General features: G+C 38.5%; 3 protein-coding genes and 1 long non-coding RNA gene across 13 annotated transcripts; 3 read left to right on the top strand and 1 right to left on the bottom strand.

Moving 5' to 3' along the window:
- The first annotated feature begins 42,081 nt into the window (after window positions 1–42,081).
- FREM1 (FRAS1 related extracellular matrix 1) lies at window positions 42,082–113,281 on the top strand. 7 transcript variants are annotated; one of them, XM_084504740.1, is made up of 37 exons: window positions 42,082–42,118; window positions 56,724–57,226; window positions 61,622–61,716; window positions 62,303–62,604; window positions 63,071–63,267; window positions 63,869–64,192; window positions 65,296–65,404; window positions 65,765–65,896; window positions 68,595–68,939; window positions 69,556–69,698; window positions 70,254–70,450; window positions 71,645–71,735; window positions 72,965–73,132; window positions 73,590–73,798; window positions 74,564–74,657; window positions 75,070–75,322; window positions 77,256–77,453; window positions 78,693–78,878; window positions 79,971–80,167; window positions 81,075–81,297; window positions 82,163–82,307; window positions 85,029–85,170; window positions 86,569–86,764; window positions 87,491–87,755; window positions 92,535–92,949; window positions 93,436–93,637; window positions 94,197–94,341; window positions 96,508–96,637; window positions 96,908–96,980; window positions 99,509–99,658; window positions 100,831–101,069; window positions 101,788–101,835; window positions 102,139–102,321; window positions 102,591–102,716; window positions 103,380–103,495; window positions 108,423–108,508; window positions 109,379–113,281. In XM_084504740.1, exons 2-37 carry the CDS (start codon window positions 56,981–56,983, stop codon window positions 109,576–109,578), a joined length of 6,570 nt encoding a protein of 2,189 aa, XP_084360866.1. In that variant the 5' UTR covers window positions 42,082–42,118; window positions 56,724–56,980; the 3' UTR covers window positions 109,579–113,281. The 7 variants fall into 7 exon arrangements, 6 of the variants coding, with proteins under 6 accessions (XP_084360866.1, XP_084360868.1, XP_084360869.1 ...); XR_014687340.1 differs by lacking the exon at window positions 42,082–42,118 and adding an exon at window positions 45,535–46,042 and having other exon boundaries at window positions 108,418–108,508; window positions 109,379–109,514; XM_084504739.1 differs by lacking the exon at window positions 42,082–42,118 and adding an exon at window positions 45,535–45,969.
- A 289-nt stretch (window positions 113,282–113,570) lies between these two features.
- Window positions 113,571–116,166, bottom strand: LOC311427407. The gene is made up of 2 exons (XR_014687342.1): window positions 115,716–116,166; window positions 113,571–114,498 (listed from the first exon to the last, which is right to left on the bottom strand). It is a non-coding gene; the product is annotated as an uncharacterized lncRNA (long non-coding RNA).
- Window positions 116,167–116,598: 432 nt separating this feature from the next.
- CER1 (cerberus 1, DAN family BMP antagonist) lies at window positions 116,599–126,667 on the top strand. The gene is made up of 2 exons (XM_084504744.1): window positions 116,599–119,849; window positions 121,326–126,667. Exons 1-2 carry the CDS (start codon window positions 119,322–119,324, stop codon window positions 121,617–121,619), a joined length of 822 nt encoding a protein of 273 aa, XP_084360870.1. The 5' UTR covers window positions 116,599–119,321; the 3' UTR covers window positions 121,620–126,667.
- A 1,005-nt stretch (window positions 126,668–127,672) lies between these two features.
- On the top strand, window positions 127,673–175,245 carry ZDHHC21 (zDHHC palmitoyltransferase 21). Of its 4 annotated transcripts, none has more exons than XR_014687341.1 (10): window positions 127,673–127,799; window positions 130,715–130,831; window positions 137,891–138,093; window positions 141,587–141,685; window positions 144,423–144,534; window positions 146,165–146,303; window positions 154,720–154,836; window positions 170,276–170,319; window positions 170,845–172,756; window positions 173,894–175,245. XR_014687341.1 is itself a non-coding variant. In XM_084504746.1 (10 exons), exons 4-10 carry the CDS (start codon window positions 137,940–137,942, stop codon window positions 170,975–170,977), a joined length of 798 nt encoding a protein of 265 aa, XP_084360872.1. In that variant the 5' UTR covers window positions 127,673–127,799; window positions 130,715–130,831; window positions 136,822–136,921; window positions 137,891–137,939; the 3' UTR covers window positions 170,978–175,245. The 4 variants fall into 4 exon arrangements, 3 of the variants coding, with proteins under 3 accessions (XP_084360872.1, XP_084360871.1, XP_084360873.1); XM_084504746.1 differs by adding an exon at window positions 136,822–136,921 and having other exon boundaries at window positions 170,845–175,245; XM_084504745.1 differs by having other exon boundaries at window positions 170,845–175,245.
- The last annotated feature ends 31,571 nt before the right edge of the window (window positions 175,246–206,816 follow it).

Below are 206,816 nucleotides of genomic sequence, written 5' to 3'. Positions count from 1 at the left end.
CACCGATTAAATAATATTTTCCTAATTTTTGATTGTCACTTTTAGTTACAGTTCTATCAATGTTTCTGTAAGCCCTTGCTGTTGAATTCCCTGTGAAATCTATACTATTTTGAAGCTTAACTTAATTTTGAAGCTGTTCTTCTGTGGCTTGTGGTCATTTTTGTTTGTTTGCTTGAGTGGGTGTTTTTTTTTTTTTTTTTTTTCATAGAGGCTAGTATGACTGCAGTATTTTTTTTTTTTTTTTTTGGTGCATAATAAATAATTTCTATAAAAAATGTGTGGTCCTTGGAGGTGATTTTGGGGGATTTTTAGGGGGAAGGTATATTAATCCAGTCCAACCAAAGAGATCTATTTTGCAGTCTGAGCAGGAATTCTAGCCCTTGTTGCATCCTGACTTGGTCAAAGTTTAGGGAGACCGGGATGCCTTCCATTAGCCTGGAAAGAATTCAAACTTCTTTTATAAAATTGTTTATGTTTTATCAGTTGACTGACATGACAGCAGTCTCTCATGCTAACACACTGCTGTCTTGGATGATTTTCCAACCAAGTTTATTGATTGTAAACCATCAATGAAACATGAGGGGGGTGGACAGACTTCTGTAAGCATTTCTGACATAAAAATTGTATTACAGACAGCGTAATTTTTAGACTCTGTGTCCAACTAGAAAGCTATCACCAGTCTTCAGTGTTCAAACTCCCCCCATACCCTGTGCTGCTGTGCTCAGGCAGCCCTGGCAGGGATGAGTATGCCCACAGAGGCAGCATGAGGGAGACCTTTGTAGTGTCCCCAGACGAAGCAGTAGGGGATCGAGAGGAAAGCAGACTACTAATTTTCTACTCTGACCAGTGTGTGTGTGGTGGGGGAGGTGGGAGTTGGTTGGGGGTCTTCCACTCTGATTCCATCTGTTCAGTAAGGAAAGGCATTTGTTGAGTGGGGGGTAATACAGGTACAGCAGATGGAAATATATCATTTGTTTTACCTATCTTTTGTGTACATTAAAAGCAAGCGAACAAAATAAAACAAATAAAACCCACAGATGAACAGTGGTAACTTTGCATCAGAAACACTAGAATGGGCAGAGATATTACCCAGTTTCAGAAATAACTGAGAATACTTTGTTACTGCTTCTCATTTAAAGAAAGCATGTATATCTTTAGTCAATCTTCAACATGAAAAAATTTAACTGAATTTCAATTTCTGAAATAAATTTTCCAATCTAGCAATCATATACTAATAAACTATATGCAAGTTCCAAGGAACAGAGCCTCATGGATCACTTTATGAAACATCAATCACTACAAAAATGCAATGTGGCAGTGCAATGGCCATATAGCAGCCTTACATTGCAAGATTTCTAAAAACCATAAAGAAAACACTGTTAAGGAGCAGAGTTCAAAACAGTAATGGAAGTAATTGTCACTTGATAGGTGACCTAAAAGCTCATACTCATATTATTTTTTTTCATGGTATCCTCTTTGAGGTGGCTGGAATGTCCATGCCCCCTCCTGAGAAATATTTTAAAACACAATATGGTGGTAAAAAAAAAAGTACCTGTGAACAAGTACCCCTGGAGAGAGCAGTAGTATTAAATAGTAATGCCACAAGAGGAAATCTGAATGTCTTGCTGTAACTTACTGCCTTGTGAATGTGTTTCCATGAAGAATATATTGTATGCAAATTCACCTCATCCTATTCTAGGTTTTAATGGTAGTTTGTGGTGTTTTCATAAATAGTCTTTCACCACAAACATACATTACAAGATTGTTTTTGGAGCTTGAATCTGACAGCTGTGCCAATGGGTGCAAATTTTGAACTATTTGATTACATGATCAATTTAAAACTCCCATTATCTTCTCAACTTGCCATCACAGGATCTGAATAAGAGTATTACATTAATACAAGATTACTGCTAGCAATGCAGGGTAGACCTTCAGCAAAGGCCAAAGTTGGTTGTCCTTTGAGATGGAAAAATGTTGTTTTGATCAATTTAAAGCATTCAGTTAAAATCGTATTGCTGAAACATCAGAGTAGGAGAGCAAGATTTTGGCTGGCAAGTGTTGCTGGGACACCAGTGAAGGAGCAGAAGGAGCATTCTTTTTTTCTTTTTTTTTTTTTTTTTTTTAATATATAATTTTATATAATTTCCATATGTAGGGCTGCTACCTCTGCTGGGCTACAAGCTTTGCCGTGATGCAGGCAGAGCTCCCGGAGGAGAGAAGTGTGTTCATCTGTAAAGCAAGCCTGTTTCCAGCATACTCCTCTTGCTCCCCCTGTCATGCACGCATTCTGCACTCAGTAACTTGTGTCCTGGCTTGAGGTTGTTATAAGTGTCCAGTTCAGGCATCTTGTTTGAATAGGTTACCTAATCAGTGTTTGTCTATGGACAGGTCAAGTAATGCATCTGGCTACGCTTGTATGTTCAGCCAGTTTTCAAAAAAGCAAAAAACCAAACACACACACACACCCCAACCAAGAAGCAGAAGTTGCTCCTATGTTCCAGTGCACTTTTCAGTGAGAAGTTAATGGGATTAGTATTAGGCTTTGTTAATCCCTTTTACTGCTGCTTTACAGCTAGGCTAGGTAGAAGTCATAACTGCCTGTCTGGAAAGTGCAAGGACTGGGCTGATATGTCTCTGACCATTTACAGGAGGCATATGCAGGAGTTTTGTGAGCATGTATCCATTGTATTCTTATTTATAATTTAAAACATTGTGTCTCAGAAAAATAAGCCACTTGGGCAAATGTAGCTTTAGGCTCTGTATTCCAGCTATTTCTGGGAGTACATTTAAATGACATTTAATTTGGCCTGTTCTACCTAAATATTGGCAGCTTCTACCCAAACCATTTGACAGTAGCCTGCATTGTAAATCCTACTTGAAATGCCAAATACTGTATTTGGGTGTAGCTACCCCACATGTCCATATCAATTCCAGTGTAGTTGGTGTGATGGGACTCTCATTTTGCTAATTTGTTTTCTGTGGCCAGCTACTACTGCGGGGGTGAAAAACTTGTGTGATTTCCACTGCTGAAAAGACTTTGGAACGATCTTGCACCACCTAGTGAAGACGCCAGGAGTTTGCAGTGCTGCACTGGAGCTGTCAAGAATTACACAGTGTCTTTCTTGCTGGAGGCTATGCCATTTAGCAGGGTTTCTTGGGATAGGCAGGGTTTTGTTGTTAGTTTTTCCCACACAACCCATGTCTGAGAATTTTCTGGAGAACTGTGCTGCCAGGGACACTGGCAGCCTGTGACTTTGGAGGTGGTTTCATCCAGAGAAGGCTGACGTTTTTATGGCATAACCAGCTGCCAGTGGTTCAATAAATGCGGGCATCTTCTCACCCAAGTCTCTGCTTCCTCTAATGTTTCTGCAAGACACAAAGGGGCTGTGGACATTTCTGCTGTGGTGAAGCTGGGTGAAGTGGTGGCATTTCAGACTGATGGCATTTGTCTTCCCAAGAAGCTGTTCCACGTGCTGAACCCTGCTTTTGTGGAAGTGGCTGAATGCTTGCCTATTGTGGGAAGTGACAAATGGATTCATGGTTTGGTTTTGCTTATACACGCACCTTTTGCTTTGCCTGGTGAACTGTCCTTACCTCAGCCCATGAGTTCTCACGCTTTCACCTCTCCGATTCTCTCCTCCATCCCACCCAGGGGCAGTGAGCAAGCAGCTGTGTGGGGCTGAGCTGCCCGGCAGGGCTAAACCACAACACAAACAAACTCTCGATATCTGAGCTCGAATTTGTACTGCAGGCTTTTTGAAAGGCATGTTCCATCTCTTAACACTCTAAGTGGCTGACTTGTCAAAGGATAAGCTTTTGAAGAAAGCCACAGGGAACAGTGTTGAACTCCTCACTTTGCTTGAAAGAAAATGGACCGTTTCATTACAGCATGGGTGTTTTTTTTCTGCTGACATTCTGGCAATCCAGCCAATTAAAGCACTATTACTTCATTTCTGTTCATGTTGCCAATAGTTTGTTTGCAAAAGCTGCATTTTATTGAATTGTGATGCCATTACATGGGGGAACATAATTACAAAATCTGAAGGTTGGATGCCTGAGAGCGGGCTGTGCCCTGTCCCCATGACAGAAGCTGCCATGTGCTTGCCTTACACTAGGCTGATTGCTGGTTTCTCCCATCTCACTAGTTCAATGCAGTAGGAGTATATCAGTAACTGCAAAATTCATAGAAAGGTCATACAAGATGCAGCTTGAACTAGAGAATATTTTCCTGAACTATGAAAAATGCATCCTATTCCTTCTTCTAATACATTTATTTTCTTTTTTCTTATTCATTCATTCATTCATTCATTCGTACATTCACATACTCATTCATGCATTCATCAATGTTATGTGTTTATAGATGAAGCACCTTTGAAATCCCACATATGATTTTAAGACTAATGATAGCTAGCATTGCTAGAAAAAGTATTTCTTGTTAACAGCCTCACTGATCCTGTCTTCTCCTGAATGTACCTTATGGTGCAGCTTTTCCTGTCATCTCACATTTGGCTTTTATTTTTTTTATCCCCATTTCCAACTCTATTAGCTCATGTTTAATATCTGTTTTGTTTAAGATGGTACCTCTTTGTCATCATCCAGGGCCTTAGGATATTAGAGTTTCACTTTTTTTTTTTTTTTCTTTTCCCTGCACCTCTTCTCTTCCTTAATGTTTGCATTTTCTCGATTTTACATGTGTGATTGAAGGGCAGATATGAAAACAGCTGTTTACTAACAGCTTTCGTATTGTGTCTGAGGCCTGTATAAAGGCTGGATCTCCACCTCGGGTACATACATTTCAGTTCCTTAAAAACTGATGAAATTGGCTGTCATGGTCTCAGGAATGGGCCTACCTCCAGACAAAGTACAGAAAGCACCAGGGACTGTTTGTAGAGGATGAAAATATACAATCCACTTGTATTTCCTCCATCATTCTTGCCCAGGTTTGCTGTTGAAGCAAAGGCATTAAGCACATCTTGAAGAATGAGTGTAGATTATTTTTCATTCTTTTAAATTGGGAATTGTTTTTTTCTGTTTGGGTAAAAAAGTTGGGTGTTAAGGAAGCTAAAGTCCAAGTTGACACTGGTGAATAGACTCACGGACTGGTGCAAGAGCCACATGTGTTACTGGTAGCAAGCAATAACATGAGTTCACATGCTGTGTGCAGGGCTGCCATTTAAATTGGGTGGAGGACACTCCCTGCTGGGTGCAGAAGCAGTTGTTTATTTTATTTTCTATGGCTTTACAGTGTGCAAGCTGCCAGTTGTCTTAAAACCTTCAACAATTTTTACAAGTCTTTTTACAATATATTGTACCTGTGAACTGTCAGAAGCTCAAAGCTCAGACCACTCCATCCATTTGGCAGCTGAATTCTTTCATAAAAGTAAAGGTCTTGATTTATTTCCTAGCCACACCAATCAATGCTTTCATTGATTGGACAGCATAACTTTTCTTTCAGGCCATGTATAGGAGCAAAATGCAATAACAGGTGCTTTGTTATTTCTCACGTACTCATTTTTCATTGTTAACATTTCAGCTAAAAATGGACTTCAGTATGTATTATTTACATTTCATTCTGTAATGTTCTTGTTTTTGAACAGTAATAACATAGATGTCTGTAGAAATCACTTCAAAATAGCAGAGATTCTGTTTGTGCTTTTATTTTTTCTATCCCTACATGTGCGAATTTTTGGTTACTTCACCAAATAATTGTTACAATTTAAGCATCAATTTAAGAATGTAATTAATAAATTCTGGAATTGACTCTTGGTCTCTGAATCACTAAAACTTCTCTTGGTAAATGTCCATTGCCTTAAATTCCAGCTCTGAGCTCTTTTGATTTGGCATGATATATTTCTGCATGGAGTGGAATGTAAATTGTGGTCAAATGCCTGGGGCAAATATTGACATCTGCACATTCAGCTTGCATTTTTCATGTCTACTGTGCAGTATTGACTGAAAACTGGAAGCTTTTGTGATTTTTCTTGGTAGGAACCATGATAACTGGAAGCCTCATCTTTCCAGAAAGGCACATACAGAGGAGAAAGGAAAGAATGAATGGAACACATATGTAAATAATTGGATTACCTTTTAAAGAAATTTTCCCAACTCCTAATGATTGGTCTCACCCCTACTGCTTTTATGTATGTTTTCAAATTTTTGTGCTATACATATAAGTCCAGGTGAAAATTCTGTAATCGCTCATGGAAGCCCTTGTTCATTTCAAAATGTTGATATTTAATAACCAAACAAACCTTCAAGTTCCAAAATTTCTCTCATGTTAAACAAACGAGTGTAGAGAAATAATAACTTTTTAAGTGAGAGAAGTCATACGTGAGTACTGATCTAGGCCTGCTATTTGTCACAAACAATAATAAAACCCAAAATATTTCCAAATTTGCAGGGTTTAAACCTCTCTTCAAATACCTATAACTTGGAAAAAGATGTCCTTTTGCTGTGACAAAGAGTAAGCTTTGGAAGTGTGTGTAATAGACACAGGGTATATTTGGAAGCAACTACAAATGTAAAGATAACATGGATAACTACAGAGGGGCATCAGATGGAAAATGCATGTGAAATATATTGGCTTGGATTACACACGTTGATACAATTGTGTTTACATAATTTTAATTAAATGCAAACAAAATCCTTCTTGTGGTGGTTTGTCATAGTGAACTGGTTTTATTTGCTCTCTTTAGGCTGAGGGAGAGGAAAGGTCCAAGTGTGACAATGGAGACTACAGAGGCTTTCACCTGGAGGTGTTATGGCAGGTTTTGTGGGGTGTCCCTAATTCCCAATACCTTTGACTGTCAAGGATTAAGAAGTCCTCTTGTGCAAGGATGACCACAGCACTTTTGCAGGTTTCCCTCCCTGCATTGTTGAGGTACAATTTACTACAAATCAATTTTCAGACATGTTTTAGCTGAACCCCGTTTGAACAAAATATGGAAGCATTTGTAAATTCTATCTATGGTTTTCTGAAAGACCCGACAGGTGAGTAATTTATAGGACACAGCTCCTGAAAAAGAAAAATAAATATGTTTAAATATTAAGTTGCTAATAAATAAGGTTAAGTAAGTAAGGAAAAAATATGGACTCAGATAGACTGGGTCAGCACTTCCCAGATGGTAAAAGCTCTGCTCCCCAGGGAGAGCAGTAGCTGCAAAAAGCTCTTTCTGCCCTTATCATCACAAACATCAAAGAAGGATTTTGAAACTGCAGAGAAGAAGGAGGCTGCTCTTTACAGGAGACAACTGGAATTAGGAGTACAAAAGACTATGGGAGTAATTTCTCAGGATATGAACGAAATGCCCACAGCCATTGCATGATTAACAGAGGTTGAGAAATGTGTGCAGTGTTATTGAGGAACATGTTCTGATAATTGGAGAGGCAGCTGGAGGACTGAATCCAGAAGACTGCAGGTTACAGAGAAATGTTATTCACAGAGAAAATAGCATTCTCAAAAGCTGAATTAGAAGTTGAGATCTGGAGACTTAAGATGTAATGAAAATCCTATTGCCATCACCAAGATGAAGCATCTTTAAATACTTGTGTCGTGGGTTTAGGGGTACTGGTCTTTGTCTTGTTGGCTGCAGGTATGCAAGAGCATGCAGGGTCATTGGGTGGGGACCAGGGGCAAGGGGTGTTAGGACAGCTGAAAACCAGCCTGATGTTCACACAGAGGGAAGCTGGGGAGCAGCTGCATTTGTACTGGAGCACAAAAAGCCATGGATGTTGTGAAAAAACACAGGAACTTAATGCAGCTTTTAGATGCTTTTGTACTAGTATATCTTTCATACACACACACACAAATCCTTATTACTTTAGGGAATGCTCATTAATTTATGGAATACCAGTGGCAGATTTCCAAGTTTGAAAAATCAGCTTGGTGGGAGAGGTTCATCTGGAGGTCTGCAGCCCTGTAGACATGGGACCTGGCACATCCAAAGCACAGAGCTGCCATGTGGGGCTGGCTGAACCTCTTTAAATCATTTGAGGTATGAAGGACAACAAGATATCTGAATAACATCAGAAGGGGGTGAGTGAGACTGCAGGTGCCAAGCCTGATGCCAGGACTGTGGTGAAGAGACCGTTACAGTGATGTCCCACACCACACACAGGAGAGGAAGCAACTGCAGCAAAACTCTTTCGAAAATCTGTTGGTGGGGGATCCGAGGTAGGTGCACCAAATGAGAAAGGAACATAAAACAAGTGCTCATGCTTGTGCCGAGGTTGCAGCACCCATGCTAAAGCAGAGAGTGAGTTGTTACTGCAAGAAGGGTCTACAGCTGACCTGGGGACTCACTGACTGGGTGGCTGCAGAGTCATGGCTGCATGCTCCAGTGGAGGTACTCATCTGCTACTGGTGTAGTGCGATTTGCTTCCATGTCAAATGTAGCTCTGAGGGTGCATGGGCCTTCTGAAACTCAATTAGCTGTCCAGCTGGGGTCGCTGGGGCAGACTATTTCTGCGCCAAAGGGAAGGCGATGAGTTCTGCTGCAAAGATGTTGCTCTCTGCTGTGGTAGGAAGCAATCTCTTCTGAAGAAGGGGAGTATTTTTGTTGTGGTGCTTTATAAAACTCAGTGATCGGATGCAGAGGAGCATTTAATTGGACTCTTCAGCCTTCTGAAGTGTTTACTTTCTGATATGTTATTGTTATTGCTATTATTATTATTACTATTATTATTATTATTATTTGTGGCTTCATTAAAGTTATTAACAACATTTTCAGTTTTACACATATTTTACCTAAGTAAATTTGAAATGAAAGCAACTCTGTCACAGTCAGCAAAGTCTCCATGACCTGTGTAGGACTCTACCTTTCTCTGAGGCTATGTATATGCCATGCATCTCACAGAAAAGCATACTAAAGAGACATTTTCCTAAACCTTAACAAGTATTTCTAAACTTTAACAGGTAGTGTTTTCTTGTATGCTACTCATAGAGACAGACTCTTAGTTTCTTAACAATATTTCTTATAGGCTTTGGAGGTAAATAAAAATTACCAATATGATTTTAGAAATATCTACAGTAAGACTTTCTCTTATTTAGTAGTTTGTGACTTTGGACATCTCAATACGTTAAATCTCTAAGAGAGAGAATTATATATCAGATCTCAAATTTAGGACTGGTTTGGGTTAAAACACAAAGGCTTGGATTTGCTCTGGAAAGATTTTTTTTGTGTGTAAATGCAGAGAGAAGCATTTCTGCTGTTTATCGATCCATTGGCAGCAGCTGCCTAGAGCTGTTCAAAAGTCTTTATGAGCATTGTTTCCAAGAGTGAATATGGCAATATCATATAAATCCAGTGTTTTTTCTTTTTCCCCCCTTTTTCTTTCTCTCGTTTTCCTTGGCATTGCTGTGCTGTGCTTTCCTCAGTAGGTGGCAAACTTCACAAGCTATACTTGGCTGGATATTTTTTGCACTCCTACATAATGCAATTAAAATAGCATACGCTGGGAAAGCTTTTCTTGGACCTCATCCAAATAAAATTTGCTTTCTTTCACTTGCAAAAAGGAGCCATTATTGCTCCTAATTCAATCATTTTCCTTTCTGGCCTGATCTGTGAAAAGGCTATAGCCACTGCAGTGGAGTATTTACTTTCTAAGTGTAGTGCTCTTTGAGATTGTTGAATAAACAACAGGGAAAATGCCCCCCCCCCCCCCCCCCCCCCTTTTTCCCCTTTTGCCATTGAAACAAAATAAAATAACAACAAAAACAAATATAAACTCCATCCATAAAACACAGGCCTGGTTTATTGATATTCCAGCATAATAATTGGCTTAAATAATAAAAAAACACTGCAATTTCTTTCTTTATAATTAATATGCTTTGCTGCTGCCATTTGTTTATTATACTTATTAAGTCTGGGCATAACTCTTTGTATATTATTGAGAAAAGAGTGACCTTCTAGAAACCTAAGAGGCCCCTCCAGTATATAACTAAAATGATTCCTGTGTTTTAGCAACCATGTAATTTAATTTCAAGTAGAGAAAAAAAGTAGCTGAGTGGTACAGAGAGCAGGACTGGCCTTGGGATCCCAACAGATATTTCTTTTCTTCCTTGGGCCTGTGGCATTTCTACTAAATGTTGATTGGCTTTTCAGGAGAACTCACATTTCAGGAGGCATTTGGAAGGAAACAAACTGGATGTCTGATACACCAAAACATTAAGAAAAGAGTTTGAAACAAAAAGGGCTGTGGGAGGTTGGTCTGACACTGATCAGAATCCGTAGAAAGATCTGTTATTACATTTACAGTATAAAATATTGTGTGCTTAATTTTCATAGTATTTCATATGGATGCTTGGTCTGTAGTGCTTCTTGCAGTAAAAAGAGGGAGCGAAGAAAAGTGGAGAAACAAACATGAGGAACACCAGGGAGTTTTAACAGAGGATCTGAAAAGAACTTGGGAACTTCAGTAGTTGGGATGACAATTCAGCTGTAACAGTTGCTGCAGCTGTTTGGTTTATTTTTAAAGATACTGGACTTAGACAAAGAACAAAGCCCCTCTATTGAACAGCTAGCAAGTCCTGTGGGGGAATGTTTCTGGGTATGTGAAGGAGAGATTGCATGCTCATTAACAGGAATGAAGTGTGCTGGTGGAGAAGATTGAAACCAGTTGCACTGGTAAAGTCCTGTGGTTTAACTGGAATTTGCTCCTGAGTGGTTGTGATGGCAAGCTGTGCATCCAGGCACAGGTCGTTTCATTACACTGTGCTTCTCTTTATTTGGACTGCCAGCCATGAGATCTGTAAACAATAATAGGAGTTGTTTTAATACCTGACATCTGTTTTTCTGAGCTGGAGGGTCCAATCCTGCAGGACTCATATAAACTGCTGAAAACATATGGGCTTGCTGAGGGAGAACTCTGTTAATCCTTTCCTCATCCTTGGACTAGGTCTTTACTCTCCTTTGCACCCACCTCCTCTGATTTATTCACCTTCCCATCTGCATCCCCTGTAAATCTGTTAATACAGTCACTTGGTTCAATCATTTTCATAATACAATACCCTGTTTCCTATCTTCTCACCTCTGCTGTCCATAGCACCTTGCTCTGTGTGCTCCCCATAGAACCTGTTCAGCCAGTCCAAATTTGTGTTCTTCTTAAATGTGTTGGTCTCCAGGGTTTAAGATGGAATTACCTCTCCATATGCTGACCTTGTTGCTTCCTTATCTTTTTCTCCTGGTGTTTTCTACATGCATCCACCCCCTCAATTTTTTACTTACACCTCCCATTTATGATGTGACAGCCATCTTTCCTGGGGGCAAACTGGCTCCTTACAAAGCAGTGAAAAAAAGGATGAGCTTGTAGCCTTTCTGAGTGGGCACAATCGTAATGACCCCCAGGGTAAAATGGCAGGCTAAGGCTGAGACTTTCAGCAAAGAAAAAGGCATGACCTTGACTAGAGAAACATTACTGAGTGTGGGAAGAAAAGTCCAGGGTAGCACTGGGAGGAAAATATTCCTCCTAATCAACAAGAGACTCACAATAAGAGGTTCACAGACTAGCAGTGGAAAAAGGTCTTGAAACGGTGGTCCTCCAGTTCTGCCTCTGACTATCCTGGTAAGAAGACAGGAAAAGCTTGAACTTATAACTGACTAGCTGAGGGAAAAGCAGAAAGCAAAGATTCCATGTCATGTTTTGCATGTCTGCAAATATCTGGGACACTAAACCAGACAAGAAAGTGTGTCCTTTAGGGTGACCCCTCGCAGCCTGCAGTGGAAGAAGATTGAAGAAGGGGAACCATCCCCCGCTGACATGGCAAATACAGCCAGGTTGTGAGGGGAAATGATAAAGCTACCTAAAGGCATAAGGAAGATGGCCATCAAAGCCAGAGAGCTGAACAAAATGTTGTTTTGGCTGAAATACAGGGGAGGGTGGAAGAAGAGTGAGGTGCATGTGCCCAAGTGAGTGCAGAGAGCTGGTCAGTGTTATAAGTTGCCCCCTTAATTAACTTTCAGAGAGCATTGCATTAATAATAGAAAGGAATTTATTGAGTAAGCAACAGCAAGCAAAACAGCGCTGGGCGGCCGGGGAGTCTCGGCTCCACCAACGGCGCGCACCTCACCCCCGCCAGGGTCCCTTTTTATATCTTGGTAATTCTGGGATTACGCAGCACATCCTGGGATATTCTGCGACTGCGCGCACTGTTGCTAGGGGTCGTCTCTGTCCCTCTGGTGGTCGTGAAGATGAAGGCCGTAGTCTTCCTCAGCATTGTGGTTCAACTTCTTTCTTTATTTGGTCATGTTGGCCCAGCGTGAGACAGGAAGGCAAGATGTTGATACACTAGTTTAACAACTTATCAGGAGATGGTTACATGAACTTTGCAGCAGTGGTTTTTTAACAAAAGAGGCTACTGAGATGCAGAAGGAGAGAAGGGGAGGGGGTTCTCTATTTTGTTACATTAAGCAAAAGAATTTTCATAGTGCCTAGCAAAGCATTATACAGATCCTTACTTCAGCAGGGAGTTTTCACAACTCCCGTTCCTCAAACAGAACTCCTTGTTTTTATAATACAAAAGACAATGAACAAACATTTATTGTGTATTACAGTCAGGACATGCATCTATTGCAGGGCACATGCTGAGGAGAAATGTGTCCCTTGTGAAGCTGAACAGTGAGTATGAGGAGGTGCTGTGCACAGCGCAGACACCTCGGCCATGGCATGCTACCCGCCCTCTGGGACTCCAAGGGCTTGGCTTGCCTCCTGTCGTGTCACAGCTGCTTAAAGGACCATAAAGGTCTAAGGAAGGGGAAAGAAAGTAAAAAGCCTCTTGGGAGATTATTGTCAGTAAAACTGGTGTTGTTTCTTCACTTCTTTGCTATACAGAAGGTGAATTTTTCTCTGTTACCCGAAGGAAAATGGCTGGTCTGAGACCAGCTCAGACATCAGCAGGCATACACCTTGTGCTTTTAGGAAATACCCGACTGAGTGACTCTTCTGGAGCAGGGCTTTAGAACAGGGCAACATGGTGCCAAAAACATCTAATGAGGGAAAGAATTACTTTTCCCCATTACATCTAGAAAAGAAATAAAAAATTTTAAAAAAGTAATAGAAAATAATCAATGTAGGTAGGTAACAGTAAGGGATATGTGGTACCAATGACAAGGAAAAGAGGACCATAAAGGCATGACCTGCTGTGCTGGCCAAGACAGCCAGTAGTACACAGACTGACTTGGCAGGGCTGAGGGCCTTCCACCCCATGTGGCACAGGCTCCGGGTGTACTTTTAACCCTGATGTTGAAAGTGCAGTTCTGCCACCTCCCCAGCTTCTGCCCTGCAGTGGAAGAAGCTGAAGCACTCTGCTCTGCCCCCCTTGGCCCTTCCTTTGTAGCCTGGCCCAGCTAAGCCAAGTTGTTTACCAGACGCATGGCTTCAGATGTGCGAAGAGTTGTTTGACTGTGTTCTGAGCAGCCTGGCAGGCTCCCTGCCTCTGTGCTGAGAAAGAAAAAGCTGAGGCAGGGCTCTGCAGAGGGTAAGGGCAAAAGCTAGAGGTAGCAGTGTGGTAGAGACTTTCTCTGACTCTTTGTGACCATGCAGTTTGCAGCATGTAATGCAATGCAGTAGAAATACACTGTGATCTCCGCTAAGGCAGCATGATCTGTACAGGTTTTGACACAATGTCACATGCACTTTTACTTTTTTTTCAGAAGAGGTGGTCAGATTTTTTTTTTTCTTCCAGAAATTTTACAGTCCTATTGCTGTACACTTGAAATCATTAGAAATTGAACCTATTAAAGCCAAGGACTTCAGTGGAAGTAAGAGGAACCAAAGCTTTATGAATTTATATTTTGTCACAAAAGGGGATTTTTTTTTTTTTTTTTGTAAAATTATTAATACTTCTGTTGTTTCACTGTCTTCATGGACTCATGCTTGCATCTGCTATGTTGTTTTATCAAAAGAGCTTAGCAGAAGAATACGGACATTAAGTGGATGCAATATGAAATCAGGCTTTGTCTGTTTTTTAATTGCCATTTCTTCCAGTTGCTTATTTACTCATCAACTCACTTGGGCTTTGGCTTGTTCAAAAATGTCTTGGATTTGCAGTTCCTCCTGGGGATCAGTGGTCTGGAGCAAGACCCTACTTCACTGCAAGAATGGCTATACAAAGTCTCCCATTTACTCGGGTCTTTGCAGAGAAATTAAAAACTTGGAAAGTTCTTGAAAACCCTTCCTTGGTCCTTCTACATAATGGCTGAGATAATTCAGTAAAATAGTGATTTTACGGGATTGTTTCTCTTACACAAAATCTTTTTGAAAATATCCTAATATTTCTAAGCATTCTGCAAAATATCCTTTTGGATAGAATATTTAAGCAAGGTTGACTAGGATCTCTTCTGATTTTATGTGTGAAATTTCCCTGGCCCCTTGCCCTGAGTTTCAGCTATCGCCTTCTTTTGTGATTGCCTGCATGGTGCAGCTGCTCTGCTGTGGAGAACATCATCAGTGATTTCAGGTTCAGTGCTGGCGGGAAAGATGTAGCATTTATCATACCAGGATTACTCATTGTCAACTACGGAAACTTCAAAAACAAACATTAAGGTTTAATATCAACTGTTATTTTTGAGCAATTAAGCTGTCACTACATCAGGGAACTACAGAATAAGTAAGAATAGAGCCAAGCTGTGACTAGAAATAATGATGGTTACTTATCCAGGGACAATGCATTTTGTGCTTCTAGTTTTCTATCAGGAAAGCATACAGTTGTTGACTTTTTAAACTGCATTGCTCTGGGGGCAGTTGATATTCCAGCTATCCAGTTGCCTTCTTCTTGATGTGCAACTTGAGGTGAAAGAAATGGAAAAGATGAAAATACAAGGAAAAACATTAATTCATCCTGAAGTTTTACAAAGAAATGGGGGAGAAAAATCAGACTGCTGAAGACAGTCTAGCTAAGGCTTTTTTTTTTTTTTTTTGACAAAAACAGCCTGCCCTGGTAGGTAGATGGATCAGATCCCTGCAGTTCTTCTGTACAGCACAGCTGAGATTGAAACTTAGCTGAAGCCAATTCTGTTTCTTTTCTGTGCAGAATGATGAATTGTCCACAAGATGCATCTGAGGAAGGCATTTGAAGACTCCAGACAACTTCTGAGTTTTCAGTGCCCACAAGGGAGGAGCCTCTCACTCTGCTATGCAAAATGCAGTGGAAGTTGCAAAAAGTTTTTTTCTTAAAGACTTTGAAATCCCAGTGGTAGGCACAGAATATTATTGCTAATGAGCGCCTTTCTGTGAGATGAAGGCAAACTTGTGATAGCTCATTAGTTCCTCTCATCAGTACAAGCAAGCATTGAAGGAACAGCAAGTCATGTGAAAACAAGTGAAAAGACAAAAATAAAAAAAAAAATAAAAAAAGAGCATTGAGCATTGTTCCAATTTGTATGAAATGCAGAGAAAATTAAAGTGAGAACACACACAGATCAGGTTGGATTACTCCATCACGAAAGCTTTCCCATGAAGTCTGTTTTCATAACTGCATCTTTGCTGTCCCCCATTGAGTTATTCCATGGGCTGATTCAGACCATCATGACAACTGTTGGATTATTTCCCTTGGTCATTCTGGTGCATCAGCAGAACAGCAGCTGTGGTAGTTCTTTCCCTGGATAATCTGCATAGTTTTACATGTATTTCAGTTCTCAGAAATGAGGAAGAGAAGACTGGAATATACAATTTCATTCCCACATCAAAAAGCAGCTTCTGGCATAAGCCACAGAAACTTTTTTTTCTCTCTCTCTCTCTTTTTTTTTTTTTTCTTTTCTTTTTTTCCGGAGATCAAGAGATTCCTACTGATATTTTTAGACACTCTCTGTCCAATGTATAGGCCTTGCCTACTGAATTTTTCCTTCTTGCTGTTTTGTAGGAGCAAAGGTTAAGGTTTAGTAAAGTGCAGAGGGACTCAAGGGACTGGAATAAAAACCCTAAATACAAAAGAATCTGGAAGTCTTCCACCTCTCTCTACTTAGTGTTTGAACTTGGGCAAGTCAGTGCTTGCATTTTTATCCTTCTGTGTGTCAAATGGGGATAATTTCACCATACAGAATGCAGATGAGTCCTCCTACTGTGAAATAATTAACTTAGGATGACCCAGTTTCCAGTTTACTTTGTAGTAATAGAGTAATAAGAATGAGTTCCTTAAGAAAGTCTTAATTCAGTATATCATCCTAGGAACCCAGTTTCACCCACTTAACACCTTTTCTCCTGTTGTAGCTCCAGAATTAATCTTTTTCTAGTGACTTTTCTCCAGCTTCAATGCACTAGAAAAGGAGTCTATGGGAAAATGACCTGAATTGTCTAGGTGTTTATCTGCCTCCTCGAATTCCTGAAATTACTTCTAGTTGTATTGGACTTTCCCTCATATAAATCTTTCATGCTTGCAGTAATGAGCAGATGTTTTACCTGTTCTTATGACAACTGATTCCTGGCATCAGTGAAGCAGAAAGCACTGAGAACTTCCCTCTAAACCCCGAATTTTTGTGTACTGAAAACCCTGAGTTTTTGTGTACTTCACAAAAACTGCCTATTCTTCCCATCTGATCACTCCATTTCAGAATTTACACTGAAGCCATTGTCTGCTGTTTGATCTTGTGTCTGTTTTTGATCCAAAAACTGAGCTAATATGCAGAAATCACAGTTCTTCCCTGCTCCCCCTGAAGCTGGTAGGTATGAAAAGGAGATAGTGGCTCAAAGGAGGGAGGATTGGTCACCTATTTTGTCCTTCGCAATGCCATGTCCCTTGGCGTGCCTGTAGCTTCTTGGTCAGTGAAGTGACAGTTGTAAATGTCACCCTAATCACATTGCTGTACTTTTAATCTCCTTTCTTCACTAGTTTTCCTCTCCACTGCATCAAATTTAACTGTCCCTCAATTTTAATGCTCTCCAGCAGTGCTATCTGCTTTCTCTCAATGCCATCATCCCCTGAGCAGAGCCTATTGACCTCCCTGGGTACCTCTTTCATATGTCTTTTTTTTTTTTTTTTTATACAGTTGTGTCTGCATGTTTAGCAAAGCCAGTCTTATGCAGAAAAAGCCTCCTTATTTTAATTATTAGTTATCATTTCATCCTCCAAAAGCTCATTGATAAATACCATTACACATCATTGTCTTCATTAGTTAACAAAGAAATTAAAATGGAGTGAACACATTAAGGGAATCCCAGAGGCTTTCCTCTGCTTTGACAGCTCACTACTGAATTTCTGTGTAGTTTTTCAGCTTTTGCTTGACCCTCTTCTCATCCTTGACCCCTGACCGTTCTGTTTCAGCTTTTGTGGGCTTTAAAGTAACTGATAACAAAGGCTATGTGTCTGCTTTGTAAGAGGACTCTATTCCCCAGAGAAGAAAAAGGCTCAGATACCCTCTTTGCAGAGTTCATAAAATGGCTGATGCCTTTTTGTGGAACACTTCATCAGGAATGCCTGAGCAAAACTCCCATGCTCCAGATATTTTTAAAACCTTTGCTATACTCTTTGGTTCATCACTATAATTTTTTCCTTATAGACTGCCTAGCACTTCAGTCCTATGAAATACCAGTTACTCTGACTCCTCTTTAAAATGCTCTTGCTGCTTGAGTATAGCTTTGTCTTTTTATTGTTAATGAGCTACAGCACTACATAATGGTTCAATTTCCTTTAAATATGCTTTTAGTATGTATGTGGAAATAACAGTTTTCAATTAATAGAAGCAGATTATTTTCCCTAATTTTTGTAATATGTGATTTTATATACAGTATCATATTTTCTGCCTTTTAATATATCTTAAATTCTTGATGCTAGTTCAACAGGAAAAAAAAAAAAAGAGAACTTTTGCAGTTACCTTGTGTTCATCAAAGCCTTGCACAGATTCAGTAGAATGAACCATGCTGACTAAAAGCTCTAATGAACTCAGAGTGTGTTTAAGGCTTGGATCTGAGAAGACCACTCATTTTAACCTAACTTTGGGGTACTCAGTACCAATTACATGATTTTTTAATTCCCATTTCCACTGTTGTGATGTTGACATTTGCTCCTGCATGGTTATCCTAGATGTGCACCACACACTCTCAGACCTGGATATTTTCCTTTAATCTAGGAAATTGCTTTAACATTCACTCATCCCCAAACCTTTCAAGGAGGTAGCTAAGGACATGCAAAAATAAACCCAAATGCTGCTGTCTTGAAACATATTCTAGTTTACTTCTTTCACAGATTCTGCTGCCATTCCTGAATGCTAAAAATCTGGAAACATTGTCTTCTTTGGAGTCTCAAAATGTGATTAACACAGCTGTGATTTCAGCTTACTTCTTTCAAAGCTTGGCATGGGAGCCCAAAGAACGGGGCTATCTTTACTTTTTTTTTTTTTTTCTTCTTCTTTTTTTTTTCTTTTTTTTCCTTTTTTTTTTTTTTTTTTTTTTTTTTCACTTATAAGTAGTTTAAACCAAAAAGGAAGACAGTAAGGCAATAGGGATAGGAATGTGCCACTTGAAAGGATTCATGAAATGAGATACAATCTTGTTTTCCAAAAAGCAACCTCTTAACAGCCTTGCTTTTATTTACTGTGTCTCACTGATAGCAGAAACTGTTTGCAAGGCACCTGGTCAGTCACTCCTAAACTGACAGATTGGCAAACAATAGCTTTAGTTTGTATTACTTACAAAGTAAGAATGTAGTGTTGACTGATTTTGTGTCTTTTCACCCATGTCCTCAGTTTCAATAAATACCTTCCAGTTAGTTTAGAATGAAAATAGACAACCAATGGCAAATATCGTGCCCAAGATTTTGAAGAATGGCATGTGCTTTCCTCTTTCTTTTTTAGATGGCAAAACATTACAGTTAAAAATATTAGTCTTCTCATTTCACAGGTGGAGAAACTGAGGTAGCACAAGGACTGAGGTAAGCAGGCTGAGACTGACCAGCCAGCTTCACAGGACTACTTTATTGTCGTGTCTGCACCACCTAGAGGAGTTGAGGGCAGTCACAGTGGAAAGACAGAAGGTTCAGGAGCCTGGGCTGGACATTACTGGCTGAGCAAACCTAAGTTGTCTCTGGATTTTTGGCTTCTTGCAATGTACTATTTACATACTCTGTAGCCCTTCAGATTCATGCCCAAGAAACAACTTGCCAGCTTCAGAGCTCAACCACTGTTATAATTTCTCTCAGCTATGGAGAGGAGAATGGAGCACTTATCTTAAACTAGAGAGCAATTACACATACTTCGTTAAAATCCTTATCGAATTCTCACTGCCTGAAAGTTGCTTTGTTTCAGCATCATGTAAGTGCAGATTCATTAAAAAATATGAAAAAGTTTGGCCTTTAACACTTCAAATTTTACACAAAAAAAGTTGGAAAGTGTCACTTTGTGTGTTCTTCTATATGTTCCACAGTATTTGTGAGCCAAAAACTGCTCCATAAATACATGTTCTTTAAAAACCAAAGCTGGCCATATTTTTTTAATCAAGAGTCTAGCAGAGGACCACACAAAGAGCTGTGCACTGCAATTTAAAGGGCAAGCCCTCCATGATCAGGGCCCCCTAAAAGCTAATGTGACCTCAGAATGAGTGCTGGATGGAGGAAGGTCTGGAGAGCCCTTAATTGCCAGAGAGTTCAGCTCTGGCCTACATTCCCCATCCGCTTCGGATGTGAAATCTGAAACTGTCTGAGCAAAACTTGCTGCTGTGCTGTGATCTTTTTGTAACAGCAACCCAAATACCTCATGGCACGGAGGATAGGAATGGGGCAGCAGTAGGATGAGAAACCCACACAGAGCGTGTGCATGGTGGCTGCAGTGACCTGTTCTGGTGTGCCCCCATTTGGTATCTGAATATTGTCTGTGACGCATGCCTGCAAATACTGAGACTGCGTGCTTTTTTCACATATGTTGTAGTGGTATTGCAAGTATTGGACTCTTCTGCAATATTTATTACTGTCTGAGCAGATTAGCTGAGGTTAATGTTCTCATTAGGGTTCATCTGTAACTCTTTTTTTACTAACTGTGCTGTTGGACCACGATCTAGTTGTGAATATCTATCAAAGTATTGTTCTTATTTTAGATGTCTTGAACAGGTTCTGATATGTTGTGTTTTGCTTCTTGTGTTTTTTAAATGGATAATCCTCATAATTTATGGATTAATGGAGGAATCTCCACAAATTCAGAGTACCAATTGGCAGATAGTCAATTTTCCTTGTGAAAATTTAGTGTGCCTTCTGTCTTTTTCTTTGGCATTTTAGGGACTTCATGAATCTGTTTCTTCTCAGTTGGATAGCTGATCCGGTCACATCACTAGAATATAAAACATGAAAAAACAACTGCAAGCAACCTATTGTTTGGCTGAAATTTCTCTGTGCTTTATAGCTAGTATGCACAGCTCAATTGGCTGTTCTGCATCCATTTGTGATCCATTTTTCCTTACCAGAAAATGAAACTATATGCAAGGCCAGTCATTTATAAGCTAGAAGGCTGGAGAACAACATTTTAACTGCCTGAGGGACTCACTGAATTATTTCCTCCAGAGACTAGGCAAAGTTACTTTCTGGAAAACCTGTAGTGGAATCAAGAATGCTACAGAGATCTAGAAGGAATGCTGGGTCAGGAATCCTACAGAGATTTAGAAGACTTTATATTTGCATAAAGTATCAGTAGTTTCTCCAATGACAAGACATGTTTTAACTGTTGATTTCAGCTTCTCTGGACTGTCTTAGCTCAGCATAGATTATATGAAGAAACTCAAATTTCACTGCTGGGTTGCATTCTTTGGTGTTTTTCTTTTCAGGACTTCTCTTTACCATTTCTATATCCATCCTTAGTATTATTTAGAACACTTAAAATAATTATTTTATAATTAGTGGTTTTACAAAAAATATATGTTTATTCAGGGAAATACCTGAGGAACTAAACCATTAAGGTGGCTCTACTTAAAAATCAGACCTGTACATGTTCTTTTACTGAAAGAAATTGCAAAACTTGTTGTTGGTGCCTGCATTAAATAGTATTGATTTGTTGAACCAGCTTCACTGTCAACTCCAGAAAGGTATTGCAGAAAACGATATCACAATTGCAGTTTCACAAATAACTGTTTGTCAGATGAGGTCTGTGCTGAAGCTCTTGACCACCATATCTTAATGAGGTAAAATGTTTCATACCAGTTGTCATCTTGATTTTGGCCAGAATATTCTACTGTGTGCTTGCCATGGAGAAAAAGCATGCACCCAGTTATCACAAAGTAAATGCAGGATTAAGACTGTAATTTTTGATTGCTTATAGTTTTGTGACCTCCATCCATCATACTGTTTTGACACTTCCTGGGATCTGATATGAAAGCCAGAGTTTACAGGTGACAAGGCCTGTATTTAGTCAGGATTTGTCTGGTCCAGTCTTCAGTTTCTTCTTGTCAGGATTGTGTTTTCTATTGAGCGGTTGTAGCTCAGTCTTTCAGGAAGATTGGAAACATCATCTTGCAGCATTCACTCCCTCTGCTCCCACTGCTTGATGGTCAGTTACTAGTTAGCTAATAAAATACCTTTTGGTGTGCAGAGTGGAGGAGGAGGTCACATCAGTGTTGTTCTTTCATTAGAGCATGTTGATTTAACATCTCCTCTCACATTTTCCCAATTCCAGTGTTAGAAGGAAATTGCTACACCCTCTGCAGGATTTCTCACTTTGTTCGTTGCATGTCTCTACGATTCACTGCAGCTGCACTGTAATCTCCTTTGGATTCATTGTTCAACTGACGGACTCTGTGCAGTGCAGCCTAGCCATCCAACACAGACATATTTACAGAAATTGTTTGTGAGCCTACCAAAATTCATACTTTCTGTAAACAAAGTGAAATGCATCAGTTTCAAAGTCTGTCACAAATAGGTACCTGTTCCATGACAAATATTGCACATTAATGACTTAAGAAAAAAAATATGATTAAGGGAGTTTGTACACAGAAACTTCCAGGAGAAAAGCATTTCCAGTGATAATTTCTTACTTGTCTCTGAACAAATACGAGTTTGGACTCTTGGAGGTATTTTAGCACTACCTTTTACTCACAGTCTGGACTATGATGACCATCTGGAAAAGCTCCAAAATACTTAAGGCATTGCCATTTCTTCTTATTTCAAAAGTTGGTGTAGTTTGGATCTATCCTGGGAAAAATAACATCCTTTGCTAGTACTGAGTTTGTTTTTTTTTAAAGCCAACCTTGGACCTGCCCACAAAACAAAGGACAGCAGTGGTGTGGAGTTAATGTTTCAGGAATCTTCTCTAGCATTTGCCATCTGCACCTTTCATGTTTTAGGCTAGTGTTGGTACAATGTCCATGGCTCTGCCAGATGCACATGTCCTCAGAAACGTCATGTGATGGAAAGAGAAAATATATGATTGTCTGGGTGGTATGCAAAACCATGCTTTTCATAATTATTTTATCTGTAATGTTTGTCTGCCAGTTTGATTTTGCTTATGACTATCTTTGATAGCTATCTTTTGATGCTAAGTAGGAGCAGGAGTATGAAGGCAAGCAGATTAAGAAAAACTGGGGAAAGAAAATGTTTTTCTCCAAATGTAATTTGAAAATGGGGGCAACCAGGTGAACATTGCCAAGGACAGATTTTTTTTCTTTTTCTTTTTTTTTTTTTTTTTTTTCTGTTCCAATCCAAAATGCAGTTTATTTGAGTTATTTTTACTTTTTAATAATTCCAGAGATTAGAGACGGCTCCTGATTGCTTTGGTGGAGCCTTCCTGCAACTGGACAATGATATATATCTATGTTTTTTTTTTTTATATTATCTCCAGATATAAAATGTCTATGTAAAAATGAAAAGATTTATTCAAAAAACAAACAAACAGAAAGACAGGGAAAGCTGTTTTTTCCTACTCTAAAGAAAACACTGGCACCAATATAAAAACAAACTAAAACCTTTTATTCATGGTTTTATATTGAGCTACCTTTTCTTCTCATTTTCGCCTTAAAACAATAGTTTGCAAAAGACTGCAAAAATGTAATAGGTCTGAGTTTAGTTCACTGTGAATTGTATTAACAATGCTTCTTGCTTTGCAAAGGTCTGGTTGCTCTGTCCTTTGAGCAAAAAACACAGAAGAGGGGAATTGTTAGTGTGTGCAATCTCTGGTTATAGAGTAGCTTTACAGTAGTGGGTTTTCTTGGGATTGATGCTTGTGTTTCAAATAAAAGATCCTTATTACCTATAACGTTTCCCTCTAAGACCAGAGAAGAGGTGGAGACTGGTTCCTACCTGAGTCTGTTTGCAGGCAATTGAAAACTGTGAATTCAAGCTCCCAAACACATTGTGGCTATGTGCTGTTTCCTAAACAGACAACTAGTGTATGCCCAGCAATTTTCCCAGATTCAGAAGGCCGGGGAAGTGTGCAGATGTGCTGAAGGGTTGTGGAGAGAGGTGGATGAGCAGATGGTGAGAAGCCAGCTGACTCTGGTTCTGCAATGGAGTTTGCATGTGGTGAGGGGAAGGGAAGAAGAAGAGAAAACCAGGATAAACCAGGTTGTGTGTGTGTGCTACCAGATCTACCAACATGGAGAAGCTGATGAAGGTTCATAAACCTCAGAAGGCTAGGCAGGAACTTCTGGACTGCAGTCTGCATTTTATAACATTTCACTCAAATCTCATGGTAGGTAGTAAGTGTGTGCTTGTAAATATGGACTTCACCCTTCTTTTGTCCCATCCTTCATCTTCAGGTTGCAAGCTCCTCAGGGCTGACACTTTCCCTTGGCACACTGAAAGGCTGGGGTGGTGCTGGCAGTAGAGCTTTCTGCTTGGTCAAACAAATACTCTGGTAAATCACAGACATCCCTGGAGCTGCTTCCTTCCCCCTCTCCACCTGTGCAATGACCTTCATTTAGGTAATGAGCTGCATCTGTCTCACCGTCCTCTTCTCCCAGTTCCACTCTGGGCCACCTTGGTGACCCCATGGAAAAGGGGCCGTGGCCATACCTGGTCCTGGCATTGGACATGGGGACGGGACAGGGTGCTCGATGGTAACACATCCTGCATGGTGCAGCTCTCCCATCCCTTTCTCATACTAACAGTATATTTGCTAACATACATACTAACAGTGGAATATTTATTCCACTATGCCCTTAGGAGGTATAAAAAGGAGCAAGAAGGTTTAACCCCAGCTTGGCAGCTTTTGAGCATTTTGGAAAGATTGTTAGGATGATTGGTCCCTTGGATGACAAAATCACTATTGCTTCAGACTTTGTGTAGTTGCACTCCCTATCTCTTTGGCTCTGAGGTGATGCTCATGTCTTGCTTCCCTGTGATGCTACAAAATATTCTGAAAGAGAAAGGCATAAAGAGAAACCTGAAGGAGGAGTTGTTGTTTTTGTTGTTGCTGTTGTTTTTTTCTATGAACAATTATGTATCTGGAAAAATTTCTCCATGGAAGGGTGTATATGGCTCATTACTAGACCATCTTTTTCATTAGCTGTATTTTTCAGATCCCAGATCCAGTAAGAATGTCTGGGATTTTTTTAGTGCTTTCCAGTTAAGATTCTGCCCTTTGCCCTTCACCAGATGAATTTACCTGAGGTTTAATGTTCCCTGTATGATATGTTTTTCCAAGAACTTTTTTAATTGTGAAAGCCATATGTTCCCTGTCACGCAGAGGACTATTAGCCAAGCCAAGCTGATTACCAAATGTCCTGGAGCTTTTGAGGTGCTGTGTCCCTGGAGATATTTTCCTTTTTAATCTTTTCTGTATCTCCCTGCCTTTTGCAGGGACCTGGATATAACTTACAGCTGTTTCCACAAAGAGGACATAATGCAGCTGGAGTTTCATCTTCAGCTGCTCTGGGAATAAATCACATCCAGGGCCACCTTATCAGCACAGCCTCATGAATGCTGTTACTGACACAGAACAAATTATCTTGTGATTGCACTAGACAAGCAGTGGGCAGCAATGGGAACCTGATATGCCCTTGTATAGTTCATGAAATCTCTTGAGTGTGTATATAGGTTTGTCTGAATGGGGAAGAAAACATAACACTTTAAGGTATTTTACCACCACTAGATCAGATGCATGCTGTGGTTTTGTTAAGAATTCATTTCTTCTAGGTTTGGGAAAAGGAGAAATGAAATGCAAATTCATTTAATGATCTTCATGATCTTCAGAATATGTAACAGGGTGCTGGTGTTTCTCTGTTTTTGTTTTTTGTTGTTGTCGTTACTGAGAAGCCCGTGTCAAAACTTTTTAAGGGCGATGGGTTTCAGCATTAAAATAAGTTGCATTTGTTATTGTCCATTTTAGAAGAACATAAGGCTGGGTCAGAGTTAACTGGATTACAAAAACTCCCTGACAACATTTAACTGGTTTGGTTCAAGAAGAATTACATTTCTGTACAGGCCAGTTATTCTCACCTTCCCTAACCATTTGACAAAAACTACCTGTAGTACTACATAAAACCCATGGACAGGATCTCTACTGAAGACAATGAGACCCCATGTGAATGGATTACTTCAGCAGCTTTTGGTGGAGCAACACAGCACCTATGCTTGATCTTGAATGGTGGTATCTTCAGATGGTATCTTGAAGGTCTTTTAAGCTTTAGTGAACTAAAAATCCAATGTGTGGAGGTACAGTGCAAATATTTTACATGTGAATGGACTTCTCCATTGGAAAGCAGATGTAGCCTCTGGAATCAACAGGAAGCTCTGAAGGAGAGAAGAGCCCCCGATTCATTTTCTGATGTGTGATCTTTCTGGAGCCATGCCCTGAAATGTAGAGACTGCTGGGGAAAGCAAGTTCTCCAGGAGTTCTGACTCAGAATCTGGACCCCATGACATGGGCCTGTCACTGTGTGTCTGCAATTTCCACAAAAACAAAGCCCTAAGAATCAGAATATGTCTGTATGCTCAAAATGTTAATGTTTCAGAATCATAGAATCACAGAATCACAGAGGTTTGGGTTGGAAGGGACCTTAAAGACTATCTAGTTCCAAACCTCCTACCACAGGCAGGGACACCTCCCACCAGACCAGGTTGCTCAAAGCACCATCCAACCTGACCTTGAACACTTCCAGGGACGGGGATTCCACAGCTTCTCTGGGCAACCTGTGCCAGTGCCTCACCACCCTCTGAGTGAAGAATTTCTTCCTTATACCTAATATATATCTCCCCTATTTTGGTTTTAAGCCATTACCTCTTGTCCTGCATGCCCTTGCAAAAAGTCCCTCTCCAGCTTCCTTGCAGGCCCCATTTAAGTAATGGAAGGTTGCTATACGGTCACAGTATCACAGAATGGTTTTGTTTGGAAGTAACCTTAAAGATCATCTAGTTCCAACCCCCTGCCATGGGGAGGGATGCTACCCACTAGATCAGGTTGCCCAGGGCCCCATCCCATAACAGCCTTCTAGCTCCTACAGGAAAGCTGGGGAGGGACTCATTGTCAGGGATTATACTGACAGGACAAGGAGGAATGGTTTAAAACTAAAAGATGGGAGATTTAGATTAGATATAAGGAAGAAATTGTTTCCTAAGAGGGTGGTGAGGCACTAGCACAAGTTGCCCAGAGAAGCTGTGGATGCCCCATCCCTGGAAGTGTTCAAAGCCAGGCTGGATGGGGCTTTGGGCAACCTTGTCTGGTGGGAGGTGTCCCTGCCCATGGCAGGGGGGTGTTGGAAATTGGGAAATGACCTTTAGGGTCCCTTCCAACCAAGGCCAGTCTATGATTCTATGATCTGTTTACACAGGTGTGTGTTCTGTGTTAATGTATATGTGTCCCCAAGTGTATTCTGTAATCTGTAAGATATTTTCTTATATTTATTTTCATTGGTGTTAGTAGTCTTTCCTTTTGGCATTTCATTAATATGGTATTAAAGATGCCTCCTTAATGGCTTGCTAAGAGCATGAAGTGTGGCTTACTTTAGTACCTGTCAGACCTTATTTTACCTTCATTCTGTGTGCAAAGCTCAGAATAAATACCATTAGGCCCTGCAGGACATGGGATTTTTCAAAGCGCTTAAGTGCTTGTCCAGGGCAGAACTTTAATTAAAAGTGCAATGCACTGGAAATGATTAATGGGGCCTTTACTCTTAATGTTTTTCTGGCTATTTTGAGAGCTTAAGCATCTGTTGCGGGAAACACAGGATTTTTTTTTTTCTTTTTTCTTTTTTTTTTTCCCCTCCCCTAACCCTTTGTACACTAAGACTCGCACCAGAAGGACTAACACTGCTTTTTTGTCACTGCTACTTTATCCAGGCCTTTGAATGTACCTCTGGAGAACATGGTAAAGGAGCAGCATGATAGAAACGACTGAGGGAAGTAGTTAATATGGGAAACCTGCACTTCTGGCTACCCTGACTTTTGGCTACCCTGAGAAAGCAGTTAGCTTTTACTAAAACAACTAAAGTACATTAAGATATAATCTAAGGGAGACATACCTGATATTTTATGGTTATCTGTGACTTTGAAATAGTCTGGGACTGACTATGATTACAATCTACCAGCTGTCTGTGATGAGAGAATATCTCAGTGCAGTTCATATAAATCTAGCTGTCTCTGGCTACACTTATCCAAGATCTGTGTTTTAGCTCAGACAAGATAATGTGTTTTTTCATGGTTTAGACTTCTGGCAGCATAAGTCATATAGCATGTTTAGACTACATTTCTTAGAAGAGAGGAGCTGGATATAACAACCAATACAATGTGTGGAGATCCTGTAGAGTACCACCTATGGCCATTACAACATCTGGGTGTGATTTGATTAATGGAAAGAGCCTTTAATACAACAGCAATCTAATGTTCTGGTCACAGAAAACCAATTGAAAAAATGCAGGGATTAATAGCATTGCTGCAAGTGAAATGTATACGCTTCTCTGCCTACAATTAGGTTTGTCCCCCTGCTTACTTTGCTGTAATCTCCAGGGCTACTGTAGAAATAATATACTAAATCTGGTGACTCTTCAATACTGAATGTAATCTATTACCAATGTTGAAAAAAAAGGAGACAAAATCATGATGATAATCTGTTGAATATTTAAAGATAAAGGATGGTTGGGACACTTGGTTAATGTGAAACTTAAGTTGCATGTTGTATTAACAAGAGCTTTTTCTTCTTATGGAAACTGCATCTGCATGAAATTAACAGACATATCAACCCTATTTTGTGGGAGGAGAGATCCATCCCCTATTCAGGAAAACAAAGGAGAACTATAAACATTGACTTCATTATGCCACATAAACAAGATGTCACTTTATCAATTTACTTCTTCTTTCTCCAAAACAATTATCTTCTAATAAAAGGGGTTGTGTATTCATGAACAGAAAAATGATGCAGTGAAATTTGAGTAGTAAACATTTAATAGTATGAAAAAAAAGCTTTGATAACATCACCATTATGTTACTTCAAGGTGGACTGAAATGTTCATAATAAATAGTAATAATAAATAGTAAATAGTAATAATAAAATATAATAAAGGCATCCTAAAATCATGTTTTTCTCTGCTTTCCAGCTTCCTGAGCTTTCAAGAGTTGACTCCTCCTTCTCAACCCACCCCTCTGTTTTTAAGAAGAGTGTCTTTCATTTTATTTCTTAAAAAGCATCAAGAGTATTTGCTCTGTGTTTTGTTTGTTGATGGACCTCCTAGCCTAGGAGGAAACCCACACATGTAGTCAGCTCATATTCTTTGACTGACAGGAAGATGTTTTCAAGTGCTTTCCAAACACTTATTATAAATCATAATAAAAAGTTGCTTAAAACAAAAACAAAAACAAACAAACAAACAAAAAACTTTAAGAAGTTGAAAAATTCTCAAAAGTCTAGTTTAACATCCTTTTTCCTAAGGATTTTAACATCCTTGTTCTGTTTCTTGACTTTAATGAGAAAATCGCTTTACCAGTTCCCTATACATCTTAATTTGTAGCAACCAAGACTTGATGTTCTGTCCAAAGAGAAGTTTCTGCTGCAACAACCCCCCCTTTTAACCCCAGTTTTTGCTTCTCTTATGTTTGCATCTGTGAAGATCAGTTTAAAGGAAGACCTTTAAAAGAACAGGAGCTTCCTGTTCTTTTTATTTTTATTTTTTTCCTTTTTTTTCCACGTCCCCCTAAAGCAAATAGAGGTGGAAGGATGAGAACAAAGAAGCAGAGAAAATAAGACTGCAAACTTACATACAAAACATTACTCTGGCATTTCTATAAAAATTCTGGACTGGCTCTTTACCAGAGCTCCTTCTGCTTATGGCAGAAATTATGGAAAACACTTTTCATGTGGGGATGAACTAATTTTTTTTCCAAAGTAAGCAAGTACTTTAACAGTGTAAACATCACAAAATTATGAAGCTGTATTAGGAAAGAAATGTGTTTCTTTGCAGTAAGCAGAGGTAAATTTAATTTCCTAAAAATTGCTGTAGGATTATGAGTGATGCAACACTGCTGACACTTGCAGAGATTAGCAGTCTGTTTCCTTTAAAGAAATTTCCTGCTCTGCCCATCCTAGCACCTCCCTCCTCCCTTCCCCAACTTTCAGAAATATACTTTTCAGTATTATAACATCTGTTTAGGCAAGATTGAGACTGGCATGCTTATTAGTCATACATAACACAGGCCTCTAATCTTATGTTTGCTACAGGGAGTGAAAGATTGTTCTCATTTTAGAATTAAAATACATTTTGCAAAGCCAGCATGAATAGTTACTCTGGCAGTTGCTTTGTTTATGGAGGGTGATATACATGCTCTACATCCTGTCATCTCCAGTATTTGGCAGTGCTCTTAGCAAGAACTTGTTTGGTTAATCCAGCAGGATGCGAATTTGGGGCCCCTTGAACTGTATATATTCAAGAAGTCATGCTCTCAGTTGCAGAGGAGTACTGAAATAAATGTGCTCCCTCTAATGGTATTTAAAGACATTTCTTATATGTAATTTACTCCTGTTTACATGAGATGTTATCTAGAGGATGCTAAGAATTTAAACATCACTGTTCATTTCTGCTTACTGGTAAAAGCTGATTGTAACCATCTGTTGTGAAACAGGCTCAGAAAGAGCTGAGCTGCAGCTCCTGTCTGCCTGAGCTCAGCCTAGCAGAATGAGTGAGTAGTGCAAACACTGTAGTGTTGTTTGGTCCCAAGCTGAATGCTGGGTATTGTGTGTGTGGGGGGGTCCTCAACACACAGTATAAAAGAGGAGTAGATGTTTCTGTTTGACAGTACAACATGGTTGCACCTCATTTTCTAATGCAATTAGCAATTCATTTGGCAGGTTTTGTGGCACTGGTAGGATTTCTGTTTTGTTTGCAAAACTAGATATTGTTAATAATATTTATGTTGAGCTTTCAATAAACAATGAGGCTTGGATCCCCTGACAAACTTTGAATGTGGAGAGCCGTATTTACCTCAGTGGGGCTCCATGCACAGATCCTCTTAGGCAGTGTCAATTCATTGTAGGACTACAGGTCTGGCACTTGGTGTGGACTGTCCAGGAGAAGCAACTGTTTGGCTACTGTTTAGAATGAAGGCAATTGAAGTTTTCTAAACAAAAATATTTTAATTTTAATGCACATCAACAGGAAATGGCTTGAAAAGCACAGAAGAATAGGTCCTGGTGGCTGTGGTCCTGATGGCAACTCTCTGTTGGTATGACATTGTCACCTAAACCCATAAACATCTGACACTGGAAGACTGGAGATGCCAGATTCTCTGCACCTCCACAAATCAGAGTGTCTTGTGATGGCATCCAAGTGCAGGACTGAATCTTCACACTCATGGGAGTTCCATAGCCCTGCCTGGTGCCAACAAGACTGAGGATTCACTGTGTGAAGCTGCTGGAAAGAGGAAGGTGCTAAAAGTTAGCAAGAGATGGGGTCAGAATTGACAGGAATGAGACTCCAGAGGATTATATTGGTGACGCGTATGGAGATCAGAAATGAGGAAACTTGAGCTGAATGTGGTAATATGGAAGAGACAGAACATCATTTTGAGTTAAGATATTATTTCAAACAAACAAACAAACAAAAACACTTCAATGAGACTTTTCCACTCTTTTTTTTTTTTTTTTTTTTTTTTTTTTCTAAAAACACAGTGACTTTCTGTTACTGGTGCTACCTGTTTGGCCCATTCAAACAAAAACTCTGGAAAAAGCATCTAAAATGTGTTTTGGCTGAAGCTTTTGGTTTATACATGGATTAAAAAACCACTATAGTGTCTTTGATCCATTTGATATGACTCTTCTCTATATTTAATAGTGGGTTTCTGTCAAAATTCAGGAATCCTAAAGGGGTAAAACATGGTTCTCAAGGATAAAATCTCTCATGCCATTGTCACAGCTCTGACTGGATTTAGTGGAGAGGGGCTCTCACCCAAAACCTCAGGTCTGCAGACAGGAGGTCTGCATTTTCGTAGCTTGCCTATATCCCTGTCTATAACATCCTGTTAAGCATGTAAACAGTCCTGCACATAACCCAGATCAGCCTTGGACATAAAGGCATAATATTAGAAACATTAAAATTAGCATTTTCACTCAGATGGACAATGTCTCTTGTCTGGCCTTGTCAGTGGTCCACATAGTGCTGGAGAGCAAAAGGGGCAGCAGGTGTGGTAAGTGATGGGGACTTTCTGTCCAGCTCCATTTTATGTTAAGCACTGGAGTCGCCATTTAGTTTACATTGAACACTAAGGCATGGTTAAAAACTTGCCCTTAGACTTTAGATGAGGCTCGTCTGTGCGTGGGCTGCAAGTGCCCAAGTGCTGGCCAGGTAACTCCCTGTAAACTGCCACTGTAACTCCCTGTAAAAGCGCTGATGCAGTGTTGTGAGTGATGAGGGCAGAAGAGCCTGGCAGAAGAAAAGAAAAATGTGCTTCCAGCTGTTTTCTCATCCATGACCCCACCCCAATCACAACTATGGGTGTAACGCAGCCAGGCCGATGCTGCCAAGTTCCACGCAGGATCCTCCTGCTGTAGCATGGTATGACCAGCACAGTGTCCATGGGGACAGCCTGTCACTGGCGCTGGAGATGAGTGCTGTGCTAGCAGCAGCGATCTGCCCTTCAACAGGGTATGTCCAGGGCATGAAGTGTCTTCCAGCAGTGGCACACAATGGCGGCACTTTCTTCTGAAGTTGGTGCTGGGGGCAAGTGAGCTACAGATGCATGCATTTGGTTCAAGCAGTCACTAAGACTAGGATGCCCAGGCTGCATTTGGATAGCAGCTTTGCCTGTGAGCTTTCTCCCCATCTAAATGGCTGCAACTGGGGAAATCTCATTTATGGACATATCACCTCCTACCCTTCCCCCACCCCCCACCCCAACACAGCAGCCAGGCTCCAATCTTCCAATCTCTCATACTGCAAGCATGGAAATACAGAAATACAAAGCACAGAGAACATTTAAAAAAAAAAAAAAAAAAGCAAACCTCTCAGGTCATGCTTTCATTCTCATTTACTTTAATTACTTAATTACTTTTTTAGAAACTACTCTTTTTACCTTCTATTGGGATAAAAGAGCAGTTAGCAGAATACAAGAACCTTGAAGCAGTGAAACTCAGTATGTTATAAAGACTGCGGGCCAAGATCATATCCATCACCACAGGTAAGAGACCCTTTATGCTGTCTGTGTAATTCCCTTCCATGTAATTACATATGTGACATAAGTCTGTGATTTAAAAGGATCAAACAACAACTTTTTGCTAGATGCTTACTAGGATTTTTATTGTTTGCATTGTTTGCTTTAATAAAGGTACTGGCTGGAAGACAAAATAATTCAGTAAATTCCACTGGTGAGGCTGTTGGCTTGCCTTGTTCAAGGTTTGAGCATTAGTGAAGAGGATTTTGATGTGCTTTATATGGTGGCATTTAAATTCATGCTCTTCCCAAACAACCTCAAGTGCTACCTTGTGGTGTAATTGCCTGAAGTAACTAGGAAAATAAAACTAACATTCACATTTTTAAAGAAAATGTACAGCATTGAAGAGGCTTTCAGGGTAGGGCATAGCTGCATTACCTGAGTGTTCCCCGGGCTCCCAACCTTAGATGCTATCGTGCTGGGGAAACTTGGTGTGTTAGCCCTAAGGAACAGTACGGAGCATAGAGTGGAGTGGAGACACCACGGCTAGGCTCTGTAACCAGGTAGGGACTCTATTGTTCTTGTGCACACTGAGACCGATAAGCTGCGCTTTTGCCACCCTGAGCCAAGGACCTGTCATGTTTTGACAAATGCTGTACCCTAGTGTACTTTTTGCTCATTATAATATCATTATAATACAAAACACACCTCCATCCCAAAAGCTACCTGCCTCCAAGGTGCAATCACCCCTCACCGAGCATGCGCCCTGAATTTCTCGGAGCCGATTACTTTAAACGGAGACGGGAGAACTTTTCACCAATCATAACTAAGATATGCTTGACTAGAGCCACTCAAGCTCCACCTAAAAGATAGAAAATAATATAAATTGGCCCAAGAGAGAGGGGATGTCAGGGAAGATACCACCATCAGGGGAGATACCATCCCGAGGAAATACTACATCCTTAGGACCTCCTGACTCCTGGGATCAGTCGACAGGCTGAGCCTCTCTTCCCCCCCCCCCATTGGGACGCCTTTGGGTGAGATCTGAATGCTTGCTTATAAATCTCTCTAGAGTCTTTGATCTTTTTAACGTGTTTATTTCTAGGCTGCGCACCTGTAACACCTGTAACACCTGTAACACCTGAATATTTCATGCATGATAGCTTGCTTTTGCAGACAGTCACTATCGCTGGCAATCCAAAAGAACCTCATTATCTGTTGCTGTAATAAACCATACTTGATTGCATTGTGATAGCTCTCATTAAATGCAACTAGGGTAAGAGTGGTTATCCGTGATATTTCAGTGTTCTTAATCCAACCAGAACCCCAGACGATTAATGCATTGTTGGTGAATGTCTGAATGGACCCCCAGACTGTTAATGCGTTGTTGGTGAATGTCCGACTGGTTCAGTACCCTGAATCCGACCGGGCCCGTAACGGTTAATCAGCTATACCCCTTAACGTGACATACCTAAACCTTTATGAAATTAAAACTCTCTTTCTCTCTCTTAAAAAGAAAAAAAAATTGTTTGACAAAATGTCATTTTCAATTTTGGAAGTCTACTTAAATATCCAATGATGTTGCTACAAGTGATGATGGATTAAACTGCTAGGAAGTAAAAGTTCCATATTCTGACTTCTGCAGAGGAAAAGATTCTTTCTTGTCAAAAGCTATAAAAAATTCAGTTTTACAGCACTTCCATCTCATTGGGCTCTATTTTCAGTTTAAATGAGTAAATAACAAATCTCTCTGGAAATGAACCAACATTCCACCATTGGAAATCTCTGTATATGCTCACAAAATATTTTTATGGGTTGTAAAGGGTTTTATCTTGTCAAATCAGACCCCCTTTTTTTGTGGATTAGAGTAGAGTTGCCTGCTTTGAATAAAAGCTTGTTTTATGCTGATTTTCAGTTCTAAACCCTCAGATGTTTTGGGCATGTCCTGAATAAAAACAGTTGCTGAGATCTGGGAAAAAGCCTGGTGGCTATTTCAGTATTTGTGACGAAGTAGCTGAGGAGCACCCAGCCCATCTCCTCTGCTCACTCTGCTTCAGGAACAGTGACCTCAGGACAAGGGTGGTCACAAACTCCTTACTGGTGGAGACAAACAGATGCCACTGCAGCTCTCAGTGACTGTAAGCATGGTTCCTTAGCTCATTATTTCTGCCAGAAGCAGGATGTATTCTTCAAGGCAAAGCCCTGTGCTGACTTGGCCTTGCAACAGCAAGCGCCAAGCTGAGTGCATTCAGTATTTGCTCAGCACAGTGGTGCCCTGCAGGTGAAGCTTCCTCTGTACTTGTGGACACAGAAACAAAAATAATTGAGCAGCTTTGACCTTCAGGTTGTTGTTTTGTTTGTTTGTTTGTTTGGTCAGTTTTACTCTGAATTCAGTCTCAAAAGTGCTTTCAACAGCATGAAGGACTGACACAGGCACAAATTTACATGCACACACCCTTTACTTTCATAATGGCATCCCTGTGCATTGTACTGTTGTTAAGGCTGAATAAATTCATCTAATCACCTAACACAGACTCTGGGGGAGATGCTTCCCCTTCCCTCTGTTTACATGGCTGAATAAAGTAATTGGATTTTTTTAATCCAACACTGGCATTTAAGATGTGCCCCCAAGTCTCCCTGTGAACATAGACAAAGTTTGCTGGTGGCCTTGAAATTTCCCAGCTGACTCCAGTCTCTGGGGGAGCCCAATTTCTGTGATGTTGGTATTTGAATCTAACCTTAATCTTTAGAAGGGGAATATCAGAAAATGGGAGAATTTTCACAATTAATTTTTTTCATATTCCTGTGCCTCCACAACACCTCCCTCCCTCACAGAACACCAGTATTTCCAGTCAACACACTGCAATTGTCAATTGACTTACTTTATGCTTTTTAACAGTGACCATATTTGGCTGATTTCAAGTTCTGTTTGGACAAACTTTCAGGGGAATGGACTTCTCAATATCATCCACTGGTACTCTGTAAAGGGTCTCAGTCTGGAAATAGGTTTTAAATTACATTGATTTTTTTAAATTTAATTTAATTTTTTTTTTTAACTGGACTTGTGCAGGGAGGAGGCTGAATGACTTCTGAGTCGTTATGTAGCTGGAAGTTTTAAATAGAAGAGCTAAAAAAGAAGCCAAGACCAGCAGAAGATGCTGATTCAAGTCAAACAAAAAGTTTAGGTTGGCAGAACATTTGAGAGACCATACTTTAGCACAGAGGTCTAGGAAACCAAGATATTAGCTAACCAGAATACAAGGCAAAAAATTCTGATATGGCTCAGGAACCAAAATACATTGCAAGAAACAAATCCTGAGGATAAAAACAAACAGATCTAAGAGAAACTTAAATAGAACTATGTCTTCTGGTCATTAAAAAACTTGGAAAAAGACTTCAAGAAAAAAAAAAAAAGGAAAAACAGTAGTTGGTAGTGAAAAAATGGAAGGATTAGTGTTTTTTCTTTTTTTTTCTTTTCTTTTCTTTTCTCTTCTTTTCTCTTCTTTTCTTTTCTTTTCTTTTCTTTTCTTTTCTTTTCTTTTCTTTTCTTTTCTTTTCTTTTCTTTTCTTTTCTTTTCTTTTCTTTTCTTTTCTTTTCTTTTCAACAAAGCAAAACAAAACAAATGCTACCAGCTGTAAATGTGGCTATGAGGTCAACATGCTAAATTTTGGGAAAAGTCTCTGCTCTGTGTAACTTTTCCAGGTGTTTCATGATGTGTATTTTATAATTTCCTTTTCTGTTAATGGGAGATCATGATGTTAACACAACTTAAAACATTTATTCAGGAGCATGTGTTGGGTTCTCAGAAGTTCTTGTTTGGGAACTGTGAGAAAAATCTCAATAATTTTCTTTAGACAGGATCTTCTGTGAAGCTATTTTATTCGTAATTGTAATGGCGTGTGTCCTGCCAATTAGGAGCACATTATAGTAAACAAATCATAACCTTTTATTCCCTACTACCCAACACCTGATCACCTCCCCTGTTTCCTCATTGGCTGAATACTACAGGTTCACAAGCTACTCGATGCTCCTCTATATGATATATGTAAATTTTTTTTTGATCAACACTTTAATGTCTCCTTCCTCCTCCCTTCCCCTTCCCCCCTTTCTTTTTTTTCTCCTTTCTTCTGTTTAGATAACTTGTGATCTTTGTTTTTTTTTTTTTTTTTTTTTTTTTTTTTTTTTTTTACTGTTCTCACACTGCTCACCCTGTTTTTCTCAGACTTCTATCTTTAGATGTAGAGCTTAGGGATATGGTTTAGTGGGGACTGTTAGCGTTAGGTCAGAGGTTGGACTCGAAGATCTTGAGGACTCTTCCAACCTAGAAATTCTGTGATTCTGTGATTATTTTGGAACTGTGAGGCCTTCTACTGTCCACTTACTTAGCATTTCTCTTTGTTATGACTACACAACTACCTTTGAATACAGAAGGTTAGTTTTCTACTGCAAAAACACACTCTACTTTGAAAACATGTTTGACTACAAAAACACAACTTAGTTTTTCACAGGAACTTTCTTCTCATATTACCTACTGCCATCTTCAGAGCTCCTTTAAAAAAAAAATTATTTCTCCCACAAACCTGATTTAGCTGCATTATTTGCAGTTTTTGTAGTAATTTCTTACCTAATTCATGCTGTGTTTTATGTATCTGTACATCTGTGTCAGGCTGAGGAACTGCTTCTTTGGCTGATCATCGCAGATCATTGCTTAACGCTAGCATGTTATTCAATAAGAATAGCAGAACAAAGGCATGCCTTGAGACTGTGTGAGATGGAGCTGCAGGCCATACTTGGTGCCTGGGTTTCAGGTTCTCATTTTCTGATGTTGCCTCTGTTGTGCACTCTTCTCCTTTTCTCTTTGTCTTTATCTTCCAACCTGGCATCTCCCAGGTTGACTGTTGTCTCTTACCTTCCAGTGTATTTCTCATTCTCACACCTGTACCTGCCCAGACAACACTGGTTAGGCCACAGCTGGAATTCAGTGTTTAAGTAGAAAAAACGCAGGAATACCTGCAAGTGCAGGTATGGAGAAGTCTGAACGTCACTTTTCCAGTTGATATTTTCATTCATGGCTAGGGAAGATCAGATTTGACACTGTCATAATTAAAATAACACATCTTCCTAGATTTCCCCAAGCCCCCTCTAGGTGCACACAAGTGAGGTTTCCTTTCTTCCTGTATCTCAGAAAGCTCCTTCGATTTTGTCTAATTAAGCTGTCACCTTAATAATATCTTGGCTGAATGCCAAGATATGAAAATTCTTCAGAAACTAATCTTTTTAGAGGATTATAGCAGATTATAGCTCCATCCTGTGCTTAACGACTTCAGCATACCTTCCAAACAGTTAGGGATTGCAACAGTTTTAGAATATGCTTATTTATTAAAACATTGCTGTAAGTAAAAATTTAGACCAGAGGAAATGGACGGTCTTTGTGACAATTAGCATTCTTGGTTTTCAGTCTGGATCCTATGTGTAGCACACGCAAGCATAGATGACGGGTGATTTCACTGTACTAAATGTATTACTTTACTGGAGCTACTGGTTGAGATCAGGATTTGTACTGGTTACACACTAGTCTTGCCCACTAGTGCTTCTGAGACATGCTCTAACTGCAGAACTTGCAACTTTCTGCAAAAAATGGTGTAAAATGCACCATATTGTCTGGAAACTTTATTTTGCAGATCTTTCATCATCAGCGGCAGTGTGACCTAAACAAGGAAAGCTAGTGAAACTTCAGAGGCATTAAATGGATTAAAAATCCAGTTGTGCCAGCTGTGGTCTAAATCCATGTAAGCCAAAATTAATGGCCTGCCCGTCCAAAGGCTCCTTTTTCAAAGAGTCCAGACACATGGTAAAAACATTCAGACCCCATTAAGTTCACTTTGATTGATCTCAATTAAAATAACTAAGGAATGTTTACTGAGTGTATTGATATTAATTTAATGGCAATAAAGCAGTATTTCTAAAAGCCCATTTGTTTTAAATTGGGTAGTTTTCTAACACGGACAATAATCCTCCATCAGCATGACTGGGGCCATATGGTCCGGGGTTTTGGGGGGAAGGACTGGAGCAGGAACAAGACAATTTAAGGGAAGCGAGAGAAAACATGGGCATTTTGAACATGTATTTTGAAACCTAGCTGCAAGCATTGTTACAGGAAGTGGGCAGACTGCCAATATGCAACAATCCTACACATGTTTTTTTTAGTCTGTGGGGGTGACTAACTACAGTTTGAACATGTAGTCTTTACTCCAGGCCTCCTACACTTCTTGATCTTAAAAAAAAAAAAAAAAAAAAAAAAAAAATTATTCTTTTTCTATCCCTTGCTATGTACATTAAAGAATAGGCCAGCTTTTCACAAGCTGTAATCTAATTATTTCTTCTATTATGCCAAAATTTCTGCTTCTCCAGTTCTTTCAGTGAGTTCCTGTCTCCAACTGTGCCAAATTCATTAATTTTGTAGTGCTCAAGACCTATCTTTACCCTCTTTGAGCACACTAGTTGTCTGAGAAAGGGATGGAAATAGGTTCATCCTGGGCCTCCTCTGTGACATCTGTGTGGCATTATCAGTCCATTCCTGCCCTCAGAAGTTAGAGATGCTTGTGGTCATATTAGATGCTGCCAACCATTTCATACTATCCAATCTTTTTTTTTTTTTTTTTTTTTTTTTCTTCCTAGATATGCAGCTTACAGTGTTAGCCCAAGATTCTCATCCTATAGCATGCCTCTACTGTCCCAGCCCAGCAAGGGTCAGGCATTTCTGATGGTCACATAGTTCCATGACCCCGACAGCCACACATCCCACTACTGAGTGCACAGAGGGCAATCTGCTGCTGCTGTATTGCCAGCTGCATGTAGTCCCTCTCATGCAGCCACAAAGGGAAAGCCACGGCTATGAGGAAATGTTTTGATCATTTGCAGTATGGACATATAGACACTGCCCCTTATGGCTGGTATAACTTAAAGAAACTTTAGGAGCAGTGGTGCATGCTCAGGCCAAAGGACTTCAGGGACCACCAAAGTGCTGGAGTCTTTATAGATCCATTCACCACTGCTATGACTCAAGATACAAATAATTATGGGAAAACCGAAACTGTTTGAAAATGGAGAGAATAGCATCAAGTGTGGATTTTTCAGCGAAGCTACAAGTCTTCCTGAAAATGCTGCCCACTCACTCTCAACTCAGACTTCTACTTGGCCACACAGCAAATGCATTGTGGTGTCTTTTAAGGTTTTTCACTGGTTTGATTTTTGAGAATGCTGTTCCTAACCTTAAGTTTTGTTCCTCTTCTGTGGTTATTCACTTGAACAGTTCGAGTTCAGGGGCTGTGTTATTACACATTTGCTGCATGTACGGTCCAGTGAAACAGCTGGCATTTGATCTCCTGACAGCTGTGTACTATTTAAGATATTAATGCATTAGAGTATTTTCTTTAAAAGTTGTGTGAGATTAATAAAGAGTGTAATACTAACACTGCATCACAATACTTCGTTTTACTCCCTGGAGTTGTATTCAGACCTGAAGTGGATTGTTGTCAGACTTACTGACTGACAGCATAATGAAAAACTGTAAAACTTGTAGTTCCTGTAATGATCTCAGATGCTAAGGACATAGACATAGACAGTTTAGGAGAGGAAGGCTTTGCAGGTATGTCAGATTTTGCAGAAAAATTGACCTTATTCAAAGAAGGATTTATGTAGATTGCCAGCTTGATAAACAAACAAACAAACAAATAAAACCACCACCTTTTATTTGATGTAACAGTAGGCAAAAATAGCATCTTCTCTCTCTTTTTCTCCTTTGTTCTTTAACCAAAATACAACATTAACTTAGGGAACTACCTTAGTAAACATAAATGAACCATTTGCCATGATACATGAAATAAATAGCATTGTAATTGTGTCTAATATATTCCAGCTGAGAATCTCAATGTTTTACAAGCACACACCTTCACTCTTTAAGACCAATAATGGCTTCAAATGGCCTTGATATGACTTAGGCTTCAACAAATCAAATCATTTAAGATGTAAGCAGAATTTTCATTTGATAGGATAACTGAGTTAAAAAATGCTTTCCACGTGGCTGGACTGAAACTTCTGAGTTGAAATCAGTATCGAGAATATCTAACTGTAGTTGTCACACTCAATCTGGCAAGCATTTTGACATGCTGATATGTCTTGCCCATGCTCATTACCTGTTAAAAATAAATTGAAAGTCAGGGCAGTTGTGCTAGCAGAGAGATCCTCCCAGCTCTTTCCTCAAACAAAACTAGTACTATAAATGTAGTCTGAATGAACTAACAGTATATTTTCTTCTGGTTTGAAGCTTTGCAGTAGGGTATATACAAGCTTCCTCATATTCAGTAAGTGACTGTTGTCAGTGGTTTGGGTCTATAGTAATTTCCTTCATTTCCTGAAGGTTAACAGCTTGCCTTTCTAGCAGTTTATTGGAAGTGTATGTGGGTTAAATCTGACTTTGGATCACAGCTACATGTTTTTTGTTTTTTTTTTTTTTTTTTTCCCAGACAACACAGTAATGTCATGGTTCATAAATTAAGAGGTCAATTGTTTGTCACCAGAAATGAAAATATCATCTTAGGCACCTGAGAGATTCTTTAAAATACTGCCAAGTTTCTATTACAATGGTCTTTTTGAAAGGAGTATTTTCTGATACTTATCAGTGAAGAAATGTCAACAGCATGATGTCTTATCCTTTTGCACTCATTAGCTGAGAAACCTTTGTCATGCTGTTTGTATAGAAGTCTGTGTTACTTGACACTCGTATTATTGATTATAGAGAGAGTTAAACCCTTCTATGCCACATCAGACTCAGTAATGCTGATGAAAAGTAATTTCCAGTCTTTTTGTTTATTAAGAACTTCCCAAGGAGGGGAAATGGACATGGAGATGCTGGTCTCTTCTCTGTGATAACCTATGATAACCAATGATACAAGGGAACTGCACGAATTTGCACCAGGGAAGGGTCAGGCTGGCATTAGGAAACACTAGGAAACACCCTTGAGGGTGGTCAGAAAATGGGGCAGGCTTCCTAGCCAGGTGACAATGGGGCAGGCTTTCTAGCCAGGTGACTGTTGCCCTGTGCTTGTCAGTGTTCAAGAGACATTTGGATAATGCTCTCATTAACATGCTTTAACTTTCTGTTAGCCCTGAAGTGGTCAGGCAGTTGGATTTGATGGTCTTTGTAGGTCCCTTCCAACTAAACTATTCTAAATTTGAAATACTTAAGAATGATTTTGTGGCATAGAGCCAGAAACAATGTTCATGTAGCTGTGCTACTGTCCTGGTTTCAGTTAGAACAGAGTTAATTTTCTTCCTAGTAGCTGGTAGAATGCTATGTTTTGGCTTAGGATGAGAAGAGTGCTGATAACACCCCGATGTTTTAATTGTTGCAGAGCAGTGCTTATACTAAGCCAAGGACGTCTCAGCTTCTTGCTCTGTCCTGCCAACAGGCAGGCTGGGGGTGCAGTAAGAGCTGGGAGGGGACAGACCCAGGACAGGTGACCCAAACTAGCCAAAGGGATATTCCATACCATCTGACGTCATGCTAAACAATATATAGGGGTGGCTAGCCGGGGGAGGGGGCCGGACTGCTCAGGGTTAGGCTGGGCATCGGTCAGCGGGTGGTGAGCAATTGCATTGTGCATCACTTGTTTGTACATATTAGTAGTAGTAGTACTATTATCATCGTTGTATTATTATTATTATTATTATTATTATTATTATTATTATTATTATTATTATTATTATTTTCCTGTCTTATTAAACTGTCTTTATGTCAACTCACAGGCTTCACTTTCTCTCCCCTGTCCCAGAGAGGGAGGGGGGACAGTGAGCGAACGGCTGCGTGGTATTTAGCTGCCGGCCGGGTTAAACCACGACAGCTACTGAATCTCAAGAGCTGCCTTGTGGCATGCCCATGCTTATGTAAGGGGGTTGGTGTCTCCCAGATCTTCTTCCTGCCAGGCTCTTTAAGAAAGTCACCAGAACTGTCCAGGACTATGTTCCAAATTCTGAGGATATGTTGGCTGTGTGTATGGAGTGTCTGCAGACTGTCATTAATCTGACTAGGCAGCGCTCTATTCAATTTGCTACTACAGCAACCTCTCCATCACTGCCACTCAGAGACTGTGAGTGACAAGCAGAGGGGCTTTTTCTGGTCTTGGATGATGTATTTCTGTGTCTCAGAAGTGGAGGAGGAATTGGTTGCACTCCCTGCAGCAAGGACCATCTCCTCTGTTGTGATATACATGTTATTTTTTTTGTACCATGAAAAATGGGCATATTTCTTGCTTGGCCATACCTGATAACCAATAGACACTTAGTCTTCTATGAGAAGAAGTATCTTGTATAGTATTTACTTGGTAGTCATCTACTAAATGCTTTTAGATAAAGAGGGAAAATATCCAGCAGACAGTTGCATTATGAATTTCATTATTAACTTCTTGTCTGAATGCTGGGTTACTGTGGATGAAGACAAATGTTCCTTCCTTGTTGTGGTGATAGTACCTGCTGTTGTAAAGAAGCCCCTGACAGGGCATCCAGCCACAGTCTGGTGGCAGCCCCAAATTATACTTGTTTGTTCTGTGGAAGCTGGTTTTGTTTGTTTGTCTTTTTATTATTATTTTTATTTATTTATTTTTATTAATTAATTCATTTATAATGTTCTTACAAATAAATTCAGCTAGGTCCTGGGAGCAAGTAGGCAAGTCCCCATTCAAGGCTACCTGATAGGCTCCTGTCAGGATCAGCTGTCTGTTAGTGTATCTTAATTTCCTGTTCACTGTCTCACTTTGCATTGCTGATCTTGTATTTTCATGATCAAAAAATAATTCAGTGTACTTTGATTGAATCTTCCCACGTTTGTGGTAACCAGGAGTACAGTGAATCTTTATAGACAGAGGATATACAATCAGGAGAGGGAGAAGAAGGTAGATTTAATGTTTGCCCTTTTAAACATGGTCTTTCATGCTGTTCTCCGCATCCCTCAACAGAGTGAAGAGTGGGACAGGAGATACTGCTGCAGCCTGGTGGTGCTGTTAACAGAATAGAACTTCTGCCATGTTATAAATACCCAGGAAATAATCATTTCTGTTTTTCCCCCGCAGTTCAGCAGATCTTCCTGTGTGCAACCTTCAGATTTCAGATAAGCATGAGACTTTTGTTGTTTTGAGAACCTCATCCTCCTGGCAGGAGTGTTGACTGTGCAGATCAGCATGTTCTTGACAGTTCTAGACACTGTTAATAGTTTAGGCTGTTGCTTAGTAATGTGAGTTGAAAGGAAAGAGAAGAGTTTGCTCTCTCTGTCTATGCATTCTCGCCTGTTTTGTGCCTCAGGTACACATGCTACTTTCCAGATAAAAGCCAGAAAAGAATGGTACTGATTATGACTATACCCTGTTACAGACAGCTTACAGACAACAGCTGAATGATTACCTTCATATCAACAGTTTGGGCTGTAAGATTTTATCTGCTAATTAAGGAGGGATATACACTGTGCTTAAGTTTAATTCACAGGAAACTGACCTATTCCTTTTCCCATGTGGACAGATGTTGAAATAAGAAGTGAAAGTGTATATATAGAAGACGTGTATTCTTTTCAGTGCTGTGGCATTTCTCAAGAAAACCTTTGTTAATTTTAATCTGTTCTTTAGATAATGTGACATTGATAGACTGCAAAAATCAATCATAGTTAAGGATGGCAATAAGAAATAGAAGGCCACATTCATTGCTGGAGTAATCAATCTGTTTTGAAACAAGCTTCTGCAATTATGCTGTGGATTAATGGGTTGAAGAAGTTACAATTCAAAACAAGCCACCACTTTTTCTACCAGCCTGTAAGTATAGTTATGTTGATGAACCCAACCAGACCAGTGTACAGAACAAACAGACCAGTGTCTCATCACAGTGAGTTAGAAGCCACACTTTAGTAAACACAAACACAAACATACAAATTATAGTCAGCTACATGGCTCACAGAAGATAAATACTCGTTCCAAGTGTTTCTGAAACTTTATGAAATCCAAGGATTTCTACAAGGTCTGAAAACCTGAACATTATACCACTCTGATACTACTGTTGTTCCTGAAGGAGGCTTTTTTGTCTAGTGTTTTTTCTTAAGTGACTATAGCCCATATTGTAGCATATAACGCATGGCATAACTTTGAGTCTTAACTTTTAACAGTTGTCTGTTTTTTTCATTTGCCTTTACATCATGGCACAGGAACATCTGCTGGTTCTTTTCTTCTATACTGCTGACTGTTTTGTGTTTCTATACTGCAGTTTTGTTTCCATATGAAGGTTAAAGTCAGCCCGCAAGAGGAGGTGATCTTAGGCCTGTTACATTAGTGCTGGATTTGGCCCCTGCTTACACAAGCGAGTCAGCAATCCTTCCCCACATGCCCCTTTGACTTGTAGCAATGCTCCCATCACCGGGCTAAAAACATTTGTGACCCTTATGCTAAAAAATGGTTTTGGCTCAAGTGTTGCAATGGTAATAATGGTCTATCCCTGGCAATGCTGAGAAAGGTGACTTTGCAATGTAGCCTCTGCACTCAAAATGTGCACAGTTGAGCATACTTCTCAGGAACAAGCCAGAGTGTGCTAGCACATTTTACAGACTTCCAGGAACAAGCCAGTCAAATCTACAAATCTGATGCAAAGCTGGTGTCAGAAAGCTGGAGGGGTATCTTGAGGTATTAAATCATTGCTGGGATTTGGCCCGTACTGTGTTAATTTGAATACTTTATACTTTCTTATGCAAAAGGATTTTGAACCACAGTCAACTGAACAGTAGAGCTTCTAAGAAGTATCACACATGCAATACACTTCACAATAAAATAGATAATTTACTTATTTTAATTTCATCACCCAACCTCAAATAAGACCAAACTAAACTATGCTACTATATTAGGAAGGAAATTAATCACATCTGTATTTCGTTAAAGAATTTCCTTTTTTTGTGGGGAAAAACTGGGTGATCTGAAAATATTTTAACTCACAACTTTCTCTGAGTCTTTAATACATGCATAAGTTGGCGTGTGTGTCTGTGTGTGTGTGTAGCAGGGAGTAAGCCAGCAGAAGTGGGGAGAAAAAATGAGCAAGCATTATTCACAGGAGCTCAGTTTCTAGTCCCAACAGATTTAACTAGCAGAAGGGGAAGGGAAGATCCGGGGCTGGCTGCCAGAGAGGCATTGCTGAGTGTAAACACTGCAAGGCATCTCAGAATGCCCTTATCATAGGGAGCCCAAAAGCATTTGTACTCTGGGGCTCTGCAGCCAGGAACAGTCTTGCCAGTAAAGAGTGTTTATTGTCAAATTTTAGTACAAAGGAAACTACAGACAAGCTGACCAAAAAGACTGGAATTTCATCTCTCTCCCTCTCTCTCTCTCTCTCTCTCTCTCCCTCCCTCCCTCCCTCTGTCACCCACTCATTGGATTTCTTTCTCTGCCAGCCTTTTTAAACCAGAGACTACCAGGTCAGTGACATTCATTATTCCTTTCATTTTAGTATGATCTTGTGTTCAGCCTCCTGGACTAATATTGCTTCCCGTAAGTATCTGTTTCAGGTTTGTTGTATATGCTGAATGCTATTGTGTTTGTGCTTGTAATATTTAAATGCTTAACAAATGTTGCACCAAGGCAATCAGACAGCAATTTTTTGAACTTAAGGTGGTTGAAAGCTCAATTCTGACTTAGGAGGGAAACAGGCACTGTATTTTGCTGGTTGTTTAGTAGACCCATGGAAGTTAAAGGTTCCAAGTAACTTAGTTTAACTTAAGGTTCAAGTTGGTACAGATTTCTTAACTGTGCTGGCTTTCTTCCACCAGCACTAATAAAACTTTATGCTTTTATATTTTATAAGAGCTTGGAAACACTTAGTAAGAATTCTTTTCTTAAAATTGTCTTTTTAATAAAAACACGCTGAGAGAGAGAAATGTATTACGAAGCACTGGAAAACATCATGAAAACTTCTGATATTAGTAAGTCTGCCCAAAGGATATATTATTTAACTGGAAGAATTCATTTTTAAATGAATGCTTTAAAATTGTAGACTTTTATTTTGCAGGAGATATCTGCAAGGCTTTTCACATTTTTGTGTGTGTTTAGACAGCTGACTTTACTCATCTGATTTAGATGGCTGCTCATTGGTCATATATGTGTGTAAATGTTTATGTTTGTTTCTGAACACACGAGAACACAGCTTGCACGGTCTTTTAATTTCTTGCTCATTTTTATTCACTTATGTATAATTGAACTCTAGAACAGTTTTTAGAGATTGGTTTCTCTCACTCTGTGTTGTTCTGAGATACTTCAAAAAGTCCTGTAGACAATAATACATAGCTTCTTGAAGTATTTATTAAAAGGGTATTTTGCAAGTTACATGTTTGCTGCTTAGAGAATTCTAGTAGTTCATCATCTCAGTTAACTCAGAGCTACTTGTTACTTTAGGCAAAATGCATGATGCACTGATACCAGTTTGCACCATGGAAGAGCACATGCATCTGTAGAAGTTGCATTTCTTTTTCTCTTACTCGGGCGTTACTGTTGTAAGCCTGCCAGCATTTTCATTCTGATTTTTCTGTGTGGTTTATTTTAATAAAAACATGACTGCATGCAGATTACACCTGTTGAGCAGAAAGAGACAATAAAAACATCATTCTTGATGAATACTTTAACTTTGTGTTTCTCTCTCTCTGTGTCTCTCTCTGAGATTCTGTGGCCACTGCTTGTGGACCCTGATTTACTTCTCTCCTGCCATTGGCTGTGTGGTCTGCAATTATTGTAGTGACCGTGTCCATCACAACTTTCTGATTTTACAACTTGCAATGTGTGTGTGATTCTTGGTGTGATTCAACTGCCTTTTATGCAGTTGGACAAAAGACTTGAATAGACTGTTTGGGAAGTTGTTAAACACTCCCTAACGTACTCTTTCTGTCTCTAGCTGCTATCATCGTCTGCAACAACATTTCAAAGAACTCTAGTAGCTGGCTGTGACAATAAACTGTAGCTGGACCATGTGTGATTTTCTGCCAGATGTAGCCTCCAGTTGTCTAAAACCATTATACCATTGACCACATGAGCAGACAGGCTGTAGCTGCAGTGTGCAGGCATCCTGAATGCAGAAGGATATAACTTTGTCAATAAAAATCTGTTAATAAAAGAAGGACTGTGTAGTTTTGGATCTAGAATAATTTCAATGAGGTGTGCTACTATTTGATTTAGTGCATACTCTCTGTTTGTCAAATATAATTTGCATGCAATAATACCACTTCTATGTTACATTATGGATTTCACAGAATTTCAAAATCTCTTTTGATTTGTATGTAGGAAACATCAAGCCCCCTCACACAACTTTGTAAACCTAAATTTGTATGTGTTCTAAATCCATCCTCTTGCCTTTATGTATCTTTATAAACAGGAACGAATTGCTCTTTAGAGACTCATCTTTTTCAACCAGAGTATAGCAGTAATCTTGGTGAAAAGCTCAAATGAGCCTCTAAATTTCACATGTCTAAGGCTCAGAGAGATGAACCAAGACACCGTGATTGTGGGAAAATGTAAACTATACCATCTACCAGCTGTTAAAATTTAAGCATTCAAGAAAGTCCTGTGTATAGCATGTGCAGGAGACTGCAATGCTTGTTTAATTCTGTGAGACGCAGTACACCCTTCAGTGAGCTCATCTTTGTGCAGAGCAGCCTGCAAAATCTTCCCTTGCAGAAATTTAAAACCTCTGCCACTATCTTCCAGGCTCACCAGCTTTCTCCCCCACACTCAGAAAACCAGCCAACCAATAACAGTGCATAAAGAAATTATTCTAAAAACATCAAAACCACATGCTGTGCTCCTGGTAAGTTTTTAACCATATAAGGGTGTCAGCCAGGGGTAGAAGCCCACAGCTGTCCATGCAGGACAAGGATGGGTGGGATCACACAGCTTCCTCAGTACATGAACCAATCAATGCATGACACTGCAAAGAGGTGCAGTGTGTCAGTGGTGTTACATTTCATCACCACAGCCTGATGATTGTTTCCAGAGGTATCACACCATGTAGTTCATGGTGTAGTGAAAAAAGGTCATGGGCTCCCTGTCTCCTCACTTTTCTCTTCCTTTCACAGGAGGCTTTTTCTGTTCCTATTTCATGGGCTTTTGCACCCCCAGGCCTTTGGATCAGGGATGTGTTCATTCACTGGTGTAGTTGCTTTGCCATGGGTCAAGCTCATCTAGCACCTCACACTTGAGGTGAGGCCATAGCTAGCAAAGGTCATGGAAAAGTATGGGGCTGTAAAGCCAGCTTTGTGTTGTCACGTTAAGTATTGGGTACAGTGCCCTAATTTTTGCGTTTTGCTTGTCAATCTCATGGCTTGAGGAGAGGCAAACACTTTTATCCTTGTAACACCGACATGATAATCATTGACTAGTTCTAGGTAGCCTGCTTATGTTTAACTCATTTCTTTTCTATCTATAGCGAGTTAATTGCTAACATGAAACAGCTACTTGATGTTAAAATTTCTTGGGAAATTTCCTCTGCCCATTACACTTGCCTTCTTTCACCCATCCACAGTTTCCATTATTAGAGGTAGTTTTCATTTTTACTTTTGAGTCATTTCTGTGTGGATGAGGGGAAACCACTTGTCTACCCACTTGTTATACACTTCTCTATTCTTAGGAAGACTAGTTCTTATTCTGTCTCTGCAGTGCATATTATTATGCAAAAAGCCTAAAGAAGAGCTTATCTAGCAGTTGTTCTAGTCCTTTCATTTCACTATTTTCACCAGTTTTCCTCTAGTTTTTATCCCGTCTCTCATAACAGAGAGCCTCCAGTATTTCTCTGAGGAGAGAGAGGAGAGGGAGAGAGATTAAACACCTTTCTGAACTTCACAGTTGCGTCATACTGTCATGAAAGTACCACCAAGACACTAAACTAAAACAAAAGCAAACAAACAAATGAAACCAGTGAAAAACACAGTGGATTGTGATACTATTTACACTGAGTAGTCTACTCCCTTTAAATGCTGACAGAAAAACCTATTGCTGTATCTGAATGGTTTAAAGAAAATTATAAGTGGAAATATCCAAATCTTCTGAAAGGTTAGTTAGTCCTGGAAGTGGCGAACTGGTCGGCTCATTCTGGCTCAATGAGAAGCTCATTGGCTTCTCCTAGGCTGGCTTGATGTTCCCTGCAAACAGATGTTTCCTGTAGGTTGATACTACCAAGGGGAAAATGGGAAATCAGTGAGTGTTCAGTCCCAGGAGCATGAGGGTGATATGCAGGAAATTATCATACTAAAAGCATCTGTGGAGGAACCTCTCTGGAAGTTTTCAATTTGTTTTTCCATTACCTCTCAGTCCTCAATCCTGGTGCTGAGCCCCAGGTATTTGATTATGGAAGGGATCCTGTCCCCACAGTGAAACTAGCACCCTGCTCCTTCCACCTTGCCATAAGGTCCAATACCTCACACTACACTGCATTAATGTTTATGACATCACATTCAGATTTTTCTCCTCAGTTTCTTGTCTGTCTTTGTATAACACCAAATATGCTTTCAGTCTTATGGTGTCCCTTCAGCAAATGGGGGATACTGCTATACTCAGTTTCCACCACCTATCACAGAATCACAGAATCACAGAATTTCTAGGTTGGAAGAGACCTCAAGATCATCGAGTCCAACCTCTACCTAACGCTAACAATCCCCACTAAACCATATCCCTAAGCTCTACATCTAAACGTCTTTTAAAGACTTCCAGGGATGGTGACTCCACCACTTCCCTGGGCAGCCTGTTCCAGTGTCCAACAACCCTTTAGGTAAAGAAGTTCTTCCTAACATCTAACCTAAAACACCCCTGGAGCAACTTTAGCCCATTCCCCCTCGTCCTGTCACCAGGCACCTAATACCATAAACTTGGAGGAATCATAATTTAGTTTATGGGAGTAACAACAGCACACTGAGAATGAACACTGAAGTAAAAAATAACCTCTGTAAACTGAAACTATATCAGGTTTTAATCTTATAATCCATATCTGTAATGTGGAAGAAAGTAGAATAAAGAACAGTTTTTGTTTCTTTGCTTACTTGTTTGTATACTCTAAGTATTATGCTACTGCTATGAGAGTACAACAGAGAAACTCTAATGGCCTGCATATATCTGATGTGTTTTACATCCTTCATTTGTTTTCCTTGATGAAAAAAAAGTTTATTTGCTTTGCATAAAAAGGCACAGGATTTGTGGAAAAGTATATAGGACTCTGTTTACAGACCAAAACTGAGAAGGGAAGAAGTGAGGAAAACTGCTACCTAGCATTCCTTAATTCAGCAAATACCTTGCTGAATACTTAGTTTCACTGTGGCCTATAATCTTTGTTCGTGGTGTGTGGAGCTAAAATGATAAATAGCAAACAGTCCAATGGTGCATGGGTTAATTGCACGTTCTGAAGTGACAATCCCCTAATTGAATATTTTAGGGTCCTCTCATTGCCCTGGGGGAAGTTTTAATTGCTGTAATAATATTTATCTCACTTCCTAGAAATCGTGCAAGGAATGACAATTTGTTCTCTTTAATCCTGCCTTCTAAAAAAATCTCATGGTCTTTTTTTTTTTTTTTTTTTTTTTTTTTTTTTTAAACTTTTCCTGGTGTTCATTAAAACAAATCAGACCAACTCCCAGCCCAAACCAATCATGCTCTATAATCCCTTTTAAGCTTTGTGAAAGAAGAGGGCAATTATGAATGCTATTGTTCTGTGAAATCTCCCAGGCAACCAGCGATTTTGTCACACAGCCTACTCTCATCGTAAAGTCACAGCTACTAAAGTCTCATCCAAATCTCACTGAAGACTTCGGATGTCATTGAAACTTGGTCCATGGTTGCTTGTGTTTACAGCTCTTTTAGTAAGGTTTTAAGTATTACAAATGAGTGCTATTTTTTTCCCCTGGGATCTTATTTTCAGTCATTTTGTATAATAGAAGTGTATCTAAATCTTTGGGATTAGTTTTTATTTATGTAACATTAGCTCCCCTCAGATTCAGACCCAGGGATACTTGCCTTTATAATGTTAAATGAAGAAGAAGTGCTGGAAACCTTTTCACCAGCTTATTAATATTTACATTCTTGAAAGTAAATTCCATTCATGCAGGAGTTGCAATGATAAATTTTGTTTGCAAAGATTATGTAAAAGACCAGATGTACTTTGACACGGTTCTGGAGGTACACAACTGAGAGTTTCTGTATGTACCTCTGAAGGGGTTCTGCACAGATGTCTAGCTTTCCATAACTCATGGATACTTTTAGGGACATACATAGTTCTCCAGATTCTGAAGACAGTTAACACTTGAAAAATTTACACTAGATAATGCTAAATTGAGAAGTTTTGTAAGAAATTTTGTGATAGTGATAACTCTAAAAAAAGTGTTTGAGTCCTTCCCTTCCCTTCCCTTCCCTTCCCTTCCCTTCCCTTCCCTTCCCTTCCCTTCCCTTCCCTTCCCTTCCCTTCCCTTCCCTTCCCTTCCCTTCCCTTCCCTTCCCTTCCCTTCCCTTCCCTTCCCTTCCCTTCCCTTCCCTTCCCTTCCCTTCCCTTCCCTTCCCTTCCCTTCCCTTCCCTTCCCTTCCCTTCCCTTCCCTTCCCTTCCCTTCCCTTCCCTTCCCTTCCCTTCCCTTCCCTTCCCTTCCCTTCCCTTCCCTTCCCTTCCCTTCCCTTCCCTTCCCTTCCCTTCCCTTCCCTTCCCTTCCCTTCCCTTCCCTTCCCTCTTGAAAGTCAGTTGTATTTGGTGAGGACACTTATGATTGTAATTAACCATTGCATAATTTTTCACATGTGTACCAGCAGCCGTGAGGGAAAACTAGTTCTTCTAGCATTTGGAGGAAATGTTTAACAAACCACTTCAGACGTTCTCAGTTACTCTCCTCGAAACTGTACCCAATATGCTCTATTCCTCTGTTAGCTCATCAGAGTCACACCAATGCCTCCTCAGAGGCTGCTTCTCCCTCTCCCTTCTTGCTCCCCTGGGATCATCTGCAGAGCAGGGCAGAAGTCTGCTGGCAGACAAGGAGCTCCTTGGAGTTCCCCTTGCTGAGTGTCTCATGCACAGTGCCTTGTGCACATGCTTGGAGATATGTTTTGCACCAAGAACAATATCCATTGTCCAAATTGCCAGAGGTAGACTCCTTTTCCAGGTTCGCAGTTCATTTCAAGCAGTTTTCCTCTGGCAGCATCAGATTGGCAAATCCACAAGTAATTGTGTCAAAGTTTCTTTATCAAATTTCTTTCTTTATCAACACAGTTGTTATGCTACTATGGTTTTATACTGGATCTCACAGGAATTACTGGACAGTCTGCAGGGTACAATGCAGTGATTCAGAAAAACACAGCAGGTAATTCACTTGGGTGCTAGAATCCAGAAAGCTATATCATTTCAGCTGAGAATCATAGCATGGTTTAGGGTGTAAAAGACCCCTGCACATAAATTCCACCATAGAAACTCCACAGTGTTTGGTGACCTGTTCCACTGGCAGTACTCACTGTGAATTTCTCTTCCCCAATATCTAATGGGAATTTCCCTTGTTGTGAATTTTTTGTTGCATCTTACCTCTTTGCTGTTTGCCTCCGGGTTCTCTGCACTCCTTTGTTAGACATCTGAAAGCAGATACAAGATTGTCTCATAGCCCTTGCTTCTTCAGCTCTCTTGACCTCTCCTCATAAATCATGTGCTCCAGACCCCTGACTATTCGTAACTCTGCCAAGACATAGCAACTACTATATAATACAGTGCTGAATTGGCATGTCTGTTTTGAATCTTGGACTAGGTTCTCGCACAACTCAGAACTCACCTGGAGTTCAGCTATTTTACTCCACAGCCAAACCTTTAGAAAATCAATGAGAAAACAGCTTAGTCTAAAAACTCTGCGCTAATCTTCCTAATGTATTGTTAATGAACTTCATTATTTCATTAAGCATCTACATTTATATGAAATATTGCGGAGTATTTGGAAGTAATGCCCCAGTATCCTTCATTCTGGATACATAGGTGGCACATGAAGGAACAGCAGGGATGAATCAGGCTTAGCAGTAATATGAAGGGTAGAACAGTAGGGAAGCCGTAAGCAACTTAGAAGCAGCCACGAAAAACAACAGTGGCATCACCAGCAGTGGTACATCTGCAGTAGAGCAACAACACATGGACAGTCTGCACCAGCATAAGTGCCTTGTAGGGCATGCATGACTTTGCTGAAGCAATGTCCTTCTTCATACAAAAGTGAGAATGTTAATATCATAGCTCTCACTTGGACATTTTATTTCTCATGTTATTGACATTACGTTTGGAAAGGATCCCCTGTCATTTTGTTTTGTTGTCACTGGACTGAGGAAGTGAGGTTACACTTCACAAGAACTTCACTCAGCCACACAGGGAGACAGCCCTGCAGCAGATAAGTAGGGAACAATTGCAGGAACATTCCGGGAAAACACATGTGTACAGTGATACGGGAGCAATGCCTGCAGGTAAAAGCAGTTAAAGAAAGCCTGTAAGACACAGTGACAGCATGGGACCAATTTTGTGGCAGAGAATAGCTCATATATCCACCATGAAATTGGACAAAATGCTCCTGGCTCCTCTGGGCCTCTGGTTTTCTGTTCTTAGTGTTCTTGATGCAGAGTAAGAAAAGGCAGTGAAGAAACCACTGCCCATGCCTGAGGTTTATACCTGCACTCAGTCTTGGGGTTTATGGGGCAGGGACCAGAATGTAGATTGACCTGAGCTTAACCACAGTGAGCTGTGGATGTCTCTACATGAGCAATGTTCTGACAGTGCTTGTTTGAGAGATACAGCTGGCTTTCTCTTTCGTAAGCATGTACGGAAAGTGTAAAGAAAACAATACATTTGCTGAACACTGTCACTGCTGAATTGGAGGTCAGGCTGTATTAAGCTACAAAGTACTTTTGTGGTAGCCATTCAGGTGGGAATAAAGACTGTGCAGGCTATATTTTTTTCCTTTTCCTTTTCCTTTTCCTTTTCCTTTTCCTTTTCCTTTTCCTTTTCCTTTTCCTTTTCCTTTTCCTTTTCCTTTTCCTTTTCCTTTTCCTTTTCCTTTCCTTGTTTTTTTTTTTTTTTTTCTTTTTCCTTTTTTTTTTCTTTGTCTTCTTCTTCTCCTCCTCTTACTCCTCCTTCTCTTACTCCTCCTCCTCCTCCTTCTCCTCCTCCAACAATTTAAAAGCCACTGCATTCCTCTGCCAGGAGTTTCCTGCTGGCTAAGGATTCTGGCATGCCTGAGGCCAGAGGAGACATTAAACACAGTATCTTCTTGAGCCATATGCCAAGGAGTTTGTTTTAGCCTAGTCCTTGCCATGCTAGATTCAGGAATTAGGATGAGGGCAGGGCAAGTGAGGCAAGTCTTCACTCAGAACGTCTGACCATGCTTTGCAGCTGATATTTTTAGGAAACATAGTGTATATCCGAAAAATGTTAACATTCCGTGCACTAGGTGATAAATACCAGTCAGATATATTCAGGCTAAAAGGGTACTGTACTCTTTCACTTGGAAAAAGCCTGAGGTCTAATTTGTTTTCTTCCCCCTCTTTCCATGCCTTCCTTTATGGAATTGCCAACTGTGTTTCAAAACTGAATTGTAGGAAGAAGAGTGCTGTCTTGGATGTGCTCATTTTGATGATGTGTTATGCACATGCATCCCACTAGAAAAAAACAAAACAAAACAAAACAAAAATTAGCATATACTTTGGACACATTTATATGTTAGGATTTTAGTAAAATCTGTATGTTTAATTAAATGCTTTTAAATAAGTTGATCTTTTTATTTTAATTTTAATTTTATTTATTCCTTTTTTTTTTTTTTTTCTGTAGCACGTTAAAAAATGTGATGAAATCATGAATTTCGTTCTCTTTTCTCTACCTAGAACTCTACATTTTCTCCTAGATTTTTTCAGACTGAGCAAGCTGCATAATTTTAGACCAAAATGGAAAGATTTTTAGATAAAAAGCCAGAAAACTAGAGTTAAGATCTGGGTTCCATAATCAACATACATCTAACTTTAAACATATGTTACTCCCAGTGTCTTCAGTTTTAAATTTGGGCTGAAGTGAGTGGGTCTGTCTTGTGTTACTTTAGGCAGGGGATAATCTTTAACAAATTCTAACTGCCATTTGTTGTTCACTGAACTGTAGAATTGAGCTGATGGCTATGTACAAGTGTAGACTGTTCAGAAGGTCACTGCAGAAACATGTAGAGTGAACACGTATCTGTGAATAGTAATGAAGGAAATATAGAGAGATACGTAAGAAACTGAAGGAATTCTGATACTTTAATAGGTTGTAATTGCCTAGGATCTGATTAGATTTAATTAAATCAATACTGTTGCCTATTCTTTGGGCCACAGTTCCAGTTACTTTGGAGGGCTGTATAAGGGTCTTGTAAGGATTTCAAAACTGCTTGGTTAATGACAGAACTATGCTTTTCTTATGAAGTTATAAACATGAAAAAAGAGATTAGCTGTAACTAAGGGCATGAGAGACTTTGTGTAATTTTATTTTTATCGTTGTCTATTGTTTCTTATTGCTACTGGTTTTTTATTTTTATTTTTTAGTTCAGTTCAGACTGATTACATTTTTTATTTTTTAAAGAAAAAAATCAGCTTTGCAGTGCAATATCATGTATATCTCTGTTAACATTGTGGGATAGTCAGTCACTGTAGTAGGAAGAGTAGAGAGTACTAGGATCATGTTTGGAGCTAAAAGTTGATTTTTTTCATCCACATTCGATGACACAGAAAAAATGTATTTAACAAAAAGCCACATTTCCTTTATCCTACTTTATTCTACTACTTACATTGAATCTGGACAAAGGCCTACTTTTCTGCACTTTGAAATTATCTGGATACTCATACCCTTTGATTAATATGCTATTCAGTAAAACTAACATGATTCAGTGATAAAAATGGCTGGTAGCAGAGGATCCTACATACCAAATGTTTATTTGTGAAAATGCCTGGAGTGCACAGTGAGAGCTTATCTGTTGAGGGAGAAGTCTCATTGGTACATAGCTAATTTTCTGAGCATATATGTTCTTAATGGTGTTCAAAGGTAAAGTTCATTTTTTTGATTGAAATTAAATTGAAATTACAATGAATTATAGGGAAATATGTTTGTTTTCTTGCTTGCTTGTTTGCTTTTAAGAGATGCTCAATGCCTTACACTTTTTTTTTTTTTTTTTCTCTTTTTTAAAGGATTAACAAACCTGAGAAGTACTCTGAGAACAAATTTATCATTTCGTCTGGCTTGACCAATGAATTTTAGAAAAACCCAAGGATGATTTGAAAGGTCTCTGTCGAAATTTCAGTCAAGGGATGCATCTTAATATAAAATGTGGTACATTTTATCCTGTGACTAACGTTTTGGTCCTTCATTATATGGTATAAATCTTCTGGTGGAGGAAGAGAAGACCACTTTCATCAAGAACATTTTCACTAGTGGGAAAGAGCTGATGTACCCTCATAACATGAAGCCATTTGAGAAAACCTGGTTGTTGCCACTGTTGTCTGTTCTCCTAAGAGTTGTCTGCTCCTCCTTTATTAGCGTCAACCTTGGCATGAAAGTGATGAAGGGACAGTCTGTCTTTCTGTCAGAAGATGACCTCAAGTTCTCCATCCCCAAAGAGAAGGATTTGTGCAAAGTTGAAGTTGTGATAAATGAGCCAATAACACAGAGGGTTGGGAAGCTAACTCCACAGGTATTTGGGCCCTGTTGTGCTGCTCTGCATGTCTGCCTGCGTACAAGTATGGGAGAAAGTAGGAAGTGTTGCTTTATGTAAGATTTTTTGTGGTAGTGGTTAAATTGCATTGAACTGACTGCTTTGTGTGAATGAGATTCAACTTTTTGTTAAAGTTAGCCAGCTGACAGAGGATTGCACTCCTGAAATGGAAAAGCTGAGCCCAGTAACATGCATACATAAAAGTGGTCAGCCTCCTTTCACAAATGGAGAATGGGTATTTCAAAACTTTTGGTTAGGAGACCTCTTCTAATCTCAGCTGCCTGTTTTTCTACCATAAGGATATTCACTGTCCCTTGGGTAATGCAGAGCCAGCTAGAACATTTTGCATTTTAGTCACGCAGCCACTACCTTGGGAGCAATTAAGAAAAAAAAATCATCACATACAATAAGCATATTGTGTACAGTATTGTTTGCTGAACTCTGCAACAGCCAAATTGCTAACAGATGGCAAATACATTAAAAAAAAAATTGTTTTCTTTTAAAATCTCAAGCTTGTAGGAATGATGAAATATATTTCACATACCACCATTCACTCATTTGCCTCACAAATCTCCCCATTTAAGTCATAGCAGGAGGGAGTTGGAAGTAACTGGCATGAAAACGTAATGGTAGAGGTAGATTAATGGCTTTAAAATGAACCATAACCAAACAGCTTTTCTCTGTTTCTGTAAAGTTTTGTTAATTGTACCATATAACGTACTTGACTATATTTGTGTATGTGTCTGGATTTTTAAACACTCTCCCTGAGGTTTGTCGTGGTCTCTGCAGAAACACTAGCCCCAGAAAGTTTTTCAGAGCTTCTGGCTTGCTCATCAACATTATTTTTTACATCATTTTGCACCACAATTACTTTTGCCAAACCAGCACATTCACGCCAGGGAAAACAGCAGGTGATGAACATGGCAACATGTTAACTTCTCCAGAGACCGGTCCCTGGAAGTTCAGTACCTCTGCTGGAAGGCTTTGCAGAGAACCCTCTTCTCTGAGCTCAAGGGTGCATGCATCATTTTTTTCTCTCCACTTTCCCAGCCTTGCCTGGCCCACTAGGAGAAAAAGAGAGTCTTACACACCACATTGCCAGTAGACTGCTTCTGTATGCAAAGCGGCTGACTGAGGAATTGACCTTACTCTTTGCTTTCAATTTTTCTGAAATACCTAGGGTCCTTGCCTTTCTCTGCTCCCAACCCCACCTCTGTTAAGTGAAGGGCCCATCCTTTCATGGTCCCAATTCTATCCCAGGCACAAGAGCACCTCTTGGAGGCTACAGGTGCACCTCACCTGGAAGAAGGAGCTCTCATGGGCAGGTGAACACAGGGTACCAAGATGGCGAAGGGCTATGGCTGCTAGTGGTGTGGGGATACCTCCCCTGGATGGGTGCTGGCCAGAGTGACATCCCAACAGGAGAGGTGCCTTCTCCTTCGCTCTGTAGCCACATGGAGGTGGGACCGCTGCAAACATGTTTCCAAGTGGGTTTCTCCATGGACGCTGCCAGAGAATTAGCCAGTCTGCTTGTCAAGTCATATTGCCCAGCTGGCAATATGCCATTTGTAGGATAAGACCTTCTCTTTTCAATGATACACTCAAATGTGTTCTCTGATCTTTAACCATTCCTGTAACAACATGCCAGAGTCTGGCCATCCTGGTGCCACTCATGCTCTTTCTACTAGGAAATTCTACCACCTGAAAATCTCTCTGATCTGATCTATTTTACTGCCATTAAAGTGAGTAATGTACTAGGAATGTGTGACAATTTAATTATAATTTGTAATTGAAAAGCAGTTGAAGTGGAAAAAAACAAAGCTCGACAGTAATTAGGAAAAGATTTAGATCTCCTTTGTTTTACCCAGTGAATTTATAGACAATTAGAGTTGCCTGCTCATATAAAAGGAAAACATATTAGGAAACATAAAACAGATGTTTCTTCTTGCAAAGCAGATTGAGTCTTATACACATATAAAATAACCAGTCAGTGGTAACAGACCTTTGTGGAAAGGTCCTTCATCTTCTATCCCCTTGCTATCAATTAAGAGGTGGAACTAATTATGTCTTATAAAGAAAGAAATAAATTCTTTGATATGAATAACCACCTCCTCAGTTGTAGGAAGTCTATTCTTGTACAAACAGGGATGAATCAGCCAATTGTTAGGTGCAGGTCAGGTCTACACATTACCAAAAACCCCACAGACCTTGACGGCTCTTCACTGGTTTATATCAGTGAAGAATCTTATCATCAGCGTATGTTACTAAACTACAGGAAGCTATAGCATGAGTGACTTTCCTATATAAATACATATTTTTGTTTAGCTTGACACAACATTAACAACTTTTTTTCAACTTTTTTTTCTCTAGAATGTCACTGAAGACTCTCTAATTCATTACTTAACCTTCCTTGCTGTTAATTCATTCTCTAATTCGTTAATTACCTTCCTTGCTGTTAGCTTCCATAAAAAAGAGGAAGATATTAAGTAAGAAAAGGGCATGTTATTTGCTGAATACTGCAAAATACAAAATATATTTCTAAAACACGTGAAAACAACATACAGCAGAACAAACACAACATAGTTCAAAAATTGGCTATATATGAAGCATTTTTTCATGAACTCTTCTTATCGTTTTTTTCCTAAGCAGCCTCAACAAACAAAAATCAGTCATAATGTCTGTAACACCATATATTGTGGATTGTTCCAAGGTTATTTTAGCCAATTGGAATATGGTGGTAAATCCATGTATATGTGTCTGATAAACAACTAATTCATTACTTACTGAAAAAATATGATTTTGTGCAACCTGCTTCTTTGTAAAAGTTAAAAGCAGGGAATACATTTTAAAATCACTAGAAATATGGAACAATTACCACGTAGCTTGAGCCTCTGAGAGTACCATCAGTGAAAATGGACACTGCCAATAATAATGAAAGTGATGAAGGGACAGCAGATGAAATCTAATTTCTAAATTTCTGATTGCTAATGTGCAATTAACAGAAGTGCATCCTGACCATTTCCTTGATTTACATTGAAAGATGTAAGAACTACTGGCCTTTGTTTCTATGTAGCCATTACACAGCATTAGAACTTCCATCTTGCTGTACTACTACTAGTTCTACTACCACTACTACTACTATACTGCTACTACTAATAATGAGAGTATTACTTTATTTTTACATTGAAATTCAGAGCATCTAAAGAATTTCATTGTTTACAACAGTTACAGTCAAAATCTCACCAAAAAGCCCTTTCCATTTTACCATCCTCCAGAGCGGCTGGGAGATGTAGCTAATTAAGGCAATCCATTTCATTTTCATTACTCTTTTACTGTATTTTAAGAAATGACTGGTAGTATGAAATAACTACTTTCTGCAAAAAGCCCTCGCTTGCCAGTCAACTGCACATGTGTTAATTCTGATAGGTTATGACCTCATCAGAACTATTGGTGAATGCTAAACAGATTTTATTTTAGTACACAGAGGAAGAAATCATGTGTGAATACTGCCCATAGAAACTGAATCAAAAATGCATTTCACTCTGCAGTGAAACACACAAGAAATGATTAGCTTCTGCCCTGTTGCTGACACTAATATGTTCTTTCTGTGAATATGAGACATTGATTATCCTCTGCCCATGCATGGGATGTGTAAGGGTTCCCTCTTATCACAAGGATAATTTGGAAATGGTCTATGCTAAATCAATGCCAGGAGTTTTCAGTCATTAAACTCTGTTAAAAATTATAACTGCATGTAACTTACCATACTCTCAAACTGGCATATGTGAGGACATATACCAAATTGGCGTATGTGAGGACATGCCAATCATATGCCCCAAAATCTAAATCTCTTTTCTGAAGAATGGGCATATCAGAACTCTCCAGAGCAATATATATATATATTATATTATATATATATAAAGGATTTAATGTTTAAAGTAGCTACAGTATAAGCAACTTGTAAAACTATTAAATGCAAAGTTATCCTTCAGAAACTGTTGATCAGAACTGCAGTTCAGATCAGTTCAGGTCAGTTGCAGTTCTTCCTCTGAGCACAACAGTATCCATACATGCACAGGCAGCGGTGGCGAGTGTGTGCAAAGCTGGCTGTTGAGCTACAGGGAAGAGAAGGGACTTGGTGGCATGAGAAAATCACTTTTATATGTCGTTCTAACTGCAGAGCAGCACATTGCTGTTGGTGCTCTGGATCTCTCTGGGAGACCAAAGGATGGGTAAATACCTATTTACAGAAATAAACAGTAGATTAGAAATTTCCTTAGGCTGATGCATTCCTGATAGCCAAAGAGAACAACAACAGAAGTTGTGAAGTTAGCTTCCTCGACAGTGTTGTACTTGTCTGTTCTTCCTCCATAGGTTTTTGATTGCCACTTCCTTCCTAATGAAGTCAAATATACCCACAATGGTTGTCCAATTTTAGATGAAGACACGGTCATGCTCAGGCTGTACAGGTAAGCAGCATTGCATCACACTGGATCATCACATTTCATTGTTACAATGAATGCAATTTTGTAAGGAAGAGCAAGCAGTTCATTTTTCAGGGTAAAAGCAGGTTCTGCTGTACACGTGGTAACTACTTAGATTCAGCAGCAGCATTGTTAATGAACAGCTGACCATCTGTTTACAGGAACATTTTTCATGATTTATATCAAGTACACTGTGAAAATGTGTTTATTAGTATTCCTAAATATTATATACTGCTTGTTCATTACAGAAAACTAGTGATTCTTCTTCTTGTTATTGAAAGTGGCATGAGTACTTTAAAAGCATGGCATGTCCCATCCTTTACTTTTGACAGGGACACAGATCCCTGGGTATAAATAACAAATAGCCTATTCATTCACTGACACCCTTTTTACAAGCATGAAGAGGTTGGCAGCTGTGTTGGACACCTCATGTTCTCTGAAGATCTGGGATTTGAGAGCACATGAGTGAAAGGAGTTCAAGTAAATCAGTTTAGAAAGTGAGGCTAACACAAAATTCACTGAGAGTGACAGATGGGATGAAGCATAATTCATTTCCTCCTATCACCTGCAGGTTTACAGAAACCGAAACATTTGTAGAAACATTCACTCTCCACGTGCAGTTACTTGAGCCAGACTGTAACATCATCAAAATGCGCTCCCAAGCCTTGGAGGTGCCTGAGTACTACGGTCTGTCCAGGGCAATTGACAAAAATGTCCTCACTTTTGACTACGACAGGAAGATAAATCTGGAATGTACCATTTCCATAGCCTCTTCGGAAACCCACCTACCTGCCCATGGCCAGCTCATCGTGGGGGACGTGCAGCAGGAACAGCTTCGTGGGGATCAGCCACAGAGCTTCTTCTCTGGCCCTAGTATGATGTGCTTTAGTTGTTTGTGTTAGCAGGTTCAAAGGGACCTGGCAGATTGCATTTGCTGTTTTCTCCAGACATGCTGGGTAGGAGTGGGTCATGAGAAGTTTAACAAACAGCTTGAGCTATCTTGGAAACAGAAAGGGTCATGAAGTTTGTGTGGGGCAAAATGCAGCTCACAAATGGTCAGTAATCCCCTAAGAGGAATCTGGTTTTGGCTCTGAGACCTGTAGACCGATGTGACGGCTTTGGGAGTGCCAAAACCCAGTAGAAACAGCAGAGGGAGTAGTTGGAGGAAGCATCTTGCCAAGGACCAAGGGAGTCTGGAGCTGGAAAAGCTCAGGTGAAAGCAAAACCCTGTAGGAGAAATTGGGTCAGGAAATCTGGGTTAGTTTAACCTAGTGAACGGGCTTCCTGTATTGGTTTCTGCTCAGTTAACTGTTTCACTATGGCTTCTGTTGTGTTACAGAGCACAGTCCAGGCCAGCAGTGCAGAAATGGGAGCTGTACACTGGGAGTGGGAGTCATCTACAACACAAAAATGAGCTGTGAAGAGTTTCTGAGGATGGGGATTCGGTATCAGCACCTTGACCCTTCCTCACCAGACACTGATTATATTCCTGTGAGGCTGGATCTCACAGACAGCAGAAGCAAAACTCTGCACAAGGTAGACTTCTATGCAACTTACAATGTCTGTCTTCTTGGTTTCCAAAAAAAAAAAATTATTTTTATTTTTTAAATTATTCTTACAGTGTTGCCAGCTGGACAAATTGCATGCATTATCTTTATGTCCCTATGCTAGAGAGAAACACCTTTGGCTGTTTACTGGCAGTCTTGAGTAGTTTAGCCTAAAAGCAAAATTAATCCTGGCATAATTCCACTCCTTTACAGAGCATGAACTGCACTGCTTTCAACATATATAGTAATTAATAAGCTAAGAGCTGTGTGAGCATTTTCAGTTAATAATAATTAATGACTCATGTGCATGTTTCTGTCAGGTAAAATTATTCATGAAACTCACATCAAATTAGGCAAGTTGTTTCAGCCCAAAATTAAAACCACAAAGAAGACAAGTGAACCTGGAAGACCTTTCCTGAGGTATAAATATTTTACTTTAGGCATTTTCTCATGAAAATGTTTAAATTCTTTTCAGAATAATTTATTGCTTTAACAAGTGCCCCAATTAGCTATGTGATGGTAATGGAAGTTGAATTTATGTTGTTTGCTTTACTTTGTCCTTTCAGTTCTCCTTTTTCTCCCTGTTGTAGACTGAATATGCATGGCTCCGTGTTCAGATTAAAGGTGCTATTCCCAATCAAATTCCCAAACCTGCTCTGGGGGCAAAGTTCTTCCTGGAAGTAGACCAGTTTATTTTAACCTCCATTACAACCACAACGGTTGATGCTGAAGACAGTGAAACTCCAAAGTCCCTGCTTGTGTTCAACATTACCAAGCCACCTCTGCAGGGCTTCATCACCCATTTATCAGACCACACAAAACCTGTTGGCTCCTTCACTTGGAAAGATCTCAGTGAAATGCTCATTGCTTATCAGCCTCCAAATAACAGCCACACAGAGAGGAGGAGTTATGAGGTACCAGTGTAAAACATGAATATTTGCTGGTTTTCATCTTGCAATTTGTTAATCTATAAACAAATGCATCCATTTGTAACAGATATTTTTCAGAACAAAACTTACTGTTACTCTAACTATATGCAATACAGGAACTGAGATTATAAATATTACTGCTTTCACCTATGTCTCATCAGCTTACCAGTTTAACAAAAACCATGTCTTTGTTGCTTGCTACTCTAGTAATTTCTTTGAACTTGAAGAGTTTTATCCTTTGTCTCAAAATACCTAAAAACAATTTTCTTTTTATTCCTCCTCCTCCTCCTCCTCCTCCTCCTCCTTCTTCTTCTTCTTCTTCTTCTTCTTCTTCTTCTTCTTCTTCTTCTTCTTCTTCTTCTTCTTCTTCTTCTTCTTCTTCTTCTTCTTCTTCTTCTTCTTCTTCTTCCTCTTCTTCTTCTTCCTCTTCTTCTTCCTCTGCTTCTTCTTCTTCCTCTGCTTCTTCTTCTACTTCTTCTGGTGTCTGCAGGTCTGTAGTAAGTCAACAACTAAACAGTATAAAGCTATGAGACCAAGGCTGCAGGAATACATTTATGTATTCTGGGCAGGAACTGAGCACCACTTCTACCTTTCCCATGTTTGCTGCTAGCAATTTTTCACCCACCAGACATGCCAGAGACTGCAGAAGATGAATGTCTCCCACTTTGGGTACATCTTTTTTTTTCAAAATATTTTTTTCCCTCCTACAGGTATTAAAAAGAGGAAAGTATCCCTTCCCCCCTTTATTATTGCTATAAAAAAGTCTTGTGTTAACTGCAGTATTAATTATACCCCAACCAACAATGAAAACGCTCATCTTTCCCATTAATTTCTATACATTGCAGATTACCTCCATTTGCTGTCAAGAACACAGAAGACAGATATTTAATCTAGTACAGAATCTCAAAGACTCTTTACAAGCTAAACTGAGTTTTGTTTTTTACTTTTTTATCAGAAGATGTTAAAATCTCCTATCACTGAGATAAGAACACACTGTATGTGTTTTGGTGTACAAACACATTTTTGGTGTACAAACACTTTTTTTTTTTTTTTTTTTTTTTCCAATAAACTCTTTGTTTTTTCAACAGCTAGAGGTTGAGGTTCATGACTTCTACTTTGAAAGGAGTTTACCGATCACAGTGCATCTTTCTATCAGAACAGCAGATACAAATGCTCCCCGGGTTTCATGGAATACAGGTGAGATTTCTTTTACTTAGTTTATTCTACAGAATTGCTCACAGTCTGGACATGGCATTTGACAGAGCTCTAAAATTCAAACCTACACCTGGAGTTTAAGGATGAAACTGAAGGAGTGTAATTTTTTTTTTTCTTTATCCCTTTTGGGGAGGAAATGTTATAGAAACTTAAAGAAATGTTAATTTTTTATTTTATTTTTTTAAGCTGCTCTTGAAATGTCTGTATCAGGCAGATACATGGATGGGACTAATTTTTTTTTTTTTTTTTTTTTTTACCTGATTGCAGAAACATTCAGAAAGGGATACTGAGAGCCTTGAATATTGCTGATACTTTTGTAAAATAACACTCTGCTCTTTATAGGCCTCAATCTCCTGGAAGGACAATCCCGACCAATCACATGGCAACACTTCCAAATTGTAGACAATGATGACATCCAAAATGTTCGCTTGGTGACAGTTGATGGCTTACAGCATGGGCGGCTCACAGTGAGAGGTAAATCACTGTTTAGACTTGAGGGCCGGGAAACACCGTCTCTAGAGACAACTGGCTATGCTAACATGGTGGTAAAGAAGATGCTGACCAAGTCTGTTGTATGTCACTCCCTGCTGAGGACAGCCAGCTTGAGAGACAGATTTATAAGGGAATGAAGATGCAGAAGGGAACAGCAGGATGTACACAAAGAATTTCAAAAGTTCATAATGAAAGTCAGTTGCATAGCTCGCACACTTTTGCAAATAGTATATTTATATTGTCTCCATCATTAAGTGGGAAAGACTTGTAAGTCTGGCATTTTGCCTACATGCCACTTTCATTTGAAAATGAAATTGGTTCTTATTTTCTTCACTGTAGGTGAATTCAGCCCAAGTGAATTAATGTGAGTAACCATGGGCAGCAGCCCTGTTACTGCCAGTTCTCACCAGGGATGGGTGAAGTCCTTGGTGGCTGTGATCCCTCCACAGAACCAGAGAAATACCAGCATAGTCTGACATTTCCCCGTGCTGCTCAAAGACAGCAAGAAAGCCAGGGATATGGGAGTGCTGCTTCTGCAGCGTTCACCGCCAGAGAGAACAGCAAAAGCAGAGCCAGAGAGGAGCCGGCTCTGCAATGAACCGAGGAGCAAGGTAGCCCTGTGCTGGGCTATCCCTGCCCCGCGGCTCTGGGCATCTCAGCGCTGCACCGCTGGGAAGGCTTGATGTCAGGCTTGATCTCCCTCTGCTGACTGGCCTCCTCTATTGCAACCATGCAATAAATACCACTGTAAAAAATAAAAATAAAAATAAAAAAATCCACAGTATTTAATTTTTTACTTTCTTAACATTAATTTAAATCCCAAAGCCGAAACTTTAAAGAAATCAGCTATGCTGGCATAGAGCAGGCATGGCCTAGGTCAAATTCAGTTACTACATTTTCTTCTTAAGTGCTGAGGATGCTTAAGGTTTGCTGAATGATCTTTATTTGTTGACAAATACAGACAACAGACAATCCAGGATAGGGTTGTTGTTTACCAGCATCTTAAAAAGTTTAATTTAAAAGGTGGAAATCAATTTACACTTCTAATTCATTAGCCTGCTGCATTTTCCATATTACTATTTTTTGTCTGAAATCTCAAGAGTCATCTCAGTGCTACTCTCATATGGGAAAGAATACAGGTAAAAGAAATCACTCTGCTGTTGGCAGGGTGGAAAGATGCTGCCAGTCTTAATGCTGGATTTTTGATAGTTAAATATTTTTAGTAAAATGCACAGCCTAGAAACACAAAGCAAACATTCAAAGAAAAGGGGAAGGTGGTACTTTTGGAATTTGCTGGAAACAGAAGTTGTTGAGAAGTATGTTTCCCCTCAGGAAACCCTTGCTGTGCAGTTGTGGGCCTCAAGGTATTGGCCTCCTGCCACCCTATGGGCAGAGCCTCCAGGGCCAGCTCTGCCTGACAGACTGTGGCAGGAGGTGGCCTGGGGTGGCCACGCAGCCAGGCTGGCCAAGCACCCAGGCTGGCCAAGCCTTGGCAGCAAGCAGAGCCTGAGCCCAGGCCCCTATTGTGGTGGCAGTGGTGTCCCTGCCTGCAGCACCCTGGGCCTGCTCTGCCTCCCGCAGGCCACCCTGTGACAGATGCTTCTTGTCCAGTGACCATGCCTGGTTCTCGGTTTTGTGTCATTTATGCGTAGGCACGTGCAGAGGAAGCTGTAACTGCAATTTTTAGTGGTTGCCTTTCTGGTCTGGCAAACACCAGCTGGTGCTCACATACTAAAGGAAGGCCCCAGGTTTAGCCTTCCAGCTGCACTGTCACTCCTTTAATGCTGCTGGAAGATGGTCTGAGCCAGTGCCCACCGAACCCCACCGGCTTAGAGAGCAATAAATCAACCCAATGTTTTGAGTGCTTGTGTGATAGGTCTGGTAATCCCAGTCCTAGGGCTAAAGGAAAGCCCTGAAAGGAAAAGGAATATATGGTGTTGCTCCATGCCTCCTGTCACCTTTAAAAGGCTTTTGTTTGATGGGGATGCAGTTATGACTGCATCCTAAAGTCTGACTATAATTCTCTTCAAGTAAGGCACAAAGGAAGTGTGAAAGCACCTGTACATGCAGCTGTGGGTGGCTCTGTGGAGGTCACAAAGAATGGAGGGCCAAAAATATTTTCCTTGGAGGCCCTGGGTAGACCATTTTGTCCTGCACCAGCCTGGAGTTCACAGAACTTTTAACCTGCCTGAAATATTTTTGTATGTATAACACATCCAGTGAAGCAGAGGTACAAAATAGTCTCTTCATGGACAGTAACCTGAATATGCACAAAAAGCCTAAGAACTATCAGATAAAAATGTTATTTTTATCTGCACTGAAACACTGAGCTGTAATTACAAAGCATAGTCTCCTTGATTCATAAAATAAAAGCAAAATGTTCTGATAAGAAAGGATTGGTTGAAATTAAAATCCAAACTGTCACAGTTAGAAATCCCTGATGCCTCCAATTATCTTAATGCAATGGACATTTGCAGGATTTTGCCTGATAGCACAGTTGTAAATTCTGCATTCTTAACTATTCCAGTAGATGATTTTTTTTTTTTTTTTAATTTTGTACTAGAAAGTTTAGAAATGCACTCTCCTCGTCTTTACCATTGTAACATTTATATTGGTGGAACTATTCTCCTCTGGGCTGAATTACACATTTTTGATACATTTTCTTATACTGCTTTGACAGGAGGGAAAGGATTCATGTTCACAGTCTCTGACATTCAGGCTGGAGTTGTTTACTACCATCATGATGACAGTGATTCTACTAAGGATTTTGTAGTGTTTAGGATTTTTGATGGCTCCCACAGTATTCGCCATAAATTTCCAATCAATATCCTTCCTAAAGATGACAGCCCTCCATTTCTGATCAGCAATGTAATAATTGAGGTTCATGAGGGACAGATGATCCTGATTCAGGGCTCCATGCTTCAAGCTTCTGACATGGATTCCAGTGATGACTACATAGTGTTCAACATTACCAAGCTACCCCAGGCTGGAGAAATCATGAAGAAACCAGGGCCAAACTTAATAGGTAATGAAACACATCCACAATAACACAATTTTCTTTTCCCTCTGTTTTTTAGACTGCTTTATGTGAAACGATTAGGCTTACTTTGGCTCAGGAAAAATTGGGCTGTTATTATAATGTAAATCCTAATCATTAATTAATGGTGGTCTCTGCACTTTTAAAGCAAAATTTTAAATATGAACACAATTTAGCCCTGAGTCTTCCATCTATTTCTCTACTCTATTTTTCTCCTCCAGAGGTGTTGGGCTAGTCAGGAGTAACTTTATCTGCAAGGATACCTGAAAAGTTCAGAGCTATTAGATGAACTGAACTCAGAAACCCCTGTGTTAGATGCAGAGGCTGCCAGCCACATGAATTCTGTTATCCTCTGCTTAGAGCTCCAGGTCCATTTTCTACATTGCTTCATTATTTAAATGATTGCTTACTGACAAAGAAAAGAAGTTGACGATCTTCAGGAAACATGGAAGATGATCAGAGAACATTTTAAAGACTTTTCTCTACCTAGGGTGAGAAAGGGGTCATTACGCTTCACTAGTTACTTGAATAGCTAATGGACAGTATTTATGAATGATTAAAGTCTTACACTATTGAATAGAAGACATATTCTTTAATTCAACAGGATATCCTGTCAGCAGTTTTCTTCAGAGGGATCTGTTTAATGGAATAATTTATTATCATCATTTGGGAGGAGAAGTGTTTGAAGACTCCCTTGAGTTTGTGCTGTGTGATAGCCATGACCCTCCCAATCTCTCGGAGCCACAGGTACGACACTGACACATCTTTGGCAGGGCCCTCTATTTCTCCTTCAAACAGCTGATGATTTTACAACTTCTGCAAGACTTTCAAGCCAAATTGGGATAGGTCTCTTCTGTTTGCTGTCACCATAGTCATCACCACAAGTAATATCCTTCAGGGCTAGTTCCTGTTCTTGCTTTCCATGGGGTAATTCTCTCTGTCTGAAAAATACCATCCATTCTCAGTGACCTTTTCCCCATATCATAAAATTAAATGCTGAAAATATTGGATTTGGGGATGGTAAAACAACAACAACAACAACAACAAAAACAACAACAAAAACAGTACTCCTGAAATCGACAGAGAACAGACTATTCCACTCAGATGTCAAACATACTGAATTTAACTTTGATTTTGTTTTAAAGGTATGCTGCTGACGTTTATGGGCTCTGCAATTAACTGTTATTTATCTCATATTCCAGTGATCCAGTTATTTCTGTATGTGCTTGTGTGCAAAAAAATTGCTTGGACAGTCTCTCATCAAGACGAGTGGCTGCTGATTTTATCAACTTCTGACTCTAGGTGATGATGGTGCAAATTATCCCTGTGGATGATCAGCTACCCAGAGAAGCCCCAGGAGTGACCCGTCACCTTGTTGTTAAGGAGACTGAGATTGCTCACCTCACTAAGAAACATCTTCACTTCATAGACGTGGAAGAGCAAGACAGGGAACTCACATACACCATAACCACTTCCCCATTTTTCTCTTGCATGCATGGGTAGGTGTGGACTCATAACTTCCAGGTGGGTCAGGGCAAAGCCTGAGAGCAAACTCAGTGGCAATAGCATGCTTGTATCTCAGGTTATTCATCTGTTCGCTTAAAGTACAGCTGACAATAGCTGGGTGCAGCTCTCCTGTTAGTAACTAAGTCAGAGCTAGAGCTGAAATTAACAGAGTAATACACAGAATAATACAAGAAAGTTGCAAAATTTAGCAAGAAAGTAGAAGAAATGCACCTGAAATCTTTTCTTTCCTTTGGTTGGGTTTGCACTTTACACTCACCCCTGGGATACTGTATTACAAGTCACAGAAACTCTCCTAATGGATAGACTGGTGCTGACCTGTGCTGTCCCTGCCTGAGAAGATGAGGTGCTACAGCTTTTTCCAGGTGATGTATGGCATTGTGAGCTCCTGGACCAGGAACTTGTGGAGCAGAATTGCAGTCAAGACAGGATGCAGGGGACACCATGGACATGTGACAAGCCGGTGTAATAGCAATTTACATGCCTGATGCTGCTTCACTGTTTGGTAAATTCATGATAACATTGGCAACAACCTACTAAACAGAAAATTTCAAACTCCAGCCACCATATAGTTTAAGCTGAAAATCAACATTTTCAACTCTAACCTGAAAACACAGAGAATCAGTATGTAGCTGAGGGAGCAGGATGTTTAGGCACTTTCCCTGTTCAGCTGATGAGGTACATAATTATTCAGTTTGCTAATTACTGTCGTTGTCTCCATTGGAAAGATGGCTGGGTGAAAACTAGTTGACTTTGACAGTCTATAGGAAGAAATAATTTAATTTTTATATACAGATAGATGCAGTTGTGTAAATAAAAGGAATATGATGGTCTAGCATTGCAGGTGGTGTAAATGGGCACAGTTGCACTGAAACTGGTATCTGCAATGTGCAGAGACATGCTAGTAGGAAACCCAGAGCTTGCTTATGAGGTATGCAATGATTTTTTTGACTTTCCCAACAGATATTTCTTTCAGTCAGTCTTCTGTGATAAAATTTGAATGAATAATTAAAAAATAAGAAAGAAAAATGTTTTTCCTTTCAGTGCAGTTGGGACTGCAAAGCTAATTTGAAAGGCAAGACTTATCTATGTGCCTTTTTTTATTTTTACTTTTTTAACCTGTTCTTTAATATCACTAACTTGGATGTAACATGCATATTTTTGTACAGGCACTCCGATGCTGGGAAGCTGTTTATGGTGGACACCATCCCCAAACTGGTCAAGGATCCTGCTGCTCTTGCACTGAGGTCATTTACTCAGGTTTGTTATGTTAGGTGGTACTATAATCAGTACCAAGCAATTTTAAGAACAGTCACAAGCATATAGCTTATTCCTGACAGGAAAACAAGCAGTGAAAATTGAGGTTCAGTTTTATCACATGAATACTGCTTTAGAAGAGATAATTCAATTGCTTGTTAATTCAACTCAGTTTTTTAAAACTAATTTCTGTCATGCTTCATTTCTGGAGTATGCAAATGTAACTCTCTCTCTGAAACCACAAGGGCTGCAGTTGCTGACAGGTAGGCTGTATTTGGTTGCAGCATAATGCTGATATGAAGAAAAAGTGCACAAAATGTGGAAACGGGGCCCTGACTGTTCCCTGTTTCTTCTCAGTGTCTCCACTGATAGCTGTGTACCAAGCTAGAACAGGCCTATGTGCTCTTTTTCAAGATTTTGTTCTGTAGTTTGACAGATGTCTTTGTTAAGCATATTATTAAAGTGCCCTGTTTTGTACCCTGCTGTATGCTTAAGGCTGCACAGTGGTGACCATTGTAATACCATGATGAGAACCGCGAGCCTAGAGGTCCTTAATCCCTAACCCAACATATGTGTTCGAATGAAAAATTTTGTTGATTGTTCTAGGCTCTTTCACCAGTCTGCACTTACCTGTGGAAGCAGGATGTGCAGTTTATTCATATGGGTGAGGGCAAATTCAGCTGCTTTGGAAGATATTGTAATAAAAGTTATGTTTAGATAATTTTTTTAAAGTCACAGTGTGGAAAAGGCTCTGGAACCAGCATTTTTAAAGAGCTCATTTTCCATCAAGAAGGTAAAGCCATTGCCTCTGTAATCACTTGCTGTGTATGACTGTATTATTTGCCACAAGAGTTTTGAGTGTTTGAACTTGTACTCAGCTGAGAGAGCACTGGAACAAGTTCCCCAGAGAGGTTGTAGAGTCTCTTTCTCTAGAGATATTCAAAACCAGCCTGGATGCCATCCTGTGCACTGTGCTCTGGGTGATCCTGCTCAGTAGGGGGGTTGGACCAGATGATCTTAGAGGTCCCTTCCAGCCTTGGCCATTCTGTGGTTCTGCAAAGATACACTTGCTCACAGTATTGTCAATAGCTAAAGACTGTGAGCAATGTTCCTGAAATTAATATTGCAAGTTCAGATAACATCTAATGAGGGGATGAGAAAGGTCCCTGAAGTTCTGATTTTCACTACTCCTATATTATCTTCTTACATGCACCCCTCTTCACTTTTTGCAGCATGCTGTCAACTACATGAAAGTTGCTTATATGCCTCCACTTCAGGACATTGGTCCTGAACCTCAGCAAGTGAAGTTTGTTTTTTCTGTCAGCAATCAGCACGGTGGCACTTTATATGGGATCTGCTTCAATATTACAATTCTTCCTGTGGACAACCAAGCCCCAGAGGTAGGGTGATGGGGAGGTGGAGGTTGAAGGACTTGGCTTTGCGTAGAAAAAAGAAATATAGGGAAATGTCCTGATCTCTGCCTGGTTTGTTTGTTTGTTTGTTTTGTTTGTTTGTTCATTTTTATTTATTTATTTTATTATTATTATTAATTTAAAAATTTTTATAGTGAGTAAACTGAGGGCTTCAACCACAACTCCTAAATCCCTATTCTGCATTGTTGCCTTTGAAGGTCAAGAGCCTCCCTGAATGGGATCAGGACTGGGCTTTACATATTAAGGCATACTGTTAGTATACTCTTCAGGTTTTCTAGATGCATTAGAAAAGATTAAAGCCTTTGGTGTTTTGATTTTTAAGATGTCACCTGTCTTAATACTAGAGCAAATTGAAATTGCTGTGTTCAATGTATGTTTGGACATGAAGTAGCAAATATCAGTTAAGCATTTCTCCTCCGTATAGGTTTTTACAAGCCACTTGACAGTGGAAGAGGGTGGCCTGAGCCTTGTCACAGAGGGACACATTCTCATCTCTGATGTGGACACAAAACAAGAACATCTCTTCCTCCTCCTGCAGCGACAGCCTCAGCACGGGGTGGTGGAGCTGGATAGTGTTCCCATGAGTGAAGGTGACAGGTTTTCCTGTGGGGAGCTGCGTACCAGGGCAGTCAGGTTAGAAGAGTGTTTGCTTTTCTTCTCGTGGTGGCTGTCTCAGCTGGATGAGTGAGATGCTTGCAGTGAAGAAGTGTGAGGTGCAGAGGCTACAGCAAGAAGTTCTCACTGCAGCAGGCTCTGGCAATATTGCTCCTGGCCAAAACTACCACCTCAGCCTCAGAGGACCACAAAGGTCACTGTGGAAACTAACTAGAAGTGTGGCCAGTAAACAGAGCTAGAGACCACGTCTGATGTAAATAGGAAGCATTGTCTCACGCATGTGAGGAGGAAGCCATGCAGCCATGTAGTTCCTTTGAAGAATGCAACAGTTATCAGCTTTTTTCTTTTAATGAAACTTACAAGAAAGTTTGGTTGTTATTGAAACTGATTAACCTGAAGATGCAAATTTTGCTACTGTATCTGGGGTGAGAACAGGATGCTGACTTTCTGCCTGCATGCAGAATTAGAGATCCCTGACTTTGTTACCGTCTGTTAGTCAGAGGCTGTTAGTACTGCAGAGAGAAAGCAAGTTTAATAGAGCAGAAATAACAAAGATTCAGTGAAAACTTTTTCGTAGTTGATATCTGCCATATCTTAGGGGTGTTCTTCACATAGGAGACCCCACAAGCCTTCTGAACATACTGTGATTTAGAACTGTAAGTCTTTGATAGGAACCCTTGCACAGGGATTGGCTTTCTATCTGGGCATACACATTGTCTGGCATGATCAAAAACCACAACTCCTTTTTCTGTGTGAAATTAGTATGGCTTCTTTTTCTCACAGGTATTGGCATGATGGCTCTGAGACATTTACTGATGAAATCCTCTTTGCAGCCACAGACAGCATCCACTCTGTAGAGTTCATCCTACATGTCAAGGTCAGTGTGTTGCATACTTCTGAGAGCATTTGCCCATGCAGAAGACTGCAAAGCTTAACTTCTGAAAATCTTCATATTCCCTTGGAAACTGGGAGATAATGGACTTGTTAGGTTTCATTTTCACCCTAGCTTTTGGGTTAATTTGGCAAATCATCCTTATCATTGAGCAAGTAAAGACAGAAGCAATATATGTGTTCCATTTCCTTTACACAGTCTACTTAATTTGGTTTACTTTCACATCTGGATTTTAACAGTGGACCTAATTCAGCTGTTTCAATCTTGTTCACAGAGAGCTCAATGTACTCTTACTGTGACAGTGTGCTGATGGTTTGGTCTGGAAAGCAATGCATTTAAAACAACAGGCTTTCATTGAAATGAAGAATAAAAGATCTTAAATTCTCTTTCTGATTAGGTGTTGCCTGTGAATGATGAGCCACCCATTTTGCAAACAGGCCTCATCCCTGTGGTACACTGCCAAGAAGGTGAAGAAGTGGTCCTCTCCTCCAAGTACATTTATGCCACAGATGCAGACAGTGATGACATGAGATTGATGTTTATGCTGGTTCGCCAGCCCTACCATGGGGTGGTGAGGAAAGCTGGCATAGCTGTGGAGCGTTTCTCCCAGGCTGATGTCATCTCTGGTTTAGTCACATATAAACATACTGGTAAGTGAGACTGGGAGGTGGTCAGGTAGTTTTGGCAGAAAATTTAACCTTATCCATAAAATCTTCCCAGAAGCTCAGCAGGAGCTGCTGAGAAATCACATGTTGTGATTGGTGAGAAAACTGAGGTGCCTTTGAAACAGGGCTGATGATGTACTACTATCAAATGTTTTAATGTGTTCTCCAAATCACTGTTTGAAATTAAAATTATAGTAGAGCTACGTGAAAGCAACATAATCCTGGACAATATCTTTCACTGCTGCAGATGCAATATTGTTTTTTAAATTATTTTTATCAATATTAATATTAAAATAGAAGCTAAATAGAATCTTTTTGTTTGTTTTATGACACTAAAATATCTTTGACTTTTTTCTTAGTTGTGTAGATAAAGTAATGTAATGCTGTAAATATCGATGCTGAGTTATAATAGAGAACTGCTTACAACATAAGGTACTAGCCACTTGCCTCTCCAATTTAGATAGGTACCCACTTTTGGAAAGTTTACAGTCTATCTGTACCACAAGGTAAAATGTGTTCAGATTTCCTTCAAGAGAATGTGGTGAAAGATGTCATTTTGTGGTTTTATCTTTAAAATCCCCAAATACATTTTTTTAATTACTCATAGAAATCAACGGCTGGTTAGCTCCCTTTCCTACTTAATTTGGTCCTTTTATTAGCATGAAAGAGGTTCTCTTTTCTGCATCTCTGATGACAGCTTTAATTTTATTATTTTTTTTTCCAAAGGCTCCAGTTTTATGTGTAATTAGTCTGTAATTTTGTGCTAGCGTGGGGAATTTATGTGATATTTTCAGGCTTGGCGCTGTCTAAAATGAACAGCTGGCATTTAAGAAGAGAAGGAAGTACTTGGTTATGGCCACCCATAACAAACTTTTGTGCACTATCCTAAAGATATTGTGAATGCTATTTTAATAGTAGTGTTTTGCAGGGGCACTAAAGGCCAGAAGCTGACTTTCAAGAGTAAAGTCACTTGCATTTGCCATTCCCAATTTTCTGCATGCTAGATGTGCTTCCAGTAGCTGTTGCACAGGAGGCAGGGAGTCACTCCCTTTCCTTCTCAGGCAGTGTATCAGGAGCAACTTGCAGCAGCACTGGATGCAGGCTGCCAGGGCTGCTGAGAAATGGAATGCACTCACCCTCAGATGCTTCTGGTGAGGGGTGGCAGTTGTGGCCTGTTGTGTGACATTCAACATCAGCCCACAGCTTGAAAGTGATTGGATATAGGCATCATATATAGCACAGTAACAAAGCACAGTCCTTGTTACAGTCCATTTTATTTGGTTAAGAGGCATGTAGGAATACATGCATTTCTTGGTATGCAAAAATGTTTTCTTCCCGAAGAGCATGAATGTTGCCTCATGTCACAGAGTGACAGTATTTTATACAAGAAAGATCTTTGCCAACTTTCTTGGATGAGGAATCCAGAAAAAATATCCTTTCTGCACAAAAGAACATTTTGAACATGCTTCAGTACAAGCAGAACAGAATCATGAGGACTATTAGCAATTTTATTACAATTGAATATTATATTATTGCAGTAATATTACAATTATAATATTAAATTATAATTATAATATTAAAATATTAAATTATAACATTAAAGCAGTAATATTAACTTAGTTGTACACTTGTCTACAGCTTTTTATTCTAGAAGAGAAGTAATCTGATTAAAATTATTTAAAAATACCAAACCAAACTGTGGACCAAACAGCCCAAATTAAGAATTCTAGTTATTTTACTGTTTTTGTTTGTTTGTTTGTTTGTTTTGTTTTGTTTTGTTCTTTTGGTCTGTCTCCATCTTTTGATTTCAAATACTGGAGTCTCTCCTTGCAGGATTCAAGACTCTTCTTTGTGAAGTTTTTGAAGTTTTGGTTCCTTATAGTAAAACATTTCTTCTTACTTGCAACATCTTTTCCAGGTGGGGAGATTGGCCTGACTCCTTCCTTTGAGATCTTAACCTTTATTATTTCTGATGGTGAAGCTGGCCCAGATGTGAAAGACTGCTGTTATGATAGACCTCTTCCTCCTCCAGTTCCACTCCATGATCCATTCCCAGTGTATGACCTTAACATCACTATACTCCCAGTGGACAACCAGCCACCATCCATTGCAACTGGTGAAAGCTTCCTCTCACTATAGCATATTATTATAATGTGGGCTATGCAGTAATTAATGTAACAGCTAAAGACTCAAGCTTTTTTTTTTTTTTTTTCTTTAAGCACCAGGAAGAGTCAGCTGAGATCAACATGCAGAAGTTTTAGATTGAATTTCTATTTATTTATTTATTTATTCTTTTACTAGTGCAGTGCAACCACCAAATTCAGTTGCAGGTGCAAGTATGAGTTCAGCTGCATATTCATGTGGCTAGAAATTAGGGTGCTCAGATCTGATCCCATCCATCTACACATGTGGTGTATTGTTGTAGATGTACACTATGTCTGGGTAAAACAGAGCAACATCTCATCCCAGAACTTAGGTCCAAACAATTGTTATGTTTATACAATGCAAAAACATACCCATAAGTATCTACATGTATATACCTTTGTGTGTTAAGTATGCAACAGAAATTTAGTTTATATGAGTATGTAGGTATCAAGGAAGGGAATATTTTATTTTCTATGTTTAATTCTGTTAATGAATAGAAACAAATCTAGTCCATATATGTAACTAATGAAATGAATAGATCAGAAGCCACTTTTTCTCTAGTACTTTTCAGGATCAAAAGTTCTCAGCTGAAAAGGAAATTGTGCTGATAACAAACATTTAATGCAACAACTAGCTACTATGTGAAATTTCCATTGAATCACAGGGCTTTGGATGAGGCTTGTAGTATATGTATTAAAGGTGTGCTTTCCATATGCTTGTCTTTTTCTTTTTCAATGTCATTTGTTTGTATGCATCATGTATATGTATGTATTCCAGAGAATATTTAAGCATATGTATGAGTAGTTTTGTAATTTACAGGCTATCACCCAAGCAATGTTCTGGAAATGAAGCCTTGTCCCAGCAGGGAAATTAAGCAATGATGCATGAAAAATTGTTCATTATGAGCAATTCGTAACAGCTATCATGTAATTAATGCTCTGACAAACAGAGGTAACAAGTGATTCTGAGCAGCACATAAACCATACTTAATAACTTACCAGTAAAATGATTGTGTGATACCCTTCCCCTTTACTTATATGATGGGGAAAGTTGATGGTGTAAGCAAAAATCCCCAAGGCAAACCAATGCCCTCAGTAACTCTGAATTTATTGTCATTTCCTCCATAGTTATTATTTCCATTCTTGTTAACAAAAACAATAGTAAGCTGAACTTAATAAGCAGTAATGGTTATCATATTGTTTGTGTGCAGGTGCAAGGTTTGTGGTGGAGGAGGGCTCCTCAGCAGCCCTTACCATTAACCATTTGTTTGCCACTGACCCTGACACCACTGCCGATGACTTAGAGTTTGTCTTGGTTTCTCCTCCCCAGTTTGGTTACATTGAAAATATACTGCCTTCTCCTGGGTTTGAGAAGAGCAACATTGGTATAAGCATAGGTAAGTCTACAAAACATGAAGTAATAGAGAAGATGAAACACAGAGAGAACCATGTGGTGGGCTGTGGAAAGGTAGCTTCAGGTGTGTATGGGCTTACTGGGGAAAGCAGTGGCTGGCAAATTAAGAATTGTAGGATTGTGTAGGGGGAGTTCAAAAAGAGACTGCAACTATGCAAATGTGAACAATTGGCACTTGGAGTGTACAAGCCAGCTCTTGTGTTATGCATTCCAGCTGCAATCCAGTAGAAGTGGCAATAAGAAATATTAATCTGCTTTCTGTGCCTTCACTCTCCCAAGCAACCTTCCCCCAGCCTCTCTTTATTTCTGTCAAAAAAAACCTGTAGCAGAGGATGTGAAAAATCTGGATCCTGTGTTATTCTCCAAGGCCAAGTTGCAAAAGTGATAGAGATAGTAGTTGACTTCAGTCTTTTCCCTGGTCTGCCTTCGAATACCGCAAGGCAGTTTCAATTGCTGCAGAATAAACTGTACCACGCATGCACTGGTAATGCTTACTTGTGTCTTCAGCTGGACACCCAGCATTGCTGAGCCTTTTGGTCCCCGGTTTCTTGGTCTGCCAGTCAAAAACAATCAATGTAATTACTTAGGCCCCAGATGTTTTCTGGGTCTTGTTATCTGGGGCCATTCTGCAATCTACACTAAGATGGACAGAGTGGTGTGCCACAGAGAGAAGGTCATATGTCCAGCATACTCCTCTGGAAATGTGCATGGTGGCTTTCTCTTCCCAGCGACTGACTTTTTTCCAGTCACAAACTGGCTTGTGAGTAGTGGAAGAGAAGGATTAACAGCTCCTATTCTCTCATCAGTCCTCTCATTTGAGCATCATGGGAACAAGGAATTGCCTTCCCTCCCTGCCTTGAGGTCTGAAACTGGGATTTGCAGAGTGTTAGAGGGGAGGGCCTTTTTCTGTCTTTTTCCTCAGTACCCAGTAAGGCAGACAAGAAAATGTCTGAGAGCTTACAAAATCCAAACAATTTGGTCTTTGAAGAAGGGCATAGTTTCAGATTTGTTTATGGTATGTCACACCAGTGGACAGAAGACTGATTGCACTAACTCATTTCTTTAACATTTCTAGCTTCATTTCAGCTGAAGCACCTGAAAGCCCAGAACATAAACTATGTACAAGCCAGGTACATGCGAATGGAGCCAACGACAGACCACTTTGTACTTTATGTCACCGATGGGCTGCATCGCTCAGCAGAGACCCCGTTTTTTGTGTTGATTAGCCCAACCAATGATGAAGTCCCAGAATTCATAGCAAGAAACATCACTGTAAGGACAGAAGAAAAATGCCTGCCATAGTACTACTTTTTATAGAAAACACCCTTTAATATAAATCAGAACATTGTTCTGACATATATTCCTCTGTATCTTTCCCTTCTCGTGTGCAATTCAGCCTAGTTCAGGAAACACCTTAGTTAAATCCCATGTAAACCTGTAAGACACAGCTTCAATGAGCCTGAAGCTGTGCACAGCTCTGTTTGGTAACTTTAAGTAAAGTAAATGAGGTCTCAAAGAAATAAGTCATTCAGACAGCAGAAGGATCTTTATGCTTCTTCTGGTTACACATGAGTCTTTCAGAATTTTTTTGCAGAGTAGTATTTGCTCCTGGCAAAGCCTCTCTCTGAAGACTGTTTTTAATATAAATAATACATCTGTGACTACTATGCCAGGGAAACATGAGTTTATCTTACTGTAAAGAAAAAAGTGTATGCATGTTTATAGATCTATACATATATATGCATAGACATATGTATAAATGTGTATTCATATACACATTTTTATATTGTGTGTATTTTTATATCATAAACATATATGTATGTATATCATATATACATACACATTTATGTGTTTAAAGGCTTTCTCCTCTCTGCATTCACTAATGCTTAACGTGATCTTTACTTACCTAAGTAAATGTCTTAAAATGATCTTTACTTACCAAAGCTTTTCTATTAATAGGGGCAGATATGAATTCCTTATCTCACCTTTTCATCACTGCAACCACTTACTACTCTATGCCTCTTACACTTGGTTGAAATCAGTAGCTTTGCTCAAGAACTACTGGGAAAGAAGTTGAGGAAACACAGACTCCTAGATTAAAAAGGTCTACTTAGAAAAGTGCGCTAAAATGCTACAGCTTCTTTTTATGTTAAAGATTTTTTTTTTCTTTTATTGTCAGGTTCAAGAGGGTGAGATGAAAGAGCTGGATCTCTCTGTTATCAATGCAGTTGATCTGGATGTGCCTCAAGACCACTTGGTATTTGGGGTTGTGCAGAAGCCCTTGCATGGTTTCCTCATTAATGGAGTTCATGGCCATGATACTCTACATTACAAAGAGTTAATTCACCACCACAGGCATGGCTTGCTTGTTCATGAATTTTCTATGGACCTACTGAAGAATGGTAGGTGCAAAGTTCTTCTGACATTGGTCTTTCATTCCTTTAATAATTCATAGCAGACAAAGTGGCACCATAAGAAACCTTCATCACTTATTTATTCATTTGCCTTAGGTATAATTTCAAGATAATTTTAAAGAATATAAACCAACCTATTTAATACTAATGTTATCTAATGATTTGAGGAACTGCCAATAAACTCACCCTGAGAGGCCTACCTGTCAGAAGAGGTAGTAATCTGACTAGAGAGGCCATCTGCCCTGAAAAGAATAAAGGGAGTATTGAAACATATCAATAAACACATTTCAAAATGTTTGACAGCATCTAGAAGAGAGAGATTCATTTAAAAACATGCTGTCTGATTATGAGAAGTCATATTTAGTCATATATATTTATTATGGGGTTCAACATAGCCATAAATGATAAGGGTATGAAATCAGGCTCTATAGCTTACCATTATCTGTTATTAGCTATTTCCAGCACAGATCTTCTGATTGCCCATGGCCATAGCCATAACCACAAGTCCAGCTTTTCTCTCGGAGACTTTAAAGCTCCCTGAGGATTATTCAAGGTACAGAGAGTACTACCTAATTGTCTCACCCTTTCTGTGGTCTCTGTTAAAATGAATTGGAAGGGGGAGAGGAGAAGAAATGTGTCTTCTTCCAGTCTGACAGAGAGCCATTCGTGAAGTGGGTAACTCCTTCAGGCTGGTCAGACTGGTGTCTTTGAGTCACTACTACATTGTTAAATTAATGAATGGCAGCAGCTCACCAAGGTCACTTTGGATTTATTTGTTCTTTTCCTTTCTCTCTTACTCTTTGTCTCACTTCCCTCCCCTTCCCTCCTCCCCTTCCCCCCCCCCCCCCCATAGGAATGAAGCTGATGTACATGCATGACAATTCTGAAAACCTCACTGACAGCTTTAAAATCCAGCTCTCAGATGGGAAACATAAAGTCCTCAGAACCATTTTTGTAAAGGTCATCCCAGTTAATGATGAGAAACCAGTGCTGAGCAAGTAAGCCACATGTTTCTGTCTCTGGCACAGGGCTGAGATCAGACAAAATGATCCAAAAGTGATCAAAGGAGCTAATCTGTGACTGATAAGGAGAAGATTCCATAATTAGTCAGAGATTAATGTCAACACAGATGTTTCTATGTGGGTCACTATCAGAATGTTTAATAAAAGCATTTTTAGTGAAAGACATGTTGAATGCTGCTCAGTATTCAAAATACATAAAACAGGGTTGTTAGTTGCGTATAGGGAGAATACTGGAAAAGAAAGAGGGAGAACATGCCTGTTTTGTTTTTCACAACCTACTTCAAGATGTTTGTCAGGGAGCCCTGATATTTACACATTTCTGCGGGCCACTGTACTGGTATCCACCCCAGATGCTTTGCTTTACCCTTCCCTGCTGCAGCCGCCTGTCAAACACCCCTCTGAAATCAGCTCTTTCACAAGAGTCCACAAGGTTGACACCTCCTTGACTCACCAGGGATAGTCTTTCAGTTTGATGATTCTCTTCTTTGCAATTAAAAATACTCTATTGCTCAGCCCTAATTCAACTTTTTATGAGGTATACACTAATCTCCTTTACTTTCCAATACTAGAATTCATAAATGAATTAGCCCTGGTCAGAAATTGCCTGGCAGACCTTTTTCAGATAGGCAGCTGACTGTGACTGAGCTGAACCTCCTGGACATTTTAGTAGGGAACTTGTCCCTTGGGATCCCCATTTTTCAACTGATGACCTGCCCCAGAATATTGTCATGGCCTACATCCTCCTGGCTGTCTTCCAGACCCAGGCAGGCAGATGGGGAGCTAGAGGCCTGAAGGCTTTGGGGATATGGCTCCAAACCTCCAAAGTCTGTGTTTCAGAAATGACTTGCAGCATGTTAAGCAGGCTGCCACTAATGCAGGAATTTCTGATCCCTCAGGATATTTAGCTACAGAACAGTATGGATTTGGCCTATCTTCAAACCAGACCTATATTTCCCATTGCAGAGAGTTTTGAATTGTTTTGTTTACCATGTAGAGCCTCCTGCAATACAAATGTTAGTTTTCTAGTGAGGATTATCAAAAACCACCCAACACTAACAAGGGACAAAGTCCATTTCAAGTTAGAATAAAGGATATAGTTTATATATTTACATCAGCTACTGATAAGCACAGATTAAAGGCCATGGCCTTTTTGTTCTTTGCTTATTGAATGTTGGTATGTCTAGTTGGAACTAGATGATCTTTAAGATCCCTTCCAGCTCAAGCCGTTCCATGCTTCTATGTCATTTTCCATCTTTCTCTCTGAAGGAAGGTGATGGAGAGCACTTTTGCCCAGCTGGATCCAGAAAAGGTTGTTTCTTTTGCTGGCAGTACTACATCTTACAAATCACAATTCCTGTAGTGAACAGTAGCATATACTGAGCCATTTCCTTGCAAAACAACTCTATCATTCTATGAACTTAATGCTTCTTACCTGTTACTCTTCCACTGAGATGCAGTTTGCTGCCAGCAGTTAAGCAGTAGTGCTCTAACATGTCCAATTTGGCACAAAGTGGTTTAGCCACCATATGCAGCTGCCACGTCTTTGCTGTGGGGTATGAACTCCCTTATGCCACTGAGATGTTTTGCAAGTGAACATATGACAATACCTGTAAGCTTTTTCTCACCTTTTGATCTAAGAGCATCTTTTCACCCCAAGGAGTTTCAGTTCTCATCTCCATTAGCTATGGTCAACAGACTGAAGAACGGCTGGCAAACAGTGGCTCTAATCTGCAGTGTTTGCCAAAAACTCAATCTGTCACTACTTGGATTGCATGCTGTAGCAAGGAGTGCCGTTGGGGAATATAAGGCCCCCACGCATTCCCCTTGAAAGCTTCTTCTCAGGATCAGATACATGGGTGCTATAAAGACTTAACCAACTAACTGCTACGCAGATAAATGTTTTGGGATTAGAAAGCATTTGGGGAGCATACCTAAATGTGTTTATCTTCACACACTCTTTGTTTGAAATTTCTTTTCCCTGGTCATACAGTCTTTAAGTCAAACAACTGGTCTTTATGTTTGGATAGCCCCAGCATGATTAGTGATATTAGTGAATTATCAAGGTTGCTTGACCTATCACTCACATGACTTGACATGCCTTGCTATATGATGTCATTGTGGTTGCTTCTCATTTTGCCAAGCATGAAATCATACCCATTTCAGTTTAAATAAGGAAACTAGGAAAAAAGCTCATGTGGCTATTGACTGTCAAGGAGCAGGTGACTTTAACCTATTTACCTGCTTCAAACACCCAGAAAGAAATATGCAACAGGGAGCTCAGAGAATAAGACACTTAGTTCTTTGTAGATGGGTGTCTCTTGAAGATAAAGACGAGCAGTGATAGCTAGTTAACTGAAAAAGAGTCTTTTCTCTAATAAACATCAGAGCCAATATTGTTATGGTCCACAGTGGCAGTAACATATAATGCAGCTTTTTTGTTTATGGTGTACTCTTCTGGGGGAAAAAGACAGACTTTGTAAATCTGAAGTTGTCATATTGAGCTGCTTTGTTGTTTTTCACCACTGTTAGGAGAAGCTGGTCTATTCTTCTCCTGTTTTGAGCTGAAATAGGAACCTTGTTCCATTCTGCAGATCTTATTTCTGTCAGCATCTGGGTAATCCATATTCCTGGAAAGGAATTTATGTATTGCATTAGTTTTCTTGCATTAAATAAATGCATAACCTTTAACTTTTGCAGGAAGGATGATATAGAGGTGAACATGGGCGAAACTCGAATAATTTCTAGTGCTGTTCTGTCAGCTGAAGATAAAGATACCCCCAGGGACAGAATTTACTACTTATTTGAAAGACTTCCAGAAAATGGTCAGCTTCAGCTCAAGGTTAGGTTTTATATTTTGACAAGAAGCAGGTATGCGAACAACTATCCCTTCTTAAGATAGAATGTAGCTTCTTTTCCTTTTCTACCAGATCTCTTTCATGTTTTGAAGTAGACTGATGTGGCTAGTTCAATTGTAGAGAGTATTTGAACAAAAAAATGATGCTGTTCCAGAGGCTTTGACACTAAAAGCCATATCCTCAACAGGATGGGAGGGAAGGTGAAAAGCAGGACAGATCATCTGAGGTGACAATGGAGAGAAATGCTGGGATGGACAATCAGTGGGGTGAAACTAAGTGAAAAAAGGAAGGAAAAAAGTTCTAGACCAACAAAGGTGGCTAGTAAGCCATTACTTTAGTTACTTTAGGGTTTAGAAGGAATGGTGGGAGACGTTTCTGAAAGACTAATTAATGAGTTAGAAGAAAAGCATGGGGAGAAGAAAGACAAAAAAAAAAAAAAAAAAAAAAAGAAAAGGATATAGCAAAAGGGGAGTTAGAAAATAAGATTAGAAATGGAATGAAAGATGATTATCTACTAACCAAAGGTAAGATATTAGAACAAAAAAAAAAAAAGAGAGAAAAAAATGCCTCTTTTTTATTGCACACACATATAATAGAAAGAAAAAAATAAATTTTAAAAACTTGTGAGCCCCAAAGTATTTTATCGTGGCTTTCTGAAAGAATCTGGGACCATGTGAGGCTTGTGAATTCAAAGGGATCTACACACTGGGACAAGAGAGAGTTACTGACAAGTCTGACAGTTTAGAATATAGAGGGTACCAGAGCGTACTTGAACCTTCTGTGCTTGATATCTTTTGCTCTGAAGCCAGTGCTACTATAACTACATGCTAAATTTCAAATACACAGAGAGTCTAGCTTAGGCTACCATATCATCTTCTGAAAAGCAGGAAATTGTATTGGACACTGCATTTTTCCATTAGACGGCTAGAACTTTCTAAGTTTCTATGCTTCTCTAGAGTTCTCCATAGATTCATTTGTGTTATCCTTTCAGGTATCGTTTGGGACAGAATTATAAGCAGCTTTGTCAGATTAAGAAATAGAAAACACAAGCTGAGTCAGGAACTCTTTAATTTTCATCTTATTGGGGTCTCACTGAGAAGTGTACAGAAACGTGTTTCCCAGAGTAAAAGTCACTAAATTCCATTTACCTGCATTTATTTATGATAGCTCTATTTTCTCCAGGCTTACAGATGCCTGGGAAAAACTGCATCTAAATCCCACCCTTCAAAACCTACGAAACATATATGAAGAAAGTCTAAAGCTTAGAAAGGAAGCCAGGTAGCTGCCACTTTCAGTTCTCACAACCACAAATAAACAGAATTAACTGTGGAGGATACACAGGAGATTGCATCTATTTACTGAGGGATGTTTCTTCTTTCTAGGTAGGCAAAGACTGGGTGACTCTCCAAACCAGAATGAAGTGTACTCAGGAAGAACTGGATATGAACCTTGTAAGATACGTCCATACAGGAACTCTAGGGTCCAAGAACCAAGACTGGTTCACATTTTATCTGTGGGATGGGTACAACAGATCCCCAGCTATAGACTTCTACATAAATATCAAGGACATGGAAAAGGGTAAAGATCTGCCTGATGATGTTTTACAGTGCTTGTTTTTGAAACAAAGATGATCTGAGGGCTCGTCCTGATACTTTCCTGAGCACTATGTAGGCCCTTGGCAAGTCTCCCTGCAGCCCCCAAAGTCTCTCTGCTCAAATTTCACGCTGATCAGAGCCCTGATGCTCCTGGTGCTGGAGAAGGCATCATGAGATTTGAAAAGCCTCTGCCTAAGGCAGTGCACTCCACCTTGCCTCCAAGGAATCCTAGCTACTTTTCAAACATAATTGACAGTATCTTTCTGAAACTATCTTTATGTGAGTAAATCACAGCATAGAAAAAAAAAATAAAAAATGACAAGAATGTAATAAGAAAAGAAAAATGTTGCTCAAAGACAACCCTTCCTCCCAGGTTTGTGCTGTTGTCTTACAATCTCTCTTACTTCACTGGATAGCTATTAAAGCCCTAAATTAGATCAGGCTATCCCAACACCATGTTAGTTTAGGAATGGGTATTGAGACAAACATCAAGAGAGGTTCTGTTCTTTCCACAGTTGGTGGTTTTCAGGCCCTGATGGGATCAAGCTCTGAGAACACTGGATATTGTTAGTACCATGGCTGACCCTACTTTGAGCAGAAGGGTCCTGAAGTCCCTTCCCACGTGAATTTCCCTATAGCTAAATGATGCACGAGAGATCAATTTTCACTTCAGTATGACTATTTTTGTGTTGTTTTGCCTATCCTGCAGGAGACATTGCTGTTTTCATAAAACCTCTCAAAGTACCTAAAGGGGATCGGGGTTACATTACAAACAACGTCCTGCTTGCACTGGATGGTACTGACAAGCCAGAGGAGCTGCTGTATGTGATAACTTCCCCACCCCAGTATGGACAAATAGAGTATGTCAGCCACCCTGGAATCCCCATTACAAGCTTCAGTCAAATGGACGTAGCAAGACAAATAGTCTGTTACGTTCACAACACTAAGGCAGCTGTTCCAGAAGATACACTGAGGTAAGGCATGCAAAACCTCATCTGAACAATTTTCCCCTTGTATTTCTTGCATATCCACTACGAAAAGAAAAAAATAAATAAAAGAAAGAGGAAGCTCTATGGGAATATTCAATATTTATATAGCTAGTTGTGACTGCCTTAGTAATAACTGTATTTTCTAATTGATGCTTAAATAGTAGCCAGAGGCACATGCAATTAATGATACTGGCTTAAATATTATCATAGCACCCAAGCTTACACAGATGTTAAGATTTAAGTGGGGGAGATGGACCAAGAGTATCCTCTGTGTAAATTTCCTTTGGTTTCTTGCTGTGGACGGATGTGATAAAACAGCTTCATCCAGCTATTAGCCAACTGCTTGCTTTTCCATTCGTGTTTATTATGTCTATTCTCTTGTAGGCTTTTTGAATGCATAAATTGTTCTTCAACACACTGGAAACAATTAATCAATTCTGACTAGCTTCGAATGGCTCATAAAATCATGTAGAAACTGGATTATTTTTTTTTTTTGGAGCAAACCTGGCTACTTATAGGTGCAATTCAGCAGTCTAGTGATATTTAAATTTGCTTCACATTATTCTGAACCTTTCCCTTATACCAGCTTAGACTAGGCTCAATCCTAAAGTGAATATTTCCTTATTTTATTAAATAAACTTCCCTTGTTTAGTGAATGGAATGATGCAATGAGTTATCCTCAGGTAAAAACAGGGGATATGTATTGTCTCAAGGGAAGTTTTGTAAAAGAGAGAAAATTCAGAAAGAAATAGTTCAGAAGTAAATAAAATGTTTCTAAGGAAAGAATGATAACTTCTTGTTAGCATTGTTTTTTTGTTTTTTGTTTTTTGTTTTGTTTTATTTATTTATTTATTTTAATTTTTTCCTAAAAAGAGACTTTTATGGAAAAAGAAGTTCCTTTAAAATTCAGATTTTCCCCAGGAAAAGTCAATTATTTTTCATTTGTGACTATGAGAAATGGAGTGTGTCACTCCTAATGGTTGCAGTTCAGAGGTATTCACACTCACAAGAATAGAATCCTTACTGCATTTTCCATGATACATGATGAAGCTACAAGGACATGTTTCATCAACCATTTTAAGAGCTTTTTTGGAGGGAAGCCAAGGAAGTGGGGTGTGGAAACATCAAATAAACCTCCCTATGACACTGCTCCAGTGGGGCAGCTCCAGTGACGTTATCTATAGTTAAGCCAAATGTAATTTTGAGACATTCCTCAGTAGAAACACTTAAAACTATCCCTTCCACTGAATTCAGTGCAACAGAAATTCAGATTTTCAGATGCCTATAGTTATGAGACTTGTCTGGTCCACTTGTCATAAAAGGAAAAGTGAATGAATATTCTTTGGCTACATGGAAGCTTAGTGATACAGTTGTAAAACACTATGACCAAAACTAAAATTATCTCAGGCAAGAAAACCTGCAGTTGTGCCAACTCTAAAATAGGTAGTGGAATAGGTAGTGTATGAGTGGCTTGCATCAGTATGACTTGTACCAGACTAATGACAACAGATGAAATAATTCTAGGGCAAATGTGCATATATATGGTCAATGTCCTCTGTTTAGGACAACTGCTGAAAAACAAATTAGAAAATCAGCTTTAATAAAAGTAAGGTTGTGATGTTTTAATAAATATTGATATTTGATAAATATTTTAATCACAATAATTGATGTTCCTTGAAGTTAGCTTTTGGCAAAGAATTTGGTTTTGTATAGGCACATAATTTTTGTGGCAGAATATTATTATTATTTAAACTAGGAATGGTTATGTTAATTATATGGGTAATTATGGAGGGTGGGTGGGTAGGAGTTTGGGAAATGAAAAGATCAGATTTTTACCTTCCACTGAAATACTTTCTTTGGTCATAAATTTGCCTGTATTGTTTGGTGCTGCTGGCCTGGAAGAAAGATTTGGCAGTGCTTGTTTGGACAGATGACTTCAAGTGATTAGCAACCTGACATCAGATGCTGGCAGCAGGATGCTAAAAGAACATGCTAATGTCCTCCATTTTGACACGCTGGCTCAATTTTGTAATGAGCTGGCACTATTTATGATTCCATTTTTATCTTTTAAATGCCATGACAGATGGTAGGTCCTACAGCCAACTCTATTGCCATCGAACTGCAGAAAGCATGAAATGTTGGTAATGGTGAAATCAAACCATGCAACATGTCCTCCTAACTGTGCTTGGGAGTTTTACCCTAAATTTCATCAGAGTGAGGAGAATATTGGCTGTTCTCCATTCCCTGGGGAAAGATGAAGCAGCCATAAACCAGAAATAAAAAAACAAAGTCTCCCCAAGTACAGAAAAAAAAAAGGACTTCTTGGACACAGACAGCTTCATCACCTGTAAAATCAATTGGAATACAACATTTACATTGTAATGTTCAATCTGATGTATAATCAAGAAGTATGCTCCAGTCTGGTATTCTGTAGAAGATTCCGGATGAATCTTCACTTTCACAAACTGAATTACCCTCTTTAAGTCTTTCACTTGCATATGGTTTCAGATATTATCCAAATGATTGTATAGCCATCAAAGAAATCAGACAAAACTCACTTCAGCTGCAATCTCCCAGATTTTTTGAGATACAGATAAGGTCTTCACTGAATATATTTTGCCCTTTTTTTTTTTTTTTTTTTTTCCCTTTAGCATACTATTAATCATCATTATTCTAATTCTGTATTTGATTTTAGCTAGATTACTAATAGCACAACGCTTTTACCATTGGCACAATAGCATTAGGTCAGTGCAGACAGATGTCTCTAGGTTCCCAGCTGGGAAAACCATCCTCAGTAAACATATTTCTAACTGCTATATTGTCCCTGCTCTGCCTATGCTCATTCCCATCTGCTTCATGGCATTTTGCCTGCTTACAAGTTGATCAAGCCCTAATCATCCAGCATTGGTGAAGTCAGTGAGGAGTTTTAGATGGACAGCCTGTGTGACACAGGAAGGTACATCATGACGTACTGAAGGTCAAATATTCCAAGCACACAACAGCAGACCAGGTTCTGACACTGTGATTCTTTTAATACTCCTCTGAAGTCTGTAGGCAAGAAAGCAAGAAGAGGGGAAAAATCTAAACCTCAACCAGTCCTCATTCCACTTATATATGGTAGAAGATAGATGGTATATATATATATGGTATAGATGGAAAGCAGCCAGCTAGGTTGGCCCACATATTTTCTTTGGCATGCAGTGATGTCCCTCACAAGATCAACAGTCTAAATGGTGCTGTATGTGTCCTCAAAGGATTGTGCAAAAAACCAAACCAAACCAAAACAAACTAACTAACTAACTAACAAAAACAAAAACAAAAACAAAAACAAAAACAAAAACAAAAACAGGTAATGTGAACAGCATTTCTTTGCAAGGCAGCCTTGGTCCAAACAAGGCCTTTTGGTACTCTGTTCTCACTCAGACAGAACAAACTTGCATGAAAACCAATCTCCAAGAAGCTTTAGTAAGTACTACGTGCCACAACCAGAGAAAGCTCTGTAGAGAGAAAGGTAAGTCTCATTTATTTTATGATGATGTGACATTAAGATTGATGAGATGCTTCCAAGACAATTTTCATTTTTTCTATACTATCAATGGGTTTTGTTACGGGCATGACAATGTGCAATGTTACTGCTTTCAGACAAAAATATTTAAGTAGTAATATTGGCAGTGAAACCTAGAATGAATGTTGAAGGTTAAAAGACTGATTGTCTCAGTCTTTATCTGCCAAAAAAAATTGATAAATAAATGTCTGCAGAGCATGCTGTCACTTATACTGAAAAGACCATACCCAGCTGGTAGACTTCCAACAGATTTTCTCTCCATACATGGGTATCTTTATCTTTTTCAAGTTCAGGAAAGGAAAAATAACTATAAAGCATAATCATGTCTTTAGTATATCTGAAGAGCTATTACAGCTTGGGAGAGAAGTATAAGAAACTATGCTGCTATTAATAGAAATTCCCAACATAGAGTAATAATCCTGCAGATGTGACTCTTTGATAAAAATCTGGTACGGACATCTATATTTTTTTAAATTACCCTAGCAACTTGTACAGTTCTGCCCAATATATTCATCAGATTCTTAATATTTCAGTGAAATTGCACTAGTCTTTTGTAAAGAAACATAATTCAGTTCCTCTGAATATACAGAAATGTATAGTTACAGCTAGTGCCCAATCTAGGCTATAAAGCAAGATGAGGAGGGATCTCTACATTTCTTTTCCCACTTTGTCTTCTTTAGGTAGTTTGGGGACTACTAGATATAACAGGTTTGCAGCAGTGAACAGAACAAAACCATTGTCCAGGCAGACCATGTACTTTACACACCTCTTTCTGCAATTTGTAGGCAAAGCCAGCATATTCACTTTACCACTGGCAGGTAACCAGGTGAAGATATAGTTAAAGATACATCTGTATCTGTACCATCCCTTCATTTTAGATATGCTCCATCTGTACCTGAGCTAGAAGATCAGATCAACTCTGTTAGGACTGCTGAGACTGACAGGTGTATTCTCAAAGCCATTCCTTTGGCATTTTGTCATATTCCTGCAGAGACAATATACCTGGCTATATTATTTCATGTTTTTAAGTTATACATAGGCCCCACTGTCTGGGTTTGATCTCAAATCAGCTCCAGTCTTCATGTGTTTTGCAGTATCACCACAGGCAAGTCCTGTAGTAAAGGTGTGTATTATCATTTCATTTCAGTAGATGGTGAATCAAGACACATGTTGAAGACTACCTTGCCTCTTTTTGCCAGATTCGTCATCAGCAATGGATTGAGGACTAAGCATGGGACATTCATGATCTCCTTGGAGGCAGTCGACCAAGCTTTGCCGACACTATCTAGGAACACAGGGTTAAGATTAGTGGAAGGTGCTATGGTACTCCTTTCCCCTGATGTCCTGCAGCTTTTAGATCCAGACACAGCTAATGAAGACCTTACCTTCCTCTTGGCTCAGCTCCCCCAATATGGTCATCTCTATTATCGAGGGGTTGTGCTGCTACAGTACAATTTCACTCAGAAAGATGTGGACAACATGGATGTTGCATACAAGCACCGAGGTGGGGATTCCCAGATTGACAGATTTACATTTGTTGCAACAGATAGGACTAATCAAGGCTTCATCGTGAATGGGAGGGTGCAGATCGAGCCAGTGGCATTCACCATTCAGGCAAGTGTGACCACAGGCCTACTTAAAAGAGATATATAGCATGATAAGATGGGAAATGCACTGATTTTGACTAAGCTTAGAATTGCTACTTGCTGCAGCCTATTATTTAACAGAGATATTTATAAGCTAAAAGGCTTGCTTTCCATGTTCTAAGTAATTACCACAATACATTACTCAGAGAAATATATATACATATCTATATAGATAGATAGATAGATATAGGAAAGAGATACACAGAACCTGTGTTGCTCTCCCAAGCATGTGCTGTATCTCACTGCATGAAACAAGCAATTGTGCAAACAGAGCCTGGAAACCTCACATGGAAAATAGTACTTAACTGGTAGTCAGATTTCTTCTGGAGCAGACAGCTAATCAAGATGATAGTTGCTCTCCTAAGCAGGCTATTGTGCTTGTAGCAAAAGAAGAATGGATAAAGAATATCCTGATACTGTAAAATAAATATACATTTATCTAACTTTGATTTAGGTGGATCATACGGACAAAATGGCACCAAAAATTATTCACCTCCACTGCTGTTCTGATGTGGAACTGCTGAAGAATGGCAATTATGGGATCTATATTACTGCCAGGTCCCTGAAGGCATCTGATCACAATACAGAAGATGACAAAATAATTTTTAAGATTTTACGAGGTCCTCATTATGGCTACCTGGAAAATGTAACATCGGGTACTGTATTCTGTAATCTCTATCTCCGTCTTTTGGGACATAATCAGACCAGATTTCAAAACCTATTCTCTTAATAGTTGCTTGGCAGAGGAAAGCAAAAATTTTTAGCAAACTTTGGGTAAAGTTTGATTGTAGTAGCAAAGCTTTTGCACCAAGACCTGAATGTCATGTTCATCATTAATCCTTACAAAGTTTGAGAAGATTGTTAGTAGTTGCAGTTCAGAAACTGCTTTTAGGAAAGGAAGCTTGAAAGATTGGTATAGGAGGTAGCAAACTAGAATAAAGCATATGTACTCTGAACTTTATGACAAGGAGAGTAATAATGAATATCGAACTAGCTCACTTGATCAACATGTTACACAGGAGCTAATTGACTGGGGCTTATAATAAACTGGGATAATAAACTGTTGCTGTGTAGTTATAAAAACAGCTTTCTGGAATTTCAAAGTTTTCTAAGTGTTTAACAAGGATAAATATTGAAAACAGTCTGTATGAGCTACATGGTTCATATAGACTTAAAAGACTTCTAACTTACCTTGACTTTTCGTTTCTTTCCCAGGTGGATTTATCCATGAAGGGTTTAGCCAAAAGGATGTAAATAGCAAGATTATTCTTTATGTCATCAATCCATTGTGGGAGATGAATTCAGACAACTTGGAGTTTCAGGTCACAGATCCCAGTGGAAATTCAGCAGTTCCCCAAATGTAAGTTTGATTGTTGGTTTTGAGCGCTGCAATGCACTGTGCACATCATCTCTCAGGGCTCTGGGGTGGCTAAGGTCAAATGAATCAGTGCTGGCCTGGAAGCTGAGCACAACTGAATGTAGCTATGGTTTCAAAGACTCAAACCACCATTTCTTTTGCTAAAAAATAGAAAAGTTTTCTTCCCCTTGGGGTAGCAAAATACAAAGGGTTAGTTTCAAGTCAGATTGGGGCACACTTTGTGCCACAGGCCTAAGATCACGACGGTGGAGATGCTCTTCAGCTGTAAAAGCTAAGGGAGTCATAATTTTTCAAAAGAGAAATGAAAGAAGGTGGAGGGCACACATCATTCTCTTTGTCATGTAATTCTACAGTTTCAACTAGGCATATTATCCAATCTTCCTTTTGACATATGATAAACCTTTTGTACAAAAATTGCACACTGGGTTATCATCTGAACTGTACTTTGAAGATAAAGGCTGAAAGTGGGAGTAACTCTTCCAAAGGGGACAATGTTTTTCTTATTTCTGCAAATAGGACTGAATGTTCAATTTATTTAATCTGAAGTAACTGAGAAAAATAACTGACACTATTTCCCTGTGCTGAACTGGTTCCCACAAACCAGGAATCACAAAGGAAACTTCTCTGGAGAGGAAAAAGGGGAAGGAGCAGACAGATGGCTTCAGGCTCCAGGTCCCTCTGCAAAGCACTTGAAAGACAGAGAGGATTGAGGCTGAGCAGAGCTGGAGCCAGTGTTTCCGCAGTTACACACTAAGCCAAAAGATGTCCCTATATCCAAACACATCTGAACATAGTTAACCTGAGCGCTTCTCAGCTGCCCTGTGCTTGCTCAGAGATGTTCTGATATTAAACACAATATTAATATGCAGTCACTCTTCATGGGAAAGCATGGGAACTTGCATATAAATAGCAAGGCATAATATAGTTTTTAGGAAAAGCGAAAAGAGTAAACATTATTCCTATGGGAAAAAGGAATTTCAGAGAAGTAGAAAATATTTTATAGCTGCACTGGACCCCAGAACAAAGAGGAATTTGTCTTTTAAGGAAAAAATAATGTTTTCATTATGTTATTTATAAGCTTGTGACTTTTTTTTTTTTTTTTTTTAATAGTTCATCACTTAATTGTCAATGGGTCAAAAGAAAAGTTGATGTGTATATTGATACTATCAAAATTGAATCCCACCTTTTGTCTGACTGCTGCACCATATCAGGATCATTAATACTCTTAAGAAAAAAAGAAAGAAAATCAGTTTCTAAGTAGGTTGTCTACTTTTGGGTATCAGCAGATATTAGGAGGACAGGAAGAAACTTCCACTAGTGTTAGAGCTATTCAACCCCAAAAGTTCTAGAAGTTTGTTTTGGAAAAGTTGAGGTTGATTTGTAAGTAGTGAAGCTCATTTTCCTTCATTCTGCTCTGTCTCATTCATCTCTGACTCTCACTAATTTTTATTACAGCTTTTCAAAAGGTGAGATCTTTATTGGTTACCCTGTGCAGCATGGGATTCTCTAAGGTTCAGTCACATTCCCTATAGGCCATTCTAAAATTGATTATATGAGAAGTTTGGATTCAGCTACTTCTATGGCTGAGGAGAAAAGCACACAGAGTATGAAATGAAGGGTTGTGGGGTGAACACACATATAGAAGCAGTGAAGTCCTGGAGTGTGCCCATACACTAGAGGAGGTGAGTTGGAGGAGAAATGAAGTGGGAGGAAAGGAGGGTGTTGCAGAGTAAATACTGTGGAGTGACAATAAAAACAAATCACAGGGATGGTGGGAACCACAACAGCCTGTATTGCTTGGCCTGTCTGATGTTATGGACAAACCATGCTCTTTCCAAACCCACTGCAGAACCTCTCTGGTTCTGAAAAAAAAAAAAAAAAAAGAAAAAAAAAAAAAGTTTAAGCTTGGCTTGAGTCAGACAAGGTCTCAACTGGAAGATTTATTAACTGCTTCTCACTTTGTAATCAGCCAAATCACACACAAATGTTTTTGTTTTGACTTGGAAGGAAAGACTGAGTATGTGTATTGCCTAGACTAACAGTCGAGAGAGAGAAGCGCCACCTTACTGACCCTGCAGACAGCAGGGGGTGGGGGCAGCAGGGAAAGGTGGCTTTGTTCTATGCAGGCTTTCCTTCCTCTGCCTACAGGCTGGAGCTGCAGTGGTCTCGGATTGAAATGCAGCAGACCGAGTATGAGGTGTGTGAGAATGTGGGGATGCTGTCCCTGAAAATCACCAGGGCAGGACACTCTGCCGACTCTGCCTTCATCGCAGTGAAGGTAAAGCTAAAACCAAAAGTTTTAACTGGAAACTAATAATAAGTAGTGGAGTCTGTTAATTTCTTCCTTGGACTGGCATTGAATGACAGCTGCATATCACAACATTTATTCTTTAGGCCTTCATCTTGTTTTTCAGTGTATGCACACATTCACCTAAGCATGTCTTGCTGGGATCCTGTGGGGAAACGCTGTACCTTCAGCACACAGCACAGCACACTGGTTTGGTGAAACAGGTTGCAGCATGCCATGTACTGCTTTGTTTCTTTGCAGGTCAATGAAATATCTGCTGTGCTGGGAAAGGACTTCACAGTGACACCCTCCAAACTTGTTCAGTTTGATCCAGGTACAAACAAGTGCACTGACTAATTTTAAAACAAATTCACTGATTTTGAAGGTGTAAAGTCTCATTTTGGTGAGTGCAATGTGTTATGTTTTCATAGCTAGAGGAGCAACATATGATTAAAGATACTTGGGTTCATTTTCCAGAAGTGCTGTGGGCTTCATTATTGTCATGTTTTGGGTGTCTCTGGGGAAAAAATACTCTGGGACTGAGTTTCACAATTTACCATTCAGAGATTCAGCTTCACCCAAAAAAAGAAAAGAAAGGAAAAAAGGGAAGGGAAGGGAAGGGAAGGGAAGGGAAGGGAAGGGAAGGGAAGGGAAGGGAAGGGAAGGGAAGGGAAGGGAAGGGAAGGGAAGGGAAGGGAAGGGAAGGGAAGGGAAGGGAAGGGAAGGGAAGGGAAGGGAAGGGAAGGGAAGGGAAGGGAAGGGAAGGGAAGGGAAGGGAAGGGAAGGGAAGGGAAGGGAAAAGAAAGTTTTTGCGCATATAAATAAATTATCTAGGTATGAAAACCCATATGCTATCACAATCAGTCCGTTTGCATATGCTAGCCTTTCGGAGATTTTTGGAATGCATTCTGTAGGCATAGACTAGGATTTATTAGGGTTTAGAAAATGGAGTCCACAGAGGGCCCCTTGGGTGTGCCCTGCAATGATAGTGGAGGTTATGCCACTGCTGACAGGAGTAAGATTTCAATGGCAGAAAGTCACTGTGGCTATAGAGGAGAAAAAATATAGAATGGGTAAAAGGCTGAAATAAATAGCACATATTTGATGGTAAAAATTAGTCCAAGTGCTTATCTTCATTTGGAAAACAGATACTGGGAATACAGCAAGTCAGTTCCAGCCTGGAGATTTTTACTTTAGCACCTCAGCTTTTATGTTAATTAAAAAAGAGCATCACATCCTTTGGAGATTATGTAGCACTGTATTCCATAGATGAAATCATAAATGTACCTCAGCAGACAACAATTTAAAAAAAAAAGGGGTGGGGAGGGGGGAAGGTGGAACTCTGCCCTAATTTTCAATACTCTGAAGCACACATGAAATCTCTGAAACCAGTGAGCCACTCCTTAATGCCCTATATTTAGTATTAGATTTCGTTTTTTTCATGCTAAATTAGAAGATGGAAGAAAGATTAGAGATCAGTGTGAAAAAATCTTTCACACTGTGCTTACACATCACTCCAGCTCTCCTTCCTGTAATGTATTGTGCAATCAAACTTACCCAACTTTGGATGAAAATGGCTAGAAATCATTGCAAAGAGATTTTCTGTGTAAGTCCCCTTACTGAATTTTCCTTTTCTGCTGGTAGCAGCAGATTCTCCAAGCATGGTGCTTCCTGATTATGATGGTGAGTCACATGAAAGTTGACGGTGAACGTGGACAGGAGAGGTGCACACTGTTCCCCTTTTCTGGCCAGCTTCTCTTTCAAATAGATGAGCTCCCTCACACGGTCTTTCTGGGTGGCTGTCTCTCAGTCTTTTGCTTAGGTTTACCTGGAAGGACCTTCTAGAATGGTACATCAAGGGCATCAATTTCTCAGTTCTCAATTCAAGAGGTTTGATATTTTTTCATTAGTTGTATTTATTAATCATAAGTCTGACAGGTTTGTTTTAAAAACAAACTTCAACCATGCCAGTTGATGGAACCACTTGACACATTAGATTTATATCAATAAATTCTAAATGAAAGTTAGGACAAAGGCAGCCCTATTGAAGCTTATGGATCCGTAGGTACTAACTGAGCTGCTCTCGGCCAAAGGATACAAACTGGGAAGAAGCAACTTGGAAGCAACGGAAGGTGTCATAAGGTTGTAGAGATTCTATTTTTCCATGCTGCCCTTGTGTCTTTGATACTAATTCTGGACCTTAGCATTGAATTTGTAATGCAGAAACAGTTCCTGAAAAATTTATATTACAACAATGTGTACACAGATTGGCTTCTGCCATAATACCTCTGACCTTTCACAGACAAATTCTGAAGATTTTTGGCTAATAACTAGTCTAGTCCTTTGTCTTGGAATAATCTTTTCTCATTTTCACTAATGCAAGCCTGATATTAATTTAGAATTTAATTTAAGCAACTAAGCCAAATTTTGTAACCAGGTGTATGTTGTGCCTTCTGAAAGGTTGTACTTGGTGTCCTCTTTGGATGTACTCTTTGATCCATTTGCAGGTATTTTGAATAGCTGTTCCATCTCCAAGTTTTCAGCATAAAAAGCATATGCTACATTTCCTCCTGAAAATCCCAATGGAAGTCCCAAATTTATGTATTGTATTGCCATTTGCAGTGTCTAAAGCAGCTTTTTGTTACAGTGTATGCACTTGAAATGAATCATCTTTGTTCAAGAGCAAATTCGAACCTAAAGTTATCTGGGAGAACAGCAGGAGTCCAGTCAGTTGGTGGGAGTACAATAACATACATAAACTACTCCATTCTAGCTACAGACATGTTAATTAATATATTTCTTTGACACTCCAATTGATTGAAATAGCAATTAAAGAGTAATTAAAATGTTTATTTCTGTTAGGAATGTCAACCAAGATGTGGAATATTGCAATTACCCATGATGGATTAGAGGAAGATGATGAAGTCTTTGAAGTAGTTTTGAACTCCCCTGTGAATGCTGTTCTTGGCACCAGGACAAAAGCTGTAGTGAAAATTTTGGACTCAAAAGGAGGTATTCTCTTTTGATCTTCATCTTTAAACTGTGGGACAATCTTGGCTAGGTAGCTACTTATTGCCAACCACAAGTTGTTCCTAACACTTACCTTCACATCAAAATGCTTACTTTCTTTTCAGAGAAAACAGGCTTGACAGTTGCAGACCATTTATTCTCTCACACAATCATATTCATCCTCTTAGGAAACACAGCATGGAGAAAGCAACAAGTACAAAATGAGAAGAGTGGGGGGAAACAAACCACTTTTCATAACAACATGAGTTCAGTTCTTATTTATTAAAGTGGAAAAAAAAAAGATTGTTGAGTCCATTAGAATTGTTTTTCAGTGATTGTACAACAGCGGTTACACACCTCTGAAAAAGATTGATTTTCCTCTCTAAAAAGAAACATAACGAGACACAGCTCTTAGAAATACATTTTCTAATGCATAGCAAATACAGGCCACAACATTACAGTGCACAGCAGTGATTATTACAGACTTTAGGCCTTTATTTCTTTATTATTATTGTGTTTTTCAGTGTGCCTAAAAGCACACCAAAAAGTAACAACTGAAGAAAAATACAAATGATTAGCAAAGCAGCTGAGTCCTGTAAAAGGTGAATAATATTTTCCCATCTGGTACTTAGTGAAACAGTATTTTAAATACATGTGTTGTAATGAATGAGGCTTAATTTTACCAAAATTCCATTTAAACTTTGAGATCTAGTTTCTCTTTAACATTCATAACATAAGTCAGGAGTTAATTGTCACAACTAATTTGAAGGAACAATAGTGTCCTGGGTTTCTGAAGAGGAAATTGACTGGTCATACTGGACGTATCACCAATATTAGTTAAAGATACCTATCCCTGCCCAAAAATCCAGCTCTCCAAACCCTAATCTATCCATGAAAACAGGTATCTTCTGCAGACACTTGGTAGGGATTCTGATCTATGATTATGTAAATGCATTATGCAAAAAAATGTACATATACAGATAGCTGCAGTCATAGACAGTTATAATTAAGAAAACCCCACAAACAAGGATGATTGAACAAACAGCAAATCAGCCACATCAAGTGAAAGAGTCATCCAGCTTTTAAGGACAAACTGTTTATGTGGCCATGTCAACATGACCAGTTATCTGATCGTGCAGCTAGAACTGACCATCTGCCATTTTTAATGCTTTCAGGTCAGTGCAGCTCTTTTCATTCTTCTGGCCAAAGCAAGCATGACTTCTGGAGGAGAGGCACGCTGTTTGCAGTTTCCTCAGGCTCCTCATCACCTTCCAGGCCTGGCAGCATTCACTTGGAAGGGATCCCACCACCTCCTTCCAAAGGGATGAGAGAGCACAGAGGGGACACGCTCCAGGAGCACAGCTTGGTGAATCAGTCAAGGACCAGGCTGAGAGTGATAGGAAATGGCAGAATAGTAAGACACTTCTGTTGTGTGGTGATGGACTGATTTATATATTAATTGGGGTTTGATATCTTCATTTAATTGTCCTATTTCTGAAGTGATTCTACCTGACTGTGCAATAGGTACTACCTATTTGCATTTGTCCTGAGTCAGACATAAGTGTTACAGGACTAAAAATACTGTGAAGGGGGATGGGGAGTGAGGAGGCACAGGAACCTTTCCTGATTTTGAAGATCCATGTATGAGGGAGAGGAATGAAAGCAGCTGGGACAAGGAAAAGTTCAACAAGCAACAACAGTAATTATGTAGCTTTTAATCTTGTCTAAGTTATGGGTCAGCTAGAAGAAAGATGCAAGGTTTCACTGGAGACACTCGAGTCACGCCAGTGCATGGAAATTGTAAAACTGGTCCTGAAGTTGTAAGGGTAAAAATACTGTTAGTTTAAACAGTGAACAGAGCCTGCCCATTGAGTTTTCCTATTTAAGCTATGTTGGTTTTGTCATGTTCTGCTTAAAAGTTAATGCAATCTGTTTATAAAAACACTTTTAACGTGTGATTTTTGACGGCTGTTTTCAAAAGTCATTAGTCTGCATTTTCAGAGAGAAAGAGCTAAAATCATTCTGCATAATTTGTAATTTAGACCATGTAGCACATCTCACTGAAATTTTTGTTTCTTTAATGTATGAATATGTCCATCTCGTTCTGCTATTGTACTTTTTTTTTTTTTCAGGTTCATCCTTCATCTGTATTTAGAAATGGAACGGATGTATTTTTCAAAGTAAGAATCTTGTGAATATTGCTCATACATTTCTGTGATTTCTTTCTGATTCTGCTCTTTCTGGACTTTATGCAGAACAACTTGCTAACCAAGTTCATTGTTCATTGTGACCAATGCTTTATTTTTCTGTGTATCTTCCTTTTTCATTGGTATAATTCCCCTTTAATTTCCAACAGTTTGTACTATTGCTGGGGGTGGGGGTGAGGAGGTAGGGGAGGGGAGGCAGTATTTAAAAGCTGCTTGTAAGAGCTAACACAGTTTTTCCTCTCCTGTTTTGCTTGTTTGTGGTACTGTAAATCCAAGTATCATGGGATGGTATCACTCAAAATGGAGGATGATACCTCATCAGCTAAAGCAAACAAGAAGGCTGAAGTGTCAGTAATTAATCAAGCACAAACGCAGATAAATGTCGTCTCCTCTAGGAAGACAGAAATCCCACAAGCTGATAAGGCAGAACTGGCATCTGAACCACGCTCAAGCCATGAAGTATGAAACCTTTTCTTTCATAGGAATTTTTACCATCTGCTTTCAGTTGTGCTCTTTTCCAAAATTAGTTAATGCCTCTGAGATCAGAAGCCTAACTCCCCCTGTTCCAAAACTGAGTTTGAACAATACGCAGATAAATTAACAACTTAATCCTTGCAGTTTTCGTGTAATGAAGTTTAATATAAGAGCTGTTGCATCTGTTTCACGTAACTTGTTTGTTTTTTGTAATTATTTCCCTTCAAATGTTCAAGTGCCATTCCCTTTTCCAGGACTTCAACTCCTTTCCAAAGGCTTGTACACCAGATTTGAAGGGGCTCTTGCATTATGAAGAAAGCACTCAGAAGTTATTTCAGTGTGATGGGATAATATGGACATTCTGGAGTTCCCAAAGCAAGGTAAAAAGGTCACCATTACTATGCATCTGAAGCAGAGCATGGAGTCTGCAAAGCTTAAGACTCTGAAGCAAAGGTTCAGCCTGTAACAACTACTGAGTTGTGCTTGCAGGGGATAAAAAAGTTGTCCAGAGTCACGTTTACTGTGAACAGAAGTGAAAATTCCCAGAGACAAGATGAGAGCTTGATTGCTGTGGCTACCTTTTGTTTCTGCCACCCACAGGTGCTTCTAGACAAACTGCATGGACACAGTTGTCTTGATGCTTGTGGATGGGATTTAGTAAAATCAACTGACTTAGGTATTCTGTAAGCAAACATCCTCCCTTGCCACTCACTATCTCATACTGAATTTTTGTTATACCTCATTCCCTACGCAAACTGTAGGAGCCAGGAAATGTTATCCAAAGCAATGTCCTCTCTTAAGAGGATTTCTGGATCTGAGACTTTGTGTCAGCTTTATGCTACTGGTTATAAACCATGGAGTCCTCTGGTAGGCATGTAATTCTTTACATCTTCTAAGTGATGCTTTAGCTTTATTGACATACACTAATTTTCATGTTCAGTCGAATTCTGGAGAGGCTATCAGCAGCACCTTCAGCTTCAAGCCTGATTATTAGGGCTCTTACCCAGTAAGAGTCTGTTCTGCCTTTTCATCTTTTATTTCAGGAGGTGAGCCCAAAAAAATGTACCTCCGGATGGAGTCATCATGATGGGAACTGCTATTTACTGGTAGTAAATCACAAGGTCACCTGGAATACTGCTGCTCGGGCTTGCAGAGAACAGTAAGCCACTTCTCAAAACAAATGTATTTGATGTGCACTGACTGTTGCCCTGAACTGAATGTTGATCCTGAGGATAAGCTCACTTGGATAAGCCCTGCTTTTGTTGTGCTGCACAGCTACAACATGATTGAACAAGCCCTGGGATTCTGACCCAGTGGAAAATTCATATATCATTAGTGTCATAGGATTTTGGGTGGTTATCATACTATATTCATTATATGGATGCCTTTCTTCAGCCTTCTCTGATCCACCACTTCTTTGACTCTGTCTTCAGTTAATATTAGCAACAGCACAATGTTACCAGCTCCTTTGTGCTGCATGGTATTCTTCTGAAGAAGCTGATTCAGGATCTGTAACTACTCAAAAACTTTGTCATCCAATTTTACAATAAGATTTTGACTTCTAAGGAAAAATGAAAGTTAGTAAATTATAATAATAATTGTAACAGAGTAGGAGGCAAATACAAAATCCACCATACAAGCCAGCCTTGAACTTTTGAGGCCTGCTTTGTGATTTTTGTTTTAGGAGCAACAGTTTAGGACTGGAAGAAATGCTAGCCTTGGTAACATTGAGCTTGCCTGGGGTCATGCATGTTCAGTATCTTGTGTTGAATCCTGAGCACCAGGCTGAACAAAAGGATGGGCTTTAATTGCCTCTTTCTATTGCTCCATGAAATGAAAATTGAAACACACAGATGGGTTGCAGATGAAAGAAACAGAATATATTCAGGAAGTGGTTGAAGAATATATAGGCAACATGAAACATGTACAAGCATGCATGACAAACCTTGATTTATTCCAGTCAGTTATACCGGTTTATTTTGTCTTGGTAACAGGCGAAAGGAGAGTCTTAGTTCCAAATATGTTCTATCCAGATAATGGACAATACTCTGTATGAAAACTCACCACAAATCTCATATTGTTGATAGTTTTTCCTAAAGTGTTGGGTTATCCCAGCAAAGCTGTCAGTTGTGAATATTCTAGTATTTCTTCCCAAAGGACTCAGCATTCAGTTGATTTCTGAGGAATTCTCACTGAATTAATCACATGTCTGTATGCTGGGAGGTATTCCCATTTCGTAGAAGAGTGTGTTCCCAGGGACCCATACTGTCTGTGGAAGATAACTTCCTGCTGAAGGCTATAGTGTGTAATACAGAATTTAAACTGAGTAACAGTAAGTTAGTGACAGCGTGAAACAGATACACAAAGAGTCAAGGCATATCACAATCCACAAGCAAGTGAATCCTAGGGCAGTGACAATTTAATTAATGTCAGATTACCACAGACTGATGAAGCCTTATCATGGTAAATGGAGTACTCCTGCCCTCCACCTGGAATTGATTTCCAAAGTAGGACCCCAAGCACACACTTTAAAGTGTTACTATAAGATAACTTAATACATCTTATTTTGTGCTTTTGTCCTCCTCCTCCCATGCCCCCATCATCCACCACTGCTGGTTCTGGTATTTCTGTAATTAATACTTCTAGTACTTCTACTGTTGGCATTTAATTGGCTGAAGTTTTCCAATAAGCAAATGAAATCAACATGGATGCCACTTAATAGATCATAGAAACATCAGATATTGAATAAAAAGATTAGAATTGACTTTCATGATACCAGCCAATTTCACTGAAAAAAAAAAATAAATATATATATATATAACTAAAAAAAAAATACAAAAAAAGAATATTTTTTATTACTAAAAAAGTGGCATTATTTTCAATTTTCTATTCTATTTTCTTGCTTGACATTTGCTAGTATGTAGATCAGGATAAACAGCACAAACAATTTATCATGGAAGCAACTGCTGTCTGGACATAACTATGTATTTGGGCTTATGCAAACCCATTTGGGTTCTATCGCTGCATGTTGCAGCAGTGAGCTTTGATATGTGTTGCATCCATTTGTTACAAGGGACATACCACTCTTTGGTTTCCATGTGCAGAGATAGAAGACAACATAAAAATGGGCTTGTCTTGACAGAAGTTGCTGAATAGTGATAGTATGGTTAAAAAAAAATCTCAGCTAATTGCACATAAAATCTTGTACCATTTCTAAGCCTCCTCCAATACACTGGAGAGAAAGGTGTTTTAAAACTCATTTATCTGTGTTTGTTTCTTATGCATGAGGAGACTCTTGGCAGCATGAAGAGAGGCATCTGAGGGATATTATGGCTCAGTGACCACACAGCAGCCTGATTTAGCAGCAATTTTGGTCATTTATGTTGCAGTTTTTGTTTATCCCATAGAACCACATGTTCCCCTAGGGTCAATGCAGCAGGGCTCACTCACATGTAAGATGGTTTCACAGCTGCTCCTGCAAAGACAGAATCCACTGTTGCTTGATTTGCTGTTAGTCAAATGATGCCTTCACCATCTCAAAGTTAAATATTCAAAGAGAATCTAAATATGATCAGATTGCAGATCATTTGCTGCCAGCTTTTTAAGACAGGCTGTTCTTCTGTTTTGTGTTTGTATTTTAGCAACATGTGACTTCAGTCCTTAGGAATCACAGGTAAAGCCATATCTAAAACAATGGTTAGATCCTTTGTGATGGCTCTGTACTGCCTTGTGCAAAGCAGGGTGGACCCAACTGCTCTCCACTCCTAATGCTGTACTAGTTCTGTAAGAGACTGATTTAACTTACATTGTTACAGGCGACTCCAGCATAGGAGAGTAACTACAGGGAGTAATTTTGAAGGCCCAAGGTGTTTGACTTTCAACAGCCACTCTGGATATATAGGGCTCCTGTAAACTCAGCATCATGTCTGTCAATCTCATCTGATTGTTTTGAATATCAGGAGGTGTCATAAGCAACGCTAGACAGCTATTTCAAGGCACCAGGATTACTCCCTAGGTGAGCAAACAAAAGCCTGGGATAATTACAGCAGAGCCTCTCAGTCACTGCCCCTTCACTGTCAGTATGGGACATGAATTTACTGCAGTAATTCATATCACATGTCCTCCTGTGCTACAGAGATCTTCACTGCCAGTCAAGTCTGCTTTTGCAGAAGTTCAGTTTATCAGAATGGTACAGACCTCCTTTAAACGTACTGGTTAATTTCATGTAAAATCAGAAAAGTCTTTGTGGTAAGTGTTTTGCATATAATACTTCAAGGTTAATGGCTACCTGAAATATTTCCTTAGCTTGGGAAACTGCTCTTAGAAGAATGCTCTTGACTTGAAAGCAAAAATTTTAAATCACAAAGGAATGATTTGCAAATGGACTTACTTACCAGAGGAATCAGTGTTGTGGTTTTGTTGTTGTTTAAATAAGGCAGTATGACCTTATTTATAAATATTTATAAATAAGGCAGTATGGAGTAATTTAAATTAGGAAGTGGTAGATTTACATAACTCCATAATGAACATTATTTCATCAATTCTTGTGTCAGGAGCTCTGCCTGGAGATACAGGTTAGAAATATTAACAGCAGTGGTATTTCAGTACTGTTTTCATTTCCCTACAATACCGCAAAACCCTTGACCAGGTTTAATGATTAGAATAGTTGTTCTCTCTCCAGTCATGTTTGTTGGTCAGGCTGTATTTAGAAAGCACTCTTATGGAGGAAAGATTAGATAACATAATTATTGCACTGCTTTCCCTTCACAATGCTGAAGGCTCTCACTGGTGCTTGTGTTGAAGAAAGTCTGAATCTGTTACTGCTCAGACCACCCTTGTATGTAAATGGTATAGCAGTTACTGATACAAATTGATGCTTTTTTTTTGTTTTTAATTTTCTTGAAATTATTACAACTCTCTAAAGTATCTGACTAAGTTCTGGTGCTTTGATTGTCTTTAAGCAGCAGCCAGATAAAATGCCTATTTTTGTTCTTGCTTACTAATGGTGATACCACAGAGACTGCTGCCCAAAACTCTTCTCAGCCTCAAGTTTGGTGACTGGCCAGCCACAGTCACTGTGAGGGGGAATGGCGTTCTGCTGCTGAATCAGTTACCTGGGGAGGACACCCTGAATGAGCTGCCCTGCTTTCCTGGACCTTTTGTTTGAAGAAGAAGAATCCAAAACTTTCCAAGAGCATTAGCCAGAGTAACTGCTTTGTTCACTGGAGACTTGGTAGATGGGCCTGGTGGTTGAGCACAGAGAAGAAGCATGTCACCCTTGTGACGCAAGGGGACAAAGAGTACACACACAAGAGCTGGTAACACAGCTTTGCAATCAGTGGGTGAAGTTTGGGGATTCTGTACCATAAGGAGGTGTGCAATCCCTGGCCCCTGTCTGGGTGCTTCTAACCACTTTCTGCTGGGTCAGTCTACCATTTGTAAAGTCATGATCAATGCTTCTGAGGCCACCCTGCCACACCTCTACCTGTGGATTGTACATAGAAGATGTCAGTAAGATCCTTCATACTTTGTTTTTTGGTGGTCTCAGATCTTAAGGGACCTTGATGGGGCCTGTGTATGGTCCTTGGTCTAGGGTAGCCTTGCATCAGGGCACATCAGGTACACAGCGTAAGGGCTAACACACAGCTGTCCTGTAGGTGTTGGGGGATCCACTGTGCAAAGAGGGGTAGGGGGGTGAATCCTGTGCTATGTTGGATTTTTAGTGTGGTGGATTTTTATTTTAGAGAAAAGGCAGTATTGATAAACAATTATGTCCATGATTTAAAACATAGTTTTTGAGTTTGTTACACATGTCCAGTATACACATATTTTATTTGCGCAGACATTTTAATTTTTCCATTAGAAAATTAGAAAAATCAATCTAGGACTTAAGTTCTACAAGTAATTGGTAAATGTAAGACTAAATCTTTATGTAGTTATTCTTTCATGCCTGTACTGATTTTCCTGTGAAATGTGAGCTATAAGCTGTATGTTAGAATCCTTCATGCATCTTGTTGGTAAGTCTGTGGGAGATGTCTGTCGCTCTGTGGAATTCTAATTACTTTCTTCTCTCTTGTTGAGCCTAGATACCAGGGGAGTCTAGCAAGTGTGGCTAATGAACAACACATGCAGTGGCTGTGGGACTTCAGCGGGAGAAAGCCTTTTTGGATAGGCAAGTATATCAGCTGACAATAAAGTGACTGATGATAAAGCCTTAAACTGCTACAAGTTTTCAGCACCATTTCCAAATGCTTCATTGCCCTCAACTTTCTGCAGCTTTTGGTATTTCAGAGCAATGCATAAACTGATAGCTGTCATGCACCTGGATAATTTTATGTCTTTATCAAAAAGAAGAGTTTATCATGATCTGTGTTGCCTAGAAACCTTTCCCGTTTTAAACCTAGCTGGTAAAATAAATCAACTAAATCAGCTTTAAAAACTACATTCAGTTTGTACTCATGTTTAATGGCATAATGATTCTGTTACCCTGAGAGAAATAAAGTCCTTTGATAAGAATAAAAACTACAAGCCCATTGTGTCAATTTTCTAATTGTCATCTCTTCTAGCTAAGAAGAAAGGTCATATCTGACCCATTTTGGTCTTAGGAACTCAGAGGCTAAGTGAAAATGCATACTTTAAGTTGTGCTAACTATCATCCTTTCAACAGTATAAACAAGATCTATGAAGATCTGCAGGATTTTATTTTCAGGAGGAATCCATGAAGTCTGAAGCTGCCCAGGCTTGAATATGACACTCTATTTGGCATCCTAAGTATCAAAAGAGAAACTTGGGGTATGATAGACATGGAGAGAAAGAAAACATTTCAGGCCAGTAATGTGGAAAAAAGTTAAGTGTAGATGCCGTACAAAATATTAAAGTGTATTATTGCTTGTATTTCTCCAGATTTGTTCATTTATTTATTTATTTTTGGCCTGCACAATTTGCATATATTTTTTAAGAGGGATAGGACAACATGCTTCTGTTGACATCAGGCTCCAGGGATGAACAATATCACTCATTTGGTCTTACTTATTTCACACAGGCTTGAATGACCAAGTCAATCCTGGACATTGGGAGTGGAATGGAGGAGAACCTGTCACATACGTTAACTGGAGAAGAGGCTTCTATCACTTTCCAAAGAGAGGCAACAATTGTGTATTAGTGCAGAAGAGAGGAAAATGGCAAGCAACTGACTGCAGGAAGGTCAAACGGAACAGCTATGTATGTTCTAGAAAGCTGTAAAGAATGGAGGATCCCTGTGAAAGCATGTGGATATTCCTTTTGTTTCAGTCTATTTATCTGCAGGCATGTGATGGTATGCAGACAGAAAACTATCTTAATTATCACCGAGGTTTTATTTTGTGTTGCCAGAGATGCAGATGCATTGGATTCCAAACAAGAAATAGAGGTCAGTTGCAAACAGTAAGTCCAGGTCAAGGCTTTGAACTCTTCCCAGAAACTTTGATCTGTCGCTTATTCATTTGTATTTTCACACCAAAGAGCTAGGCCTAACCGCTTTCATCAAATTTCTGTGTAAACATACCTTTGTTTACACAGAAAGAAAGAAAAAACAAAGAAAGTAGCACATCAGTTGATTTGCTTCACTCTTAAGGAGTGATTATGGATTGGCTATTGCTTTAGTACATTTGCAATAAAAACAGCAGTTTTACCCTGCAGTCACAGTGAAAGAAATACTGTTTGGGGTGGAAGTGAGGGCAGACTCTGCTGTCTGAAAGCAGGTTATCTTGTGTGTGGAAGGGTGAGACATTTTGTTAGGATACTTTTTGTACTTTGTACTTTTTGTGTGGATATCCTAGTACAATGTTCTACAAAAGAATAGCAGTGATATGGTTTAGTGACAGAGTACCAACATGAGCAAAAGCCTTGTATTTCTTTTTCTAGTATCCAAGAACAGCTTCAGATCCTAATGGATCTGCTCATATAGAACTGCACATTGTTTGTCACTTCTGACTAAAATTATTCACTTATTCACTGTTTTTTAGAATTGCATGATGTTGCTATAATTTTTACAGTGTAATTAAATAACTGGACCTCTGCAAATTTAATGCTATCTCGAAGGATGATTTACACACACAAAAAAATTAATACTGAAGCTTAATTCCAGAATAGTATCATGGGATTCAGTGATACATGAACATGAATAGGATTTATATGTGTGTATAAGCCAATGTAATCGTGAGACATACTTTGTACTAAAGCAGCTATGGCTTTTGAAAAGTATTAATCTAAGTCCTTATTAGGGATTTGAGGTTTTAAAAAATAATTATAAAAAATCCAGATTTAGTTCTGAGAATAGCTTAAAAACAGCATTTAATAGAAAAAAAAAAAAAAAAAAGACCCAAAAAAAAAAAAAAAAAAAAAACAGAACAAAACAACAAAACAAAATAACAAAACACCAAAACCCAAACAGCTGCCCATAACTTAATTTTAACTTGTTATATATACATGCCATTGTCATGTTACCACTTGGTAACATTATAGTAAAGTTATTCTTGACATGACAAAAATCTTGTTTTAGGACCTCTTTACTGCCAGCCTTAAAATTAAAAAAAGAAACAAGTCATAAGCTTGCTAAAAAATTAAAGCTTTTTTCAAACCCTCCCTCTGCCTGACATGAGTGTATGACAGGTGGTGTGGCATCGAGTATGAAGAATTTACCATGTACCATATGAACTCTCAGCCCTCCCATCTGCCTGCCTGCTGCCAGCAGTTGTTTCTGTCCACGTCCCTTACAAGCTCATCAATTCGGCCAGACTCTTGATCAATTACATTTGTGCACCATTTGCACCTCTGCTCTTTCTAGGACTCCTCAAAGTAATTTCTCAGTCCTGTGAAGGAACAGATGCAGCAGAATCACCTCTCCTCTCTGTGCTGGAGGAACTGTTCCAGAGATTATTTATCCCTCCTTGTTGCGTATGATGAGTTAGAACAGGCATGTGAGTAGCTGGACAGTCCTTCCATGTAGGAGAGCACCTTTCTGAAGGGACTCTTGCACTCTTGCAGATAAGCACAAGTGCCTTACAAGATTAGAGGTAAAATACTGTGGACAGAACCATATCATATTGTTGGTATCAACAGATACAACCAAACACACTTCCATAATTCGTTTTTGTCTTTATAACCTTTATGCCAAGCTTCTAGACATTTTTATAAACACTAACACTTTTGCTCAATAAATTATCTAAACCAAAATGATATATATGCTAATTGTTTCAAGAATACCCCCAAAACAAGTAGTCTCTGAGTACCTGTCCAGACCTGTTTTTATTTCTTTGTAATTTTATATATATATATATATTTCTTTTCACTGAAAACAAACAAAAACAAAAAAACAAAACAAAACAAAACAAAACAAAACAAAAAAAAACATGGTGCAACAAAGCACACTTGATAGCTTGATATCATGTTCTGTAATTGCAGGGAAAAATGATTAAGAGAGGTTGTTAAACATAAAATTTTATTTCTTTAGGGACTTCTTGTTATAAAAACTACTGAGCTTATTGGTACTATCTTTACAAAACCTATCAAGATTATTAAGTACCCCTCCTACTTATATAATGAATGACCTTAACAGAGAGGGAATTTTGGCCGTGGAGTTTGTTACTGGACCAGTAACTAATATATGACTAGTGACTGTACTGAGACAGCACTGATCTCAGAAATTTGCTTGTGTGTGAAGAGTGGAAAATACCCCTTTTCTGTACTTTACTTGAAGTACCTTAAAGCAATTGAGGTGTTTGAAGTTTTCAGTACACAACGGATAGTTAGTTATGCAAACTATATGCATTTTCTGCTTTCATGAGATCTGATACAATATTTTAATGAAGCTAAAATTCTTACATGATTTTAAAATGAAGCATTTTTTTTTTCAGTGATCTTTGCACTCTTTATTAGGATAGGTTCAAAAAATATTACATATTCAAAACAGGGAAAGCAAAAATATGTCACTTTTTCTGTTGCCATAGGAAGTTGTTGTCTCTAAGAGTTTTAGTAAAGAAAAAGCCTAAAATCCTGAGAAGTTACTGGGAACTTTTTCAGTCTTCAATACAGCTTGATTTAGACTCTGAATAAACTTGGGAAACTGAGCAAGCATTCAAGGATCAGTGTCAACATAGAATTTTGAGAGGCTGAAAGTCATATAAATACTGGTGTTCACCTGTGGATGTTCTGAATGAGCACAAGTTTTATTTTACCAGAACTACCCATGTGTCTTTTAACAGCAACAGAATCAACAGGTGACAGCTCAGTGAAAACAAACAAACAAACAAAAAAACCACAAATGTTGTTAGCCCAGCTTTCTAAAAAGGGAATGGTGAGCTGCTTGTGTGCCTGCTTCTTTTAACCACCTCCTCTCCCTGTCAGCTATCTTTTTAATTTGTTGACCAAGCAGATGACTTGCAGATGACAGCTGTGTAAAAAAATGGTAGGCAACTTGCCACAGGAACACTTCTTCCAAAGCAGAAAATTCTGACCTGAATTCTTTTGATATTACACTGTTGAGATCTTGCCATGGGTGGAGACCTTTGAAGTAACCCAGTAACTGAAGCTAGTAATATTACCTCTTGTCGCTCCCCAGATTCAGCCAAATACAGGGAAAACAAGCTTCAATAACTTAAGAACAAATTGTATTTGCGTGAGCAAGTGTGTTGTTACTAATGTCATAGAGATCAAGTTTAATTTGGAAAAAATCACTAAAGTTTTCGAGATCTCTTCTGTACACACAGAAATGTAATGAAGGCATTCTTTTTTCACTCATTCTAAAACTACAAAAATAGGCTTGAGGAAATTATATATATAACTCAGCGAATACTGTGATTCTACTTTATTTACATCACAAGACTGGTGCTAACCTAATTACTGTATTCAGAACACTATATACATTGTTATGCATAGCTTTGTGTTAATACAAAACTGAAACATATCATTTTGGTGAATCTGTGTTTCTTCAGTTTCCTTCCATAATTGAACCAAAGGTGCTTTTTGTTGTTGTTGTTTTCATTTTTTGTGTGTGTGTGTTTTATTTTTGGTGGTTTTATTTTTATTTTTTTAGCTAGTGGTAAAAACGTAAGTGTTGGGCATAGTAGTAACGTACTTATAGTTAAGTATAATATAGCTGCTGTTTATTCTTTGCAGTTTCTGAATTCTGTTTCTTCTTCTGCATGAGCCTTTCTGAATTAGTACTATAAGGACATATATATCATAAGCAAACTATATGTTTAATAGAAAATGCTGGAATGTTTATTTTGAGAAGTAAATTTAAAGAAAGTTACAAGTCTACAAGCAGATATATAAGAGAAAGAATGACTTCAAGAAAGATTGTCAGTCCATAAAATTAATTTTTAAAATGATTCATCATTTAAAGGATCATTAAAATTAACAGGAAAAAAAAAAGGCATTGTTTCTCATTGTGATCTTCAGTCAGCTTCATTGAGATTTCAACTCTTTTATTACAAGAAGCTATGCTACTTGTAATTTGGACAATGCTGCTACACTATCTCCACTGCTTAACTACTATTCTGTTTATCAGTATATAACCAGTATAAGGGTAGAAGACAAGAACAGAGATTTGTTAGTTTATTTTCACAGAGCTGAGATAATGTATTTTTTTCAGTAGTGGAAGACCTAATGAATAGCAACATGATACCTAAATAATTGGATATAAGCACAGTATGCAAAAGGATACTATTTTATGCATACAGACAAATTTTTCAGACAAATCTTAATACATTTTTACTGTAATTAAATACATTTAATTTCTTTCTTTCTTGTTTTTCTTGTTAAATTTAATTTCTTTCTTTCTTCTTCTTTCTTGAATTATGCTAGAAACATTTTCTTGCATATTTCTTCAATTGGTATTGTTGAACTCCTTGGTGAATTATCACTGCTAACCAATTATTATTCACACAAATTATTCTGAGAAATCGTGTTTTCCTCAAGACTGAAATTTCCCATTGCGCAGACTCCTCCTCCTTCAGTGTCTCAAGGTTTAATAAGCTGTAGCGATCAGGAACATATTCAGCACAGGTCCTCAGCATGGCTTTGGAATTGAGTATGTTCTCAATTAGGTGGTACATATGTACCGGTATGATGGAGGAAATGCTTCAGAGGTGGCTACCAGTCCAAAATCTTCCATCCTCAGAACTGCAACAGAGAGGAAACAATCCATTGCATCATGTGTCCTTAATGCCATGCAGATTATTCCATCTTACTGTCAAGTGTTGTGAGAGCAATGAATCAACACATATGAAAAGAAACTTACCCTAGCTCTGCTAGACACAAAAGTGAACATTTTCAAGTGCAAGAATCTACATTTTGGCAGTAGTTTGAAACTTAGATTCTAGCTGTGTTTCTCCAGAACAGAGAAAAGAAAGAGAAAAATGTGAATGGAAAGGTATATTAATGAGTCAATGCAAGTAACAACACAACAAAAGACTAGAAGCTGAATAGACAAAGGGTGAAATTCATGCTGTACAGTACATAAGGTTGAAAATACAAAATTATTTACTGGCTATTCTTTCCTATCACACTTCACAAAAGCCTTTTGGTTTCATAATTATAACTTCCCCGTGAGGCCTGTATGCGATCTGTTTTCCCGAAACTCAGTAAAACAAAGACCACAGATGGCTTTCTTTGATAAGTACAATAAATGGAGAATAAACTGCATAGTGCTAATTCATTAGTTCTGAGGTCTTCATGTGGGTTCTGTAAAAGATATATGTGGATACAAGTTTGTCTACATACAATGTGTTTCTAAAATGATAGGATATTGAAGTGGACTGTAAAATATAAAATCCATTTTAATGATTTAATCATTAATCATGTTATAATGAAATTATTTAGCTCAACAGAAGGCAAGTAATTCAAGCACTGCCTAAGAATTATTTTTAGGCATCAACTGGCAGTGTAACTAATTACTCAGTTTATGTCCATAATGACTGAATAAACTCCAGCTCTGAAACGAATGAATAATACCACTTTGCATTTGCATGTCACTTGTCATCTATAGACCTGATAGTGTTTTTAAAAAGATGGGCAAACATTCACAGTGACTATTTCTGAAAGCAGAATGTCCTGAAAAAATGCTACTATGAAGGCAAATCAAAGCCTGCCTGAAAGACGCTGCTGCATTTAGCCACAAAATTTAACAACCAAAATACAGTGAAAACATGTGCTATGCTTACATGAAAGGATAATCAGGCAGGAAAACAAGTTTTTATAAAAGATACATCATTGCTTTTTGTAGAAATCTGAGATTAGCTGCATTTGGAACATAATGATAATGTGCTCAGTCCAATCTCTGTTGTCAATTATTAGACTATGCAGTTGATGTCACCACAAAAAGACGTACAAATACTTACTATTTTTAACTTTGTAGTGGTTCTCCAAATTCACTGTCCAAGCTGGGATGCCTTCCCATAATGCAGGCTGGCTCCTCGCTGAAACGAGAGGCTGAGGACATGTCCTGCTACCTGTGTGCAGTTATGCATGCAGCTGACTCCAAAGCAGATTTAGACTGTGTGTAAATATAGAACAAACTGTGCCCAGATGTACCAGGCCCCGTTTCTTACCAAATTTGTCTCTTGGAAACCAGCCACAGCTTACTATTGTAGGCATGAAGAAGCAGGATGAGATTAGCCTGGCAGAACCAGGGCTGGCATGCAGCTTTTGGCTCTCAGCAGATCTTTAGGTAAAACTATCCAAGAAAATCCAAGAACCAGAGTTTGCTTAGCCTAGAGGAGATAAGAGCTCAGTTTTCTGCCTTTAGGTTGTAGAGAGATTTGTTGGTATTGCTTTGCTTCAGCCTTCTTTCTTGCTGTGTGGTACAGGATAGAACAGAAAATACCATCCTGATCTTAAACAGTGTTTTTTTGTTTGTTTGTTTGTTTGTTTGTTTGTTTTCCAGCGCCATTGCACACTAGCAGTTTAACATCTATATCTATATGCCAGAATAAATCTTTATGCATTCCTTGTTAACATTTGCACTGCACAAATAATCCACAACATTTTACTTTACATACAAGTGTCTAGGACAAGAATTCCAGTACTAACATTTTCTTTATTATTGTGTGATATTCTTAAATTGTTTGCACAATGTTTCCTGCTTGCAGCCTGATTGGTTCTTTGTGAAAAGATGCAGGAAGAACCCCCTCTTGGAAAAAAAAAAGGGAGGGGAGGGGGTGGGGGGGGGGAGAGAAGGCAGTCATAAAATTATTTTGCTCATATTCATATTATGAACAGGAGAAGCTTCCAACAGAAGTTAAGGCTGTCTGGGTACTAGACCATGCCTCAACCACATCAGACACACCAGATAAGAAAGGCCTTGCATGTATGCTTCTTCTTTCAGGGCAGATTAGGGTAACTTTTAACGAAGACTAAAAGTCTGTTCATTTTTACCTTGAAGGTGGTGGGATTTTTTAAAATTTATTATTATTTTTTCTTCAGAAGGCTTTGAAAAGGGGTAAATTGGGCCCTTCAGGCACTTAGTTTTCATTTCTGTAAACATACATGTGAGTTAATTTATCCGTATAATTTTGCTTATATGGATAAAGTTGAAACAAGCATTAAAGGATCAAGACCATAGCTGGACCTTTTAAACAAAAAATGCTGGTACATTGCTAGGTTCTTCAACTTGGTGAAAAGGCACTTCTGACAAAGGAAGTGAAAAACAGCTTAAAAGCAAACAGAAGGAATATTTCTGTTGTATTTCTATAATCCAGAAGAAATGGACTTTAAATTGTTTTAGTGAGCTTTATAATTTTAAATTCTGAAGCAAAGAGCTACAAAAATATATATTACTTCAAACAATCAAATCTAGTATTTGAAAGTCATTACCAAACACGTCAGACCCTTCTATGTCAATATAATACAATATAATACACAGGTCTGAGTATCACCCTCGTCTTGTAACATTCTAAGCAACTAAAATAATGAGGAAAAAGGAGAAAGAGTCATAAAAACATGAAATGACAGAATCTTTTAAGTCCAGCCATTAACCTAGCAATACCAAGTTTACCGTGCCCCTAACCACCACCTCTACACAAATATAATGTACTTATCCTCCTTGAGTAATTCTGGACAGCTACGACCAATATGCACCAGATATAAGGAATTTTAGATCCAAACCTCAGTCACTTCAGCTACACATGGTGGCCAATGAAGACAAGGTGTGAGGATCCAAACTGTACTTTTATACTACTTAATTTGCTATTGACAATCAAATTATTCCTCTTGATTCTTTCCTACTCCACTTTATTACTGCACATGCTTATGTAAATCTGATGCAAGGACTTCTGGGGGATATGTGTCATAGCTGATCTTGTTGCAAATACCAAGATTTCCCGTGATTTCATTCCTGACAACTGAGGTCTGCTGTCCCTGGCAATTCTGAGACTTCAGGAAGGTACCAAATCAGTAGCAGAATTAAATTTCTCTGGACTGAAGATACAGAGTAATAAAGTTTGTGCCTGACAGTTTTGCTTCCCTTAACAAGATACTCATCCCACTGAGGTCAAAGCACACATACTCAAATAGTGGTGTGTGAATACCATTCTTGCTGGAGCTCCATGCACTTCTGTCTCAGGGTTCAAATCAAGACAAGAACAAATTTTAACTCAAGTAAATTATGGAATAAGGACAAGCTCTAAATCTTCACTGTGTGTTGCATCAGTGCCATGCAAGGAAATTGCCAAGAACTTATTACCTGCTAATCGAAGTAAACTAAACTAATTCCCCTGAAATGAAAGACATATTATTCTATATGTCTGGTACAGACCTGCTTGGTTTTCAAAATTAATGAAGAAATTAGCTACAAACTTAAGAGTCTATTGATAGAATCTTCCCAGTAGAAACAGGTATGTGTAGAGGACAGAGTACTAACATCACAAGTTATCTGAAACAGATTTTCCTTTTAATATTTTTGGATTAGAATCAATGTTTGAGATATTTATTGAAAATATTTTTTTCCTTCTCTCAGTGCTTTCCTAAGTATGCTGTACTACCAGAAGTTTCTTCTCACATGCTGCATAGCATAACTTTGTGAAACTAAGCCTCCAGCTTAGCTCTGGTAGTCTTTAGATACTTCTGTTGAGACATTCAACTCTGGAATCACAAAATGCATCACAAAATGTGTTTTGCTTAAGTCCTCATTTTGTTTACCAGCTTTATTGGTTATTTGTAGTGTCTTTGGTGTCAGTACAGGAAATTTCAGTATGGATCTTTGAGAACTGAGGGTGCAGATTTTATTGACCTTGTGAACTTATTCTGGACTAGTAAAACTTCTGCACTCTCACATCTGCAAAACTACTGTGAAAGAGATGAAGCTAGAACTAGTGCTCTCTGCCAGGTTCCTCTGGGTGTGTGAGCATAAGTCTGCCAGTTTGCAGCAGTGCTGATGCAGGCCTTGGATCATATTCAAAATCTGAAAGACCAAAATTAGTAGCAACTTTTGAAAACACAGACTGATTTTACATCTCCAGATCCAGCTTCATGTTTTAGAAAACATTAATCAGCTTGCCTTTTCCTGTTGTGATGAAATAACATTCCCTGTTTTGACAGTCTCTAGCTTTGTGGAATGGAAAGTCAAAATAAACAATGAAGACCACATTGAACATGCTAATACACCACCTCAAATGTTTCCTTAATTCCTAGGCCTCAGCTAGACAGCTTATCCAAACATTTCCTCCTGTTGACTCCCCCTGTCTCCCACACCATCCTAGGTTACTAGTTTTTAGATAGGAACTTGCAATACACATCATACAGATTGAAAGTGGAATTTCATTAGCACAAACTCCACTATCATAATTGTAATCTACAGCAAATGAATACAATTAAGCACACTACGGTCTCCTCTGAGCTCCCCCCTCCTCTTGGCACACAAACTTAAGCTGACACCAGGCTCCTGTATAAAACTAGCACACTGTTCAGTGCAATAGAAGCAGGTCTACAGGGCTACACTCAGCAGGACCATGTCACTGCTTCTCCTTCAGCTGCTAGTGCTCTCACATCTTGGAGCCACAGAGCCACAGGTAGACTCACAGCAAAGGAAAAGCAGAAGGCCATTTCAGCGGCTTTTCTACCTGGACAAAAAGCTGCTTGAGAGTCAAAGTTTTCGTGAGCTGGTGGGGGAAAACCCAGTAGCTGTTGAGGAAACCCAGGGACAACCAAGTTTTTTTGTAGCAATTCCACAGACAGCAGGAGAGAGTCAGAAGCAAGGGGAGAAAAAAATGTCCAGATTCAACCTTCCTAATGCAGAACTCTATGCAGACCAAGATGTTAGAACCTGGACAGCACCCAGAGAGGTCTCTCCCATGGAAAACGTCTCTCCATCCCACTATTCCAGCAAGAGGGAGGTTGAACATACCCATAGAAAAGATGCCAAGAAATTCTGGGACCACTTCATGTTAAGGAAAAATTCAGCTTCAGAAGAGGTTGTCCTGCCAATCAAGACTAATGAAATGCACCAAGAAACCTGCAGAACCCTGCCTTTTTCTCAGGTAAGAACAGGTGTCCAAGGTCAATAAATGTGTCCTTTTTCCTGCCTCTTATAATCAGCAAGTAAACATGCATGGGTTAGTTCATTTGCTAAGAGAAAGGGCCACACACTCCATAAGCTCTGAGAAAGACTCGAAGCTTTATTTTGATGAGGCAGACTGTGAAACCGCAGCACTGGAAAGCCACACATTGTTTTCAGAGTTATTTATTCTCTTTTTGCAATGATGTTCTGACCTAGCCTGAGCAAGCAGGGAGGTGGTCTATACAACACATATACATCTATAATGTTTCTATACATGAGTTGCTATACATCTCTCTATATATGTACATATGTATAAAAAATGTGTCCCAGAACAACAATTGACAGGAGAAGCTGGTTGATTTCCTACAGCTAAGCAAATTTTCCTGTCTACTGTATTAATTGAAAGACTGATGCATATATCTAATTCCATACTAAGAATGTTGGAGAACAGGTAAATTGTCCCATTCCCAGATGAAGCCATTCAGTCATGCTGTAATATCAAGGCAAGTAAGCAGTGTAGACAACAGTGCTGTTTTCCTCATAAGGCCGTATGTATTCTGAGCATTCTATCAACACTGTGACTATAAGTTAAGGATCACTTTTTTTTTTTTTTTTTTTCTTTTTTTACATCCCTAAATTTATTTCCTTGGCAGACATATATGGCCTAGGCACATGTACTGTTTTACTTTTTGTGTCAGCGTAATATGGCAAGCTTTCTCCATGATGGCTGCAGTTATGCCAATATCAAAGAGCTAACTTCAGTCTAGCTTTTCCTGGTTTGGGAATGTGACATAGTCCCTCCTGATACAAGCAATTATTACTCTTGCAAATCAAGAAAATTACAGAACTTGAATTACACTTTAAATATTTTATATATTTATTTTTTAACTGCTAAATAACATTATATTCATCTCCCACATCAAAATGAATCAGGATTACAGCTGAATTTAGCTTGTGGTTTATCTGAAATAATATTGGTACAAAATGATGTTTTAAGTCCTGCAAGTGGGAAAGACTGCTTAACCATGTTGGAAATGCAGAACTCAGAGACCAATTGAAAGGTAAATCCACCTATTGGATTTCTCCCACCAGTTCACAAAGGCTCTGAGTTGAGCAGAATTTTTTTCCTGTGTTGTTCAATCTAAAAAGTGCCCATAGGAGTTCCAAAGTTTGGTCTTTGTTATTTTTGTTTTGTAAAACAGAAATCAGTCTTGTATTTTACTGCTTGATTGCCATCAAAAATAAACATTTTTAAAGTAAATGTTCAGAGAAAAAAAATGGTTCTTATAGAATAGTAGTTTGGAGTTATGCTTTTTGATTTGTTTTGTTATTTTTGCCTTCATGCTTTCAAGTAAATCCCACTGGTCACTCATGTACCAGAAATATAGACTTAGTACTAAATTATATTAATGTATCACTGCTAATACTGTGATCTTCAAACTGTTTTCTGTTTCAGGGTATAGCTCATGAGAGCTGTGAGAAGGTGATAGTACAGAATAATCTGTGCTTTGGAAAGTGTAGTTCCTTTCATGTTCCTGGTCCAGAAGATCGTCTTTATACCTTCTGTTCTCAGTGCATGCCAACCAAGTTTTCCATGAAGCGCTTGGATCTCAACTGCACCAATTCTGTCCCAGTGGTCAAAGAAGTCATGATTGTGGAAGAGTGTAAATGTGAGATTCAGAAGATTAAAGATCCTGTGCTTGAATCTCGACAGTCAGATTTGCATGAAAATGCACACGAGCACAACTAACCTGTTCAAGGTACCTCTCAAGTCCCTGATCATAAGAATTTGCCAATGGGAAAAAAAAAATAATCAAAGAACTTCAAAGGCTTTCATCACACAGTTACACCAAAATATTAAAGATGTAAATTTCTACATAAACTGCCTCTTTGCTTCAACAATAACTTTACCTAAAATTTAACAGATGTTTCCTTGCAGTTGTTAAAGAAATGGAGATGGAATTTTTGGGTTTGTGCATAAAGTTTTTACTTTAACAAGGGAAACCTTCTAAAGTTTTCCAACCTTCCTATAACTACTAGCATCCTAGGATGCTAGCAAACAACAGCTGAAGAACTAGCATGATGATTTATCTCTACAAAAACCTAATGTAATGGCTGTTCTACATTGCCTTTGCTTGCAGAGACTGCCAGTATTGTTCTACTGAGAACACATAGGAGGCTTTAGTCTCTTCATTGCAAAAACAGGTCTGTTTTTATATCAAGATAGTGACTGGAGAGTGTAAAATATAAATGGATATAAGGCAAAAAGAGAGCTGTGATGAGTTAGGGTCATTCTGATTGCTCCCAGCTGGAGTTCAGTTTCCAGCAAAAACTAACACACCTCACAACTTACATGCTTAGTAGTTGCGAATGGTTTGCAAGTGGTTTGCCATAGAAACCCCTTACTCTCTTTTTACACACCTGCAGTTCCTCTGCATGTATTTTTCTTGAAACTTTCATACAGTAGAAGGAGGAAAAAAAAAAAAAAGAAAAATATAGACTTCCACAGAAAGCACCAGAAATTAATGTATTTCCACTGTTGTTATTATTTAAGTTCACTGTGGAAAGGCAATGCATATTTTCCTGTTAGATGAATTTCAGTGTTGGTGGTGACAGCCAGATAAAGTTTAAGTAGCATTCTCAACAGCTAAACTAAAGCAGAAAACACATTTGTGTGATCGAAAATCTGCAAAAGGATCTTATCAGCATGCCGATACCTGTATAGGTTTATAGGAACACCAGAGAAGGCCTTCTGTTAGAAAAGGTCTGATTCCAGTCCTAGCCAGTACAGACAGCATGAGTAGCTGTTAGCTGAATTGCTGTCTTTGCTGGTTTCTCCAGTTGCTTCTCCCTGGACTTGTCTGGCATCCCAGATTCCAAAAACTGGACCATACTACTTCTAACCAGCTCCTGTAATCCTCTGGGAATCTGCTCTAGTGCTACTGCCACACTGTCAGACCTGGGCCCCTCTTATTAAACTATCCACAGCTCTTTCTTTGGGTATTGGAAATCAGTATTTGTATAACTGGTGAATTCAAGGGTTTGGTAAATGATTCCTTTGTGTATGAATTGTGCTGTGACCAGAAGTATCTTAATATTTTGTCCAAGTTCATTGTGGATTTAGAGTGATCCGCTCATTTTTAATTTTACTGAAAATTGCATCTGAATGATATTCTGGTACTGAGTCTGAATGGCCGCAGTAGCAGTTTGCATGTTACATCCAGTGACAGAACTGAAGACTAGTATATAGTTATATTTCACTGTATATAAACCTGATTCTAAATAATAAAAATTGCCCATTAAAACTAAGCAAAGCCTTCTGTCTGTCCTTTTGCACTAAAGACTAATGTGTAAACTGTATATAGCTGTTTGTATGTTACAGTATGATATATAATGTTATTTCAAATAACAATCTGTTAAGTTTTTACCATCCTTGTATTGAATGTATTACTCCCAATAAATACTTATTTTTAACTTATTTTAATATATATTCTAGCTTTATAATACTGATCGATATTCTTAGGATGCCAGCTGGTGAAAGGATTCAGAAATCTGCCATCACATGCTGGGCTGCATGGAGCATAAATGGGCTGAGATTATGAACAACTTTACTATTTAACCTGAAAAAGCTAAATTTTCTGAGGCTTCTAATTACTGACATTTAAAGCTGCATGAATATACAGGAATCTTTGTCTGCATTTTCTCTTTTTCTTTTTTTTAACGCAAGTATGTTTCAGACTTGATACTTACAGAGAACCACTTTGAAGGTAGGACCTATGCTTCCAATAAGAAGGTAATTAAAAAGAAAAGTCATCTAGTCTTTTAATTTTGACATGATTGACTGCTAAAATGTGACTTTTGCATATATGAATGGCAGAACTGAAGTTATATTTTAGACTGTAAAGAATTCAGCCTGATTTTTAAAGCTCCTTCTGTGTACTGAAGATTACTGTAGTCAAAGAAAGCTATTCATGTAAAGAGTCTGAAGGAGTAAATTCTTAGTGTGAATTTGCACAGCTTAAAAGGAGGTGAAAAGAGGTAATGACAGCTGTAGTAATTGCTAATTAGATTAGTGCTGTAGGTTTTTTTGGATGAATGTTTAATTAACCCAGCAATGACTGGTTGCATGTAATTAGCACAGCATTCTGCAAAATCAAGAATGTGTTAATTGGATAAGACTTCTCAGCCTCTAAAAATTCATTATTAGGAGTAAGTTGTGCCTCAAGCTAACAAGATTTTGTTCTCTCAGCACAACTGTGATGGCCTCTACTAGTATAATGATGTGGGTCAGAAAGGTGAGGGGAATGACCCGTATCTGTATATGGATCCTTCCTGCGGTAATGCTATTATAGCAGCAAACCTGCATGACTTCACTTCAGTTGTGTGCACTAAGAGGTTGCACGCTTCCTGTAATTAAAACTTTCCCACTGTATCTATGCTTGCAGTGGAGTACTGTAATGTGACCTCTACGGTTCAAACCTAACATACAGAACAAGACTAAGCTATAGCTACAGAGCTGTCAGAAAGCTCACCTCAATCTGAAGTGAAGTCTGTGCATTTCTGACATTTTATTTGACCTCCTGGACATTTTGAAATGGATGTGGAGTTTCTGTTCTTTACATTGGAAATAATTGAGGAAAAATGCTGTTTATTCTTATTGCTTAAGAAAATTATATCTTCGCTGTATGTTATTCTTTATAATAAGTGTTTTACAAGGTTGGCTTTAATGCCTGTAACTACATCAAACACCAGAGGGTAGCTCTTAATGAATTCTACTGAACCATAATTTCCAGGAAAAAAAAAAATCTCTGAAGTTGCACTCAGTACTTTGTGGTTGGTACTTTGTCCACTACACTTAAGAAATGTTCACAGCAAACCTTATGGCTGTCAGCTAACAAGCTTTAGCATGTTTCACTGACAGGTGGTGAAATCTCACGCCGTACTTTCTCCTAAATTTATGAGCTCCTCACTGGAATCACAAGACAACAAGATTCCTTGCTCAGGGAAGAGCCCCCTGCCAGTCTCTGCAGCTGGATAACCACATTGTATGGGGCAACTGGGAATGTGTGCTGTGCACGGGAAAAGGTGTGGGGTTGAGGCTACCTGGGGTCCCCCATCAGCAGGCCTGTGTTTTGGGACTTTGCCAGTGGAAACAGAAAATACGTACTGATAGTGAATTATAAGTATTTCACATTTTCTGTCTTGCTAACCAATCCTAACTCCTTGAACATCTGGTAGGCAGCTACTGATTTCTGCTCCCTTTAAAGCTCACCCTGTCAGCTGCCAGTATTCCCTTTCCTCAAATGAGAAAGGAGATAAAAAGATGCTGCATTTGGCCCACTGCAAGAGTATTGCTAAAAACACTAAATCTCTATATTGAGAACAAAGTCATCCTGTTTACAGTGCCTCATGATCCATGGCACCAGCAAAACGCACTTCAATTTAAACAGTGAAGAACAGATCAAAAGCTAAATGGAATCCAAAACAAACAACCCCCTCCCCCAAAAACCAACCAACCAAAGCAACCCCCCCAAAAAACACCATGACAAAACAAAAACAAAAAGATGCCAGCCTTCACGATGGCCTTTTCTGGGGAGTTCTTCTTTTGCCGGTTTAGGATTTTGCTATTAGCAGCCATTTACTCTCTGCTGAAGCTGGTTCAAATGCACCTCACAGTCTAATAGCTATGGAGACATTCATCCCTCCTGTCACCCTGCCTGAACTCCTAGCAGTAAGCCCTGGAGGGAGAGAGGGCTTAGAAGAGCTAATGTTACAGCAGGGGAGCTCCTGAGGGGAGCTCCTCATGCCTTCGGAGGGCTGGGTGAAAATTAACCCCCTAAATTAGACTACTGCCTGGTTTAGTATAGACTTCATTTAACCTCTCTAGGCTGGGGGATTCACCGTGCCTACAACTGAGGCAGAGGGATCAGAAAATGAATCTAGCCTTTCATTTCCCTTGCGATTAGGTCAGAAATGGAGAGAAAATGGAGTCCCTGAAATGCATGACTAAAATATTCCAAGGGATGCTGAGTGGGAATAATTGAAAAGGTTTTTGTTTGTTTGTTTTTGAAAATGGCAAAAGGAAAAGAAAAAAATGCATTGTGCAAATTTATAAGATATATTCTTTTAACTTTTAATGCTTCATCCTCAGTATGTGACATTGTGACTGACAAAAGCTTCTGGGCCAGGATCAGGGCAGGTTTCATTTCAATGTGGCATGTGACTAATAAGGACCTCTGTCATGCACCAGAAATGTGGACCTTCACGACATAAAGAATTTGGCTCCTTCTGAAGTTTACAAGAGTCTCCAATTTATACTAGCAAGGTTTCCAAGGAAGTGAGCAACAAAAATGGTGCCAAAGAAAAGAAGTGGCAGTAACAAACTGCACAATTTAGGAGGATCCAGGAAGGTATGTACTGTTGAAAAGGCTGATTTATTCAACCCAGGAGATACCTGAACACAGATAGCCCCTACTGCACATCGATCATAGGGTACAATTGGACACAAAATGAATCCTGGAACACAGCCTTATGAAGCAAGGGACTTGTAAGCTGTAAGAATCCAGGGAGTCATAGTGCATACCTCTCTCTTGCATGTGCTCTCCGTAACAGAGCATCAGCTGTTCCTGCACATGGCTTGATTTTAGCATGCTGATTTAATATTTACAGAGTGCCAATAAAATTTTTATGATGACAGCTGGTGGCTCCTGTGGTAATTTATAAACAGCAACAACAACACAACACAGACATCAGAAACTCCAAGAGGAATTCTACACTGTTGTGCAATATTCTCCACCAAAGAATATATTTCTTATTTCACAGACTTTTAATAATCTATGTGTAATATGTCCATGTTGGACTTTATGTAAAGTCCGCATTATGCAGTTAATATTTCCCCTAGGTTTAATTTTTTTTTTTTTCTTCAGAATGGACTTGGCTATAAAGACTCATCATTACCTATCACAGCATCTGAAATAAAATGGATCTAGATTTGCTATTGTGGTAACAGTGTTGGGTAATTTCTGCATTTGGAGCCTTTGCAAGTCAAACTGGGAAGTCAAGCACATGATTGCCTGCTTTTCTACCTGCATTGTGCTACCCCAAAAGAAGTATTAACAAATGGGAATTGTGCTGATGGCTGAGCTTGAACAGGCTACTGTTTCAGTACATGTTTACTCTGAAAATGCATATGTAGAAAAAATACAAGTTGCCTGACCAGACTACAGATCCAGTGACTGGTCATTATCAGCGTGTCATGACAGATCTGCCAGTAACTGGTACTTGATTAGGAGATGCTACTATTATTTTTTACTCTACAGAAAACTTCCAGCTGTTCAACTTTTCCTCTGTTAATCCTTCCATTTTATTTCCCAAGTTGTTTTCCTTTCCTCTCCGTGTTTTTCCTCCCATCTACATTCATCCTTCAAAACACTGGAATGTTTCCATAAACCATTTATTATGTCTTTTCCACATATATCCCTGAGCGAAATCTGTAATGGAATTTACGAGGTCTTTTATATACAAGTGAAATCCGTGATGGAACAGACAACAACCTTTCCAGAAATTGTTATCAACGTCTTATTCAACATTGGCCGAATGAATCAGCCAATTTTCAGTGTGGCCTGTTCCTATGGCTGCCTTTATTTCACCTCTGTTATCAAGTTTTAGGAAACAAAACAAAACAAAACAAAACAACAAAAAAAAACACATTATTAAGAGCAATCTCTTCTCACAGCACTACCCCCCCCCCCCCCCCCCCCCCCAAGGCGCGCATGCGCGGCGGCGCTGGCGGCGGAAGCGGAAGGTGGCGCTCCCGGCTGGCGGCGGCGGACACCCGCGGTTGCCATGGAGAGCGGGAGAGCGGGGGGCGCGTGAGCCCCTCTCTCCCCCCCCCTCCCTCCCCCCCTTCCCCGCGCGGCCTCACCCGACGGTTGGTTCCGGTGGTGGGGGGGAGGAGGGGGGTCCGCCGCGGCCGTTACGGCCGTTAGGGAACGTTACAGACCGGAGGGTGGCCGCTTGGGGGTCCCGGTGGCCCGCGGAGCCGTTGGGGGGGGGGGGGGGAATGAGGGGCGACCGAGGCTGGCGAGGCTGGGCTGTCGGCGGCTTTACGTGGGGTGCGCCCCGGACGGCGCTTGTGCCGGGGTTAAAGTGGTTTTTATTTATTTATTTAAATTATTTATTTATTTTATTCATTTATTTATTTTTGCGAAGCGATGAGGGTGCCTCTTGCCCTTGAGGTGGTAATGGAAGAGGTGCTTGGGTTTTGTTAGCCGGCAGGCGAAGGCGCAGTGCCCTCCGACCCCATCTGGTTTCACGCTTTCAGTTTCCATCAGCAGTGATTTGTAGAGTGAGATTGTAGGTCTTCAGACACAGGACCTGACCAGTGATGTGCTAAGTAATACGTATTATCTAAGAAATTGTATATAATCTGTCCATATGAGGCTGTTTGGTCAGCAGTAGGTGAAGATAATGTCCTCGTGTTTGTGGTAAGTAAGGGTGTAGTGCGTATATACCGACAGCCCAACCCCATGTGGTGCTTGGCAATCGCTTAATGAATGCAGTATATGTTTACAGAAACACCTTGCAAGGTTTTATCAGTAGTAAAGAACTAGCTGGGAATGTCATGCCTACCTTAACCAACCTATCAACAGCCACCAAGTAACTGTATGGTGCAAAGGCCTCTCTTAACAGTCATTTATTGCATGAATGCGCAACAATAGGTATGTGGGGTTTTGTCACGGCAAGAATATGCTGCTGCTTTTGTTAGCTGGTTATTCAGATACTAGTTTTGTTAAGCTGAAGAGCTGCAAAAACAAATCTTGTCTGATGCAACTCTTCACAAAAATGACTTCTTAAATATATAGTTGAAAAGTAATTTAGTCATTTGGTTCATGTCCATGTTTTTTTTTTTCTGGTGAATTGTATTTTCAGTTTTGTAATAGTTATTTTAGACAGTAATTCTTGTAAACTACAGAAGATGTTTGGAAAAGTTGCAGATGTAAAACCACAGGTGGATCCACAAGCTGGGGGGGAGCCTGTTGATTGGCACATCCTTGCTTTAGCTATCACAGATACTGTAGGAAGTTTCTACTCTCTGTTCCTTTTTCTATGTAAATGGCTTAAAATACACTCTTTAGAAAGCAGTGTTTTTCTTACTCTGAAAGGGTATTTTATAACGGTTGGTTTGTATGGGGTCTATTAAATCTCATTCTGCAGTGAAAAATACTATGAGATACTGACCTGTGTGAACGTTTGTTTAAGCATTTGTGGAAAAGCTCTGGAAGTGATTTTTCACAAGTCTTACTTTTTATACTGAAATAGAAGTCCAGTGCTACTTGTTCAGCTGAAATGAGGCAGAATGTACAGGATCTTGGTGCATCAATGCAACAGCCATAAAACCTGCAAGAAGCAGGTTATCACCAGAGCTGGGTGTCATGCTTCTTGAGATGAGAAATTGAGCAGTACTTGTTTCAAGTTTATTTATGAAACTTTTCTAAATAGGTGTTGGGACAGTCTTGGTGCAAAACTTTATACTTTTTTTTTGGAGGGGGGAGTTTGCATTCAGGTGAGCCTGTTAGAGTAATCTCTACTTAATGTTTCTGATTTGTGCAAAGCTTTCTCTTTTTTGGGGAGTGACTTTCTGCCTTTCTGATTCATTTTGTAGTCTATTACTGAGCGGACATCACAGTACAAGTCGTACTGTGAGCAAATACTGAATTTATGGTACTGTTAACTGAACTGGGAAGAAGGAAGAGGGTTAGGAAAAAATGCTCTAAAGGCATCATTTAGTAAAAGTGTTTGGAAAAGCAAAACAATTCTTGACTGTGTAGGAAGGACTTAGTCATCTTTTGATAAATTTTGATAAATCTGAACCTTTTTACAGCCACAGATACTGTTTTCTTTCAAATGTTTTGTGTCTGAGACATTTATTTAGAAAAGATTGTTATAAATTCTGGTAAAAAAAGAAGAACACAAAGCCTCCAGTGTAAGTGCTGTGTTTTATCCTAAATTATTTTGTTGGAAAAGTTTTAGGCATGAATACTGGATTTCTAGATGTAAATCAATTGTTTCTTTTCGAATGATTTTTTTCAGACCAGCTCATAAAACTTTTTTTCCTCTACGTACTCTAATTATTCTTCTCAGAAATGGTGCATTCTAAAGAACTGGCACAATTGTTTGTGATCAGTCTTCCTTCATTTGGATATAATTTTTAAGTGAAAGAATGAATATATTTTTTTTAAAGTATGTTTTAGGAGTGAAGGCTACAAATTTACCTTGTCTCTGAACTGAATTAAAATCTTACCTTTTCTACCTAGTCACTGGAATACACACGTGTTTAATACTTTTCCGCATACAGGTTAATGTATATATGGTACATCAACAAAGGGGAAGAAAGGAAAAAGCTCACTTTGCTAGAGGAAGTCTTTATATTAACATCATTTATGCAGGATTGCTGAAAGAAGTATAAAGAAAAATAGGAAACTTAATTTGTCATTATAATAGGCAAGCAGGAAGCAAGTGTATGACAATTTAATGTAACTGAGATATATTGACAGTAGTGCAGTTTTCCGTAGAAATGTATCTGAATTCTATCATCTTAAAATCTGTGCTAAAATTGGGAAATAGCCTAGAACTGAAATTAGAAGAAAGCTATTTAGAATCAGTGTATCAATTCAGACAAGAGAGGCAAAGGATCTGCATATCTGTGTAAGTAGCTTGAAAGGAAGCTCTGTTCAATGATGAGAGGTATGAAGAACAGTGTAGAAGGTAATCCATTATATTCCACCTTTCAAAACAGTGATGAGGGTCATCTGAGTATCGCTCTCTTTTCTGTGTTTATTTCAGAAAAGATAGAGAAGAGAAGGAATCCAGAGATAGATGATGAAAACTGTCTCTTCTTTTACTGAGAATGGGTCCTTCTTTTGCATAGTTCCAAATTCGTGAAACTTGCTGACATCGAAGGTATGGTTTTGTCATTGCTTGTTTTTATTTATTTAATACAAAATTAAATAATGTCATGCATGCGACAATTAAGTCATTGAGCAGTAAGAATTTGGGACCATTTTCCATTATAGGCATTTCTATTGTTTTCTCTAGAGCATCTCTCATGTTATACTTAGTAGGCCACTCAGAAGCAAATATTTCTGTTGTTTTATCTGTCTATTTTGTTCCCTGAGATGTTATTTCCTCTTCTGAGGATAAGCCATGAAGTTCTGGAATATCTACTGTTCTGGTAAGATGGAAACTGAATGGATTCCTTTGCAGTCAGCAACGTTTCAAGCTGCCTGCGGTTTTATTGGCCTCTGTTTTTCTGTCTACATGATTTCCCCTTTGTAAATCCATTCTGACTACCACCAATCACCTTCTTGTCCATCCTGTGTTTAGAAACAGTTTCCAGGACTATTAGCTCCACCTTCCAAGGGATCAGGGTGAGGCTAAAAAGCTTGTGGTTTCCTGAATCTTTCTCCTTGTGTTTAAAAATAGGAACGTCACTTGCATTTTTGAGTCCTCAGGAACCTCTCCCATCAGCTCAGACTTTCACAAGCGATTGGGCATGGTCTCACAATGACACAGGACTACCTCCCTCAGCACGTGTAGTTGCATCCTATCAGGTCCCATGCAGTTTGTTTAAAGGTTTCTTAATCTGATCCTCCCTCCCTAAGGGTAAGTCTCTTTGGATCTGTACTTTCCTGCTGCTCTTAGAGGCCTGGGATTCTGGAAAGCAGGTCTTACTCATAAAGACTGAAGTGAAGAAGGCACTTGGACTTTTTCTGTGGCCTCTCAGCAGGCACCCTGCCCCATTCAGCAGCAAGCCCACATTTACCCTGGCCTTCCTTATGCTGCTGATGTACTTGTAGAAATCCTTCCTGTTGACCTTCACGTTCATTACCAGATTCAGCACCAAATTCAATTCCAGTTCGCTTTCCTAATCCCAGCCCTGTATACTCAAATGTTGTTTCTGTATTCTTCATGGGACACCTGTTCTTACTACCCCTTCATATGTGCTTCATTTTTATATCTGAGTTTTGTCAGGTACTCCTTGTTCATCTGTGGAAGCTTCCTGCCACTTATGACTGGGCTCCTGCACATGGGACTGGACCATTCTAGAACCTGGAGGTGATTCTTGAACCTGGACTCCTCTTCTCTACAGGATGGTCTCCCAAGGGGTATAAGGTCCCTATGCAGTCCAAAGTCTGTTTTGAAGTCTGGGATTGTGATCTTGCCATTTGCCATATTCCCTCCTTTAAAGTCATCAATGCCACCATCTCTTGGATATCAAACCCAAAGCCATGCCTGACCTTCACATTCCCAACTACTTCTTTGTGAATATGAGGTCCAACAAAGCTTCTCCCAAAGTTGGGTCCTCAGTTGACCGTGCCAGGAAGTTGTTGCCAGGACACTCCTGAAACTCATACATGTAAAACTGCTGCTTCACCCTTCCAGTATATACCAGGATGGTTCAAGCTGCCCACATGGACAGGGACTTGTCAATGTGAGAGCTTCTCTCAGCTTTCTGGAGAAAGCTTCATCTGTTTCTTCTTCTTTATCAGGCAGTCTTTCATAGACACCTTCCTGAATGTCACCCATCTTGGTCTTCCCACTAACCCTAACCTGTAAGCTCTCTGCTGGCTCAGTGTTTGCTCTAGATAAGAGCTCCACAGATTCGTGCTGCTATCTCACATAAAGGACAATTCTCCAGCCTCATCATATCACAGAATCACAGAATTTCTAGGTTGGAAGAGACCTCAAGATCATCGAGTCCAACCTCTGAACTAACAGTAACAGTCCCCACTAAACCATATCCCTAAGCTCTACATCTAAACGTCTTTTGAAGACTTCCAGGGATGGTGACTCCACCACTTCCCTGGGCAGCCTGTTCCAATGCCTCACAACCCTTTCTGTAAAGAAGTTCTTCCTAACATCTAACCTAAAACTCCCCTGGCTCAACTTAAGCCCATTCCCCCTCGTCCTGTCACCAGGCACGTGGGAGAACAGACCAACCCCCACCTCACTACAGCCTCCCTTGAGGTACCTATAGAGAGCGATAAGGTCGCCCCTGAGCCTCCTCTTCTCCAGGCTGAACAAGCCCAGCTCCCTCAGCCGCTCCTCGTAGGACTTGTTCTCCAGGCCCCTCACCAGCTTCGTCGCCCTTCTCTGCACCCGCTCAAGCACCTCCATGTCCTTCTTGTAGTGAGGGGCCCAAAACTGAACACAGTACTCGAGGTGTGGCCTCACCAGAGCCGAGTACAGGGGGACGATCACCTCCCTAGCCCTGCTGGTCACACTGCTCCTGATACAAGCCAGGATGCCGTTGGCCTTCTTGGCCACCTGAGCACACTGCTGGCTCATATTCAGCCGACTATCCACCATCACTCCCAGGTCCTTCTCTGCCTGGCAGCTCTCCAACCATTCCTCTCCCAGCCTGTAGCTCTGCTTGGGGTTATTGCGCCCCAGGTGCAGGACCCGGCACTTGGCCTTGTTGAACTTCATGCAGATGACCTCAGCCCATCGGTGCAGCCTATCCAGATCCTCCTGCAGAGCTTTCCTACCCTCAAGCAGATCGACACACCTAACTTGGTGTCATCTGCGAACTTACTGAGGGTGCACTCGATGCCCTCGTCCAGATCATCGATGAAGATATTAAAGAGGACCGGCCCCAGCACCGAGCCCTGGGGGACGCCACTAGTGACTGGCCTCCAACTGGACTTGGCTCCATTCACCACGACTCTTTGGGCCCGGCTATCCAGCCAGTTTCTAACCCAACGAAGCGTGCGCCAGTCCAAGCCAAGAGCAGCCAGTTTCTTGAGGAGAATGCTGTGGGAGACGGTGTCAAAAGCCTTGCTGAAGTCAAGGTAGACCACATCCACAGCCTTTCCCTCATCCACCCAGGGTGTCACTTTGTCATAGAACGAGATCAGGTTCGTCAAGCAGGATCTGCCTTTCATAAACCCATGCTGACTGGGCCTGATCGCCTGCTTGCCCTGCAAGTGCTGCGTGATGACTCTCAGGAGGATCTGCTCCATGAGCTTCCCTGGCACTGAGGTCAAACTGACAGGCCTGTAGTTTCCCGGGTCTGCCCTCCGGCCCTTCTTGTAGATGGGTGTCACGTTTGCTAGCCGCCAGTCAACTGGGACCTCCCCCGATAGCCAGGACTGCTGATAAATGATGGATAGTGGCTTGGCCAGCTCCTCTGCCAGTTCTCTCAGTACCCTTGGGTGGATCCTATCCGGCCCCATCGACTTGTGCACATCCAAGTGCCGTAGCAGGTCACCAACCAGTTCTTCATGGATAATGAGGGCCACATCCTGCTCCCCATCCCCTTCCACCAGCTCAGGGTACTGAGTATCCAGAGAACAACCGGTATTGCCGCTAAAGACTGAGGCAAAGAAGTCATAGAGCACCTCCGCCTTTTCCTCATCTCTTGTAACTAAGTTTCCCCCCGCATCCAGTAAAGGATGGAGATTCTCCTTAGTCCTCCTTTTTGTGTTGATGTATTTATAGAAACGTTTTTTGTTATCTTTAACGGCCGTAGCCAGATTGAGCTCCAGATGAGCTTTGGCCTTGCTAATTTTGTCCCTGCACAGCCTCGCTACATCCTTAAAGTCCTCCCTAGTGGCCTGCCCACTTTTCCAAAGCTTATAAACCCTCTTTTTCCTCCTAAGATCAAGCCACAATTCTCTGTTGAGCCAGGCTGGTCTTCTTCCCCGCCAGCTCGTCTTTGGGCACGTGGGGACAGACCGTTCCTACGCCATTAAGACTTCCCTCTTGAAGAGCGCCCAGCCTTCCTGGACCCCTCTGCCCTTCAGAACCGCCTCCCAAGGGACTCCACCAACCAGTGTCCTGAGCAGCTCAAAGTCAGCCCTCCGAAAGTCCAATACAGCGGTTTTACTGGTCCCCTTCCTGGCCTCGCCAAGAATAGTGAACTCCACCATTTCGTGGTCACTCTGCCCAAGACAGCTCCCGACAATCACATCCTCCATCAGTACTTCTCTGTTTGTGAAGAGAAGGTCTAGCGGGGCGCCACCCCGGTAGGTTCACTAACCAGCTGCGTCAGGAAGCTCTCTTCCACGCTCTCCAGAAACCTCCTAGACTGCTTTCTCTGGGCTGTGTTGTGCTTCCAGGATATGTCAGGGAAGTTGAAGTCCTCCACAAGTACAAGAGCTGATGATTTTGCAACTTCTGTCAGCTGCCTGTAGGACTCCTCATCCGTCTCCTCATCCTGGTTCGGCAGTCTATAGCAGACCCCGACCAGGACACTAGCCTTGTTGTCCCTGCCGATCCTAACCCAAAGGGACTCGACCTTGTCATTCCCAGCCTCGAGTTCTACAACATCAAAAGACTCTCTAATATAGAGAGCCACACCACCACCCCTTCTGTGCTGCCTGTCCCTTCTATAGAGCTTATAGCCAGTCATTGCAGCACTCCAGTCATGAGAGTGGTCCCACCACATCTCCGTGATGGCAACCAAGTTGTAGCCTGCCTGCTGCACGATGGCTTCCAGCTCCTCCTGTTTGTTACCCATGCTGCGTGCATTGGTGTAGATGCACTTCAATGCCAGTGTGTCTTTCATAAAGAACTTGTATCCATCCGTGGCAGCACTCCAGTTGTGTAAGCTTGTCTCCATGATCTGAATGAGATTGCAGTGCTAGAACTGCATGCAGAACAACTTTTTGGTCTTTGGGACTCATCTGTTCCTTTATCCCTTCTCCATCACCTGCAGGATGAAGGAGATACCACCTAGCCACCAGGCCTTGGATGTCGTCACCTGAGCAATGTTGTCATGTCTGCTTGCTCCTGGTCTCTCTCACCTGGCTGTACCTGTGGTGCTCATGTAGAAGAAGAGCAGCTGGGTGTAATAGTTTGCGGGGCAGGCTGCTGGCCTCAGTAACAGCTTCTTTGTGGTATTGTGGACCCAAGCCCTTAGCAAGCAGCAGATCTTGTCAGGTGACAGGTTGGGTCAGTAGAGGCACGTCAGCCCCAGCAGCAGGGAGTTTCTCACCACTCGATCTTCTTTGACCCATCCTGCTTGCTCTGCCATGGTACTTGGGCTGAGCCAACCCACAGGTTCATTTGGACAGAACTCACTGCTTTTGCTTGCTGCCGGGTCCCTGGGGAACCATCCATCTGGTGCTGGAGCTCATAAGCTCCCAGCCTTCTCCATCTTGGATATCTCCATTCCTAGCCTGACAAGCAGAGGTGTGCTGCCTGTGCCCCTTCTCAGTGCACATACAGCTGGGGGTTAAGGCTTGTTGTAGCTACACTGTCTTGAAAGGGATCTGGTCCATCTCCTTTTCAGTTCTGCTGTTGTTGTATAGTCTACTCACCTCTTCCCACAACTTCACAGCTTGATGAGACAGATCCTCCAGCACACATTCAGAGTGATGTAAAATGTTATTTAGTTCTAAACCTGCTGATTTACAAAGGTAACTCACAATAGAGTCATATTAAGAACTATCCGATTCAGGAGTATAAAAAATTCTATGTTATTTATATGTTTAGAGACTATTTATATGTTTAGATATGTGCTACTACTAATACTGTGTATATAACAGACTTTTATGCATGCATGTTACATACAGTAAAATTAAAAAAATCAATAAATATAGGACTAAAAGTCTTCCTTTTTTTCATAAACTTAAAAATGGTTTTAAGGGTACAGAACGATGTATTCAGCATACAATACAGGTTTATAACAAATGTTAGCAAATTTTAGGGTAAAAGTGGCAAATGCACTGCTATACTTGAAAAAGAACACTGTTGCACTAGAAGACAGCAATGAACAGGTGCATAAACAGTGAATAAATGTGTGAAAACATCAGTTTATTCAGGTCTGTGTTTAGTTAGTTACCTAGAAAAAGAAACAAGTTATTAATGAAACTTGTGGATAGGTAGTAATAAGCAGAGAAGTTGTGAATGACAACGAGAATGAAACAAAAACTCCCTGGAAACAGGTAACATCTGACTGATAAAGGAGGTGAAATTCCAATGTAGCAAAAATAAAGGAATGAGAGGAAATCCATCTAAAATGAGCAAGTTCCCTGAAGCCCAGAGGTAAGGGAAACTGCTGTTCAAAGGAGAGTGTCTTGGATAGAGTGTAGCCAGTGTTTTATGTGTGTGTTGTGACATTAAGATACTTAACGTGAAGGCAGCCTAACAAAAAATGTAAGTAATTCTTCCCTTGAAGGTTCTGATGAGTGGTGCTTGCAACATGCAGTGCTGGGAAAGAGCAAAAAAAAAACACCAAACCATCATGCTCTGAAGTTCATATTCATGGGTTTTCTTCAGTCTAAAATTAATAAAGAAACAACTAACCAACCGAATGAAAAACGCAGCATGTTAAACTGTCAGAATGGAAACTTCAGTATCTTAAGTGTGATTAATAGTGAGAAAACATAACATTTTGTTACACCTCTTAAAAACCTACGTGAAAGATGTTAGGGTATTGTGCTTCCTTTATATGTTAGATTGCTCTAAATGGCACAAAAGAGAATACTTAGCAGTGAAAAACAACAAAATTATAGGTGAGCCTGTGAAAATTTTAGCATACAAGCTTTTAGAAAAATTGTCTTAATATGTATCTGGGAGAATATAACAGGTAGGTGGGACAAATCCTTGTATAAGATAAATTATTCCATGTATTTCCTGCAGCCTTTTTATTTTGATGGGAGACTTCTTTAAATGTTAATCTCATTTGCCACTGCCAGCTGTCTGACCTTAGTTGCTTGCTTTTTCTGTTACTTGCTTTTTTTTTCCATTGCTTTTTTTACTTGCATCTTGATGATAAATGTTGCTTTTTAGTGAAATATAACTAGTTAATGAAATCATAAGATAGTTCTCTTCCCTCTATATACTGCTCATATACTATATGAACAGTATATGTGAAAAAAAATTAAATTTTGATTTAATTCCTTAAATCATAAATTGACTTTTTTTTTTTTTTCCATTTTAATATATGTAGACCCCTGTAGGTTGAACAATTCTGGTTTCATGTACTTTGTTTGTTTGTTATTATCTCTCTAGGATCACCTTTTCTTCTTGAGTGTGACAGATTGTTACGTGTTTGTGTTCAATGGGACTTCGAATTCACTTTGTGGTTGACCCTCAGGGTTGGTGCTGCATGGGCCTGATCATCTTTGTTTGGCTGTACAATACAATCTTCATTCCAAAAGTCATCCTTTTTCCTCGCTATGAAGAGGGACATATTTCAGCTGTGGCAATTCTGTGTAAGTCTTTTTTAAAGTAACTTAGTCCTTTTTTCTACTAGTAAAAATAGTATCTTTGGATAACAGTTAACAGGGTAGAATATGAAGGATAAGAGCACAGGGACACATTCTATACTTCTGTGTTATCAGCAGTTGAGACGCTCCTTTCAAAGGTATTACAGTAAAGCTCATTTGTGTGGGAAGTGGGGAGAAGCATTAACGCGCCTTTGAAGTCCAGTAGCTAGAACGTTTTTACTGGATTAGCTACTAGTGTAATTATGGAAAGTTGACAGACGTTAAGACTCATAGCCCTTTGTGTTCGTCAGAAGTTAGAGTGAGAGTTCTGTTGGTTGAATAGCTGGGTTTTGCTAGACATGTCACATACCCGTTGGTAGGTAAGCTAATATGAATTATGCTAATAGGATCTGCTGAGGAAAAACCTTATAACAGGAGCCAGCTTTTTGGTGAAAATGGACCATTGGAAATGTCCTCTCACGTGGAGGCTTTGAGGTATAGAATAGCTGGCATGTATTTTATAAGGCAGTGGAGGAAATTCTTGACATAAGTGAGTAAGTTCAAAGTGTCATCCTGCTGCTGCTATCAAAGCAGTGTTAACCACTACTTTTTCTTTCCCTTTTCAATTTTAGGGAGTACTCAATATTGTAGATCATACAGCACCAAAAATATATCTGTTACTGAATGAGAAGACTGAATAATTTCTAATTCAGTGCTGGAATACCTACATTTTTGATGTAGTGTAAAGCAGTTACCTTACACACCTCTGAATAACTAGCACTTTTCTACTGGAGACCAAAGCTGAGAAAATTAAGATACGTGTTTCAAGACTTGGATGGTCCCTACAATATAATTCACATATAGCTTCCTAAATGTTAACATGTTGAATAGTAGTAAGATCTGTTCAGATGGTGATTTGTTTTTGTTGGTTTTGTGTTGTGTGTTTTTACTTTTTTGGTGTGTGACCAGTTCTATCATGGTAAATGTCTTAGTAACTATGTAACTGTGTCATTGCTTTATTTGTAATGTTTCATAGGTGGGGATATTTTATTTTGTTGGGTGGAACAAAATCACATACTAAAACAAGTGCAAAAATGTGCTGTATATATCTCAGAATTTAACTTTTCTTTTAAAATGGCTTTTTTTTTTTTGTAATAATCTTGTAAAAGCAAGATGAAGATTTTGGTAGATTGGAAAGCTACAGCAAAGCTCGGTATAATTTTGAACTAATAATTCTAACCTTTGAATGTAACTGTTTCTTTAATAGAAAGGGTAGTAGTGCTACTGCATGTAAAAAAAAAATGTTTTTTTTTTTAATATGTCATTAAGTGCTTCTTACAATCAAAACATAGGAAAATGAGGATGGAAAGTTCAGTAAGCTTTGAATCTTCGCCAGGATGAGGCTGAGCTGTCTTTACAATTGTGGAAAGTTTTTTTTTTTGTTGTTGTTTTTTTTTTTTTAAATGGGCAGAGACTTGTAAGTGCATGCTGTTTCTTGCATCAATGCTTGAAATAAAACTTTTGACCCCCAAGTCTTGCTATTCTTGTATGTCCAGCACTCATGGAGGATGGATTAGAAGATAGGTCCACCATAATAATGGCAAATCTGTTGGGGTTTATGAAGGAAGCTGAGGAAATGTGCTGTTTCCTAGTAGCTGCAAAGCAAGACAAAGAATTCCTTTATACTTGCCAACTCTTTAATTTCTTTTCCTGGGTATCTGTGGCTAGCCAGTGAAAAATCAAGTAGTGGGCTACCTGGAGCTGTACACAGATGGTGCAAAATTGTACCTCTTGTGTTTATAAAACCCACTGGTCAAGTATGTCTGACAGGATACAATTTCCGTTTGGGTTTCACACTGGTTCTGTGAAGCACTGATGAACAGCACAGAGCAAATTCATGATCTTAATGCATCTGTGAAGTGTTATGCTGCTGACTTGTTAAAAAGTTGAGGGTTTAAAGCTGTCCCTAAATTTTGAGACCTGATATATTTGTAAACCCAATTGATGGGAATTCATTGAACGGATGTATAATTTGATGAAGCTTGTACATACTGGTATAATCATAGAGTCATAAAGGTTGGAAAAGACCTTCAAGAGTACCTAGTCAACCATCACCGTACTACAATATCACCCACTAAACCATGTCCCTGAGCACCATGTCCAGCCTTTCCTGTGCACAGCTTTCCAGCCACTCTGCCCCAAGCCTACAGCGCTGCATGGGGTTGTTGTGGCCAAAGTGCAGGACCTGGCACTTAGCCATATTGAACCTCATCCCATTGGCCTGGGCCTATCAACCCAACCTGTCCAGATCCCTCTGCAGAGCCTTCTTACCCTCCAGCAGATGGACACTTCCCCCCAGCTTGGTGTTGTCTGCAAACTTACTGAGGGTGCACTCAATTCCCTCATCCAAGTCATCAATAAGGATATGAAAAAGGACGGGCCCCAGCACTGACCTCTGGGGAACACCGCTGGTGGCCGGTCACCAGTTGGATTCCACTCCATTCACCACCACTCTCTGGGCCAGGCTGTCCAGCCAATTTTTAACCCAGCAAAGAGTATGCCTGCCCAAGCCAGGCCTGCCAGGTTCTCCAGGAGGATACTGTGAGAGACTGTGTCAAAGGCCTTGCTGAAGTCTAGGTAGACTACATGAACAGCCTTTCTGTCATCCATCAGGTGGGTCACCCAGTCATAGGAGAAGAGGTTGGTCAGGACATGAACCCATCCTGACTGGGCCTGATCCCCCAGTGGTCCTGCGTATGCTGTGTGACTGCATTCAAGAAGACCTGTTCTTCTAAAGGTCATCTAAAGATGACCTTTACTGGCACCAAGGTCAGGCTGACAGGCCTGTAGTTCCCTTGGTCCTCCTTATGACCCTTCTTATACATGTAGATGGGTGTAACATTAGCAATCTACAGTCACCTGGAACCTCTCTGGATGACTGTGACCATGACCATAATGTCTTTTTGATTTTTTTTTCATTTAAAAACTAAATAAATCACACCTATTTTTAAAATGAGCAACCTGGTCTAGTGAAAGGTGTCTCTGCCTGTGGTGTCTGTGTGTGTGTGGGAGGGTTGAAATTAGATGATCTTTAAGATTCTTTCCAACCCAGACCATTCTATGATTCTGTGGTTCATTTTGCCTTCTGGATAGTGGAAAAGCAATTATCTTTTATATAATTAAAGACCGTCATGGGTTGCCTGCACAAAGGTACTGAAGTGGTTTTTAATTTTTTGCAGAGAGATTTACACACTTAAGTGATTACTGTTGTTTTAATGTATTTAAGCATAGAGGATATTGAATATTTATGCATAATAAGTACAAATGGTTGTTAGCATATGTAAAATACTGTTGTCCAATGAGAAAAAAAAAATATTGTTTCACATTTACCTGCTTTTCTGAAATTTTAATATGTTTGAAGTAATTTAAGTCTGATGTGTTAACCCTCCTGATTTTCTCCCCCCAAAAAACAGTAACAAATGATCACTTGTTTTTTCAGGTTATTACTTGTGTTCATTGTTTTGTATAGCTTCATTAGTAAGAGCCTCAGTAGCTGATCCAGGAAAGCTACCTGAAAACCCAAAGATTCCAATTACAGGTACATTAAGTTGTTTCTATATAGTTGAATAAAACTTACTTTAATGTCCTCAGAATAATTGGAAATCAATTTGATTTTGTAAGATTTAATTGAAACCACAAGCAATCTCTGTTGAAGACTATATTGTTTCTGAAATGAAAATCAGTATAAATCACTTTTCTGACCTTTAAACTTCTAGCACTTTCTGCTGTGTAGACTCAAAACTTCTTTTTAAAATTTGTACTCCTTTATATGTTTAGTTATGCAGGAACTTATGATAGGAAATCTTTTGATGGGGAGAATTTTGCATTCTATGCTTTCAGACTTACTGCATATACTTCTAATGTTAATATTTAGTATGATTTTTTTGAGATGCTCAGTCATTTTTACTCTACTGCTTTTTTCTCTAAGTGAATTTATGAGATGCTGAAGGTTGTAGAAAGTACAAGTATGCTGGATTTTACTTTTTTTTTTTTCTTTTTTTTTTACACATTTTGTTGCAGTGAATTATGTTTGTATGGACTGTCACACTGGTTACATTACATTGATATCCAGTAGTGACTGTGACAATTCTTCTGTACTTGTGAATGTATTCCACAATTGCTGTATGATGTCTGATGTACCAGAAATGGGAGAGAATTTGAAACCTTTGTAAACCTGCCATGGAGAAAACCAATATTTTAATGAAGCGTTTGATGTTGTTAAGGTGCTTGTATAATGCATAATGCTTTTACACAGCAGTTTGTAATGGAGTAGGACTGTTAAAGAACATGAGCTTTGCCACATGAACAGAAAATACTTTTTGAATGTAGAAAGTGTATCAAATACAGTGATGGCTGAATATTTCAATCTTGTCTTGCAACCTGATGCATTCTAGGAGTAACACTTCCCTTCCTCATGGTAGTGAGAATCTGTGGTGATCTTTTTGGAAACATGATCTGTTTAGTCCCAGAACTAATGTTATGATACACACAAACTACACAGGAAGTAGTAGGAAGGATAGTAGGAATCTTCTTTGGAATAATGGTGTGAAACAGTGATCATGGAAAATCTGCTAACAGTGTTCTTTATGTTCCTGGTAACTAAGCCTTTGACCAAGTAAAAGGAAAGATTGCTTAGACTGGAGTCAGACAAGAGTCAGACCTCTTGTTGCAGGAATAGCAATGTGGAATCTGCAGTCTGAAGTCGAGAATGAAGGTGCTTAATACAGTTACAGACATTTACATTTTTGACTGAACATATTTATCCATTTCCCAGCAAAATACCAGGACCGTTACAAACAAGTTCTCTTTGTGCAGAAGTGTTTCTTTATCTTTTAGAGTATGTTTGAATGTTCTCCATCCTTTTATCCTCATGTTTCAGCCATATACAGAAATGATACTTTGTAGGTACTTCTGAAGGTGGGACACGTAGGCTTGACTGTGATAATGTTATTACGATTTGATGTGTGTCAAATCATATTTAATGCATATCAGGAGTTTGTCCTTTCTAAAGTAGCAATTAGGTTCCCTGGTATTCTGTGGATTGACAACAAGATGTATTTTTGTATGGTATAAATTGCATTCAAAAATGAGGTTGAGGTGTTTCTGAACTCTGCTGTTAGCTACCCTATTAGGGAGTGACACCTTTGTGACACTGGATTTATGGGAACAGATTGTAAAACAATTTCCATATGGCATTATTACTAGTTTAATGATCTCAGATATTGGGCTTCTGTACTTCCAGTGTCCAAATGTTATTTGTCAGCAAGAGAGACAAGATTAGAGCTGCCAGCAGGTGGCTCAGAAAATGCTAAATTTATTTTCTTTACATTGTGAGAATGTATTATCATACAAAATTTCAGAATGCTCTACTGTAAAAACTAAGCTTTTTTTTTTTTTTCCTGGGATTTAAGAAATTTCTCTGCATCAAAAAAGATTCTAGTTAGGTAGAAACAGCCAGTCAAAATATTTACAACTCTTAATCTTACAGCCCAATTATTACAGTGTTGGTGTCTTTTGTTTCTCATATGAATACAAACTTTTTGACTATGTCACTAGAATTCTTTTTTTCAAAGGCTTCCTCTAATTTCAGTGACCCAATTTGAGATAAATAAAAACTAAGCTAAGAAATAGTAGCTCCTGTTAGTTTCAGCTAGTCAAGTGAGCTTTAAGAATCTCATGTTGGGCATTGAAAACTAGTGTGTATTTTTAAATAAAATCCTATCTTTTATCTGTTTTTTAGTTGGTTTTTTTTTTTTTTTTTTGTATAAAATTCCATGTTGAGATGTATATCTTAAAATGCTTTGGGGTAGAAGGTGCTTCAGAAGCCTTTGTTGTGTATTTTATTTTAGTTGCCTATATTTGACAAATACAAGTCTTTCTTCAAGATTTTGGAATGCTAGGGAGAGTGTGTGATGTTTCTATTTAGCAGGTGGGTTTGTTTTTTTTTTCAGAATAGACGTGTAAGAAAATAGAGTAATGCTTTTCCTTGTTTGTGTGACAGTTTTTGTGCTATAATAATTAATCATAAGAAATATATAGGAGGAGAAAGATTTTGGAGAAGGAAATTAGCACAGAACTGTAAAATTGCTACAGTAACATTTCACTTTAATTAAGGTGATAGTGTGTGGGAAAAAATATTTCTTATATGCTGCTCATCCTACTCATGTCATAGTAAAAAAAACCTGTTTCTCTTTGAATCACTTAAATACATGTTTGACATAAGAATGCTGGACTGAGTTTCAGTCTTTCTAAGCTATCTTTATATTTTGCCACAGAACGAGAATTTTGGGAATTATGTAACAAATGCAATATGATGAGACCAAAGCGTTCACACCATTGTAGTCGTTGTGGACATTGTGTGAGGAGGATGGATCACCATTGTCCATGGTAAGACTAGGGCATTTATTTATCCTAGCAATCTACCCTTGGTTTAGTATATCATTTCAAAGTTCATGGTCTTGACTACTGCTTATTTGTTTGCTTTCTTTCTCAATAATGCTTTTTTATTTATGCATTTAGAGCAAGGTAAGAACAGCTTTGAGACTTTCTCATGCCTACAAGAAGAACTGACAAAAAGGACTGTTGCAGTGTAGCATACAATCATTAACTAATTGTTATGTACTATACAGTCTTGTAAAGTTCACATATTTTGTTTAAAGAATTGCAATTTTTAGTCCTTAAAGCTGATATTAATATAATTAATTTGTACATTGCATACGAATTTATTTGTTACAATTTAGTTTTTGGTGCTGGAAAAAATATTTTCTGTAGGAAATAAAACTATATGTATTGGATTGAAATAAAAGATTACAATTTCAACAAATGAGGGGATACTGTCTGTAATAATGAGAATAATTCATCATTTTTAGATAGTTTTTGGTTTTTAGTTTAGTGCATGGCTGTGCTGGATAGAAAATGTTATTGCTGTATACCAAAGGCCATTTGTCATGACTTCACTTCTGTGTGAAAGTGAAATTTCTTCTTGTAGTGTTCCTTAACTAGTTTCAGTCAAAATAACTAATCTGGCTATGATTCTCTGTTTAACTCTGATTGTTTATTGTTTAAAATTAAAATTAACATTTCTCTCAGTGGTTCTGTGGTATGATTTCCAGCAAGGCAGCAATGATGAACTCCAGAGGATAGGATTAAGGTCAGGATCCTCCTTTGCTGATTTAGCCATTTTTCAAGCTACCTTTTTTGTCTATTGCCAGTTCAGAAAATAGTGCTGGTATAATACTTTTGTCATTATTGCTTAGTGTGGTACTGATGTCTGTGCTAGTGCTTGTGCTAGAGCTACCACACTTGCATGAAATTGTACCTCTGAACAAATTTCATGCATCAGTGTAACTTCTGTGAAGCAGACTAGACTTACTTTTTGGATTTTTAAGTTAGTTTTTCAAGATTGCTTGTGATTACTTTACTCCTTTATGTTGAAAGTACTGCAGAAAGACTTTCTGAATAGAGATGCTTGTTTTCTGACTCCAGTGTCTTGCATTCCTTCCTAAGTCAAGTTTATTTATCCTTGGAGTACCCTGTGATCACATTTATTTCAAACTATTCATTTACATTTCCAGTTCTTGGGCTATATAGCTCACAACAAATAAAATGTAATGACTGGAAATGTCATTATTGAGTATATTATGACGATGTTAATGACTGATAATATTAATGTGAGATTTTGCAGACATTTAAGAGTCAAGTTTTACCTTGAGTATTATTACGTAGACATATCTCTGCTGTAGGAAGGTAAAGAGAAATATGTCTCCTGTTCTAAGCAGTATTTTCAGTAATACAACCTAGGCCTTAAGCGATTGTGTAGGCATACCCTTCTTTACAATAACTGCCATCTCCAACACAAAGACCACCGCTTTGATTAAGAAGGGAGTGGTTAGTCAGTACTTGGCCCATACATAGTCACACATTCTCTTACATAGAAATGGTTGTACTCTGTTCATATCATAACTGCAGTGTTAACAACCTTTATATTTTAGTCTATATTTACTTTGTTTCTTTGCAGGATTAATAATTGTGTTGGTGAAGACAATCATTGGCTGTTTTTACAGCTGTGCTTCTACACTCAAATTCTTAGTTCATATACGCTGATACTTGATTTCTGCCATTACTACTACTTTTTGCCTCTGAAAAAAGATAACGGGGTAAGAATCTGTTTTCTATGTGAAATGAATTAATAGCTAATACTACAATATAATTTACTGTGGTATCTAGTTACTAAACATTTCTGCTTGTCCACTTGTCAAGAGGAAAGAGAGTTCATACACATGTATATTAAATGAAGAAATTGATTTATGCTAAGTAACAAAATATTCTAATATGGAGTATAATTTCTAAATGTTAAAAATACATTAGGGAAAGGAGGACAAAACCAGCTAAATTCATTTAGAAGTGATCAGTGAAAAGTAGGAAGAAGCAAGCTAACTAACTGCTTTAGTTTTATTATATTTTCTTTTGTCTTTCTCCAAAGTAAATTTTTGCAGAGTGTGTTTTTTCTGTCCCAGGTCCCTACTTGAAAATGATAAAATTGCCAGAAAAAGATGAGAACATAAGACTGTTCTGGAAGGATAAAAATGCACATTTATTTTAAAGCAATATTTTGTGTTCTTTTAAAAAGGTCATGTGGGTCAAGGAATAATTAAGTTCAGTTTATTTTATTTGGACTGTATGCCAGTATGGTATTTCAAGGTCTCGTCTTCAGCAAAATGCAGAGGTGAATTTATGCATTGGAATAGGGTAAAAAGGTGTTTTTCATGTTCCTCAGTTGCGGAACTAAAGTTGTAAAGTCTCTGTATCTGGTGTTTATTTATGACTGTTATTTGTATTCTGTAAGATTCAGAATATTCAAGAAGTTGCCTTGTAAGTTGCTGAGTCATTGAAAGTGCTAGAATAGCAAAGCTGATACTCTTTGTTTTGGGGTGAAAAAAAACACTAGGAGATCTTGCTCATAAAGAAACAAAAACTTCTTCCTAGAATCTGAAATGAACTTTATATTTGTCCCAGACTGTGCAAATACAATCACACTAAATAGGAAAACGTAAAATACAATTTTAAAACATTCAAAATTAGGTAACTGTAACTTTCCAGGTATGAAAAGACTACAACCATTCCAGAAATTTGTAATGTACGCTAAATGTTATTGAGATTTTTTTTAAATACTGGGGTATTCCTTTTTTTGTTTGTTTTTATCATCCCCTGTTGAGGTGACACCCCAGTATTCTTTCTGCTGGTGACATCACACCCATTTTCAAGTGTGCTGGAGGCTAGTTCCAGGATGTTAGTAAGGCAGGTACCGTATTCCATTTTGTTGAACAACTTAAATTTCCTATCTTATTTTGGATCCCAAATGATGTAAAATCAGAGTGCTAAAAGTCCTGAAAATTTGTACTTCTGTAAGGGAATAAGACATAGCCATCCAAGCCTCCTATTTGCTCCCTTGTCAGTCTGCAGTAGATGTGATGTTCCCAAAGAAGCATATGTGAATATGGTATATTGAAGTAGAGCTGAAAAATGTAAGAAGAATTTGCTTCTTGGATCATTTAGAACTGAAAAAAGTGCTAATCTGATATTCATAGATATCAACTTTGTATTGCAATGAATTTAACAAAATAGATTTTTTTTTTCTCTGAAAAGAGAACATCTTCATTCTGATGAAATTTCCTATTTTATTTTTTTCCTATTTCCATTTCCTATTTTATTTTATTTTATTTTATTTTATTTTATTTTATTTTATTTTATTTTATTTTATTTTATTTTATTTTATTTTATTTTATTTTATTTTATTTTATTTTATTTTAATTTTTCATCTATATGAAATTTCAATTTATATGGTTTAAAGGGCTCTAGAAACATGGGAAACAGAAGAATTTGCTGGCTTCTTGGATCATCTTTCCATAGATACAAACATTTCCTGATCAACCAAGGCAAAGTTCTTGCTGTGGGTTAATTCAGTAGGCAGCTAAACTCTACACAGCTGCTTGCTCACTTCTGCCCAGTGCAAAGTGGAAGAGCATCAGAAGGTAAAAGTGTAAAAACTCATGGATTGAAACTAAGACAGTTTAAAAGGTAAAGCAAAAGCTGCAAAGCAAAATAAAGAATTCATTCACTACTTCCTATCAGCAGACAGATGTTTATTCTTTTCCAGGAGAACGGGGCTCTAGCACATGTAAGGGTAACTTGGGAGGACAAATGTCATTGCTCCAAGCATCCATTCCTCTTTCATATTTTCCTCAGCTTTTATTGCTAAACACAACACGATATTGGTGTGGATTATCCCTTTGGTCAGTTGGTGTCAGCTGTTCTGGCTGTCTCCCCTCTCATCTTCTTGTGAATGTCCAGCCTATTTGCTGGCAGGGCAGCATGAGGCATAGAAAAGGCCTTGACTCTGTGTAAGCACTGTTCAGCAACGGATAAAATATCGGTTATCAACACTGATTTGTATCAACACAAATCCAAAACATAGCACCACATGAGCTGTCATGAAGAAAATTAATTCTACCACAGACAAAAACAGTATACATTTGTGTGTTAAAATGAAGAATTTCTCACTTCATTTCCAGTTTGTTGTCTGGAAATGGGCTTTTTATGTTTATGTTGTTATACATGCATTGAGAGATTTGAGGAAGCCAATTTGATTTATATTAGCTAAAAGGAAGTTAACAGGGATGTGGAATTGCAATCTTTCTATATTACTGGTTCAAAATTTCATGGCAATATGTGTTGGGTTTTTGGAATCTTAACATTTTTGAGAGGTGACGAAATGTAAATACCTTTGCTTTTAGTTTCAGTAGCTTTGCAAAATACTTTGCTGTTTGTATATTAGTTATTTGTTAACTAGTAAATTTGTTACCCTAGTACAGTTCTGGATAGGATCATCGTAAACTACTGTCTTTCCGTGTACAGAGATTGCAAGTTTCAAGTGCAAAGAACACTTAATGACCTTGTAAATACTGAATAGGGCATTCTAATGCTTATGTAAAGTGTTTCATTTTATAAAGATAAGGATTTTGTATGGCATAGGCAGTGCTTCTTTAATAGAGTAATTTCATGGTAGAATATTCCATTTTTATTGAGTCCTGTGAGTGGTATAACTTGCTTTAAGTAATTACACCATCTTTAGATAATCAACACAAGTTGTGTCTGTTAGCATTGTTATTTAAAAATACAGTATAAGGGAACCAATTTTTTTGCTTGGAGACTAGTGTATGTAGGAAAAGAAATGGGAAATCATACTTCAGTCAGTCTGCAAACTCTTTATGGTAATAATAAATGGTTTTGCCAATGAATACATATTAAAGTTTGTTCTTGATAGCTTAAAACGGGTTTAATTTCAAGTCTTTAGGAGACAGACCTACGATTGTTTTTTAGTATCTACCCTTTAGGGGAAGTAGAGATTAGGAAAGTGAGTGCTTCGGGGTAATTATTTTAACTGAGCTTACTGGAGTTACCTGAATAATGGATCTGGTTCTAACATTTGTCTACCTAAATTTACACAGATTCACGAGGGGGGGGGAGGGAAGTACTGTTTTGTTTTAGTTGTGTTGTTTTTTTATTGATCAGTTTTCATTTATGGACACTTCAAATGACAGTGGCTTTTGGAAAACCGGATCTGTGTTACAGTGTATGACATACAAACATACAGAAAGATTAGTAGACAAAGCAGGTCTGATCTTTTCAGACCTTTGTTAATAGTGTTTGGCTTTCTCAGTTTTTAAGCTGCAGGACTGGGGACACACATTGAAGTTTGAAAAATTAAAAATAATTTGGGGTGTAGTTAATACTTCTGCCTGGAAGATGACATCAGAGCCCCATTAGGCTGATTTTTTTTTTTTCAAGTTTAGCTAAGAGTTTCTTCTCGTATAGCTTAGGGCACAGAATCAGTTGTCAAAAGTGTCTCTTTTGATATCAAATGAACAGTGAGACAATTTGGTTTCTATTGGTTAGGCTTTTAGGCAAGCATCCTGCAAAGTTCTTTCAATCTTCAAATACTAATTAAGCTTGAAGTACCACAGAATTCCAGAGACTATAGAAAGGTACATTCTACCTTTCACGGAAGTGCTTTTCACTGGAGAAACTTTGGCTTTAACAAAAAGCGGGTATTTTCTGAATTGACAGGGGCTAGTGTTTAGCACAGATTCAAAAAATGATATGTTTTTTTTCTACACAGCCATCTGGAATTAGCTTACTTCCTGCTCATTAAAAACGCTTGTGATTTTTTTGGCTGTGTGCCTTTATCTCTCAATTTTTATTCTTTTAATATAAAATAGTACACAATACAGAAGCTATGGAATTAAAACTGCTTTTAATGCTGTTGTGAAGTAATCATTTTATTGCAGTACTGATTAATTCATTACAAAAATATCACTGTATGCTTGTTAGCATTTCATCGCAAATGAAAAGTTTTATTTGCATTTTAAAGCTTAAGTAAAAAAAAATAATTAAAAAATAAATAAATATGTAAGATAAAGTTGTTAGCTTTAAAGCTAATGCAGGAAACCACTTCAACAGAGAGAAAGTATTTCATCTTTAGGTTTTATATACTATTCTTGGCTCTTTTAATTGATGTACTGTCAGAAAGATGGCTTGTGGTTATTGCTTCTGTTTGTCCAGCAGGAGGAGTACCATTACTACTAGAACAGAAGAAAATAATAATTAAATCATCTATGTGAGATAAGACAGCACATTAGTTCCTCTTTAGCTTTGTTTTTTTTTTTCAGAAGTGTATTCATAATAAAGATATCTACAAAAAGGTTTATTAGAATGAAGATCTATTAATTCATTATTTTAATTTTAATGTGAGTGAATTTTCTCCCTTGCACCTCTTCTTCCTTTTTGTTACTGCAAAACCTATTGTCTGCATGTTTTTTGCTTTTTTAAAGCTGACAGCCCGGCTTTGTTCTGTATCCTGTACTGTTATTATGGTAGCTAAGTTGACTGACTTTATAACCATACTGAGGCAGACATCCCATGTGTTTGAACCAGAGACTAGATAAATAGGTTATCATGTATTACATGAGGCTTCTTATGTACCCCTTTTCTAAGAGAAACATGAAATATCTTACTCTATTTGTTAGAAATTATTATATGTATATCATATTTCACTAAAGAAGCAAGATGGAATAAATGAATATCACTTTGTAAATGGAAAGTTATGAGGGTTTTTTGTTGTTTTCACTTTTTCTTCTGGAGCAGATACCATACTCCAGGATTCAAAGAATACCGTAAACCCTTGAAAATAACAAAATAACCCAACACTATAAATGGCAGGGACATCTGAAATGTTTTCATGTTTTTGTTGTTGTTGTTGTTGTTGTTGTTGTTGTTGTTTTTGTTTTTGTTTGTTTTGTTTTGTTTTTGTTTGTTTGTTTGTTTTAAAGCAGGGTAAAAAGAAAGTTGAATTTTGAAGCAATGATCTTATCATTTGTTATGATCTTGAGCTGACACTCATTGTTTTTGACCTCTCTGTTGTATGGTGACATAAACATAAAGTAACAGTCTTTACAGTCAGCATTAGCATTTGTCATAGGGATCATCCATGACTGCTGCTGAATGAATGTACAGTGTATGTTACGTCATGGGGCTGAGGTTGTTTTGCACTCTCCCATGGACTTTGTGTTTTCTGTGGAATGTTTTAGTATTATGCTATTAACATACAGATGCTAGATCCCATGGTTTGTAATACAGCCCTCAGTGTAATCCTACGCTTTACTATTCTGTGCATAGTTTCTATTGCAGGCATTTCTATGCATGTGTTTTAATAAGAAGCTGAGGATCCTTGCAGTTTTTCTGTATGGGTAGAAGAGCTAATACTGTATACTAATTTCTGTATGGCTAGTGGGAGCTAAAAACCTGATGTAACAGGCGACAAAGAGAGGGGGACAGAGCTGCCTAGGAAGCTGAAAAACAGTGGCAACAACCTATTTCACTGAAGATTAGACAAAGCCATTAGACTGTGGTGTATGCAAAAAGGAGAGAAGGGGGCCACCTGAAGTGCTGCTTTTATTGCTAAACCTGTGTGTGTTACATCAGTGGCCTTGTCACTGATGTCAGCCTGGCCCGGTATGGAAGAAAGCTGCTGTGGAACAAAATTCTATTTTGCCAAGAGAGAGTTTTTGTGTGATTATACTTGGTTGCTCAGTCTGTGTGGTTCTTTCTCTGAGCAGAAATAACGTGATTTTTGGAGAGTCAGGGGGGCAGGATGTCTCAGTACTCACATTACACTGACATGGGTGAGTCTTAATGGTGTTTGAACAAGAGGACATCTTGAAAATACACTGAAAGAGGGATTAGTTAATTATTGAGTAGTCTTGAGTGTTGATGTATGATAGTTTTGACTGGTTTTCTTAGCAGCGGATGATGCTTTTGTCAGTCCTGAGAAAGAACAATGAAAATAAATTGGGGTGAATGTTTATATAAAGCATCATCATCCTAAATATACAATTAGTGTCGTTGCTGTGGTTTAAATTAATTTCTTTACTTTCATGGAATTCTGTTTCAAGGTAGAATTGTGAAAACAGCTGTTACTAAGGTCCGATTACAAGAAGACTCTGTGTTTCTGTAGGAAAATACTGTCGTCTGTACAGAGTGCTAGACTAGGACTCAGTATTGATTTCCAGGTCATCGTTGCCTCACAGACTTTGGTTCCACTAGGGACATGTAATGGCTGGGGGAAAAAAGTGTTTACAGTGTCACCTCTTCTCTTTAGATTTTCAGCAACCCCCCTTCTTCTGCTGTAGATGAATTTTTCCTTTAGGTAGGAAGGAAGGAAAGATAGTAGTATTCCTAGTTCTTCAGTATCAAAAGTTTTTTCTTTTCTGTGTCTTGGGTTAGAAAGGTCAAAGGGAAAATGCTAACTGTGTTTTTTACAGTAAGATTTTCTTCAGTATTGTGTGATGTCTTTTTTTCCTACTGAAGACCATGCTGAAGAGAAGGAAGTCCTTTGGAGTGTTGGGATGCTAAGAGATGTGTTGTTACAAATATTTTTGTGCTAATGGGGAAGTATGATATTAGATCCAGAACGTGACTGCACTATTGGCAGTCACATTTTAGTGTTTTCTGTCAAGATGAGTGTGAATACATTGAAACATTTCAGATACAACAAAGCAACATACCTATGAGGAGAAAATGTTTTATACCTAGTAGAATGTGGTGTCTTACCTTGTTTTTCTTTAAATGTTTGGAGAGATGGTTAAAAAAGAAAAAAAAAATCAGCATGTCTGGTTTTAAGATTATTTAACTTTGAATTAACTTGGCAGAATGAAAAAAAAAAAAAAAGGAAATGATGGGTGTGTTCTGTACATCTGTAAGAAAGGACATTCCTAATAAGAGCTGCCTTAACAGTTCAGAAAAAATGAGTGGGTTTTGCATTTTGTTTTTGTTTTTAGCTGATAGTTGCTGGTATCTTCTTTTTCAGCAATTGTTGACTTTAGTAGCCAGTATAAACGTTTTCCATGATTTGTATTTTGAACATTCAGGGAAATAACTTAAACATAAAATCAATTTTTTAAAAAATATAATTTGCTGTTCCCTGTTTAATTAAAATCCCATATTCTGATTGTAAGAGTTCCTCTTCTTAGGTCCTAGTGGCTGAACATAAAGAAGGAAAGTTCAAAAGCAGTAGGATTTTTTTTTTTCATTCAGTTCATTTTTATATTCTGGTTGTAATTTAAAGTTTACTTAAAAGGTTTTAATAGTTTCCTGCTGTGATCTCGCTTTTTTAAGTGGATGAACAGATGTGTACATTCAAAAGACAGCCCTGAGAACATAATCATAACTTACAAATAAGAGAATGGATGTGTTAACTCATTATCAAAGGGTAAGATGGGGTGTGAACTTGCAGTAAGTACATCTACAGTAATTGCCATGTGCAAATGTTTTCCTGTGTTAAAAATATGGTGCATGTGATACAGTAAATTCATAACCTCTTCTACCCTGAAGCAACCTGGTTGTGCACCCATATCCAAAGTCATAAGCAGCCACTTGAAAATAAGATTTAATAGGTGAAGATAGGTTTGTTGGATAATAGCCAGTATTACAGTTAGACCAATTGAATACAGACATTGGATTTTATAGGTACTGTCTTTAAGCTAGAAATGTAATTATTTTTATTATAAAAGAGATGGTATTAAAAAGAAACTTGTGTCTAGGAGCCAAGATATAGAAGCCTTACAAATTAGACAGTTTAACAGAATGGCTTTCTTATATTTTGGAGCTTGCGTGTAGCAATCTGACACCGTTTGAGGTGATAAAATAAGGAATAACGTGTCTGAGCTTAATGTATTCCCAAACCTTAAATACCTGAATGAGGTATTATTAGCAGTACGACACACACACACACAAACAAACAAACAAACAAACAAACTGTTTACATGTATAAATAAATGATTGTTTTATAATTTTAGCACATAAATATATCAGTAATTTGCCACATACCTCAAAATCCAATGTTTGTCTCTAGCTGTAAGTCTTCGGGTGCAGCTCTTACCTGGTATTACCATTCAGTTCAAAGACTCTAATAAATTTTTAAATGCTAAAGTCTTTCTCCTTTCTCTCTCGTTCTAGGATGTTTTTGTATTTAGACATGAACTTGCTCTTCTAAGAGTATCTGCCTTCATGGGCCTAATAATGTTAGGTGGAATAAGTGGACTCTTTTACACTCAGCTAATGGGTATTTTCACTGTAAGTATCTAATCTCTTAATTTTAGAGGCATATATTAGTTTTATTTTCAATAAACATATTAAAAGTAAAAAAGAAGATTGTATTTAATGGACAATAGAGAAGCGTTTCTACTATGAAGCACCTATTTGGTATGTGCTTTGTCAAGATTTCTTCTCGAAGGAAGTCTTAAGAAGCCTTCTAGGAAACAAGTGTGTAGTAACTCACCAATCAAGGGAATTTCCTGATTAGTATTAATAAAATTAACCTTACATTGTCCTGGATTGATAAAGTGTACAAGGTATGTATTTCCTGAGTTTTGATTCTCGTTTTTATTTTAAAATCTTATATGCGGTGGTCTCTGGCTTTGTGACAGTGAGGCCTGCTGATAAATCATGGATTCTGAGAACACAGACTTTTTGTTAAGTATTTTAATAAATAAGTTTCCTTTCATAACTTTTCAATTACTAAGTTGTGGAATGGGATTATGTATTCTGACTGTAAATTGTTACAGTCCAAATGCATATTCTATATTTAAAGGTACAGAAAAAAACTCTGTTTGGAAACGTTTTTCAGTTAGATGAATTTGATAATTTAATAAATATAAGAAGGAAGCTTTTGTTCCTGTAACATCCCTTTCTGTACATTAAAAATGAATCACCACTAGTGAATCCTTTAGAATTATATCGAGAATCCAAAGAATTATTTAAAATACTCCAGTGTTCAGCAAAGAGAGTATATTAGTCAGACGTGGACATATCCAAAAGAGTGTATGATCTAGCCTGCAAAACTTTTTTTTAGAAATAGTGAAGTATAAGATAACGGAATCTTTGTGACTACATCTGACTGAGATTTGCCTGAGATTTCATTTTGGTATTGTCATGGTTTACACAGTATTAATGTTTTAGGTGTATGATGGAAAAATGCCTAAGTGTATTATGTAATTCCTTTGTATGGAATAAAGGACCAAAAAAAAAAAAAAAAAAAAAAAAAAAAGCTGCATAGTTTTTACTTCTGTTAGATAAAAACATATTTATTGTTTTTGTTGCTTCCTGATTTTTGTATGTCTATAGCACTACTGTATTTTTGGCATCTTCTAGCTGCTCTAACAGACTACTTCCTGCACTTCCTCTCAATCACAGGTCTGTTCACTTTTGTGCCCCGTTATTGTGTCTGATTTCTGTTCCAGGGTCTAGCTGACAGGTTGTCACCTCCCTGTTTATATGCTGGCACACAACCTTTGTGTCCCTGTACATTAGTTTTTCTAATCCCATACTATGCCTTGCTAGGTATCTAGTTGAAGTGCTGCAGACGTCTGGATTCTGCTTCTTCTCCCTCTAGTGGGAGAGGCAGAAAATCAAGGAGCATTAATGTTCAAATGCTGAAATGTGGATGTCTTTTGAGTGTCTGTTAAGTGGATGTAGGAGAAGGAACAAAAAGCCATGTGTTTAGCACTATGCTAAAACACAGAAATGATGCAGGAGAAAATGAATAAAACAGAAACCTCCAGTTCTGTTCTGTGTGGACTAAATTCTGGCTATGGCCATCAGCATCTATCCAGATACTATGAGTATACATGAAACAGTAACTGAGTGAAACTGATTGTCACACATGCCTGAAACCTGGGACACTTCCTAACACTGTTAGGCTGCCACCAACATTTCGGACTGTATAAAGTGCTGAAAAGTCTTTCTCTATGTCAGTTCTCTACTATACTGTAATGTATGTCCCATTGCACCTAGTGAGCTGTCTACTACTGTGGAATGGATATGAGCAAAAAATAGTATTTTCAAGTCCAACCTTCTTTTATGTGCTTAAATCATATTTCTGTGGATTGCAGAGCTGCGCTATACCTGAACTGTCTTGTCCTCTTTGTCAACCTACTTCAAACAAATACACCACAAAATAATTTCAGATGTGGATGGGCTCTGCAGTAGGACCTCTCACTGCACCCTTCCTGTAGTAGAGGAACTATTGTGCTTGCTTTTTATGCCTGAGTTTTTAGGTATGGGATTGCTTGCAGAAGTAGAAATCCATTATTGTGATCCCCGTTCACACCATGTGACTCTGTTGCACTGACGTCTAAAAGAACCTTCCAACCTATACTATTCAATTATTAGTCGTGTTCAACTGCTCAAAGTAAGCTGCGAGCTGCCTAGAAGGGGTTATTCAGTGCCATGCTCAGACTCCTCAGGTGTGTATCTCCAAACACAAATTGCACAGCATCCGTACTTCTGTGTTTGGATCCTCTGTAAAGAATTCCTCTGCAACCACTTTCAGCATGGTTGAGGGTGTGAAATTGGTGACCTCAGATGTGAGTGAACTGCCCTTGTAAGCTGCTGCTGTCTTCTGTAAGTTGTGGGTGTCTGTGGCTACACCTTTCTGTGGTGGCTAGAGAAATTGCAGGCACTCTGCACCCCAGCTTTAGTGTTGTTTTAGGGTTGTTAACTTCTGGACCACTGCAGAGGAATGGATGTGTAAAAAAGCAAAGTTACCTGCCCACACACAAAAGGCTTTTTCTTCTGGTTTCTCAAGATACATACTGGTGGTATTTGTTTATATGGAAAACAAAAACCGTACAGCTGAAAGGAACCATGGTCACAATTGAAAGTAGAAGCAATGGATGATGTTACTTAGAAGGATGCTGCTGAAACCATCACTCAAGTTTTTGAACCTTAATCTTTTAATGCTTTCCAGATCTTTCCTGCTTAAGTGAAATTGGTGGCTATGTACATTTTGGGTTATGTTTGGTTTTCTCTTGTTTTGGCAGTCACTATTCCACCCCCCCCCCCCCTTTTTTTTTTGTCAGTCACTGGTCTACAGAAATTCTGCATTTGTTTTTCCAGACATCAAAGTCAAATAGAAACCTTTAACATAGGATTTTTAAGTAAGCAGGATCCTGATCCCCTTCAAGTTACTGTCACCATCTACAACTGTAATGTTGTTAGTATTTGAGCCACTTTACTGTGTGCCTTCAGAATGCCTTCAAAATTCTTAAAAGCTGCAGTTTGATTAGGGTGTGTTATCTTTGGTAAATTTACTAGTGTTCACCCACCCCTACATCTGAGTGGGAAAGTGTCTCGATGGAAGCAATGCTTTTCAAGTTCTGGTACACATCAATATTTAGACACATGATAATTCCAGTTTAATCAGTCACAAAGAGTTTAGCAACCTGTCATATGGGGAGCGGTCATAGAGGAAGATGCAAATTTTCATAAGATTTTCTCAATTGATAGAATGGATTTTATGCTAAATGTCCAGATACTCTTCCACAAAATTACCCTTTGTCTTCTGAAGGTACCCTGCCTTTTTCATATCCATGCCTTTTTTCCATACCAGCAGCATGATCCTTTTCTTCTTGTTAATTCTTTGATGAATATGGAATTGGCAGGAATAAAAAAATGCAGTCGTTTTGAGGAAATCTGCTAGTCAGGCATCTGATGAGGTTGTGCTTAGCCTGCAAGCTGTGTCAGAAAATCTGTCTGTACAGTGTTTGATTGTTAGTGTTGTAGTGTGGAGATTTGCTTCCCCTGTAAGCACTTCCCAACAATTTCGGCTAGTCATTGGAAAAGGCAGATGAGAGGGCAGCAGGTGCACATTGCACAGACAGTCCTCTGATGTGTAGAACTGCAAAACAAAATGGGTGTACCTGCCCCCAGTTCTGAGTGCACAATGTTGAGAAGTTTGTGTCCTCTAGAAGCAACAAGCTGTGATCACCTAGAGATAGTAATGTGTCCATTGTGTACTTTGTGGAGTTGCTGTTCAGGATCTAGACTTCCTGTATAAACTAAGCAAATTTTGGCTGTGGTGAGCTCTATTTAAAATAATGAATTAATTATGAAATTAGGCTTAATTTAGTATAAGGTACAGATCAAAATTTATGTAACAGAGGAGCACAGTCATCAAAGACTAGTAGTGCAGATTTGAGGGTAATTTAGAGAAAACTCAAACACTTGCAGGCATAGACATGCACAGTTAGAGCATTCATGTTACATTAATTGCTCTGCAGCAGTTCTTGAAAGCATGCACTTTAGAAATTGCTGAAGGTACGCAGATGTGTGCAAGAGATGTTGATGAGAATATGGGCCTTTTGAAAAAGGTGCAGCAGAGCAGCAGCTCTGTTTTTCATACTCGTACAGAAAAGCAGATAAACATTTTCTTGGTTCCTGCATTTGCAGTTTAATATCAAACCAAGATTAGTTCCACAGCTTCTGGATAAAAGTTGTTTTTAAATAATAGGGACAATCAACATTGCAGCTCTATGATCTACTTTGAATGATATATATGACATTGCTAGATGAACCTAGTGAGTTCAAGTGTTTGGGATTTTATCTTTGTTATTTACCTGTATTTCAAATTCTGTCAAAATTGCATTTTTGGAAGGACAAATAGACTCAGGATTTATCTAACTTTGAACTTTTTTTGTAGGAAAACTTTTTCATTCTCCATAATGTAAACTTGCAGGACCATCATTTAATTTTCCAGAAACCAATCCCGTAGTTTCTGTTTTGTGTCACTGAACAAAGTAATACAAGCAGCTAAGGCTAATTTTTTTCAGGAATGTTGGACATACCAATTTTAAAAACACACAGTTCCCAATTTTCCCATATCTTGTTCATATATAGAAAGTTTTCTGTTTACTGTCAGTCCCACAGAAGCAACTTGGGATTTGAAATTGTAATTTTCTTCCTTCCTTAGCATTATGGGTAATGAAAAACTAGTACCTGAAATAACACCTTCTTGCTTCAATATTTATGGATGGTTTCCACATTATGATGGTTCTGCTCAAATATAAATGATTGGTATGTAGCCTAATTATGAAGCAAGATAAGTATACGACTTCAGAGCACCTCTACTGACTGTTCATGTTTACAGAAGTAAAATTGCTATCAGTTAACCTTTTTGCCACTGCAGTGAGACAGGTAAAATTAAATGTATGGAATGAATTTGCATGAAATGCCCTTTGTAGATGGCATATTTCTGAGCAGAGTTGGTCTTTGCCAACATGAGCTATTTAACAAATTGAGTTATCCGATCTTGACAAGCTGTATGAAAGATCAGGAGTTTTTGTAAGATTTTAAGTAGAAATACCGGCATTTTCTCCTCTTTGATTTATTTAATTATTTTTTTTTTAAGTCAAAACTGTTGTCTAACTCATGTAATGGAAAGGATATGCCCAATATAGTTCCAAATGTTTGAAACAGGGCAGTACCTAAAAATAAGGACATATATTATGAAGTGCAGGTGATTTATTCTGCTCTGTGTGCTTGTCAAATACAGTGTTGCTGTGCAGTTGACTGAACTTCTGTGACTGTCATTGCATAACTCTGTGTTGTAACAGTAGATCCATTATGTAAGAGTTATTAAACTAAGAAAAAATGTGTGTAATCTTCTGTTATCCTCTTTCAAGTGTGTTCAACAGATTCTAAGATGCTTGGAAAGAGTGTTCTCTCAGGCAAAAATAAAAACATTTTAACTTGTGTACTTGTATTTGGCTCTTGCATGAAGGCTGTTCTTAATGCTGTACTACTTGCAAAGTGACTAGCAGACCGAGTTACCTAATATGCAGTAATCTCTCTGAGTATGTAAACCACCTTTTGTATTGTGGTATTTCTGCTGGGGTATCATAAGTATGCTATTTATATCTCATCTGGAGGTCCAGGCAACCAAAGAGCAGGGGAGGTGACTTCCCATAATGAGAGGAGAGCAGCTGGTTGGCAAAAACTGTCCTTAGAGGAACTTTTGACATGAATTATTGTCATGAAGAGAGGAGCAGCTGAGGTTGCCACTTTATACGAGATTAGTGCTTTCTCCCTAGAAACTAGCATATGTGAAACACCCTTTTAGCAGAACAGGCACATGTCTCTTTTCATCCTCCTGCAGTTGCTTTCCCAAAGCTATATTTGGCTTTACTCTCATGATCATCCTGAATTTTAGCACTTCTTCCTCATATACACCAGATCTCTCTTGGGTAACGTATTTGGATACTTTGGAGAAAGAGAAGGCTAAGATCTCTCTCATTCAGAACTCTCTGAAATGGGGAGAAAGTCTAAGATCTTTATTTAGAAGATACTCTTCTTAAAATTTCATTATAAAAATTAGTGTTCTTACTTAAAATTTTCTGAAGATCTGTGTGGCATTTTCAGCTATGAAGACAGCACAGTCTGATGTAATTTCCAAAACTGACGATGTATTTATATTGAAGGCCTAGTTATCTTCCATGCCTGACACTCGCTTTTTCAGTCCTCTATTCCCTGTAATTGCTTGTTCTGCAAAAAAAAATTGTATAAATTGTATAAAAAAAAATTAAATATATAAATATATAAATTATAAAAAATATATAAATTTATATAAAAAAATATATAAAAAATATAAATTATAAAAAAATATAAATACATAAATTGTATAAAAAAAATGTATAAATTTTATCTTCCATAATAGGAAATAAGGCAGTATTCTTAGATTCGTAGGCAGCACAATATTTTTCAATGGCTACTTCAGAAGCAAAGGCAAGCATAGCATAAAACAGTAGGTTAAAAATAAATAAATAAGATTATATATATATAGTTCTGCTACTGAGAATATCTTTTTATTATTGGTACCCCTTACTTCAGACTACTTCTAGCTGGAACACTCCCTCTCCCATGAGAAATCAATCATTTCTCTCACCTCAAGCAATCACAGAATCACAGAATTGAAGGGGTTGGAAGGGACCTTGAAAGACCATCGGGTCCACAGAGATAGAGGGAGATATTTTATATATTTGGTGGCTTGTCATAAATAGTAAAAATAGTATTTATATATAAACTATTGCTTTCTTGAGACTGTTCAAGTTCAGAAAAGTTTTAAAGTTTTCACAAAAAACATCCAAAGCATATGCAGACTTATGTAACTACTGCCTATGCCTCTTCATGGCATTGTACTGGAAAGACAAATGCTGCGTTTGTGTAGAAAGAAGTATCTTGCATTTGTATAAGAGCAAATCTTGAGGAGCAAAATTTACTTCATTTTATTTCCAGTTACTTTTTTTTCTGTAGTTATTCGCACGTCAAGTAATAAAATTTAATTAACAGCTAAATTAAGTATTATCCAGAAACATGCTTCTTTTCTCAAGATGTTATTTTCTTTTTCTTTTTTTTTCTAAACAAATGCTATGTCATTTGATATTTTTTATATGCAACAGGTATTTGTTTTCCTAAAAGTAAAGAAATAACCTATTCATTCATTAATAGGAAAAGGCATAAATTCACCTGGGGGGAAAAAAGAAGTATTTTTACCAGCTATAGATTCTTCCAAGTTTATTATTGCAAGAGGGAAAGAGCTGTTACCCAGGATCACTTAAAAAGGAGGAACTGTCAGGTTCCTTGTGTGTTAGTACAAAACTAGCCCTGGCATTTGCAATTGTCTCTTTTGCTCAGGTTCTACTTCTGCTTAAAGAAAGTATTTCTTTATATCTTTCACATCACTTCAACTGTTAAAATGTTAATTTTTTATTTTTTTTTGAATTGATACAATAAGGTTCTGACATGTCAGTTATGTTTGATCTATGAAGTATTATGGTAATACAAGTATTTAATAATATGGCATGGCCTATAAATAATGGTTTCTCTGATTATTTTGGTGTGTTCCAAAACAACACTTTTTCACACTTTTTCCACATCTAGTGAGGTTTTAAGTTGCACAAGATTAAGTAGCATTAAGTTGCACAATACTAAGTAGTATACAATTTGTTGACCTCTTTTAAGGCTGGTGCCTTTTGCATATGAGAGGGTTTCTTTTTTCTCAGGCTCTGTGCAGTTCTTTACTTTGTGGGCTGCCACCTGTCTGAAGCAATCAGCCACTTCTCTCTTTCTCTTCCTCTGTACAAAAGGAAAATCCCATCTTCCCATGGATGGTGGAAGGTAACAGGATAATCAGTTCAGTAGTGATCCTCTGATGTCATTGTGGAAGCCCTGTAAAAGCGGATTATCTGTGACCCAGATAAAATAATTAGAAATAACTTGGACACTTACAAATAACGGATCTACTAATCTCATTTCCAAAGTTAAAAAAGGTCTGTCTCTCAACATAACACTACCAGATGTTTCAGTTAAACAGCATCCTTTGCAAAGACTAATCTGAACCCTAATTTTAAAGGATTACCTTTGATTGTTTTTTATTTTAAACATTAAACAGTTTGTGTTTCCATTTTTCCATATGTTCAAATAAACTATTTATATAGAATTAAATACATTTCCTTAATTTTTCCAACATAGTCCATAAAATATGATTTTCTGTGCATTTAAGTGTCAGTACTGTAGAGAAATACTTTTATTTAAAATTGTTTAGTAATTAACTTGTTTCTTTGGGGCAGAACTATGTAATGGATGGGCTTTTATAAATATAACAGATAACATGTGTTCTTTATGCAAGGTAGCATATGTATTATCGTAAACTAAGTGGACAGTGACTTTATTAATTTAATTAATGCTGCCGGGGTTTCCTGTTAATTAAGGGTTTGAATGGTGTACAGTGATATGCCAGTATCCTGGAGCCTCAGTGCTGGGTGGATGTGGTAGAGAAAAATTTCCCTTCATTTGCCTTGGGGAGGATGGAAAGGAAAATAGTTTAACAGCTGGTGTTCAACAGTCTGTCTGGTGTACAATATGATGCCTATCCACATAAATTTTTCCCTTCGGAAGTATTTTTAAATGTTGATATTTATTAAGGACTATCCTTTGTTATTGTTGCAGTGTTTCTCCTTTCACCTTTAAGTAGCAAACATATTACAGTAGTATTTTCATTGTAGTAAACAGATATATTTCAGCATGAGCATCCTAAATTAATAATAAATATATTTTAACTTTTACTTGCTCTGGCTGATACTTACAGAGAGTCAGGAACTTTTTTCTTTTTGATCGTTTCATTCATTTTCAAAAGAAAATAAAATCATTTTAACAAAATGGGAAAAAGATGGAAGTTGTACAAACTAAAGTTTTGATGTTTTTATCCCAAAGGAATATTTTCAAGGAGTCAGTTTTCTTTAGGAGTATAATTTCATTTAATAGCATAATGCAAAATGAAGTGTAAATAATGAAAATACAAGTGAAAAAAATAAAATTCCCTGTGGAATCAGTTAGACAAAATTTTAAGAGAGATGAAATGCAAAATAATGAAAATGTATTTGGAGTTAATTTTATGAATAAAACAAAGTCTGTTAAATTCTTTACATATTTTGTAGTGTTGATCCATTGCTTTTTAATATACAGCAAGCACAAGTGACGTAGTTGTGCTAAAATGCCTTTTGTCTTGAAAAATATCTTATAACTAAAAGTATTTGTAATCACATCTTTAATCAGATAATCTATTAAATACTCTTTGATTAGTGAAGTAATAAGGGCTTTTCCTGATTTTTTTTTTAAACATGGCAGAAATTTAATCAAAGAACTATTAATCCTCATAATTAAGTTAGCATAGAAGAAACTGAGATTGGAAGGGGAAATCAGGATTCCCAGGCCTATGTATTCTTTACTTGGTTGTAATAAACTATAAAATAAAAAGTAATTGTAGAGAGAAAGCTGTATGTAAACTGTAAACCCAAATAATAATTTGAAATTAGAGATAAAATGGGAAATATATTCATGCAAATATTGTCTGTCTGTATCTGCTTTGTTCTTATCCCTTCTCCTTTTTCTCTCTCTACCTTTAATCCACCTATAGGTAAATCTCCTATTAGAAGACTGCGTAAAGTCCTATAAATTAATTGGTCAGGAATTAATCACGTCCTGGTCATTGAATGAGATTTTGTTAACAGTATAAAGTCTTTTGAACTTCTAACTTACTTTTCTCAAATAGACTAGGAAATGGTTTAACTTTTTAAATTGATATATCCTGCCAGTTTTAAAAGTCTATTTACTTACCATAAAAACAAAATTCTAATTTCTTTTAAAAATCTCTCTTATAAGCTTTAAATGTAAGAATAAATTCAAGTGTAAAACATCCATAGCGGAAAAGGATCTCATCTGGTTTAGATCACTGCATGGTTTTAGCTTTTAAGATTTTTAGAGAATGCTTTTATTGAAAATCATTATTTACATTAGTATTAAAGAGTTGTATAACTTAAAAAAAATAGTCAAAGGCATTTTATACTTTGCAGAGAAACAAAAATGTCATACAAAAAATATCTTTTTCATCACTCAAGGAAGAAGGCCTGTTACAGCTCAATTATTTTTCTAGATAATAAAAGAAGTTCCTTTGAACAATTAAAAATAAGTAACTTATAATAATGATGTCATAGAGTTCTCAGTGCTGAGTACATTTTGTTTAATACATGGGTTGTCAAATTAAGACATGAGACCATTAAAATGACTTCTGTGTGAGGAAGGTCAACAGCTAGCCTTGCAAGGCATTTTTTTCTTTATTGTTTTTTTCTTAAGATGATATTGGTAAGTATCAAGAGAAATAATACATGTGTTTTGTCATGTATCTTGCTGTCAAACAGACATCAGCACTGAGCACACCATAGATTTGAAATAATATGAAAAAAAGAGATCTGTTTGTATAATCTTCTGTGCAAATGTCCTCCTAATTTGTTGTTATATATTTTCTTTTCATTGAGTCATTTAGTAATGACGGATTTAATAATGAAAAATCTACTTAACAAAATTCATCAGAGCCTAGAAGAGCCTAGGAGGAATATTCCTTAGGTATAATGTAGCTTCATTTTTCATTTTGCACACAGTTTAAGAATTTAAAAATACAGAAGTAATTTTCAGGCTGAATTTCACTAATATTGATAAAATTCATCATACTTTCTTACATGAGAAGTCAAGATTATGAAAACAATGTTGAAAAGTGGCTAAACATAAAATCTAAATGTAATTAGGGCCAATAGGGGAAATTTCTGAAATATTAAGTGATCTTTTTGTGAAGGTCTCAATATTTGGTATTCCTCAAATGCTCACCTGTCATATGCTTACGAAGATGGAAAAGATGTTAAGTAGAAAGAATAATAAACTGATAGATTGTTCAAGATAGAATGGCACTTCCACATAACAGCAATGGCTGCAAATCCTGGAAGGCTTGCCAAGATTTGTTTGTTTTTCCTCTTTCTGCATTGCCGTATTTTCTTTCTGATTCTTATATATTGAGTATATGCAAATACTGTATTAAGAAAGCATGGCTTAATGCTTGCCTTCTTCAAATGTGAGTAATAAAGCTGTATTTCTTACACATCACTTTAAGCAAGCATATAAGAAAAATTGAACCAGAGGTTGTGGCTGCGTGCTTTGGAGTTAGTCCTGTGAGTTACAAATTACTGCTTCTCCTTTGGAAAATATGAATCAGAGAAAAATATTCTTTCCATGTGCTTGATCTATCATAAACTGGTTCATGATGAATTACATCCTATAGCACAGTTTGTTAAAATACTTTCTTAAAAACCTCTTTTTTGAGGCAGGTGGTTATTGCTTATTAAGAATATAGATGTGGAAGATCTCTTTCTCTTAGTAGGTAGCACAAGTGCATTCATTTGCAAATTAATCTTAAATTAGTCTGCAAAATTCAGTCAGTACTCTTATTGTCTCTTCATAACGGTCTTAGCTGTTGTAATAGCTTACTTAGAGCAGGCAAGCTGCTTCTAGCAGTAAGTCCTTAAGGCAAAAACCAACCAACCAAAAAAACCTACAAGATTCTGTATCCCATCAGAAGAATCTGAACCCTTTGCTCTTTGTCTCTCTTTTAAAACTGTATGTTTTTAATAATTTCTGTGTTTACTTCCTCTAATTTCTTTTGTCTTTCTCATTAAGGTATGATTTTTTGTCCCTAGTTGCTTTAAGGTGCTTGTCAGTGGGTGTGTTTCTCTGAATAGCCAAGTGCAGGAACAATTACTTGTTTCCAATCTGGATGATGACATTTGGGGTCCAGATGACCCCTAATGTGAAATGAATTAGATCTTGGTTAGTCGATCTTGTCTTGTATGAAATAGGAATTTTTATATTTTTATTGAAGATAGATATTACTGGGACTCAATAGATAACGCCATGTTTATTCATATGAAGTTATTTTCAAAGTCTGGATGAGTAACAACTTCCCAAAAGATTTTAACATCAGCATTAGGGTGTGAGTCTTAAACAAAACAAAACAAAGAAGTTTGTAGCAGTGTTCTGTTTCTATTAATAGTAATCCAAGCTGATAGTAGATGCAGACAGCCAAAGCCTCTTAGGCTGAATGTAGTAATGCTGGTGTTGTAACAAAACCTTCATTTACATTAAATGCGTAAGTTCATGAGATGTGTTAATAAACAGAACACTTTGTTATTCAGAAGAATAGGGGTTATTCTGATCCTCCTTTTGGTCCTCCTTTTCTTCTCTGAAAGAATTCATCTCTCTCTCCTGTCTCCAGAGGGGCTGCTGAGTTTCCTGGGGTGCTGTGAAGTTTCACTTTCATGTGAAAAGGTAAATTGGTTCACTGTCCAATGAAAATATATTTCAAATAAGCCCAGCTGTTTGGCAGTGGATTTTATATATATATATATATATTTTATTTTTTTTTGGGGGGGGGGGGGGGGGGTTGGAGGGAAGCAGTGAGGGGAGTTCAGTTTCTCAAGTTAGTCACCAGCATTTGTTAACTAGCTAAGCTTTGGAGAGAGGTGATTCCTCCCATTCCTTCAGCACTAGTTCGCAGCTTTTACAATGTGTAAAGATTTTGCTTGTTTGTTTTTTAGTTCTGAAATGGTATCCCAGAAACAAAAGATTCACTGCTTAGTCCCAATTCCTTTACTGTAAAGCTAAAGTAGGAAAAAGTAGTTTCTGTCATTTTAATGCAAGGAGGAAGGAGTATTTTCTTTGACTTCCTATCCAACTAAAATCCTTGGTATGTTTTAAAGGTGTGGAAGTTTGACAGGCATTTCTTACAGCCATTTTCTGCAGTTCCTATTTTGGTGCCTCCACTTAGTTCATTAATGTAATGGGCTGCATTTTTGAGAGAAGCAAATTTTGAGGAGCATCTTTCAGGTCTTACTGCCATGATAGCTACTAAAAAGAAACAGCACTCTGCCCCTTCAGAATCCCCAAACAGGAAATTCCTCCAAAAAATCTGAAATACAATGTTTTAGATAGCAGATGTAGTGAAACAGATCAAAAAGCTGTAGTTCAAGTATTATTCTGTTATGTTATGGCTGCACCCAAAGCTATTTAAGGTTCCTTTTGTGCAAATATAATGTAAATTGTGATAGTTAGAAATCAATTGTAGCATGGACTAGTATACTGCTGTTCTTTGAAATTAATTAGAAATCATTGCTTTCAAACATAGTATTATTTTATACTATCAGTTAGAGAGCTTTGAGTTGACAGGAGGCTAGTTCTTAGAGATGGGATGTTTTTGCAGTTATGGAAGGAGCATGCCATGAAACCACTGTTAAAACCTCACTGAAATGTCATGGAAGTAATGTCCGTGCCTATTTGCCTGTGCCTATATTCAGAAAACTGTGTGTGATTTTTTGTGGTCAGCAAAATGTTTGTCCTGACAGGACTGGACAAAAAGCTTGCCCAAGGAAGCAGAATATTCTCTGGCTGTTCAGTCATGTCCTGATGTAGCAAGGAAAATGGCTTGTGTCTTCTAATGCTTTCTTGCAACCTGTGGAAGGTGATGGGAGGGAAGGCAAGCTAATATACTAGACAAGCCCATGAAGTAGAGAGGAGAAGCAGTTTATCTATGGGAATTGGAACAACAGACATTATTTACAGTCTGTTGCCTCCAGTCCGGTCCTCTCTCACTTCTGAGCAGTTCAAATCCACCTCATGATGGTGCCAGAATGGATTTATATAATCTGCTGTGGGCATGTCTTTTCTGCAGAAACAGGGAAGAACTTTGAGAATAGGGGACATCTCTCCTTTGCCACAGTGAGTGTAGAATTCAGCTGATAGGCTGTGGGGAAGAATTACATATTTTTGCAGTTTAGCAAGCGGTAAGGGATCCTCTTCCAAAACTAATCATAGTTGGGAAGTGGATTTAGAAGATAAAAATTTAACAAGGGGAGTTGAGACCACCTGCATTTGGTGAGGTAGGGAAGCAGCTCACTTTACATTATATCCCACTAACATTTCACCATTTCTCTCCAAACATTTATGAAAGAGGGTAGCAGAATCCCAGCAGTGCGCCGATGGCAAGAACAATCAAGGAACACAGTATGGTTTTATTGCTAGGTAGTGTTTCCAGATGACTTAATGAAGTCGCAACCTAATTAAACCACATCCCTTGTGTCTGTGTATGGCTGGGACAATAGACACAAGCTCTCAGTTTCATTCAAATGCTAGTGTAATCTGACAGGTGCATTATGTACATGCCTAAATCAATGAACAGTGAAGGGAAATATCAAGCTGCCATGAAAAGAAGGTGGAACCATGAAAAATATTTACTGTATTTTGGACCCAGTGAATAATTCTGGGACATAATGAATTGTGCCTGTGCTTGAAAACACTAGTATTAAAGAATCACAGAGTCACAGAATTGTAGGGTTTGGAAGGGACCTCAGGAGATCATCAGGTCCAATGCTACTGGAGTTAAAATTGAAGAGATATATGTGTACAAAGCAAGCTTTTTCATTAAATATGTAGTGTGAAAGTGAGAGAAAAGTACCACTGCTTGTAGTTTTAAAAGTATAATTTTGTGATTACCTAAATTTAAATTGATGTATTATTTATAAAGCTTTGTGATTTTATTAAATCCGTCCTGTTTAAGAGTATAATATATGAATCTAGTTTACTGCAAGAGTGTCTTCAATCTGGATACGATTTAGTTTTTCCGTAAAAAAAAAAAAAAGTTTAAAAAAAATCATTTTTATTTTTAGTGTTTACCTCTAGAGGCTATGGAAACAGCTGGTTTCATCTTAGCAGTGCTGCTTGTATTATGATACTTACGAAGATGGTTGTTTCAAAACTTCTTACTAGTTCCTACTATTCAAAATACTACTTCTGTTAATAGTTCCATTTTACTAAGTTAAGGTATAAATGTATTTAAATTCCTGTGGTTATCTCAGTGGACTACTCCAAGTCAGGAATGGGTGCTTGTGAAAAGTATGGCAAGAGTTTACTTTGTGTGCATTACTTCTAAATGTCACATGAATTAAGTGTAATATGTCTATTTATTTTAGCCATAATAATGCTGTAAATTTTTGTTGATATTCTGTGGTGTGTTCTACCATAGTATAATTACACAGTATAGTGTTACATCATGTTTGTAAAAATCATTTAACAGATTGAATGAATTTGTTGTGCATATAATCTCACAGCTGTTTATAGCTAATATAGAATAATGAGTAATATGAGTAATATATATGAGTAATATGTAACCTACTGGACTGATGCCAAAGCAGTGTATGCTTACAATCAATTCCCTGCCTTATTTAGTTGCTTTCATAATAACATATTAACAGTGAGGAATATAATGAAATAGTATTTCATTCTGTTTTCTTTTCTTCAACAGGACACTACGAGTATAGAAAAAATGTCAAACTGTTGTGAAAATGTGTAAGTGCTGTAAAATGTCTGCATTTATTTGCTGAAGGAGTTTTGCTTTTTTACCTGTGTGAGAGAAGAGGAACCGAAGGCATTGTTAAGATTATTTTGCATGTTACTGTGTCCTGTACTTCCTATCTCTAGCAGTAGCTCTCTAATCCTTTAATATTAGTTTTATACAAAGCAGCCTCACGTTATTCATTTTCCTTCTTTATCAATAGTAAGTGAAGCTGTATTTTCTTTCAAAAGTACAGGTCGAAAATCACTTGCTACTGTGTTCTTGACATACATTGCATTGATCCTGAGGTTCTCCTCTGCTTCAAAAGTTACCTTCAGTTGATTGATGACATAGATAATTTCTATTTTCCAAAGTTAAGTCTCAGCTGCAAGCCATAATGAAAGAAAAGCTGTATTTATGATGCTGGGACACAATTCATCAGAGTCCAGTAATGGATCCCCAGCCAACCTGTATTGTTTTAGCTGACTGAAGTGCACCATGGGAGTGCTGTCTTTCACTAATAATGCTGTCTTCTGTAGATCGAGGCCCCGAAAGCCATGGCAGCAGACCTTCTCAGAAGTTTTTGGCACTCGCTGGAAGATCCTGTGGTTTATTCCTTTCAGGCAGAGGCAACCACTGCGAGTTCCCTACCACTTTGCCAATCATGTCTAAACAGATGGATGGTGGGCACAGATGGGTCCTCCATGCTGGAAGTGTGTTACAGGTTTTATGATAATAGGACTATGACAGTCTTCAAGTCAATTAAAAGCCACCCACCAATCATAAACATCACAGAGTGCCCCAGGCTTTATTTTAATAGTGGTCTTGATTCTGTTCTGAAATTATTACAAGTTGTATGTTCAAGTTTAGGCATATTCACTTTCAAATTAGCTTTCCAAAGGGATTTCTGTTGTCTTTGAGGTTAATAGCAAAAACAAATGACTGGAATGCAGTTGTACAGTGTTTGATAATACTGGCTCTTTTGTTTTTTTACTTCGGTAGGAAACACTGAAGTTTACACTGATTGTTAGCTTTTCCACTAAGTGTCTTATTGATTTTTATTTTTTTTTAATCGGTAGGTCTTTTTAAATAATATTGAGGTCTTATTTTCTGCTACATATATTTAAAATTCACTTATACTACCATTTATTTGTGATGCAAAGTTTTAATCATGCAACACTGCACTATAAAACAAAACATTTAAAACAGACAGACTTCTTCCTAAACCTTTCTCAGAAGGGTTTTTATAAATTCATGTATATGTATCTGTTTATATAGAGAGATCTTACAATTATCTTTCTGCATAAATATGATCTTAGTGGAAAATACTTGTGTCTTAATGTTAACAGAAGCTATGAAATGTCACAGGGTAAAGTATGCAGATGGAAAGCATGCTTTACACAGTATCCCAAGGATTTCTTTGCAATAATTCAAAATAAAATAATAATTTTAAAAGTTGTAGGGTGCAAATGTGAGAATTATTATGTTTTTAAAATGCAGATATAATTAGCATAATGTACTGTAAAGAATAGTACATTGTCATTAGAACGATAAACATTTTATATTTTTTATTCTTTAGTCATGACTAGCTGCAATTAGTTTAAGTGTTTGTAAATGGGGAGCATATATGAAAATAATTTAAAATATTTATATATAAATACAGATATTTGCTAGTAATATGTCTGGTAAAGATTACTAGCTGATTTAATAGGGTATTATATTGATACACAATAGCTTATTGTGGGCCCTTTCTGTACAGAAATAATTAACCAAAGAAAGCATTCTGAAGGTTACATGTGGTAAAATGACAATGGTTCCTAAGCACTGGCTTGACTTTGCTCTATCTGGAAAATATATGTAGTTTATTATAGCCTTGTGTATCTGTACAAATACCAGCATGGGATATTTGTGATTTTTGAAAGTTCTGTGAATTTTCATGAAAAACTCAGAGCTGCAATGTTTTAAGTTATGCTGCTTATAGTGTTTCTTGTCTTGTCTAAATGGGCTAGGATCCACCTTAAATGACAGCCAAGCAAATAGATAATAAAAAGGCACAAAATCAGCGTGTACAATATATAGGCTGAATTTGGAGAAAATTTATAAATGGTTCATTCAAAATGAATGGCTAGCTTTTGAATGCTGTTCATAATGAATTTTAAGATCAGCTCTTAAAATCTTAATAGAGTCATTGCCTGTGCTAGGTGTTCATTTATTGAGTTAACAGATTTTGACGATGCTTTGAAATTGCCAAAATTGCTCATCTTAAAAATCACTTGAATTTTTTGTAAACTTCTAATATTTGAACTAACTTCACTTCTCCTCTCTTATAAAATGAATACAATGCATCATTTAAATTTTGAGCCTAATATTCAGCTATTCTTTTTTTTTTACTGTGTATGTAGGTGTGAGTTTAGAATTTAAGATGGTATTGGCAGCAGTATGTAAATGAAGGTGAGTTTCATGAAAAGTGGATGAAAAGGCTGGACTAGCACTTGAAATTAACAAGAATGTGTTTATACATTCTAAAGTAATGTCTGTATTCACTTTTTTTTGGAAGGTATTCAATTACTGTAATCTCTGCAAAGCACATAGAGGAGAGACTGCAATAATAGCAGTCAGTTTTGGCTTATATGCCAATATTTAAATATGTGTCATAAGCAAAATGTAGTGTTTTTTTTTTTTTTTTTTTTTTTTTTAAATCAAATTTCAAATTTCATAGCAGATCATAATGCTTTGATGCTTATTAAGACATACAATCAAGAATGTAACTGTTCTTGGTATGTTCATTATGGGGGTATATAATTATTCTTTCTGATTTCTAATATCATCATCTCAGGTAATTTAAGTATACTTGGAGAACCAAATCTGTAATCCAGAATCAGCTCAGTAGTTGGAGCCTCAATTATAAACATTGTATATTTTATTTTTTTTACATGATATGCGTTGAATGTTATCCGCTTTGCGGGGATAAAAATCCACACGAAGTCCAAATGTGTACATTGTTCTTAAGAAAGAGGAAGTGTGAAACATAAAAAAGTCATGGTAAGGCACAGATTGGGGAATAAACATGCTCTGAATGGACTACAAAGTATACGTACAAACATCCGTGCACTCATGCACATGATTAATAGTTAATGATGAAGAATGTTTATGCTTGGACATTATAAGGTATTTTGTCTTCTGTAAGAAGACTTTAGGGCTGTAGTCTGTCAGCCTAGTGCTCGAATGTGGGGTAGAGCCTTTCCTCTCTTATTCTCAAAGTGCCCTCTTTTGGTCATATTATGCAACAATAGTTGAATCGTGGCCTGGAGCATGGACGGGCCCAGCTGTCATTCTTCATTATTGCACAGGAGTTATCTGGACGAATAATTGAATGATTTGGGCGTGTGTCTGTGCTAGTGGTCAGATTAACGTATTAGGACTGGACTGCATCTTAAATAAGCAGATAATGTTTTTAGTCTGCCTAAAAGGTAGTGTAGCATGTGGGATTTTTTCTAGAAAATTTTCAGAATTTTAGAATAGAATACAAATAGAATAGAAAGGAATAGACTTTCCTTTCAAATAATATATTATAAATTTAAATTCTAGGGCACCTACTCAAATGACCCAAAGAAGAACCTTGGAGCTTAAGAAAATGATGTATATGAAAATATTGCCTGAATCTGAGATGAAAATGATAAAGTCACAAAGTCACAATTTCTCAAATGTTTTCATATTGTTAGATTTTTGGGGGTAAATAAATTTTTCGTAGACTTCACTCATAACATTAGGAACCAACATAAATATTATTTAGGCAGCTACTTTATTTTTTATCCTAATTTTGAATGTGTGGAGGAGAGAAGGGAGTGTTTGTATGCACAGTCTTGAGAAGGATTCATGAGTAAGAACCTGAGAACCGAGTGGAAGGAAAGATTTTGAACTAGGCTTCCTTCTGCTTGTCTTGAATCTACAGTGGGTGAGTGTGAAGGGAAACTCGTGAATGTGTAGTGGAAATGAAGATGTGACTAAAACAGGTGCTTTGATTCTTTAAGTGAAATTGCAAAGAGCAGGTGTTTTGCCGTTTATGTATCCATGCCATCATTATTCATCTTTCATTGTTCATCATACAGATGTCTGGTTTTATTAAGCAAACTATTCTTCTAAGAAATAATGAAATATGCTTTGTTTTGTCCTGTAGCAGCCCACTGTACTCCAATGTAAGCGGGGTAACGTAAGTGGGGGAATGTAGGTGATTATAGTAAGGATTTCAGCAGTACTGTGAAAGAGATTTTTTTTCAAGTCCACTTTACATTCAGACAAAACATGATAATAAGATGGGTTTCTGGTAACTTGATGTTGTTAGTTAACATAAATCACCTTTTTATAACATGTCATATGCTGTATTTGGCTAGCCTTCCTGCCAGCAGTACATCACTTGTAGCAGAAAGCTGCTGTCATGCATTTGAGGTTGCTGTCACTTCAGTGTATTTTTTAACTTGGTGGTCTCCAACCTTTGTCTTCACCATGCAATTCATTTTGCTGCTGCTCACAAAACAAACAAACAAAAACAACAACAACAAAACAAAAACAAAATGGTAGCTTTATTAGAACAGCTGTATCACAAAGATAAAGCTTAATACTGTTGGTTGACTCTTCTCATTTTCCCAACTAGAAATATCATTGCATTCCTTAGAAGTGTTTTCTTTGTATGGTGGAGTCTTGATCTTTCTGGACAAAAAATGTTACTTATTCTACATATATTCCAATCAATAATACTGTATTAGTACTTCTAAACTCTTTCTAGGATAAAAACTATATGTATTTCCATAGAATCTGCTTCTGAAGGATGAGTTACATAAAATGATGTGGATATCTATTAGTAACACCTAGTATTTCTCATTCAATCCTGTAATTCTGCAGTTGTGTTATGTATGTAAGAATAATAAATTGATTTTTATTAACATTGTGTATAAGAAATACATTTTTATTTACAATCTTGCAACTGATTGAGAGTTAACTGTCAGAATACATAGGTACTATTCTGTTTTGTTTTGTTTTGTTTTTCTTCCAGGAAACTACAAGCTTTTGCCTGGCAGCAAAATCTCTTATCTGATGTTGAAGTCTGTAGTCAAAGATTTGAACCCAGTGAAGAGATCCAACTAAACATTGTACGTGTCCATCAGTGCTAATAGAAAAAATATTAGAGAGCTTTGTATATATGCATATAGCCCAGCATATGAGCTTCTAAGGTCCTGTCCCTCTTCAATCAGACCATTCCCTACTGAAAGATTATTTGTGTCCAGCCTTCAATATAAATTGCTTATAGTATATACCAAATAGCCACATTTCTAGCTCTGTTAGCTCTTAAATAATGTTGCATCAGTAGTGGGCATGTGGTACAGCTTTTCAAGTCCTAATAGGCTTCAGCTTAGTATGTTCTCAACTGCCAGAGGTACAGGCTCATTTTACCATCCTTTGAGATCATATCATGTGGGGTGCTAACTAGTGTGAAGTCACGAAAGACCTTCTTGCAATATGTCCCAGATCTCTAGAAGCTTAGTTTGCACTTTGTCTTAAGCTTAAGTTTGTGTAAGTTAGTTTTTCTGTTGATTAACTGATTTTTAGTATTAATAACACTGAAATTGTTGTGTTTGAAAAACAGAAACTTAGACTTAAAAATAACCTCAGTGGGTGACTTAGAGGTTGAACCTGTAGGTAATATCTCCTATAAAATCAGGATGGTAATAATTTCTCATTATGTTCTGGACATTTTGTTCAATGCATTTGCTGTGTGACACAGTATTTTAGTAATGTGGGAGTGAGAATGTTTTCAAGAAGCGTTTGCTAATCTAGGAAAAAAATTCTCCTTGTGAGAAATTTTCCTTCTGATTTATGTAAGAGATCAGACCTTTCAAGGCTGTAGTCATCTTCTCAGTCAAAATCACTTCTGTTGTAATTAATTCTGTGCAACATAAAAGTTAATGCTTTGAATGAGTTCTGTTAAAACTTCTCCCACAGCTGGGAGTTTTCTGTATTCCTTAAACATTTTATATTTAAATCAGATTAGTTTTTGCTTTGCTGTTGCTTGAGTCATCATCTTCTGACCTAAGCCAGTACATTCAATGTTCTGGAGCAGGCACAGGTATATATTTGCAATCAGAGATTCATATCTCTTCCGTCAAAATATTAGACCAGCTATGAGACTTGAATTCGCACATATTTGAACTTTTTAAAAGTAACTGTAACCTCCCATGGATCAGTCTTTATTAACAGACATAACTGCTTTAAAATTTATGTTCTGAGCTGTTCTTCAGGTATTCATAATTTTTTTTTATTCATCAGTTAATATTCATGGTTCATAAAAGACCAAGTGGAATGTCACAACAAATTTGATTGTTTTCAGGATACAGCAACTTATAATATTGATAAGGCCATCAAAATAAAGATGCAATCCTATGCTTCACAGTCATTAGCAAATTGCATATAGAAAATACATTATAAATACTTATCTATAAAAATATTACAAATCTTCTATTGTGTAAATTAAATTATTTGAAAATTCAAAATTAGAGAACACAGGCATTTCAAAGATTGATTTCATCACTGTTTAAAGTTATCTAAAATAGATGAAAAGTGACAAATTCCTGCTTGGTATGCTGTTTATATCAAAATAGAAATACTATTGCTACTACCACACAGTCTGTCAGGCACACCATTATTAGCTGTTTTATATATTTATAAATATATATATATTAAGGTTAACAGCTATAATAGTTAAGAGTGCAGAAGATATACTGACAGTTGTTTCCTGCATTAATAAAGACAAAATTCATTATTTCTCTTACATGAATGAATTGAATGTAATTCTAAGTTATTCAAACTATCTAGACTTCAAAACTATTAGTTGTAGAGGTGCCTCTAGAGATTGCCTTCGGGAAGAATCACTACTTCTAAATACAGGGTCCCTACTCATGCAACATAGTGCATTACTTAAGAATGCGCTGTTCTTCTAAAGGTTTTTGTACTACTGTCTTCAAGGTTCTTTGACAAACTTGCATCTGTGAGCTACATTAGGCCTAGGACTTCAGTCCTGCTGAAATTGGTCAATAACATTTTGTGTCCTCCTTGCCCAAGTACAGTGGAATGAATAAAGTCAGCTGTTCCCACAAGGATCATATAAGTATTTATTGCCTGGAAGAATAATTCAAATTTACATTAGAATGCATGCTTTCTCAGCTAGAAGGTACCAAACTTAAATTGTAATACACATGCATTTGTGGGTGAAAAGGTATTTCTGTGTGCATTTTCTAACATATTGTAGATCACATTACAATTTATAGATGGAAAATTATCACTCTGTATCCTTCACAGCTTCAATCTGAGTGCCAGGTAGGAAAATAATACTACTTTTTATAAATTATTAGCCTGAATTTTGTAATTCACTTCAGCATATGATTGAGTCATACTGATCTTTGGTTAATCTTGACAGTTTTCAAACAATTCTGAATAATGTTTACTTTGAACTTACTGAAAGTTATGAGGTCTAATACAGGTTTTGCCAGAATGGGTGATGTATGAGGTGAATGGCTGAATAATATCAAAACAGGAAAACTTACCCTGGTATTATTTTAATCAAATCTTGTATTGTCTTTTTTCTTTCTTTCATTCTTTGGTTTATTCATGTAATATTTCTGTTTTTCTTTTATGTTTGATTTAAGTTTTGTATTATTTTTCATTCCTATTGAAATTTCCTATATATTGTATTTTTAGAAATCTTATTTTTAAATAATAATAATAAAAAAATTATTTTCTCCTCTGAGTTTCATTAATATTATTTTAATGTTGTGTAGATACTTTGTTTATATTTTCCAAATCTGTTTTTAGATTTTCACAATTCCTTTTTAAACGACTGTTACTCAATAGTTTTACATCAAAAGATAAAGCTATAATCCCCATTGATAGCTTTGGAAAACTGAAGCCTGATAAATCATTTAATAGTTAGGAAAGTACTTATCCTCTTTGTTGTTTCTTATTAAGTGAACAAATGAGTGTTGGTGAAAGCAAGAAAACCTGATCTGTTTTTCAATAGGAGTGTCTATCAGGATGACAGCACTAGTTACAGTATTGGTAGATTTCTTGCTTAAATAATTGAATAATGTAAATGTAGTTATACTGATGTATTAACCCTTCCACATTTTTTTTTTGCCTTCTGAACTCTCATATGTAATGAAAAACAAGCAAATATGTAAACTGTACTGATGGGTGAGTACAAGCACATAAAATCAAGACCTATTGTGGCACATTTATGCCAGGACAGTTGTCTGAAGGACAGTTCTTAAGTAGGAACCTTTGTTGTAGATATAACATTTTTATAAATTGCCATTTGCAAATTGAAAATAGAGAAATAGGTTTCCAAGGATGATTATGAAAGATTTAATACATCGTACAAAAACATACAAGCCACAGATTCTAAAAATATGTCTATCTGAGCTAGTTAAAGGGATCTGGATTGGCAGCCTTTTTGTTTTGTACAAATGCAAATTGGTGCCAGAGAAGTCAATGCAGAGAGGGTTCCCACGTTCAGGTCTCACTCAAATGAGACGCTAGATTTAGAGATCTAAAGAGACGTTCAGAACTATTAGTAACTAGAGAAAAATCCAGCAGAGAGGAAATAAAATAGAGGCTGCAGGTTCTGGCATGAGCAGTAGACTCAGCCATAGCAGAAATGAGAGCAGGGAAGATTTTGGAGACCTGGGAAGATCCACTGCAAGAACAGTGAACAGAAGAGAAAGGCCAGTGGTGATGTCTGCAAGGAAAAGATTAAAATAGCTGAATTGTAACACTTCGTGAATAAGGGAGTACAAACTACATGGTAATGTGGCACAGGACTTGCATCTTCTGTTTCAACCCATGAACCGGATTCTGGTAAACGGTAATAAAAATCACTTTCATACAGATCCTCCCACAACAGCATAAAACCAACCTGTAAAATTCTATGTTCTGTGTGTATTCCAGAAAAAGCTGTTCCTGCTTTCTGCCAACAATTTTGGTTTCTCTTGTTTGCAATTTCACTGGGCCTCTTTTCCCCACATAATAATTTCCAATCTGGTTGATCTCTACTAAGAAATTTATTTATTTTAGTATTTGCAAATTAGATACAACTGAACTGTGTGTCTGCCTCCTTTTTGGTGTGTGGAAACAGAGATCTATTCCGACTTGCCCGTAAAAATGTGTGCACTGCAATATTTTTAATGCCTAAAGCTCCTGGAAGTATTTCTTGATGTGTTTTGTCCTTTTATAAACTGAATGAAACAAAGTATTCAATAGTACTTTCAGTCTATAAATTCATTTTAAGAGACTGCCAGGTAGTGCAGATGAACAAATGCATGCAAACACTGCTGTAGGCTGACCAATTACCCATATGAGCTGCAATTATATTAGCGTGCAAGGGCAATTGGAGGGAAAATTGGACCCTGTGGACATCCAGCTGAGTAAACAGGCTTGAGGAAGGATGGAGGATGTGTTAGGTTGAATAAAATACAGCCAAGCTAATTTGAAGAAAGAAAAAAAAAAAAAAGAGAGAGAGAGAGAGAGAAAAGGAGAAAAAAAAAAAAAAAAAGAGAGAGAGAGAGAGAGAGAGAGAAAAGGAGAAAAAAAAAAAAAAAAAAAAAGACCAGAATTAAAAAAAAAAAAAAAAAAAAAAAAAAAGACCAGAATTTGTATCAGTCACAGCACATTCTTCGTATGTCCTCTGGTTTCACAATATTTTTTTCATTGGACTTCTCCTCTCAAAAACATTCCCTTTGCTGAAGGCTTCATTTAAGATCAGACACATGCAGCAATAGACTTTGTATTCAGAAAGCCAAAAAGCTGTATTTCAGTCACACAGAACTGAACATAAAATGAATTGGACAGGTGCTGCTGAGGAATAATGACTCTTTCAAGCCCAAGTAATAATTTATCCCCAAATTGAACGTGATCTTTCTGTTTTAGATATGATTCACAACCTCACTTTTTTTTTATTCCATAAAGTGAGGATTTTCTCATAGCTGTGACAAAGTCCCTGATTCTATAGCGTGTTGGCTGCCATTTGGATAATAAGTTCCTCTTTTTTCTTTTCCAAGTGGTGTTAAGTACAGACGATGCAGTGAATTGAGCCCTACAAATGTGAAATTTGATCATTTGTTTTGATAGCTAATGGATGCTAACCCACTGTGTTAGATCACAAGTCTGAGACTCATAAGATCTGTCTTCGGTTGACCTCTGGTTTTCTTGGCCAAGACACCTGCGTGCCAGAAGCAGGAGTCGGGTGGGCTACACTGCCAAAAGAGAAAACTCCAACTCCCTGCTCACATGCTGCCATGAGAGCTGCCACATCCTGTGACACAGAAGCCATCCTGTATTGGTTTACCAGGACATCCAGCACAATGTGTCCCCACTGCTTCTTCTACCTGGGCAGCTGCACACTTGCTTCCCATCCACGGAACATCGGAGATGCTCCCCAAAGCCTTTGAATGATGCAGCCCAAACACAGCAGCAATCACTGCTAAGTTGTGTCTTTATCAAGTGATTCTGAGCAGAAAATTACAGCTAGTGCAGTTCTCCAGGGTGCTTCTGCCAGCTCTGAGTAGTTCCAGTACATCTTGAGGGCTTCCAGTTGCTGTTCGCAAAGTCCTGACTATCATGGTACCTTTACTGGCAGTCTAAAGTCCATATTTCAATGGTGTAACATCCTTTTCTAGTGGGTATGTAGCAGCTTCTTTTTGCTTCCAGGGCTGGTGTGAATAGGATTACAAATGCTTTCAGACTCAGAGTTATGCTAAGGACAATATTGTTAAAGATGATAAAAAAATGTGGGTGCTGCAATTTTATTTATTTTTTATTTCCACAAGACATTCTGATGAATGAGATGTGTTTTTTGAATGATGTTGAAGATCACAAGAGTTAAGAGAACTTCTTTTGTTGTGTAAGATTAAAACCCTGCTATCCTGTGCAAGAAATAAAGAAATAAAGTAAATAAGAAATAAATATAAGGTCTGCAATGATACCATTAAAGTCGGAGAAGAAATATGTAGCTGTGTAAGAAAGACCTTCCAGCTTGAGAGTGAAGAAAGTGACCTGATGAAAGGGAGAAAAAAAAAAAAAAAAAGAAAAAAAAAAAGATTTATTGATCCATATGTTTATGTCTAATGAAGCTCTGAGGCTCTGCCATCCTTTGTCTTATAATAGCGCTTCTCCACTGAGGACAGAGAGGGAGAAGCAGAGAATTTAAGATGTTGTTCATTTTAATTGACTTCCTTTTTATAACTCCCTATTTACAGTCCAGACAGGTCACCAAATGTCTGCTAATGATAAAATAATTTTACTGTAATTTTACTGTCTACCCTTGCACTGCCAAGAAGAAGTTAGAAAGATAAGAAAATAAATGTCTTCCTTTTTCCTACTTTGTTAAGTAAAAATTTGGCAAAGAGGAAGTGGTTTTGAGTGTATATTAACAAACTAATGAGTAATACACTTTTCATAAAACTTTACACTGCAACTTTCTGACAGCAGTGTGATTTAAATCAGCAAAGGAGAACCAATCAAAAAAGTAGGTCTCTGTAACTCTCAGTGACTGAAAAAAAAAAAAAAAGAAAAAGTAAACATTGTGCTTTTTGCCACTAGTTAAATTCTAAATGCAAATAATATCTGCAAGTCTTACTGCACATAATGCGCTGTATGTTTTGTACGTACTATGGGTAATAGTAAGTTCAAATCACTATGCTGATATCGATCATATTTCTAAATTACACTGTTTTGCTACAAAATTCAGGGTTGAATTAGTGAGTATAATACTCCTTTTGCCTGGAATACCTAAAGAATAAGATTTCTCCAGTCTCTGACTTGGTAGGTGAGGAAATGTCTCAGGGAATAATTTTCCACAAGGTCTGTTAAAACAGGAAGCCAGGTGTACAATTTTAGAACTATAACTGAAGGACAGGTTACTACTCAAATTTATGTTCTGTTGAGGTACTGAAGAAGTCATTTGTGAGAGATTTCATCATGTAAGCTAGTCCCAGAAGTATTTTTGTCCAATGATGTTTTGCTTTTTTATTTATTTTTATTTTTAATTTTCACCTAATTTGGGGCCATAAATTTTTTTCTATAAGTAGAACACTGAAAAATTATATTCTGTGAAGATGGAATCTCACTTTTCAAAGTCTCTTTGGAAATGCTGTTAGTAAACAAAAACAACCCTATACCAAACAAAAAGATTGTATTTTCTGAATAGCTTTATCTTCTGAGACCCAGTTCTTGGGAAGCAATTGCAGAAAGTGAAATGGTGATGAGTAGACAGGTACATTTTTAAAAATTCATGGAATTGTCTTTTAATTTAAAATAGTTACCAAACATCCGGCCTTCTGAACTCCTGTCAGCCTCTCATTTCTGTCTTGTTTCCATTTTAGAATTATCAGATGCCTAAAGAATCATGAATGTAACTTAAAAACTTGACAATATTGAGCGAGTTTTGCCAGTATATTCATGTCATATAGTTAGCGTAGTCACTGTAGTTCTCAATAAAGCCAGAAAGTATTGGAGTAATTAAAAAAATAATAATAATTCTGTAAACCGTTTATGATGGCTGTTCTGATGGTTAAAAGGGTGATGGTAAAAGGGTGAGAGAGCTGTGAGGAGACAGACCTCACTTTGAAGAGGAGGGCAAGGCTTTTATTTAAAGCAAGAGCAAGCACACCTCTAAACAGAGGAATGATGGACACCTCATACACCTAGCCTGGCTGGCAAATCTAATACCAATCACAAAAAAAAAAGGCAGAATGAGTGTTTGTGCAAGAGAAAATGAAGAACAAGTTGTATGTGCAGTAATGGGAGGCTTGCTTGCGGGTTTGTCAGGGTCTGGCTGACAGACATGCATGTTGCAAGAGCAGAGAGGTGAGCTGTCAGAAAGGAGGGAGCTTTGCGGGCAGGGTGAGCGCTGATGTGCAGCAGCCTGTGGCACCAAGGAGTAAAACATACTGTCTGAAAGCTCCCCTCAACTCTTCATTTGTTGCGTAAGGAGAATTTAAAGAGGGGGCAGGGGAACTATCTTGTGTAAATAATTACGGAGGACTTAGCATTCTTAGCTTATCCATACACCAAAAATCTTTGAAATAGCATGTAAATATGCTGTTTCACACACTCAGAGCAGAGCATTGTGTTCACAGAAGGCAAAAAGAAGAGCTTGTTTAATATATCGTGACAGTGCTTACTGCTGAGATGTAATATTTCTCCAAATACTTCACTTATACTCCTTTTCTGAGAAGAATGTATCTTCCTTCCATGCTAGTTAATTCCCTCATAGATCTTTAAGCTCTTGCCATACTTTGGAGATTTGGGTAGAGAAGATAAAATGTGGAAATCAATATTAGTACAGACAACTGGTGCCCAGGGATAATCATAAAATTTCTAATCTCTCTGTTTTGTTGGTGTTGTTGTTTGTTTGTTTGTTTGTTTTTCTTTCAAGAGCTCCAGCTGATGGAGCAATAAGCAACTGTGCATCTGTTCTGATATCAAAGCAGCATTTGCAGTGCCTTGCAGGTATTCTTTCTGGAAAGAACTTTTTATAGTCTTTGCTCACCTGTCACAACAGATGCACAAGCACATTATAAGTTCAAGATCTTAACCAGGCTTATCAAAAAAGGCAATATAACTTCATTTAGCTCCCCTGTATTCTCCTTCAAGATGAGTATTCGTGAAGGTGCCAAGACACTGCAAATCCATCACTTACCTTGGCTGCTTGATCCTTCACTTTATATATATATATATATATTTTTTTTTTTCCCACTTCCAGTTTCTGACTGCTCTCTCTTCCAACTTGAAATTTAAGGGTGTTGTTTGAATGTATTGGATTTGTACTGTGCCTTTCACTGCTATCTGGAAAAAAAACCCTGACCAGTCAGCATTCTCTTTACCTAAACTTACTTATAAAAATAAATTGCCTTTCAGCCATATATCTAAGTGAATGTGTGCTTGAAATCTTATTGAAAGAGATTACTGAAAAAGCAGTTGTAGTTGTGATGGCATTTGAGGGAGAGTGACAAATACAGACATGATATTTTACTAAAAGCCTTTTTGTGTTGAGTGCCACTCCTCAGGCAACACTTTAAAGACTTTGGCTTCAAAATTATTTAGCCCTAGAAGCATTTAGACTGCAGAAGACATTGCTTAGCATTTGTGTTAGTCACTGATAAACACAGTTATTTGTCCTTAGGGCTGAGACATCAGATTTTAGAGGTCTACTAATAGATTGCCTAGAAGCAGGAAATCATGAAAAGTGATGCAGGTACTTATTACAGATGTCTTAGAGTGACCGGGAGCACAGTGTGAGGCCAGCACTTTCAACACGGCATTTATGGATATACTTCTCCTCTTCTGGATCAGCAACCAGGGCTCACGTAGGGCAGTGAGACCACTTAAAATGACAGAAGTTGAGATACCTGCATCACCTCTCTCCACTCCCTTTCCTCCTTCAGCTGAGGGCAATACCCCTGCTGGCTGTGCAGTCCCAGCTCCTGCCATAAATGGATGCATACTCTTCACAAAGTCTGCAGCACTCACATTAGCTAATCTTTACTGTTAATCTTAGTTGCTGTACTGGGTTTATGTGGCAAGATTTTGGTAGCAGGGAGGCTGCAGGGGTGGCCACTGTGAGCAGAGCCCAGCAGCTGCCCCATATCAGACCAGAGCCAGCTCCAGATGACTCCAAAGAGACCTCGTGCCGGTCACAGCCAGGCCATGGAGTGATGCTGGTGGGGCCTCTGGGACAGCAGATTTAAGGAATGGGGAAAAAAAAAAAAAAAAAAGGAAGAAGGAAGGAAGGAAAGAAGGGAGGGAAGGAGGGAGGGAGGGAGGGAGGGAGCGAGGGAGGGAGGGAACCTACTGTGCAACAGCAGCTGGGAGAGAGGAGTAAGAAACAGACGGGCAGACCCCCAGGTCAGTGCAGCAGGAGGGCAGGAGGTGCTCCAGGCATGCAGCAGCAGTTCTCCTGCAGGCTGTGGAGAGGCCCCTGGTGGAGCAGGCTGTCCCCATGCAGCCCATGGGTCCCACATGGAGCAGATCTCCACGCTGCAGCCCCCCCATGGGTGGAGGAGCCCCCGGTGGAGCAGGTGGATGTGGCCTGGAGGAGGCTGTGGCCCATGGAGAGCCCCCGCAGGAGCAGGCCCCGGGTCGGAGCTGCAGCCCGTGGAGAGGAGCCCACGCAGGAGCAGGGGTCTGGGGGGAGCTGCCGCCCACCCATGGGGGACCCGTGCTGGAACAGTTTGCTCCTGGGGGATGGATGGACCCCGTGGTACAGAGCCATGTGGGAGCAGTGCTTGGAGAGCTGCCGCCTGTGGGCAGCCCCCACAGGTTCAGTTGGGGAAGGACGGCATCCCGTGGGAGGGACCCCACTGGGAGCAGGGGCAGAGAGAGACCTTGAGGGAGTGGTGGAAATGACATGACAGGGGCTGACCGCTGACCGCAGCCTCCATTCCCCATTGCCCTGCACCATTCGGGGGGAGGGGGTGGAAGAGGGTGGAAGGGGGCAGGCATTTTTAGTTTTTCTTTGTTTCTTGCTTCTCTCGCTTGTTATAATAGGTAATAAATTTCTCTAATCTCCCTATCCTGAGTCTGTTTTGCCTTTGATAATAATCACTGAATGATCTCCCTGTCCCTATCTCAATCCTTGAGCCTTTTTTTGTCATATTTTCTTTCCCTCATTCTTTGAGGAGGGAGAGTGAGAGTGAGAGTTGTGGAATTCAGCTGCCCAGCAGGATAAAACCACCATGTATGCTTTTCAAATACTGCCCCTTCCATTACATTATATTACCCAGGGAATTACAAATCAGTGAGCCTCACTTCTGTGCCTGGGAAGATCATGGAAACAATGGAAACAATGTTAAGGCACATGCAGGACAAGGAGGTGATCTGAGACAGCTAGCATGGCTTCACCAAAGGCAAATTGTGCCTGTCCAGTCTGGTGGCCTTCTATGCTGGAGTGATTGCATTAGTTGACAAAGGAAGACCAACCAATGTCATCTTCCTGGATTTCTGCAAGGCCTTTGACATGGTCCTACATGACATCCTGATCATCAAATTGGAGAGAGAAGGATTCGAAGGGTGGACCATTCAGTGGGTAAGGAATTGGCTTGAAGGTCACACCCAAATAGTGGCAGTCAATGGCTCTATGTCCAAGTGGAGGATGGTGATGAATGGTGTCCCTTAGGGCTATGACTTGGGACCAGTGCTGTTTAATATCTTTATCAGTGACATATATGAAGGGATTGAGTGAACCCTCATCAAGTTTGCAGACAACACCAAGCTGAGTGGTGCAGTTGATACAACAGAAGGAAGGGATGCCATCCAAAGGGACCTGGACAAGCTTGAAAAGTGGGCCCACATGAACCTAATGAGGTTCAACAAGGCCAAGTGCAAGGTGCTGCACCTGGGTCAGAGCAGTCCCAGACATGAGCACAGACTGGGAGAACTTACTGAGAAAAGCCCTCCAGAGAAGGACCTGGGGGTTCTGGTGAATGAAAGGCTTCATATGAGCCAGCACTGTGCACTTGCTGCCCAGAAGGCCAACTGTGTCCTGGACTGCATCAACAGAGGGGTGGCCGGCAGATCAAGGGAGGAGATTGTCCCCCTCTATTCTGCCCTCATGGGACCCCATTTGGAGTGCTGTGTCCAGGTCTGGGGCGCCCAGCAGAAGAAGGATGTGAACATGTTAGAGCTGGTCTAGAGGGAGGCCATGAGGTTGCTCAGAGGGCTGGAGTACCTCTCCTATAAAGAAAGGCTGAGAGAGTTGTGGATGTTCAGCCTGGGGAAGAGAAGGCTCTCAGGAGTTCTCTTTGCAGCGTTTCAATACTTGAAGGGGGCTTACAAAAAAAAAAATAAAAATGGAGAGCAACTATTCTACTTGGGCAGATAATGATAGGACAATGGAGAATGGTTTTAAACTAAAAGAGGGGAGGTTTTGATCAGAGGTTAGGAAGAAATTCTTCACTCAGATGGCAGTAAGACACTGGAACAGGTTGCTAAGAGGAGCCATGGATTTTGCATCCCTAGTGGTGTTCAAGGCCAGGCTGGACAAGGCCCTGGGCAACATGATGTAGGGTGGCATCCCTGCCCATGGCAGGGGGTATGGAAGTAGATGATCTTTAAGGTCCCTTTCAACCCAAGCCATTTTAAGATTTTATGATTTTTCAAGTCAGAGAAGCTTGGATATTCCACTTTAGAAGACATAGACATATCCCACAGATCAAATAAGAAATTTGGGCTGCCTACAATTCAGGACTGCATAGACATGTAGAATTTGAAGCATATCTATTTTTTAACTTCTTGGTTAAACCAATGACACACATCTGGACTAAGAAGAAAGATCATATTAAAAACTATATTTAGTTTTCAGCCTTTGATTTTGGATTACGCTAAAAAGGAGAGCAGCAGATGAGCATGTCTTAGGTGATCATGTTGAGATTTAAATTTAATTCATTTTTAAATATTGGAGCTTTAGGTAAATACCATTAATATTGAAACTGCTTGCAGGGAAATTGAAAACATATCTGCATCCAAACTACTCTAAACATTTGTATATCCAGGGCACATTTCTATAACTAAATTTATATATGGCATTTGTATGAGCTAGGAAAGAATTCTGATAATTTATGACTAATAGACAGGGCTTGAAATTTTTACTGTATGTGTCTTCACTCACCTCTAATAAAACATCTTCAGCAAACAGAGGGGGTAAGAATTCTTCTGAGCAAGCCTTTAAGGATCACCTATTCATCTTTATTTCAAGTGTTAAGTCCTGGTAGTTGAACATTATGTTATGGTTTCCCTGTCCTACTGTAATACTTGCAGAACACAACAGATGAAAATTTGTCTTCACTTAGAATGTTGAAATACAGGATCTCACATCCTGAGAGCTACAGGAAAATCACCTTACGGGGCAAATACAACAGATGCCATCTCCATATTTTTAGGCAGAGAGAAGTGCTTTTCAGTACTTTTCAGTACTGGGAGTAGCTCTAACTGATCCTTTCATTCAAACTACAACTTTTGAGTAGGTATAAGTCAAAGTATATTCTAAACTTTGGTGAAAGTAGCATAGTGTTCCTCAAACCAATCAACTAATAAATGAAATGAAAAAGATGTAAGTGAGGCAAAGCACAAGTGAGGCAAAGAGCCTACGTGAGCACAGTTCATCCCATGCTTCTCAAATACCAAAGGGAATTGTAGTAGTAAGTGTTACAGCAGAGGGTCACAGCAGACTGTCCCTGCTGTCTTTCTGCTTGTCATGTAATGCCCAGCTGAGTCTAGCTGCATGCTTCTTCCATGCTGAGATGCTGTGAAAACCAGATGTAAGAATTGCTACACCCACAAGAAGGCAATGGCTTTATGTGTGTCTGTCACTGAACTCACCCATACTGTTCGACAAGTTTTAGGGTAAGTTGGTGGATGGATGTGGTTTTACTACAAACCAATAAACTAATGAAATAATTGCTAGCTAGTGCTAGTTAGTGGTTTATGTATTTGCCTTGAATTATGAATAAACGTAAGGACTTTTCATATCTTTCAAGGGCTTTCCATCTCTCATGCATTGATTACTCCATTTAAATTTAATGAAACTTATCAGTGGTCTAGAGCTAAATTTATTAAAAATACTAACAAAACATAAAAAAAAAAAATACAGGACATTAGTTCAATTAAATTAGAATACGATTGAACTTCTAATTCTGTGCTGATTAGATCTAGACAGAAAGTATAAACAATAGACTTTTTTGTTGTTAGCAAATTACAGTTTGTTAGTCTTTTTTATAATTTTTTTTTTTGGAAGACTTTATACACAGTGCTTTTCACATTTTTGGATTGATCTCCCTCCTGTTTTCTCACTCAAAGTGACTTTCTGCTCAGTATTTTTTGAAAGCTGAAGTTAGGCACACAGCTCCGCTGTCGGCAAAATGATTTCTGAACTGATGTTTTTGCAGCCCATAGACCTGAAGCTGCCAAAATCAATCGTCTTCAACATCACTGGAACCATGCCCATTTTAGTTCAGGAAGTTTTTATCTCCACCATCACTAATGTATTGAAAATAATACATCAGTATCCATTAATCTGTGACATGATCCATTAATTTCTGAAATGAGTCACATTTTATTATTTGTTCAGTTTCTAAAAGGAGTCACATTTTCTCTCTGATCAGTCAAATGTAAAGGGAGCTTATATAATACTATTCAAGTAAGAAAATTATTTGCATGAGGAAATCAGTGTACAATTAAAGGGAAGAATGGTTGTAAAGCTGGTGAAACCAGCAGAAATGTCGCTGCATTGCACAAGGGTGAGATTAGGATCATATACACCATCCAATACCACAGGTCAGGAAGCAAGTGACAAGTGCTTAATCCCGTGTAACAGGATTGTTTGAAATGATCTACCTATGCCTTGAGGACTTGGCTAAGAAAGATTTCTAAATGTGAAGTGTCTTGTCTGTCTCATTTTGCTGTGAGCTTGAAACAAGAATTCTGACTACACATTTCATTTTGGAGCAAATATTTTACCAAAGACTTTCAAAAATTGGCTTTCATACTGTTCTTACTTCCATACTGAAGAAAGTGAATCATTATATAAAAAAATTATGGTGAGTCTTCACCAAAACATGGCAGGAAGGTGTGCAAGCTAGCCACATATTCATAGGAAACATAAAAGTAAATACGGACAGGCGTTTACAAACAGGAAGGGCCGAAGATGCACATCTGGTTTGGTTTTATTTTCCTGAATGAGACAGGGGTTTCCAGGCTTAAAAAACTATTCCTCCAAGGCACGCCTCAGAATTCCTTCCAATGGCAAAATTCTTCCAGTTCAGAGCTTCCATGACAGGTGCAAGAACCGGTACACTTGTCAGTAAGCCTGCATGTGAAGATTAGCCAGTTTGTTCAGACATGTTCGTTCTGTTGGGCACAATGCCTTGAATGCCTTGGAGCTTCCCTGTGGAACTGCTGAACTATGAAGGGTGCATCATGTTGAGGGATGTGGTCTATTCTCCTCAAGTCTTCCTCAAAATTCCCTAGAGAGAAAATTTTCAAGTTTAAGACTCATTTCAAGTCTGGCAAAGCTACAAGTACTTAAAAGAAGATGATGTAACTTTGGTGGAATTGTTGGACCTCAGCCACAGTCTCATCCGATTTGATCAGTTTTTCAAAACAAAATAGTTATTCTTCCTCTGAATAGACTAGTAAACCAAACTGATGTATGTAATTTAGTATTTAGAAAAGCTTCTCATTAAACCAGAGCTGCTGAAAGATAATTGAATGCCACAGCTTAATATTAGATTTGAGGTGCATCTCTCTCTGGATATCCTATTTTAAATGCTCAGAAAAAGAATCAGAAAAAAAATATGTTGCATGAATATATGGATTCATATGAACACTTCCATAACCTTGGACAAGTCTGAGCAAAACTACCAGTCTTCCAAGTAGTTCTTGACTTAGGCTGCAAAGGATATGGTGCAGAGTAGTATTTAGTCAAATCACTTATATCAATAATTAAATCTGTTTTGTTTGAGAAAGCCAACGATGACAAATTTCCTTACAGTAATTTGCAGGTGATTCTGAATAAAAGAAGGAAGAAACGTTTGTTTTCTTATAATATCAAACCAGTTCATGAATTTTCATGAGAGAAATTATGGGAGTCGTAGAAGAGAAATTTGTTTTTTTCTTAAAAGACATGTAGTAAAAATCCTTAAAGGATGGCTGAGAAAGTGGGGAGAAAAAGGCATTACTACGATATTTTGGAGAATATTAATGAGGCTGTTCTTTTACCCTCAGTGCCCAGTGCTCATTATAAAACCTAGTAAAGGTTATGGCAAACATATCAGATGTGTACATTGAATTATAATTTTGAAAGTTTTTAACTGCAAAGGTCTATATTGTATCATAATGGTAATTGAAGAGGAAACCAGCTCTATGTAAGCTGAGCTCTATTTATGTGACATATAAAACAGGTGGCAAAAAGGCAGTAGAGAAATCATTTGTGAGGAGGATAGAAACTGCAGGTCTACTAGTTTAGCAAGTACTTGGAAGACTGTGCTAGTTCTTTGTTGTTCTTTGTGTAGTTCTTTGACATAGGTCAGTGGGCATTTGAAGGTAAGAATATGAACCATTAACTAAATACCTTGTTTTATCTATATTGCACAGGGGGGCTGGTGTGGTATTGAAACGTTGCATTCATTTTGTCTAATATGCCCTTAGAATTGTAAGCTGCATAGGTGAACTGGCAATGTTATTTTATGAAGGCCTTTCAGAAGCGAGCTCTAAAACAATCATTTCTGATCGGATCTCAGAGCTCTTTTCAGACAGATAATCAATTTCCCAGGTGGGCACCGAGGTAAATTTTACATGTCTTTCCATTTACGTGTAGCTTGCTGTTCTCTGCCAACAGTTCTGCACCAAAGCTCCTGGAGAAATATATCTGTGCTGACCCTCACCCACCTGGCTTGCAGGAGGCAATGCACTGGTGCCCAAACCTTTGAGGAGAGGTTTGTGGCAGGCACAAACCTTCAACACCTGGGCTAACCCTCTGGAACAAAAAGTCCTGCTAAAACACTGTGAACAAAATTCCTAGAGTGCTCCTGCATACTCCAGCATGGGACTAACAAAAGGGACAGCACTGCAGCAAAACAGTAAAATGGCAGCTGAGAACTGCCAAAGGTGGGCAAACCTTTATTGCTTCTCCCCAGGAAAGGTGGGCAATCAGCTTTTCCTTCCCCTTCCCCTTCCCCTTCCCCTTCCCCTTCCCCTTCCCCTTCCCCTTCCCCTTCCCCTTCCCCTTCCCCTTCCCCTTCCCCTTCCCCTTCCCCTTCCCCTTCCCCTTCCCCTTCCCCTTCCCCTTCCCCTTTTCTTCTTTCAACAGCTTTGTAGTGAAGACTGGAGGGAAGGGACCGGATTTCCCTGGAGCCTTGTCCCAGGGCTGCTGCCAGCACAAAGTGAGCAGTTGGCTTGCTCCTGGTGGCAAGGCTGTTTTGGCACGCCCCGAACTGGAGTTGTGCTGTAAGCAAAGAACAGGCTCCACATTCAGTGACAAAAGTGCAGTGTATTTGAAGAAGCCTATCAGTATGCCAGTCTCTTCAAAATGGAGGTGAAAAGAATCCATCCCTGCTTCTAAGGAGATCATGAACAAGCAGCATAATGGCTTCCATTTATTAGCAGGCTTCTTAGCACTGAATCTCAGGGGACCCAATTCAGATTTCTATGATTCTAACATGGCTTATGGGGTTGAAATTCAACCCACGAATGAGATGGATGGAGTATTATTCTGTTCTAAATGCTAACGACCACCCTCCTTATGAAACAAGGGACTTCGTGAATAAAGAACACTTGTGTAAGAAACATGCTTCTTAAATATCAAGCAATTTTGCAGGAAAATGGCAAGTAGAACTCCTCCTCCGTCTTTGAATAATAGTTGTGCTCTAGGATTTTTTTTAAGAAATGAATAAAGGTCACATACTGCCTTCAAAAAGATGATTTTTTTAAAAATAAAATTAACAGGCTGCTAGACTTCTATCACTTTAAGTTATTTTATATTGTCCCCATTATCCTGCAGGAATCATTTCAATGCAAATAATGCAATTGAAGCATTTTCTGGGACTACTTTAAGAACACAGAGTGAAACCCTCCGGTTCTGGGTGTGTCCCCACCACTGTCTGTCTCCTGCCCAAGCTGAAAGGTTCTGCAGCACATTGGCATGTATATAAACTGCAGCAGTTCTGTGGATATATTGAAATGATATCATTATTAATTTTGTAAGTTAAGTCATTATATTTGTCTCTGAATTTGACTGATTCATACATTTTTACAAGTATGTGGTTTCCACTTGACTGTTTGGCCATATCTGCTTTGCTAATTGACACTCAGCATTTATGACTTCAAAACATTACTTGCAAAAAGCATCTTAGTGGTACTGTCTTTCCTGGTACTGTCATCAGCCTGGGGACCGGGTGTCCAGTTTTTTGGAAGCTTGCCCAGCTGCAGCTTCCAATGCATGTGCTCAGCAGGCAGGGTCTCTGAAGGGGCACCACTACCCTCCATTTTCTGTTTGTTCCAAACAAGTGCTGTGCTGAGCCTGGAAGGCATTTGTGATGGCAGCAAAAAGAGGGGTTCTGATTACTTTCAGGGATATCACCACTGTTGGTGGCTTCTATTAAGCGAAGCTTGGAGCTCTTCACAGTCCTGGACGTACCATGACACTTCTTCAGTATTTTGGAGTTCCAGGAAAGTATGTCTGTCCACAGAAGAGAAAGTGCTAAGGTAGAAATGTATGGTTGTAAAGTTTCTGGCCATGAAGTACTTGAGGAAGCACTTGGTAAGAATACTGGCTTTCTTCACATAGGCATTCAGCACAGCAAAGATGCTGTTCAGGCAAATTCTGTCATGGCTAGATGTTTGTTATTCTTGCTGTTGTTGTTCAAAAAGCCTTATTTGTCTCTCAACTTACATCAAATATTAAAACAGAAAGGGTAAGTGAAAAAAATAGCAACCACCTCCCTCTGCTGCATTACTGAAGGAATCATCAAAGCTGTATATTTGAAAACATTTTTTTTTTTTTTTTTTTTTTAGACTTCTGGAGATAAGTGCTGTTCTCTCATTCTCTCATTAACAAAAAAAAAAAAAAAAAAAAAAAAAAAAAAAAGCCTGGTGCCATAAAGAACCTCTCTGTGTGAGTTTGTGTGAATGGGTTCTGTCTGTAGGTGCCTATAACTATGGATGGAAAATATTTACCAGAAAACAGCAGGGGAATGAGAGGAAAAGTGCATGCAGAGGGGCAGCATGTGAAAGCTCTCCTCAGAGCTGTAAGGCTGTTGAGAACCAGCCATCCTTTTGGAATGCCAGGAACAGAGAAACTCTATGCAACAAAGAGGAGAGGCTGCCAACCAAACGGGCAGCACACACCACTGTGGAGTTTGCTGCATGCAGACAAAGTCCAAGGGGATATATATATTAGTGTGTGTGTACATATCTGTACCTGGTGGAGCAAAGGAGCTCTCAACGGACTTTCTGAGCATCTGCCTAAAATGCTCTGGTGCATCAGTACAAGTTCTCACTTCAGAATGAACAGCTGGAGCTGGTGTCCCAGCTTCAACCCGGCACTGACACTTGCAAGTATGACACATGTATGTGAGAGAGAGCTGTGTGTGAAAATGATTGAATGTGATGTGCAATTAGCTATCTGCTGTTAACGCTAATGGTTGGGTTCATTGATGGCTGGCCTAGATGTTTTCCTAGGAAATACTGCTTGGGATAAGTGTCTGCCCACAGGTCCATTGGCTACCAGGGAAAGGAAATTGTCAACACTAGGGGAGTCTCTATATGTCATAGGTAGCCTCACGACATTAGGTGAAAAATATAAACACGATACACACTGGTGAAATAGTGTTGCTCTAGACTTACATCATCAGTTTTTCAGATTTTTTTTTCCTTCCAAAGACAGTCAAGGACTTTTACAAATAGTAGATTAAGCAAACAAACAAACAAAAACCACCCCAAAATCTGAATGTTAATCTTGTGTTCTACAGTTCCTTAAATCTGCAGTCCTAGTCTAGGTCTCTGCAGCAGCACTGCATATACTCCAGAGCAGCAAGCTTTCTTTGTCTGAGCCTCTCTGTTAGTAGGTGTTGGGACCTTACAGAAAGAAACTAATTGATTCCTGTGGGCTCATTAAGAGTTGCAGTGTTCATTAGTTCCCTCCTGGATGGGGAAGTTGCCTAGAGTAGAGTCAAGACCTGAGCCAGCTTGGAGAAAACAAGCCTTATGAAAACTCAAGCTGTTGGGGAAAAGTCAGGCTGGTAATTATTTTCTTAACTTATTAAGAAGACAGGTTCCTGAAACTGCATGAACTTGCTTGCATTTTATTTTGCTGAAGCTCTTTAGGAATCAGGTTTCTGCTCCACAAACATTTATATCTTGATGACTGCTTTCATTCCTTCAAATAAATGGAAGAGATACTTAGGAAAGATTTAAAAAATCATAATAAAAATATGGGTCAGTCAGGTCAAATATTTCATTACAATTTTCAGTTGAAAAATTCATTTCAGCTTAAAAAAAACCCTTCTATCAAAATGGAAGTTTGAATAACCTTGAAGTGCATTTCTGTTACATAACAAGCAGTACTATGCACTTCTGCCAAAGTCAAAGTTTTCCTCATAAATTTGTCTTTTCCTAAAGGCAAAAAAATAAAAAAATAAATAAATAAAATAAAATAAAATAAAATAAAATAAAATAAAATAAAATAAAATAAAAAGTCCAGTTATGTATTTCTCCCAGTGGCGTATATGACTGTGTGTTCAAACATTACAGTATTACAGCATTTTTAAAATCTCATCTGCAAAACAGACATGCCTGGGGGAAGGCTGTCCTCCCAGCTGGCAGGAGAGGGCATGGCAGTAGCACGTGTGTGGGAAGCATGCACTGACCAATGCTGCAGGCACATTTTTTTGGGTGGCAGAAATGCCCATTCTGTCCTCAGCCAAGGCAAGAAAGGCAACAGGCAGCAACAGAAGGGAGGCTCATCATTAACTCTGCCTTTTCTGGCTGCAAGTAAAGCAAACATCTGTGTGCTGTTTGTGCCTACAGGCGATGCAAAGACTTGGTGAAGCTTCAGGAGATGTGTTCATCTGAGATGGAGCAGACACTGCTGTTTTAACGTGTCGGTCACAGAGGGCTTGGTAGAAGAGGATGCTGCAAGATCAGATTTGCTGTGGGCTGGGCATCTGAGAGCAGCATGGGCTCTCTCAGCTCCCTACAATGCGATAAAACTCTTATCCTCTTTTAAGCACGGGAACCTGTCTCATGATTACCTAACTTGTGGGCTCCTACTCCCAGCCATCATAGTGCTGCTGGGGATTTGTCAGCTGCCCTGCTAAGGCTGATTAGTGGCTGAGACAGTTGGTCTCTTCATCTATGATCAGACTTCAGTGGGTGTGAAACTGCAGAGTATTCATCCTGCATGTTATTCCCATGTTTTCTTGCACTTGAAAGTACGTTTGTTAATTGCACATTGCATGCACAACCCAGATATTCATGGTGAGACCATTCAGGACACCTGACTGTTGTCTGCCTGCGAACAACTGGGTAAAACTCTACCTGTTTTTTGCCCAGTGCTTGATGATGTTATCTAGTCTGCTGTTACATTACCTACATCTTCCAGGGAAGGCGTATAGTTGCCTGTGCTCACCATACGTGGTACTGTTACCACAAAGCTGTTTGACTGGGAAGTAGGGATTGAGCCAGAAAGATTTAACTCCTCCTGCTCACAGTAAGTGTGCTTAGCCATCTCACCCCATCTGATATCAGGCAGGTCTTCCAACTACAAGGGTTTTAATTCATTTCCTATTTATCATGTTGACCTAACTGGAATGAAAAATAAGGAAACATCCTCATCTGTAGTGCACAGATCTTCTACATAAAGAACAATATAGGGGATTGGGATGTCCAGAGTGCCCACTACTTTTGTGTCTGGCTTTTTTGATTCTGTCCTCATCAGCATGTTCAAAATAGGAAACTAAGTCAGCAAGCTGACCACAATAACACATAAGGAAAAGGAAAACAGTTTTCATCTTTTGATGCACCCGGTGTTGCTGCAAAGCATCTCTGTTGCCAGTGCTCTGGACTTGTACAGAGAGTCATTTCTTGAGGTGCTGTGACTGCTTCAGGACCAAATTAAATGGGCCACAGACACCAGCTCTGACAGGTAGGTGAAGGTGGCGGGTCCATGTGCCAGACACCTGTACAGCTCAACCCACAGCCAAAATTACTCTGTGGGTGTGTGGGTACCCTGTCTGTCAGTGGGAGCATTGCACTGCTGTGACAGTAGCTACAGTGGGCTCTCATCTGTGAGAGTGCTTAACTCTGGAGGTAGTCTTCATGGAAGGGACAAAGACTGAAGAGGAAGGAAAAGGAAAAAAACATGCATGGGAAAGATGAAGTGCAATAGGAGGAGCCCTGGTGGTGGCTCCATGTGTTGTAGTGTGGTATATTCATACATATGCCAGTAGTCCTGGAGTCTTTGTGGTTCAAGGCAAGTGGGCCCTGTAGATTGCAAAGTCTTTCACATTGCAAAATGTGGAAGATGATAAACTGGAAATGCAATCAGTAGAGAGATGCTATGTGTGTTCAATACTTGCTCTTTTACTGTTATTATTTTAATGTGATAATTTTAAGTAGGCAATCTCCAAATGTGATTTTTTAAATTTTTTATTTTTGCTAAAGAGGTGTTTGTAACTAAAGCACATATAGAATCTGCAGCACAGAGGTAAAATTGGTGTTGACCCCTTCAGCCAAGACTGGCAAATCCCGTTCTTTCTGTATATCCCCTTTAATGTGAGCCAGGGTTTATTGATTTCCTGCATGTGCTTACATACATACTTTTCCCTTTCCGCTGCTTAAAATAAAGTCAGAATTACTTGTTCTTCTAAGCCATTCCTTCCTTCAGAGGATCTTGTATTTTCCATGTGGGAGAAAGCCTTGTCTGGAAAACCTCGCAGGAAAATGCCTTCTCTCCCTGTGGGTGGTGGGTATAGCAGGCAGATGACCAGAAGCCATGGGGCAGGAGAGAGCAGCTCCCGCCCCCTCGCCTCCCCCTCCCAGGCCAGATCACCCTGAGCAGAGGAGATCATGGACATCCATGGGAAGGGAGGGGGAAAAGTCTGTGGCACTGAAACCCTAGCTGCAAGCCCACCCCCCTCTCCTTACGCTGGCTTGCCAGGCTTTTCTATTCCTCGCGAAAGGCTGATTGCAAAGAGTTAAACTGTTTCCATATGTCCAGTGCAAGAACAGAGTTTGTAGCCTTTGGCAACCTCCGGCATCCAGCTGCAGCTGCTACCTGTGTGTTCCTGGGCCGCCCGCCCGTGCACGCGTATGCCTACGTGTGCAAGTGCGTGGGCGCCTGTGGCACCCCAGCCGTGCCCCCACCGTCTGGCCAAAACCCGTCTGTCCGTCTGCGTGCTGGCACAGGCACAGGTTCACAGCAGCCCCTTTCCCCTCTGTCCTCGCTCTGGGAGCTGACCCCAAACCATGTCAAACAATATACAACTGAGAAGAATGCAAATAAACTTAGGTCTGCCTAGCCCGGCGATGCAGTTAGCCGCCCACTTGCAAGATACTAAACTCGTGTACACATGATACACAAAGAGCGCTGGCTAGTCTCACCAATCCCTTCAGACAAAAAGAAAAAAAAAAAAAAAAGAAAAAAAAAAAAAAAGGAAAAAAGCCCTGATCCTTGTCTTTATATCAGTGAGGTTGGAGTTCTTGCTAATAAAGGAGCTTTTCCCATGATGCAGCGTGATAAGGATTGGCCTACATGTAGCCCAGCAAGCCACTGCTGATGTTTTCTTGATTAGGTGTCTTATCTTCCATTGAGCTGCATCTGATGAAGGTTGCTGACAGCGTAATGGCAGGGAAAGCATCGGACAGCTCCATAAAATGGCAGCTATGCTATGACATGTCAGCCAGGACCTGGTGGATGGTAAGTTGGTGTGAAAACTTTTTTTTTTTTTTTGTTTTGTTTCCCTCCTGGAAAGATTTTTTTCCCCTTTCTGAACTCCTCCTTCACTGTTGCAATGCACATGTCGCAAAGTTCAGGGTGTGCAAAGTTTTGAGCTCCAGCCTGGTGACTCTGCAGAGCTCCTAAACACCGCAGCCAGATAGGGTTTCTCTGCTATTGTAGTGGCATGGGCCTTCTTTCCTTCTTTATAAAACAGCAGCAAGGACAGAACAGCATGGGATTTCTCTTTCTCCTTTTTTCTTCTTCTTCCTCTCTCTCTTTTTTAAATGTGAAATGGAAATTTTGCAGTGCCTGCCAAACTATTTGGTGTGAGAATGTAGAGGTGGAAGCAGCCACAAGAAAAAAAGAAAGCAGCCTTGTCATCATGCTCTTGGCTAATTGTTCTTGAGTTGGTCTTAAAAATAGAGCAATCTGCCTCTTTATTCTGTTTCCTCTGAATAATTATTTAGAAAGTGTATTGTATCATGTTGTGAGCAGCCTCCTAATCAGCATGCGATTGTCCCCCACGCTTCCCCTTAATTTGGAGTCCTCCTCCTTTCCAATGAATGCAGTAACTGGAGCAACTACTGATTAATATGCCGCTTGTCATAATTAAATTTAGTTAATGAGGCTATGCATATTCAGTCCATTTTTTCTTTGTTTGGATGAGCATGGGGTTTTTGTTCATATTTATACAGCTGCAAATGAAAGCAGGGAGGTGGAAAAAAAAAACAACTTAGAGAGATCAGGAAAGGGTGGACCCTGAGAGACAACTTTTTTTAATGTTAGTGAGCAAAGGAGTCCAAAACTTTATTTGATCAAAATAGTGGGATGGGGAGCAAGTCTTTTGGGAAAGAACGGCTTTCTTCTCGCTGGAGCTACATGAAGTTTTCTCCATATGCTGATTTTGTTGCATGTAGACAATGGTCTCTTGTATGCAGTAGCCATGCCATGAAAGGGACTTTCTGCTGACTAACATTGCATTATGAATATTAATTTCATTCCTGGGTTGCTTTGTCTGGCCGTGTATTTTTACCCCTTTCATTCCTTCATTGATTGCCTTTGCTTGTTTGTCTGGATAATTATTATGCTTACTGCATGGGCTGCTTTTTCACAATTAGTACAGTGCTGAGACAATAGGCACTTTATTCCTGGGCGGTGGGTCTGGGGAGCACCAGTGGATAGCACGTCCCAGTGCCTGGACAGAAGGCAGCTCTCTGATTATAACTGCCTTCCGACACTGCTTTGCAAGGACTTCATTATCTTTCCAAAGGTGGATGTTGATACGTGCCTTCAGTGAGGGTATCATACCAGAAGGGAGTATTTGATTTAAATTATGCTCGCTACTTTTGATTGTTTCTGTACTTTTAAAATACAGGCAATGAGAGTTTTTCTGTCTTTTCTACTTGTTGAACTATTGCAGTGTGAACATTGATGTTACTTTGAAAAGAACAGAGAAGGAAAGTAAATGATAAAAAACTGTTTAGTGAACCTGCTTTTTCACTGGGAGCTATACTTTATAGCATTATGTTTACATTATTGTTTATATCTTTAATCAGACTTTTTTATTGAAGTGTGTGCATTACTGAAATGAGCTATTAAAGTGGCTAACAGATGTTTAGATGAAGGCACCATGAAATGTTGTGTTGCAGATCTCCTTAATATTGCATGTTCAGAGGCTTTTTTTAAGTAGCATGTCTTAATTATAATAAAAGTCTCTATAAGGATAGCTGTCGGTAAGCTGGCATTGCTTCCAAAGGGAAAAGAAAATCAATACTTTCACTGCATGTAGTGTTTTATCCTGAACAGTAATCTGTGAAATACAGGTAATGTAAATATTTGTTGCTGTGCATGTATATTTCATTCACACTTTAAAAAGAGAGTTTAAAATTCATGGCTTTTAAGTATGGGTGAAAATCAGATGGAATTTTAGCTGTGCCTTCTACTTTGGAGCATATTTCTCATTTATAAAGCTGTAGTTGTAAAACTGAAGGTAAACTCACATGCAATGTGAATTGTTTTCTCTTAGAGAAAAAGACAAATACCTTATGATTCAATGTGCACAAAGTATTATCACAGAATTTATTGTATATTTATTTGTAGTAAATGCTTGACAGGAATACGCAGTGTAAGAAAAAGCTTCAGACTTCTAAGTGGGGAAAAAAAAAAAGCAGACTTTTAGTTTGCTGCTTCTGCTTTTTCTGACTGATTGTAAACAGTGAATTGCTAATACCTTGTGGGAAACAGGAAATAGTGTGCTAAGATGGTTATTTATTGTTGTAAAAAAAAGTTCATTAACAAACACAGGCATCATTATTATAACAGGCATCATTACAAAACCTGTATTTTTTTCAGCATAGGTAGGCTATCTGTTTTATTATAACTGTGCAGCATGGAGGTTCAACATCAAATGTAGTTTGAATTTTCCTAAAATAATGGCTTTTTTCTTTTTTTTTAAAAGTAATTACATTGAAACTTTTTTTCTACAAAACTTTATTCTATCTTTTTAAATAAAGTGAAATGGGTATTTAGTAAGTAAAGTCTTTAGTAAAGTAAAGTCCACTTACGGTATTGCAATACTACATTTTTTTTTTTTCCTGTATTACTCTTTATTTCATTCAGGTTCTTTTATTTAGCTTCAATAGTAATAAATTGATAGGGAAAAACAATAAAAGGGAAGTCACGCGCTCTCTATGTTCTTTTAAATATAGACCTATCTACTAAAGCATAAAAGAGTAGAAGTTTTACTGAGAGGGTAATAAACAGGTAAGTGGAAAAAAAAAAAAAACACACACACACAATCTTTAATATACTAAATAACAGTAAATAGAAATTTTTAAATTGATTACTTGAGATTTTTAGCTGGCTGTAGTGTGATCACCTTAGTTGTGCATCATCTTATTATTTTTTCATTGAACTCTATGGTGAGGAAAAACACATATTCAGTGAAGAGGGAGAGCCTATATATCAAGTGCTGTTCAGTACAGCTGGCAAATACTCCAGAATTTTTTGAATGAAAAATCTCCATTTATAAAGTGAAGAGGAATGAAGATGAGGGTGATTTAGAGGATGATACCTGCAGAAACAACACTAAATATATTTTACTGTTTTCAGTCTCCTCATGGTAAAGGACTGATTCAGAATTAAAGTCATATGGTGTTTTGTGTTTCATTTTGCAGATTTAAAAATTCAGATCCAAGTAGCTATTTACAAAACTGTTTGACATTTTTATTCAGCTGATATTTTTTCTTGTAGGAAAGGTTTGCAGATATTTGGATCTCAGGAACCTACTGAAAGCTCTTTTGTTAAATCTGTGCCAAGGCTTGAATGTATATTGACAGGTGTCAGATCATTTCCATGCAAATCTACAGAGTACATATATATATTTTTTTTTTATTTTTTTTTTTTCTAAAAAATCTCTTCTTCCTAATCTCAAAACTCTATTTTTGTAACCATTTATGCATGCATGTGCAGCAGACATAGAAATGAAGAAAAGTCTCTCTATCCAAAACTGTTGAGAAAAAGTATTGACAAGTTTGTGTGCAGAACAATCCAGAGACAGCTAGGAAGTTCAAATCTGTTGCAAATACTGCACATTTCATTTTGCCTAGTGGCTTTATTTTATGATCAAAATACAGCTTAAACTCTGACCAAAAAGATTATCAATACAAAGTTTACTGCTTTTCTATTCTACTCTTTATTTTGCGAGTTAGAAAGAAATAATTTTAACAAATATCACACAGTATTAAGGTGTATTAGTAGAGCATATAGTCTTGAGTGGAAATAAAAAGACTAACGATTTTGATGCCTTATTTCAGTATTAAAAGAATTATGCCAGTCCTAAATTTATTAGGAAAGCCAGATTTTAATGTACATTTTGGTTCTACACAAATGTTAATCACATTCCAATGGAGTTGCAGTATGTCAATATTTTGCAGCAGCACATCTGTGCAGTTTTCTAACTTGGATTAAAATTATATTCATAATACAACAACTCCATCAGTTGTTCAGATGTACAGCTTGTTAATGAATCCTTTGTTCTCAATAATGACTTTTAATTAAATGATTTAGAAACAAATGTCAATATAACCGTGGACGTATTGGACTTGTTGTGCTTATTCATGGACCCAGAACACAATATCTTAATTCAGGGGGAGAAGCGAGTAAGAGGAAGGATTAGCTCAAGGTTATGTTCATAGGATGTTGTTCAGTTTTCCTGGTGGACACAAACATGTGAACAGCATACATACCCTACTACAAGGTCCTATGTAATGAAATTACATAGATCCTGTGTAATGATATAGTTATTCTGAATGATGAGCCAAAAGACATACAAATACTTTTGTCTTTTTTAAGACAACATATACTCTTATGAGACACTGTAAACCCTTCTTTTTTATTTTTATTATTTTTGTTCAAAAAGAAAGCTATATTTCAATCTGTAACAAGTATCTGGCTCAGGAACTGTATATACTTGGTATCTTTCTGAATTTGACTGTTTAAAATCAGAAGGATATCTGGAGATAGGCAAAACTGTAAAACTCAAATGCATTTTCCTTTCTAATGTATAATGTTTTTTATTATGGGACAGGGGAATAGTTCTTTCAAGTTTTTAATTTTCTTTTATCAAGAAAAACCTAGAAGGAGCAGGGAATTCAGATGCTAGCAGAATATGCTAGTGTGGCATGAAGGTACTGTTCACATTTAACACTTCTTCATTGCTGTTTTTAAAAACCATGCACTTTTAACCAAGAAAAAAATACCAATAGTAGTTCACTAGCAGGTACTTTTCTAATTCCTCTGTGTCTTTTACTTTGCAGTCCCATTCAAGTTAAATATGTGTTTCCAGTTAGTTTTGCTTACTGTGAGGTGTTTAACAGTTGCAACACCTTTGTAGTGTAACAACGCTTTGACTTACACTTTGTACTTGAAACTAGCAAGAACTCCACACTGCGAGTCCGAGTCTGACATTGCCCCTTTTGTCTGTTCATTCTGGGAATCTTTACAGTTTTCTTATGAGAAAAGTCCTGCATCAACAATATTGTAAACAAATGCTTGCGTGTGCCTGGGACTGCATGTCCATTATGCATGTACTGCGTTGGCTTAAGACATGATCCAAAGTCCACTGAAATCAGGTCAAAACAGCTTTTTAGTCCTAAACTGTGCTTCTGCAGCATGTAAGATGCTATAGTACTTTATGTATGTCTATAATTTATACAATTATAATATTCAAAATGTAACATAGGTGTTTTACATACCTGTTTAATAAGATTTCCTTTTGTAACTTAACAGAACTTGTGTTATGATTGAGGACATACATACACTAAGCAATCTATGGCACCTTGCTGGAGTTAAAACTTGTGTAGGATCTGTAGAAATCTTGTGCAACTCATAATAAAATTGCTTTTTCTTATCCGAAGTTATCAGTCTGTTCTTGAATTTATTTATTTTTTTATTTTTTTTTTGTGGTGGTGGTGGGTTTTGTTCGTTTTTGTTTTCCAGTTAACTGTTTTCTTCATGGCAAATTTTTTCTGCTATGCAAAATAGGTGGTTTTACCACTGGAAAGTTGATGAATGTTGATTCAAAATTGTGATGAAATAAAGCTGAGTTTTCTATACTTTAGTAGGTTGAAAACTTCAAAACTGGAAACATTTCTCTTCTTTGAGATGTATTATCAGGTTCCTAAAATATTAGATTTGCAATCTTAAAACAATCAAATTCAGTAAATTGAAGATCTAAATTAGAGATAGATGAAGGTTCCTACAATTTATTTTTGCAATTTAAGTAGTACTTCATCAAAAGTAGAAGTTACTCGTGAAAAAAGAGTTTGAAAGTCAGCCTTTTGACAGTTGCTGGAAATAAGGAATGTCTAAGTATTAGCTACAACTGACATAATTTTTTTCAGGTTATAGCATCATGACACAGACAGTATAACAAGGAAAAACTGTATTGAGAGCAAATAAAAACAGCACTTTAAAACTTAAAAATCAATATGAGTAGGAAGCAATTTTGAATTCTCTAACAGCTGCTACTAACAACTTCACCACTCTGTGCAGTCATACCATTAACTGTCTTAAAACATTTACTAGAACTTTTCTGAATTCCAAACAAAAGCACACAATCAAATATTTTTAACAGATCTTGTAACTTGCAATGTCATGTAAACACTGAAGTTCTTCTGTCTCAACACAGCACAGCATGCATGTCCATTGACAGATTTATTTTGTTAAGCAGAGGTCAACGTCAAAGGTCAAATTGTCATTGTTAAATGTCAAAATTATCAAAGACATTAAATACTGAAGAAGGAAACACTCTATATAGCATCTTTGTAAATGATGACTTGGTTCTCAGGTAATCTTAAAAAAAAAAAACATTCCAATGGAAACAAACTGAATTCTTTGTAAGTTAAGAAAAGACTGCTCAGAGAAGTTAGATCCAGATGTGAATTCTCCCAGTGCTCAAGAAAATATGACAGGAGACTTTTGATTTCTTCCGAGTAATAAATTTGATCCAATAAAATTCTCTGGTTTTCCATTTAGGGCAAGTAATCTGTAAAAGAATGCTGTTAGCAAAACACTGTGGGCTTGAGATTTGTGGATACAATGCAACAGATAAGTTCACATTAAAATGAACAGAGGATCGAACTGAATCCTTTAATACTGAGCTTTTGAACTAAACAAGTTTAGTGTTTGCAATGCTTCACACTGAAGCACTACAAAGTTGCTGTGTTTAATGAGTTGTATTCCATTTACTCTGTCACTCTTACCTCTGCTCTAACTCTTACTCATATTTTAAGGAGCTCTGCTTTTATAACACCTCTATAATTACCCATTAGCTAATGACAAAAGAACTGTCTATGCACATCATTCACTTGAGATAAATACCTGTGCTGATTCCTCATAAGAAGATGTCACTATATGATCTCAAAATAAAAGTTACCATCATGTCAGAAAACAATGAGATTTATCACACTGCTCTGGAAGGCTGGTTAGGTTTTTATCTGTCAGAATTTGTCTGCAGACATGATGACATTTCTTAATCTGTGCTTGCTACTTCAGCTTCCCAGCCACAGTAATTGTTCCTGCAAATGTGTTTGCAAATCAAGGATTTCTTACTTGCATTTTTGAGGGTACTGGGGGTGGTGGGAAGATACTGATGGTGGTGATACTTGGGTGTTTTTCACAATATTTTATCAAGAGTTTTCTTATTTCATCAAGTGTTGCTCTGTTGCTCTCATAGAACAATCCTCTCTCTGGCTTTAGCAGCAGTCTAGGGCCCTGTTGGCTCAAGAAAGGAGAATAAAGTCTACATAAATCTACATAAGCATGCTGTAAGATTATTTGACCTGCCGATCAAATTTATTTTTGAGTGCATTGTGATGGGCCTAATGACAGAATAAGGTATGAAATGAATCTATCTTGAAAGCTAGCATCTATCCACGTGGCCTGTACAGCAAATGCAGCAGCAGCACTGGCTTCTGTTTTACACCTGGGCTTGAGCTTGTACAGGAGTATGGCACAGCCCTAAGGCCCATGAATGTTCTGTCCTTGGTACTGATAATTAGCAAGCTTGAGTGGCAAGCGGGGACTGAGCCAGAACCTGAACTCAGTGATTTGTTTCATCAGAATTCTTATTGAAGTCTTCATAGCAGTGTTTGTTAATTCCCACCACCAGCACCATGATGCCAACATGCTTTTCACTTTAGCCCTATCACTGATCCATCTGACTCCAGCTGCGTGTTTTGACTTGTCATAAAAATCTGTTGGTTTTTTTTAGATATATTAAAAGGAGAGCAACTTTTTACTCAGGATAATGATAGGAGAAGGGGTAATGGTTTTAAAAGAGGGGAGATATAAGGAAGAAATTCTTCATTCAGAGGGTGGTGAGGCACTGGAACCAGTTGCTCAGAGAAAAACTGTGGATACTCCATCCCTGGAAGTGTTGAAAGCCAGGTTGGATAGGGCTTTATGCCACCTTGG

The sequence above is a fragment of the Aythya ferina genome (assembly GCF_964211825.1).
Source record: "Aythya ferina genome assembly, chromosome: Z".
In the NCBI taxonomy this organism is placed as follows: Eukaryota; Metazoa; Chordata; class Aves; order Anseriformes; family Anatidae; genus Aythya; species Aythya ferina.
Note: the sequence above shows the minus strand (reverse complement) of the source record. Positions and strands in the feature narration are given on the sequence as shown.

Excerpts from the sequence above, each read along its gene's own strand:
- FREM1 (XM_084504740.1), top strand. The coding sequence starts at position 56,981 with ATGTACCCTCATAACATGAAGCCATTTGAGAAAACCTGGTTGTTGCCA. Across the intron at positions 93,638-94,196 it reads CCTGGAAAATGTAACATCGG|GTGGATTTATCCATGAAGGG; the intron begins GTACTGTATTCT and ends TTTCTTTCCCAG. Across the intron at positions 101,070-101,787 it reads TGATAGGAAATGGCAGAATA|GTTCATCCTTCATCTGTATT; the intron begins GTAAGACACTTC and ends TTTTTTTTTCAG.
- ZDHHC21 (XM_084504745.1), top strand. The coding sequence starts at position 137,940 with ATGGGACTTCGAATTCACTTTGTGGTTGACCCTCAGGGTTGGTGCTGC. Across the intron at positions 138,094-141,586 it reads TTCAGCTGTGGCAATTCTGT|GTTATTACTTGTGTTCATTG; the intron begins GTAAGTCTTTTT and ends TTGTTTTTTCAG. Across the intron at positions 144,535-146,164 it reads ATGGATCACCATTGTCCATG|GATTAATAATTGTGTTGGTG; the intron begins GTAAGACTAGGG and ends GTTTCTTTGCAG.
- CER1 (XM_084504744.1), top strand. The coding sequence starts at position 119,322 with ATGTCACTGCTTCTCCTTCAGCTGCTAGTGCTCTCACATCTTGGAGCC. Across the intron at positions 119,850-121,325 it reads GAACCCTGCCTTTTTCTCAG|GGTATAGCTCATGAGAGCTG; the intron begins GTAAGAACAGGT and ends TTTCTGTTTCAG.